At 40.5% G+C, this 271149-nt stretch overlaps 3 protein-coding genes, 3 non-coding genes and 3 pseudogenes across 19 annotated transcripts; 4 read left to right on the forward strand and 5 right to left on the reverse strand.

Annotated features, from left to right (window-relative positions):
- Positions 1–15043: 15043 nt before the first annotated feature.
- Positions 15044–15147, reverse strand: LOC112132923 (small nucleolar RNA U13). The gene has a single exon (XR_002914624.2). It is a non-coding gene; the product is annotated as a small nucleolar RNA U13 (small nucleolar RNA).
- Positions 15148–62805: 47658 nt separating this feature from the next.
- LOC129047226 (NEDD8-conjugating enzyme UBE2F-like) lies at positions 62806–73377 on the forward strand (annotated as a pseudogene).
- Positions 62810–163303, forward strand: LRRFIP2 (LRR binding FLII interacting protein 2). 10 transcript variants are annotated; one of them, XM_054552359.2, is made up of 27 exons: positions 62810–62952; positions 86287–86373; positions 93798–93854; positions 93953–93997; positions 97587–97655; positions 100452–100493; positions 102555–102620; positions 104479–104553; positions 105843–105893; positions 105975–106019; positions 106929–106976; positions 107484–107540; positions 110762–110830; positions 113268–113357; positions 119527–119571; positions 121271–121387; positions 124638–124709; positions 132341–132511; positions 141164–141256; positions 143398–143490; positions 149992–150093; positions 150373–150505; positions 152526–152575; positions 157401–157521; positions 161137–161216; positions 161792–161896; positions 162346–163303. In XM_054552359.2, exons 1-27 carry the CDS (start codon positions 62863–62865, stop codon positions 162454–162456), a joined length of 2184 nt encoding a protein of 727 aa, XP_054408334.1. In that variant the 5' UTR covers positions 62810–62862; the 3' UTR covers positions 162457–163303. The 10 variants fall into 10 exon arrangements, with proteins under 10 accessions (XP_054408334.1, XP_054408328.1, XP_054408327.1 ...); XM_054552353.2 differs by lacking the exons at positions 97587–97655; positions 100452–100493; positions 102555–102620; ... (6 more) ...; positions 113268–113357; positions 143398–143490; XM_054552352.2 differs by lacking the exons at positions 97587–97655; positions 100452–100493; positions 102555–102620; ... (6 more) ...; positions 113268–113357; positions 124638–124709.
- LOC112132817 (U6 spliceosomal RNA) lies at positions 75058–75161 on the reverse strand. Its single transcript, XR_002914537.1, has one exon. It is a non-coding gene; the product is annotated as a U6 spliceosomal RNA (small nuclear RNA).
- Positions 80263–80782, reverse strand: LOC100436492 (ubiquitin-conjugating enzyme E2 D3-like; annotated as a pseudogene).
- Positions 163304–165508: 2205 nt separating the features above from the next.
- On the reverse strand, positions 165509–223612 carry MLH1 (mutL homolog 1). 5 transcript variants are annotated; one of them, XM_024244317.3, is made up of 19 exons: positions 223263–223612; positions 220214–220304; positions 215804–215902; positions 212369–212442; positions 209777–209849; positions 207935–208026; positions 205158–205200; positions 204921–205009; positions 202487–202599; positions 200079–200172; positions 197182–197335; positions 191635–192005; positions 188624–188772; positions 176063–176171; positions 174030–174093; positions 168669–168833; positions 167747–167839; positions 167340–167453; positions 165509–165872 (listed from the first exon to the last, which is right to left on the reverse strand). In XM_024244317.3, exons 1-19 carry the CDS (start codon positions 223376–223378, stop codon positions 165705–165707), a joined length of 2271 nt encoding a protein of 756 aa, XP_024100085.2. In that variant the 5' UTR covers positions 223379–223612; the 3' UTR covers positions 165509–165704. The 5 variants fall into 5 exon arrangements, with proteins under 5 accessions (XP_024100085.2, XP_054408322.1, XP_063578214.1 ...); XM_054552347.2 differs by having other exon boundaries at positions 167340–167474; XM_063722144.1 differs by lacking the exon at positions 223263–223612 and adding an exon at positions 222580–223152.
- Positions 223613–223848: 236 nt separating this feature from the next.
- EPM2AIP1 (EPM2A interacting protein 1) lies at positions 223849–231030 on the forward strand. Its single transcript, XM_002813948.6, has one exon. It carries the CDS (start codon positions 223849–223851, stop codon positions 225670–225672), a length of 1824 nt encoding a protein of 607 aa, XP_002813994.2. The 3' UTR covers positions 225673–231030.
- A 9038-nt stretch (positions 231031–240068) lies between these two features.
- LOC100437976 (protease-associated domain-containing protein 1-like) lies at positions 240069–240618 on the reverse strand (annotated as a pseudogene).
- A 7988-nt stretch (positions 240619–248606) lies between these two features.
- On the forward strand, positions 248607–248732 carry LOC112132908 (U6atac minor spliceosomal RNA). Its single transcript, XR_002914610.2, has one exon. It is a non-coding gene; the product is annotated as a U6atac minor spliceosomal RNA (small nuclear RNA).
- Positions 248733–271149: the final 22417 nt, after the last annotated feature.

Here is a 271149-nt window from a genome sequence, read left to right on the forward strand (position 1 = left end):
GTTTGCAACCCTGAGGCCAGTCAATCCTACTAGCCCTTGCCTCCATCTGTGGTAGCCAGCCTCCAAGATGGCCCCCTATGATCTTTTCCTCCTGATATCTATGCCCTTGTATCATCCCCATCACACTGAATCATGGCTAGTCTGTGTGACTGACAAGATATGTAGAAGTAATGGTGCATTTCTTCTAAGGCTAGGCCATTAAAGACACTTGCAGCTTCTTCTGCCGTTCTCTCTTGGATCATTCACTGTGGAAGAAACCAGCTGCCATATTGTGAGGACACTCAAGCAGCCCTATGGAGAGGTCCTCATGGGGAAGAACTGGGGCTTCCTGCTAATGGCCAGCAGTTTGCCAACCACATGAGGTCCTCTAGCCCCATTCAATCCTTCAGATGGCCACGGCCCCAAGTAACATCATAAGAGACCCCAGGTCTAAACTGCCTAGATCTGCTTCTTCTGAATTCCTGACGCACTGAATCTGAGATAATGTTTATTTTTGTTTTAAGCTACTACGTTGTTTTGTTTTGTTTTGTTTTTGAGACAGGGTCTTGCTCCAGGCTGGAGTGCAGTGGCACAGTCTCGGCTCACTGCAACCTCCACCTCCTGGGTTCAAGTGATTCTCATGCCTCAGCCTCCCAATGAGCTGGGATTACAGGCACTTGTCACCACGCACAGCTAAATTTTTTGTATTTTTAATAGAGATGTGGTTTTGCTATGTTGGCCAGGCTGGTCTTGAACTCCTGCCCTCAAGTGATCTATCTGCCTCAGCCTCCCAAAGTACTGGGATTACAGGTGTGAGCCACTGGACCCAGCTTAAGCTACTAAGTTTTAAAGTAATTTGATATGCAGCAATAGGTAACTAATACAACACCCCAAATGCCACCATCCCTGACCGTATACACTCTCTTCTCACTTTCCTCTCTATACTCTGGCCACTCTCCTTACTATTCTGGTTAAGTAATAATAACCTGCTAACTTTGAAACTTAATAGACATTTTCCAGACCTTGCGTTACTGCATCTCTCTGCATAATTTTTACGATGGGAAGAATCTTCTTGAAAATTCCTATTCTCTGACTTCCTTGACACTGTTCTTACCTGGCTCTCCTGATTTTCTCATTCAGGTCTTCCTGTCTGAATGAGAAAATCATTCAGATTTTCTCCTGAATTGTTCTCCTGAATGATTTTTTCATTCAGGTCTTTCTCCTTCAAAGATGCTCCTTTTCCACATGCTACCTAAAATGTTGGCCTTGCATCAAATTTGATTCCTGTTCTCTCCTTTTGACCCTGAACCAACTCCTTGGGTTGTCTTGCTGTTCCCCTAGCTCCAATGACCATCACTTCGAAGATGACCACCAAATCCATCTCTCCAGCCCACATCGCACTCCTGAACCTCATACCCTTAAATCCACCTACCCACAGGCAGTGGTGTGCTGGAGCCTGCTCACATCAACTTGTGAGAGCCAATAGTGAACATCTCTTCTCAACTCTATATTTAGCAATGCCACATTGGCAGCTTGAATACCAACGGTGGGAGTGTTGACATTGTGGAATTCAACAAATGCTGCAAATCGGAACTTTTTCCACTAAAAGCCAGTTGATAAACATTTACCAGCACACCACTGCTCTTACCAGATGCTTCTGCCTTCTGTGTCCCATAAATACCTCAATTCAGCATGTCCCAAGCATGTCCCAAAATGTATTTTCTCATTCATTCAAAAATACTGGCTGAGTGTGTTGGCTCACTCTTGTAATCCCAACACATTGGGAGGCTGAGGTGGGTGAATCACCTGAGGTCAGGACTCCAAGACCAGCCTGGCCAACATGGTGAAACCTTGTCTCTACAAAAATACAAAAATTAGCCGGGCATGAAGGCAGGTGCCTGTAATCCCAGATATTTGGGAGGCTGAGGCAGGAAAATTGCTTGAACCTGGGAAGCAGAGGTTGCAGTGAGCTGAGATCATGCCATTGCACTCCAGCCTGGGCAACAGAGCAAGACTCTGTCTCAAAAAAATAAAAAAATTATAACTGTTTTTTCAAGTTCTGCGTGAAGGATAAATATTCTCTGCCTTCAATAAACTTATTCTCTGTTGGAGGAGGCAGAAAGATTCAACAGGCAATCTCAATAGCATAGTAAATGCTGTCTCATGCGTCCTTGTGAAGAGACAACCAAACAGGCTTTGTGTGAGCAACAAGGCTGTTTATTTTACCTGGGTGCAGGCGGGCTGAGTCCGAAAAAAGATTCCTCAAAGGGCGCTGGGATTATCATTAGTTCTTATAGGTTTGGGAGAGGCATACAAAGTACCTTCTTAAGGGCAGGGGGAGAATATTACAAAGTACCTTCTTAAGGGCTGGGGAGAATATATCTTTTCATTTAGGGTAGGGCAGATGACAATGGTGGAATGTCATCAGTTAAGGCTATTTTCACTTCTTTTGTGGATCTTCAGTTGCTTCAGGCCATCGGGATGTATACATGCAGGTCACAGGGGATATGATGGCTTAGCTTGGGTTCAGAGGCTTGACATTCCTGTCTTTATATATTAATAAGAAAAACAAAACAAAACAGTGGTGAAGTGTTGGGGCGGCAAAAATTTTTGGGGGTGGTATGGAGAGATAATGGGCAATGTTTCTCAGGGCTGCTCTGAGTGGGATTGGGGTGGTGTGAGAACCTAGAGTGGGAGAGATTAAACTGAAGAAATATTCTGGGATAAGGGGTGATATTGTGGGGTTGTTAGAAGGAGCATTTGTCGTATAGAATTATTGGTGATGGCCTGGATGTGGTTTTGTATGAATTGAGAAACTAAACAACAGACACAAGTTCTGAAGAAAGAGAAGGAGAAAAACAAGTATTAAAAGACTAAGAATTGGGAGAACCCAGGACATCCAATTAAAGAGTGCCCAAGGGGGTTCAGCATAATTATTTGCTTGGTTGATGAGTTTTTGTGCTCTATCCTTGAGTTTTTTTATGTTGTCATATACCAGGCCAGACTGATTTAGGTAAAAACAACACTCTTCATTTAAAAATATACAGAATCCTCCTTTTTCAGCAGTGAGTAAATTGAGGCCTTGGTGATTTTGAAGGAAAGAGAAATGCAAAGCCAGCAATTGTTTGTTAAAGAAGGATTAGAAATGGCTAGGAGAGAGTGAGTGAGATTGATAGTGTGGTGGACATAGCTGGGGAGAGGTAGAGGGTGGCATAAGAATGGGAAGGAGAATAAGAGTGAGTATAAAAGTAAAGAATAGGACTTCATCAGGGTGAAAGTGTTGGAATGTGTCCTGTCAGCAAAGATCATCTATCCACTCCAAGAGGGAGTCAAGAGTGGAGGACTGGGGATAGATATTCACGATGGAAAGGAAATGAGAGGTTTGAAGAGGCAGACTAATGGCTTGTAACCTACATGGAAGAGGTTATGAAATGACAACAGAATAGAATGGGCATGTGAGGCTGGAAGGAGATATTTTCCTTGGTCCAAGAACAATTTACCTTGTGTGGGAAGAGATTGATAGGTGGAAACTTTAGTAGGAGAGTAAATAGGAGTGACCAATTAGAAGGAGGAAAACTGGCCATGAGGGACAGAAGTTGGAACCCTAGGTGCTTCTTTAGCTACTTATCAGCATAAGCATTGCCCTGAGTGATGGGATCTGATGTCTTTTAGTGGCCCTTACAGTGTATGACTCCAGCTTCCTTGGGAAGTAAAGCAGCCTTGAGAAGAATTTTTATTAAAGAGGCATTAATGATGGAGGACCCTTGCGTAGTGAGGAAACCTCTTTCAGCCTATATAACAGCATGGTGGTGCAGGATATGGAAGGCATATTTAGAGTCTGTACAAATATTGATGCATAATTCCTTTGCAAGAGTGAGGGCTCGAGTTAAGGCAATGAGTTTGGCTTGCTGAGAGGTAGTGGAGGAGGGCAGAGTGGTAGCCTCAATGATAGATATGGAAGATACTATAGCATAGCCTGCCTTTGCTGGTGAGTGGCGATTAGGCCTGGTGGAACTGCCATCAATAAATCAAGTGTGATCAGGGTGAGGAACATGAAAGAAGCAAATATGGGGAAATGGAGTGAATGTCAGGTGGATCAGAGAGATACAGTCATGGGGGTGGGGGCCAGCCAAAAACAATAAGGTCAAGTTGTTTGGACAGAAAGGCTACAGGGTGTGGTCCCAGCTCTTGTGTAAGAATTTTGACTGCACAGCCCTGTACTTTGGCTGTGTGTTAATGAAAAGGGTTGGGATGAGTTAGGGAGAGCTAATTTGGGGGCAGCTTCTAGGGCTGTTTTTAAGGAACAGAAAGAGGAGTGGCAAAAGGATTTAGGATCTATGGGGTCAGCTAGGTTTGGTTTTGTGAGTTTATATAATGGTTTTATTAGGATGGCAAAACCAGATATCTAAAGGCGAAAGTATCCAACCATGCCTAGGAAGGAAAGGAGTTGTTGTTTTGTAAAAGGGGTTGGGGTTTGGGAGCTTAGCCAGACATGATCAGCAGGGAGAGCACATGTGTTTTCATGAAGAACTATGTCGAGATAGGTAATGGATGAGGAAGAAGTTTGGGCTTGACTGAAGTAATGGGTGCTGTCTGTGAAGCCTTGTGGCAGTACAGCCCAGGTAATTTGCTGAGCCCAATGGGTGTCAGGGTCAGTCCAAGTGAAAGCAAAGAGAGGCTGGGATGAAGGGTGCAAGGAATAGTAAAGAAAGCATGTTTGAGATCCAGAACAGAATAATGGGTTATGTAGGGGTTGTGGAGGGAGGTACTGAGGATAGAAGAGTATATGGCTTTGGCACCACAGGGTGGATAGGCAAGACAATTTGGTTGATAAATGCAGATCCTGAACTAACCTGTAAGACTTGTCCAGTTTTTGGACAGGTAAAATGGGGGAATTGTAAGGAGAGTTTATAGGCTTTAAAAGGCCATGCTGTAACAGGCAAGTGATAACAGGCTTTAATCCTTTTAAAGCGTGCTGTGGGATGGGATATTGGCGTTGAGCAGGGTAAGGGTGATTAGATTTTAATAGGATGGTAAGGGGTGCATCATCTGTCGCCAAGGAGGGAGTAGAGGTGTCCTACACTTGTGGATTAGGGTGGGAAGATACAAGGAGAGGATGTGCAGGAGGCATTGAACTGGGGCAAAAGGCAGCAGTGAGGTGTGGCTGTAACCCAGGAATAGTCAGGGAAGCAGATAATTTAGTTAAAATGTTTTGAACTAATAAGGGAGCTGGGCAGGTGGGGATAACTAAAAAGGAGTGCATTAAAGAATGTTGTCCAAGTTGGCACCAGAGTTGGGGAGTTTTAAGAGGTTTAGAAGCCTGGCCGTCAATACCCACAACAGTTATGGAAGCAAGGGAAACAGGCCCTTGAAAAGAAGGTGCTTGCCCCCACAGGAAAGTGGAAATGGGGTGGGAGGTGCTTGCCCCCCAGGAAAGTGGAAAAGGGGTGGGAGGTTCTTGCCCCCCAGGAAAGTGGAAAAGGGGCAGAGACATGGAGAAAAGGGGCAGGGGGTGCTTGCCCCCAAGGAAAGTGGAAAAGGGGCAGAGACACGGAGAGAAGGGATGGGGGCTGCTTGCCCCCCAGGAAAGTGGAGAGAAAAGAGAAGGTAGAGACACGGACAGAAGGGGCGACATGAGCAGCCCTGGGCTGCAATGTGGGTGAGCAGCCAAAGCAGGTGTCCCCACAATTGACTTGCCACCAAGGGAATGTGGGTGAATGACCAAGGTAGGCATCCCCACGGAGATCGGACACCAATGGAATGTGGGTGAATAATCAGGCAGGCGTCCCCGCAATGTTAAACACCAAGGGAAGGCTGTGTTCCTGAGTCTGTGACCTGTGCCGGAGTTTTGGGTCCACGGATAAAATGTGTCTCCTTTGTCTCTACCAGAAAATGAAAGGAATTGAAATTAAGAGAGGGGAGAGATTGAAGGGTGGCGCCAAGATTGAAAGGAGAAAGACGTTGAGGGATAGTGAGAGAGTTTGGAGAAGAGAGTAGAAAGAGGCTGCTTACACGATTTAAAATAGGTGAGATGTTCCTTAGGCTGGTTGGTCTGAGGACCCAAGGTCGTAGGTGGATCTCTTCACAGAGTGAGGGTGAGGACAGGGGACTGGTCTCCCAAAGGAGTCCTGCTGACCCGGGTCTTCGGCACTAAGTGTCTCATGCGTCCCTCTGAAGAGACCACCAAACAGGCTTTGTGTGAGCAACAAGGCTGTTTATTTCACCTGGGTGCAGGCGGGCTGAGTCCGAAAAAGGAGTCAGCAAAGGGTGGTGGGATTAGCATTAGTGCTTTTTTTTTTTTTTTTTTTGAGACAGAGTCTTGCTCTGTCACCCAGGCTGGAGTGCAGTGGCACAATCTCAGCTCACTGCAAGCTCCGCCTCCCAGGTTCATGCCATTCTCCTGCCTCAGCCTCCCTAGTAGCTGGGACTACAGGTGCCTGCCACCACACCCGGCTAATTTTTTTGTATTTTTTTAGTGGAGACGGGTTTTCACCCTGTTAGCCAGGATGGTCTCCATCTCCTGACCTCAAGATCCACCCGCCTCGGGGCCTCCCAAAGTGCTGAGATTAGAGGTGTGAACCACTGCACCCGGCCGGGATTATCATTAGTTCTTATAGGTTTGGGATAGGCATACAAAGTACCTTCTTAAGGGCAGGGGGAGAAATATTACAAAGTACCTTCTTAAAGGTGGGGGAGAATATATCTTTTCAGTTAGCTCCAGCTGGAGTAAGCACTAGATGTTCCAGCTGTAGATGCACTAGATGCTCCAGCTGGAGTAAGCACTAGATGTTCATGGAGCACAGAGCAGGGGAAGACTTGAAAGGGGGTGTCTCATCTCAGCCAAGACCTGAAGGATTGACAGGAAGTTTCCAGGCAAAGGAAGAAATACAGAAAGGCTCAGTGTTAAGAACAAACACCCCATGTTTGGGGAGCTGCAAATGCTTCAGGTAGGGATGCGCTTGGTATGAGACAAACAAGGTCAGCTCAGAAAGGCTTGATAAGTCCTGATAATTGCTTCGGGCTATTCCTGAGGGTAATAGGAAGTTTTTCAAGGATTTTAAAGGACTTGATATGCTTTGTGGAACATTCACTGCAGTTGTAGTCTTGGAAGGGGGGTAAATAGACCCACTCCCTCCTTTGAGAGACTTTCGTCATTTTGGCTTCCAGGAAAACAAACACTACAGTTTTTCTCCTACTACCTCTGTTCATTCCTTTGTTGGCCTCTTGTCTTCTCCCTGATTGTTCATGATGGTGTGTCCCAGGACTTCCACTTTTTTTTCCTCCGATCTACTTCCAATACGGCAGCCAGATTTAAAACATGAGCCAGGTCAGTCCTTTCTCTGCTCAGGACTCTCCAATGGCTTGCTGTTCTACTCAGAGTAAAAGTCAAAGTTCTTACAGTGGTCCTCAAGTCCCTACATGATTGGTCTCCCTTTTCTCTCCACCACCAGCTCACTCTGCTGCAGCCACCCTGTCCTGCTTGCTGTCTTCTGTACACACCAGGAATGTTTCCACCTCACGGCCTTTGTGCTGGCTCTTCTGTCTGCCCAGAATCCTCTTTGCCCAGATATCCTGTGGTTCCATCCCTGATCTTCAAGTCTCTGTTCAAATGTTGCATTCTCAATGAGACTTTTCCTGACTGCCCCATTTAAAATTGCAATATTTCCTTCTAGCCTGACACGTCTGATACCCATTTCCCATTCCCTTTTCTTTCTTTCTTTGTAGCCCTTATAACCTTTTAACATCTTATATAATCTCTGTATTTGTTATTTTTATAGCTTATTGACTCTTACTCCCACTAGGTTGTAAATTCCACAGAGATGGAGCTCTTGGTGTCTTGTTCACTGATACAATCCAAACATCTCTTAGGATGTTTCCAGCTACAACCTGAGGCTTTCCCCAAGGATTCCCCTCTACCTGGAGGGGACTGTTCCCAAGTCCCTGAGCCCAGAAGATCCCTCAGAGACCATATAACCTGGAGATCATAAAGTTGCCTAAGACATAGCTGATTATGAAGGAGAGAACCCTGGAATTTAAGCAGATAAGGTGGATGTGGAGTTGACTGAACATTTCCCAGCTCTGTGATCTTGGGCAAGTCACCCCACCTCACTGAGATTCAATTCCTTTGCCTGTGAAATGAGGTTAATATTTGTCCCTCCTGCCTTGCAGTGTGTGGTGGAAGTGTGGCCTTTTAGTTTAAATCCCTATGCTTTAGCAGGGCTCGATGGCTCACACCTGTAATCCCAGCACTTTCAGAGGCCCAGGTGGGTGGATCACCTGAGGTCAGGAGTTTGAGACCAGCCTGGTCAACATAGTGAAACCCTGTTTCTACTAAAAGTACAAAAATTAGCCAGTTGTTGTGGTGGGTGCCTGTAATCCCAGCTACTTGGGGGGGCTGAGTCAGGAGAATCGCTTGAAACCGGGAGGCAGAGTTTGCAGTGAGCCAAGATCCCGCCACTGCACTCCAGTCTGCGTAACAGAGCAAGACTCCGTCCCAAATAAATAAATAAATAAATAAATAAATAAATCCCTATGCTTCAATATCCTAAGGAAAAGACCCACCTGCAGCTTATGATAACACAATGGCTATGTCTATATTTGTGCCAATTGGCCTTGAAGATAAAATGTCTGCTGTGGGGGAGGATATATTTGTGTTTAAAATTCAGAGATCCTGAGAGCATCAGGATGAGGTGGAGAAAGAGTGAGATTATGGTATTCCAGACAGAATGGGCAATATTCACAAAGGTGGAGGAGGGACGTTCACGCCATGGTCAGGGGCTACTGATATGGGAAACCCAGGCATTGAGAGGATTAACCACTTTCCAGAAGTCCTAATAGACCCTCGGTGCACTCTAGGATTTTCAAGTCCCAGGCCAGCACTTTCCCCATCACTCTGTCTTCTTGAAGAGTGATAAATGAAGTTGTTTTCATAATACAGTGCCATTTTCAGGTCCATTTCCTCAGACTCACTGGGTACTTCATGGACCATCACATTCCTGTTCGAGTATCTGGGCTACATCTGCATCTAGTTTCCAAGAGTCTTGTCAGAACAGGAGGTAAACCCAGGTTATTGTCCCAACTTTGCCAGTCACTTGGGTCCCTGACTATTCCACAGCTCTGAGTCATAGATCACCATTTCTCTTTTAACCTAGTGGTAGAAGTTTATGCCTGTTGGATCATTGCTTTTGTATCTTATTGGCTTTGTCTGGGGTTTATTAGTCTGTAATTTCAGATTGGGCCCCAGGGGTATTTCTGAATATAACTGTGTGTTTTGTGTGTGGGTGGGTATGCATGCAGGGATAATCTATGGCTTTAAATCTGAAGTTTAACTGGAAATAATAATAATTACTAATTAACAATGTGGATTTATATAAAATGTTATTGATGAAAATAATAGCAGCAGCCATCATTTATTGAGTGCTTATTATTTGCCAGCCACCATATTAATTTGAGGTAGGGACCATTTAAGGGTAAGAAAATCAACCACACAACATCAGTGATGGAGCTAAGATTCAAATCCAGGCTGACGAAAGAGTTCACTCTATTCTCTACGATTACTGCATCCTCAAACAATCCCCTTCTCCACGGCTCTTGTTTTTCTTCAGTAATGGTTCCCAACTTTTTGCTGCCTGGACACACTAGACAGATGATATTTGGCCAGCATAACCCACTTCTGAGGCCCAGTCCAATTTTTAGTGCATCCTGCCAAGTTGTCTGTTGGCTGGCTCTACCTCCATCTGCAGCTCTCACGACTATGGCCCAGCAGTGTATCCAACAACATTGTGTGAACCTCTGCTCTAGGAGAAAGGCCATACCCTCCAGTCCACTCTGGCTCCACTCTACATCCCCCTCCTAACTTCTCATACCTCCCCCTTTGAAATCTCCCCTTGAGTTAGGCCAAGCAGAGTTCTGGAGAGGCCTTACAGATGATGTTCTCCTGGCCTGGGATAAGTTCTGCGTCCTTTTCAGCTATTCATGCCAGTTCACGTTCCTACATTTTCCAGGAACCCTTGTTGTACCGAGCAGGGTTCTCAGGTTGCCAATCACAGAAGCAGACCCTTAAAAGACCTTATTGGAATGATATGAGAAAGCTCACAGAATTTACAAAATCTGAACTGGCAGGCCCCAGGAAGAGCAGTTAGGGGACCTGAGGAGTCCAAGCAGCAGGAGTTAATGGGAGGTCCCTTCAGAGAGCTTCCATCCGGCATAGATTTTCCACCCTTATGTTCCTGTACTCAAGATTCAAATCCTGGCCGAGTGGGGTGGCTCATGCTTGTAATCCCAGTACTTTGGGAGGCTGAGGCAGGAGTATCACGTGAGGTCAGGAGTTTGAGACCAGCTTGGCCAACATGGCAAAACTCGGTCTCTACTAAAAATACAAAAATTAGCCAGGGTGGGGGCGCGTGCCTGTAGTCCCAGCTACTCTGGAGGCTGAGGCAGGAGAATCACGAACCCGGGAGGTGGAGGTTGCGGTGAGCCAAGATCATGCCACTGCACTCCAACCTGGGCGATGACAGAGCGAGACACCGTCTAAAAAAAAAAAAAAGAAAGAAAAAGATTCAAATCCTTGGAAGAGAGAGTGTGAATGGCCTAGTTTGGGTCTCTGGGCCACACATACCCATCGACCACAGCACTTTAATTCATAGTCCCGGCCAGGCACGGTGGCTCACGCCTGTAATCCCAGCACCTTGGGAGGCTGAGGCGGGCGGATCACAAAGTCAGGAGATAGAGACCATCCTGGATAACACTAACCATCTCTACTAAAAATACAAAAAATTAGCCGAGCATGGTGGCAGGTGACTGTAGTCCCAGCTACTCAGGAGGCTGAGGCAGGAGAATGGCGTGAACCCTGGAGGCGGAGCTTGCAGTGAGCCGAGATTGCGCCACTGCACTCCAGCCTGGGAGACAGCGAGACTCCGTCTCAAAAAAAAAAAAAAATGCATAGTCCCGCCAAGTCCACCCACATGCAACTAGTTGGGTACAGTTTCTTAAGGGATAATTAAAGTGCTGCAACCAGACTGGGCGCAGTGGTTCAAGCCTGTAATCCCAGCACTTTGGGAGGCCAAGGAAGGCAGATTACTTGATGTCAGGAGTTTGAGACCAGCCTGGCCAATATGGTAAAACCCCGTCTCTACTAAAAATACAAAAATTAGCCAGGAATGGTGGTGCACACCTGTAATCCCAGCTACTTGGGAGGCTGAGACACGAGAATCGCTTGAACCCAGGAGGTGGAGGTTGCAGTGAGCCAAGATCGTGCCACTGCACTCCAGCCTGGGTAACAGAGTGAGACCTTCTCTCAAAAAAAAAAAAAAAGTGCTGCTACCAGAATAGGGGAGAAAGGATGCTGAGCAGGCTGGACACTAAGGCCACAGCCTTCTCTCCCTTCTCTCAAGCCTTAGATTCACACTGCTATTTTCCCTATTGATGGCCTCTCACTGACCTGCCTCACCTAGGGTTGTTATTTAAACGTGTGCTGCGAAATGCCTGTCATAGCCATCATTGTGCTTGCTTCAGAGCACATATGTTACCTTCCCCCAAAGTTGGGAAACTCCTGGGAGGCAAGAACTGAGGCTCCTAAGTCCACATGTTTGCTCAGAGCCAAACCATGGGCCAATTAACAGGTTTTAGGGACTGGCTGAGTGACCAGCTGCATGTTTGTATGTTGGGTGGAAGAACGGGATACCAAGACGGTGAGGTAAGTGGGAAGCTTTCCCTGGAGAACTTTTTAACCCCCAGAATACACCTATTTTCCAGTGAAAGCAACTAAGTCAAGAGGTTCTGGAAGAATTAGATAAAAGAATTGCAGCTCAAGACTGGCTCCATTAGGCCAGGTTCTTCTAGACTTCCACCATGGTCATATACACTTCTGAAAACTGTCGCTGTCATTAAATCTCCTGTTACGATTCTTTTTTCCCTCTTACTTTCATATTAAGAGCCTTTATGGGGGCTGGCTGCTGTGGCTCACAGCTGTAATCTCAGTGCTTTGGGAGGCCAAGATGGGAGGAATACTTGATGCTAAGAGTTTGAGACCAGCCTGGGCAACATAGTGAGACTCCATTTACACACACACACACACACACACACACACATATACACATATATATGTGTATATATATAAATCTTTTCTTTAATTTAGCAGCACAAGGATTACTTGAGCCCGGGAGTTTGAGGCTGCAGTAAGCTATGATCATGCCACTGCACTCCAGCCTGGGCAAAAGAGTGAGACCCTGTGTCTAAAGACAAACAACAGAAACAAACAGAAAAAAAAGAAGGCTCTTATAAAAAAACATTGGCTTGGCTTTCCCTCTGCTAACCTGCAGTTTGGGAAAGAGCCTGGATAAAGATTGAGGACATGTGGCAACTGGGACCCACTCTGCCCTTAACTGCTTAGCTGGTTATTCATTCAACAAATAAACACTGAGAACCTACTATGTGTCAGGCATTGTTCAAGACACTGCTAGGGATACAGTGGTGAGCCAAAGATACCAAATCTTCTTCATTTCTTTTCTTTCTTGGAGATAGGAGGCCTTCATCAGCTCTCATGGCTTTTTCAGAGCTATCATTCCAGAATTATGTGAATGAAGGAAAAACAATTTTCTCTCTCTCATTCAAGGCAAAGGGGTATTCAAGGTGCCTCAGGAGGTAAAGCAAGTGGTGACATTTTCTTGGAAATAGTTCAGAATCTGGATGGATGGAGAGAAAGAGATTACATAACGAAAAGCCTACAAATGTTGGTTCATTGCTGGCACACAGTGAACACAGTGAACACTTACTAAATATCTGTTTGGTGGATGAATCGTGGGAAAAAGAAGGGGACTTAATGGGTGGCTGCAGGGAGAATTTCCTCACTGTGACTGGAGGCCCTCACATGTGCCTCTTTCCCTCTATCCTGTCTTGGGAGTTTAACTCCCCCATCTCTTCAGGCATTTGGACCCAGAGAGTCCAGAATTTCCATTCTCTGTGATACAAAGAAGAGGCCCTGGCTCATTATTGACTATAACCCTAGGGTTTTTCCTCTTAAGAGGGAAACCTTCCCTCTCTTAATCTTCCAGGTCTTCCTAAGAGGAAAGAATATTTGCTTCCTAGGCACCTAATATAAACTCCCTTAATGAGTTTAAGCCTGGGGTCACAGAATCAAGTGCACACAGAAAGAGGCCAGGCAGGTAATGTCAATTGTGACAGACAATAAGGAATGCTGGGGACTGTGGTGACCTGGAGAGCTGAGCATCATGTGAACAGAATCATACTTTAAAAAAGTACTGTGTGGGCCAAAACAGTGGCACTTGTGTGGGTGTTCGAAGATCAGTGAACTATCAGTTTATGGCATCTATTATTAGAAACAAGCCAGAAAAACTTGTCAACTTTTCATTCTTCTCTCTGCAGCATGTCTCCCTGAGACCACATGGCTGCTTGAATGGAGGGAAAGAAGAGGAGGACATGCCCATCAGAGAATGTAGGTTAATATCTTAAATAGTATTCTACCATACCCACATTTGGCTTGGATAGAACGTTTTCTTGGGCTAAACTCCATAAAATTCCTATAGAGGCACAATTACTGACTCAAACAAAAGCTGCCTTTGACTGTTGAGAGAGGAGTGTCTGGATCAGAAGGATCAATTTTCTGATGAATCAGTGAGCAATTCTGAGTGGAACTAATCAGGCTTGTGTTGTGTCACCCTTTATTTATAACCCACGGTTCAGTGATCTGAAATCTGACCACTCCTCCTCTGACTTCCCCCGACCTCCTTCTACTTTCCTAACATGTGTGCAAATGTACCACATGTGTACACACACAGAGAAATACAAAGATGAAGAAAAGCATTTTTCAGAAACAAGAAGGCTCAGAGAGATGTTAGAGCCTTCCTGACAGTACTGGAAACAACAAAAGATGCAAGGGGGTGATGGCCAGTGGAAGTAATTTAACTCCTCTGCCTCCAGGGAATCACAAGGTCTCAGGAAAACAGCCATGAGTAACAAATTAGCTCCCCAGCAAGGCAAATTCCTGGAGGATTAAAGACAGAGAGTGTTCCCGCAACATTTCTAGTTACTAATGCCTAGGGATAGGAAGGGCAATCAATTAATTTTTCCCTCAGGATTCCAACTGAGGTTGTCCCATAAAGTATTGGGTCATATTTCCAAAGCCACGTTAGGTCAGGCCTTGGTTACCCATCACATTAGTTGAGATTATATTGGTTTCAGGGAAGAAAAGGAAACTTTGGCTGACTTAAACAAAAAGGAGGATTATTGGGAAGCTCCTCTGGGCTTTGATGAAATCAAAAAGAAGCTGGATAACCACAGCTCAGCAAGGGAAGAAAATGAGAACCAGGAGTTCATGGTTGTGTTGCCATTGATATGATTCTGTTTCAGTGTGCCCAGGCTCTCTGGTTCTTTGGGATAAAAGGATCTTATGGGCCCTATGACTTAGCTTGGGTTCCCCAAAGGCAGAGGGATTCTGGTGTGATGTACGGAGAGAGTGCTCTCAGGAGAAATCCGTTAAGGGAGTGAGGGAAGCAGGGTGGTACAGGAGACAGAGCTAAGCAAGCCTAGCCTCAGCCTGATCCGGTGGTGGGACCTGGAGAGTGAATGACACGACTGAGTTATCCCACTTTGAAGCAATGGTGTTCCTCTCCTTCCAGGGGGAGAACATACTTTCTCAAGCATTTTTGGGCAAGATGATTCAATAGCAGGGCCACCTGTGAGGTGTTCGTAGCCAACATTCACAGCAGCTGGGGGATGGTGCACTGCCTAGTCAAGGAGCTCTGGGCAGAGCACCAACAGAATCCACTGCTCCTGGCTTGGGTAAGGTATCCACTTAAGAGCAATTAGCCATTGAGAGAGAGGCAAAACCTTGAAGTCTAGACATGGCAGCAGGAGCTATTTCCAGAGGAAAGTGAACAAGAGTGATGGTAAGTTATACCAAATGGTGTCCACAGTACCCACTTGAATAACTTCTACTGAAAATGCTCTCCTGGCCAGTGTGTACGACTGGCCAGGTGTTTCTTCCTCAGTAAGAAGAGTATTTCCCAGGCACTTAACATAATCTCCTTTTTTTTTGTTTTTCTCACATCAGTCGGGTAATATGTCGACATGGTAATAAGGTTCGAGGGTGGCGCATCTCACACATGGGCAGGAACACCCAATCATCATGCTCATGAACTACGAAAGGATCATCTCTGTTTTTTCAAAAATCCCTCAAACATTGTTTATTATACAAGTAAACCCCAATTCTCATAACGAGCTTATTGGTAGGATTTCTGGTAGCAAGCATGGGTACCAGGGTCTCTTGATTTTTTGGATTAGTGGTGGTGGAGGTCAGCCACCAGAAGGGTCCGGTCATACTGTATGTCTTTGATCTTTGTCTTAGATCTCCTCCTTGGAAAACTCATCCACATACTTCTGGTAATAGAACACCAGGGCTTTGAAGCTGGACTGATGGATAGCATATATCTAGGCCATGTGATCCCCACCCTTCACATGGACATGTCCATGCCAGCAAATAACTCCTTGTCCGGAAGCAGAACTGGTTCCAGCAGCTCATAGTATATCGGTGTGTACAGCTCGATCATCTCCAGGGGCCGCCTGTTCATCTTGATTGCTGCGTTTGCAGTGTGCCACAGCTGTGGCTGTCTTCTTGTATCTGAAGACCTGCACAAAGTGCAATGAGCCCTTGGAAAGCACGGCTACAGGTGTAGATAAGAACTCCTCTCTTTTTTTTCTTTTTGAGACAGGGTCTTCCTTTGTTGCCCAGGCTGGAATGCAGTGGAGCAATCTCAGCTCACTACAACCTCTGCCTCCTGTGCTCAAGCAATTCTCCTACCTTGGCCTCCCGAGTAGCTGGGATTACAGATGCCTGCCACGAAGCCCGGCTAATTTTTGTATTTTTAGTAGAGATGGGGTTATACCATGTTGGCCAGGCTGTCTTTTTTTTTTTTTTAACATAATCTTAATAGGGAGTCTCCAGTTTAACCACAGTCCTTGACACTCCCTACTGTCTACCACAATTGATCATACGATAGACTCTTTCTGTGTGCATTTGAGTTTGTGACCCCAGGCCTAAACCCATTAAGGAAGAGTATGTTAGGTGCCTAGGTACATAAGTAGAAGTGGAATTTATGAATTCTGGGGCATGAATGTGTTCAGCTTTAGTGTATATTGCCGAAGAGTTCTCCAACATGGTTGTATCATTTGATACTGCTTTTAACAATGTATGAAAGTAGGCTGGGTGTGGTGGCTCATGCCTGTAATCCCAGCATTGTAGGAGGCTGAGGCAGGCAGATCACCTGAAGTCAGGAGTTCAAGACCAGGCTGGTCAATGTGGTGAAACCCCATCTCTACTAAAAAAATACAAAAATTAGCCAGGTGTGGTGGTGCATGCCTGTAATCCCAGCTATCTGGGAGGCTGAGGCAGGAGAATTGCTAGATCCCGGGAGACAGAGGTTGCAGTTAGCCAAGATCACGCCACTGCATTCCAGCCTGGGCAACAGAGCAAGAGACTGTCCCCAAACAAACAAACAACGTATGAAAGTTCCACTTGCCCCACATCCTTAACAGAACTTAGTATTGTCTGTCTTTTCATTTTACCTATTCTGGTAGATACGCAGTATTATCTCATGGTGGTTTTAATTTGTATTTCTAGGCCAGGCACGGTGGTTCACACCTGTAATCTCAGCAGTCTGGGAGGCTGAGGCATGCAGATCACTAGGAGTTTGAGACCAGCCTGGGCAACATGGCGAAAACCCATCTCTACTAAAAATAAAAGGAAATTAGCTGGCTACAGTGACACATGCCTATAGTTCCAGCTACTTGGGAGGCTGAGGTGGGAGAATCGCTTGAGCATGGGAGGTGGAGGCTGCAATGAGCCATGATCTTGCCACTGCACTCCAACTTGGGTGACAGAGTGAGACCCTGTCTCAAAAAAAAAAAAAAAAAGGAAAGAAAGAAAAGTATTTGGCATCTGCCTAATAAGTAATGAAGTCAAGCACTATTTGATGTCTTTTCTTGTTGGTTCAGGTGAATTGTTTATGAATTCTGTATATGAATATACAAAGCTCTTGGCCTGGTGTGGTGGCTCATGCCTATAATCCCAACACTATGGGAGGCTGATTCGGGACAATGGCTTGAGGCCAGGAATTCGAGGTTACAGTAAGCTATGATAGTGCCACTGCACTCCAGCCTGGGTGACAGAGCGAGACCCTGTCTCTTAAGAAAAAAAAAAATGTTCTTCAACTCAAAAAAGCCAAATCCTCTGCACTGTGGCCAATGAATAATTTTATGGCAGATGGGTCTTTTACCCCTCCTTTTACACTAATATATAATTATCACATATTGAACATAATACTGAAGCCCAGTATATTCACCCATTTGGTGAAGTTGAGATTATAGCCTGTGTTTCCTGACAAGCTGTGCACACATCTGTTGGTTCTCATCGGCCTGGCATCCCTTAATCCTACTTACCTCTCCTTTCTTCCTTCTCCATTTCAACCATGGGACTCCAGGGAGGTTACCAATCACATTATTCCCTCCCTTTGGCTACCCGGCCATAAACTGGACCCATCAATTTATTTCTCCATAAAACTTGAAACTCAAATGAAAGGCTCTTGAAGTCTCATAGATGTGCCCTGAGAGCAGGCCCAGGGTCACCTGCTGGTAAGGACCTGCAGCTTCCCAGTTTCCTGTCCTTCCAAAGGTCATGATCTCTAGCTCTTCCCTCAGTTCTGGAACTATTCAAGAATCCTCTCTCCAATAAACCCCTTCTTCCCTTAGTCAGAGTCAGTTTCTATTGTGTGTTAGTCAGAGAACTAATATAATCCCAATTCTCTTTTTTTCTGCCACCATCAATGGGCAAAATGGGAAAATTTTAAATTATTTAATTGCATTATACTTATTCATATTTTATTTATTACATTTTGTAAATAAGATTTTCGTGGCCAGGTGCAATGGCTCATGCCTGTAATTCCAGCACTTTGGGAGGCCGAGGTGGGTGGATCACCTGAGGTCAGGAGTTCAAGATCAGCCTGGCCAACATGGTGAAACCCTGTCTCTAAAAAAATATAAAAATTAGCTGGGCATGGTGGCGTGCACCTGTAGTCCTAGAAACCTGGGAGGCTGAGGCAGGAGAATCGCTTGAACAAGGAGATGGAGGTTGCAGTGAACTGAGATTGTGCCACTGCACTCCAGCCTGGGCAATAAAGTGAGACTGTCTCAAAAACAAAATTGGCTTTTAATTTCTTAAAATTGGCTTAGTTGGTCATTGCATGTTAAAACCATAAATGCAGCTACTCAGGAGGCTAAGGCTGGAGTAATCCTTGAGCCCAGGAAGGAGTGGTTGCAGTGAGCCAAGATCGCAGCACGGCACTCCGGTTAACAGAGTGAGGTCCTGTCTCAGAAAAAAAAAAAAAAAAAAAAAAAAAAAATTGGCCGGGCACAGTAGCTCATGCCTGTAATCCCAGCGCTTTAGGAGGCTGAGGCGGGTGGATCACCTGAGGTGGGGTGTTTGAGACCAGCCTGGCCAACATGGTGAAACCCCATCTTTACTAAAAATACAAAAATTAGCTGGGTGTAGTGGTGCATGCCTGTAACCCCAGCTACTTGGGAGGCTGAGGCAGGAGAATCCCTTGAACCCAGGAGGCGGAGGTTGCCGTGAGCTGAGATCATGCCACTGCACTCCAGCTTGGCCTGGGAGACAGAGTGAGACTCTGTCTCAAAAAAAAAAAAAAAAAAAAAAAAAAAAATTAAATGTAATTTCATTTAAAAAACCATAACTGAATTTTTGAAATATGCGTCATTTGAGTACCTATATCCCAGGTTTGTTTATACTAACAGGGAGCTAGCAACTTAGAAAAACATTTTTATTTCTATCCCTTTGAATCATCTAGTCTAAGGGGAGGCAAACTTTTCTATAAAGAGCCAGATCGTAAATATTTTCGTCTTTGTGGACCACATGGTTTCTCTCATAACTACTCAACTGCTGTTGTAGCCATAGATGGTACATAAATGAATGGGCGTGGCCATGTCTTAATAAATAGACACTGCAATTTTTGTTTTTGTTTTTGTTTTTGAGATGGAGTTTTGCTCTTGTTGTCCAGGCTGGAGTGCAATGGTGCGATCTCGGCTTATTACAACTTCCACCTCGTGGGTTCAAGCGATTCTCCTGCCTCAGCCTCCAGAGTAGCTGGGATTACAGGCATGTGCCACCACATCTGGCTAATTTTGTACTTTTAGTGGATATGGGGTTTCTCCATGTTGGTCAGTCTGGTTTTGAACTCCCGACCTCAGGTGATCCACCGGCCTCGGCCTCCCAAAGTGCTGGGATTACAGGCATGAGCCACCCGACCGGGCCCTTTTTTTTTTTTTCTGAGATGGAGTTTCACTCTTGTTGCCCAGGCTGGAGTGCGATGGCGGGATCTCGGCTCACTGCAACCTCTGCCTCCCAGGTTCAAGCAATTCTCCTGCCTCAGCCTCCTGAGTAGCTGGGATTACAGGCACGTGCCACTACGCCTGGCTAATTTTTGTATTTTTAGTAGAGACGGGGTTGGTCAGGCTAGTCTTGAACCCCTGACCTCAGGTGATCCGCCCCCCTCGGCCTCCTAAAGTGCTGGGATTACAGGTGTGAGCCACTGCACCTGGCCGACACTGCAATTTGAATTTTACATAATTTTCAGGTGTCGTGTCATAATATATTCTTCTTTGATTTTTTTTTAAAAGACCATTTAAAAAATGTCAAAATGATTCTTAGTTTTCAGGCCATAGTGGCCAGATTCATTCTATGGGGCACACTTTACCAACTTCTGCTCTAATCTTCTGACTGATTATACATCATTATTATTGTTATTATTTGAGACGGAGTCTTGCTCTGTTGCCCAGGCTGGAGTGCAGCGTTCGATCTTGCCTCCACCTCCTGGGTTTAAGTGATTCTCCTGCCTCAGCCTCCCAAGTGGCTGGAATTACAGGCACGCATCACCACTCCCAGCTAATTTTTGTATGTTTATTTTTGTATTTTATTTTATTTATTTATTTATTTTTGAGATGGAATCTTGCTCTGTTGCCCAGACTTGAGTGTAGTGGCACGATCTCGGCTAAGCCTCCTGAGTAGGTGGGACTACAGGCAAGTGCCACCATGCTGGCTAATTTTTGTATTTTTAGTAGAGACGGGGTTTCACCATGTTGGTCAGGCTGGTCTCAAACTCCTGACCTCAAATGATCCACCCGCCTCAGCCTCCCAAAGTGCTAGGATTATAGGCATGAGCCACTATGCCTGGCCTGATTATACATTATTGAACATAAGAAATATTGACTTCTTAAATTGAGATTATAAAATAATTGGCACTATTTATGGAATAAATAGTAATTTACTTGTCTCCTAAATTGATGAGAATACAGTCAAGCATATAATTATAAAATAGTAACTGGATAAAATTTTTCTGATTCCCAGGAATTCCTATGTAACATAGCAGAACGTAGAAAGATCACACTATATACTAAATTTCTTTATAGTTGTTTTGGGACTATCTAATTTTATAGCATACTAATTAAACATTTATTGTTAACATAGAATCAAGGAAAATAAGGGTCTTTAAGACGTAAATCACTTAGTCACTTACAATAATAATGATGCCTAGATTTATACAGCTAGTTTACAAAAATTATAGTTTTATATAGTATCTCTTATGATCCTCACAACAACCCTGGAGGTAGACAGGCAAGGTCTTATTATCCTAATTTAAAGAAGATCAACCTGCCTAAGATTACACAAGTGACAAGGGAGTGGGAGAGATACTCTAGTCACATCTCTGAATCATAGTCAAAAGTTGTTTCCATAAAATATAATACTACAATCATACAATTCAAGAACAGGTAATGAGTAAATCCTGCTTCACCAGCTGAGGAACATAAGACATCTCACCATAAGGATGCCTTTCGTTTGTCAACTCAAGCTGCATGTGCCTAGATTAGTGGAAAATCTACACCTTTCCTTCTCCCCTCTTAGCTCAACCTCCTTCCCCTGATAAGCTTAGGAGTCACAGTGGTCACAACCACAGCTGATTGCTCTGGAAGGTATCACCCCAGCTGCTGCAGAAGCTGAGAGTCTGGTGTCACTGCTGATTCTGAAATGTTTTAAAGCAATATCTTTGTCAAATTTATACCCTTGAAAAGCCATGCCTTTTGTCAACTTCCACTGCTGACCACAGGATTTGAGCACAGTGTCCTTATGTCTACTAAAGCCCCAGTCAGAAATAATTGCAGCCCATCTCAAACCCAAGTTCCAGCTACCAATACTGTGATCTCTTGCTGACACATAGGTCATCTGAAAGAAATGACTTGGATTGAGATTTGTGTCCTCGCTGGGGCTGATACTGGTACATCTTCCTTCAAGGCTTCCACTAAAAAAGGAAGGGAGATGCCTTTTTCCTCAGGATTACACATTTAGACAAGAGCACTCAAAAGCATGTGGTACAGGGATCCCAATATTACAGTTCTTTGGATTCATTCATTCAGTCTCTTCCCCAGGGCATAAGCCAAGTGCAGACATAAACTACACTAAAGCCTTTATTTATTTACTTATTTAAAATTTAACTTCGTGTTATGAAAATGTCCAAACATACAAAAAAAAAAAAAAAAAAAAAGAAGAAGGCCAGACGCAGTTGCTTATGCCTGTAATCCCATGTAATCCCAGCACTTTGGGAGGGCTGAAGTGGGCGGATCACTCAGGAATTCGAGACCAGCCTGGCCAGCATGGTGAAACCCCTGTCTCTACTAAAAAATACAAAAAATTAGCCAGGTGTGGTGGTGTGCACCTGTAATCCCAGCTACTGGGGAGGCTGAGGCAGGAGAATAGCTTGAACCTGGGAGGCAGAGGTTGCAGTGAGCCGAGATTGTGCCACTGCACTCCAGCCTGGGTGACAGAGTGAGAATCTGTCTCAAAAAAAAAAAAAAAAAAAAATGGTATTATGCTCCTCCCCTGCTCCCGTGTACCCATCACTAAGCCTTAATATTTATTGACTGGCCAGGCGCGGTGGCTCACGCCTGTAATCCCAGCACTTTGGGAGGCTGAGGCAGGTGGATCATGAGGTCAGGAGATCAAGACCATCCTGGCTAACACAGTGAAACCCTGTCTCTACTAAAAATACAAAAACATTAGCTGCACGTGGTGGCATGTGTCTGTAGTCCCCGCTACTTGGGAGGCTGAGGCAGGAGAATGGCGTGAACCTGGGAGGCGGAACTTGTAGTGAGCCAAGATCGCACCATTGCACTCCAGCCTAGGCGACAGAGCGAGACTCCGTCTCAAAAAAAAAAAAAAAAAAAAAAATTATTGGCTCTCTCCTAATCTTCTGTGCTGCCACTTCCTCCCCTCTGAAGTATTTTGAAGGAAATACTGGAGACCGTATGATTTCATCCTTAAATAATTCAGTATATGTCTCTAACAGAAAAAAGACTTTTTTTTTTTTTTTCCTTTTTCTTATTTGAGACAGGGACTCACTCTATTGCTCTGTGGCTCCATCTGGGCTACTGCAACCTCCACCTCCCAGCCTCAAGAGATCCTCCCATCTCAGGCTCCCGTGTAGCTAGGACTACAGACGTGCACCACCACGACCAGCTAATTTTTGTATTTTTTTTTGTAGAGATAGGGTTTCGCTATGACACCTAGGCTAGTCTTGAATTTCTCCTGGGCTCAAACAATCAGCCTGCTTCAGCCTCCCAAATTGCTGGGATATAGGCATGAGCCACCACACCAGGCCAACTGTTTTCAAAATCACAACCACAGTATCATTATGACATTGACAGAAATATTAATCTTTAATTAATATTAATTCCTTAATATCATCTAATATCCAGCCTATCATCAAATTTGCCCATTGTCTCAGAAATTTATTTTTAAATAATTGGATTATGAAATAAAGATCCACATACTATATTCAATTGTTATGTTTCTTTTTTTTTTTTTTTTTGAGACAGAGTCTTGCTCTGTCGCCCAGGCTGGAGTGCAGTGGCATGATCTCGGCTCACTGCAATCTCAGCCTCCCGGGTTCAAGCGAGTCTCCTGCCTCAGCCTCCCGAGTAGCTGGGACTACAGGCGTGCACCACCATGCCCAGCTAATTTTTGTACTTTTAGTAGAGACGGGGTTTCACCATGTTGGCCAGGATGGTCTCAATCTCTTGACCTCGTAATCTGCCCGCCTCGGCCTCCCAAAGTGCTGGGATTACAGGCGTGAGCCACCGCACCCAGCCTATCATTTCTTTTACATTTATTAGTTGAAAATGTTTTATACAAAAGGACTTTTCCTTTAAAACTCATTGGCTACACTGAAATACAATTTGTACAATAAAGGCAAAACAAATGTTTGGTTATTTCCCTTTTTTATTTTATTTTATTTTTTTCAGACGAAGTCTCACTCTTGTCCCCCAGGCTGGAGTGCAAATGGCGCGATCTCGGCTCACTGCAAGCTCCACCTCCTGGGTTCCAGCGATTCTCCTGCCTCAGCCTCCCGAGTAGCTGGGATTACAGGCACCTGCCACCACGCCCAGCTAATTTTTGTATTTTTAGTAGAGACGGGGTTTCACCATGTTGGCCAGGCTGGTCTGGAACTCTTGACCTCAGGCAATCCGCCCGCCTTGGCCTCCCAAAGTGCTGGGATTACAGGCACGAGCCACCGCGCCTGGCCTATTTCCCTTTATTTACCAATTACCATTACCATATAATTAGTAACTTGCCATGGCAACTTCTATAGGCAAGTAGTGAATTTCTTTCCTTTTTAAAAAATTTTTGTAGAGACAGGGTCTCATTATGTTGCCCAGGTTGGTTGGTCTTGAACTCCTGGGCTCAAGCGATCCTCCCACCTTGGCCTCCCAAAGTGCTCAGATTACAGGTGAGCTACCGCACCTGGCCTGAATTTATTTTCTTAGTATCATTATGAACTTGTCAATTTTAACATCATTGATGTGATAAGTGATTTAAAATACATTCTGTGCTTTGGGAGGCCAACGTGGAAAGATTGCTTGAGCTCAGGAGTACAAGACCAGCCTGGGCAACATGGCAAGACCCAGTCTCTATTAAAAAAATAATAATAAAATAAAAACCTATCAATAGGCCAGGCACGGTGGCTCACATCTGTAATCCCAGCATTTTGGGAGGCCGAGGCAGGTGAATCACCTGAGGTCAGGAGTTCAAGACCAGCCTGGCCAACATAATGAAACCCCATCTCTACTAAAAGTACAAAAATTAGCTGGGTATTGGCCGGGCACAGTGGCTCACGCCCGTAATCCCAACACTTTGGGAGGCCGAGGTGGGTGGATCACGAGGTCAGGAGATAGATACCATCCTGGCTAACACGGTGAAACTCCGCCTCTACTGAAAATATAAAAAAATTAGCCGGGCGTGGTGGTGGGCACCCCTAGTCCCAGCTACTTAGGAGGCTGAGGCAGGAGAGTGGCGTGAACCCAGGAGGCGGAGCTTGCAGTGAGCCGAGATCGCGCCACTGTGCTCCAGCCTGGTCAACAGAGGAAGACTCCGTCTCAAAAAAAAAAAAAAAATTAGCTGGGTGTGATGGTGCACACCTGCAGTCCCAGCTACTTGGGAGGCTGAGGCAGGAGAAAGGAGAATCTATTGAACCCAGGAGGCTGAGGTTGCAGCGAGATCGCGCCTTTGCACTCCATCCTGGGTGACAGAGCAAGGCTCTGTCTCAAAAAAAAAAAAAAAAAAAAAAATCGAACAATAAACTTACTTTGCTTTAAAGAGAAATATTTTCCTGAAGAACTAAAATATAAGACCAAAATCTCTAAACATACTTAATATTTCCAGGATTTTCTACCTGTTCTCTGATTTTCTCGTTTTCCTTTACTCAGTTTACTGGCTTTTATTTAATGAATTTTTGGTGTCTGATTGAGGCTAAAGATTGACTGCTCTGGCACTCCTACTAGTCATTTCCATCTTTATGTCATTCAAATTACATTTATAAGACCTACTTTTCCTATAACTAGTATTTGCATCTGCATTTTCATAAAATAAGAGCAAATAAATATTCCAATAATTGAACACTACTCAAATAACTGAACACTGCCATACCATGTGGACAACCACAGGGATGCTGCTTAAACTGAAGCAATGACTGACAGTCACTGCCACTGCATGTGAGTTTCACTTGCTTGGTAGCTTAGCTATCAAAGCCAGCATTTGATGTGTAAAAGAAGGTTTAGGCATTTTGATGGAGGATGCATGAAACCCTGTTATTGAGTGTGACATACTGGATTGTTTCTGTTAGCTTACTTGTTATATCTCCTCTAGACAGTTAGTGCTGGGGGAACAGTAGCCACATCTGTATCTGTATACTTATTTTACTCCTAGCATCTGTACAATCTGTACATGCTGGTTTTTTTTTTTTTGTTTGTTTTGTTTTGTTTTTTTAAGACGGAGTTTTGCTCTTGTTGCCCAGGCTGGAGTGCAATGGCGCAATCTCGGCTCAATGCAACCTCTGCCTCCTGGGTTCAAGCGATTCTCCTGCCTCAGCCTCCCGAGTAGCTGGAATTATAGATATGCACCACCACACCTGGCTAATTTTGTATTTGTAGTAGAGACGGGGTTTCTACTACAGCCTGTTGATCAGGGTGGTCTCGAACTCCTGGCCTCAGGTGATCTGCCCGCCTCGGCTTCCCAAAGTGCTGGGATTACAGGCGTGAGCCACTGCACCCGGCCCTGTACATGCTTTTTTTTTTTAAATGGAAGAATAAATGATGTATGCAAAGGCTGGGTGCCATGGCTCACGCCTGTAATCCCAGCACTTTGGAAGGCCAAGGCGGGAGGATCATGAGGTCAGGAGATCGAGACCATCCTGCCTAACATGGTGAAACCCCATCTCTACTAAAAATACAAAATAAAATTAGCCGAGTGTGGTGACAGGCACCTGTAGTCCCAGCCACTCAGGAGGCTGAGGCAGGAGAATGGCGTGAACCCGGGAGGCAGAGGTTGCAATGAGCCGAGATTGCGCCACTGCACTCCAGCCTGGGCGACAGAGCGAGACACTGTCTCAAAAAATAAATAAATAAATAAAATAAAATAAAATAAAATGTATGCAAGACAAGAGAGAAATCTACCATGGTTTTGAGCAGTAAGAAGCATAATTAGATTTTTTTTTTTTTGAGACAGGGTCTTGCTTAGTCACTCAGGCTGGAGTGACACGATCATAGCTTACTGTAATCTCAAATTCCTTAGCTGTAGTGATCCTCCTGCCTCAGCCTCCCAGGTAGCTAGAACTACAGGCACGTGCCACCATACGCACGTAATTTTTAAACATTTTTTTGTAAAAACGAGGTCTTCTTATGTTGCCCAGGCTGATCTCGAATTCCTGGGTTCAAGTGATCCTCCCACTTTGGCCTCCCAAAGCATTGGGATTACAGGATTACAGCCCAGCCTAGATTTAATTTTTAGTTTTTTATTTTGATTCTGTCATATTGGTATTTGTCTTAGTCCATTTGGACTGCTATAACAAAATATAGCCTGGGTGGCTTATAACCAACTGAAATTTATTTCTCACAATTCTGGAGGCTGAGAAGGCCAAGATCAAGGTGCTAGCAGATTCGGTGTCTGGTGAGGTCCTGCTTCCTCATAGACAGCTGTTTTCTCATTCTAATATCACATTATGGACCAGGGAGGGGTGTCTCTTAGGCCTGTTTTATAAGGGCACTAATCCTGTTCATGAGTGCTCTGCTGTCATGGCCTAATCATCTCAGGAAGGCCCCACCTTCTAATACCATCACCTTGGGGGTTAGGAGTTCAACATATAAGTTTTGGCAGGATACAACATTCAGACCATAGTAGTAACAGACAATTTTTTTTTTTTTTTTTTTGGAGACAGAGTTTCGTTCTTGTCGCCCAGGCTGGAGTACAATGGCTTGATCTCGGCTCACTGCAACCTCTGCCTCCTTGGTTCAAATGATTCTCCTGTCTCAGCCTCCCAAGTAGCTGGGACTACCGGCGTGCACCACTACGCCTGGCTAATTTTGTATTTTTAGTAGAAACGGCGTTTCACCATGTTGGCCAGGCTAGTCTCAAACTCCTTAACTTGGATGATCCGCCCAGCTCAGTCTCCGAAAGTGCTGGGATTACAGACGTGAGCCACCGTGCCCGGCCGCAGATGTGGTACATTTCACGTTTGAGTATTTTAGAAAATAAAAATAAAATAAAATAACTCATAATTCCATTCCTTAAAGTTAACATTTGGGTGTGTTTTCTAGTATTTTTCTGTATTTGTATTATTTGTGAGACGGGGTCTTGCTCTGTCACCCAGGCTGGGGCACAGTAATGTGATCAAAGCTCACTGTAACCTTGAAATCCTGGGCTCAAGCAAATCCTGCCATCTCAGCCTCCTGAGTAGCTAGGGGTACAGGCATAGGTCATCACACATGCCTGGCTAATTAAAACAAAAATGTTAAATGTTCATCTAGAACATATTGTTTAGTAACCTACTGTTTTACATTAAAATATTATCCACTTTCTCCTACAATAGAAATTGTAATGGCTATAATACATGATTATTTCATTATCACATCTATTTTTAAAGAAACCAGGCCTAAATCTAGTTTCCATAATATTCTGATGAACAGGACCACAGAGCAGTGATTTTGATGAGGATCGTGCCTGTTAAAAGCTGGCTACACCATGGCATGCACAGCTCCAGGATGGGAGATTAACTTCAACAACCATTCATTTAGTTTGGTTTGATTTTCTGCCAGTCTCATGACCGACTTGAAGCACGTCCTAGAACAGAGAATGTTATGTTTGGTGTCCAAGGAAGCAGCAAACTAGAGGCGCCATCCCAAATTCTAGAATAATAGAGTCAACAATCGTTTCACACCAAAGTCATCCATTTTCTGAAGCAAATTTTGAACTAAAATGTTAAAAATGTTTTGTAAGGTTGATTAAACGTCATGTGGGGAAAATAACTTGTTAGTGCAAAAAGGAAAAGAAACTTAAGAGAAAACAGACATATCTGTAGATAAGTTTTCCTTTCAAGATTCTACAGTGTAAATGTCCATCTAAAAGATGAATTGGCTTCTTAAGCCAATTCATTGTCACTTGCTTCTGAAGTGTTTCCCAGGCACCTTAGTTATCAGCCACCCTGCCCCTAGGGTATCGAGGACAAATATGTTTCAGGTAGCTTGACAATAGGAAAGAATTATAAGGACAAGAAACTACCTGCAATACCAGTTGGGAGTGTCCTGAAAAGTGATGTGCTGAAATACTGACCCTTCCAGCTGGTTAACTTTCATAATCATGCATTTACTTTTCAATGGCCACTGAATATATGACTGCCTGATGATTCAGGGGAAAAAATGCAGTATTGTGTGTGGAATTGGAAGAGATTCAAAGTGAGTGCCATGGTAGTGACTAACTTCTTTCAAAAGCTTAAGGAAGAAACAATGCATAGGCCTTTGAGTTAGTTGGTGTAGTAAGTATTGTGTTTTCACCATCAGTATCCATTTCTATATTTTGGTGACAGTACTCCATTTTTTTCTTCCGGGAACCACTCCTCTCCTATAGTCCATGATCTTTGGGTGGACCAGAGGTAAAGCATATGACTCAAATTTGGCTAATCATAGCACAAGAGTTTTCCTTGCTACAGTAATTTGTTAAAGGATAGGAAGGTAACTCTCTATCCTTTAACAAATTACTGTAGCAAGGTAATTGGTTCAGTGAATCTAGGAGCTACTGGAAGGGATCTCTTTCTTGCTGGGCTTGGACTGGAGTGAATATAGAACTAAAGTTTTTGAGAACTGTCTTGCTGCCACATGATGAAGTCTGAGTATAAGCCAATATGGAGAAAAGCTGATTGGGTTTTTTTTGTTTTGTTTTGTTTTGTTGTTAAAAGAAACGGGATCTTGCTATGTTGCCCAGGCTGGAGTGCAGTGGCTATTCACAGGCACAATTGTGGTGCCATATAGCCTTGGACTCCTGGGCTCAAGCTTCCTGAGGTAGCTGACATTACTAATACAGGCAAACACCTGGGCCTTTTTTTTTTTTTTTTTTTTTACCCCCCAGAAGGCTCTCTTTTTGTCTGACCTGAAATGGGCATAAGTTGCAACAGATTGAAAATTCTAACTCTACCTTCATTTCCAGAAGTGTCTAAATTAAACATTTATAAGAAAATTGATGTTTTATAAAAACAAAAGACATGAAAAGCTCTGTATTCAAATATTTTTATTCTGTGAACATTGAAAATGCCTTCTAGGAATACAGCATTGCAGGGTATATACAAGAAAATAGATCTTTTCTCAAAAAGCATATAATCTGCTTGGGAAGACAAGAACATTATTAAAAAAAAAAACCCTTTAGAACACAAGTGAGTTGTGCACAGTAATACATATAAATACTCTGAATGGCAGTATATAATAACTGATAACTATCTACAACCAAAACCAGCCTAGAACAAAAGCATGAGTAAGAGGCTTTAGGCTATACTTCTGAGCATTTTCTTTTAATTCTCAAGACATTTGTCTTTATTTTCCTAATCTTTAGGTGGATTCATACATTTGTATTTCCTACCTGGTATTTCCTCTGAATTACTGACTTGTAATTCAAACACCACATCTGCTCCCAACCACTTCCTACCACTTCCACTGCTACCTGAATTACTGTGATAGCCTAACTGGTCTTCCTGCTCTCACCTTTGCTCCTCTATTCACAATAACCAGTTTAAACTATTATTTTATTAGGAAAAATTTCAAACACACAGCAAAGTTGAAAGAATTTTACAGCAATCACTTCTGCATCCACCATTTATATTCTACCATTAACAGAATAGTCCTTTAAATAATGGCAGATGTGTAGTTCTTCTGCTCAAAACCCTCCCACGGCTTAGCTTACTCAAAGAGGAAAAACCAGGCTGGGCGTGGTAGCTCACGTCTGTAATCCCAGAATTTTGGAAGACTTTAGGAGGCTGAGGTGGGAGGATCACTTGCGGACAGGAGTTTAAGACCAGCCTGGGCAACATAATGAAATACCATCTCTTAAAAAAAAAAACTTAGCTGGGCGTGGTGCTGGATGCCTGTAGTCCCAGTTACTAAGGAAGCTAAGGCAGGAAGATCACTTGAACCCAGAAGTTCAGGACTGCAGTGAGCTATAAGCACGCCATTGCACTCCAGCCTGAGTGACAAAGTGAGATCCTGTCTTAACGGGGAAAAAAAAAAAAAAAAAAAGGAGAAAAGCCAATTTGTTACCATGGTCACCAGTATGATCTGGCCTCTATCACCATTCTTCCCATTTGTCCTTTACTCTTCAGCCTTGTTATTGCTCCTCAAACATGGCAGGCGCATTTTTGTTTTAGGGCCTTTGCCCTTGCTGTTCCTTTGCTTCAAATGCTCTTCTCCCAGGTATTTACATGGCTTGCTTCTCTTTCTTTCGATCACCTCATTAGTTCTGACTCTTCCAAGTATTAAGTTGAACCATATGACCCTAATGTCACACAACCGGATTGAACCATTCAAACCTAAGGTGTAATGTCATTCTCAGGTCAAAAATTATTTTTAAAAATCAGTAATTTTATAGGATTCAAGCTTATAAAATAGCAACTCCACCCTACCCTTTCATTCTCATCCTGTTCCAATATTCTTACAGCACTATTATCTTATTTATGATTTGTATATTGTATGTAAGATCCTCACAGATAGGGAATTTGTCTGTTGTCCACTGCTGTGTGCTCTGTGTGCAGAGTAGGATTTGGTCTATAGCAGGCCCTCAGGATGCATTTATTTAAAGAATGAGTAGCTGAGACTACAGGTGTGCACCACCACACTTGGCTAATGTTTTCATTTTTTTATATTTTGTAGAGATGGGGTCCCACTATATTGCTTAGGCTGGTCTCAAACTCCTGGGCGCAAGCAATCCTCTCACCTTGGCCTCCCAAAGTGCTGGGCTTACAGTTGTGAGCTACCACACCTGGCCAAAAATGAATTCTTTTTTTAAAATTTTTCTTTTTTGAAGCAAAGTCTTACTCTGTGGCCCAGGCTGGAGTGCAGTGCCATGATCTCGACTCACTGCAGCCTACGCCTCCCTGGTTCAAGTGATTCTTGTGCCTCAGCCTCCCGAGTAGCTGGGACCACAGATGCATGACACTATGCATGAATGAATTCTTAACATTGAAGTCAGAGTGGTCTTTTGAAAATACAAATCTGATCATGTTGCTCTCACTAAAAACTCGATTGGTTTGCAGATTTCAGAACAAAGATTAGAATCTTTACCACAGCCTCTAAGACCCTGAATGGTGGACCCTTAACTCTCCAGACTCATCTCACATTCTCTCATTTCAGTCCCTGGGACTCTGTTGCTTCTATCATGAGCTCTATTTGTGCTCTTTCTTGCTGTCCCCAACTTCTGCATGTAGTTTATACTCTGAGGCACTTTTAAATCTCAGCTTGAAACATCTATTCCCAGGAGAAGGCATTTCTGATACCTCAGGTTAGGTCAAGTCCCAATGCTTTTATGCCCTCATGGCAGCACATACCTACCCTTTGTAATACTTGTTAGATTTTAAAGGTACTTTTGTGAGATTGTCTCCCTTACCAGTTTCATAAGAAAAAGAAACAGCTTTGTTTTTGCTTCCCATTGGATGTCTAGCATTTGCAAATTATCTAGCACATAGTGAGAGCTTAACATTAAAAAATATATGTATCAACAGAAACTCTGGAATTCTAGCTCCTTAAGGGCAGAGATTGTTTTGTCCCTGTGTCAAGTACCTAACTGGGTGCCTGATACACAGCAGATAAATAATAGTTTGTTAAATAAGCTATAATATGAAGGATGTTTTTTACTCATTTATAGTAAGTATATAATGCAGAAAAACCATCACTTGATAATCAGTGATTAGGTGTTCATAACATAATTGATACCTACACAAAGTCCCAAATTTTCCCCTCTCATCAACCTTTCCTCAAGACTAAGATTGAACAAAGTAATTTACCCTTCATTTTTTCCCTGTTTATTCTCTGGTGGAGTAAAGGGTGAGTGCCCTGGGTAGTAGAATCCATGTAGAACCAGAATTAGCCATAAGTGAGATTTTGCACACTAACCAACAAACCATAGCATTCTTTTTTTTTTTTTTTGAGGTAGGATCTTGCTCTGTCACCCAGACTGGCTTGCAGTGGTGTAGTCATGGCTCACTGCAGCCTTGACCTCCAGGACTCAAGTGATCCACCCACTTCAGCCTCTGGAGTAGCTGGGACTACAGGTGTGGACCACCACAACCAGCTATTTTTTTTTTTTTTTTTTTTTTTGTAGAGACAGGATTTCACCATGTTGCCCAGGCTGGTCCAGAACTCTTGGGCTCAAGGTATCTGCCCACCTTGGCCCCTCAAAGTGCTGGATTACAAGGTGTTAGCCACCATGCCCACCCAGTATTCTTGTTTTGACAGTTAGATGTTTAGAAACTTTTTAAAAAATCCAGTCAAATGAGGAGTCTTGTATTCCTCTGTTTTCCTTTGATAACAATCTGTGAAAAAACCGCAGTGGTCAGAAGATGTGTTAAAATATACACACACAAGTTGTATAATGTTGCAGGTTTATTAGGGCAGGATGACATGCAACAGTATGACCAGAGAAAGCAACAACCTTACAAATGAATCACTTTCAATTGTGTTGACCCAGATAATTTTAAAAATAAACTTGTAATTCAAGATGAGCACCAGGACAAGCTTATTAACATTTGCTAATTTAGGAGAGGAAGGGCCAAGTCAAATATAATAAAAATGAATTACTGCAAAATGGAAACTTTTTGATATGAAACATAAAAATAAATTAAAAACCTAAAGACCGTAGTATGTCAATTTCCTGGTTTTAATAAGGTATTATAGGTATGTAAGATATCAATAGGGTAAACTGGGCAAATACTACACAGGACCGCTGTACTATTTTTGCAACTTTTTAATAATTATTTCCAAATAAAAAGTAAAAAAGAAAAAATAACAACATGAAAAAATAAATCTAGATAGGAATTCTTAGGAGGAGAACTTAAAACAAATATACACAGTAAAAGACAGTTACATAACCAGGTTTCCATAGGCTTGTAAGGAGTTATATAAAATTAGAAAAATGTTTCTAACACACACACAGACACACTTTTTTTTTGGAGACAGGGTCCTGCTCTGTCATGCAGGCTGGAGGACAGTGGCACAATCACATCTTACTGCAGCCTTGACCTCCTGGGCCCAAGCAATCCTCCCACCTAGGTCTCCCAAGTAGCTGAGACTAACAGGCACATGCCACCATGCCCAGCTAATTTTTTGTAGAGATAAGGTTTCACCATGTTCCCCAGGCTGGTCGTGAACTCCTAAGCTTATGCAATTCACCTGCCTTGGCGTCCCAAAGTAGTGGGATTACAGGTGTGAGCCATTGCGCCTAGACCAGACACACTTTACTAATAAAAATATTAGGCTTTCAAAAGTGGTATCCTGCTTTTAATGTTTGAACTAATGATCTTTCACATCTTAGAGATGTGTAGTGTGAAACACAGTATTACCGTGTTTGTGAAAGACAACTTTTGTGAAAACCACAAAAATGAGTATTTGCTCTTAAGAAAGGAAAAAATTTATTTCTTGGCCTCATCAAAGAAAACTGAAGAATTTGCTATGAAAGGAACAAAAATGTACAAACTGTACCACCTCAACCCCCCAAACTGTATAAACAATTGCAAAATTTTCCTTCATCTATTGATAGAATCCCAGAGAAGCCAGTCCTCACAGACCTGGGGGCATTCCCATGTCAGAATATTCCAAAAAGATCTAGGAACACATATATTTGGCAGAAATAAATCAATTAATGTGCAGGGAAAGACTGCCCATGAAATAATTTATGGTGATGCATTTAGTATGGCCAGAGAGATGTGAGTTCAAATTTTGGCTCTTCCAGCTACTAGTTTTGCTACCTTAGGTATGTCACAATCTCTCTGAATCTCAATGTCTTTGTTACTAAAGTGGGTATAATGATACCCACATCTCAAGGTTAGTCCTAATACTGGAAGAGATATTTAAGTTCCTAGCACAATGCTGTGTAAATAGAAGGTGATTAAGTGTTAGCTACCTCCCAGTCCCTTTTCCGAGAAACACAATGCAAAATATTTCTGCTGGTTTGCATGAATCAAAACAAGTGGCTAAGGAGAAAAATTAAAAGGGCAAGAGAATCTAATGTATTATCCAGACAATCTCTATATTAATTATGTCGTTAATATTTAATACATGTTGGGTTTTTGGTATTATTCAGGTACTGCATCTGAATAGATCCTCTCCCTTTGTCTTCAACAAATTTGGCAAAAGATGTCATTAATCATTTTATTCAGATCATAACATGCCGACGTAAAAATCATAGTTTTAATGTTTACTCATGGCTCTGAGAAATATAGTGACATAGAAACAGTGAAAAGGTAAAGAATTTGTCTCTCAAAGCTGATGGGTATAATTCTCCCTGTCTCTTGAACCTCCCCCATTAGTGCCACAGTGCCAGCCCCCATAAACTGTAAGCGTGATCAAGTCTTCTGAAATTGCAGGGGGAAGTGGGCAGCACAGAAACAGCCCTTAGAAAGCTTTAGAGACAGGTGCTCAACATGGAACTAGTGGGCTTATTTAGGGGGTTCTGGAATCTGCAGTCCCTGTATGTAAAGTCGTGGTTAGGTGTATTTCATGCCTTTTTTGTCAGGAGGCTCCTCAACTATCACTTCCTCCTAGAGGTCTTTTTTAGCCATCCTATCTAGCCAGAGGCCTCGTCCACAAAATCTTTTTCATCACTCTGTGTGTTTCCTGCAAAGCCTTACTACACCTGTCATTATCTTGTTCGTTTGCTTCAGCCCGTCTATTCCACTAAGGTAAGTTTTTCAAATGCACGACCCTGGTCTTTCCCCAGTGCCTTGAACCTGGTGGGCCTCGTCAGATACTTCCGGAATAAATAACAAGTCCGTGTCTATCAGATTTTTAACAGACTCTATACTCCTCCCTCCATCCCGCTCCCCACCCACCCCCCCATCTCTCGGGCAAGCATTCTTCTCCAGAAATAATTTTAAGGTCAGGCGTCTTCATTTTTGAAATGAGGCTTGGGCATTTCGACCACACCCACCCTCCCTCCCTCGCATACTCGTTTCCTAACAGAGCGCTACTCCAGCCCACTTGCCCAAGCCCACCAGGCCGCAGGGTTTAGGGGCAACCAGGGGTGGGGCAGCCCTGAACCGGAACAAGTGTCAATTCACATTACCGGCACTGGTCCTGGTTCGGAGAGCCTGGGCAGGAACCGTGGGACCCAGAGAAGCCACCCGCCCAAGGCCGCCTCCGGCCTCCGCCCCGCCAGCAGCCCAGGGCCCCGCCCTACCGGCAGCCGCGCCTCGCCGCCCTCCCTCCAGCTTGGCCCTAACGGCTCGCAATGGCGGAACAGGGAGCCAGGAGCATCGCCGCTTGGGGAACCTCACCCGCCGGCCCAGGACTCAGCTCGCCGTGTGACAGCCCCGGGTACTTTGCCCAGCGGGGTGCAAGCCCGGCCCGCGGCAAGCGCCACTCCCGGGCAGTCGCGGGCACAACTGCTTCCGGGTGAGTGGGTCGTCGACCCTGTGGCCCCGCCCATCCTTCGCCTCTTCAGTCGGCCGCTCAGGCTGCGGCTCCTCCCGGGGTCGCTTCCCGCTGTCTCAGCCGCGGCGCAGAGGGCACATCGGCCTGACCGACTAGCCGGCTGCCAGTGCCGGGAGCCGCCGCGTCCATCCCCGCCCGCCTGGCCGGGGACCCAGGACTGAGTCGTCCAGCTGCGCCCCTCGCCCATAGCCCCAGCGGGCGCCGGGCGGGCGAGCAGCTCTTCGGCCCTTCCCGGACAGCGACGCAGTCACAGCGCGCGCCCTAACACAGGTAAGGGCCGCTCCTCCCGCCAGCCCGGTGGGAGCAGGGAGCAGGGAGTTGGGGACCTCCTTCCCGGCCTCCGCAGTCCCGTGGGATCCGCGCCGCCTCTGACCTCGGCTAGGGGGCCGGGCTTCCCTGGGGACTGGCCGGCCCCTGGCGGGCTCCCGGGCTGGGGTCGCCCCCTGCCTGCGGCGTTCTCAGACATCCCATCTGATTTCTAACGCTCACCCTTCCACCGCGCTGGGGAAAGGTACGTGTTATTCCCACTGTGGGAGAAATTAAATTGGGCAGCTGTCCCTCCGTTTCGGGTGCCCTAGGCGCCTTCTCTTCCTCCTTAGACGCCACACTACGGTTCTGTCCCGGGACGAGCACCCCCAGGGCACGGTGTCAGGACGGTGTAGGGCGTAGCATTTTTTGGGAATTTTACTTCTTCCTCCTTGACCTGAGCTGGATCGCGGGTTTAACAGGCACTAGCTGGGTTAATACTTGACTAATATGAGGCGTTATTGACACCCAGATTGTTAAGTTACAGAACTCCAGTCAGCCCTGCCTGTGAGTAACCAGCAGGATGCAGGAGGACCTAAGGAAACCCACTTCTTTTTCTTTCTTAGAGGGAAAAAAGTTCAAGTGTTTGCTTTACTTTTTTCACCGTGGGAGATACAAATACAGGCTGCTGAGACATGGCTAGATAAATATGGTATCCTAAACCTTAACTGTTAGTAGCTGGTTTTCTTTGAGTTTCCATTTAATGACTCAGCGTTTCTACTATAAACAGAAAAATTGTAGAGTGGATTGATTGACTAAAAATGATATGTAAGGATAAGGGTGGCTCTTAATTTTTTTATGTTGTCATAATGGGAAGAGAATGTGGATATAGTAATGGAACGAGAGAGAGAGAGCAGGGTATGGATGTATAAGTTCTTAATCAGTGTTTAAAATAATATTTTTTCAAGATAACATTTTATTTTGGGGATAAATCTATATGAAAAAGTGCAATTATTGGAGAATGCAGTGTTGCAAATAGAATTAGTTGGCAGGGACTCCAAGGTTGTTGTGGTTTGAATATCTTGCGGCACTAACCCTGTTTAACCAACATCATGCTCTGTTTAACAGATGCAGAGCTAATGACCTAGTATTATAATATGTAGAATAAGAATTTCGGAAAGTGTGATTCATTTCGAAGGTAGATCACTCACTTTGTGAATCATTGCTATGAATCTGAAAATTGAAATAGAGGAAAGCTAAGTTCGTATCTGCCTAATGAGATGGCATTCTTTACTCATTTTATAGGAAGTGTTGTATTATGTTTTGTTAGGTCTGTTGCTGGATATTTATCATCGTGAAGAATGGTAATGAAATAAAAGTTGAAGTATTTGCAGAATGCTCGAATTTAGAATAGTTTGTTGGTTTTTAAGTGATTGCTTTGATTTTACCCCTTCCCCCCCCCTTTTTTTTTTTTTTTTTTGCCAGATGTGGGAAGATAAATGAAGGGGTCTAGAAGTAAATGTCAGTGGAAAGGAGAGCTACCATCACTAAGGTACGAAAATGTTCACTGAAAGAATTTGCACTATACAAAATAGTCTTTTGAGTGGAAAGCATCACCCATTTTTGTGATTCTGTCTTTAAAAATGTAGAATGAAACTACATGAGTTATTAAGTTCTGTTCTAGAAGAAAGTGTGTATTGAAGTTGTGATTGGAATGGATTCACTTTAAACTAGAAATAGCTTTTTATTGCTGAAATGTAATTTGATCATTTTTGACTTTAAAAATGTTAAGTAAAATAAGGTTGAAATCACCGAGTTCTTAATACCCTTACCCTTGTTTTTCTTTTCCTTCTGTTGGAGTTCAGCTGATTTTTACCTTGATTTTCATTTATAAAGAACTTTAGTTATAAAGTAATGGCAAGTCTATCCTGTTGGTCTAGCTTACTAAATTCCTTTATTTCTTTCACTAAATTTTGGCATTTTTTTTTACTTTGGATATCCATTATATTCAGAGTGTTCCCTAATGTTGCTTTTGATTTTTGTCTAGCTAATAGTGACTTAAGAGTTTCAGTTCCCTGTGAACACAGATTCCCTTTTGGAAAATCCCTTGTGGAAATCACCATAACTGACAGTCTTGATAGGTAAATATGCAAGGGAAACCTTCATAGGTCAGGATTTAAGTATCTCCGTAACGAAAGGAAAAGGTAATATGGAGAATATATTTGGCAAAGTATCTCTGTCTCTCAAAACAAAAACAAATCTTTATTAGAAATGAATTTAGCAAGAGGGAGGGAGCAATTTCTTGCAGAACTCTTTGTGGATTATTTACCCTGTTCCTAGTGTGAGAAGGAGCAGAGTTGATGATATATAGAAAAAAATAATTCTTGCAGTGTGCTGGGAATGTTGACGAGGGTCATTCAAAAGGAAATAAAATTCTTCTGTCTTTATCTTAGGATCATTATCCATTGCACCTGCAAAATACAGGCTGTTTCATAGCTTTTTCCTTTTAGGTAGTTGCTTTCTATGTGGAACATCTAAATTGAGAGATGGTCCTTTAATAGGGAAAATGTACTAGTTTGTCCAGTCTGCAAATAAAGAATATAATCTGTGATCATTTAAAACTCAACTTTTGGAAGCCAAGGCAGAAGGATTGCTTGAGCCCAGGAGTTAAAGACCAGTCTGGGCAACATAGTGAGACCCTGTCTCTACAAAAAAATTAGCTGGTGGTGTGTCCCTGCAGTCCCAGCTGCTTGTGAGACTGAGGTGGGAAGACCACATGAGCTCTGCGGTGAGCCCTGAAAGCACCACTGCACTCCAGCCTGGGAGACAGGGTGAGACCCTGTCTCGAAAATAAATAAATGAAACTCAACTTTTTTTTTTTAGATGGAGTCTTGCTCTGTCGCCCAGGCTGGAGTGCAGTGGCGCAATCTCGGCTCACTGCAAGCTCCGCCTTCCGGATTCATGCCATTCTCCTGCCTCAGCCTACCCAGTAGCTGGGACTACAGGCGCCTGCCACCACGCCCCGCTAATTTTTTATTTTTTATTTTTTAGTAGAGACGGGGTTTCACCCTGTTAGCCAGGATGGCTTCGATCTCCTGACCTCGTGATCTGCCCGCCTTGGCCTCCCAAAGTTCTGGGATTACAGGGATGAGCCACTGCGCCCAGCCAGTAAAACTCAACTTTTAAAACTTCAGAAGGAAGGAATTGAACAAAACTTACCTTGTGAACTTTTTGGCTTATAATAAATTATGCTGGACTTCAAAGGAGTCAAACAACTAGGCTAAAAACTGGGTTGATCATGTGCTATACTTCTTCATTAGTTCATTATTCATTTATTTTGATGGGGAGGTCAAGAGATAATCCCACTTCATAGGGAACATACGTATGCATTTGTTTTAGCCTAGTGGTAGGGAGAACAGTAGATAAAAGTAGAGATAATTAGGGAAGGGGAAGAAATGGCATTATAGGAGGAGAATGCTTATTTCATAGGTTCAGTAGATATTTATGGGACTTTTACAAATTGATAAAACATTTTAAAAAGTGGTATATGATGAAAAGAAAGTCTGCTTTCCACCACAAACTCCCAGCCTTTCCTTACCCCAACACCGAATCCAAGCAACCATATTCAATCACATATGTCTAGGAGAAATATATTGTATCTTTCATTCTTATCTTTGGCATATGAAGATCTTTTTGTATTTAGCACATATTTCTTACTTTTTTTAAAAGACCGCATGCCTTGCTAGTGTAGATGAACCATAGTTTATTCATTTTCCCTAATTTATTTTACCATTTTCTATTGACAGATATTTAGGTTGTTTTTAACCTTCTGCAAACACTGCTATAATGAACAATACATATATAAGTCTTTGCATTAGTAGTATCTATGCAGAATGTATTTTCAAAGTGTGACTGTAAGATTGGGACTGAAGTTATGAAAAGTTAGAACTATTTCAATCCTATATTGGCTTTATTTATAATAGAATTTAACTTATTTCTTGGGCTTGTGGAAGGGGAAAGGAGCTCTTAATTACTTTGTATTCTTTATCCATCTCTCCATTTAAAAAATATTGCAAATGTATTTTATAAGGTACTTAAAAACATTTGAGTGTCAGGTGATTAATTTTATTTGTATCGGTAAAAGTAGAAATATCATGGTTTGAAGACTGGTACTGTCATATAGAAGCATTTATATTTGATAATAGTTAAATGGCTACATCTTAAGTAGGTTGATTGTTTCAGAATTTTATGACCAGTATCAATTAAAAGCATTGTGTATAGTTTAACTTCTTGCCCTGCATAAGTCGGTACTATATTATTAGTCAGGAAAGAAGTAAATAATCTACCTCCTTTTTTCCTTTACCTTCCACATCCTAATCTATACATAATAAAATAAACCTCTATGGAGTTTGAGATCCAAAAATCCTTTTGCAAACTAGAGTGCTATTTGATGGATTACTTTCTCAAGGCAGGAAGTAGGTACAGATTCAATCTTTATTCTGCAAAGTTTTTGTAAACAGAATAAAGGAGGCTTAGGTTTGATGTTATACAGGTTACTTGTGGCCAGGAGGAGGTTCAGGATTCTTTGCCTTTTTGAAATGAGAGAGACAGTAGAGAGAAAAAAAAAATTACATACTGAAGGGCTATAGTTTGATGAAGTCGGAACTCGTGAGTGGTAGCTTCCCTGGCTTGTGCCCAGGGTCTATTTTGAGACCTTGTCAAAGCTTGCCTGACAGAACCTACCACATAACCATAATCTGGCCTGGTCCTGTTGCAAGTCAGGAAGGCCTGCGGTTTAGGATCAGTGGCAAGCACAGAAGGGGGAGTTATGAAGGACATTTTGCCTTCAGAAGATTAAGGCTAGGTTTTGGGGTGAACAACTACTTAGCCCGTATATCCGAGGATCCAAGTTTTTGCTGCTACCTCCTCCTCCCCTGCTTCTTCCTCTTATTAAGGAAAACTAAGGAGTAAAGGTTTTGTTTGTTTGTTTGTTTGTTTGTTTTGAGACAGGATCTCACTCTGATGCCCACGCTGGAGTCCTGTGGTATGAACACAGATCACTGCAGCCTCGACTTCCTGGGCTTGGGTGATTTTCCCACCTTAGCCTCCCAAGTAGCTGGGACTACATGCATACATCACCACACAGGGCCAATTTTTGTATTTTTTGTAGAAACGGGATGTCCGCATGTTGCCCACGCTGGTCTCTAACTCCTGGGCTCACATCGTTCACCCACCTTGGCCTCCCAAATTGCTGGGATTACAAGCATGAGCCACTGCGCCCGTCCAGGAGGAAAGTTTTTAGAAAAAGGTGCACAAGAAAGAGCATAGGATTGTGCCAACATTGATGTTATCTTCTGGTTATATGAGAGTGTTTGCCAAGAATTGGTCGAATGTTTTACATTAGGGAAAAAGCATTATTGTTACTGGCATAGGGAGGGCCCCTGTTAAAATAGCAGTCCAATTCAGAGACCTTCATGTTTGTCGTTAAGATCAAAAGGACTCTTGGAATAATGGACTATTCTACAGGATTATTTTGAGTTCAGATAGATAAATTAGCTTCTTCCCAAATTCTCATTCTGCTTTTCCTGTGGTACTATATAGTATCATGAAGTTATATCTTTAAACTCTTAGTTTGTACTATGTGGTGTCTTATGAAAACCTTGATTTGTTTATACTTAGTGAATGAAACACTTGAGTTTAAAGTTCTTTAACTGATGTCACTTCTTAGGCTAGAAAGCTGTTGAAAGAACTTAGTGCTCCACCCTTAGACCAAGGTTCCTGTCACCATATTTAACAGCAGCTTTGTATTACAGTCAAGATTGTTTGAAGAATTCAGCATACAAACTTAATTTACAGATGCAAGCCTGCAGATGGATCCCCCACCCCCACTTTTTTGCTTTGGATTAGGTTGTGACTGGAGGAAATTTAGTTTTCCTTTGCCTTCAGTTATTTGCAGTTGTTCACATTTATGATGATGAGAATGATGATGATGATAATGTATTTAGGATTCAGTGTGAGGAGAAAAAATAAACTAGTTTTTTTCTTTCTTCCTTATCAGTTTATTCCCATAATCTTATTTTCCCTTCTCTGTCTCAGCCTTCCTTTCCTCCTCAGGGGAAAAAAAAGAAAAAGAAAAGAAATAAACAGCAGCAGTGAAAGAAAGTGGTAAAGAGCTGGGAAAAGCCTTGGAATACATATCAGGGTGCTTTCTCAGAGGTGGAATATAAACACCTTCATTAAAGAATCATGGATTATCTTTTTCCATTGTTTTCATTTTGAACCCTGTATATCTTAGTGTTCCTTCATTACCACATTTTAACTACTTTTGATATAGCAGATATCTTTACTGCTTTAGGGAAGCAAATTTAATTTTTATGTTACTGTTCTGAGCATGTTGTTCCTTACGTGCTCACTTTCCTAAGTAGAAGTATATTAACAGCTAGGAGCAATCTTTTGGCTTTCTGTTTTGTAAGTTAGAGTATACCGTACTGTATGCAGAGGATTAGGATGTTAAAATATTTATTTCCCTGTTAAATGGCTTAAATCATGAACGAACTGAATATATAGCGTTGCTTTTTTTAAAAAGTGAGTATCCCAGTTAAGTGACCTAAGGATTATAGGACTAAATGTAGAAAAAAATTCAGCTTTAGATTAGATGTTTTTTCCCTTGTCACAGATAATGCTGTATCTAGGTGAACAGTCAAGGAAATGAGAGGGCATTGTTCTTGTTGTCTTGCCAGATTCATCCTTTGCGATCAAATAAAGTTTGTTTTGTTTTTAAAATTGTGGTACAATATAGATAACATAAAATTTACTCTGTTGACCTTTTTTAAAAATATTTTTATTATGGTAAAATATAGTCATTTGTTGCTTAATGACAGGAATATGTTCTGGAAAATGCATCATTAGGTAATTTTGTCATGCAAACATCATAGAGTATACTTACACTAACCTGGACAGTATAGCCTACTACACACCTAGACTATATGGTATAGTCTGTGGTTCCTAGGCCGTAAACCTGTGTAGCATGTCACTGTACTGAATACTATAAGACAGTTTAACACAATGGTAAATTTTTGTGTATCTAAACATAGAAAAGATACAGTTAAAATATGATATAAAAGATTAGAAAATAGGCCAGGCATGGTGGTGTGCACCTGTAATTCCAGGTACTCAGGCTGAGGTAGGAGGATCACTTGAGATCAGGAGTTCTAGGCTGTAGTGTGCTATGAGCACATCTGTGAATAGGCACTGCGTTCTAGCCTGGGGAACATAGTGAGGCCCCATCTCTTAAAAGGGCACACCTGTATAGGACAGCTCCATTATAATCTTATAGGACCACTGTAATATGTGTAATCCATTGTTGACTGGAACATCCTTATGCAGCACATGACTGTATACATAACTTAAAATTTATTATTTAAACCATTTTTAAGTGTACAATTCAGTGGCATAAAATACATTTACATTATTGTGTAACTATCACCTCTATCCATCTCCATAACTTTTTCATCATCCTAAACAAGCTCTGCCCATTAAACAATATCACCTCATGCCCATAGCCCTTGGTAACCATCATTCTACTTTTTGACTCTATGAATTTGTGTACTCCAGGTACCTCGTATAAATGGAATTATGTAATATTTGTCTTTGTGTCTGGCTCATTTCTCTTAGCATGATGTCTTCAAGATTCATCCACGTTGTAGCATGTATCAGAATTTCATTTGTTTTAAGGCTGAAAAATATTCCTTTGTATGTTTATACCATATTGTTTAATCATCTTTTGATAGATGGGTTGTTTCCATCTTTCTGCTTTTGGGAATAATGCCACCATGAATATGAGTATACAAATATCTGTTTGAGTGCCACATTCAATTCTTTTGTGTATGTACCCAGAAGTGAAATTGCTAGTAATTTGATAATTACCAAATTTCATTTGGTAATTTTATGCTTAATATTTTGAGGAACCACCATGCTATTTGACACAGGGGCTACACCATTTTACATTACCACCAGCAATGCACAAGGGTTCCAATTTCTCCACATCCTTGCCAACATTTATTATTTTCTGTTTTCTTATTGATTGATTTTTATTTATGTTGAGCCAGGATCTCACTCTGTCACCAAGACTGGAATGCAATGGCCCGACCACAGCTCACTGTAGCGTTGACCTCCCGGGCTCAAGTGTTCCTTCCCACCTCAGTCTCCTGAGTAGCTGGGAGTACAAGTGTGCATTGCCATGCCTGGCTAATTTTTGTATTTTTTGTAGAGATGAGGTCTCTCCATGTGGCCCAGGAGGGTCTCAAACTCCTGAGCTCAAGTGATCCGCCAGCCTTGGCCTCCCAAAGTGCTGGGATTACAGGTGTGAGCCATTGTTCCTGGTCCCGTTTTCTTTTTTTTTTTTCCTTTTTTCTTTTTCTTTTTTGAGACAGTGTTGCTCTGTTGCCTAGGCTAGAGTGCAGTGGCGCGATCTCGGCTCACTGCAACCTCTCCCTCCTGGGTTCAAGCGATTCTCCTGCCTCAGCCTCCCAAGTAGCTGGGACTATGGGCACCCGCCACCACGCCTGGCTAATTTTCATATTTTCAGTAGAGACGGGGTTTCACCCTATTGGCCAGGCTGGTCTCGAACTCCTGACTTTGTGATCTGCCCGCCTCGGCCTCCCAAAGTGCTGGGATTACAGGCGTGAGCCACTGTGTCTGGCCTGCTTGTGCCTGGCCATGTTTTCTAACACAAAAAAATCTATTATTTTTAAAATAAAATCTCTAATAGGGTGGTATTTCACTGTGGTTTTGATTTGTATTTCCCTGGTGATGGGTGACATTGTGCATCGTTTCTTTTTCTCTTCTTTTCTTTCTTTTTTTTTTTTTGAGACAAGATTTTGCTTTGGCACCCAGGCTGGAGTGTAGTGGCATAATCATGCCTCACTGCAGCCTCGACCTCCTGGGCTAAAATGATCCTCCCACCTCAGCCTCTCCAGTAGCTGGGCTGGGACCGCAGGCATGTACCACCATGTTCAGCTGATTTTCTTTTCTTCTTCTTCTTTTTTTTTTTTTTTTTTTTTGAGACAGAGTTTCACTCTTGTTGCCCAGGCTGGAGTGCAATGGCGCTATCTCTGCCCACTGCAACCTCTGCCTCCCAGGTTCAAGTGATTCTTCTGCCTCAGCCTCCCAAGTAGCTGGGATTACAGGCATGCGCCACCATGTCCAGCTAATTTTTTATTTACAGTAGAGATGGGGTTTTTCCATGTTGACCAGGCTGGTCTCAAACTCCCGACCTCAGGTGATCCGCCCCCCTCGGCCTCCCAAAGTGCTGGGATTACAGGCATGAGCCACTGTGCCCTGCCTCTTTTTTTTTATATTTTGTAGAGACATGTTGCCCAGGCTGGTCTCCAACTCCTGGGTTCAAGCAAACGTCCAGGCTGGTCTCCAACTCCTGGGCTCGAGCAATACTCCTGCCTCAGCCTCCCAAAGTGCTGGGATTGCGTATGTTGAGCCATCATGCCCGGCTGAGCATCTTTTCATGTGACCATTTTTGTATCTTCTTTGAAGAAATGTCTACTTATGTCTTTTATCTTTTTAATTGGGTTTTTGTTGTTGCTTAGTTGTAGGAGTTCTTTATATCAATCCTTTATCAGCTATGTGATTTGCAAATTTTTTTTTATTCCGTGGTTTGCCTTTTTACTTTTTGATAGTGTGTTTTGATGTACACAATTTTTATTTTATTTTATTTTATGTTATTTTAAGATGAAGTCTTGCTCTGTCCCAGGCTGGAGTGCAGTGTCCCAATCTCGGCTCACTGCAACCTCCGCCTCCTGGGTTCAAGCTATTCTCCTGCCTCAGTCTCCTGAATAGCTGGGATTACAGGCATGCGCCACCACGCCTGGCTAATTTTTGTATTTTTAGTAGAGACGGGTTTTCACCATGTTGGCCAGGCTGGCCTTGAACTCCTGATCTCATGATCCGCCTGCCTCCCAAAGTGCTGGGATTACAGACGTGAGCCACCGCGCCCTGCCCAGAGTTTTTAATTTTGATGAAATCCAACTTACCTTTTCTTTTGTTGCTTGTGCTTTTGGTATTATGTCCAAGAAATCATTGCCAAATTCAGTATCATGAAGTTTTTCCCATATATTTTCTCCTACGAGTTTTATGGTTTTAGCTCATTTGTTTAGGTCTTTGATCCATTTTGAGTTTTTTCTTTTTTCTTTCTTTCTTTCTTTTTTTTTTTTTTTGTGACAGAGTTTCTCTCTTGTCGCCCAGGCTAGAGTGCAATGGTGCAATCTCGGCTCACTGCAACCTCCACCACCTCCTGGGTTCGAGCGATTCTCCAGCCTCAGCCTCCCGAGTAGATGGGATTACAGGCGCCTGCCACCACGCCCAGCTAATTTTTGTGTTTTTAGTAGAGACGGGGTTTCACTGGTCAGGCTGGTCTTGAACTCTTGACCTCAGGTGATTTGCCTGCCTTGGCCTCCCAAAGTGCTGGGATTACAGGCGTTAGCCACCATGCCTGGCCCCTGAGTTAACTTTTCTATATGGTGTAAGGCAGTGGTCCCCAACCTTTTTGGCACCAGGGATCAGTTTTGTGGAAAGCAATTTTTCCATGGACGGGGGTCGGGTGGGTGGGGAGTTGGTTTTAGGATGAAACCATTTCATCTCAGATGATCATCAGGCATTAGATTCTCATAAGGAACGCACAACCTAGATCCCTCACATGCACAGTTCATGATAGGGTTTGTGTTTTTTTGTTTTTTTTTTTTTTTTGAGACAGAGTCTCGCTCTGTCACCCAGGCTGGAGTGCAGTGGCGCAGTCTCGGCTCACTGGAAGCTCCGCCTCCCAGGTTCACGCCATGCTCCTGCCTCAGCCTCCCAAGTAGCTGGAACTACAGGCGCTCACCACCACGGCTGGCTAATTTTTTGTATTTTTAGTAGAGATGGGGTTTCACCATGTTAGCCAGGATGGTCTCATGACCTCGTGATCTGCCAGCCTCGGCCTCCCAAAGTGCTGGGATTACAGGCGTCAGCCACCGCAGCAGGCTGCAAGACAGTCTTATATAATGTAACATAGTTATGGGAGTAGCATCCTATATAACCTTTGCCATATTCTGTTGGTTAGAAGTAAGTCACAGGACCCACCTACATTCATGGGGGAAGTAATTACACAAAGGTGTGAACACTAGGAAGGGGGATTAGGGTGGGGAACCACCTTAGAATTTGTCTACCATAACTGATTACAAAATAGCATGTTTTAGGAACTTTTTTTTTTTTTTTTTTTTTGAGACGGAGTCTTTTTCTGTCATCCAGGCTGGAGTGCAGTGGCATGATCTTGGCTCACTGCAACCTCTGCCTCCCACATTCAAGCAATTTTCCCGCCTCTGCCTCCCATATGGCTGAGATTACAGGCGCCTGCCACCATGCCTGGCTAATTTTTGTATTTTTAGTAGAGATGGGTTTCACCATGTTGGTCAGGCTGATCTCGAACTCCTGACCTCAGGTGATCTGCCCACTTCAGCCTTCCAAAGTGCTGGAATTACAGGAGTGAGCCGCCATGCCCGGCCGTATTAACCAATTTTTGTTTAAAAAATAATGTTATTAAAATAGGAGTATCTTCAGATGGTGGGACTTACTGGTGGTTTTATTGTTATTTTGTATTTCTTCACTATTTCATCCCACTTTCCCTCCCCGCAACATTCCAATTTTGAAATTTTAAATCAATAGTTGGTGTTTTCATTATAATGAAATAAATATTGTTTACTGATCAGCCATGTAGTATATCATACTTGTTTCCTTTCTTGTTTAACTTTGTTTTTTCAGGGAGTTAAAATTTGCCTTTTACATTTGCATAATTTTCTGTTTACCTGTTGCTTTCCCCCTAAATGCGCCAACAGATTTTTCAAGAGTCTTTATCTATCTATGTGTCTATCCATCCATCCATTCTAGCTTATAACATTAATTTATAAGCTATAAAACGAATTTATTTTGCATAAAATAATTAGTTGTGAACTATAGAGAAATATAAAACAAAAATACAGTTTTAGGAAGAAGAATACATGAACACCTGTGGTCTCACTACCTAGGTCAAGAAATTACATATTACAGTTATCCTAGAAGGTTCCTCAAGATATCCTTTAATGGCACCCCCTCCCTCCCAGGAAATCACAAGCCTATTTTAACATATTAGTCATTCTCTTGGGACCATTCTCTGCTCAAGCCTGCAATATCCTCCATGTCCATACATGTATTTTTGGCCAAAATGTTTAATTTTGAAAAACTGAAAAGCTCTACTACCTCTCTAAGTCTGTTAGTCAGGATAGGCTGAACTACTTTAATGAATAATTACCAAATCAGTGGTTTTTAACACAAAATTTATTTCTCACTCACATCTTTGCTGTGAGTTGAATAGCAGTGACAGAGTGGTGGTCTGTTCCACAGAGTCATTGAGGGACTCAGGCTGCTTTCAGCTAGTGATTCTACCACCCCCTGGGGCCTCAGAGACTTTGAATTTCCTGCATCTGGCTGGCAGATGCGAGGACAAAGAGAGGGACTGTGGTAGATTGCATGGAAAGTTTGATGGGCCAGGCCAGGATGTGGTATACATCAGTTTTGTCCACATTCCACTGGCTGGAACTGAGTCAAATGGCTACACTTAACTGCAGGGAAGGAAAGGGAAAACGCCTTGGTGAACAATGAGCCAATCTCTGCCATGGTATGTATCCCTAAGAAGTATATCATTTTGTTTTGGAAAACTGAATAGCAAGCATCAACTGAGGCTGTGAAAGGAAAGGGACATACTGCTGCTATTAGATGAAGGCTCTCAGAAGATAAGCTGAAAAGAGTCTTCCTTGATCGTTTTTGGGTAAGTCATTGGGAAAGTTTGTTATTGAGTCTGGAGAAGCACAGGCTCCCCACAGTCAGGGAATCTGGCAAAACTAAAGTGTTTACAAGATACTACGGTAAATATCTAGAAGAAATGTGATTGGGAGAGTAGATTGCTCTAAGTGGTTTTGCTTCTAAGCTAAGCTATCACGCTCTAGCTCTCAAGGATAAGGAAAAGCAAAACACGTCTGTGCTGTGAAATAAGTCTTCAGCCCATCTAGGCTCCAGGAACTTCATCAACACGGGGTCAAGACAAACTAAATTCCAATGAAAACCTGGACCAGGCACATCTCATGTTAAATGGATGTGCCCCAAAGGCTGTGGGGATTTTGGTAATGACAGTTCTTCATTATGTCTCTTGAGTCATATTGCTCCAATCTGTAGCTTTCTTTCTGAGATACCTGTCATTCTTCTGGAGATTCCCTTTTGCCCCTCTTCTGTGTTTGATTTATTTCCTGTATGCTAAGTTTCCCTCTCTGTTGGTTTTTCAGTTTTACTTGCTGAAGCCTATCTTCTAGTAGCTTATCGACAAAGAGTATGAAAGAGGTAAATTTTTGAGACCTTTCATGTCTGAAAATACCTTTAATAATCAAGTATGAGAAAGAGGGATTTGACTGGTATAGGCTACTTATAGATTGTCTATAATTTTCCTTCAAGAGTTTGAAGGCATCACTTTTATCATCTTCTTGTTTCTAGAATTACTTTTGAAAGTCTTGAAGCCATTCTTAATCTTTTATGTGTGGCCTGACTTTCCTACCCCATGGAAGCTTGTAAAGTCATCTTTGTTCTCGTTGTTTAAAATTCACTAAGATATACCTTGGTGTGAACTCAGGACTTGTGTTGAACACTCTGGGCCCTTTCAGTCTGGCACCTCATGTTCTTAACTTCTGGGAAGTTATTTTATTAATAATTTGTTTTTGTTTTTTCTCTCTCTCTCTTCTTTTTTTTTTTTTTTTTGAGACAGGGTCTCACTTTGTCACCCAGGCTGGAGTACAGTGGCACCAACATGACTCACTGCCACCTCGACCTCCTGGGCTCAAGCGATGCTCCCGCCTCAGTCCCCACCACGCCTAGCTAATATTTGTAGTTTTTGATAGAGACGAGAGGAGGTTTTGCCATGTTGCCCAGGCTCGAACTCCTGAGCTCAAGGGATCCACCTGCCTTGGTCTCCCAAAATGTTGAGGTTACAGACATGAACCACCACACCCAGCCTGTTTTCTCTTTCTCCAGTTATTTGAACGTTGGTCCCTCTGGACTGATACTTTAACCTTATATATTTTTCTTTCTTATTTTCTACCTCTCTTTTTTTTTGTTTTTTTTTTCTGTTTTCTGTAAGACTTCTTGAACTTTATTTCCCAACCTGAGTTTTGTAAAACTAATTTTTTTATTGAGGTACTATTCGTGTGTCATAAAATTTACCCGTTTAAAGTAGTGACCTTTTCAGTGGTTTTTTAGTGTAGTCACAAAGTTGTGCAGCCATCAGCCCCAATTCTAGAAGGTTTTCATTACCCCCACAAGGAAACTTGATACCATAGCAGTCACTCTCCATTTCCTCTTTACCTGAGACTTTGTGGAAAGCACTAGTCTATTATACTTTCTGTCCCTATGGATTTACCTATTCTGGACATTTTACATAAATGAAGTTATTCAATATGTAATCTTTGTGTCTGGCTTTTATCGCTTGTCATGTTTTCATGATTCAACCTTGTTGTATGTAGCACGAGTCAATACTTTATTCCTTTTTTTTTCTTTCTTTCTTGAGACAGTCTTGCTCTGTTGCCCAGGCTGGATGGAGTGCAGTGATGCAATCTTGGCTCACTGTAACCTCTGCCTCCTGGGTTCAAGCGATTCTCGTGCCTCAGCCTCCCAAGTAACTGGGATTACAGATGCGTCCCACCATGCCTGGCTAATCTTTGCAATTTTTTTTTTTTTTTTTTTTTTTTTTTTAGTAGATGGGGTTTCACCATGTTGACCAGGCTGGTCTCCAACTCTTGACCTCAAGTGATCCACCTGCTTTGGGCTCCCAAAGTGCTGGGATTACAGGCGTGAGCCATCATGCCAGGCCCAATATATCTGTTTTTATGGCTAGATAATATTCCATTGTATGGATATGCCACATTTGCTTATCCATTCATCAGCTGATGGGCATTGGAATTGTTTTCACTTTTGGCTGTTAGGAGTAATGCTACTGTGAATATTCCGTTACAAGTTTTTGTGTGGACATAAGTTTTCAATTCTCTTGAGTATAAAGAGTGGAATTGCTGATTTCTATTGTGTTTTTAATTTCTGCTATCATGTTTTAATTTCCAAGATCTTGTATTCTCTGAATTTTTTTTTTTTTTTTTTTTTTTGAGACAGAGTTTCGCTCCTGTTGCCCAGGCTTGAGTGCAATGACGTGATCTCGGGTCACTGCAACCTCTGCCTCCTGGGTTAAAGTGATTCTCCCGCCTCAGCCTCCTTAGTAGCTGGGATTACAGGCATGTGCCACCGCGCCCAGCTAATTTTGTATTTTTAGTAGAGATAGAGTTTCACCATGTTGGTCAGGCTGGTCTTGAACTCCTGACCTCAGGTGATCCGCCTGTCTCGGCCTCCCAAAGTGTTGGGATTACAGGTGTGAGACACTGTGCCTGACCCTATTCTCTGAATATTTTAATAGACTCTTGTTCTTGTTTCATGGCTATAATTTGCCTTAATTTTCTGAAGATATTAATGATGGTTATTTTTGAAGTTTTCTTCTCCCTGCGTAGTTTATTTTCACCAAGTTATTCTTTTGAGTTAGTGGGTTTTCACAGACTTCTTGGTTTGAAAGTAGGTGGGGTTGGTCAATTTTGACCTCCCTTGAAGAGGGGTATATATTTTGGTAGCAGGGTGGGTGATTTAAAGGGGGCTGAAGCAGTCCCACATTTCAAAATGCATACTTTCACCTAAGCCCACACTTCCTACTCCATCCCTATTCCCATTGCTTACCTTTCCCTTCCCCAGAGCCCCTTTGTCTTCTAGAACTTCTGGTATCCTGGGGAATAGGAGATGAAGTTGAAGCTGAGGTAGTAGCCTAGCAACGGAAAGGGGACCTGAAGGTCTAACTACTTAATTAAATACTTTTAAGTGCTTTTTTTTTTTTTGCACGTAGGGCTTACTCATTGGACTCAAGCAATCCTCCTGCCTCAGCCCTGCAAGTAGCTGGGACTACAGATGTGAGCCACTATACCTGGCTAATTTTTGTATCAAAACCCCAGCTGCCTTTTTTCCTGCCCTTCTTTTTCTTTCCTTTTTTTTTTTTTTTTTTTCCCCAGAAATTGAGAAACTCAGGCTGGGTGCAGTGGCTCACGCCTGTAATCCCAGCACTTTGGGAGGTGGAGGCAGGTGGATCACCTGATGTCAGGAGTTTGAGAACAGCCTGGCCAACGTGGTGAAACCCCATCTCTATTAAAAATACAAAAATTAGCCAGGCGTGGTGGCACATGCCTGTGATCCCAGGTATTCAGGAGGCTGAGGTAGGAGAATTGCTTGAGTCAGGGAGAAGGAGGTTACACTGAGCTGAGATCGCACCACTGCACTCCAACCTGGCCAACAGCGAGACTCTGTGTCAAAAAAAACAAAAAAGAGAAAGTAACAAACTCATTCTAAAATTTGTATGGGAATGTAAAGGGCCCAGAATAGCCAAACAGTGTTAAAGGAAGAACAGAAAATTTGGAGGACTCACTTTTCCCAATTAAAAAATTTACTGCAAAGCTATGTTAATCAAGATGGTGTGATACTGGCATAGGATAGACATTTAGCTCAATGAAATAGAATTAAGTATCCAGAAAGTAAACTCTTACTTTTATGGTCAGTTGATTTTTGACAAGGGTGGCAAGGTAATTCAGTGGGAGAAAGAATGGTCTTTTCAACAAATGATGCTGGGACAAATAGATATCCATGTGCAAAAGTGTGAAGTTGGATCCCTGCCTTATACCATATATGAAAATGAACTGAAAATGGATCATGGACCTAAATATAAGAGGTAAAACTGTGAAACTCTTAGAAGAAAAGGTAAAATTAAATCTTCATGGCCTTGAGGTAGGTTTCTTGGATATGACATCAAAAGAAGCAACAAAAGAAAAAAATGGATAAATTGGACTTCTTCAAAATAAAAACTTTTGTGCTTCAGAGTACCTTCTCTCTGGTCTCTTTACCACTTTTATTTTCCCAGTGTTCTCTTTTGCCTACTTAGAAGGCAGTGACAGTGCTATATAAATAGTGCCTTGCAAATTCTCAGTAAATATTTGTTGAAAAGGGAAAAATGAAAGGTATGTGATAGGTTTTACTTTATGAAAATTTCTAGCTTTAGAGCCTCCTTCATATTAATTGCATTTTTTTAATATTGAAAAATTATATCCGTGTTACATGTGTTCCCATTTCTCTTATTTTTTGTTTCTTCTTGATTCCTTGGTTCTTTGCTACCTGGGCTTATATTGTTCTTTCTAATACTTCTAGTCTTTTCCTGTTTTCTGCTTTATTTCACACTTTTTTTTTTGGAGACGGAGTCTCGCTCTGTTGCCCAGGCTGGAGTGCAGTGATGCGACCTTGGCTCACTGCAACCTCTGCCTCCCAGGATCAAGCAATTCTCCTGCCTCAGCCTCCCAAGTAACTGGGATTACAGGCATGTGCCACCATGCCTGGCTAATTTTTGTATTTTTAGTAGAGATGGGGTTCCACTGTGTTGGCCAGGCTGGTCTCAAACTCCTGACCTCAAGCGATCCACCTGCCTTGACCTCCCAAAGTGCTAGGATTACAGGCATGAGCCACCGTGCCTGGCCTGTTTCACACTTTTAAGTCTTTCCTACTCTCAGCAATATGTAATTGTTGGTCTCCCTTTCTTTTATACTCTGATTGTATGTCCATACATCTCTGAGATACTTTAAAAGGTATCAAGAAAGGAGCCTGTTTGAATGGTATTAGAAAGTGGTTTGCTTCTCAGAAAATAAGGATGAGTGAATTGTTTAGTCTGTCTTCCTAATTTGGGTTCTGCACAGTTGATGAAATAGTATAAAGATTTATGTTCAACATATAGCCCATTAATGTTCATTTATAGAATAACATAACTACCAAGTAAAGAAATGCAACCACTGGCATGTTATATGAAGAGAGGAAATGGAAAGATTATCAGTTGTGTTGGAGATATGAGGATAGTGGGTAGTCAAAATATGAGACTTTAAAAATATTTTTGATAATTCTTAGGACAAATGACTATAAAAGTAGGAGAAATAATTATATGGGTTCTCATCCTTTGTAAGCATTTCTCTTTATAAAGTATGAGTTTAAGTTAACCATTATAGTTTCTAATGTTCTTCTGACATTTAGTTTGTGTTTAGCATTTGCCTTTCCTTGTTTTGCCAAGTTCTCCAGTTTTGCCTGTATATATTTTTTTCGTTTTGTACTTTGCCTCAATTTCTGAATGTACCTTCTATATTCTTTCTGTAGGTTCTGCTAATGATTTATTCATTTTATGTAATGATCTCATTTAGATATTTGCAGGATTGATGTCTTTAACTGTAATCCCTCCCTCCCTCCTCTTTTCCCCCCTCTCTCCTCCCTCTCCTTCTTAATTGTCTTCCTCTGCCTTTCCTTTCCTTGTTTTCCTCTTCTGGTTGGAGCTATTTTCTGCCTGCCCATAATCTTTATTTTATCTTACTTTTTTGAGACAAGGTCTCACTCTGTCATCCAGGCTGGAGTGCAGTGGTGTGATCAAGGCATACTGCATCCTCTACCTCCTGGGTTCAAGCAATCCTTCCACCTCAGCCTTCCAAGTAGTTGGGACCACAGGTGTGTGCCACCATGCCTGGTTAATTTTTGTGTTTTTTGTAGAGACAGGGTTTCTCCATGTTGTCCAGGCTGGTCTTGAACCCTTGGGCTCAAGTGATCCGCCTGCCTCAGCCTCCCAAAGTACTGGGATTACAGGCATGAGCCACGGCAACCTGCCATAATCTTTATTTTGTTTGTTTGTTTTGAGATGGGGTTGCACTCTTGTTGCCCAGGCTGGAGTCCAGTGGCGCAATCTTGGCTCACTGCAACCTCTGCCTTCCAGGTTCCAGCAATTCTCCTGCCTCAGCCTCCCAAGTAGCTGGGATTACAGGCATGTGCCACCACGCCAAGCTAATTTTGTATTTTTAGTAGAGACAGGGTTTCTCTATGTTGGTCAGGCTGGTCTCGAACTCCCAACCTCAGGTGATCCGCCTACCTTGGCTTCCCAGAGTGCTGGGATTACAGACGTGAGCCACCACACCCAGCATAATCTTTATTTTTAATGTGTATGTAACTACTAGGTATTCTTCAGTGCTATGATTACCTCTGCCTTCCTTTTCTTTTGCACTCAAGATTTTTAATTGGAATTCCTAATTCCCATGCCTTTTTTTCACCTAGTAATCCACACTTTTTTTTTTTTTTTGAGACTGAGTCTCTCTCTGTCGCTCAGGCTGGAGTACAGTGGCACAATCTTGGTTCACTGCAAGCTCTGCCTCCCAGGTTCACGCCATTCTCCTGCCTCAGCCTCCCGAGTAGCTGGGACTACAGGCGCCTGCCACCACGTCTGGCTAATTTTTTGTATTTTTAGTAGAGACGGGGTTTCACTGTGTTAGCCAGGATGGTCTCGATCTCCTGACCTCATGATCTGCCAGCCTCAGCCTCCCAAAGCGCGGGATTACAGGCATGAGACACCGCACCTGGCCCTAGTCATCCACACTTCTTAAGCAGTTACTCTTTTCCCAACATTTTATTATAAAAAATTAAAAAAAAATTTTTTTTTAAAGATAGAGTTTCACTTTGCTTTCTAGGCTGGTCTCAAACTCCTGGGCTCAAGCAATTTGCCTGCCTCGGGCTCGCAGAGTGCTGGGATTACAGGTGTGAGCCACCATGCTTGGCTGATGATAAAAAATTTTAAGCATAGCCCGAGCATAGTGGCTTTCGTCTGTAATCCTAGCACTTTGGGAGGCTGAGGCAGGTGGATTGCTCGAGCCCAGGGGTTCAAGATGAGCCTGGCTAACATGGTGCAGCCCTGTGTCTACCAAAAATACAAAAATTAGCCAAGTGCAGTGGTGCACGCCTGTTGTACCAGGTACTTGGGAGGCTGAGGCAGGAGAATCGCCTGAGCCTGGGAGGCAGAGGTTGCAGTGAGCCAAGATCGCACTATTGCACTCCAGCCTGGGAGATAGAGTGGGAGACCCTGTCTCCAAAAAAAAACTTTTTTTAAACATACAGAAAAATTGAAAGAGTTGTGCTGTGAACACTCATGTGCCTACCATCTGGATTTCATCATTTTATCTTTTGTTGTTGCAGTTTAAAGTAGCAGATCTCAGTACACTTCAACCCTAAATATTTTAGCATGCACATAATTGGCTAGAGTTTAATATTTGTGTAGAGGACTTTTTTCTTTTGAGGTAAAATTTACATAGAACAATATGCAAATATTTTAAATAGAACATTTAATGATCTCTATCTTCTGTTTCAAGTCACTTGTGTTCTACTAAGAGGACTAGCATAACCATTATAAGGCTGCACTCCCAAAACTTGGCAGTTTTAAAAGTAAACTTTGAATACAAAGTACCTTAAAAATTTATCCTTTTTTGTTTTTATTGTATACATGTGCTAGACAGCAAAATGATTATAGTCAAGGCATTTATTTTTTCCAAATTGTTCTATACTATAGCAGAAACTCTTAGCATGGTTTAATGCTATTAGACAGTGCATGCTGGAGGAAATCGAGGATATTTTTGTTTAGTTAAAAGTATGAAAAGGATTGCTTTTTTTTGTCAATTTCACAAGCTAAATATGCAAAATAGGTAGTTAATTCAAAATGCTTTAAATATTTATGGAGTGCTTTATAGTTTATTAAGTGCTTGGATTTTTCTTAATTCATTTGAGCTTCACATTAACCATGTTATATCAATGAAACTGATAAAGAGATGGAGGCTTAGAAAGTGGGGAGGGTTAACACAGCAAGTGGTAGTGCAGTCAGTTGAACTTGGATCTTCTCATTTTAAGTTTTGTCAAGTGGCAACAACTGCAATCACACTAAGTCTTTAGTTCAGGGACAATTCCATATACTGGGATTTGTTTATGAATAACTACGAAATGTTTTCTTGTGCAGAGTAGCATTCACTGTAACGGCAGCTGTGATGCAAAGACATACTAGGACAATATTTTGAATTCTCCATGATGCAATACTTAGATATAAAAGAACTGTCTATCAGGATCCAGAATAGGCACAGAACTTTCTAAGTGTCCTGTATTTAGAATGTGACATACTGATGCTACATGCACATTCTGTTCTTACGAAAGTGGACAATATCATGATTGAAGTGCCACTTTTACTGTGGCAAAATGCCTATTGTTTCAGACATATATTATATGAGAAGCTCATTGGAGAAGAGAAAGCCTTATTGAAATATCTGTCTGTTTTGGAAGGTTTATATTCTACAAGATCCTGAAGATACTTTCCTTCTTTTCCATAAGTAGACAAATACGTCATGACAAAACCATCTGGGGAAAATCAGCTTGACACTATGTGGGTAAAGGACTTGACAAAAATACAGGCAGTTTTGTTCTTATCAATTGAGGAAAAGGTTTAGTTTTTTAAGTTGTTTGATACCACCAAGGAAACACTGGAAGGAGTTAATGTGCTCCTGAAGAAAAGTGTTCTTGAGGAAACCTTAGGGTAGAAATTTACTGCAAGTCCTTTAGGATCAGAAACAAAATAATCTATTTAAGGTTTCCTTTGAGTCTACATTCTCAGTTTTGTCATTTTGTTGAAAAGTTTCCCACTGGCTATGTTAGGAATCTTATTCCTTTCAATGTTTACTCCATCACTGATACAGAATGACCTGGAGTTACTAGAAAATAGATTGCATGAGAACTGAAAAACCTTTCCTTTTTCCTTTTTTTTTTCTTTTTTGAGACAGGGTCTCCCTCTGTCACCCAGGCTGGAGTACAGTGGTATTATCACGGCTCACCGTAACCTTGACCTCCCTTGGCTCACATAGTCCTCCCACCTCAGCCTCCCAAGTAGCTGGGACTACAGGTGTTCGTCAACATGTCTGGATAATTTTTTTTTTTTTTTTTGTGGAGACAGAATTTCACCATGTTGCCTAGTCTGGTCATTTTTCTAATATTGGTAAGGAAATCTGACTACAGGGTACAAATAATACAGTTCTTTTAGAAGTACTAGGTTATCCTTTGAACTAGGTAGTCCTTGATCTGCATCATGTGAACTGAAAAAGGTAACTGGACCTGGCCAATCAGTCATATAAACACCTAGGTGCTCTCTGTACATGTGACAAGAAGAATAAGGAAGATAGACAGGAAGTTGTTCCTATTTCCTGCTTATCCTGTGCTGCTTTTTCCTGTCATCTCTTTCTCAGGGCTGCCTGTTCTGGAGCTTGTTGAAACCATTTTGTTTGGAAGCAATTTTAAGAAAGAATAATTTTTTACATAAATCTGTGGTCCAGGAATACTCTGGCAGGTCTAAGGCATAGGCATTGTTAGTTGAGAAAGAAAGAAAATGGATCTTGTGGGTAGAGGAGAAAGAAAAGAAGGAAGTACATTCAAAAGAATGCTACCAGAAGTAGTTTCAGATTAGTGTCTCAGTAGTATAGCATATTATGTTTAATTTGGATGTGATCCAGTTGGGGACTAGTTTATTTTTTGAGCCTTAGATTGGAATATTTTTATTTTTATTTATTTTTTGAGATAGGGTCTCACTCCGTCACCCAGGCTGGAGTGCAGTGATCATGGCTCACTGCAGCCTCGACCTCCCAGGTTCAGTCAGTTCTTGCACCTCAGCCTCCCAAGTAGCTGGAACTACAGGCATGTGCCACAATGCCTGGCTAATTTTTTTTAAATTTTTCTGGAGACAGGGTTTTGCCCAGGCTGGTCTCAAACTCCTATGCTCAAGCAGTTCTGACTCAGCCTCCCAAAGTGCTGGGATTATTAGATGTGAGCCACCACGCCTGGTTTTAAAATGCATCTCTTTTTCCTTAATGCTATTGAAATTTTAGAGAATTAAGAAAAAATGCATCCATAATCCTATCTTCCTAAAAAAACCACTGTTAAACTATTGATATACTTCCAGCCAAATCTATTTTTATTCTCTAATCATTTTTATGTGTCTGGAATTAGAAAATGCTTACATTTTTGTCTCCTGCTTCTGTGAAATATCTTTCATTGTGTCCTTGGAAAGCTGACTGACGGACAAATATTGGATGATACCACAGTGCATTCACTAAATTGTCAATCTAGTCTGAAAAGGAACATTACGTTGCATGTTGCTTATTTTTAGTAGGTGGCTAAAATTTGTATACACCATTACCATTTTTTTAAAAAATTTTATTTCGGTCATGTGGCTCATGCCTGTAATCCTAGCACTTTGGAAGGCTGAGGCGGGTGGATCACCTGAGGTCAGGAGTTTGAGACCAGTCTGGCCAACATGGTGAAACCCCGTCTCTACTAAAATTACAAAATTAGCCAGGTATGGTGGCACACACATGTAGTCCCAGCTACTCGGGAGGCTGAGACAGGAGAATCACTTGAACCCAGGAGGCAAAGACTGCAGTGAGCCAAGATGGTGTCACTGTACTCCAGCCTGGGCAAGAAAGAGCGAGACTCTGTCTCAAAAAAAAAAAAAAATTATTTCAATAGTTTTTGGGGTACAGATGGTTTTTGGTTACGTGGGTAAGTTCTTTAGTGGTGATTTCTGAGATTTTAGTGCACCTGTCACCCAAGCAGTTTATGCTGTACCCACTATGTAGTATTTTATTCCTTACCCCCCCATCCTTGCCCCCACCACCAAGTCCCCAAAGTCTATTATATCATTCTTATGCCTTTGTGTCTATATATTTTAGCTCCCAATTATAAGTGAGATCATATGATCATCACTTACAGTAATGGCCTCCAGCTCCATCCAAGTCACCCCAAGAGACGTTATTTCATTCATTTTTACGGCTGAGTAGTATTACATGGTGTATATATATCATATTTTCTTTATCTGCTTGTTGGTTGATGAGTACTTGGGTTTTTTCCATATCTTTGCAATTGTGAATTGTTTTGCTATAAACGTGTGTATGTATGTGTCTTTTTCATATAATAACTTCTTTTCCTTGGTAGAGACCTAGTAGTGGGACTGCTGGATCAAATGGTAGTTCTACTTTTAGTTCTTTAAGAAATCTTCGGGCCAGGCCTGGTGGCTCACGCCTGTAATCCCAGCACTTTGGGAGGCCGAGGTGGGCAGATCACCTGAGGTCAGGAGTTTGAGACCAGCCTGGCCAACATGGCGAAACCCCGTCTCTACTAAAAATACATAAATTAGCTGGGCATGGTGGCGTACGCCTGTAGTTCCAGCTATTTGGAAAGCCGAGGCAGGAGAATTGCTTGAACCCGGGAGGCAGAGGTTGCAGTGAGCTGAGATTGTACCACTGCACTCTAGCCTGAGTGACAGAGCGAGACTCCATCTCAAAAAAAAAAAAAAGAAAAAAAGAAATCTTCATATTGTTTTCCACAGTGGTTGTACTAGTTTACATTTCCACCAGCAATGTATACACTGTTACTATTAGGTAAGTGAATAATCTTTAAAATTATGCTGAAGGTGATTAGAGACCTCTGAGAAAACTTTTCTGTCCTTATCAGGAGTTGTTCTGATTTGTATCTGGGATATATCAGCTGCTACATTAAGAAGTACATTTTTTCATGTTTCCTTTTTTTTTTTTTTGAGATGGAGTCTTGCTCTGTTGCCCAGGTTGGAGTGCAGTGGCGCGATCTCGGTTCACTGCAATCTCCACCTCCTGGGTTCAAGCGATTCTCCTCTCTCAGCCTCCCTAGTACCTGGAATTACAGACATGTGCCACCTTGCCCGGCTAATTTTTGTATTTTTAGTAGAGATGGGGTTTCGCCATGTTGGCCAGACTGGTCTCGAACTCCTGATCTCCTGTGATTTACCCGCCTTGGCCTCCCAAAGTGTTGGTATTACAGGCGTGAGCCACCATGCCCAGCTGGTGTTTCCATTTTTAAATGAGTTCTTAATAATCATATCCAGATATATCTTCTCTAGTGAAGTAAAAGTAATAAACCATCATCAGTCTTTATTCTGGTGGACAGAATAACAAGCTAGCTCTGATGAATGAGAAATGGTGTCAGGTAAGTTGGGAATGTCCTGAATCTTTATTGGAGAAAACTTTTTGATGGAATAGTTCTGCTCTATTTAGCCTGAATCAAGTAAATTCCAGTACATTAAAGTCACTTAGAATTTCAGTATAGCCAATTGTGTTAGGACAGACTTACTTGAGAATTCCTTTGTGATTCATACTGTAATGAAATTTTGCTGGTTTATTTTGTTAAAGCAAGTCAAAATTTTTTTAAGTTACGGAATATTTAGCTAAATAAGCTATACTTCTTAGCAATGTGTACAGACGAAAAGAGGTCATGAAATTTGGGTTGCATTCTTTCATGGTAATCTTTAATCTCAAATACCATCTAACCAAAGGTTAGATGGTCTTTTTCATCCTTATTATTTAATCCTGGCGGATGGGTTTTTCTTCTTCCTTTTGTTAAAATAGGTCTAATAAGTAATAGTAACAGGTTCATAGATATATTCTTTTTTTTATATTTCGAGAAGGAGTTTCCCTCTTGTTGCCCAGGCTGGAGTGCAGTGTTGCAACCTCGGCTCACTGCAACCTCTGTCTCCCAGGTTCAAGCGATTCTCCTGCCTCAGCCTCCCAAGTAGCTGGGATTACAGGCATGCGCCACCATGTCCTGCTAATTTTGTAGTTTTAGTAGAGATGGGGTTTCACCATGTTGGTCAGGCTGGTCTTGAACTCCTGACCCCAGGTGATCCACCTGCTTTGGCTTTCCAAAGTGCTGGGATTACAGGCATGAGCCACCGTGCCTGGCGATATATTCTTAATCATTTGACTATATCAGTTTTCTTCATCACTGTACCTTTAGCACCTCCTATAGTACCTGCTAACAGCAGACACTTAGGTATTTGTTACATGGACAGTGTTGGTTATTGTTAATTGCAGAGTAATAAACCTTCATTTTTTCTTTTATATGGTTGTGGGGTTTTTTTGTCTGTTTTTGTTTTTTTTGAGATGGAGTCTCTCTCTGTCACCCAGGCTGGAGTCCAGTGGTGTGATCTTGGCTGACTTCAACCTCTGCCTCCTGGGTTTAGGTGATTCTTGTGCCTCAGCCACCAGAGAGGCTGGGATTATAGGCATGTGCCACCATGCCCGGCTAATTTTTATATTTTTAGTAGAGATGGGGTTTTACCATGTTGGCCAGGCTGGTCTCGAACTCCTGGCCTCAAGTGATCTGCCCACCTCAGCCTCCCCAAGTGCTGGGATTACAGGTGAGAGCCACCGTGCCTGACGTTGTCGTGGTTTAATTGGAATTTTTCTTAAATTATACTAAAAAGCGAAGTTACTTTTGTAACTATAAGGCTTAGTAGTAAAACCTCTTGAACATTTTCTTCTAAAAGTTTAGGCTGAATAACTTCTGAAATGTTTTTCATTCTGGGATGGAAATTGGTTTTAGAAATAACTATAGTGATTTTATTAATTAATTAATTAATTAATTTATTTATTTATTTTGAGACAGCGTCTCGCTCTGTCTCCCAAGCTGGAGTGCAGTGGCTCAATCTTGGCTCACTACAACCTCTGCCTCCTAGGTTCAAGTGATTTTCCTGCCTCAGCCTCTAGAGTAGCTGGGATTACAGACGTGCACCACTCTGCTCGGCTAATTTTTGTATTTTTGGTAGACACAGGGTTTCACCATGTTGGCCAGGCTGCCCAGCTATAGTAATTTTAAATGGTTAAGTAGAATTTCTGCTGATGGCAGCTTTCTGAGGCTAATATTATAATACACACTCACAGGTTGCTGTGGGTAGGGTAGTATAGTGAAAAGAATTAGGAGTTTTAATAATTAGTATAAAATTAAATATTCTAAAATTTATTGGAATAATTTGGTAGTGGGAAGAGGTATTTGGTGATGAATTTCTCTAAGAAGAAATATAATTTCTCTGTTAAAAGTGAATGTATAAATGAGCATGAAAATTGCACAAAGAGAAATACCTTAAATTATTATGTTTTTGTTTATTTCAGGGCTGAAAACACAGTTAAATCACTTTCAAAGTTAAAAGACTATTAAGAACACAAGATGGGGACTCCTGGTTCTGGAAGGAAAAGAACACCTGTGAAAGACAGATTTTCTGCAGAAGATGAAGCTTTGAGTAACATTGCCAGAGAGGTATGTTTGGTAAATTCCCTCTCAACACTGAGTTGCACGGGTGTATTGTAAAAATGCCGATTTGACAGAGATGTAGACGTTTACTCATTGAACTAGTTTCAGATGTTTATTATGAGCAAGGTGTTATAGCTAGTCTCTAAAATAGTGTGTTAGAATAAAATATAGTTGGATATTATCAACAGAAATCAAATATAGAGATGAATCTCTGAGCAACACATTTTATTTGAGACAGTAGAATTGTAATTTGGGCATACACACAGACTGCATTGGTCTTTGGTATGTCCAAAGAACAAAGAAAAGATTGAGGTTTTTATTAGAGAAATGTTATGCATTGTTTTGAAAGAAAACGCGTTGGCATTAGCGAAGTTTTTGGGAGCTGGCATGCTCTGATTTGTGAGTGACTGTGGTAGGTAAAACTAGTCTTAGAGTTACAGCAGTTTGTTTCCGCAGCTACTAGGTAAAACTGATCTTAAGGTTATAGCAGCAGGTCATTTCAGCAGCTGGCTTGCCAGATAATGCCTGGGCAGGTGCTTGTGCCCTAAGTGCTTTTCTTTTCCTTTTCTTCCCCCCTCATCTCATGACTCTAATTTAATTGGGTATGACAAGATAATTCCAATTTATATAATCAATTTTCACAATATCCAATGCATCCAAAATTAATTTTTCTTTATATTTTTGTGGGTTACTTGAGTTCCATGTACTTGTTATAATGCATTGAAATTTATAATTAATCTTTTGAATGTAAACTTAGGATAATTAGAATGTTGACGATATGATGACTATATTATAGAAATACTCATTGGGCTATGCAGTTAATATGTTTCAGACGTGGTGTGTAAATGTTGATGGAAACAATATTTCATATCTGTTCAGATTCAGTGTTTTATTTTTTGAAACATTGCAGTGGAATTTTTATGTTTAATTCTTTTAGCTGGTAACAGAACTTCTGGGGCAATTTTGTTTCAGTTTGTTGTAACTCAGAAAAAAGAAAAAGGGAAGAGGTGTCACCTATTGAATCACTGGCAACATTTCCTGCTGTATATTGGAAATTTAAGATGACTACCAGCTGGGATTTCTTAGTCAATTGCCAACTTTGTTTCAGACTCTATCTGCAACTGCAGACTGACCATAAACTAATATGGTATAAGAGTTGCTTAGAGCATCATTAAGAGCATCAATAAATTATGTTCTTTTGGTGAGAATTATTACCATATCACTTCCTCTTTGTTATTAGTAAATAACTTATTTAGGAATAGTGTATTTCCTTTTGACACATTACACGCTCTTTTGATCCAGCTCATTGTTATGATTTTCCTTTTGGAAGCTGCTCGGTTAGCTTTTGAATTAGAAGTCAAATGCTGTAGGAGGCTATTTGTAGCAAAGGAAAGTTATTACCTAAAACCTGATAAGAAATTGTGATATTACTATAACAAAAATACATTAAAAATCAATGAGAGCGTTTGGGTTGATTCCATGTCTTTGCTGTTGTGAATAGTGCTCCAGTGAACATACATGTGCAGGTATTTTTATAAAAGAATGATTTATATTCCTTCAAGTAATGGGATTGCTGGGTCAAATGGTATTTCTGGTTCTAGGTCTTTGAGGAATCACCACACTGTCTTCTACAATGGTTGAACTAACTTACATTCTCACCAACAGTGTACAAGTGTTCCTGTTTCTCCACAGCCTCGTCAGCATCTGTTGTTTCTTGACTTTTTAATAATCGCCATTCTGACTGGCGTGAGATGGTTTCTCATTGTGGTTTTGATTTGCATTTCTCTAATGATCAGTGGTGATGAGCTTTTTTTCATGTTTGTTGGCTGCATACATTGCTTCTTTTGAGAAGTGTCTGTTCATGTCCTTTGCCCACTTTTTAATGGAGTTTTTTTTTTCTTGTAAATTTGTTTAAGTTCCTTGTAGATTCTGGATATTAGACCTTTGTCAAATGGATAGATGGCAAAAATTTTCTCCCGTTTTGTAGTTTGTCTGTTCACTCTGATGATAGTTTCTTTTGCCTTACAGAAGCTCTTTAGTTTAATTAGATCCCATTTGTCAATTCTTACTTTTGTTGCGATTGCTTTTAATCATGACATTTTTTGCCTGTGCTTATGTCCTTAATGACATTGCCTAGATTTTCTTCTAGGGTTTTTATAGTTTTGGGTTACATTTGAGTTACATCAACTCAAATGCCCATCAGTGATAGACTGGATAAAGAAAATGTGGTACATATACACCACGGAATATTTTGCAGCCATAAAAATGAACTATATCATATCCTTTGCAGGGACATGGATGGAGCTGGAAGCCATTATCCTCAACAGACTAACACAGGAACAGAAAACCAAACACCGCATGTTCTCACTTATAAGTGGGAGCTGAACAATGAGAACACATGGACACAGGAAGGGGAACAACACACACTGGGGCCTGTGGAGAGGGAGTGCAGTGGGGTGAGGGAGAGCATCAGGATAAATAGCTAATGCATGTGGGGCTTAATACCTAGGTGATAGGTTGATAGGTACAGCAAACCAGCATGACACGTGTTTACCTATGTAACAAACCTGCAGGTCCTGCACATGTATCCCAGAACTTAAAAATCAATGAGATATTTTTCAGTTAAAAGATATTTAAAAATGAAAACGTAGATACGACTTAACAGTGAGTGATCTTTACTATTTGCACAAATGAAGCATTTTGGAAACAACATAATTGTAGTTGAAAATTGAAACTACCCAGAATGTTTCCTTTCAAAATTGGAGGGATTTACCCAGATTTCTGTAAGGGAGGAAAATGCCACCACCTTCTAGTCTCCTTTTGTGTTGTCACTAAGTATTTGAACTTTTTTTTTTTAATGTGATGCTTTCTTTAAAAAATTGTATAGGATTCTAACATCCAGCACTTGTTGAGTGCTTAGTATGTGGCAAACACTATTCTAAGCATTTTACATGCATTAATTCATTTAATCCTTATAAAATCTGCAATCAGTTTTTTAATCTGCATTTTGCAGGTGCGGAAACCATTGCACAGAAAAGTTAAGTAACTTCCCCAAGGTTACGTAGCTAGGAAATAGTAGAGCCAGGATTCAGACTCTGAAGCTTGGCTCCAGAGTCTGTGCATTTAACCTGTTACTATGCCAGATTGTTTCTCAATCAGTCTTCTCTAATTCCACCATTAATAGCTTGTTTTTTGTTTTTCAGTAACTTTTCATGACTTTGAAAGCAGTTTCCCATCTTGATTCTCACAAAAGTCTCGAGCTAAGTAGGATAGATATTATTACTAGCCATGTTTACAGCTGAGGAAACAGATGATGTTCAGATAACTCTCTAAAATGTATCAGAAGCAAGGCTAACATTCACCCATTTGAAGTTATTGTTCATGTTCCAGGAGAGGTGGGCTTTGGAGACTTACAAGTGTGACTTTGAATTCTGGCTATACTAGTTGCTGGTTGAATAATTTTGTTAAGTAACTTCTCTAGACTTCAGTTTCCTCGTCTGTAAAATGGGAATAATATTATTTTCCTGTCTCACAGAGTTGTGATGGTTAGAGGAGATAAGGCATGTGAACCTTTAGAACAGTGTTAGGCTTGCAGTAGGCTATTTGTTGCTTAGTAAAAAGCAGAAATTGGGCTGGGCATGGCGGCTCACGCCTGTAATCCAGCACTTTGGGAGGCCGAAGCGGGTGGATCACGAGGTCAGGAGTTCAAGACTAGCCAGGCCAACATGGTGAAACCTCGTCTCTACTAAAAATACAAAAATTAGCTGGGCGTGATGGCGGGCGCCTGTAATCCCAGCTACTTGGGAGCCTGAGGCAGAGAATTGCTTGAACCCACAAGGCAGAGATTGCAGTGAGCCAAGATTGCACCACTGCGTTCCAGCCTGGGCAACAGAGCAAGACTCCGTCTCAAAACAAAAAACAAAAAAGCAGAAATTGAAAATGATAATAGAAGACTGGTAGAAAGGTAAAATGGACTCTTTTTGTAAAAGAAACTTATTAAGATAAGTTTTCTAAAACATGACTGATCATCAGTCTCCCAGGGAACTTTATCAGTGTACAGATTCCCAAGCTATACCCCGTACTTAGTAAATCTGAATCTATGGGGGTTGAGCCCAGAAATTTGTATTGATTGACTGATTGAAGGAGATGAGGTCTTGCTATGTTGTTCAGCCGGGACTTGAACTCCTGGGCTCAAGTCCCTGCCTCAGCCTCCTGAGTAGCTGGGGCTACAGGTTCATACCACTGCACCCAGGCAGAAATTTGTATTTAAATACACACACACACACACACACACACACACACACACACACACACTCTCTCTCTCTCTCTCTCTTTCTCTCTCTCTCTCTCTCTCTCTCTCCCCCCCCCCCCCAACCTCTCTCCCTCCCACTCCACTCCTTCCTACGAGATTCTGATGGCCAGCCAAGTTTGGGGACCATGAACCAAAATACACAGATGATTCTATTGTGAATTGTCAGTTTTTAATACTTGCAGGTTATTTTCCTTCCTTTATGTGATTATTTTGTTATGAAATAACTGAGTTTAATAGTTATTCTATTAGAATGTATACTGTAATAATAAAATTATTACTATAAAAGGATGTAAAAAAACAATAATTCTAGTTTTTATTTCTATCTTCAGAGCTCTGAACATGCATATGGCAACTTTAGTAACAAGATAAAAAGGCTCAAGTTTAATTTGAAACCTGAAAGGACCAGTTTTCATTGTTAAGATTCAAGATTTTATTTGCATGATGAGTGTCTAATATGTGATACAGTAGTTTTAAAACTTTAGAGGAAATATGTTTAGGTGTTTTTTTTTTTTTTTAGAGAGTCTCACTCTGTTGCCCAGGCTGGAGTGCAGTGGTGCCATCTCGGCTCACTGCAACCTCTGTCTCCCAGGTTCAAGTGATTCCTGTGCCTCAGCTTCCCTAGTAGCTGGGATTACAGGCATGTGCCACCACACCCAATTAATTTTTGTAGTTTTAGTAGAGACAGGGTTTCACCATGTTGGTCTGCCTGGTCTCGAACTTCTCACCTCAGGTGATCCACCCGCATCGGCCTACAGGCATGAGCTACCATGCCTAGCCACAAGAATGTTGCTCATTTTTGTCCCTGATGATCTGAGATTTTTTTTTCTGGGTCTAAAATTCTGTAATTTCTTCCAAAGTCCAGAACTGAAAGAAAATTGATGTCCGTATGCATAGTTCTCTTAAATCTAGAGAATGAATGTCAGACATAGAAACTGATTCTTTTCTAGATTTAGAGGATAGGATCCTGATGAGGAAGTCATAAGTGACTTCCCTAAGGTTACATAGGTAAGAAATAGCACAGTTTGGATTCAAACTCGTGAAGGTTGGCTCCAGATTCTGTACATTGAACCTCTTACTGTGATTAATAATTATTTAATAATTACTATTTTTAATAGAGACAGGGTCTTGCTATGTTGCCCAGGCTGGTCTCAAACTCCTGAGCTCATTCAGGATAGGATCACAAGAATTGGAGTCTAGTAAAGAGTGTCCAGAGATTTTTGTGTTGAGCAGAATTTACACGTAAATATATTTGGTTTAGCTGAGTGTGGTGACATGTGCCTGTAGTCCCAGGTACTCAGCAGGCTGAGGTAGGAGGATTGCTTGAGCCCAGGAGTTCAAGGCTTCAGTGAGCTGTGATCCTGCCACTGCACTCCTGCTTGGGCAACAGAGTGAGACCCCACCTCTAAAAATAAAAAATATGGTGTGGAAATTTACTTGTAAGAGGTAAGAAAGGAAGCTCCATGGCTGTTTCACATTTGTGTCTGCTAGAACATTTGGATTTTTTTTTTTTTTTTTTTTAAACGGAGTCTCACTCTGTCGCCCAGGCTGGAGTGCAATAGCGTGATCTCAGCTAAGTGCAACCTCTTCCTCCCAGGTACAAGTGATTCTCCTGCCTCAGTCTCCTGAGAAGCTGGAATCACAGGTGCGTGCCACCACACCCAGCTAATTTTTGTATTTTTAGTAGAGATGGGGTTTCACTATGTTGGCCAGGCTGGTCTTGAACTCTTGACCTTAGGTGATCCCCCACCTCGGCCTCCCAAAATGCTGGGATTACAGGCATGAGCCACTAAGCCCTGCCCGGATTTCTTTTTTTAAAGTGTACAATTCAGTGATATTATCCCATGTGTTTGGTTCAGATTATTCTGTGTAAATTGGATTTTGTCTGAAAAGAAACTCCATAGGAGGCAGAATTACTCTTATTTAAAATACTCATGTTCTCAGTGGTGGTACACAAAAATTCATAGAAGATTATGAAATAACTGGGTGCAGTGGTGCATACCTGTAGTTCCAGCTACTTGGGAGGCTGAGGTGAGAGGATTGCTTAAGCGCAAGAGTTCGAGACTAGCCTCAGCAACATAGCAAGACCCTGTCTCTTAAAAAAGAAAGAATATTATGAAATATGAGTTTTTTTTAAATTATAAAAAGTGAATGTTTTTCTGTCCATTTCTACCCAGTTAAAAAATAATTCTCCTTTGTGCTTATTGTTTTTATTAGACAAATTCTTTGAAAGAGCAAATCTAAGTCGTTGTTTTAGTCATTTAGGATTCCTTCAGGTGGTGTTAGTGCATGAATTCAGCCAATTTTATTTGTTTGTTTGTTACTATTATTATTAATAATAATAGAGACAGAGTCTTGCTGTGTTGCCCAGGCTGGTCTCAAACTCCTGAGCTCAAAAGATCTTTCTGCCTCGGCTTCCCAAAGTGCTGGGATTACAGGCCCTCAGCCAATTTTCTTTGAGGGCAGACTCAGTGTTTTCTCCATTTACACACTGAAACTAAGGCAAAAGAGGAGGGTGCGGGATGTGATTGGGGTAGCACTTTGCTTGTACTTTTTCCCTACTTCTAGAGCCTGGTCCTGGACACTTTTTGTGACAGCCAGTGTTACTCTCAGCATCTCACTGTCCCTTGATTTGTTCCTCTTACTGGAATTAAGGGAGGATTATTGAGCCTTAAAACTTAGTTTTGTCTTAGTGTGACTGAAAAGTATTGGTATAACTTTCATTTTCATAATCTTTGCTATTCCTGTGACTCACAGGGATTTGGAGAAAAAAATTCAGATAGCACAATATCATTAACCTAAATTTGAAGACAGTACGAGCAACAGCTTTTTTCCCCCTCTCACAAGTATTTATATTAGTCTCCAAATTAGTATTTTTGGTTAAATATATCATTGCAGATCCAAAGTTTTACTTTTTGTATACTGTTTATTGGGTTGTATAAAGTCCTCTCTCATTCCAAAAAAAATTTTTGCTGTCAAAAGGTCTCTGAGTAAATGGAAGATATAGTTGTTTGACATCAGAAAAAGATGAGTTAAAATTCCTAGAGTTTATCTACTACTTGTTGGTGTTTATGCTCAGAAAAATTTAAATATTTGTCCTCAACTACCAAAAACTTGAAGTGGTTAAACAATCATGTTGTAAGATTTAATTAAAATTTTTTTGTACTAAAGGGAAGTTGCTAGGAAATAGAGCAGTAATTTTTGTTAATTTGGAAACCATGGCAACACAGTAAATATTATGTCTCTTAATTTGTCTTTCAGTGTTTTTTTGGCTTGAGTGTCATGGAAGAGTAAACAAAATTAAACACAGTGAACTCTGAGTCTTTGCTACCTGAGTTAGTCATTTTCTTTGAATGTTTTACTTTCTCAAATTTTATATTTCAAATTTCTTGAAATTAAAGCATAGTCTGTAAAGGCCCAAATTGTACATTATCTCTCTTTTGTCCATGCCAGTTGCATAGGTTTTATATTGTGGACATATGTGTGGCTGGCAATTCCAGACCTCATTGGCTCAGTTCGGTGCATTTCTGTCAAATTATGAATTGTAAATTTGCCTCCTTTAAAATAGCAGTTTTAGCACCATCAACACTGTGATACAAAAGTTTTAAAGCTAGAGAATTTTCTTCTTTTAAAGTCATTTGAGTGTGTTTTCATGTACTACTGTAGTATTTTGTTTTGTTTTGTTTTTGAGACAAGGTCTTGCTAGGTTGCCCAAGCTGGACTCGAATTCCTAGGCCCAAGTGATTCTCCCACCTTGCCTCCTGAGTAGCTGGGATTACAGGCACCACTACCATGCTTGGCTTGTTTTTGAAAAACATTAAATACAGAAAGATTTTGGCAATAATATAAGTATCCATGAGTCCAACACCCAGCGTTAACAAATGTTAACATGTTGTCACAGTTGTTTCAGATCTTTTCTTTAAAATGTTAGGAAGAAAGGAAGGGAGAAAGAGATATAAACCAAGTTTAAGGTCCTTTGTTTCATTCCCCAGGCCTATCCCTCTCCTTCCTCCTATTAAGGGATCAGTGTGATAAAATAAAAATGTGTCCTTCCTGTTCATGTATTAAAAGTTCTAATAACTTCTGATCCTGCCACCTGGAGTCGATGTAGCTATGAGGCGCCGTGTCTCGCCACCACTGCCCAGGCCAGGCATGGTGTTGGGTGCCAGGCCTGCCTCACCTGTCTTGGGGTGCCCAGGGTAAAGGCAGGTGTAATGCTGACACCTGTAAGCAAACTGAAGTGCGATGACAGTCTTAAAGGGTCTGGGACGTCAGCCATAGCATCCGGCCCAACTCAGAGGGTTCTGTGAGAGACAAGTTGATTGTTAAAGAGGTTGCAGAGCTTGAGCTTATTTACCTTGTACATGTCAAGTGTATTTCCTGATCTAAAAAGCTTCATTGCTTTCTGCTGACTGTAACCCCAGACGAGGGTTACTACTAGGGTGGAAAATTTCAGCTCGAAACTGGACTTCCTGATGCATACAACATGGTGCCTTCCAAAGTGAAATGCCTGACCAGGATCTGGTACCCTAACATCACAGAAATGGGGGAAATATGTCTAAAGTTTACTGAGGACATTCAATTGACAGCACTGGCTGGGCTCCCACAAGAACATTAAAGGATGTTATTTGGAGATTAAATTATTTGTTTACTAATCTTCTGAATTTTGACGATCCACTGAATGTTGAAGCTGCAGAACATCATTTGTGGGACAAGGAGGACTTCTTGAATAAAGTCGATGACTACATCAAGTGTTAATGCCAGATGATAAAAGGAGAAGATTGCAGGCCTGTGGACTGTGTGTTACAGTTTGTCTCTAATGTGAAAAACAGCAAGAGGCATTGCCTTCTCTGCCCTGTCCCCTGACTCTCCCTCATTCCCCTGGATTGTCCCAGTCCTGTGACCATGTTGTCCTGAAGAAGACCATCTTCATGACTGCCCGTTGTAGGCGGAGAATTCAACATAAAGACAGCAAGAAAACGTATTTAGGTTTCTAAAGAGTTATCTGTTTATCTTATGTTTTAGGCTGTTCTTGCATGGCTATAAATACCCAAGACTGGGTGATTTATAAAGAAAAGAGGTTTAATTGGCTTATGGTTCGGCAGGCTGTACAAGCATGGCACTGGCATCTACTTGGCTTCTGGGGAGGCCTCAGGGAGCTTTTACTCATGGTGGAAGGTGAAGCAGAAGCAGGCACATCATGTGGCGAGAGTGGAAACGAGAGCGCAAGGGGGACAGCCAGATCTCATGAGAACTTACTGTTGTGTTGAAAGCACCACACTGTGAGGGATCCACCCCGATGACCCAAATACCTCCCACCAGGCCTCACCTCCAACACTGGGGATTACATCTCAACATGATATTTGGGAGAGACATCTAAACTATATCACCTTAACATGTTTACTTTTTTGAACTCGTACTGTTTAGGCTGTTGGTGATACTCTTGAGAAGTTGTAATGAACTCAGAATTGAGGCTGGAGCTTTCTTATTCTTTTCCCCAACAAAATGGATTTTCTCCCGAAGTGATGCTCATGATGTGTTCAGTGTAACTTGCAGATTGGAATAAGAAACCTGCTACAAATTGTGATTGGATACAAATGCCCTTAGTATCCTCTGTGAATGTTGGCCCTATCTACATATTGTGAAGTTTCCCAGAATGCATAAAGTCTTTCACTGGAGACATTTTTATTGAAATGCATATTTTATTTAAGTGTATTTTGGACGAATTAAATTAAATTTTTACAATGTAATGCTTTATTTTTTGTGTTCTCATTTTGTATTTTCATTGTATAGGGCAAAGATGTTGGGTTGGCCGAGCATGGTGGCTCACGCTTGTAATTCTAGCACTTTGGGAGGCCAAGGTGGGCGGATTGTGTGAGCCCTGGAGTTGAGACCAGCTGGCTGGGGCAACATGGTGAAACCCTGTCTCTACAAAAAATACAAAAATGAGCCAGGCATGGTGACACGTGCCTGTAGTTCCAGCTACTCAGGAGGCTGAGGTGGGAGGATTGCCTGAGCCCAGGGAGGTTGAGGCTGTGATGAGCCGGGATCACGCCCTGGGCAACAGAGTGAGACCCTGTCTCAAAAAAAAAAAAAAAAAAAAAAGTAGGAAAAATGTTGGGTCAACCACCTATTGAAGAGAAATACAAAGAAACTATGAAAGGCATTCTTCATTTTGTCCAAATGCAACAAGAATATGGCTCTGAAAAGTCATCTCTTGCTCTCAGGTCCACATGTGGCAAGGACATTTTGGAGCTGTGAAACTAGATCTGGATGATAAAAATAAAAACAAACAAAAAGGCAGGAAGCCCATTCTCACATGCTGCCCAGAGGAAACTGGCTGGAGCTGGGACCTGCTGGGGTTGGTGTTCTTGCAGTGGTCATATGATCGTGAGCCAGTAGCTACTTAGAGTGCCAAACCCTGGCTGTCCTGAGGGACAGGAGAGATATCTCAGGAATCAGCCCAAACAATGTCTGATGCTACTGAGACTGTACCTGTGGCCGCCTTCTGCATTTGCTTTGACTCTGGGCCCTGCCTGGGGATGAGCCTCTTAGGCCTTAGAGGACCAGGATTCAGCAGCAGCATATGCCATACTTGGCCAGATTAACACACATTGGAGGAAGAGCCCAGAAGAAAGACAGGTGGATTTACTCCAGCTTTTAAACATTTGAACCAATGAAATCAAATGTGAAATAAATGTTTGGTTTCAAAAAAAAGTTTTAATATGTATCACCATAAACAGCCTTGTTTAATGGGTTTTTGTATATTGCCTTCTAAGAGCTCTATAGACACAGTGGTGTAAAACAGCTAGCAGTATGGTGGGAAACTGCCAGAATAGTAAGTAGTTCAGTATAGCTGGAGAGGGGCTAGGGAATAGGAGGAGGTGATGTTAGGGAGGAAATAGGGACCAATCATGAAAGGATTTGTATGCTGAGGAATTTACATTTGATTTTCAAAGCTGTGGGGAGCCATTACAGGGTAAATCCTTTTTCAGATTTGAATTACAGTATAATTGCTTTAGCCACCCAATGGAGAGAGTGGTAGAAGGTAGAAGGCAGAAAACAGGAAGCTGTTATAGTTTTCCATTTATTTTTTGAAACAGGGTCTTGCTCTGTTGCCCAGGCTATAGTGCAGTGGTGCAATCTTAGCTCACTGCAACCTCCGCTTCCTGGGTTCTGGGACTACAGGCATGTACCACGACACCCAGCTAATTTTTGTATTTTTTGTAGAGATGGGGTTTTGCTTTGTTGCCTAGGCTGGTCACGAAGCTGTTGTAGTTATCTTAGTGAAAGATGATGAGAACCTAAAATAAGACAATGACAATGGAAATACAGAGGAAGGTCTGGATAGAAGAAATAGTAAAGAGAATCTTGATGGGAGCAAAGTAGTTGAGACTTAGCAACTGAATATGGAGGGAGGATAGAAAAGAGGAAGGACCCTTATTTTTGGGTAATAGGGTAGTTGATGGGGAATATAAAAAAGAAGAGGAAGATTAAGGGAATGATTATAAATTAAATTAGGGTTGTATTAAGTCTGAGTTCTAGTGGGAGAGCCTCAATTTTTTTTTTTTGGAGACAGAGTCTCATTCTGTCGCCCAGGTTAGAGCACCGTGGCATGATCTTGCGCTACCACGCCCGGCTAATTTTTGTTTTTAGTAGAGACGGGGTTTTCCCATGTTGCCCAGGCTGGCCTTGAACTCCTGAGCTCAAGTGATCTGCCCGCCTCTCAAAGTGCTAGGACTACAGGCATGAGCCACTGTGTCCGGCCTCAATAAATAAATAAATAAATGAATAAATAAATAAATAAATAAAGATGCTTCACAAATTTGTATATCATCCTTGCACAGAGGCCATGCTAATCTCTGTATCTTTCCAATTTTAGTATATGTGCTGCCATAGCGAGCACAGCCTCAATTTTTAATAGCAAGTTGGATCAGGGTTGTGGGAGAAAATTCTAGCTTGGGCATAGAGATTTACAGACTAACAGTATGACCCAGGAGAGAATATAGAATGAAAAGAGCAAGAGCTGAAGCTTGAAAGCTTTGGTTATATTAACATTTAAGATGCTAGCAGGGAAAAATGTGCTTATGAAGGATTCTGAAGGAGAGATATGAGAGAATAAAGAGGAAAACCAGGAGACACTAGTATTGGAGAAAGCTAAGAGATGAGAGTTTTAAGAAAGAATGTGTGTTTGGTGATATTGGAAGTCCAGAAAAGACAGATGAGATAAGAACAGAAAAATTCTATTGGGTTTGGTAGTTAGAGGTCATTAGTGACTTTTGTGATGAGCAATTTCAATAAGGTGATGTGAGCAGAAGCCAGATTGCAGTCATTTGAAGAGAGTGAGAAGTGAAGAGGGAGGTGTGAGAAAGCTTAGCTGTAAAGAGAAGATAGGGTAGAATTGGACCAGGGTGAGATTTTTTGCTTGCCTTTTAAAGATCAGAGAGACTTTGAACCTAGTTATGATGAAGAGAGTGAACCAATAGAAGTAGAGAGCAAAGACCCAGAAGAGAGATCAGATAGTTGGGACAAAGTCCTGGGGTGGGGAGGACATAAAATGGAGGGTGTGTATGCGTGTGAGTGTGTGTGATGGGGCTTGGGAGGGTTTGACTTTCAACAACAGAAGAGACAGCTCTTCAGTAGAACCACAGGGAAAGTCAGAAAGAAGGGAAGACTGGGAAGTCTGTTAGTGGCTTTGGAGGATGTGAAGGGAATGCCTTCTTCAGACCTTAAAATGCCTTCTGTCATGAAAACATTGGCACAGGAGGGGAAATACTAAAAGTATCAGAACTGGAATAATGAAAGAAGTGCTGAACTGATAAGGTCTTGCAGAGAAACTTTTTCCATTGATAATTCAGATCATTTACATTATATATCTTGGAAATACCTTCCTGTTTTGTTGTTTTTTAAATAGGCTACACATTGATTGGTACCCATTTTGTTTTTAAAAACCTCGTATGGTTCATTGTGCAGAGTCTCTCCTTCATGTGATTTCGCTTTCTGAGGTTTTAGTTACTTATGTTTGACTACAGTTTGAAAATATTAAATGGAAAATTTCAGAAATAAACAGTTTGTTTATTTTTGTTTAAATTGTGCACTGTTCTGAGTAACATGATGAAATCTCGCATCATCCTGCACAGGACATGAATCAACCCTTTGTCTAGTGTATCTACACAGTGTACGCTACCTGCTAGATAGTCTCACAGGAGCCGGCTCTGTTATCAGGTTGACTGTCATGGTATCACATTGTTTGTGTTTGAGTAACCTTTAGTTTATTTAATAATGACCCCAAAGAGCACGAGTGATTCTGGTGGTTTGGATATGCCAAAGAGAAGCCATAAAATTCTTTCTTTAAGTGAAAAGGTGAAAGTTCTCAACTTAGTAAGGAAAAAAATTGTGTGCTGAGGTTGCTAAGATCTACAGTACGAACGCGTCTTCTATTCATGAAATTGTAAAGAAAGAAAAGAAAAATCTATATTAGTTTTCCTACTGCATCTCAAACCGCAGAAGTTATAGCCAGTGTGTGTGATAAGTATATTATGATGGAAAAGACTAGATTTCTGAGTGGAAGACATGAACAGAAACATGTTCTGATTGATGACAGTGGGATAGGGTTTGGTACTATCTGCAGTTTCAGGCATCTACGGGGGGACTTGGAACTTACTTGGATAAGGGGGAACTAATATATACTTAAAGTACCTACATCCTGAAGAAATACACTTATTTGTGGTTCATTAGATACAGTACTTAAATATACATACCCTTTTCCTCCTCCCAGAAAGCGGTCTCAAGTGAAATTCAATTTATGGATTATATTTTAGGGAAACAGCACTGCCTAGCCCATTGAATAGGTTCCTCCTACTTGTAGACCCATTGGATGGATGGAAAATTTAGAATACGATTGATTGGCCTCACATGAGTCTCTGATTTGGAATGCCACCATGAGCCACAAGTTTATTTTAGCCTGTTCCCCTCTGTTTATTTAACTGAAGCAGTAACAAAATCCAAATTTAAATATCAGAAAGTTTAAGAATGCTTTGGATATTGGGCATCACAGAATATAGCTAATCACGTTTTACTTTGAGACATTTTTACTTCACTTGTTCCTTGTTTCAGGTAAATTAATTCCACAGTGGAATAGTAAGGATGGGGATAGAGTTGAGATGGAGAAACTGAAGTTAGGATTAGAAAACTTGATGTATTATAAGTGAAAGTACTAAGAGCCTATTTGGAAGTAGAGGGAGTCTGTTGGAGTAGATGGAGAGGATGGATTCAAGGGATATTGTAAAGGAAGATTTGTTAAGGAAGTGGGAGGGCCTCAGACCTTGGGTTTGAACAAGAGTGACAAGGTTCCATTTCTGGAAACTGGAAAATAAGGAAGCAAAGCCTGTTGACTGGGGGAAAATGAGATTGATTTTATTCACTCTGGTTTTGGTGGTGACAAGATAGATGTTAGAAATGTAAGTTTTTATTTTGGTAGAGAAGTCAGAGCTTGAGATGCTAGATTTGAGTCATTCTCATTGGCTGGTAGTTGAAACTGGGGAGTAAAAAATGAGAGTAAAGGCTGTGTACAGTAAAAGGAGATTATCTACATTTGGTTATTAGATACTGTGTTTGGTAAAAGGAGATTATCTACCTATCTAGTTCTCTATTCAGAGAACTAGAATAGTATTATTTCATAGAAAAGAGAGAATCTGTGCTAAGTTGAAAATCCTAGGATAATTATCCAAAGTAAGCTTTTATGATTTGTCTAAGGATATGCAATTATACTTGGACTATAAAGATGTAAGTTGGTGGCAATGTGGTTAAGAGTGTGAACTGAAGTAAGATTTTTAGGATGTAGATCTCAGCTCCAATATTTGCTTGTCTGGGGAAGGCAAGTTACTTAACTCTTCTGTACTTCAAGGGGTTATTTTGTGGAAGAAAAAAAATAAGGCCAGGTGTGGTGGCTCACACCTGTAGTCCCATCACTTTGGGAGGCCGAGGCAGGCAGATTGCTTGAGTCCAGGAGTTCGAGACCTGCTTGGGTGAAACCTTGTCTCTACAAAAACAAAAACAAAAATTGTTTGGATGTGGTGGTGCATGCCCATAGTCTCAGCTAGTCAGGAGGCTGAGATGGGAAAGATCACTTGAGCCTGGGAGGTCAAGACTGCAGTGAGCCGAGATCATTCCACTGCACTCTAGCTTGGGTGCCAGAGTGAGAGCCTGCCCCCACCCCCCCCCCCGCCCCCCGCCCCCAAAAAGAAAGAAAATAAGGATCTATCCTTGCTGAGTAAGTGGTCAAACCATGGTAGATATATTATCTGGATAGTCTGGGTTTTCTATTGTGAGGTGATTATTCAGATAATTTAGTTTAATTTTATAAGTATCAAGAGCAAAGGTAAGATTTAGTACAGTTGTAATTGGATCCTGATATATTACTTAATCATTATTTCCCAAACTGTGTTTCTTGGAGCATGGCCCTTGAAGTATCATTTAGGGTTTATTTAGTAATGTGGTCAAGTCTGAGAAATACTATATATTCTGTCCTCTTCTTTGAGATTCATAATGCATATTATTAAAGACTCTGATTTTAAAAAAAGTTTAACTAGCATTTTCCAAACTTGTTATTAATAGGTTATAAGCTCCCCTTTATCCTATTTTATATATTAAATTTTATATATTAGAATTCTATATATTTTAGTGTTTATTTAGCTTAGGCATTTTTGATGCATTCAGTCTCATCTATTTAAAAAATTTAAATTGAGATATAATTCACATACCATCAAAACTATTCACCATTTAAAAATATTCAGTGGTTTTTAATATATTCACAAAGATGTGCAACTGTCACCTACCTAATTACATAACATTTCATCAGCCCAAAAAGAAACCTCATACCACTTAGCAGTCACTCCTCATCTTCCCCTTCCCCAGCCCCTGGCAACCGGTAATCTACTTTCTGTCTTTATGTTTTTGCCTATTCTGGACATTTCATATAAATCGAATCATGCAATATGTGACCTTTTGTGTCTGGCTTCTTTGACTTAGCAAAATGTTTTCAAGGTTCATTCATGTTGTACCCTGTATCAGTGCTCCATTTCTTTTTAAGGCTGAATAATGTTCCACTGTGTGGATAATCTTGCTGGTTTATTCATTCATCAGTTGATGGATATTTGGGTTATTTCTACTTTTTGGCTATTGTGAATAATGCTGCTATGAACATTCATTTACAGGTTTTTATGTGGATATATGTTCTCATTTCTCTTAGGTACATATTTAGAGGTGGATGGATGGTATCACTGTGTTTAACTTTTGAGGAACTGCTTCAGCAGTTCACACAGCAATTGTGTCATTTTACATTTACCCCTGTAATATATGAGGGTTCTAATTTCTCCACATCCTTGCCAATTTTAGTTATTTTCAGTTGAAAAACATTTTTTATTATAGCAATCCTAGTGGATATCAAGTATCTCAATATGGTTTTAATTTACATTTCTTTAATGACTAATGATGTTGAGCATCTTTTTATGTACTTATTGGTCATTTTTATATCTTCTTTGGAGAAATGTCTGTTTAAATCCTTAGCTCATTTTAAAATTGTGTTTTTATTGTATCTCATCTACTTTTCTCAAATTCCAAAAGAACATAATACAAAATTCTGATGGTAAAGGAAGTATCTAATGTAGAAATACGTAAACCATAGTACATGTTTAGTTCTCTTTTCCTGGAAGTTCTTTTTTAATTTTTGAGACTGAGTCTTGCTCTGTTGCCCAGGCTGGAGTGCAGTGGCATAATCTCGGCTCACTGCAGCCTCTGCCTCCTAGGTCAAGCGATTCTCCTGCCTCAGGCTCGTGAGTAGCTGGGATTACAGGTGCACGCCACCATGCCCAGCTAATTTGTGTATTTTTAGTAGAGACAGGGTTTCACCATATTGGCCAGGCTGGTCTTGAACTCCTGACCTAGTGATCAGTCCGCCTTGGCCTCCCAAAGTGCTAGGATTAGAGGTGTGAGCCACCATGCCCAGCCTTTTTTTTTTTTAAACAGTAATTTAAAGTTTATTCCAGCTGTAATGCAGGTTATTCTGACTTTAAGGTAGCATCATATGGCATTCTTCTGAGTCCATTCCCGAGATATTCTATTGTACTTTTACATCTGTCTATTTTATGGATCCATGTGCTCTCTGGCACTAGGGGGTCATCTGGTTTTGGATCACATAGCAGTGAACAAATGGATAAAAGAACTTTAGAAATAGTTTTAAAGCAGGCAACCACTGTGATCTTAGAATATTGAGACAAATGCTGCCATTACTGTTAATATTTGGATGATAAATCCTTGTTGTACATGCAACCTTAGGTGGTTTGAAGGAGTAGTCTGTAGGAAAATGAATTGTCAAGAAGAATACACCGCTCTGATATGGGCTGTCATTAGGTCCCATAATTGTGGCTTGCCAATGAAACGTACCGTCCTCAACTGGACCTGCAGAACATTGTGCTGGAGTGACTGGGCCAAATCACTAAGTTCCTTATTAATCTGTCTTAGTGCCATAGTATGTGCTTGTCATCTGGCTCCTCACTCTCTCGGTATGTGCTCAAAAGTCTGGCCAAAACTCTTGGTTATCCTGGAAGTGGGACAGCGTTGTCTCATCTCACACCGGCTCTGTCAGACACAAGCTCTTGGTATTGTGGAGACGACTCTCATGACAACTTCGTGGCTGGCTAACCGGAGCTGTAGCTCTGCAATGACTTGAGAGCAGTTTTTTGTGCTCTTCTGAATGGGGTTCCACCCCCAAATCCACAAATTCTTGTGAGATGCAGTGAGGTACCGGCTTGAACTGGAGCAGGCCACCGCCAGGCCGAGAAGTTCTTTCTTAGTGCCCATTATATGATTCCTAATTATTCATTGAGTGATACAGTGAATATTCTACAAATTTAAAAGTTCTGTCAGTTTAAATACAACCTAATGCGTTTGTTCTGGGAGTGATCAAAGCCCATGATTTTCACTGTCTTTTTTTTTTTTTTTTTTTTGAGACAGAGTCTTACTCTGCTGCCCAGGCTAGAGTGCAGTGGTGCCATCTCAGCTCACTGCAACCTTCGTCTCCCAGGTTCAAGCGATTCTTCTGCCTCAGCCTCCCAAGTAGCTGGGACTACAGGCAGGTGCTACCATGCCTGGCTAATTTTTGTATTTTTAGTAGAGATGGGGTTTCACCATATTGGCCAGGCTGGTGTTGAACTCCTGAATTTTTCTGAATTTTTATATTAACTTTATTGTAACAGTTGGGGTCATATCAGCCTAAAGACTCTAAAAGTATTTAAATAATTTAGGCTTCTGAATACTTCTAATTTATATCTTATTCTGACTTTTAAATTAGCCAACTTCTTTTGGTAAAATATATGTAACATGAAATTTATCATGGTAACTATATTTAAGTATATAGTTTAGTGGCATTACATCCATTTGCATTGTCATGCAGCCATCACCACTGTCCTTAAGAACTCTGTCATCATCCAGTACTGGAACTCTGTACTCATTAAATAGTAAGTCCCATTTCCCCCTACCCTCAGTCCCTGGCAACCACTATTCTGCTTTCTGTCTGTATGAATTTGACTACTTTAGGTTTCTCATTAAGTGGAAGTATACAATATTACTCCTTTGTGTCTGGCTTCTTTCATTCAGTATAATGTCTTCAAGATTCATCCATGTTGCAGCATGCATCAAAATTTTGTTTTTAAGGCTGAATAATCCAAAGTATGTATATACCATAATTTGTCTATCCATTCATCCATTGATAGATATTTGGGTTGTTTTCTGCATTTTGACTATTGTGAATAATGCTGCTATGAACATTGGTATATAAATATATGTTGTCTCTGCTTTCCAGTTCTTTTGTATATATACCCATAGGTGGAATTATTGGATCAAATGGTAATTCTGTGTTTTAGCCAACTTTATTTTGTTTTGTTTGTTTGTTTTTTGAGACAGAGTTTCACTCTGTTGCCCAGGCTGGAGTGCAGTAGTGCAATCTTGGCTCACTGTAACCTCTGCCTCCCAGGTTCAAGTGATTCTCATGCCTCAGCCTCCAGAGTAGCTGGGATTACAGGCATGCACCACCACGCCCAGCTAATTTTTTCCATTTTTAGTAGAGACGGGATTTCGCCATGTTGACCAGGCTGGTCTTGAACTCCTGGCCTCAAGTGATCTGCCCGCCTTGTCCTCCCAAAGTGCTGAAATTACAGGCGTGAGCAACCATGCCCAGCCTTTACTATGAATTTAGTTAAATCTTGGTTGTCCTTTATTGTTATATCCCATTTATTTTGTATGTATGAGGTGTATATTAAAATGAATCTGTAGCAGCTCTTTATCTGATTGTATTCTGAGGTGAAAATGCTAGTGTTAACTACCTAGAAGTATGTTTTATGAACCCATAATTGTCTATTCAAAAATAATGTAAAAATATATCACAATAAGTTATAGAGCATATATTTCGTCTACTAGGTTGGAATCAGTGTTGGCTCCTTGCTACTCCTGCTTATCCATGTTGCTTCAAGCATCTAGTAACAATGTATAGAAAGAACCAGATAAAGTAGTTTTAAATCCTGTTTATTTCTTTTAAAGCATGTGGTTTTAGTGGCCTCTCTTCAACACAGTCTCCAAGGGAGGTAACATCTGAGTTGGCTAAATAACAAAGGGAAGGGTGTTTGTGTGTCTCTGAAGACACACATATTCTTTCTGTTCCTTTCCTTTTTGTAGTTAAAAATGTCTTATTAAAGAATAGATTTTAATTATCTCTAAGTTGGGTTTTATGAAGGAAGTCTCATTTTAGTATAGATTGTACAGAATTGGCCACAGACAAATCTTAGAAGGATAAAATTAGCATTCTTGAATTAAATTTCTAAAGGAGGCTTCAGGTACAAAGCTAATATACATGTAAATGAAAATTCGTACACATTGATAGGGCTTTCTTAAAAAGGTTTGAAAGTTTTGATGCTTTGTGATTTTAAAATATGTTTGCTATCTACTTAAGCATAAAAGCCTTGAAGTGTTTCCTATTTAAAAAAAAAAAATAAGAAAGTAGTGTCTACTCATAAAGGGGTGAAGAAGGCAGATAACTTGAAGCAGAGCATAGGTTTTGAAAAGACGGAGGCCAGTGTAAAATTCATGGGAGAAAACTAATTTCTCTAGATTGTTAGTGGTTACAGCTTACGGTTGGTAGATTACAGTTTACTTTGCAGGGGTTTTTCTGTTAAAAGACCAGTTACACAGACTGGGAAATTGCCAAAATTTGAATAGTTGAGTAGCAGTTAACTATTTAACTCTCTCTGCTTCTTAGAAGCCTACTGTGACTTTGCCAGGCAAAACTAATTTCTCCCTCCTACATGCTTCCTTCCCATAAGCATTGTGTTTCTGTATCCTTCAACTTTGTGAGCTGCTTTAGGGCAGAGATGTCATATTTTACTCTGTATTTTCAGCATCTAGCATAATTGCTTACATGTAGTAGATCCTTTTAAACATTGGTTGAGTTTATTCTTATTATGAGACTTGGGCACAAATATAACAACATGGGAAGACAACAACTATAGTTATCAGAGGGGATAGTCTGAATCAGAGTTAGGATGTGACCAAGGACAGAGGAAACCATTCCACTACCATATAGAAAGCAGACAGAAGATTTCTAAGTTTCACGTGGCACATTAAGCTATTTCCTTATCTCATTTCCTTGATACTGTGACCTATGCCCTGGAATTCATTTGTTTTTTTTTTTTTTTAGCAGACATTGAGGCGTAAAAGTTGTGGGGTGAGAGAAGCATGGAATTTTAATACAACATAATAAAGCCACAATAGAGACATGGGTATAGAGCCTTACTTTATGAAAGAGGTACTGGGGGGAATCTTCATAGAAGGTAATATTTTACTGAATAAGAGAAAGGAGAACAGCTCCTGCCAAACAGTTTGTGAAGAGAGGCGTAACAGAACACAATAGAGTCCAGGAATGGAGAGAGATGGGATGCATCCAGTACATGTGGAGCAAGTAGAGTAGTCCCCACCCCTCCAATCCATGGGAGATACATTCCAAGCCCCCCAGCAGATGCCTGAAACTGTGGATAGTAGCAAACCTGATTGCCATCAATCGGAACACATTTGTGTTCGTGTTTTCCACCTACAAATGTAATGCCTTTTCCATCTTAACTATCATGCACTGTGGCTGTAACTTTTGTCGTTTGAGGTGTGGCAGCAAAACTAGCACAAATTTCTTTTTCCTTCTTCACAGTTTCATGGATAGAAGATTTGTTCTTACCATAGATCTTAGCAACCTCAGTGCATGATTCTTTTTTCTATTAAGGTTAGAACGTTCACCTTTTCACTTAAAGGAAGCACTGTATGGCTACTCTTTGGCATACCTGAATTGTCAGAATTACTCTTGCTCTTTGGGGCCATTATTAAATAAAATGAGGATTACTCCAACACAATCACTGTGATTTGATAACTGAGACAGCTAACAAATGGGTAGCATAGACAGGATGGATATGCTCGACAAAGGGTTGATTGACGTCCTGAGAGATTTTATCATACTACTCAGAATGGCGTACAATTTAAAACTTATGAATTGTTTATTTCTGGAATTTTCCACTTAATATTTTTGTACTTGGTTAACCATGGGTAACTGAAACCACAGATAAGGGGGGAACTACTGGACTTGGAAGTAAGGTGGGGACCTGACTGTGAGGAGCCTTATTTCAGTTTTACCTTTCTTCTTTCTGTTCCTCCCTTTGTGCTGTTCTGTGGAATTTTTGCTTTAACCATAAGTAATAAGGAGTCGGTGGAGGATTTTACGCAGTGGAATGATGTGATCAGAAATAATACATTTTGAAAGGCTGATTTGTCCATCATATAACCATGTAGAAGATAAATTATAAGGCAGATTCTGGAAGTAGGCAGATGGTTTTGGAGGTAACTGTAAGCAAGAGATGAAGAATTCCTATGGTATGATTCCATGTATATGAAATGTCCAGAATAGGCAAATGCATGGACACAGAAAATAGATTAGTGGTTGCCAGGAGCTGGGAGGAAGGGTTAATGGGGAATGACTACTAACGGGTACCAGGTTTCATTTTGGGGTATGAGAATGTTCTGGAATTAGTCATGATGATTACACATCCTGTGAGTACACTAAAAACCACAGAATTGTATACATTTATTTATTTATTTTTGAGACAGCATCTCACTCTGTCATCTAGGCTGCAGTGCAGTGGCGTGATCTCAGCTCACTGCAGCCTCCACCTTCCAGGTTCAAGTAATTTTCCTGTCTCAGCCACCCAAGTAGCTGGGATTACAAGTGTGCACCACCACGCCTGGCTATTTTTTTTATTTTTAGTAGAGACAGGGTTTCATCATGTTGCCTAAGCTGGTCTCAAACTCTTGGCCTCATGTGATCCTCCTGCCTTGGCCTCCCAAAGTGCTGGGATTACAGGCCTGAGCCACTGCATCCAGTCAGAATTGTATACATTTAAATAGTGAATTTGATGATATGTGAATTCTGTCTCAATTTTAAAACAGAGGTGAGGAGTGGGGAGATGAAGAGTTCCTGAAATGAGCAGGAACAGTGAGAATAAAGAAAGCTGAGATGGGTCTGATAGAGACTCAGTGGTAGAGAATTGTCAGTACCTGGAGACTGATTATTGGCAGTGTCCAAAATGAAAGAGAGGTTGGCTCTGAAGTTTCTAGTTTATATGATTGAATCAATGGGGAAAAAATGCTGGAAAAAGAGTAAGTTTGGAGAGGCATATAACAAACTGTATGAAATGTGTTGAGTGTGTAATCAAACAAGAAGTTAAAGGTAAAGGCCCGGATTTAAGGAGAGACTTAGGAACTAGAGAAAGAAATGAATTTATAAGAGTTGATTAAAACAATCATTCAAACTTGCTGATAGATAATATCTTGTCCTGCCCACCCGTTTTGCACGGTAATGTCCCATTTGTTCTTTATTTTCAAATCTGGTGTACAGGTTGTTTTTGTTTTTGTTGTATAAAGCTGAGTTTTATATTACTTTTCAGGCAGAGGCAAGGCTGGCAGCAAAACGGGCTGCCCGGGCAGAAGCAAGAGATATACGCATGAGAGAACTGGAACGGCAACAAAAAGAGGTAATTTGAGGGAATAACCCTAATTTCATATTTGTCTCCCCCAAAATCAGCACTTGGCTAGTTTGTTCTGATGTGAATCTGGTTTCCTTTGAAACACTGAGAATAGTATAAACTGATGTATGTATTTTATCAAGCCATTCTGTGCCAGCAAATTAAATGTGATATTTGTTTTAAGTAGTAACAACAAATGCATTTATAGCTATTATCGTGTCCATTGTTATAAGTTACTAGTATTAATGAGTGCTTTACTTACATTAGCTAAGGTAGCTTTAGCAATGACAAAGTGTAGTATAGCTTTAATTGTCGTAAAATTTGGATTAATTATATTATGATATCTATATAGTAAAACACTGTAAAGTCATTCAGACTTACAATTTTAAAACATATTTAATAATAGAGGAAAATATGTAAGAATATGAGATAAAAGCAAACCAAAACAATAAAATTTGTAGGACCCCAATTTTATATTACAAAAACCAGTATCTATATATAGCATCAAAAAACTACTAGAAAGAAGTGATTATTAATACTGCAGTTTGTCTGTGGTGGAATTATTGTTGGTTTTACTTTCTTTCTATACTTTTCTATAATTTACAAACTTTCAGTATACTTTTATCAGAAAGGAAAACAAGAAAAAAATTTTTAAGAATAGGCATATGGAAATTGGGCTGATTAAAATGAAATAAATATGCTTTTACTTTTCTGACATTGACTTGGTCCTGAAAATTCCCATAATAAGTATTTTTGATGTTGTAGTAGTATGAAGGGGCAAAAGCCTATGGGACAGTATTAAACACTTTCTTTTGATTTTGGTGGTGAATTTTCTGCGAGCAGGTTAAAAAGCAATGTAAATATTTTATATTGTCACAGCTCAAGAAAAACACTAACGATTGACATGTTGCTAGTTTTCTTTTAACCTCATGTATAGTTTCAAATATGGAATGCGGTTCTTGAAGAGGAAGTGTTGCAATCCATTGTCTTTTTACTCCTAAAATTATACTAAATATAATAATAAGTGGATAAGCTGAGGTGGAGGATCACTTGAGCCTGGGAGTTTGAAGTTGTAGTGAGCTATGATGGCACCACTGCATTCCAGCCTGGGCAACTAAGTGAGATCCTTTCTCCAAAAAAATAAATAAATAAATAAGTGAATGAGACAGTTATTAAATGTAAGTTCTATTTACAGTTGTCTAAACTACAGGGAAACATGCATCTCTTACTATTGAACATATTTAGCTTACTAATTTTCTGTATTTTGAATGTGTAGCTTTGAGTCAGCTATCATTGTTCTTTAGGGAAAATGTGTATGATTAATTTAAGGTTTTTGGAGAATGCAATATGTTAGACACTATTTGGTTTATGAAATTTTTGCATTTCTAGTACTCTCATCATTCCTTTGATCGGAAGTGGGGACAGATTCAGAAGTGGCTGGTAGGCCAGTATTGCCTGTCCTGCATGTTGTGATCAATTGCTGAAATAATACAGTCTTGAAGTAAAACATTAACTAATAGTTTGCAAAGTAGGAGTGTTTGGCCTGTGTGAACCTAAAGGTCAGAGTGTCTATTCTGTCTATGGTGGACCAGAGGTATACTTGGAGTCCTGCCATTTTATGTTGTAGTCAGTATCCTCACCTTCATCTCATGAATGCTCCTGATCAAGAAAGAATGAGAAAATGAATGCGTGTTTTCTTTTTATGGGTTTGTTCTTTTCTTCCCCCCTTCTCTCTCCCCTTTTTTAAAAAAAAACTAAGTCCACATGGTCTTCATTGAAAGATGACCCAAGTAATTCTTTCATTTCCTCTGAAAATTACTCTTATTATATCAACTCCTTCAGGTCCTTTTTAAGTTCTCTACCACTACTCTCAAATTTGTTAGCTATAAAAACAAATTGTGAATCAGTAATGTTAGATAATGTGAATCATTCCTAAATTTGAACTTTTTTAAGGCTTGGTAAGTTCCCCACTGTCTCCTATTACAGGGCTTCTTACCTTGGTATATGACTAGGCTTGGGAGATGGGATATGAAGCCTTAAATTCTACTGCAGACTTTCAAATGTAATTATTTTTATGGGAAATGCCCACAGCTATTTTTATTGTCAGATTCTCAAAGTAGTCTGTAATTCCTAAAGGGTTAAGAACCACTCTCTGATTGCCGCTAAACAAGCAACTTTCTTTCTTTCTTTTTTTTTTTTTTTGAGATAGAGTTTCGCGCTTGTTGCCCAGGCTGGAGTGCAGTGGCACAATCTCAGCTCACTGCAACCTCCGTCTCCTGGGTTCAAGCGATTCTCCTGCCTCAGCCTCTCAAGTAGCTGGGATTACAGGCGCCCGCCACCACGCCCAGCTGATTTTTGTATTTTTAGTAGAGACAGGGTTTCATCCTGTTGGCCAGGCTGGTCTCGAACTCCTGACCTCAGGTGATCCGCCTGCCTCGGCCTCTTAAAGTGCTGGGATTACAGGTGTGAGCCACCGCGCCCAGCCAAATCTTTTTTTTTTTTTTTTTTTTTAACCTCTGTGAAATGTGTGTAGTTTAGGCAGTGAGTATGCTAGATTTTCATTGAAAGGGGGTGACCTTTGGGCTAGAGTTTTAAAATTCAGGTAGTGACTAATCCAAGTCTTGATTTATGGGCAGGACTTGGACCTGCAGAGAAAGTGGCGTTTCTTTTCAGATGGGAATGACTATCACTTTTAACCCCTTCTGACACTTGCTTTTACCCTGTTAAAACTGATTCTTTGCGTCTGGGCACAGTGGCCCATGCCTGTAATCCCAGCACTTTGGGAGGCCAAGGCAGGTGGATTACCTGAGGTCAGGAGTTCGAGACCAGCCTGGCCAACATGGTGAAACCCCGTCTCTACCAAAAATACAAAAATTAGCCAGGCATGCTGGCGGGCGCCTGTAATCCCAGCTACTCGGGGAGGCTGAGGCAGGAGAATCGCTTGAACCTGGGAGGCGAAGGTTGCAGTAAGCCAAGATTGTGCCACTGCACTCCAGCCTGGGCAACAGAGTGAGACTCTGTCTGAAACAAACAAACAAACAGCAACAACAGAAAAACTGATTCTTTGGTGTGAGTTGGTTGAAGGTAAACAAAATAAATAAAAAGAGAAAAAGAAAAAAATTAAACTGATTCTTCCTCTTATTTATCTTTGTCTCTCTGGCTGCTTTATCTGTGAGCCATAAGCAGAAGTTGGCATGTAATAGTTACAATACAAAATATAAATGGCTAATGTTTATAGTAAAATAAATGATGTATACACACACACAATCCACAATAGGATTGTCAGTTACTAGAAGGAAGGAAATTTTCCTATATTTGTAATTTCCCCTAATTATAATACCTTTTTTTGGGTGGGAGTGTGATGTTGGGACATGAATAGGGAATGAAAAGGAAGGAAGCTCAGAAATGAATCCAACTTGGAGTGCATACTGTATATCAGCACTGTGCTAGGGCTTTTTACATAGGTTTTTATTTCACATTATAAGACAGTATTACTGTCCCAGTTTTATAGATATGTTTATAAAGAATTGGTGAAGTAAATAACTTGCATAGTCATTGGCAGAACCAGTATTTGAAGGTATGAGAGAGTGCCACACCTGGTAATGTGCTGGAAGGTGAAAGGACCAGGAAGAAAAGGACCCACGCCTTCCTGGGCCTCCCGTTAGTGTTAGTTTAGTCAACTTTCCATGAACCCAATGATTCTATTTTTAAACTGGGTGTCTTTCTTAATCAGTGGTGATTCTGAAAGAGTAAATGCATATCTGGAAGAGTGAATATGGTTTTTGAAGTTCCTTCTAATTTGAAACTGAAGGAATGACTTTAGCGTCAACTTAGTAACAAATACTATTTGTTGACAGAAAAGATGGCCAGGTATATTCATGGGACTGTGGTTTTCTTTTAATAGAACCATTCATCCTCGCTTCAGGTGAACGTTTAAAAACAAAGAGTATATTTCATTTTCATTAAATGTATCAAAACAGCATTTTGAACAAATATATGTCTTTTTTTTAAGGCATTGTACTGTTTGTTCAGTCTTTAGCACTTTAGTACTAATAAGGACTTTTGGGATAATGACGATGTATTATTTTCCTCACTGTGGAATAGAGGGATACACCTTGTAACTGGCACCTAAGAACACAGTTTGCTGTAATCTATTCTCTTTGTCCACTGGTATAATTTATTCAAGAGAAACCTATTGGCAATATAAATAGTACTCTAGAAATACCTGGCAAATGAAGCTTTTTGTTCTTCCAGAGAAGGAAGAATCTCTGAGTAAAAACCAGAATACCTTGCCATTTTCTTTCTTTCTTTTTTTCTTATGTAATTGGTGGAAATTTAGCCAGTATAGGATGTTATCTTTACAGTTCAGTTGTCTGGTGAATAAGGACATCTAAATGCTGGTCTCAGCTTTATGATCTCATAGATTCTTACTTAATCCTTCTGTGCTACAACTTTCTTACTGCAAAATGAAGGGGTCAGACTAGATGATCTCTAAGGACTCTTCTAGCTCTTGAAAATAGAATTGCTACCAGGGTCACTTTATATCGTTGCTACCAGGGTCTGTTTCCCTCATGTTTGCCACTGTGCAAAAGTATTCAAGGTAGAAGTAATTAAAAATGACCCAAATGTTTTGCCTTTCTATATGAGAGTGGTCCTACTTGGCAAGCTCTTAGTAGAATGTGTGTTTTGAACGTTTTTGGTATAATTAAAATTTGCCTTGAGCTTGCCTTACTGTTTTACCTAAACATATTTGTCAAATAGGTTTAGAGAAGTGCTGTCAAGTATGGTAGCCCCATGTAGGTAATTAAATTTAAATTTAAATTGACTAACATTAAATAAAATTTAAAATTTTGTTTCTCAGTTGCATTTCAAGTGCTCAATAGCCACATGTGGCTAGTGGGTACTACATTAGCACAAATATAGAACATTTCCGTGGTCAGAGAAAGTTGTATTGGGCAGTGCTTATTTAAGGTATAGTTTGTGACTGTGGAATAAACTATACTGTCTGTCCAAATTAACTGACCTGTATGGGGTTTTACATTTTATTCTGTAGTTTTTGGAAGTCTTTTTAGGCCAATTTTTCAAATGGAGCAAGAAAAGCTGTTTAAATATAGAGGTACTATATATCAATAAGGTATTTTAATTTATAATTATTTTTATTAATATAAGGGGCATAATTGAAAGTATGACTTCATCTGTCTTTGCTGCATCTTTAATGGGATATGCTCTTTAGGTGAGGTTTTTGAAAATGCTCTTGTGTGATAGATGAAATGGAAAAAAGGCTAGAATAAAGGGAAGATTAGACATTAAACCATATATTTACCCTAGTACCCCAAATAATATTGGAAGAGGCATGTTGAGTTAACTCACCTTTATAGTAAAGGCTTTTTAAACTAACCAAATAAGTAGCCTAGAACTGATTACCACTTACTAAGCTGTACCTGTCCTGCTAGGCTAACACACATGCCCCCAAAACTTTTGTGGTATCACTTGATAAAGAAAGGGAAGAAATTTTCTTGGCTTCTTGCAGACTACATGTGTCTATTGCATAACAAAAAAATGTAAATCAGTGGCCAGGCATGGTGGCTCACGCCTGTAATACCAGCACTTTGGAAGGCCGAGGCGGGCAGATCCCTTGAGGTCAGGAATTCAAGACCAGCCTGGCCAACATGGCGAAACCCCATCTCTGCTAAAACAAAAGTAGTCGGGTGTGGTGGTGGGTGCCTGTGGTCCCAGCTACTTAGTAGGGGGCCAAAGCACGAGAATCGCTTGAATCCAGGAGGCTGAGGTTGCTATGAACTGAGGTGGCGCCACTGCATTCCAGCCTGGGCGACAGAGTGAGACTCCGTCTCAAAAAACAACAAAAACAAATGTAAATCAGTGACGAATTCCTAAAGATCAGAATACCTGATTAGAAATTGAATCATAGTAGTGCTTATAAACAGAGTTCAGCATAGATTTGGTCAAGGGCATCAGTCACAGCAGATGTTAACCAGGGAGTTTTGAGGCATTGATTCATTTTGCAAAAATACAGCATTGATAAGCTATAAACCCAATTGGTCCGTAATGTATAGATTTTCAGTCAGTGCACATTACTTTAACACTTTGGACTTGAAATTCTGAAAGATCAGAAATTCCTTACTGTTTGAGATGATTAGGTTTTAGAGACTAGCCATTTTATCTCGCATGACTCAGGCCTTAATGCTCCATTGCTAATAGCTAAATGTGGAAAAGTTTAGAATTATATTTAATTTAGTCAACCGTTAGGCTGCAATCATTTTTTTTAAAAAATCTGCTTATGGCATTATTCGAGATAACTTGACCAACTCTAAAATATATATGTAATTACTTCTAGGTATAAGTAGTTTTTCATATTAACAACACAGTCAGGCTCTGTTTCAGTTAGTTCTTTTCTAGTTAGAGTGGTGAAAAAAAGATCTTTACAGTAAGTGCAAAATTATAATCCAAGTATTTTTAGAATCATATACTGTCTTAAAATACGTCAGTGATAATGTAAACACTTCTTCCTACCTGCATAAACTGATGATCACAATGAAAAAAATAGATTAATGTCTTTTTTTAATGCTGAACTCAAGTTCTCTTTGTTAAGTATACTTGCACATTTTTATCTTGGTATATTGAACTCTCTTGGTCTTATACAGACCATTCCAAGTGGTCTGACATACATACTCCTGATAAAATAGGAACGTTGCCAAGATTATTTCTACTTTCTTTCCAGCCAAAGAATGTGACCGCCCCACACATACACACCATGGAATACTATGCAGGCATAAAAAAGATGAGTTCATGTCCTTTGTAGGGATATGGATGAAGCTGGAAACCATCATTCTCAGCAAACTGTTGCAAGGACAAAAAACCAAACACCGCGTGTTCTCACTCATAGGTGGGAATTGAACAATGAGAACACTTGGACACAGGAAGGGGAACATCACACATGGGGCCTGTCGTGGGGTGGGGGGAGGGGGGAGGGATAGCATTAGGAGATATACCTAATGTAAATAACGAGTTAATGGGTGCAGCATACCAACATGGCACACATATACATATGTAACAAACCTGCACGTTGTGCACATGTACCCTAGAATTTAAAGTATAATTAAAAAAAAAAGAAAACTAGTACTGCTATATTGAAACTTACACACACACACACACACACACACACACACACACACACACACACACACACACACACACACACACACACACACACACACACACACACACACACACACACACACACACACACACACACACACACACACGAATGTGGCTGCCCCTAAGATAAGTTGTCCAAACCTGCCTGCTCTCAGGAGTTGTTGCTGTGCTGTTAACTGACTGCTGTTTTCTCAGTTGTTCTGATAAACAGCTGTGTATTCAGTGATTAACTCTCCATGTACTTTCTCCTTTCCCAGGAAGATTCGGAAAGGGCCAGGTATTCCCACCGGTCCAGTCACCATCGTCCTTATCTGGTTTGTAATAACCTGTACACTTGCCTGTAATACTTTTCCTCATTAGCTTAATGCAATCACTCACAAACTTTTACTGTGTTTATTTTTATTTTTATCAGGGAGTTGAGGATGCATTGTCCATTCGAAGTCTTGGCAGTCACAGGGTTGGTATTTTAACTTGTCTACACAATACAAAGCTTACGTGTGAGCTTTCTTCGATATTGTTGCCTAAACAATCTGACAATGTTCATGTATTTCTTTGCCTTTTTAAAAGAAGTATAAAATATTGGCAAAGACCTTTCATTGGAAAATGATGCTTTCTTTCAAATTGTTGTCATAAGTAAATCAACTCTAAAATCATGAATACTTTAATCTATTAACATGGGTCTAATCTCTTTTTCTATAGAAGGACCTTTGATTTTGGAAAAGTGTCACAAAATAATTAAGATTGATCTTGTAGAATAACATTTGTTTGGTTCTAGCTTTCAGATTTTTCCTACTTTCATATCTTAAAAAATGACAATTTATTAAATGCAAAATAGCTTTGGGGCTTGGATGATTAATTGTAATTTTATTATGTGGAAAATTTGAACAACTGATTTGAAAAGTTCCCTGAATATGTATAGGAATTATCATGCTGTGACATTTTGATTAACATTTTATAGAAAGCCCCAGGTTGTTTTTTGCATGGATTGTTATAAGTCAGGAGGAAGAAGTTGCTCCTTAAAAACCCTCGTATTATGCCAAGACCCTAATTTCTCTCTTAAAAAAGTATGCTTTACACCTTAAAGCAGCTCTTTTATTTTGCACATTGATAATGCTGTATGTATACTTTCTTTTTTTCCATTTTATTTTATTTAAATTTTTTTTTATTTTAATAACTTTTAGGGTACAATTGCATTTTGGTTACAATGCTGTATGTATACTTCCATGTAGTTTTCTTAATCAGTAAAATGATCTTTCATGTTAAAGTCTCTATTTGTTAGTTTTCCCTGACTGTAATTTTCTTTCTACCTTGTATAAATGGTAAAAATAGACTCTAATAAACTGAGTGTGCTCTGGCATACTAGTTATTGACATGTTTATATTCACAAATATAAACTCCAGGCTGGCTATTTTTCTTGGTGAATGTTCTCCAGGCTGGTTATTTTTCTTGGTGAATGTAATGTACTGTCTTTTTAGAGTAAGTTACTAAGCTGGTTACTAAATCAGGAATATTTTAGTTATAAAACTTTAGATTTTTAAGAATATTGGCCAGGCGCGGTGGCTCACGCTTGTAATCCCAGCACGTTGGGAGGCCAAGGCTGGTGGATCACCTGAGGTCGGGAGTTCAAGACCAGCCTGGCTAACATGGCGAAACCTGTTTCTACTGAAAATAAAAAATTAGCCAGGTGTGGTGGCGCATGCCTGTAATCCCAGTTACTTGGGAGGCTGAAGCAGGAGAATTGCTTGAACCTGGAAGGCGGAGGTTGCAGTGAGCCAAGATCGTGCCATTGCACTCCAGCCTAGGCAACAAGAGCGAAACTCCATCTAAAAAAAAAAAAAAAAAAAAGATATTAACAGATCTTTACAGAAATCTAAGATAATTGGCAGCTTATAAATGATTTAACAGCAGAAAAATTTTAATAGTGAATTCATCATACTTCTCCCTGGAGATATAGTACTTTGTTTTCTTCTCTTTAAATATTTTGAAAAGGCCCGGAGCAGTGGCTCACGTCTGTAATCCCAGCACTTTGGGACACTGAGGCGGGCAGATCACCTGAGGTTCAGAATTCCAGACCAACCTGGCCAACATGCAAAAACCCCCATCTCTACTAAAAATACAAAAATTAGCCGGGTGTAGTGGCTCACGCCTGTAATCCCAGCTACTTGGGGGGCTGAGGCACGAGAATCAGTTGAATCCGTGGGCGGAGGTTGCAGTGAGCTGAGATCGTGCCACCGCACTCCAGCCTGGGTGACAGAGTGAGACTCTGTCTCAAAATAAAAATTAAAATAAATATTTTGTAAAGAATCATACAGGGAGTCAGTCAATAAAAGCTTTAAAGTTGAATCTCAAAGGCTGCGAAAATAATCCTCTTCCTGTATTTATGGCTTTTTCCTTTGCTTTTCATTATAATGTTCGTAGTGTGTATTTTCACACAGTTGTTATTAAGCTGGTTATTTGTAAATTTGTATGTGACCTTAGGAAATTTGATTATTGTTTAACTTAAAGGTAGAACCAGCAAAATGTGAACATTTGGGGGCCTTTAAAACAAATCTGCAAACAAAAAAAAGGAATCTGCAGTTAAACTGATAATAACTATATACCCAGAATGTATATAAAGTAATCAGGTTGATTTTATTTTTATGGCATTTGTATCATTAAACAAATTTAAGATATAACTCCAGTATTTAATTTCATTATGTTAATTTTGAATATTTGTTACTATGGGATAGAATAAAACTCCCAGTATTTAAAAAGTCAATGTATAAATGTAAAAATTAATAAAAGTTTTACATCCTAGAGGAGATTCTAGTACATTACTCTCTGTGAGTGTACATCTAACACAGTTTAAATGTTTAGACTTCCCTGGAAACAAGTCTGAAAACTCACTACTAATTTCATTTAAAAGAAATATAATTGAGATAAAACTTTTTCTGTTTTACCCAAGTAATATTGAGAGTTCTAAGTTTTCATCAAATTATTTGCTTTTAAAATAATTTCTCCATTAAGCTGAATTGTTAGACAACTTTTGTCCTCTGTAGAAATAAACGTGATGGCCTAAAACACTGACCTAAATTTCCTTGTGGTTTGCTATATAATTTTGGAGTTATGCATTTCTCAGCCAGTTATTAGCCAGTGTACTAAGAGGTCTAATACTTTTTGAACGTAGTATTTGATGTGTGAACATTAGCAGTACCTGAATGTGAGGTGGATATATTTATGGTCTTATGCTGCATTCTTAGGACTTTAGGTTTCTCCTTTTGTCCAATTAACTTTCATATACTATGTTTTTGAAAGGTGGCTTACCAGAAGCTATATGGGCTGGAAATGTTGGTGTCGGTGCTATAGACATTATGTATAAAAATAAAAACAGCAAAGGTAGTTCAAGACTGTGAATGGTAGGATTGGGGGAGGGAAGATTAAATCAAAGTTAGAAATTTAGAATTGAAACAATCTGTGTCTATTAGTTTTGTATAATGATTGGATTATTAATAGTGCAGAACATTAGTAGCTGCTTGGTCATTGCTTTATACATTGAAATACAAGAAGATAGTAAGGTAGAGATCCAAAATTAGAAAATGAAGTGATCTTGGCCAGGCACAGTGGCTCACGCCTTTCATCCCAGCACTTTGGGAGGCTGATGCAGCAGAATCACCCAGGAGTTTGAGATCAGCCTGGGCAAAGTAGTGAGACCTTGTCTCTACTAAAAATAAATAAATACAAATAAAATAAATTAGCTGGGTGTGGTGCTGCATGCCTGTGTTCTCAGCCAGTTGAGAGGCTGAGGTGGGAGCTGTCCAGGAAGTCGAGGCTGCGGTGAGCGTTGATTGTGCCACAGCATAAAAATGAAGAAAAAGTGATCTTGATTGAATCAGAGCAGTAGGGATACATTGCCTTTTCTCATTGGTGGAGATTTTTACTGTTGCATGTATTTAGTTACTATTTATATACCAGTAGCATTGGTATAATTTTAATGAATTTAATTTTTAAAATATACTTACAATTTTGTGTTTTATCATTTACTATTACACTGTTTAATTCCATTGAAGAACCCATCGAAGGATATAACTGGGACACTTTGGAGCAGAGCCAGTACACCCAAAAGGAAAGACACCATGGTGTGTAGCCCAGGAAAATGTGTGGTATTACTGTTACGCATTCACTTTTGACTTTCAGCGTCCTGGATATTTGAGTAATAGGTACATTCTAATAGAGATTGACACTTGCTGAACTTTGTTCACTGTATGTACTTTCTTTCTAGTTTGTTTCCTAATGAAAACTTTCAGGCAAGTTTGACAGTTAAAATTTCTTTAAAATATTACAATAGCAAATTTTGGATTTTTTTTAACTTTTGAAGTTAAAAAAAAATTTCTTTTTTCTCTATGGTTATAGCATCAAAAATTTGGAAATGAGCCCTTACTATTTTCACTTTTACCTCCTTTGATGTCTTTTTTTTACAACAATATAAAGGTCAACTTTTACTTATTGGGGTGACTTTTTTTGTTTGCCCATTGTTCTAGTAGCAATTGGTATGCCCAAATTATGGATTTTCCTACCAGATAGAGTCAACATTTTTTGTTAAACCAGCTGAATTCTACATTATATTTTGGAAAAGGAAAATTGAAACAGGTTAATTCCAATTTGGCTTGTTAAATCCTATGCCTGTAGAAAATGCCACTGGTGCTACAGAGTGGATGATAAGAGGAAAGACAGCTACTCTTTTCCATGAACTTACCTGATTTGGAGGATGGAATAGCTTATCTGCTAGAATGTGTGACTTGAGTAATATGTTTTGGTCATGGAGGTTTTTTTTTTTTTTTTTTTTTTAAAGGGTTAGATTTTTTTTTAATTTAGAAATTTCTATAGAGAAGCAACTTTATTTTTGGGGAAGTGTCACTCCATGGTAAGTGACATTTTACTACTACACAGTTTAACAAATGCATACTATTACTCATTTTAGAAAATTTTGTAAGAAGATTTTGTTACACATGCAATAATAATATTTTTTATTGTGTTTTCTGTTAGTTTCAGGATAATGTAAGAAAAGCATGCGGTACAGATATTTTGCTCCAATAAAATTGGTATTTATTACAATAACATTTTCAATGAATTTATACCAGTGGTAAAATGGTACCACTTAGTCTGATACTTATGGAATTTATTTTTTGAGGTTTCTGCAATGTTTTTTGTAAATGACCATTTCATTAGGCATGAATGGAAGGGCTTTATTCTGACTGAACTATTATTTTAATGTCTTATTAGAACTAGATTATATACTTTGATTTTCTAGTCCATCGCCTTAACCACTCGGCCACGACTACAGACGATATATACTTTGATTTTCTAATATATTTTAAGCTTTTTAAAAATTGTGATCTCTACAACAAGAAATACATTTTACACCATAAGTCAGTATACACATGAAGATTCATGCATGTGGATTTGTATATATGTAAAAGTATAGAAAATACATTATTGAAACTAAAGTTTCACAAAATAATATTTGCACTTACTTTGCACAACACCCTCTAATATTTTCTCTTCTAGTTTAGTTTTTAAAATGCTGGTTGAGGGCAGGGTACAGTGGCCTCTGCCTGTAATCCCAGCCCTTTGGAAGGCTGAGGTAGGAGGATTGCTTGAGCCCAGGAGTTCAAGACTAACCTGGGCAACATAGCAAGACTCCATCTCCTAAAATTAAAAAAAAAAATTATGTAGGTATGGTGGCATGTGCCTGTAGTTCTGTAGTTCCAGGTACTTGGGAGCCTGAAGTGGGAGGATCACTTGAACCCAGGAGTTCGATGTTGCAGTGAACTATGATCAAGCCACTGTACTCCAACCTGGGCAAAAGAGTGAAACCCTGTCTCAAAAAAAGCTGGTTGAACCTACTAAGTTGATTTTATGAATTACTGATGAATTGCAACCTATCCTTATGAAAACGTTACTTTAGTTGGGTTTTTGAATAGTATTCCTTAAAATTTTTAATGAATATAAGAGTTGGAAAAGAAAGATATTTTTATCAAACAATTAGTATTTAAACTACCTGAGGAACTTGTTCATTGCTTTTATTTGTTTTATATATGACTTTCTGGGTAGATAGCTTAAAAATATAAACTAGAATGCTTAAGAAACGATGTGTAAAAACCATAAATCTATGTAGTTACTATTTAGTTTTTTTTTCCTGGATTTGAAATGTGGTATTACACATATTATCTTACTTTTTAAAAGGATCCTACATGAAATGTGGGTGTTCTGGTCTTATGAATTTTGTATATTTTTCTTTGATTTATATTCAGTGTCACACCTGTATGTATACTGTGCAGTTCACACGTTGACCAGATTTCTCAAAATGAGAAATCGGCATTTTCTTGAGGAAGGACGTTTTTAGGTGTTTTTTCACAACAGATCCAAGGGAATGTTCCCCATCTTGGTGCTGCAATTGTTCTTTTGTAAGCTTGACCATGCTTGTTATGTGAGCTTGCCTCATTGCCTGTTCATCCTTTGCTTTTGCCATTTTTCAAACAATAGGAAATGATGTTAAAAGTGATAATAATTTTCTTAAAAAGCATTTTTGACTTTAGAATGCTTAATTCTTGCATTTAAAGGCTCCCTTAGGATGTTTTGTGCTATAGTGTACTGAGATTGAATCATATCACTATTACTGATTATGAATTTTGTTATTTAAAAGAAAAATAAACATACAGTTTTGAATATACATACAGTTTAGCAATACTTTATACTAGGAAAAAGTAGGAGGAAGAATATTTTTTAATTCAACTGGATTAGCTTTCATGTTTAATAATTTTTTATTTTAAAATAGTGCTGGATTTTTTTAATAACCTCAAATATTACTTCTTCTCTTCTTTATATTTCTGAATTTGGAAACAAACCAACTTTCATGTTTTGCTGAAACCCAGTATGATATGTTCAAGGATAGATCATCAAGACTTTCATCATTAGTATGTAGCGCATGACTTTGTGTTATATGTGGAGTTTTACTTTATAAACATCTGTTGATGCTAATTATAGAATATGACTAACTTTCATGGCTTTGTTATGAACTTTTGGGGAAAATGTGTGACTAACAAAGCAAAAAGCTAATGTTTTGTGATTGTGGCATGAATAGTAATTTTTTTCTTTAGGATTTCAGAATTAGACACAAGTTATTCTTATCTATTGAGGACTAGGATTGGTAGTAATATCTTTTTTTTTTTTTTTTTAAATTTTAGAGATGGGGTCCCTCTCTGTCAACCAGGCTGGAGTGCAGTGGTGCAATCATAGCTTACTGACTGCAACCTTGAACTCCTGGATTCAAAGGATCCTCCCACCTCAGCCTTCTGAGTAGCGAGTACTATAAACATATGCCACCATGCCCAGCTAATTGTTTTATTTTTTTTGTAGAGATGGGGTTTTGCTATGCTGTCCAGGCTGGTCTCGAGCTTTTGGTCTCAAGTGATCCTCCCACCTTGGCCTCCCAAAGTGATGGGATTACATGTGTGAGCCATCATGCCCAGCTGGTAGTAATATATCTTTTCTTAAAATGATGAGCCACCCACCTAACGTATACTCATTGTCATTCTAACACTGTTAGAAACATGTCTTCATGTTGAGCACAAGCCCAAACTGTGTTTTATGTCATATCACAAAGCTAGCAGGTGTGAAGTCGCTAGATAAAAACATCCAGTAGTGTTAGAGGACACCTAAGACGTCAGTTATGTCCAAACATTTTGGTTTGATTTAGTTAGTTTTTTATGGTATGTCATTAACCAAGGAATTTAAGTTATAGCTTGTTTTTCTTGGGTTAATATTTTGTCAGTCGGTTGCCTGAGTTTCTAAATTACATAGACATCTCTTAAAATGTTCAGAGTAATATATAAAAAGATGCATATTCAAAAAAAAAGAAAAATGAGTTTTTAATCATTGATTGAGGATACAGCTATATATATGTGAGATGGTTTACCTAGAGCAGTCTGTTGCCTTTGGCTCTTGATAGGTAGGGCACTTCTAGCCACACTCTCTTATTTCAGGCAAGTAGTATGTACCTAGATTAGATTTCTTATCTACCAATTTACCTATTTAGTAGTATTGCTGGCCTTAATTTCCCCATATGTACTTGGCTCTGTACTCCTAGGAAAAGTTAGGTATTGAGACAATCCTGTCTTCAAGGGACCCTTTTATGGTACGCTGGGCAATCCATACCATGTTGGTTGTTTTCCTCCTGAGCATTACATACTGTGGATTCACTAATTTGGGTTAAGAGTACTGTCTGGGACAGTTTAATGTCATGTTCTTTGTTCTCTCAGTCCTGTTTTAATTGTTCCAAAAGATTGCTTTTTGACCTTTAGGTAAAGAAGACTATAGAAGGAAGTGAATTATCTTGTTACCTATACCCTTAGCCAGGAGTGGTGTCTCATGCCTGTAATCCCAGCATTTTGGGAGGTTGAGGCAGGAGGATCACTTGAGGCCAAGAGTTCAAGACCATCCTGGACAACATTGCAAGACATTGTCTCTACCTGTTCCCCCAACCCCAAATTAGCTGGGTGTAGTGGTACATGTCTGTGGTCCTACCTACTCAGGAGACTGTGGCAGGAGTCCAGGAGTTCTAGGCTGCAGTGAGCCATGATTGTGCCACTATACCCCAGTCTGGGTGACAGAGCAAGACCCTGTTCCTATTGAAAAAGAAAAAAAAGAAGTCAGAGGGACTCAAGTGTGGTGTGAAGGTCTCCACAAATACCCTGCCTGGCTCTTAGTTCTAATCAAGTTTTCTTTAGCTGGCCAGACACACAGATGCTTGGCACAGAGGGAGGTGAGGGAGGAATGCAGATGTGTAGAGAGGCCAGGCAGACTAGCTAGTAAAGTGCAGTGAATTGTTTACTAACCTTTGGGAAATAAATTGCATGTAAACTATTGTGTATCTCATATAGACCTTTGTGTATATAATTTGAAGATGAATTTTATTAAATTATTTTCATAACTTCGCTATGCAGTCATTGAAGTTAACTTGAAATATTTACTTCCAGAATCATTCTTACACTCACTCTCATGGAATGAAGAAGAGGTCTTCTGGTTCTCATAAAGACCTACTGGTTAGTTCTGTTGTCTCTCATATCACAATTCACGAAGTACTGTTAGGAACTTAAGGTTTATGATTGCTTTGGTGTGCTACTAGGACATTATTGAAACTTGATAATCTGCTGAAACATGATTTATCAGAAATTTAAAAATAATTTTGTTTTCATTTGCAAGTTTTAGTATTAAGTTAACATATGCAAACCCCAGCAGCCAGAGTTAGTACTATATCACAAGAAGCTCATTAACAAGTATTTTCATTTATGAATTGTCCTTTGGAATATACCTCAAGAACAGGTTAAGTAAGATTCTCATCCTTATTTTAGGAATTTGAATTGATTTAGTTGTGGTATTATGGGTCGTAACTAAACTCACAAATAGGTTTCATTCTAAAAGTTTGTGTTTTGGGAACTTGGAATGCATTTTCTAGTTTCTTCAATAAATATGTAATGGCAAAGTTTCCATACTAGCTTGCTGAAAACTCTTTAACCTATAATGTAATTAAACTGCAGAATTAATATACTCTTTATTCTAGTCACTTTGTGAAACAACACTTCTTTTTTCTTTTTCTTTTTCTTTCTTTTTTTTTTTTTTTTTTGAGATGGAGTCTCGCTCTGTCTCCCAGGCTGGAGTGCATGGCGCGATCTTGGCTCACTGCAACCTCCACCTCCCAGGTTCAAGCGATTCTCCTGCCTCAGCCTCCCAAGTAGCTGGGATTACAGGCATACGCCACTCTTCCTGGCTAATTTTTGTATTTTTGTAGAGACGGGGTTTTGCCATGTTGGCCAGGTGGTCTGCCCGCCTCAGCCTCCTGAAGTTCTGGGATTACAGGCATGAGCCACAGTGCCTGGCCGCTAAACAAATTTCTGTGAGGAAAATAATGTCTCCGGAATGCCCACTTGGCACATTGGGAACACCAATTTCCTGTTAGGCTGCAACAGTACTGGCAAAGGAAGTGCAGTCCCAACTCTTTGCTAATTCAGGGTTCCCATGGGTTGGATGGGGAGAGGGTTGGAAGGCTTTGGTTGGTAGAAGGGAGGAGAGAAGGGAGAATGTAATGGGGAGAAAATTAATGAGAGGCCCTGGAAGGTAGGGTCTTGGGATCTCTGGGGAGAGGTGAGCCTTAGTGCCTAGTTGAGGGTGTGAGTGGGGAGTGAGGAGTGGTGTGGGAAGGCAGGGCTAGGGGTGGTAGGGATGGGGTGGGAGTAGGGATGTCCTCAACTCCACTGTCAACACTGATGGAGTCTTTAAGTCAGAGATTGCCTAAATTTGCTTAACCTTGGGTAAAAAAGATGGCTAGAGAAGTTGGGAAGGGAATTTTATAGATGGTTTTCTCTCCCTCAATTAGCTATAATGTATACTATTGTTTATTTTATACATTGTATAAATGAACCTGCCGTAAGTGTTTTAGATCAAACCGTATTTATCGTACTGTCTCTTTCGTTTTGGTAATTTAATTTGTCAGTTTATTTTGACAAGTAATGGGACTAGGAAATGTTTGGAACCAAATACATAGCCCTTTAATAACTTCTGTGGCTTTGCAAGATGGATTGTAAAACTGGTAATTATTCAGTTGTCCAGGAGTGTTGAAGGACCTTCTTAAGTATGGCATGAGAATAAATTGTTTTCATTCCATTTTGTCTGAGGGTTTATTGTCTTGTTTTTAAATTTAAAAATTTAGTAATGTCTTTGTTTTAGGGGCTTGAAATAATTGTCACTTTGACTTAATGTGATATGATGATTTAAAAATATTTTGGAGAAGAAGGGATTTGGCAATATCATATTTTGCCTTTTTGTGTTCAGTTTTGCCTTTGTGTGTTGTTAGGTTATTAACATTTAGCCTAAGAAAAATGTGTTTAATTTTGCTTTTTGCAGAGTGGCCTCTACTTTGACCAGAGAAACTATAGCAGTCTTAGACATAGCAAACCCACCTCTGCCTACTACACTCGGGTTTGTCTAAACTTTTTTGGCTTTATGTGTTTGATTCACTTTTAACATATTTCTAATCTCCCCATTTTGCATTTTGACTAGCTGTAACTAATCTGTAAATGGCTACATATATACTAGTTTTTGGTAACTGAATTTATATAGTCTGTGGGAGTCTCTTTAAACAACGGGAACTGTTGAATCATCATGTTAATCGGTACCATTAAAAACATTTTAAAATAAAGATGTTTAAATGTACAAAAAAAGTTCAAGGAATAATACAGTGCACATCACATACCTATCATTTAGATTATATAATTCATTATATTTCCTTTATCACATAATTATCTATTTGTCCCTCTAACCATCAATTCATCTTAGTTTTTGATACATTTCAAAATAAGTTGTAAGCATCCATATACTTCAGAGTGGGTACCCTTTTAAAAAAGCTTACATATTAAAAAAGCTTACATATAAAAATGTAAACACGTGGCATGAGAAGAATGTAATTATTTAATGTTAGAATCTCTTGTTTTTTTAAAGGCATTTGACACACCATACATTTAAGACACATTAAATGTATGGCACACAGTACATTTAAAATAATTTTGTCTAAAAAACCTGCACACACAACTTAAGTACTCTTATTTTTCATCTCTGATTGGGTTTGGTGAAAAAGAACTTGAAAAGTATGTCCTCAGATGACATCAGGAAAAGCAAGATTTAATTCCTTTAAAAACATGCTGTGTCTTTTTAGTGCATGGATTCATTGACTAGTACAGTTTATCTAATTCAACTAAGGCACTTTGTCCATGGCTTGTTTTGAATAACAGGTTTTCTAATCTATTTGGAAAAGAGTGTTTGTAGAGATAACTTGGAGCTTATTTATCTGGTTCTCCAAAAATCAGTCTAAGCCAATTAGGAGTTGGTCATAAAATCACTGAAAATATCATAAGAACTGGGTGAGTGGGATGTGGCCACTGTTTGCCACACTCCTGGTACCATGGCCCTCTTTCCCTCAGTGTTTTCTTAACAATAATGCTCGAAGACCAATGGGACATAAACATATTTATAATTTATAGAAAACTGCTCCAACTGTTTCTTTCTTATCCCTTACAATTAATATTCAAAACAATTTCTAATGACTTAAGTTTTTCTTATTTCTTGTGTTTCTTAACTACTTTAAGCACTCAGGAATTGCTAATTAATTATGGAGTATAAAATCATAAACTTAAGTCCTCTGCATTCATGATGGTGAGACCAATTCATCTTTGTTTTTGCTTTTGCTTATTTATTTTGTTTTTGTCTCTTAGCAGTCTTCTTCCCTGTACAGTGACCCTCTGGCAACATATAAGAGTGACAGGGTTAGTACTTTCTGAGGAATGTTCTGCCTTTAGAGCTACCAGTTGCTTTTTTTTGGGTTTAATAATACACTTTTTTCTTAGGCTTCTCCTACTGCAAATTCTGGTCTACTGAGAAGTGCCAGTCTGGTTTGTATTTTCCTCTTCCAGTGTGTGCACTGCTGGTGGGGTCAATGTCATGGTGCTAACTCTATGGCTTGACAGCTTGTCTCCAAAATAGTTAAGGACACATGATTTTAATGTCATGTATACTGCAGAATGTGCTGCCTGTGCTTAAAATATACAACTTTAGGGTATTAAAAATGAGCATATTCCTTTCACAGAGGGCTGTTGGTAGCCCTTGCTTAGAATCAGTTTTTTTTTATCTAGAGAAGATAGATTTGCTTGAGTCCTACCACACTCACATACTTTTGTGAGATGGCTGCTTATGGGAAGGATATTGTTTTTCTTTGGGACAGTTATGATCTTGGCCTCTGATACTAGGATCTAATAAAGCAAGCTGACTAGAAAAGTAAAAGCAGTAGCTCTGTGTAATGTGTGAGCTGTGAATTTGTTGCTTTCAAGCTGTTGTGTTGTGGTCTGTTGTGTTGTGGCCTGTTGTGTTGTTTGTTGTTGTGTTGTGGCCTGTTGTATTGTGGCCTGTTCTAGTGGACTGGGATCCTGAGATCCCAGTTATAATTTATAACTTAATTTTATTGTAGTAGTAGGCAAAATACTCTTTGTACCTCAGTTTCCTTTCCTGCTCTGTTTCCTCTTTTGAGAAAATAAATTTATACATGTTAATTCTCCCAGTTTCATAACATGATGGTGAAAGAAAATACTGTAACCAGGGGTGTTTTTTAAAAAATGAAGTGTAAGGTTGATAGCAATTTAAGCATATAAATGAGTATTACCACCTTCAGGGTTTTCATTCTGGGAGGCTATACACTTATATCATTCTCCAAAACATTTTTGGTACCGAGTATTGTGAAAACATTAAGTCATTTTCAAAACAACCTTGATGCTAAATAGCTAAGTGATATTTCCTTTGTTCCTTAGGCATCATTGTACAATGGTGGATTATATAACCCTTATGGTTCTCGAACTGTAAGTCTAAATAGGGGAAGGTGGTGAAGAGGAGGGAAATGTGGGTGGGCACAGTTTACTTTCAAAGAAAAAGTCAAAAATTTTAAAAAAAGAAAAATATACAAAGAAAAAGTCATTTAATCTGACCTGGAATTACTCTCTAAGCTGTGATCAAGTCATTCAGCTAGCCAGTTGTGACTCTCATGCAAGCTGTGATAAAATGCCTGCTGGAAATCATGATTGCAAGTATTAGGGAAATGCATAGAAAAACCACTTTTCTTGTTCATTAGTTCCTCTTGAAGAAGTTCTGAGCAGCACTTCTCAGGGCATCCCCTTCCTCTTCTCTCCCTCTAGCCAAGGGCTGGTGGATCTTGAGGGTGGGGATGAGGTAGAGTTCTACACCACTGAATAACAGTTACCTTTATCTTGAGAACCAGGGGCAAGTTAGGTCCATGGTCCCTAATGTATTCTTGTTAGAATAATGAGGTGATGATTGTTGTAAAACCTTTCTTCTTGGAAACTTTATAGCCATCTGAATGCAGTTATTACTCATCAAGAATAAGTTCAGCCCGAAGCAGTCCAGGGGTGAGCTGTCTAGTCTCTGCATGCTTTGTAGAAATTTTTGATTGTTGCGTTAATCTGTACTCACTGTTTAGAATATTGAGGATATGGTGTGATTCACTTTGTTGTGCATGGATTAGGTGTTCCCTTAGTACATAAACTCAAGCACTAATTTGTCCTAATAATTGGTGATTTCTCTATAAATGTGACTTAGCATGTAATTTCTTAAATGAGTCTCTAACCAGTGCCATTAGAATTTTTAAAGTTTTTATATTTAATCTTCATTTGTGTAGAACTTCTTGTCTTTCAGTGGTGATAATTCATTGTATAGGTTGACTATCCTGTGTTTCTCCTTTCTATCTTTACATTCTGCACATTGAGCCATTTCACCTGCTTGCCAGCACTTCTATCAGTGCAGTGAAAGGAGAAGAAATAAAACAAGCTGATTAAAAAAAATTGTTATACAAAAGACAAAACTGGGACAATTATAATTACCTAATCTTTCTAGAGTATTTTTAAAAATTTACAAAAATAATATTAGTTAAGGAAAATTCCAAGTAAAATTCCCCATTTTCCTTCCCCAAATGTAATCTCTGTTCTTCAATAACCTTTCAGAGATATTTTATGCATATATGAGTGCTCTTTATTTTCAGTGCAAATGGTTCATATTACATACTGCTCCTCAACATATTTTCTTTATTTAAAGTAGCTTTCTGTATCAGCACCTATAAATTTATTTCATTCTTTCTTTTTTTGATAAAAATTTTAAACAAGTAAGCTGTGTCCCTTAGTTTTTCCACTTCATGTCTCTTAGAGGTAGTTTCATATTAGCACATTCTTTTTAATGGCAATATATTCCGTTAGTGCATAAGTATACATTTTAAAAGTCATTTCCTGTCCGGGCGTGGTGGCTCATGCCTGTAATCCCAGCACTTTGGGAGGCCGAGGGCACATCACCTGAGATCGGGAGTTTGAGACTAGCCTGACCAACATGGTGAAACCCCACCTCTACTAAAAATACACAATTAGCCGGACGTGGTGGCACATGCCTGTAATCCCAGCTACTTGGGAGGCTGAGGCAGGAGAATTGCTTGAACCTGGGAGGCAGAGGCTGCAGTGAGCCAAGATCACGCCATTGCACTCCAGCCTGGGCAACAAGAGCAAAACTCCATCTCAAAAAAAAAAAAAAAAAAGTCATTTCCCTGTGATGGACATTAGATTGTCATATTTTTGCTACTATAGACACTTATACAATGACCATTCTTATCCAAGTATATTTTTGTGTACCTACATGGGTAAATCTGCAAGGTAAATTGTGAATCGTGAAATGATGGGGTCAAAGAGGATATGCATTTAAATTATGATGTAAATTACCATGTTGTCTACCAAAAGGACTGTACTGATTTACATTCCCAATGGCAAATGATGACTTTATAAGATACCTTGTTATGCTTGATAATGTCAAACTAGAGAAATAATTAAAGCAGTTTTTTAAAGGTCATCAAAGGTTAATTTGTGGAGTGGAATAGGTGAGCTATATGGGTTTTCTTTTACATATATGTTTGTCTCAGTTCTACCATTTCTAAGTGGCACTGCTCAAAAATGCCGCTGCTATATTTAACAGAAGTTACACAGAGATGTTTAAGAAGGTGAGAACTTTTTTCACATAAGAAGTAAGTTTACTTTTAACCTACCCTGTAATAAAATTCCACTTGGCAATTATTGGCATTTTTAGTTTCCTGAGTGTGGTGGTCCCTTGCAAATAAAATTTGATTTTATACACATACACACATAATTTTTAAAATTTTAATATGTATATTTTTTTCTTTTGAGACAGGGTCGCGCTCTGTCGCCCAGGCTCTGGAGTGCAGTGGCGCGATCTTGGCTCACTGCAGCCTCTGCCTTCCAGGTTCAAGCAATTCTCCCACCTCAGCCTCCCGAGTCGGTGGGGTTACAGGGGCACATCCACGCCTAGCGAATTTTTTTTTTTTTTTTTTTAAACGGGGTTTCACCATGTTGGCCAGGCTGGTCTCAAACTTGTGACCTCAGGTGGTCCACCCACCTCGGCCTCCCAAAGTGCTGGGATTACAGGCGTGAGCCACCATGCCTGGCCTAATTTTAATTTTTATTTGGAGAGGGTAGCTTTCTATGTGGCCCCTGCTAGATTCGAACTCTTGGGCTCAAGTAATCCTCCTGCCTCAGCCTCCTGAGTAGCTGGGACTGCAGGTGTGTATTACTGTACCCAGCTTATATTTTCAGTCAAATGTAGGATCTTGTCCTTATAGGCTGGCTAGATCCTATTTCATTTGCAGGTTGGGGTTAGAATAACTATTTTAGTGATGCCAGAATGGTTTCTTAGTGATGTTAGAATGGAGATAAACTACACATACCGAAGATGAGTCTTTGGCTGGTAAAGCAAGAAGATGACAGAGCCATGTAGGGTGATGTTAGCAACATCTCCACTAGCTGCATAGGAATGAATAAAGGAAAATAAGAACCATCACTTCGTTGTCCTTGTTGTAGGAATTTCTGTCACTGACTTACATTGTTTCCCTTTAAAATATTCTTTTATTTTCTCTCTCAAACAAAAACATTAAGTATATTTATTGACACTGATAGGATCCCAAAGGGCCCAGAGGTTTAAAAAGTATGAAATCCCTAACTGGTTTTGGTTGGCTTACTTATGCACCTCCCCTTCTTTAATTTTTTGAGATGGAGTCTTGCTCTGTCACCCAGGCTGGAGTGCAGTGGCACGATCTTGGCTCACTGCAACCTCCGCCTCCTGGGTTCCAGTGATTCTCCTGCCTCAGCCTCCCGAGTAGCTGGTATTACAGGCACCCGCCACCATACCCGGCTAATTTTTGTATTTTTAGTAGAGACGGGGTTTCACCATGTTGGTCAGGTTCGTCTTGAACTCCTAACCTCAAGTAATCCACCCACCTTGGCCTCCCAAAGTGCTGGGATTACAGGCATGAGCCACCGCTCCGGGCTTTCTTTAACTTAAATAAAATGTAAGGTTTTACTTTATTTGTGGTTTTTGGAAATGTCTCCTGATTTTTAATAACAGTTTATCATGCCTTGTACCAGCTTTTTAATTAATCTATAAGGTGCACAATATATTATACCAATTATGCTGCTTATATAGTTATTCGTATGCATCTCAAAACCTTCCTTAATGTACTTATAATGAGGTAACACCATAGCAAAACTGCATCTTTTTCATTATCTGCATTTAATATCTGTAGTTTACCAACGATGACACTGCAAGCATTGTGTCTTCTGATCGTGACAGTCGTGGACGAAGGGAGAGTGTGGTGAGCATGATTTGCATGCAAAGAAATAAGATGAGTTTTAAATGACAACAATGCGTGATCACGTGAAATCTGTTGGAAAGTGAAATTTGCGTTTGACAAAAAGAGCATTTTCCTCAAATTTAGTTACATAAATATTTTGCCTTATAAAACATGTTGAGAACACATATTCTCTGTGGCCTGTGCAAGCTTTCATTAATAACTTGCCTTTTTACATCACTTAGGAGTGAATCATTATTTGAAAAGTTTTTACTTTTTCTTCTTTGTTGCTGTTTTATGCACATACATGTGTGTGCAGTTCACCAGACAAATTTCTTCAGCAAAATCAATGTTTCCATATTGTATAAAACTCATAACTATGGATTACAAATCATGTTACCATTAATTGCTTTCTATATTGTTGTATTTAGATTTAACCAATGTTTATCCATCTGTTAAGACCTGTAATCCAGTCAGGGTGGCTCACGCCTATAATCCCAGCTACTTGGGAGACTGAGGTGGGAGGATTGCTTGAGCCCAGGAGTTTGAGGCTGCAGTGAGCTATGATTGCATCACTGCACTCCAGCGTGGGTAGCAAAGTGAGACTGTGCCTCTCAAAAGAAAAAAAAAAAGACTTGTGAACTTAAGAATTGCTGATGACAAAATTTAAAAATTCTAGTCTTAGACATTCAATTGGATAATAATTGTAGAGGCAACAAATAGCTATGTTAGAATACAAATGATATAATTTCAGGTTATTCTTTAATGAAGCTGGAAATTTCACAGAAAACTGATGACATTTTTGTTATATTTAAGAAATTGGTTTGGAAAATACATTGTTCAGGATGGTATGTCAGCTTAGAGCTAGAATAAAGAGCATAAGAGGCTGTAATTCCTTTAAGAAAAATAGGCCATTTGAGTTATGTGAAAGATTATAAACCCGAGTTTTCATAGAGAAGGGGAACATTAAATGTTGGAGAGATTTGTTACCATACACTCATTTATTTAATTAAAGCAGTTGTAGTTCCTTAGCAAACCAACTAATGCTCACGTTCACAACTGAAGGAGAAATAATATGCTACAACACCTAAAAACACCTTGGAACGCAGTGGAGTGGAAAGGGCAGGGACTTTAAATAATGATGCTTGGGCTTGTATCCACTTCTGCTACCTGTTAGTGTGTAAATGGCATGTCTTTATTTGTACATTGGGGATGTTAATACTATCTTTGTAGGTAGGTTTAATATATGGATTAAATGGAATACTATATAGAAAATACCTATCAAAATTCTCAAATAGGTGCCAATAAATATTAGTATCTATAAATGCAAGTCATTATTATTATTATTGTGAATAAAAATACCATTGCTTGATTGTATCAGTCATTAGCAAAACTTCATACTTGTAAGCCTGTTTTATCTCTGTGAATGGGCTTCTGAATTCCCTTCCTTGAGAAGTATTTTAAAGCAAGGCAAACAGTCAGCTGAAGTAAGGAACAGATGATGAATGAGGTAAAAAAAAAAAATCACTTATTTTAAAATTAAATAAATGTTTGTGGAGTACCTGTTATATTCAAAGCCCTGTGTTAAGTGCTAGGAATACTATTTTAAGCCAGTCAGACTAGATTTCTGACCTTATGGAGTTTATATCCTCGTGAAAGAGATAGAAAATAAGCTAGTAAAGAAACAAAAAGAAAGAAATGTCAGGGACTGTGAAGAGAACAGATAATGTGATAGGGAACCTGGAGGGGTCGGTATGTGTGTGGGTGACCCTTTGGATGGGTTGATTAGAGATGCTTCTCTGAGAAACTGACCTTTGAGCTGAGACCTGAAATGTGAGGAGCCAGTTGCTTGAATTGCTGGGAGGGGAGCGTTCTAGGCCAGTGCCAAGGCCTAAGGTGAGGGAGAACTGGTGTGTTTGGGGAACTAAAAAGAGGCCGGTATAGTTGATTTCCTTCATTATTTTGTCTTATATTTCCTGGTCTTTGGGAATATAAAAAAAGGGGAACTGTGTAAACTGAGAAAAGGTGCAGTAAACACCCTGCAAATAATTCTGCATTCAGCATATATATTCTTAACAGAGTTGATAGCTATAATGAATTATAAATTTTGAGAATTATAGTAGAGGTAGATACTGACCTAGAAATGCCTCTGTTCAGGGTGATGAATATCTTAAACGTGAGAGATTTGCTGGTCTTCAGGAAGTAAATGTTCTCTGTAGCATAGGACTCTAGTTAAGATGAGTAAAAAAGCTGATGATAGAGCTGTGATTTCATTTAGGAACCCCTTTTCTTTTTTATTTTTTTGAGTAGGTTAATTGCAGCAGTTTCCTCATTTTATTTCTTGGTACTTTATCACCCATCAAAATTTTAAAAAACCTTTCCCTAATTGGCCAATGTTCTTATTTTTTTCTTTCTTTTTTCTTAACCTTTAAAGCATCTCATTTTTTTTTCTGACTGAAAGGTATCTGCCGCTGATTATTTCAGTCGCTCCAATCGTAGGGGAAGTGTTGTCTCCGAGGTGGATGACATCAGTATCCCAGATTTGTCCAGCGTGAGTGTATTGCATGGGATGGTTGGTTATGTTGTCCCAGGCTTGTGACTAACAGCTAATATGTTAGCTATTTTATAATAAAAGTGGGAACTTGATTTATTGTCTTAAGAAATATTTGTTTGGGCCGGGCATGGTGGCTCACACTTGTAATCCCAGCACTTTGAGAGACCAAAGCAGGCAGATCACCTGAGGTCAGGATTTCGAGACCAGCCTGGCCAACGTGGTGAAACTCTGTCTCTATTAAAAATACAAAAAAAATTAGCTGGGTGTGAGGGCGCACACCTGTAATCCCAGCTACTCTGGAGGCTGAGGCAGAAGAATCACTTGAACCTAGGAGGTGGAGGTTGCAGTGAGCCGAGACCACACCACTGCACTGTATCCTGGGCAACAGAGTGAGACTCCATCTCAAAAAAAAAAAAAAAAGAATTGTTTGAACATGTTAAAATCAAACACATTTGCTCTGTTTTGGAATGTATTTATTAATATGTCCTTTTTTAAAAAAAAAACTTTTTCCCCCTCTGTGGAAAAATCTCCGCATAGAACCCATTAGCATCTGCAACAATTATCGATATTTTGCCAATTTTGTTTCATTGATTTCTTCCCTCTGCCTTCCTTTTTTCCCTGAATTATTCTAAAGCAAATCCCATGTTATGTCATTTCCCAATAAACAGTTCAATATGTATCTGTAACTGAACATTTTTTCAGATCTCTTATATCATTATCATCACTAATGAAATAAGTAATTCCTTAGTATTATCTAATACCTAGCCCTTATTCAGACATTCCTTATTGGTTAAAAAAATTATTTTCCTTTTTGACTTTAGTGAATCTATAAAGTGATAGGTAGACTTAGAAAATTGAATAATGAAATACACCGCTTAGTAAAGTGTCACTAATTTGTACTAACCAGGAACAATCTGAATATATTTTAAATATTTGGATTATGGCATTGTTCTGAAGAAGTGTGCCTATCCATTGCTTCCACATTCATCAGGAACTGAATTTAGGAAAGGATTGTCCTTGGGGCATTTGTCTTAATGAATGAACTCCAGCCAACAACTTAGGATCTACCTGCTCATCTCAAAATACCAGTCTGATTTTCTCTCTGACGCTTCTCCTCTCTTGCTGGCATTAGTGTTGTTTTGCCCATGGACCAAGGCTATACTGATTGTACTGATTGTCAAGCACTTTGGAGGGGGTGAGAGGTGGCATTTTTCTTTCTTCTTCTTTTTTTTCTTGGTGACAGGGTTGAGACTGTCGCACAGGCCGGAGTGCAGCAGTGCGATCACGGCTCACTGCAGCTTCAACCTCCTGGGCTCAAGTGATCCTCCCACCTCAACCTCCCAAGTAGCTGGGACTACAAGCGTGTGTCATCACGCCCAGCTAATTTTTATATTTTTTGTAGAGCTAGGGTTTCGCCGTCTTGCCCAGGCTGGTCTCGAATTCCTGACCTCAGTCAGTCCACCTGCCTCAGCCTCCCAAAGTGTTGGGATTACAGGCATGAGCCATCACTTCTGGCCAACATTTCTTTCTCTTTTTTTTTTTTTTTTTTTTTTTTGAGACGGAGTCTCACTCTGTTGCCTAGGCTGGCGTGCAGTGGCGCGATCTCGGCTTACTGCAACCCCTGCCCTCCGAGTTCAAGTAATTCTCCTGCCTCAGCCTCCCGAGTAGCTGGGATTACATGCGCCTGCCACCGCGCCTGGCTAATTTTTTTTATTTTTAGTAGAGACAGGGTTTCACCATCTTGGCCAGGCTGGTCTTGAACTCCTGACCTCATGCTCCACCCACCTCAGCCTCCCAGTGCTGAGATTACATGTGTGAGCCACTGCGCCCAGCCAACAATTTCTTAAGAGAAATGTTAGACAGTAGTTTTAAATGAAGAAATAATTATTTATAATTAGCATTTCACTGATCGTATTTAAATAGCTATTTCTGAACTATTTTAATTCTAGAAGATAATTTTATGTGTGGTTCTTAAGCATTCCAGATCATTGGTTCTCAAATCTGGCTGTGCAACAGTATCATCTTGGTGTGGGTCTAATCAATAACTCTCTGCATACAAAGTTAGAAGACTGGTTTCCAAGTCATTCCCCTGAAATACTGCCCTTTATATTAAATTGCCTAGTAATCCCCTTTTTCCCCCGTAAGTATGGACAAATAAACTTACTGTTTACATCTGTTCTCTTAAAAACTGAATTCTGTCAGCCTCTTAATTTATAATATCTGAATTAATAGTTATGTCTTCCTTACATTTATTTTGTGATGATTTACTTTAGTACTTACATATAAGTGAAAATGCTGACAGTTTAAAAAATCTCCCCCTGCCCCTGCTAGTTAACTGTAACTCTTTAACATAAGGAAAAAGTTCTCTAGAGCAGGGATTTACAAATCTGGCTAACCCCTGTTATTTTATAGTCTGCAAGCTACTGGTTTATTTATATGTATTTGTGTATCCACACACACACAGACACACACGTGTATACATATATATATACATATACATACATATTTTTTTTTAAAAGAGACAGGGTCTCGGTCTGTCTTGCAGGCTGGAGTGCAGTGGAGCCATCATAGCTCACTGCAGCCTCAAACTCTTGGGCTCAAGTGATCTTCCTGCCCCAGACTCTCAAGGCGCTGGCATTACAGGTGATTTGTATATTTTTAAATGGTTACATATCAGTACCTTATCCTTAATTTTGCCTCCTGGCAAAGCCTACAGTATTTTCTGGGCCTCTCTCTGGAGCAAATAACTTTCTCTAGTAGTATTTCTTTTAAAGGGTATGCTGTAGTCCAACTCATCTTGTAGAGGAATACAAAGGGGACTTGATGTTGATAGACCTCCCTCCCCTCCCACTTTCAAAAAAAGGTGACCTGGAAATATTTCAACATGAAATATTATGATTTTTAAATGCTGGCAATGAATTCAGAATTTTAAAAGACATTTTCTGGTTACCTCATTGTGTACTAAATATGTTTTTAGACTAATAGTTTATAACTTCTGAGCTAGGAGGTGCTGAGAAAGGGTGCCAGGTCATGATTCTGCAAGCCTATATAATATTTTTGGTGGTTCTAGCCTCTTATTTTCTTCTACATTGGCTTTATTTCTGTTTTGTAAGTCAGGCTACAATAAAGCAAACAAATGTAAATGTGTTTTAAGCAAAACTGAAATTTTGCTGATTGTTAATAATCAAACCATTTCTAAATGGAATCCTTAGCCAGTTTTGCTTTAGGAAATTGTTAAAATCAATTGATGTCTTCCCTTCTGTGGTTGTGGAATCAGATATTTTTTCAAACAATTTTTGAGTAGCATTATCAAGTTAGTATATATATAAATTAGAAATTAACAAAGGATCAAGACCCAATGACTGCATTGAAGAAACTACACTGTAAATACTTTATTAAACTACAGTTTTACACCTTAATATATTAAATATGATTAAATTTTATTCTGTTTAAAAAACTTTTTTTTGGATCTGGCAGACTCTAGATCATCATTATGAACATTAGCTTGTTATTACATTGCAACCATGTAGAACTCTTGGCTGTTGGATCCTATTGGGCTTTTAGAATACCAAGTTTCAGCTAGGTTTTTGTCTAAATGGAAGACAGCACACAATATAGTACAAGTCTAAGAAGTGAGAACTTGCCAAGTTATTGTAGCCAAAATAAGAGAACTATGGCATGGTTGCTTTGGGTAATTTTTGCTGGCTTGACAGTCTCCGAGGTTTGGTGCATGATCAGTTTGGGTTCCGACAATTGGGATCTCTCAGAAGATGGTGAAAGCAATAGAGTCAACATTGTGATGGATTAGTTCAGTGATGCAACCTCTGAAATATAAGATTATTCCAGGGACAGTCTGTTAAAAACTGGATGAGTTTGGAGGTCATTTTTGTGAGAAGTGGGTATGAAGAAGGATTTCAAATAAGCTTAGAAGACTTTTAATTTTGAATGCTGTGTGCTTTTCTCTTTAACACATTAGCAGAAAAGAGTTGGAAAATACTCAGGAAGATAAGGCAGTTTATTCAAATATAATATTTCTTTCATCTTGAATAATAATACATTAAATATTGGGCAATGCAGTATAGATGTGTAAAAGGATTATTCCTTTTTATGGCAATAATTGGCAATATAGTATTTAAAAACAAATTTCAGGCCAGGCATGGTGGCTCATGCCTGTAATCTCAGCACTTTGGGAGGCTGAGGTGGGCGGATCACTTGAGGTCAGGAGTTCGAGACCAGCCTGGCCAACATGGTGAAACCCCATCTCTTCTAAAAATACAAAAAAAAATTAGCCGGGCGTGATGGCGGCCTGTAATCCCAGTTACTTAGGAGGCTAAGGCAAGGAGAGTAGCTTGAACCTGGGAGGCAGAGGTTGCAGTGAGCCAAGATCGCACCATTGCACTCCGGCCTGGGTAACAGAGTGAGACCCTGTCTCAAAAAAAAAAAAAAAAAATTAAAAAAAGCAACGTGGCACATGTATACATATGTAACAAACCTGCACGTTGTACACATGTACCCTAGAACTTGAAGTATAGTAAGAAAAAAAAACCATTTCAATCGCTGTCATTACCTGCTTTGAAACATTTATATGTTGTTTTAAAAATTAAAATGAACTAAAATTAGTTTCTTTTTCAGAGTTTTTACACCAAGAAGTAACAAAGAGTTAAATGTCTAAAAATAGTGTTTATATTACTGATGTAATACTATCATCATAATAAAGAATATTTATAAACATAAGTGTGGGTAATAAAAAGGACACTAAAAACTTTCAGATATGTGGAAGTTAGGGTAAAATGATCTGAGTAGAGCCAGAAGTGATGTTTCATGTTTTAATAATTAACTGAGAAAGGTTTTCAGATCTCTTCTCTAGATTGGGCCTAGAAGGTTTGTGTAGGAGTTGGAGTTATTTTCATTTAGTTACATCCCTATGTGCCTTTTTTCTCTTGATGATAATTGGAATAGCATATATATTCAGGTAAACAATATGAACACTGAATTAAAAATTTACAAAACTAAGGGTTGGATTCAGCTCTGCAACCTTCAGCAAAATCTGTCACCTCTGAATTTCTTTTTCCTTAGCTATAAAACTCAGGGTTTGGACTAGACTTTTAAGGTACCTCCCTTCTTGAAATACTATCTGAAACAACCTTAAGGCCTATCTACAGAAGATAGGTTAATTTAATTGTGGCAAGTTGAGATAACAGGCTACTATGAAGCTGTTTAAAATAAATGAGGAAAGTCTATTAGTATAGATGTGGTATGATTTATTCATTCATCCAACAAATTTTGAGCCCTTCTGTATGCCAGACACTATTCTTGATACTAGGAGTACGGAAAAGAACATACTGATATAGAGCTTACATTATAGAAAGAGAGCAGACGATAAATAAATGGATAAATACCATAGTGTCAGGGAGTGATAAATGCTATGAAGAAAGATGAAGTACTTTCTCAAATCTCTGAGACTTGGTAAGGGGAAAAAGAAGATGTAGAACATATATGGGACACTTACTAGAATTTTTTAAAGACTTTGTGGTTGGTTGCTGTTAGAGACTGGTGGTCAGGGTATGGCATGGTAGGGAGAGAGCCCTACTCATACTCTTTTGTGCTGTTTGATTTTTTTTTTTTTTTGGTCACGTGCATATATTACTGAAAAAAATAAAAAATCTTTGATGTGGGGGAAAATATTTTGGTGACATATTTAACATGCTTTAATCTAATCTGAACTTTTTTGGCTGAGTGTACTAGTCTTTATCTATGTGTCCTGTGTCCTAATAATGTTTAGAAATAAAGGTTTTTCACTTTTGGTTTTATCAGACTTTTCTTTTTGATATGTACAAGCTTTTTTTGTATTAACATTTGCAGTGCTAAAACTTTTTATATGTAGCCTTCTTTAATTTGTTTTAAATACCTTAAACAGAAAATTTACCCAAAAGTTCTAAACTTTTGAGTAAACATAGATTGCTTACTCAGTGTCTTCCTTGGGATAAAAATTAAAGTTGCTGACATTTTATCTTATGTTATACTGGAATTTTTATTTCATTTTTAATATGTTTATTTTTAGGCTTCAAACATCATTGAACTTGGAAAACTCAAGATCACTTTTTTCCTCCTAAAAAAAGTCAACTTGCTAAGATCTTTCCTGATTTTTATCTTTGTTCTTTTCTAGTTGGATGAAAAATCTGACAAACAGTATGCTGAAAATTATACAAGAGTGAGTATGTAAATTCCTAAGGGAAATTCCCAAGGTCAATTAAACTTGCTATCTGTAACTTGTTCATTATTTATTTTACAACAATTGGTCTGATGTAGCTGCTCTTCCTCCCTTCATCTATTTCCTGTCCTTGACCCTCCAAAATTCCTTCGAAGTTAAATCATGTGAGGCCCTGGGAAGAGAAGAGGCACTGCATTTTATTTCCTTGAATGTCACCTCTTTAGCTTTTGGCTGCTCTTTTGATTTTCATTCCTCTAGAAATTGATCCTGAGAAGAAGCTAGTAAACACTGAAAATGAAGTTTCTTTAGGAATGGTGGTGACAAACTCTGAGATATTTTTTCCTTTTATATATAAATTGTTTCTTGAAGTAAAATAACTCCTTTCTAGAATTTGCTTTGTATTAAAGTCTCTTTCTTCTGAAAGTATTTTTAGAAAGTCAGGGAGATGATTTATCAAGATTAATTTTATGCTATACCCAAGAAAGATAAATTAACTCTGTCCAGTAGAAATGTAATGCAAGCCACAAATGCGAACTTATATGTAAGTTTAAATTTTCTGGTAGCCACATTTAAAAAGTAAAAAGAAGCAGGTAAAATTAATTTAGGTAATTTATTTAATCCAAATATCCAAACTATTTCAACATATAACCAATATAAAATTACTAGGCCAGACTAGGTAGCTCATGCCTGTAATCCCAACACTTTGGGAGGCCAAGGCGGGTGGATCACTTGAGGTCAGGAGTTCAAGACCAGCCTGACCAACACGGTAAAACCCTGTCTCTGCTAAAAATGCAAAAAAAAATTAGCCAGTCATGTTTTTGCGTGCCTGTTGTCCCAGCTACTCCTCAGTCTGGGAGACTGAGGCAGGAGAATTGCCTGAACCCGGGAGGTAGAGGTTGCAGTGAGCCAAGATCATGCCACTGCACTCCAGCCTGGGCAACAGCGAGACTCCACCTCAAAAAAAAAAAAAAAAATAAAATAAAATAATTAATGAGATATATTTCATTCTTTTTTCTACACTACGGCCTTCAAAATCTGGTATGTATCCTATACGCAACTCTCAATTTGGACTAACCACATTTCAAGGGCTCAGTAGCTGCATGTGGCTAATCGCAAGTATATTGGACAGCACAGATTCATGCAGTTTATTAATCAATAGCATAATCTCACGTTTAAATGAATTTTGGGAAGAACAGTCTACATTCATAGTGATATCCAGTGTTGCTGCTCTCTGCTGCAAATAGTATCTTCATCTTTATCAACTCAACAGAGTATTAGAGAAAGAAGAGATTGATAAGCAGTTCAGAAGTTAAAAAGGGCAAGTGCTGATTAGCATATCAGTTATAAAATTCTAAAACTGCTTTAAGTTAATCTGATATGCTCACTTCAGTATTGTTTACAGGATAGCAAAGATAAACTTAGAAAATAACCCTCATAAAAACGATTTTCTTTTTGGTTATTATGAATTATAAATTTTGATAAGGTATTTGTGTCATGAAATTTTGCTTAGTATGCTTGGGCCCTTCTCTGTATACCTGGATACCTGCAAAGCCAATCTAAATTGACCATTGATTACACATGGTAACTTCTTCATCTGAAACCCACATCTTCCCTCAACCACCCTGCCCTGTTTTTAGTTTCCACAGCAAACATATTTTTAAAGAAATGAGACTTAGAAGGGTCATATTTCTCTTTCTAGCCTTCATCTCGAAATTCTGCCTCAGCAACAACCCCTCTAAGTGGAAACTCATCCAGACGAGGAAGTGGGGACACCAGCAGCTTAATAGATCCAGACACTTCATTAAGTGAATTGCGGGTAAACTGAAGTTTTTGGTTTTCTTTTTAAAAGCAATTTTTTGACTTCTTGGTAATATACTGGAACTTTTAACCTTTAATGTGACTTAGTAGAAAGAAGGAATATGATTTATTTTTAAAAAAATAAGTACAGTACAAAAGTGTGACTGAAGTGTTTCAGAGCTTGAAAGGAAGGAGATTAGATAGTTCTTTTTTCTGTCCTCTTTCCTGAAAATTTGATGGTGTTGGAATTTCTGCTAATTTACAAATGCCAAAAAAAACCACTTTGTAATGTATGTAAAAGTAATTCTCTCAGAAACAACTGGCCATGTTTTAAATGGAAAATATGTGGGTGTACAAAGAACTAGATTGTGGGAATTATTAGTCTTTTGAGCCTTGGTGGTATTCAGCTGCCTGAATATAGTTATCTCTCAGTTTTTCATAGTAATAGAAGTGTAATAATATTTGGGTAACAGAAATACCTGAGGTAATGAAAAGCTATTTGACTCATTAATTAAGTCTCCATCCTTATTAACCCCTTTACTTGGAAAAAGAGAACTTTAAAAATATATATTTTATTTGCTGAACCTGCTGTTTGTGAGGCAAGGGGTAGTGAGAGAAATTGCATACATTTGTTCATTCAAGATTTATTGAGCACTTGGCCTTGGAGATTTAAGAGGCAAAATATGTTCTGGCCTTCAGGATTTCCCTTTTTCATAGAGAAGACAAACTGATACAAACCAATAAAACCAGACGGTGTTATACAATGGTAGTAGCAAGAATGGGGCTGTTAAGGTAATTCAAGAAAGCATCATTTAAATTGGACTAGGAGAAGAGGTAACAAAAGGCTTTTCAGAAAAGACAAACTCTGAGCTAAAGTTTGAAGGAAAAATAAAAATTAACCAAGGAAAGTAATTGAAGGGGGAAGGCTTTCTCAAAGAGGTGCATTCAGAGAACCCAGAAAGCTACCTGTATAGCAAAGTTGCCAGAAGGTGGCATGAGAAGTGAAGAATAGTAGCGTGTAAGAGAAGGCTGGAAAAGTAGTGAGGGGCCAAATCACAAAGCATCTTGTATGCTAGCCTGAAAGGAATTCAGTTTTACCCTGACAACTATGGGATATTAAATAGGAGAGCAATACTATCTGCTTTGCATTCTTAAAAAATAACTTTGATCACAGTCAGAGGAAGCATTGCAGGCCAGAAGTTCAGTAACCCTGTGGTTCAACAGTGAGGATGAGGTGAGCAAGTCAAAACTGCAAGGGGAGAAAATGTGAGACACTTGCTCTGGAGTGAATACGAGAGACTGGGAATTGGTTGGGCAATTGGTAGGGAGAGAGAAATTTAAGAAAATGTTTTTAGCTTTCTTTTAAAGGTGAGAGTGATTATTATTTTCTTTGGTTGGGTTGAACCAGTAGAGAGAGGATGAAGGTTGAGGAAGGAGACAGGGGTAACTGACAGATCAAAATGCCTGAGTGGGTGAGAGGAGAGTCCAGGACTCAGATGGATGAGCTTGCCTGGACTGGAGGTCCCCTCTTCACTGGAGGGGAGGTAGAGGACAGGTGGTGACTAAGATTGTAGGTAGGGGCTGGTCTGAGTGCAGTAGTGTTTACACGTAATTGATCACAAGCAGTTACAGATTTATTTGTTCCTTCTCCACCTTCATTGCTTCACTTGACTACCCTTAAAAAAAATTTGTCACCCATGTAATCCCAGGACTTTGGGAGGCCAAGGCAGGTGGATCATGAGGTCAGCAGTTTGAGACCAGCCTGGCCAACATAGTGAAACCCCGTCTCTACTAAAAATACAAAAAATTAGCTGGGCGTGGTGGTAGCCACCTGTAATCACAGCTACTTGGGAGGCTGAGGCAGGAGAATTGCTTGAACCCGGGAGGCAGAGGTTGCAGTGAGCCGAGATCACGCCACTGCACTCCAGCCTGGGCGACAGTGTGAGACTCCATCTCAAAAAAAAAAACAAAATTGTCGGTAGGGTTGGAAAAGGAGTCTTACTTGTGAAAATGGGTTGGGGGGTTAGGGGAGGATAGAGAGGCTTGCAACAGTGGCAGAGAAGGAGAGCACCTAGGCCAGCATGGCCATTGGTTTGAAGGTGTCAGTATTAATTGAGCTCTTACCAGCTCTTACTGCGTACCAGACATAAGTGCCAGGGTGGAAAGTCGAATAAGATAAACTCTTGCCTTTAGCTACTGCATTCTAATGGGACAAAAGGATATGAGGACAAGGCCTTCCAGCCTTAGGCTTAGCTTGCTTTTGTCATACTACTTGTTGCTTGTTTTTTCTTGAGAGAATGACCTTCTCGAAGGAAGTGTTATTTTTGTATCCTACCATCTGCCTCCTAAATAGGTCCTTCATAAATGTGTATTGAATGAATCGATGAGTAAAAGACATTCAAACCTACTGGAGAGGCAATGAAGGAGGAAGGGAAAATATAATACCAAAAATGTGTATAATCAGTCTTTAATAATTGATCCTGCTTGTAATTGCAGAATTGTATTTAGGGCCCTGTGCAGTTATTTCGGACATAAATTGAGCATTCAGAATAGACCTTGTATAACAAGGTCAGGCACAGGGAAACAATATTTTCCATTTAAAATTTGACCTGTTTCACTTTTCTTATAAGGATTATGGTAACATTTGGAGCAAGTGCTTTTCTCATCATTTAAATGGTATCCTCAGGATAGAATATCTCATTTGACATTCTGTTCAAAATGTTTAACTTCCCTCCCTTTACTCCCTTTCTCTCAAGTTAATTGTGGCCAGTAACCAAGTCATTGAAAGAAAACTTTGTTCATATTCATTTATTATATTTTTTTAAAACTTTTGCATGAATCATTAAAATTTGCCACCTCTTTTTAATTTACTGTATATTTTACTAGTTCTAGGTGAAGCATTGTGCTAAAAAAATTTTAAGTGATTTATAAAATATTAAAAGTTGTATGATTTTAAATATTATAATTTATATAGCTTTTTCCTCCATATATAGCCCTGTCCCCATTTGCTACACTGTTATTAACAGAATTTAATGCCAAGAAAATATTTAACATTAGATTGATTACTCTAGACCTTCCCCTAGTCCCACTATCCCCTGACCTATTTGCCCTTTTCAGTGGTTGGGAGTGGGAGTTATGTTTTTGTACTTTGATTTCTCTGCTTTTAGTCTGGAATATACAAAAGTGAGTCACATTTCATCTGAATCCTTTGCAATTTAAGATATGTTTGTGCATGGTTTTATGCAGTGGTTCATTCCTATGTCCTGCAGGATATCTATGACCTTAAGGACCAGATACAGGATGTAGAAGGGAGATACATGCAGGGGCTTAAAGAACTAAAGGTATCAGGGCCCATTCTGCAGCCCAAGCATGCTCTGTATGCAGAAGTGTTGGCAATGGTGGCTTTGCAAGTTCTGTTAACCAACTGCACATAGCTTTACTAACAGTGTTTGTCTTTCAAGCATGTGCTTAACCTGCAGTGCATAGGAATGGTGAACTTTCAATCTCTGCTTATGTTTAAATGTGTAGTACAGTTTTTGAATATTCCACACAAGATATCGTTTACAGTTTTTTTTTTTTTTTCATTTTTATTTTTCTTGTAGAGACAGGATCTTACTATGTTGCCCAGGCTGGTCTTGAATTCCTGGGCTCAAGCCATCCTCCTGCCTTGGCCTCCCAAAGTGCTGGGATTACAGGCGTGAGCCACCTCGCCCAGCCTCCTTTACAGTTTTAAAACCTTGTAAAATACATGTATATCTGTTGTGTCTTAGCCATACAAAATTAAATTGGTCAAACACCTAAAATAATACTAAGAATATTTTTATTGAGAATTGGACCTCAAAATTTCTTCCACGCTAAATGAAAAAGTGTTGCATATTTCTGTTACCAAACTCAGTCAGTATTAAATGTGGGAGGAAGTAGCAACTGAGACACCATTATTATAAATATCCCCCCTGGAGGAAGGAACATGAAGGCATGAGGCCTATATTTTCTTTTGGCTTGGATTTTTTTAACCTATAGGTCAAAAAAGATGACACAGATCTAGTGCCTTAAAGAATTTGGAGGTAAATGTAAATGGTCTTTATCTTTTCCCAGAAAGGATCACTGACATTTTTCAATATAAATGTGTGAGGCAGACAGTTTGGTTGTAAATAGCATTTGGTTATCATGCTCTTCTTTTCCTCACATTTCATTCTGAAGTTCAAGCCTCCTGTTATGAAGAAACCAGAAGTTTATTTGAACACATGTATGTCCTGATTTGAAATCAAAATACATACTACAGGGCGGCACAGTGGCTCACGCCTGTAATCCCAGCACTTTGGGAGGCCGAGGTGGGCGGATGACCTGAGGTCAGGAGTTTGAGACCAGCCTGGCCAACATGGTGAAACCCTGTCTCTACCAAAAATACAAAAAATTCACCAGGCATGGTGGCAGGTGCCTGTAATCCAAGCTACTTGGGAGGCTGAGGCAGGAGAATTGCTTGAACTTGGGAGGCGGAGGTTGCAGTGAGCTGAGATGGTGCCATTTCACTCCAGCCTGGGTGACAGAGCGAGACTCTGTCTCAAAACAAACAAACAAACAAAAGCAAAATACACATTACACCTCTAAAAAAGCAAAAAGCAAGACATTTAGAAAGGTGACTCAGGATATATCCAAAGGACAAAGCATGGACTTCATGGGCAAGGGTTTTGTCATCTTCCCTGGCATGATTTGAAGTAGCCCCACTATCAGCCAAACTCTTCATTCAAGTGATATGGTCCATGAGAAATAGAGTAAGACTCAGGACCCAAAAAGGTGAGAAGTCCAATGGGAAGTGCCCATGAGGGAAGCCTGCAAGTTGCTGATAGGGCAGCATGAGTTTGTCAGTAAATATCAGAAGAATTACAGAAATAGTTGATGTTCTCATTTAATCTTACTCCTGTAATCTTCAGGATTTAATCTCTCTTTTAAGGTTTTAGAGATACGACTTTTGAAATTATCTTGGATCAAACAAATCGGTACATTAAATAAATATGCTTATATTAAAGTCACATGTGTAACAGTGTATCAGGAAAGCAATCATGTGATTCAGGGGCATTCTTACTGGCATTTTATTTAAAACGTTTTTTCCTTTCATGTTAGATCTACCATTTATTGCATTCTTTGAAGAATACAAAAGAACAGATTAGATTTGAGATTTGAACAGATGAGATCCCTTTTCCTAATTCATGCCAGAGTATAATTGAACTTGACTTCAGATTACATTTATCCTTGACACTTGAAGTGGAAAAAAAAACCATAAAGAAAAGATTGTCTGATTGGTGACCAAGCATGGTGGTATGATGTATCCTATTGAAAAAGGATGTTGGCTCATTGCTTGTGACATTACTGTTGTTATGTTTGCCTTTGGGATGCTCTCAACCACTCTCCCCTCCATACTTTTATCAGGAAAGTTTATTATTACTAATACAGCATTTGCCCCTGCTGTACTAGTATATAGTGTATACTGTTACCCAGAAAATGCAGTAAAATATTAATTGTAAAATTTAGGTGATCTGTTTCATGAAAGATTAATGATTTTGTAAGTCAAAGGACTAAACCCATTAACCCATTTTAAAAACTATTAAAATTAATACCTTATTAAATTTAAGTACAGAGTTATAGCAATAAATAACAATAGGAAATGTATAGTGACTGAAAACTTTCCAAGATGTATTGAAAAAAGGCAAGCTATAGAACAAAATGTAGAGTATATAATTTGTATTAAAAATATATATGAAGTCAAGGGTATATATTTTATACTGTAAACAAATAGGAAATGGCCTGAAAGATAATCTACCAAACCAGTAGCGCTTGTGCCTCTGGAGGGAGCATGGTCAAGGAAGGCTTTTGCTTTATCTATATTATTTATTTTTACCTCCAATGAAAATCTTATGTTTTACTTAGGTACTTTTTTTAAAATTAAAATTTTATTTTTTTATTTAAAAACTTTTTTTAGAGACAAGGTCTCTTGCTCTGTCACCCAAGCTGGAGTGTAGTGACACAGTCGTAGCTCATTGCCACCTTGAACTCCTGGACTCAAGCGATCCTCCTGCCTAAGCCTGCTGGGACTATAGGGGTGCACCACCACACCTGGCTGATGTTTTAATTTTTTATAGATATGGAGTCTTGCTATGCTGCCCAGGATGGTCTTGAACTCCTGGGCTCAAGCAGTTCTTCCCCTTGGCCTCTCAAAGCATTGGGATTACAGACATTAGCCACCATGCTTGACCCCTGCGCTTTTTGTTTTTTTTAAATGCAGTCTCACCATGTTGCTCAGGCTCGTCTACAACTCCTGGGCTCGAGCAATCCTCCCACCTCTGCCTCCCAAAGTGCTGGGATTACAGGTGTGAGCCTGGCCAATGTTCTTTTAAATATTGCCCATGCCTTTAATTCTTAGAAGGACAGTAAGAATAAGGAGAGAAATAGCTTTAACTTCAGTAATCCCAGAAAGAACTGTCAAGAGTTAATAGACTGTAGGGGTAAGTCTTGCCATCAGCTGTAAATTGACTGATTTATGAAGTGACTGAGAATAAAACAATGAAGGTATCATGTCCCTGAATTCAGATAGCTCACAATTTGGTTGACAGTTTTGGTCATAGGGTTGTGAAGGCTTGTTCTAGAAGTATATGGGCGTAGATAATCAATGCTTAAGCCTTAAGCATTAACACAGTGGCTTCAGCACTTTGGTGTGTGTCATAATCACCTGGAGCTTTTAATAAATACAGATTGCTAGACTTTACCCTCAGATTTTCTATTCATTGGGTCTGGGATGGCATTGGAAATTTGCATTTTTACCCAGTTCCCAAGAGATGGTGTTGCTGCTGATCTGGAACCCACACTTTGAAAATCGGTGACTTAGAAGCATTCAAGGCTGGGCATGGTGGCTCACGCCTATAATCACAGCACTATGGGGGGGCTGAGATGGGTGGGTCACCTGAGGTCAGGAGGTCAAGACCAGCCTGGCCAACATGGTGAAACCCTGTCTCTACTAAAAATAGAAAAACTAGCCAGGCATGGTGGCGGGAGCGTATAATCTCTACTTCTCAGGAGGCGGAGGCAGGAGAATCACTTGAACCCGGGAGGCTGAGGTTGCAGTGAGCTGAGATTGCGCCATTGCACTCCGGGTCGGGTGACACAGTGAGACTCCGTCTCAAAAAAAAAAAAAAGCATTTAAGTAAAACCAATTCCAAATGGGTATCACTATGTGAGTGAGATTAAGATCACTAAAATACCTGACCCTTCTGTTTAAAACAGTCTTTTGTGGTCTAGTGTTTAAAGGAAGATTACATTGGATACATTTATGTCTTATTTATTGTATTATATATTTTGTGCATGCATCTAGTACTTGAGCTATCTTAAATTCTGGTGTTCATGTGGTTTTATATGGCATGAGTTGTGATGACTTTTCTTCTATTAGCCTCTCGGATGAGAATTATTCTAAAGTCTGCATTATAGTAAGATACATTTAGATATATTTAGAGCACTGTATAATTGACTTTGCTTATATTCTTTGTTTTGGTTAAATTTGTTTCTAATCGTAGTTTAAATCTTCCCTGACAACTTAATTCTGGTTTATGAAGCATTATTAAAAGTGTGTGTGGCCAGGCGTGGTGACTCATACCTGTAATCCAGTTTTGGAGGCCAAAGTGGGTGGATCACTTGAGCCCAGGAGTTTGAGATCAACCCAGGCAACATGGTGCAACCTTGTCTCTACAAAAAATTAGCCAGGTGTGCTAGTACGTGCCTGTGGTCCCAGTTACTTGGGAGGCTGACGTGGGAGGATCACCTGAGTCTGGGGAGGTCGAAGCTGCAGTTAGCTGAGATTGTGCCACAGTGGTCCAGCCTGGGTGACAGAGTAAGACCCTGTCTCAAAAAAAAAAAAAAAAAAGTGTGTGTGTGTATGTGTATGTATGTATATATTTTTATTTAGATATAATTCACATTCCATAAAAATTTACCCATTTAAAATATATAATTCAGTAGTTTTTAGCATACTCACAGAGTTGTGCAACTAGCACCACAACCCATCTTTAGAACATTTTCATCAGCCAGAAAAGAAACCCTAATCACTAACTTTCTGTCTCTATAGATTCGCCTATTCTGGAGATTTTATACAAATGGAATCATACAATATGTGGTCTTTTGTGATTGGCTTTCATTTAGCATAATATATTCAATATTCACCCATGTCATATTATCTGTCAGTCTTTTTTTAATGGCTAGATAGTATTCCACTGTATGGATTTGCTGCATTTTGTTAATCCATTTGTCTGTTGATAGGCATTTGGGTTGTTTATACTTTTCTGTCTATTATGAATAATGCTGCTGTGAACATTTGTGTACAAGTTTTTGTGTAGACATATCTTTTCAATTCTCTTTGGTAGATTGCTAGGAATAGAATTGCTGGCTCATGTGGTAACACTATATTTAACATTTTGAGGAATTGTCAAACTGTTTTCCAAAGTAGCTGTACCATTTTATGTTCCTACCAGCAATATATGGGAGATCTAGTTTCTCCACATCCTTACTAACACTTGTCTTCTGTATTTTTGATTATAGATTATAGCCATCCTAGTGAGTGTGAAGTGGTATCTTATTGTGGTTTTGATGTGCATTTTCCTAATGACTAATGTGTTGAGCATGTTTTCCTGTGCTTATTTGCCATTTGCATATCCTCTTTGGAGAAATATCCAGGTCCTTGCCCATTTTTAAATTGATTTGTATGTCCTTTATTGTTAAGTTGTAAGAGTTGTTTATATATTATTCTGCATATAAGTCCCTTATCAGATATAAGATTTATAAATATTTTCTCCCATTCTGTGGGTTTTCTTCTTACTTTCTTGATCATATCATTTGCAGCATAAAAGTTTTACATTTGGGCCAGGCGCAGTGGCTCATATCTGTAATACCAGCACTTTGGGAGGCTGAGGTGGGCAGATCATGAGGTCAGGAGTTCGAGACCAGTCTGGCCAACATAGTGAAATCCCATCTCTACTAAAAAATACAAAAAATTAGCCGGGAGTGGTGGTGTGTGCCTGTAATTCCAGCTATGCGGGAGGCTGAGGCAGGAGAATCGCGTGAACCCGGGAGGTGGAGGTTGCAGTGAGCCGAGATCGCGCCGTTGCACTGGGAGCCTGGGCAATAATGTGAGACTCCATCACAAAAAAAAAAAAAAAAAAAAAAGTTTTATATTTGAGTGAAGTCTTTTTTTGGTTTATAATGGTTTTTGTTTGTTTGTTTGTTTTTGAGACAGGGTCTCGCTCTGTTACCCAGGCTGGGGTACAGTGGCATGATCTTGGCTCACTGCAACCTCTGCCTCCTGGGTTCAAGCAATTCTCCTGCCTCAGCCTGCTGAGTAGCTGGGATTACAGGACCCACCACCATGCCCGGCTAATTTTTGTATTTTTGGTAGAGACAGGGTTTTACCATGTTGGTCAAGCTGGTCTTGAACTCCTGACCTCAAGTGATCCACCTGCCTCAGCCTCCCAAAGTACCGGGATTACAGGCATGAGGCACCGTACCCGGCTGGTTTATAGTGCTTTTGGTGTATCTAAAAAACCATTGCGTATCCCAAAGTCATGAAGATTTGTCCATATTTTCTTTGAAGCGTTTTATTGTTTTAGTTCTTACATTTACATCTATGGCTTATGCTGAGTTAATTTTTGTGTATGGTGCGAGGTAGGAGTCCAATTCATTCTTTTGTTTGTGGGTATCCACTTGTCCCAATACCATTTATTCTTTTCCCATTGAGTTACATGGACCCCTTTGTCCAAATTAACTGATTGTAAATGTAAGTTCTGGGCTCTTAGTTCCATTTCATTGATAAACATTTGCGCTAGTATTTTTTAAATTTATTTCCATAAATGATTACTTTTCCTGTGTGAAACATTTTTTTTTAGCTTTAAAAAAGTCACTAGGCAGTAGTAATTACCAAAGTAGATACAGTTACACACAAAAAAATATGTAAGCTATTTTAGGCAGAAAATTTTGAGATATATAACATTTCAGGCATTTTGTGGTACCTTTTCTTTTTTTTTTTTTTTACTTCAAAACTAGATCAGACTCTCTTATTTTGTTTTGTTTTATTGATAGAGATAGGGTCTCGCTCTGTCACCCAGGCTGGAGTGCGGTGGCACGATCTCTGCTTACTGCAGCCCTGACCTCCTGGGCTCAATCAGTCCTCCCACCTAGTATCCCAAGTAGCTGGGGCTACAGGTGTGCGCCACTGTATCTGGCTAATTTTTGTATTTTTTTTTGTAGAGACAGGGTTTTGTCATGTTGCCCAGGCTTGTCTTGAGCTCCTGGGCTCGAGCAGTCTACCCCCTTGGTCTCCCAAAGTGCTGGGATTACGGAGATGAGCCACTGTGCCTGGCCAAGCTCTTTTTTTAATATTCATTTTTGTGTTGCTTATTTAAACATGATTGAAATTTGGATAATTGCTAGAAAAAATATTTATCTTTATATTGGCATGTTTATGCAGAACAGGAAAGTACTAAAAACAACTGTCTAGAAAGTGGCAAAATTCAAATGCGTATGAAGTTCACCTATGTAAAGAGAGGCTGTATTCTGTGGTATCACTGCGTTCTGAACACCAGTCTGTTATTAAAATTATAAGAGTAAAATTACTGAAAATATTGATGATTCTTCATTTTATGACTCTTACAGATATATGTTGTTTGCACTTCTTTTCATCTTTCAGAGGCTGTGTTGCTGCTTAATTTTGTTTTCTTGGGGAACAGAGAGCACATATTGTTCTTATAAAGGCATTATTGGCTTATTATTGTCTTCCTGTTTCACATGCATGTTACTAAACAAGGAGTTCCCCAAACCGCTTGTATTTTATGAAAATACATCTTTATGTGTTTGTGGCAGTGCTATAATTTCCTGTTATATTGCATATATTCAATTAACATATTTTAGATATCAGACTGATGACTTAACTCTCATTTAGGAATCTTTGTCTGAAGTGGAAGAAAAATACAAGAAAGCCATGGTTTCCAATGCACAGTTAGACAATGAGAAGAACAATTTGATCTACCAAGTAGACACACTCAAGGATGTTATTGAAGAGCAGGAGGAACAGATGGCAGAATTTTATAGAGAAAATGAAGAAAAATCAAAGGTAATGCTTATCTTGTATTTTCTCTTGGGGCAGAAAATAAAAGCCTGCCACTTACAAAGTGATGGAAGATTGCAGCATACTTATTTAGGAATGATGTTTCAGTCAAAACTGAATGGCCCAAGGAAATTGACAGAACACCATGAGATATCAGGCCCTGAATGATTTTTTTTTATTTAAAAAAATATTTTCTTAAGGAAAAGCTGATGTCTTCTGTTAAGTTTCTGAAAATAGAATACAACTCAAGTTTTATCTTCATTTTCTATCTCTTAATTGGGACTGTAATTACAGTGTTACTTATTTCGTCTGGTTACAAGTGACTGGAACTCCCGCAAAGCTCCAAAGACTTTCAATAAGATGATTCCACCACCTATCTCCACCACCTATCCCAAAACCTGTAAGAACTAATGATAATCCACCACCCTTTGCTGACTCTCTTTTCGGACTCAGCCCACCTGCACCCAGGTGAAATAAACAGCCATGTTGCTCACAAAAAAAAAAAAAAAAAAAAGAGATGATTCATTTTTTTTCTATGAACTTCTGAATGGTTCAAGAGAATCCATTTTCGAAATAATTGGATAGAAGTCTTTAATCAGTTATTTAAAATCAGCAATTTGGAGATGTGGGTCAGAAACTGAAAGATGTTTTCTTTAGAGGTTTATAAGCTGTAATGTTAAAATGTACAGATGGAGAATATAACACATTGTCCAAGGCCCAGATTTGCTCCTTGACAACTGCAGAAAACAAATTGGATTCTTTTAAAAGCATATGTTTTAGACTTTTTGAAGGGTTGATGTCAGTTCAAGCAGAGGTCAAATGGGTATTATTGCCAGAAATGGATTGCTACTACATTGCCAATATAAAAATCCAGAAAATAATTTAGGAAATGCATATTGATAAATTGTTAGAAACAACAATCTGAATTTGCACATAATAAAGGGAGAGAAGCTGTTTATATAACCTCTAAGAGGCCAGCATTATTACTGTAGTCTTTATAGGAATTTCTTTCCTTGAGAATTAGAAATGCCCATTCCAGCCTGTTTTGGTCACATTCAAAAAGTGTTAGGAAGTGTTTGCCAGGGGTTTGGAGGACAGGGATGAATAGACCAGAGCACAGAGGATTTTTAGGGCAGTGATACTATTCTGTATCATATTATAATGATGGATACATGTTATTATGGATACATGTATGGATACATTTGTCCAAAACCATAGAATGTACACCACCAAGAGTGAACCCTAATGTAAACTCTGGACTTTGGGTGATAGTGATCTGTCAATGTTGGTTCGGTGATGGAAAGAAATGTACCACTCTATTGTGGGTTGTTTATAATAGGGTAGACTGTGCATGTGTGGGGACAGGGAGTATATGAAAACTCTCTGTACTTCAAACATAATTTTACTGTGAATCTAAAACTGCTCTAAAATTGTTTATTTAGGATTGGTATTTAGATGGTGAAAAAGAGGCTTCTAGTTGTTTTCATATTGGACTGACAGTGGCCCATTGAAGAGCATTATATATGCTAGACATGTATATCTTTGATTCTTCTTATATATCCCATAGGCTATTTTTGGAGATTGTGAGCCATCATGCTTTTCCTAGAGCCTCTGGACTCCTTTTTTTGCTGTCCCACACATTTTTTCTTATCTGTCTTTGGCTCTTTGCTTCTAGCAGACTAGAGTAAAAATCTCATGCTAAGTATTTAAGGGTCATTACTAAAATGAATGATCTTTACATCGTCTCAAATATCCTTCAGCATTTTTAAAAATAAAGAAAACCCTTATAATTAGCTATTTTAACCAACTTAGTTTTTCCCTTCATCATTTTAGAAGGTAATAGAGCTATTTTAGTATGCATAGAGTTTTTTTCTTAATCTTGTCCTTTTTTTTTCTTTTGGAGACAAGGTCTCACTCTGTAGCCCAGGCTAGAGTGGAGTAGCACAAGTATAGCTCACTGCAGCCTCTATCTCCAGGCTCAAGTGATCCTCCCACCTCAGCCTCCTGAGTAGCTGGGGCTACAGGCATGTACCACCACGCCTGGCTAATTAAAGAAAAATTTTTTTTATAGAAACAGGGTTTCACCATGTTGCCCAGGCTGGTCTCAAACTCCTGGGCTCAAGCAATCCACCCACCTCAGCTTCCCACAGTGCTGAGATTACAGTTGTGAGCCACTGTCCCGGGCCTTGTACTTTTCAAACCTAAAATGTATTAAGTTTTTTTTAATACCCTGGAAATTTGCTTCACGTACTATGATGCAGAACACTTTGTGACAGTATCTCTTCCTAACATACCTTTACCCCGAGCTCTCTTGTTCTAAACAACTATTGCTTTATACAGTAGAATGTTTATATTCAGAGATACACAAAGAGGTCAGGCACTCTGGTGTATTTCATTACAGAAGCAGGTAGTGAGAGTAGAGAAGGACCATTCAATAATAATTATACAGTATTAATAAAAATTTTCAAAATGTCTTTGGTGCCTCCTCCTGGAATTACAATAACTATTTTGTTTTATATTTTAATTTAATTTTATTTTATTGTTTTTACAGACAGGATCTTGCTCTGCTCCCCAGGCTGGAGTGCAGTGGCACGATCATAGCCCACTGTAACTTTGATCTCCTGTGCTCAAGTAATCTGGAGTAGCTAGAACTGTAGGCACATGCCACCATGCCTGGCTGTTTTTTAAAAATCTTTCTGTGGAGATGGGGCCTTGCTGTATTGCCCAGTCCTCCTTCTTTGACCTCCCAAAGTGTTGGGAGTACAGGCATGAGCCACTTTGCCCAGCCCATTGTTTCTCTTTTAAAGCATAATCAAAAGACCATTTCACACCTGTAAAATTAACAATAATTCATATTATATATCCAATCAATGTTAAAATTTCAGTAGTTTCAAAATGTCATAAATTATTTTTCTTTTTTACACTTAAAAAAATCAGGATCCAGGTTAAGTTTCACGCCTTAGAATTAGTTGATAAATCTTTTAAGTCTCTTTTCATGTATAGGTCCTCTTTCATGTTTTTTCTCCTTATAATATATATGTTGAAGAAACTGGGTTGCTTAATATTTCCCAGTCTTTACCATGTTTCCCTTTCCTCTGTATTCTCTATAAATAGGTAGTTAGGCATAGAGGCTTAATCAAATATAACTTCAGTTTTTTTTTTGAAAGTCTGCTTCATAGATGATGCAGTTGTCTTCCTTCAGGAGGCCCAGATGTGTGACTGACTGTTAGGCTGTAGGTGTGTGCTTAGATCCTTTAATTGACTAGGGGCTGCAAAATGGGATGTTCTGATTTTATCATTACCAGTTTATTTTATTTTATGTTATTTTAGTTTATTTATTTTATTTTTTTAGACGAGTTTCGCTCTTATTGCCCAGGCTGGAGTGCAATGGCGCAATCTCGGCTCACTGCAACCTCTGCCTCCTGGGTTCAAGTGATTCTCCTGCCTCAGCCTTCCGAGTAGCTGGGATTACAGGCATGGACCACCAAGCCTGGCTAATTTTGTATTTTTAGTAGAGATGGGGTTTCACTTTGTTGGTCAGGCTGGTCCCGAACTCCTGACCTCAGGTGATCCACCCACCTTGGCCTCCCAAAGTGCTGGGATTACAGGTGTGAGCCACTGCACCCGGCCTATTTAATATTATTTTTAAGCAGCTTTATTGAGATATAATTCAAATAACATACAAATCATCCATTTAAAGTGTACAATTCAGTGGTTTTTAGTATATTCACATATATGTGTAACCTTCATCACAGTTACTTTTAGTATGTTTTCATTACCTCAGAAAGAAATCATATACCTTTTAGTATCATCTTCCTTTCCCCCAAACCCCTCAGTCTTAAGTAACCACTGATCTACTTTCTATCTATAGAGTTCCCTATTCTAGACTCATATGAATGGAGTCATATAATACATGGTCTTTTGTGACTGGCTTCTTTCGCTTAGCATGATGTTTTCAAGGTTCATCCATGTTGTACCATGTATCAGTACTTAATTCCTTTTTATAGCCTATTAATACTCCGTTTTTTTGGGTATGCTACATTTTGTTTATCCATTTGTGCATTGATTGACATTTGGGTTGTTTATACTTTTTCCTGTTAAGAATAATGCTGCCATAAACATTTGTATACAGGTTGTTTTTTGGACATAAGTTTTCTTTTTCTTTTTTCTTCTAAGAGATGGGGCCTTGCTATGTTGCCCAGGCTGGTAACTCCTGGCCTCAAGCAATCTTCCTGCCTCGGCCTCCCAAAGTGTTGGAATTACAGGCATGAGCCACTGCTCATGGTCTGGATATATGCTTTCCTTTTTCTTAAGTATATACTTGGGAGTGGAATTGCTGATTCATACGATAAATCTGTGTTTAACCATTTGAACAGTGCCAGACTGTTTTCCGAAGTGGCTGCACCATTTTATTTATATTCTCACACCAGCAATGTATGCAGGTTTTGATTTCCCCACATCCTCACCAACACTGTTATCTGTCCTTTTTATTCTAGCCATCCAAATAGGTGTGGTTTTGATGTGCATCTCCCTGGTGACTAATGATTTTGAACATATTTTCATGGGCTTATTGGCTATTTGCATATCTTCCTTGGCAAAATGTCTATTCAGATCCTTTGTCCATTTTAAAATTGGATTTTGCCTTATTATTATTGACTTGTAAGGTTTATATATTCTAGATATAAGAATTTTATCAGATATATTATTTGCAAATATTTTCTCCCTTTATGAGTTTTCAAAAAAAAGGAATTGGTTGTGACCAATTACTTTTCTCTTAAAATATCAATATGAAGTCATAAATTCAAGCATTTGATGTCTTCAGTTGCACTGCGCTTTTATTCTTTTTGATGATAAAATTGTCCCATCTTTGGCTAATGTGAACCTCTTGAGGTTGATGCTCAAGTACTTCTGGTGAGTCTAATTGTTTTTGATAGCTTCTTTGCTTTCTGGCAGAAGATGTCCCAGTCTCATCTTGTACATTTTCTGCCCCAGACCTGGAATCAGCCATTTGTCCAAGGAGCCCTAGTTCTGTCTTAGTATAAGTGCTAGAGATGCTCATTGCTACCAAGTAGGTCAGTGTTTATGGGTCTTTTCAGGGGATAAATTTGGGAAATATGTGTGTGAAGTTTTTTTTTGTTTTTAACGACAAAATATATTATGAGTTCATGCTGATAGTTCCAGTTCATATGCAGGACTCTAGGGTTTTTATTTAACCTCTTCTGTCTTACATCTATATCTTTGTTTGTTTCCCCTACACTACAATTCCTAGTTCTCAAAGTTTCTAGGGATGATAGTAATTATGTTACATTCTGTTCTCTTTGCTTTATCCCAAGTTGCCTAGAATAGCAATACCAACATTAACACCAACAATTTAATTACTGAAAATAGTTAAAAGATTTTTATTTTGTTTGTTTTGCTTGGCTGTTATTTTTGCCACTAGTCTGTGTATGGCCAAACTATTGTTTTTAGAAGTTACTTGAAATAGTTTCTTTCTGTGCTACTAACCGGATGTATAGTTAGGTTCACTGCATTTTATTTTCAATATTTAGGAATTACTTTTAAAATTATTTTTATTTTAAAAATTTGAATTATCATTACCAACCACAATAAATTTATTATCTTAACCATTTGAAAGTGTAGAGTTCAGTAGTGTGAAGCATATTCACATTAGTGTACATCAGATCTCCAGAAATTTTTCATCTTTCAAAACTAAAACTCTATACCCATTAAACAATTACCCATTTCTCCCTACCACCAGCCCTTGGCAACTACCATCCTACTTTCTGTCTCTGTGAGTTTGGCTACTCTGTGTACCAAACTCATAAGTAAGTAGAATCATATAATAATATATCTTTTCTTGACTGGTTTACTTCATTTAGCATAATGTCCTAAGGCTCATCCATGTTGTAGCATGTGACAAGAGTTTCTTTTTTTAAAGCTGAATAATATTCCACTGTATATATACCACATTTTGTTTATGCATTCACCTATCAATGGCCACTTGAATTGTTTCCACTAGGAATTGCTTTTTAAATTTAATTTTGTTTTACAATTTTGTAACTATCTAGAATAGTTACATAGATCTAGAGTCAAGTTAACAAAGAAAATATATTTGAAGAAGTTAATCTTCTATCCCTGTCTCTTTATCTCTATTTTCTCCTTCCTTTAGGGAATTTTAAATTTTAATGGTTTATCTTTCCATGTTTTAAATCCAAGGAGATAAATTAGGTAGCCATTTTTAATCTAAAAAGATATATATGTATATATAATCATTCAAAATATATGTACAAATATATGTATTTCTTACTCTTCTTAGAAAATGGTAGCATATTGTTAATATAAATGCTGTCGTGCATCTAGATTTTATCACCTTATGAATGTCGTATAGAGATATCTTGCTCATTCTTTTTCACCACTGCATAATTATTCCACAGTATGGATGTACCACACTTTATTCTACCAGTTCCCTATATTAATAGACATTCAAGTTTGTCATGTTTTGCTGTTAAAAATAGTCCTGTAGAAATAACATACTGCATAGGTCTTTTTGTATTTTTGCCAATGTATCTATGATGAAGAGTGAGATTGCTGGGTCGAAAGGTATGTAGTTTTGCAGATACTGCTGTAGTCTCCTTTGTAAGCATTATACCATTTACATTCTCACCAAAATGTATGAGGGCCTATTTCTTTCCCCATAGTTCTGTTCTGGAATATGTTGTCAAGTTTTTTAACTTTTGCTAGTATTTTGGTGAGACAAATAGTTTGTTTCTGTTTCTCTTAGTATGAGTATCTTTTCATATTCAGAGCTATTTCTATTTCTTTTTCTGTAAACTGTCCATTTCTGTAGCTTATTATTCTATGCAGTTAGTGCTTTTTTTCTTTCTAGTTTTTGTTTGTTTGTTCGTTTGTTTTTTAAGACAGAGTTTCACTCTTGTTGCCCAGGCTGGAGTGCAATGGCGCAATCTCGGCTCACCACAATCTCCGCCTCCCAGGTTCAAGCAATTCTCCTGCCTCAGCCTCCCGAGTAGCTGGGATTACAGGCATGCACCACCACGCCTGGCTAATTTTGTATTTTTAGTAGAGACAGGGTTTCTCTATGTTGGTCAGGCTGGTCTCGAACTCCTGACCTCAGGTGATCCGCCCACCTCGGCCTTCCAAAGTGCTGGGATTACAGGCGTGAGCCACCGTGCCTGGCCTAGTTTTAGAGATTCTCTGCCATTAAAAAGTTTTATTTATTTATGTATTTATTTTTTGGAGACAGTCTCACTCCATCGTCAGGCTGGAGTGCAATGGCACCATCATGGCTCACCATAGCCTTAACCTCCCTAGGCTCAGGTGGTCCTCCCACTTCAGCCTCCAGAGTACCTGGGACTACAGGCACACGCCACCAACCCTGGCTAATTTTTGAATTTTTTTTATAGAGATAGGGTTTTGCCATGTTGCCCAGGCAGGGTCTTGAATTCTTTGGCTCAAGGGATCTGCCTGCTTCAGCCTCCCAGAGTGCTGGGATTACAGGCATGAGCCACCACGCCCAGCCCAAAATTTTGATTTTTATGTAGTCTAATTTATTGTACCATTACCTCATTGCTTGTGGATTTTTGAGTCATTTTTTCAGTAAAGATTGCCCCACTCCTTGGTTACTTTTATTCCTGTACAGTTTGTTCTCCCTTCCCTTCCCTCTTCCCCCATTCACTCCCTGGCTTTCTTTCCTTATGTAAACCTCTGATTGATTTGGAATTTGTCCTGGTGTGTGGTATGGGGTATAGTTCCAATTTTATCTTTTTCCAAATGGATATCCAGTTATCCCAACATTACTAATTTAAAAGTCTTTCCTTCTCATTGATTTGAGATGCTCTTATTTTTATTGTTTTTAAATATATTTGTATATGTAAGTGGGTGTTTCCTGAATTCTCTATTCTGCTCCCTTGGTCTGTATTCATGTGCCATAACAACATTGTTTTAATTATAGAAGCTTTATAATATGTTTTAATACCTAGTAAGGCCGGCTTTCTTCTTTTTCAGTATGTATTTTTCTGGCTACTTTTTCTTGTGTTTTTCTTTCAAATCAACTTGCCTTGCTCTGATGATAAAAGAAAAACCTGATGGTATTTTTATTTGTACTACATTAAATGTATAGATTAATTTAGGGAGAACTGGCTTTTTATAATGTTGTGAGACTTTTAATCCAAGAAGATGGTATGCCTTTCCATTTATTCAATCCTATTTCTCTGTCTTTTGGGAATGCTTTATATAATTTTCCTCATATAGGTTTTTGACATATTTTTTAAGTTTACATGTATGTTTTTTATTTAATATTGATTTTATTTTGATATTGCATTTATTATTCCTTCTTTGAATTTTATTTGTATATGAATGTCATTGAATTGTATATGTTCATTTTATAACCTGTTACTTTACTAAATTATCTTTTGTTTTTAATAATTTTGCCATTGATTAGTTCAGGTTTTCCAGATAATTATACAAGATGGAATTTTAAAATTTTCTTAACTTTTCTATAGAATACACAATTTTTCTAAGTTACTATGAATCAGGAGTTTGGGCATGTTTCTGGAGGTCATACTTAACCTCTGTGTTGTATATGTTCAAATTTCTTGTGTGCCATGACCTGTGTAAATGATATTATTTGTTTAATAACAGGAGTTAGAAAGGCAGAAACATATGTGTAGTGTGCTGCAGCATAAGATGGAAGAACTTAAAGAAGGCCTGCGGCAAAGAGATGAGCTTATCGAGGTATGTACATGAACCGTGGGAATACTTAATTTTGAAAAAAAAATGAGTTGAATGGGGATGAGGATGTGTTGGGAGGGAAGGAGAGTTAAGATGCATCAGAGTTTGTCTCTTTATATTTGACTGTACACTAAAAGTTTTCAAACATAAACCAGATCATGCTTAAAAATTAATACTATAAATCCTATAAACATTACCCCACTTTGGTAGCAGAAATTTTTGTGTCTTTTATCCTAAGCACACTGTTTCCTACAGATATCTTAGGAAATGGGCAAAAGGAAAAATTATAGAATAACATTATTCTTTGGAATTAGTGAATGCCATCTTTTGGGACATGATTCTTGGGGAATAAGTTTGATTTTCACTCAGGTAAATACATTTCTCAGGTGGCTAAATGAAAAAGAAGAAACGTCAAGATACGTTCTGTACAAAAAGGTAAAGAATGGCTAGTCTGAAGGTTCAGGTTTCTGCAAGCAAAGGGACTCTGCCACATTGTTGGCAACATCTTAGGAATGGAATGAAGCATAGTCTACCAAGAACTCTTTGAAAACATTAGTCATTCTTGCAGGCCTACTACATTGCATGCATCTTTTTTCCTTAAATGTGGTTTTCCCTCCTGAGACGATGTTTTTAGATAAATATGGAAATGTTTGAAGGGGGATCCTGCCCACTATCTAGGTGTGGCTATCAAAGGCATCTAATGTTAAGTTAGTGTTGACACGCCAGAGATGTCAGGAAGCATAGATGTTAATGATCCCAGGAGAGAGATCTCACCAACCACACTTGTCCACATTCCTGGCTACTCAGACCTTAGCCTTTCTTTTTCTCTCCCTCTTTCCCTCTTTCCCCTCAGACCTACCTCTTAATATCTCTCTCTACAAATGATTTTTAAAAACCATTTAATAGAGAAAAAGAAATGACTTTTTAAATTTGAAGACGTGTTAATTTTTGTCATTATTAAGAATAATTGAACATACCCAGAATTTGTGGATTTCAAATGCAGATACAGATAACCTTTTGGATCTATCAGATTACATGTGAAGTTAATTTTCTTGGTTTTTCTCCATATAAGGTAGGAAGCATATTTTCCAGAATCTGTATCCTGCTGGTATTTTAAAATAATGTGAAATTCTTTCTCTTTTTGTTCTTTTATCTTTTTCTGCCAAAATGCCAACCACATAAAATAATAAACCTGCTTTGGGGGCTGCTTCTCAAATTCAATAGCTTAAGTTAGGATTGGCAAAGTGTTCTAGTAATTAATTGTAATTGCATTTAAGAAGAATATAATGCTGGATTTCTATAGTTCATCACTGTGGCTTCTTTAAAAGCTTAGGGTGCTAGGTATACAAACTTTGAGAACTATAGTTTTAGATGTTTTTTACATCTAGAATGAACATCTTTTAGATGTTAGTATCTATGGTTATGCTGAAAAACTTCAAATGTTACAAATAATGTTTTTTGGTCTTTGGAATTGAAAATTCCATGGTAAAGTACCTAATGTATGAGTAGGGAAAGGAGGAGATAATAATTTACCAATAATGCATAAGAAGAAAACCTGTTAAGCACCATTGCCTAATTAGAAAGGTCATTTAAGGATTGTTAAATGCTAAATTTAAATGTTTCAAAATAATATAATTTTAAAATAATACAAAATTCATGGTGTTCTTGCTGTCATAGATTCTGCTAACAGAAATTCAAAATGATCAGTTCTGCTTAAAAAATAAAATTCAAAACTGCTTGTTCTCTAAGATAAAAGATCATTTGTTCATAAGCAAACCTAAATTTCCCTCTCTAGGAATGTAAGTTCTTGTTTGGTAAAAAGGCAGTTATCAAAGAAAGAATATACATATGGAGCTGTATGTACACAGAAATTCTAGCTGGCTTGCTGCCACGTAGCTGTGGTTGGAACAGTTATTCCTGGTTCCTTTGCCTACTTTTGTAGGGGCAAACCAATAAGAATCTTGTGGCCAAGACTGTGAATGTCATCTTTTCTTTTGGCAGACCAATTTTGCTTTTCCTGTTCATCACAGACTTTCCCTTTTGGTTAAGTTTCTTTATTGGCTTTATTTTTGTTTCCTCCCTCAAACCTCCTCTCCCTTTTCTTTCTGCTCTTTTATTACTTCTCTTCCCCTCTTCCTCTGCAGGAGAAGCAGCGCATGCAGCAGAAAATAGACACCATGACAAAAGAGGTGTTTGACCTCCAGGAGACACTTCTTTGGAAAGATAAAAAAATTGGGGTATGAGATGAAATTGGGCTTTGGTTAGAAGCTCATTGATGAGGACTACAGTAGAATTTAACCTAGAGATTGAAAAAACCTGTCCTTTTGATTCTTCTTGAGCATTTACACAGTATGAAAAATGAGTAAGTAGGAGACAGAGACTTCCATAGGAAAACCTGATGTTGTGCCTGGAAAGATCTCTTCTTTTCAGCAAACACTAGGCTTGTAAAATGTATAAGTAGGAACTTTTAAAGGAAGTTTCTCTGTATTCCCTTAGGATTTTTTTTTTTTTTTTTTTTTTTTTTGAGACGGAGTCTCACTCTGTTGCCCAGGCTGGAGTGCAGTGGCATGATCTCGGCTCATTACAACCTCTGCCTCCTGGGTTCAAGTGATTCTCCTGCCTCAGCCTCCCGAGTAGCTGGGATTACAGGCACACACCACCATGCCCAGCTAATTTTTTGTATTTTTATTAGAGATGGGGTTTCACCATGTTAGCCGGGCTGGTCTCCAACTCCTGACCTCAGGTAATCCACCTTGGCCTCCCAAAGTGCTAGGATTACAGGCGTGAGCCACCACGCCTGGCCTCCCTTCAGATTCTTATCCAGAAACAGCCACAGGCATTCGATTCAAACTCTGTGGTTAACCTGATATCCTTACATTACAGGAATTTGGATAAGAAGAGAGTAGTGGTGGGGAGAAAGTTATTAGCATCCTATAAATCCTTGGTGAATAAAATAAGAAGAGATTAAAATCAATTCAGTTACAGAAATGGATAGGAATGTAAGACTTTCTAGGGTGGCTGTCTGTAATTATAACCACAGAACTCCCCCAAGTAAGGGCCCAGATAAATGAAATATCTTCATTGCTGTTTTGCTAAGCCTTGCAGGTAGATTCCATGTACACCAAAAGCTGGAAAAAATTCCCTCCAGTTCATCTCATGTGGCCTTTGATTGGCAGTCCCATCACCTGGCTGAGCTCTCTATTCTACAGTAGGGGAACCACTTAGCCATAGTTGCCAGAGGCTTACCTTGTCAGGGAAGGGCAGAGGAAATAGAACATGTAAGAAAAGTCTTGTTCTGCTTAAGGTTAGGGGGAGTAGGGAATAGTTGTTAAAGATCCCTGAGAACATCTCTGAGAGACAGGCCTGGATATGAAACCCTGTGTGGATTATACCCTCAGAATGTTGTTAGGAACATTCTGAAGCCCAACCAGTGGTCAGCAGGATCCAGTCTTTTTCATCACTTCAAGGACCTCTCTCATAATATACACATGGGAAGATTACATTACCTCTTAAGAGTTTGTAGGCTCATGCCTGGAATCCTAGCACTTTGGGAAGCCAAGGCTCGAGGATCACTTGAGGCCAGAGGATTGCTTGAGGTCAGGAGCTTGAGACCAGCTTGGGCAACATAGTGAGACCCACCCTGTCTCTGCAAAAGAATTTTAAAATTTGCAGAGCATGCACCTGCCCCAGCTACTTAGGAGGCTGAGGTGGGAGGATCACTGGAGCCCACACAATGAAGGCTGCAGTGAGCTATGATCATGCCACGGCACTCCAGCCTAAGCAATAGAGTGATACCCTTTCTTTAAAAAAGTTTGTAGACCAAAAATTTAAAAAACAAAAGCTACTTTATAGATAATTCTCTGACTTTCAAATTGCTGAGTATTAAAAATTCCATCTAAACTTAGAAAAGCCTTCTGGGGAATAAATCAATAATTCTGTTAGGTGTTTTGAAATTATGATTTTAAAATTGAAATTTGAAATTGAAAAGTGAAATTTGATTGTTGAACCATTGATTTGATTTAAATTTTTGCTTGGGAAATATGAGATGTGAAAAAACATGTGGGGCAAAGTAGGTAATTTAAAATTTTTAGTTAAAATCTGGTCACTATCTAGAATGGGCTTCTTTTAGGACGTCACATAATTTTCTTTAACACAGATCTGTAGGCCCAGGATTTCTAGCTTGTATGAGTGCCTTAGTATTTTAAACTGATAATCTTGGACCAGCCATAGAAACCCCTGAGATGTCTCAGTTTAAAATATAAATTATTTGGCTTTTAATTGGAAAATATTTTATTTTATTTTAGTATTCTTTTTTTGAGATGGAATCTCTCTCTCTCCCCAAGGCTGGAGTATAGTGGCACGATCTCAGCTCACTGCAACCTCCCAGGTTCAAGCAATTCTCCTGCCTCAGCCTCCTGAGTAGCTGGGACTACAGGTGTGCACCACCACGTCCGGCTAATTTTTGTATTTTTAGTAGAGATGGGGTTTCACCATGTTGGCCAGGCTGGTCTCGAACTCCTGACCTCAAGTGATCCACCCACCTCGGCCTTCCAAAGTGGTGGTATTACAGGCATGAGCCACTGTGCCCGGCCAGAATTTTAGATTTACATGCAGTTGTAAGAAATTAAACAGGGCTGGGCATGGTGGCTTACGCCTTTAATCCCAGCACTTTGGGAGGCCAAAGAGGGTGGATCCCTTGAGGTCAAGAGTTCGAGACCAGCCTGACCAACATGGTGAAACCCTGTCTCTACTAAAAATACAAAAATTAGCCAGGCGTGGTGGCACACACCTGTAATCCTAGCTACTTGGGAAGCTGAGGCATGAGAATCACTTGAATCCAGGAGGCCAAGGTTGCAGTGAGCCGAGATCATGTCACTGCACTCCAGCCTGGGCAACAGACCAAAACCCTGTCTCAAAAAAAAAAAAAAAAAAACAAAGAAGAAAGAAGAAATTTAACAGAGATCCTATATATTCTTTGCTCAATCTTCCCCAAATGTAACATCTTACAAAACTATAGTACAATATCACAACCAGGATATTGCCCTTGATACGGTGAAGATACAGAACATTTCCATCAATATAAGGGATTTCTCCTCCTCTTGCCTTTTTATAGTCATAGCCTTTATCTCCCCTTCCCCTCCCAAGCCCTAAGAACCACTAATCTTTTCTTCATTTGTGTAGTTTTGCTCTTTTAAGAATGTTATAAAAATGGAATTATATGGTATATGTTAACCTTTTGGAATTATCCCTTTTCACTCTGTATAAGTCCCTCAAGATTCTTCCAAGTTATTCAATCACGAGTTGACTCTTTTTTATTTTAATTTGAAAAATTGTGCTAAAATACAAATAACAAAATTTACCATTTTAACTATTTTTAAGTGTACAGTTCATTGGCATTGAGTACATTCATGTTGTTGTGCTACTGTCACCATCAGAACTTTTTAGTTTTCCCCAGCTGAAATCTTTACCCATTAAACAACTCCCCATTCAGTCCCTTCTCCCAAACCCCTGGTGGAATGGCAACTACCATTCCGCCTTCTGTCTCTGTGAATTTGACTACTCTAGGTACTTCATATAAGTGGCATCATACAGTATCTGATTTATTTCATTTGACATAATGCCCTCAAGGTTCATGTTGCAGCATATGTCAGAATGTCCATCCCTTTTAAGGCTGAATCATATTCCATTGTATGTATATACCACATTCTTCTGTTGATATATCGACACATCTACCTTTTGGCCATTGTGAATAATGCTGCTGTGAACATGGGTATTCAAATAACTCTTCAAGACTCTGCCTTCGGTTGTTTTCGGTATGTACCCAGAAGTGGAATTGCTGGATCATATAGTAATTCTGTGTTTAATTTTATTGAGTAACAGCTATACTGTGTTCTGTAGCAGGTGTACCATTTTACATTCCCACCACTAGTGAACAAGGGTTCCAATTTCTCCGTGTCCTTGCCAACATTTGTTATCATTATAATACAAGGGCAGTGGTCCTCCCTTGACTTTTAAGACACATTTTCAGTATAGTCAGTAACTACTTGTCTCTAGCTTCATTTTTAGGATTTACATTTAGTAACTTAATGAAGAAATAGGTCCATTGTTCCCAGGTTAAAGTTCAGTTCATTAGTGGTCTTGCCTCTAGCTCCACTGCAGTTCTAAACACCAGGAGCCCATGTATAGAATAGGTGCGTACGAAGAACTTGCATATCTCTATAGCCCAGCATAAACTCACTTCCATTCTGACCAAAGATATTTGTTCCCCAGTACAATTATGTGGAGAATTAACCCCTTGCCCAAAAGTTCAGCCCATTATACACATCCTTTTGGCTTCCGGATGGTAGGATTTGAGGTTAGGTCAGGGATGAAGAATTATTTTGAACTCTACAAGCGTGTACTTTTTACCCTAAAAAAAATCTACTGTAGGAGCTATTGTTGCACACAAACACAAGGGTAGTGGTTATATGGTCAGGTAATACGGAGGGTTTTAGATCCAGCGTGAATACATTTGATTCAATTATAAGGTATTTTAGTAGTCTTCAAACTTTGTGGTGAAGTGGGTGAATTTACAGGATGTATTTTATTTTCCCATCCATAATTATGGGAAGAGGAAATTAAAAACTCCGAAGGTAAAAATAAAACCCAGTGCAGTAAGACGTGGAAGAGGGGCAAATGTCATGTATATCATTTGCTAGAATTCCTAGTTTCAAATTGGCCTGTTCCTCAGAGGTCTTTTTTATTCAGTGGTGTTGTTTATATAGAGCATGTTGTGACAGTGATCATTTACCCACTTATATGTGGTGATACATGACATAACTATGCATGCAGATACCAGTAACCAAAAATACCTAATCCATAAAGATTAAAGTGACACTCACCACATGGGAAAGTATTGTTGTGCTTTGTTTTCCCAATGTTTCATTTATTATTATTAACATAATGGAGTGTTAACACTAGCTAGATGGTGCTAGAAACGCACATTGTTAATTCACAGGCAGACTTGAGACACATCATATAGTGTGAATGTAAATTGTTGAAAAGAAGTCAGATATTGACATTGCAGTTTGGATAAGTAGAGTAGGATTTGCCGTATGGACTCCTTTCCTAGCATCATCTGGGCTAACAATAAGGGAATATAATGTGGCCTTCATAGAGCTGTGATATTTAAAAAACTATTTAAGGGCTTTGGAAACAAAAACAACCAGATTCATTTTCTGGTTTTGACACTTACTGTGACTTTGGGCAAAAAAATATAACCACTCTGAGCCTCAATTTTCTGATCTGTTAAATGGGGATAATAAAAGTACCTCATAGGATATGTAGAGGTTTCAAATATAAAATAATGTATAAGACAGAAATCATATAAAATAGTGCCTGCCATATAATTTGTGCTATACAAATCGTCGTTCCTATCATCCCTTATTTACTTGCTCCTTATTTGGTTGCAAAACAGGATTATAATGATTTTTTAAATTGCCTAACTATTCAGCTATCAATTTCTCAGCAATTTGCTGTCCCACTTCCAAACCCAGTGAACTGAGAGGAAAGTTACCTGATATAGTTTAACTTCTTGGATTAATGGGAATGCTAACAGAAGACATTAAATATATGAACAAAAATATTTGGGGAAAGGCTCTTTCAAATAGGCCAGTTATCAGATTCCTGCATGGACTACTTACCTTGGGTTTATTTTTAATTCTGGGTTATTTTCTTTTACAATAGATTTTATTTTTTCATAGTAGATTTTATTTTTCATTGATGACCAAAGTATGTTCCTGCTTCTGCATTATCCTCAGCTGACAGTTGTGAGATTAAGGAAACGGCAGGGAATTTACAAATGAAATCACCAACCTGATTCTGCTGAACTGTCCCTGCTATCTAGGCATTACAGGCAATGCTTTACCTTGATTTATGCCTCTGCCCGTGGGATGGGTGCTATTATCCCTTCTGTTTTTCAGGTGAGGAAACTGAGGCATACGACAAGTATGTGCCAGGACCCAAAAGCCTGATTCTGAAATCCATATTCTGTAACTCTTCATAGCTTGGCTGTATTTATTTTGTCAGTGTTTTGTTTTGTTTTTCACATTTTGGGACTATAACAGAAAGCCAAATGAGTCTCAGTTATATTTAACTAAATTGTCAGAAGTTGATCTTTGAATCCTTTTGGAGGTTAACTATTTTGAATTAAGTGGTATTTGAGTATTTTGCCACACTACTTGGAGAAAAATCTACAGCCAATATTTAATTAAAATACCTTATGTATAATAGTTATTTTTATTCCAGAAGTATTTTTTTAAAAATCAACTGTATTGTTGAATAAACTACTTTAGTTAAACATGAAATGTGGGGGTTTTTTTTTGTTCACCAAATAAAAATGTACTTAGGCAGTCAGTAAGGAAAGCTTTATTTTACTCTGGCTGCTCTCTTTATCTTCCTTTTCCTGTTTTATTTTTTTCATTGACTGGAAAAGATTTATTTCCCTGCTTGATGTGATTAAACATGTTTTGCCAAATTGATGCATGAGAACCAGTTTCTATGAGAACTCTCTTCTGGAGATGTATATCCATGTAACTCTGTAATTCTTCCCATATCTGACTGTTTGTTTCCAATCTTTTGACTGCTTTCTTGCTTTTTATGCCTTTATCTTTGCTTATTTGAATTAGGTACTTCTCTGCTACCTTTCACCTGCTCTTTTTCTGTGCCATTGTTTCCCTTGCTACCTCACCTAAAACCAGGCCCTAGAGAAACAGAAAGAATACATTGCCTGCCTTAGGAATGAGCGAGATATGCTCAGAGAGGAGCTGGCTGACCTGCAGGAGACAGTGAAGACGGGAGAGGTATGTTAGCATTAGCCTGGAGTTCAGGTCCCTCACTGCTTTACTCTCTATCTTCCTTCTTTTCATCCTGCCATCTTTCCTAGCCTGAATACAAACTACAGTGTTTGTTCCCTAATCCAGATTTGGTAGGTTTAAGCTATTTCTTACACAGAGCTATATTTCATGTAACTGATTCTAACCAGGTTTTACCTGTAGCAAACATGTATTGTTGCAGTGACCTCACAGAGCTTACTGCTTCCATATGGGCCTTTTGTGATGGTGGGTTTTTCCCCCCTGCAGAAACATGGCTTAGTTATAATCCCCGATGGCACTCCCAATGGTGATGTCAGTCATGAACCACTGGCTGGAGCCATCACTGTTGTGTCTCAGGAAGCTGCTCAGGTCTTGGAGTCAGCAGGAGAAGGGCCATTAGGTAAGAAACTGGTTGCTATGTTGACTTGGATTAATGTTACCCTATTGGGTTTTCTGCTTTTTCATATCCCAGCTTGGAAAACAAAAACAGCATAAGGGCTGAGACTCAAGTAGATCCTTAACCAGAAGAATCTGGGCACATTGGCACATTGTCTTCAGACATCCTTGATCTTGGGAAACCAGCATCTGGGTCATTGTAAGGCAATAAGTGTAACTGTAAGGCCCGTGGATGGAAGTACTATGGGCCTATACACATTGGTTTTTACTTAACTATAAACTTTTCTGCAAAGAGATAGTCTAGTATACCTGTGCTAGGGGGGCAGTAGGCTAGCAGGAGACTTCTCAAGTGTGTTATAAGTTTCTCATCCTTGGAACATCTGGTTTTATGTTCTACTACTTACCCCAGGGTTCTGTACCTCTTTTCCACCACATTTCTTAAGCCAAGAAACAGATGAGCAAAAAGATATCAGAGAAGTATGACTTCCAGAGCAGGGCTTCCCAGACTCTTAAAGTCTAAACCTCTTAAATTTAACCCTTTGAGAATCTGACACCTCTCTCCAGGAAACTACAAAGTTGCTGACACCTCTCTCCGAGAAATCAAAGTCACCCATCCATTGACCCCACAAAGAAATCTACTCTAGAGGAAGAAAAATGGCACAGATAGATACTGTATCATTAGCTCACTTTTATTTAAAAAAAAAAATCTTTTTTTTTGTTTTTCATCTTGTTTTCATATATGTGTAAGCTTCTTAGAGGAGTGAGAGATACAAGTGTGAAGCAAACTGAAAAACATTTTGAAAGTTAGTAGGCACATTCTCTAATGTGAAGCATTCCAGAAATGTGATTGTAGGGCACTTTGAATAAAACAGGATGCTGGGTGAGCAAGAGAGATCTGGAGAATGGAACGAGAGTCTGGCTATAGGCAGCCCAGGTGTTTCCCTGCTGTTTTTTTCCCTCGTCTGCAGGTCCAAGCAGGCAGATCTGCTTGGAAGGTGCAGAAGAAACCAAAATCTTTATTTGGCTGCGACCCTGATTGTTTACAGAGGGTAGTGGTTAGCCAGGTGTCAGCTGCTTTTTTAAGTGAACCACGGTATCTCCTCAGCTGAAGGGGCCTATTTTAATGCAGGCTTGGGAAGAGTCAAACCTCCACAGGCTAGGAGTGAGCCCTAATGATGCTGCCACCAAGCCGCAGATCCACCCATGGATGCCCACATCTTTTTTTTTTTTGAGAGAAAATCTCACTCGGTCGCCTAGGCAGGATTGTAGTGGCGCAATCTCAGCTCACTGCAATGCACAACCTCTATCTCCTGGGTTCATACGGCTTCCCAAGTAGCTGGGATTACAGGCGCCTGCCACCACGCCCGGTTAATTTTTGTATTTTTTTTAGTAGAGACGTGGTTTCAGCATTTTGGCCAGGCTGGTCTTGAACTCCTGACCTCAAGTGATCCACCCAACTAGGCCTCCCAAAGTGCTGGGGTTACAGGCGTGAGCCACCACGCCTGGCCTGGCTGCCCACATCTTGGAGTGGGTCCCTTCCCTCCCTACTAGCTTTTGGGGACTTTGCTTCTTCCAGCATTGTGCTCCTCTCTTTTCTCTTCTCTAGCTTCCTTTGCCCAGTCCTGCTCTTACCCCATCTTCTTTCACATATTTGGATCTCTCCCGCTAAGGGCTCAGCCTTTAGGAACACACTTGACATTTGAGTTGTCTGTCTACTAGTGAAAGCTTGAAACAAGGAAATGACCTCCTTTGTACTTCAGTTTGTCTTTAAGTGGCAAATCACTGCTGTGGGGAACAAATGTTGGATTTGGTCCCCGATAAATATCAGTTGTGTGGAAACACGTTTTAGATAGTTAAGAACTTTTCTGTAATGCTATTAACACCTTTATTTCTTTAGATATTCAGAGCTGTAAGTAATGTAATTTATCAGATAATATTAGCTGTTTATGAGTTTGAAAAATTTTTAATTGTTTATATACTACATCATCACATATTTAGTTTATGATCTTTTTCATTTGTTTTAGATGTAAGGCTACGAAAACTCGCTGGAGAGAAGGAAGAACTACTGTCACAGGTAAAGGCATTCTTATTGGAGTGTAATATAATTTTAACAAAGTTACATGGTAAAATACTGGCTAATTGAAATGTTCATTAAAAAGAAATATGCTTATTTCAAACATCAGTACTCAAGTGAGATTTGAAGGACAGATAATTCATATTTTACCTCTTTGTTATTTTCTGTTCTTAAAACATTTTTTTAAGGACACATAGTTTAAGGAGTCATATAGTTTTTTACAAAGCTTGTTATGAACACAGCAGTCCCCTGCCCTGGCTCCTCTGACCTCGCCCCTGACCATTTCTGTTAAATGCTTTTAGCTGATTCTTGTGTACTGTCCTTGTATCTCTGTATAACATACTTACGTTGCATCTTGATTGTTCTGCTTCAGGCATTCTATGTTGACATCCTTTTATGGAAGATGAGGATTTAGCTGTTTTTCATCCTTTGTCCCTGCCACACACATACTTATTTTCCACTCTCATATCCTCCTAATAAAGGAACAGTGTAATTCCAGCCTGCTTGTGTCATTAGGACCCTCTAAACACTACTCACAGTGGAGCCAGGTTGCATTCTAGGATCATCTCCCTCAGAACTATTAGTTTCCTCTAAAGTTAATGTTATGGTTTTTCCTTGTATTTGTTTGGTTTTCTATCATCAATTTAGCCGCAGAATCTCCAACAGTAGATTAATCCCACTCAGTATTTTCAGATGCATCTGGTGTTATTTCAGTTCCAGTTTGTTGAATCTTGGTGCATCTGACTTGTCCCTTTCTAAACTAATGACTTGCCCTCTTGGTACATAGATGTGGTCACCCTTCATTGGCATCTAGGGATTTTCTTTGCATGTGATTTAGGTTGGGTTCCCTTTTTCCGGTGTCTCATGCCTTTCTCCTTATTTATTCTCTTATTTTGGTATATCTTCCAGTAGCTTCCTGAGAAGAGGATTTGTGGATTGTTAATTTTTCATGACCTTGCAGGCCTGAAGATGTCTTCATTCTACCCTCTCACTTGATTAAAATAGTTTGGCTGGGTGGAGAATCCTGAGTTGCCATTGTTCTCCCTAAGATTTTTTAAAAAGACATTTCTTCATTGTGCTGTGACGTCGGGCATGGCTGTTGAGTTTTCATGAACATTTTGAGTTCTGATCTTTTCTGATTTGTGATCTGTTTTTCTCCTCTTTGTGGAAGCTTGTATCCTATTCTCTTTCTCTCTAGCGTTCTGGTGTAATTTGAAGATAGTCATGTGATTTGAAGTTTTCATGTGTGATGCTGGGCCCCTGTCAATTCTAGGAGCTCCCATTCTTTAGTTCTGGGAAAATTTCTTGAATGATTTTGTTACTGATTTTTTTCCCTTCCCATATGCTGTGTTCTCTATTTTGGAACTCCTATTCAGTCATTGAACAAATGTTGAGTGAGATTCTACTATTTAACATGCACTATTCTAGGCACTGGGATATTTCAGTGAATAAATTAGTTTAGAAAAAAAAAATTCCTGCCTGAGAGTCATTCTAGTAGGAAGACATCAGACAATATTATATGATATGTTAGAAGGTTTGTGTGAATGCATTTATTACATGTGTTTCTCTGGCTACTTACAGCAGCATGGGGCAGGCATGGAGTGGGTAGAGAGCTAGATTTTACTAGGACAGTATTAATGGGGCAGGAGAGGTGAGGGAGTATGTAAGAAAATGATTATAATGATAGACCTTGAAATTAAACTGGATGAAGAGGATTAGGGAGATATTCAGGAACACATCAAGGTATAGTAGAAAGAAGATGTAATCTGTAGATTAGTGGTACCAGTGTGGTTGAAGGGTTGTTGGAATTCGGGTCTAGAGAGAATGACCTAGAAAGATGAGGAATAGTGGTTAGAGAGAGGATATGTGGAACTAAATTGTATAGGGATTACAATTGTCTAATGATGAGAGCTGGTATATGACTGTGGGAGTGAGTAGCTGAGGGCAAGAAGGGATAGATAGCAAGATCCTTGGAAGGGAGGTGGGTTAGTCCATTTTTTGCTTCGCTATAAAGGAATACCTGAGGCTGGGTAATTTATAAAGAAAAGATGTTTGACTGGGCGCAGTAGCTCATGCCTGTAATTCCAGCACTTTTGGAGGCTGAGGCAGGTGGTTGAGGTCAGGAGTTGAGACCAGCCTGGCCAACATGGTGAAACCCCAACTCTACTAAAAATATACAAAAATTAGCCAGGCATGGTGGTGGATGCCTGTAGTCCCAGCTACTTGGGAGGCTGAGGCAGGAGGGAGGTGGAGGCTGCAGTGAGCCAAGATTGCGCCACTGCACTCCAGCCTTGGGTGGCAGAGTGAGACTTTGTCTCAAAAAAAAAGAAAAAAAAAAAAAGAAAAAGAAAAGAGGTTTAATTGGCTCATGGTTCTGCAAGCTGTACAGGAAGTATGGTGTCAGCATCTCCTCAGCTTCTGAGCTCAGTTTCCTGAGGCCTCAGGCCAGGCTGGTCTTGAACTCCTGACCTTAGGTGATCCACCCACCTCGGCCTCCCAAAGTGCTGGGATTACAGGCATGAGCCACCGCGCCCAGCCAGCCTCAGGAAACTTCTCATCACGGCAGAAGGTGAAGGGGGAGCAGGCACGTCATATGTCGAGTGGAAGCCAGAGAGAGTGGGGAGGTAACATACACTCTTAAACAACCAGATCTTGTGTGAACTACCAGAGCGAGAACTCACTCATCACCAAGGGAATGGTGCAAAGCCATTCATGAGGGATCTGCCCCATGACCCAGATACCTCCTACCAGGCCCCACCTTCAGCACTGGGGAATACATTTCAACATGAGATTTGGAGGGGACAGACATCCAAACCATAAGAGGAGATATACCAGAAATTGAGAGATCATTTGTAAGGGAGATCCTCTACTTAGATGTACATTGAAATTGCCAAAAATTAAGACAGGAATAGTCTAGAGGGAGTGCAAGTTGGGAGCTATTTAATAAATGGTGATGAAGGAATGGGATTTTGGCAATGATAAGTAATGAGTGTATATAATTTGAAGAGATGAGATTAAGACCTGGGACTTTTAGGGAAGATGGAGGGAAAATACCAGCAAGGAAAGCAAGAGGACACCTATTCCATTTCTAGGTTCAGTGGTAGGAGGCTGTGGAAGTACAAAAAAAAAGGGCCGGGCATGGTGGCTCATGTCTGTAATCCCAGCACTTGGGGAGGCCGAGGTGGGCGGATGACTTGAGGTCAGGAGTTCAAGACCAGCCTGGCCAACATGACGAAACCCCATCTACTAAAAATACAAAAATTAGACGTGGTGGCATGCACCTGGAATTCCAGCTACTTGGGGGGCTGAGGCAGGAGAAACGCTTGAACCCGGGAGGCAGAGGTTGCAGTGAGCTGAGATTACCCCACTGCACTCCAGTCTGGGCCACAGAGCGAGACCCTGTCTCAAACAAACAAACAAACAAAACAAAACAAAAACAGGGTTTGAGAGAGCTGCAGAAGCAGCAGGAGAGGGTTCTCATCAGAGCACGAGGGTAAAGGGGGGATGCTCAGAAAAGACTGAGGACAGAGAGAGTTTGCTTATGATGGACTGATAATTCTAGAGGGCACAGTGGAAAAGTTTCAGGCATTGGGAAAGGTTAGGAGATGAAGGTTAGTGATCGTACAGACCCTTGTGAGGAAGAGTGCAGAGGAAGGATATATGACCCTTTGCGAGATGCACATAAATAGGAATGATGGAGATAATGAGATTTGTCCTGGTTCCCTCAAGGCAGCTAATGACGGTGACCCTGTGTGTTGAAAGGGCAGAGGTGTCTGGGAAGTACAGAGTTAGTCCCAATATAGAACTTACCCTTTTCCCATTGGGGAGTGGCAAACTTAATCTTAGTGCAGAGGCCTCCCTTTGACCCCTGTTGGTGGAGTTACGGACAGCTGGGGAAGCCATCTCTATATATCCAATTATTATTATTATTATTATTATTTTTTTTTTTTTTGAGACAGAGTCTCGCTCTGTCACCAGGCTGGAGTGCAGTGACGTGATCTCTGCTCACTGCAACCTCCACCTCCCAGGTTCAAATGATTCTCCTGCCTCAGCCTCTGGAGTAGTTGGGACTACAGGCACGTGTCACCATGCCCCGCTAATTTTTGTATTTTTAGTAGAGATGGGGTTTCACCATATTGGCCAGGATGGTCTCGATCTCTTGACCTTGTGATCCGCCCACCTCAGCTTCCCAAAGTGCTGGGATTACAGGTGTGAGCCACCGTGCCTGGCCCCAATTATTTTTACATACAGGATGTTTTCTAAGTAAGAAAATTTAACATATGTCTAAAAGTAAACAACAAAAAACTGCTCATGGAATCTTCCATTTTAAGAAATAATCTCTTGAATATACCCTATCAATTAACTGTTTATATTTTTGTTTTTTTTTTTAGAGATGAGGTCTCACTATGCTGCCCAGGTCGGTCTCAAACTCCTGGGCTCATGTGATCCTCATGCCTCAGCCTCCCAAGTAGCCGGATGTATAGGTACATGCCACTGTGCCTGGCTAGAATTTTCCATTTTAAATAAAAGTAACAAAAAATACCCCAAAGATGTACTGTTCCATAAGCAGACACGAATTTAAAATATGGCTATTTTCTACTGGGACACCTGGTCCTGGCGCTTGCTCTTTTCGATGTTTGTTTATAGCTTATCTTTAGCACCTAGGACGATGTGTGTCTCCTGTTAGGCACTCAAGAAAATAGGTTTTGAATGAATGTGGCTGATACGATAAGGGTCTGCTTTGTTCTATGATGTGACCATAGAATAAGCATCGGCTTCATTTGAGAGACTGGATCTTGCTGATGAACCTTTATTTTCATTTCAGATTAGAAAACTGAAGCTTCAGTTAGAGGAGGAACGACAGAAATGCTCCAGGAATGATGGCACAGTGGGTGACCTGGCAGGACTGCAGAATGGCTCAGACTTGCAGTTCATCGAAATGCAGAGTAGGTACCAGGAGACAGGCCAGTCCCAATCTGTATATAGACTGTGTCCCAGGGGTGGGTTTGTCAGCACGTTGTTGGTGTCTTGTAATACACTTTTCTTTCTTTTTTTTGAGACGGTAGTCTCGCTCTGTCACCCAGGTCGGAGTGCAGTGGTGCAATCTCGGTTCACTGCAGCCTCTGCCTCCTGGGTTCAAGTAATTCTCCTGCCTCAGCCTCCTGAGTAGCTGGGATTACAGGCGCCTGCCACCATGCCCAGCTAGTTTTTTATGTTTATAGCAGAGACAGAGTTTCCCATATCTACCAGGCTGGTCTCAAACTCCTGGCCTCGGGTGATCTGCCCACCTCAGCCTCCCAGAGTGCTGGGATTACAGGCGTGAGCCACCGCGCCTGGCCGCAATATGCTTTTCTTAAGAAGAGCTATGCTGCAAAGATTGGTTAGTCCTTGGCTAGTCCAGAAAAACAGTCCTAGTCAGCAGTATAGCTGAATAGAGGCTCCACTAGCCTGTGTGCTTCAGGGGATAATGAGGTTTATTGTTCTTACCCTTTCTGGATAAAGTGATTTCTAGGAACTTTTTGCACACAGTGAAATGCCTTTTGACAACCTGGCACTGTCCTTTTCCACACTCATGTGTCATCTTTAAGCTCCCATACAGCAAGCACCCTTCCCCATTAAAGTTTTTTCTCTGGAATTTATCTTGGATAATTGGACGAATCTATTTGGAACTACTTCACACTAAATTGAGTAGTTTCAGAATTTTCCTAGAAGTATTTTTGTTAATCCAAGTTTATCTTTATTAGATGAAATTTAAAATAAGTCCACAAAATAAAGTCTATTCTATTCATTTTACCCGAATTATTCCAGTTTTTCTCTTTCTACTTTTGACCTCATAATAAAATGATCACTGTAGTCACACTAATTCCCATAGTAGGAAGATTTCAGCAGGAATTTGTAGTTAGCCTTTGTTAGTGATTATGTGTAATTCTCGGACAGAGGAGATTTTTATTTTTCCAATAAGAATAGTGACTTTTCTGATAACTAATATTAAAATCTTGTTTATTCCATGGACTTTTCATCTAAACCTTCTGAGATAGGCTGCCAAGAAAAGACATCTTGGGGCCAGGCGTGGTGGCCCATGCCCATAATTCCAGCATTTGGAGAGGCCAAGGTGGTGGATTGCTTGAGCTCAGAAGTTCGAGACCAGCCTGGGCAATGTGGTGAAAACCCGTCTCTTCAAAAAAAAAAAAAAAAGAGAAAAGACTTTTTGGGTTAAGGCTTATTAATACTAACTTTTGATATTGGTATTATCTTTTCTGTTGGACATCAGTTAGGACACTTGTGACATTTCCTGGTAAATATTTTGTTAAAGAATGTCATTTTGGTGTTGGGGGTAGATGAGAACAGGGACATGGGAAGAGGCAGGCTGACTAGTTAGGAAGCTACTACAGTGGTGAGCCTGAACCAGTTCAGTGGCTGTCAGCAGTCTTAGAGAGAGGGTAGGGAATAGATCTGAGAGATTGTCCTTAAGCAGCAAATTTAAAAGTAAACAGATTTAGGGGAAATGGGCTGGCATTTATGTGTGAATACTTCCTAGAGTAGGTAGGTTGTTGTATAGCTGGTATTTGCAGAAGGTAAAGTACCCAGGGAGGAGGCGTAGAACAAAGTGAGCTTTGCAGGACTGTGGGAAAGCTGGCAAAGACAAAAGCAAGCAGCTCCCTTGGACCAGAAGGCCAGGAGTGGAGCAACTCTTGGTTCTGGATGGTGCCTTGCCTATTATGAGAGTGTTTTGGAATGGGATTTCAAAACACATGAAGTTACTGAGATAAGAGACTTAAACTTTTGAAAACGGGAAGGGAAAGATGGTTTGGAGAGTGAGAAGGAAGCAGTACATTTGGATAATCAATAGATTGCTGAGGATAACAATTTAAAAATCAGATCCTGAAGCTTGTTTTAGGGCTCAGAAATAGGAATACTTCTCTTTCACTACCAGATATGGCTTTTGGGGAGATGGTAACCCTGTTCCTTTTAAGGTGACAGTAATTGTCCAATTAGAAAAACCTCTCACCACTTAAGGAGGCTGAGGTGGGCGGATCACGAGGTCAGGAGATCGAGACCATCCTGGCTAACATGGTGAAACCTCATCTCTACTAAAAATACAAAAAATTAGCCAGGCGTGGTGGCGGCGCCTGTAGTCCCAGCTACTCAGGAGGCTGAGGCAGGAGAATGGCGTGAACCTGGGAGGATGGAGCTTGCAGTGAGCCGAGATCGCGCCACTGCACTCCAGCCTGGGCGACAGAGCGAGACTCCGTCTCAAAAAAAAAAAAACCTCTCACATTGAAGATTGTATAAGTAATTGTAACCTTGGTCATGTGGAAATGTAGAAAAGTTCTTAAGTTAGATAATCTGAATATTTCCTGTGGTATGTTAGATTTGGTTTATCTTTTGCAAATCTTATTACTCTAATCATGCCACAGACTGATTTTTGCTAAACTTGGATTCTTGGAGGGATTTTAAAAGTCCCCTGCCATCATTTCTAAACTTTTCATTTTAAGTGATTTACTTCCTAGGTCAGATGTTCATCTAGTAACTTATAGCTCTACCCATAACACATTATCACATTACTGAACAGCATTTATTCCAACATATATTTATTTAGGCATACACTGTGTGCACTTGGCTAGGTACAGAGGTAGATTTAGGAAGGCCAAGACAGGGCCCCTCTCCTTACTTACACATACGATGTTTAAAAAGCATGACAAATGTCATAAAAATGCAAATAAAATACAGCAAGGGAAGGAGTTATAATTAAGGGGAGTCATGAAAGAGGTGAAAATTGAGCTTGGTCTTGAAGCTTAAGACTTAAGTCAGAGGTGGGAGACAAGGACCCTTACAGTATTGGATGGCAGAAGCAAAACCTGGGAGATGGGAAGGTATGGGGCCGGGTTCAGGGAACTAGAGGGCCCAGTCCCGTGGGCATGGAGGCTCCACAAGGTTACACATAAGGTTGGTAGGGGCTGCTACTGAATTGGCAGGGCTCCTTTCTCAAGCCCTGCTCACACATATCATAGGGTAAAGAATTTTCTTCTAACTTGCTGCAAGGGATACTGTAGTAACATATATGCTAGAGCATCTTGTAGTATATACAGTCCAGAACCTGGGCTGCTGAAGATGCTGTGGTTGTTGTGTGTGCATTTGTATTTTGTAATTTTTTTTTGGCAGGGGGACGGAGTCTCGCTCTGTTGCCAGGCTGGAGTGCAGTGGCGCGATCTCAGCTCACTGCAACCTCTGCCTCCCGGGTTCAAGTGATTCTCCTGCCTCAGCTTCCCGAGTAACTGGGACTACAGGCCTGTGCCACCACGCCCAGCTAATTTTTATATTTTTAGTAGAGACAGGGTTTCACCATGTTGGCCAGGATGGTCTCGTCTATCTCTTGACCTCATGATCCGCCCACCTTGGCCTCCCAAAATGCTGGGATTACAGGCGTGAGCCACCACGCCCAGCCCTGTATTTTGTACTCTTAAGACTGCGTGGTCCTCTCTGTGCCACAAAGGTACTGCCTGATGGCTCATACCGTCATCTGACAGGTGAAGATAATTCATTGTCTTCTTCTGTTCTAGGAGATGCCAATAGACAAATTAGCGAATACAAATTTAAGCTTTCAAAAGCAGAACAGGATATAACTACCTTGGAGCAAAGTGTAAGTACTTCTATATGGTACCAAGTGATTTAAATGTCCTTCCTGCATCTAAGTGGCTAACAACCCATGAGTGCCTGGGTTGCCTTTGCAGTTGGATCAATAATAGTTCTGTATTAAAACAGAAAAGCCAGCAGAGAGCACTTGTTGGGGCATTTTAGCCTTCTGTTTTCTCTAAAACCATAGGAAACTATAGCTATCATTGTTTTTGTAGATATTTCAAGAGAATTCAAGATCATCATTTGTAATAAAATCCCTTACACATTCCAAAAAGTGTAAGAACTTTTCCATTTAGTGTTTCTTCCTATATTGCTTTGGCACTTAAACAATGTGGTCATAATAAAACTTAGCATGGGAAATTGGCCCTAAAATGACTCTACAGCTGTAATCCTCTCTGGGGACATTTCTTGATTTATAAATAGCAACTGAGTTCTGAGAGGACTTATGACTCACCCTTAGGGGACTTGTTAGTGTTAGATTACTTGGCATTTATAATGACATTGTATTTCCATCTTGGCTACCAAAAAGTGGTGACTTCTAGTGCCCAGTACTAGAGGCCTATGTTCTCATACTTACAGATTAGCCGGCTTGAGGGACAGGTTCTGAGATATAAAACTGCTGCTGAGAATGCTGAGAAAGTTGAAGATGAATTGAAAGCAGAAAAACGGAAGCTACAACGAGAGGTACTTCTTTTAATATGCTTCTTGGAGAATACATTCCTAAAAAGAAAAAATCTTTTGGAAATAATTCTTAGCTGTGTAAGAAATTTGACACTTAAGGAAACAGCAGTGGAGTCACTTAACTAATTTGTGTTGGTTTTTGACCTGCATAGTGACTGCCATTCACTTTTATGTTTTGGTCAATTAGATACTAAGTAAAAAGACAGTTTTTATTTTTGCTTCAGATCAGGTCTATTTCTCCAACTTCTATGTATCCTTTCTGTGATTAAAACAAATAAACAATCCTCAGTATCATCATGTAACACCTCTAACTGATAGAAAAAATGAGGCTGTGGGTCCTGTGCAAGGCCATCACAATTAGCAGTGCTTTCATTTCCCAGGAAGTTGAAAATAGAGCAGCACTGGATGTTGTTTCTGACCACATGTAGTGACTGCACTCTCCCTGTCTCCAGTTACGAACAGCACTGGACAAGATTGAGGAGATGGAGATGACCAACAGCCACCTGGCCAAGCGGCTGGAGAAGATGAAGGCCAATAGGACAGCACTTCTGGCCCAGCAGTAGGAAAACCACCCTTCAACCTGGGTGATGCTCCTTGGGGCCCTACCTACAGGGACTGACTTTTGTCCATTGACACAAACCCCTTTTAGTACTGTTTTGAGTTTTGTCATTAAAACAGCCACCTTTGTATTTTATAATTTATGAGAGAATGAAGTCATTTTGAATCTACATGAATGAACACTTTGGATTTTGTTGTAGTTTGATTCTAGGCTAGAACCAGTCCATGCTGTTTTTATTTTTTATCTCTGTAATTGTAGAATCATGTTTACTCAACATTTTTCCCCAGCTGCCTCAGTAACTGGGCACTCGGAGGCCTTGGCACGGGTTCTGGAGGACAGACAGCAATTCTATGAGTGCTCACTGAGATACTTGCTGGAGACCTCAGAAAACACAAGTGCCTTCTCCACGGTGCAATTCAGACTTCAGTGATCTCCAGTGGTCAAAAGACATTTACCCTTAATATCAGACAACATTTATATTTTAGTGAAGAAACAAGTTCTCGGGTGGGGAATCTATGTTTCACTCAAATTTATATGTTTGGAGGAAAAAAGCCTTTTTTTGTAAAATATTTAAATTTATATAAGAAAATGTTAGAAAAAAATATGGGGAGTGTATATAAAACTTGCTTTATTGCATGGGGCAGGGGAAGTCTAGGCCTAATACTCTTAAAGTAAGAGTTGGGTCCTTTTTTTCTTCAATACAACTGTGCTGTACCTTGTAAAGTATTTTATCTGCTGCTTATTTGTGGAATGAAACCTCAAACCAACCCAAAGGGGGAGGGGAGGGCAGGGCAGGCAGATCGGAAATCTGCCTGCAGATTCTATTAAATACACCCTTTTGCCAACCACAATTGGCTACTGACATGTTCATTTTGTTACAGGAGACTTTAAAACAAATCATGGCAACCACATCCCTCTTCTTTTGTCTCCTCCTCAAGGAAAAACAATCTGGAATGTAGAACTTTTAAAGACTTGAGTTTCATCTTTAGAGGTACCCTGTCCAAGAGGTTTTTTTAAAATCATGGAGTACAACTACTTTGCAGAATTTATGATTCTCTTTTGCTCTTAGTACCCAGGTGGTTTTATTGAAATGATTATTGTATCTTTAAAGTGCTTACACAGAAAATATATTGGGGGAAAATCTAGCGACTAAAGGCACAGAAGATAATAAAACTAGACTTTAAAAAGGTAACTCAAAAGTGAATAAAATATCTAATATTTGTTCCTTTTTTAATTAGCCCTTCATTTTAAAAATATGGATACCAATCTCCTGAATTGAGATGATTTTCTATACATTTTCTTTCTTTCTTTTTATTTTCTTTTTTTTGAGACAGAGTTTTGCTCAGTCACCCAGGCTGGAGTGCAGTGGCACGATCTCGGCTCACTGCAACCTCTGCCTCCCAGGTTCAAGTGATTCTCCTGCCTCAGCCTCCCGAGTAGCTGGGACTACAGGTGTGCACCACCACACCTGACTAATTAATTTTTGTATTTTTAGTAGAGATGGGGTTTCATCATGTTGGCCAGACTGGTCTTGAACTCCTGACTTCAAGTGATCTGCCCACCTTGACCTCCCAAAGTGCTGGGATTAGAGGTGTGGGCCCCTGTGCCTGGCCTCTTTGTTTTTTTTTTTTTTTTTTTTTTTTTTTTTTTTTTTTGAGAGACAGTCTTGTGTTGTCACCCATGCTGGAGTACAGTGGCATGATCTTGGCTCAGTGCAACCTCTACCTTCTGGGTTCAAGCTTGATTCTCCTGTCTCAGCCTCCCAAGTAGGTGGGATTACAGGTGCCTGCCACCACACCCTAATTTTTGTATTTTTAGTAGAGTTAGGGTTTCACCATGTTGCCCAGGCTGGTCTCGAACTCCTGACCACAAGTGATCTGCCTGCCTCAGCCTCCCAAAGTGTTGGGATTACAGGCGTGAGCCACCGTGCCTCAGCCTATACATTTTCTAATAGTAGCAAGTTGTGTGGTTGGGGGTGGGTAGAAAGGTGTTCTAAAGTGCAGGTTTGTTCTAGAACTCCATCCCAGCTAAAACCAACATACTGTGTGGCCCAGCTCTTGAAGCTCAGAAAAACCCTCTTCCTCTCCACTCAAGGTTACCTAGCCTGTGCCCCACCTGGGCTCATGGAACCTCACTTCTGAGATGCCCTGGTCTACTTTATGGAGTTCTTATTGTTCAAAACTGACCTTGCCTATTTTTGTGGCACAATAAATATGTCTGTAACATTTTGTCTTCCTAGTCTTTCCAAGTGAAATTGCTCCATTTCTTCATAAGATGAGAGTAGTCTGTTCTTTATCACTGAACTTTCTTCATTGAATCTTGGAATATGGATTTTACCTTAAAACCACAGACATTCTTCCTTCCTGAGCTGAATGCTCCATTTCTCTAAATGTAGGCAAATATTAAGGAAGTTTATTTTGTCATTCACAGTTTAAATTTATATTTTTACATCATCCTTCAAACGATTACCTAGAAACTTCTTTATCTTAAGCTATTAGTACTCATAGTCATTAACAAAGTAGGCTAACTTAAAAACTCATACTTATGCCGGCCACAGTGGCTCATGCCTGTAATCCCAGCACTTACTTTGGGAGGCCGAGGCAGGAGGATCACCTGAGGTCAGGAGTTTGAGACCAGCTTGGCTTGGCCAGCATCGTGAAACCACATCTCTACTAAAAATACAAAAATTAGCCAGGTGTGGTGGCAGGCGCCTGTAATCCCAGCTACTTGGGAAGCTGAGGCAGGAGAATTGCTTGAACCCGGGAAGCGGAGGTTGCAGTGAACCAAGAGCGCGACACTGCACTCCAGCCTGGGCAACAGAGCAAGACTCCGTCTCAAAACAAAAAACAAAAAACTCATTATAGATGAAGTAAGGACTATTTTCTTTCTTCAAGTTTTTTCCCTTAATAATTAGCTTTGGTTATTATAGACACCAGATGATCAAATCAAGCTTTCTCCATGGTCAGTGCCATCAGAGCCTGTGACACATTCAAGACCTCTTTTTGGCATCTGAACTGCCACAATATATACATAATAAAATTAAATAAGAAATTATGTTAGGACACATCTGACTATTTATTTATAATCAATCCACTGTGTATAAAGGAATACTGTCAGTTAGAAGGCAAGTGTAAGTCTTAAGTGCTACCAACACTTACGTTGGTACACTTTGTATATCACACTTTGATACAACACTTTGTATCGGAATACAGAGAAAGAACAACACATCCCACAGTGCATAGATGACCATATTTAACACCTCTCAAAGACTTTGTATAGATCAGGCAGGTTAGCAAGCTGCAGGATATTTCCATCTTCTGTGAAATGTTTAGGAGGCAGAATGTGTGAGCGCAAGGCTTTATAGACAATGTGTTCCACAGTCCACTTCCAGGAGTTTGGAATGGAGCCAGGCACTTCACTCTGGAAAACACATTAGATGTCATAAGCCTCCCTGTTTGCATCCCAACATATACTGGTGTCCTGGCTGATGGGATGTGCACTGGGCCTGGAAAGACTTGGTGTTATCTAGGGCTTTTGAAGTGGATCTTGTGGGCCAGCCTCTCAGGGGATCCCACAGGCCTGAACACAAGAGGATTTTTTTTTGTTTGTCTGTTTAGAGACAAGGTCTTGCTCTGTCACCCAGGCTGAAGGGCAGTGGTGTGATCATGGCTCTACAGCCTCAAACTCCAGGGCTTAAGCCATCTTCCCACCTCAGCCTCCTAAAATGCTGGGATTACAGGTGTGAGCCACTGTGTCCAGCCAACATGAGGTTTTTAAGGAAGGAAAAGAAGCCGCTGCTCTGTGGGACTGTCTCCTGTGGAACCTTTGTTTTCATTCAGGGAGAAAATGGTTTTATTATAGCAGGAGCTAACATCATGTCTGATCCTGACTGATATTTGGATGGCAACCATAAGAAGTACCTAACTTACCATTAAAATCGGGTCTGAAAGTAATTCTAATCCCCAGGGGAGGAATGAAACTATTAATGAGGATTATTTTGCCTCATTATTCCTCTCCTTCTTGTAAGCCTTAGCTGTCTCATGTGTAAGAAAATGTTCTTTCTCAACTGTCCTTCCTTTTCTTGAGGTAAAATTTCCCATCAAATGAGATAGTTTCCACACAGTTTGGTAAGTGTGTTGCCTTCTCCACTGGAGTGAGAAATTCCCTAGAGGCTTTGGCCAACAGGACTAAATCTCTGCCCTCCCACCTACAGACTTGGAATCCTCGAGCATGCCTGACTGGCCTTCAGCCTCCTCATCTGAAACTTGCTCATACTGCTCAGGAAATGACTGTGAGCAATCAGGGGTCATACTCTGATTAAAGTGGGCTACTCTTTGATTCTTAGAATATTTCAACTCTCCCTTCCAACCTCCCCCAAAATATATGTTGATTTGAAAAGCATTATCATCTGACTGGGAAAAGTGACAATGAAACATTAGGAATCCAGGCACCCTTTTTGTGTCAAGCTGACCTGTAAGAGGAGTTATAGAGCCTTGTTTTCCTGGCAGGGCAGTGGTCGGATAAAGAGTAAGGCAAAAGCTGAGAGAGACTGAGGCAACTGACCCAGAATCTGAAGACTGGCTACACACTTCAGAGCTAACAGTGGGAGTATATGGACTCTCCAGCCTTAGACAATCTAACTCAACCTCCCATTTCTCACTGTGATGGCTTGTGTTTTCACATTTGACAATTTCTGAGGTCACTCTGGAGGTATGTTCTACATCAGCAGATGGAAGTAAAACTCATGAATAAAAGCTGACTATTATGTTTGAAACTTGTTGGGTAAAAAGAAATCCCGAAATTTTAGAGATGGGCAAGTTTCATCTCCTAAAGATTGTATGAGGGCCTGTCCTAGTCCTGGGGTGCCAATGTGCATCACCACTGTACCTGCTGGCCTGAGAGGGTCGACTCCTCAGATATGTACTGCTTCCGGATGGAGTAGAACATAGCACATTCTTTACTGAGGCTTTCAAAACATTCCTTTTCTTCATCCCAATTCACCTGGTCCAAAGAATCCAATACCTCAAAATAGGTACGAATTTAAACATTCTCATTCTAAACGGAGATCACAGACTACTTAAAGCTAAAAAATGAAATGTGATACTTTAGGCGTTAGAACTATAAATGGGACTGCTGAATATTGCTGGGGATGAATATTAGTGGGAATGAGAGCAGGCCTTCAGCTATCCCACCCTTATCATCTTTATCATTCCAGATCAAAGGGTGGTCATTTGCCCTTTCCCTCCAGCACACATGCACGTACCGAAATGCTTAGTATCTGCTTGATCACTGACCTCAGTGGCTAGTCGAAGAATGAAGATAGGCAGTCCTTCCAAAGGGGGCACATAGTTGTCAATCAGAAGGGGTAATCCAATCAAGTTCCCTACCTGCTTGCAGGAAAAAGGACAAGGGAACAAGAAATAATGCTGTCATAGTTTAAACAAATTCCATTTCTCCAGTGCTTTCCCAGGCCTTGTCCTCCTATCTGCCACTCTGGGTGACCACGTTACTTGATTGGGCTGGGCACTGGGGGCAGACCTAAACACTTAAAAAGAGTTTTTCATCCTGACAAACAGCACAGCAGAACAACCTTTTCTTTGGATCTGTTCACCATCCAAAGAACACATAAAGATGGAGAGCCCCAAAGATCAAGGAATAAGAAGAAATGGGAGCAAATGGCATAATCTCATTTACAATGGCCTGCAGGGATTCGGGTCTCCATGTCTGGGTCCTTCACCCTGGGAACAAGAGTAGGCATGCATGGATAGTAGTACAGTTATGTAACCTAGAAATGCAAATAGGGAGTGGAGAGGATGTCACATATGTCACTTGCTGCTTCTGAGGGGAGGCCTAGTCCTGACCTTGGAATGTTTTTTTTTTTTTGAGACGCAGTCTCGCTCTGTCACCTAGGCTAGAGTGCAGTGGTGCAATCTCGGCTCACTGCAACTTCTGCCTCTTGGGTTTAAGCGATTCTTCTGCCTCAGCCTCCTGAGCAGCTTGGATTACAGGCACCCGCCACCATGCCTGGCTAATTTTTCTATTTTTTTAGTAGAGATGGGGTTTCACCATGTTGGCCAGCTGGTTTTGAATTCCTGACCCCAAGTCATCTGCCCACGTCAGCCTCCCAAAGTGCTGGGATTACAGGCATGAGCCACCGTGCCCGGCCGGAAATTTTATTTGAAGAATACAACAGAAGTATAAGAATGGCTGTCACACCTCATCAATTTCCAAAGAGAAATAGTCTGCAAGCATCTCAGCCTTCTTCTTCAGAAACTCAACAATGTATTCAGCAAGTCCTTCTTTGGGACCATCTTCCTCTGTCCAGCCACTCTCTGGACTATCTAAGGCAAGCATGGCGAGGTCAAAGAGCGGTGCTGGCTCCTAGGTAGGAAGAAGCAAGAACATGAAGGAGGAAGCTTTAATGGAGCATCGAAATGAAGCCTAAATTCCCACGAATCCACTATCAGAATAGCAGGTGAGAAACCACAAATGTAACACTCATCCCCCATATACCCCAAAGGAAGTGCCTGAACAATCCACAACAAAACCCCTTTCCTCCTCTTCGTCAATGGCCATTTCAACAGAGAAGATACGACAGACAAAAAGCCTGCTGAACGGATGGGAAGGGTGAAGCCCTGGGGAGGTACTTTCCTTCTGTGTAGCCTTAAGGACTCAACTTTTGTATTTCTAGAAAACCACCAGGCAGATCATTTCTTTCTACTGCCTCATAACTAAAGCGGGGGCGGGGGGGTGAGGATGGAGAGTGAGTTAAATTGAATGACATTTCAGGCAAATCATCTAATGCAGAAACAAAGGGAAAACTATGCTTAAAAATAAGATGTCTAAGTTATCTTCCATTTCTCCCCTTCTGATATTGTTACTCATACTTTTACATATGTTGTAAACCCACAGTACATTATTTTTTCATAAGAGAAGAGTCCATTATCAAAAGGATATAACAATCCTAAATGTTTATGTACCCAATAACAGAGCTTTAAAATATATGGGCCGGGCGTGGTGGCTCATGCCTGTAATCCCAGCACTTTGGGAGGCTAAGCTGGGCGGATCACGAGGTCAGATCGAGACCATCCTTGCTAACACGGTGAAACCCTGTCTCTACTAAAAATACAAAAAATTAGCTGGGCGTGGTGACAGGCGCCTGTAGTCCCAGCTATTCGGGAGGCTGAGGTAGGAGAATGGCGTGAACCTGGGAGGCGAAGCTTGCAGTGAGCCGAGTTCACACCACTGCACTCCAGCCTGGGCGAAAGAGCAAGACTCCGTCTCAAAAAAAAAAAAAAATCATATATATGTATATATATGAAGGCAAAAACTAAGAGAACTGAAAAGAGAACAGACAAATCATAATTATAGTTGGAAGTTTCAATACCCCTTTCTCAATAACAGAACAGGCAGAAAATCAGTAAAGATACAAGACTTGGGCATCACTATCAACTTGATATACTTAGAACATTCGACTCAATGAGATCAGAATACGAATTCTTTTCAAGTACACATGGAACATTTACCAACACAGACCATATTCTGGGCCATAAAAAAAGTTTCAATAAGTGTATAAAAAAAGGCAAGTATGTTCTTTGACTGAGATGGAAATAAATTAGAAATCAATAACATTGTTTTTAAAATCCTCAAGAGATTGGAAACTAAATAACACAGTTCTAAAAAACCTGTAGGTCAAAGAAGAAATCAAAAGGGAAATTAGAAGGTATTTTGAACTGAATGAAAATGAAAACAAACTATCAAAATTTGTGGGATGCTGTTGAAGCAGTGCTTAAGGGAAATTTGTAGCACTTAACACCTGTATTAGAAAAGAAGAAAGGTCTCAAATCCATGACCTCAGCTTCTACCTTAAGAAATGTGAAACAGGCCAGCCACGGTGGCTCACACCTGTAATCCCAGCACTTTGGGAGGCCAAGGCAGGTGGATCACCTGAGGTCAGGAGTTTGAGACCAGCCTGGCCAACATAGTGAAACCCCATCTCTACTAAAAATACAAAAATTAGCTGGGTGTGGTGGTGCATGCCTGTAATCTCAGCTACTTGGGAGGCTTAGACACAGGAATCGCTTGAACCTGGGAGGCTGAGGTTAGTGAGCAGAGATCGCAACACTGCACTGCACTCCAGCCTGGGCGACAGAGCAAGACTCTGTCTCAAAAAAAAAAAAGAAATGTGAAACAGAAGACAAATTAAACCAAAATAGGTATAAGAAAGATTAAAAGTCAGAGCAGATATCAATGAAATAGAAAATAGAAAAGAAAAATCTATGAAACCAAAAGTTAGTTCTTTGAGAAGATCAATAAAATTGATAAACCTCTAGCTAAACTGACCAAGTTAAAAAGAAAAGCCTGAAATTACCAATATTAGGAATGAGAGAGGTTATGTCACCAAGAGATCCATAGATAGTAAAAGAATAAGAAATATTATAAATAACTTTATGTCAGTAAATTTAAAAACTTAGATTAAATGGACAAATTTCTTCAAAGAAACAAAATACCAAAGCTTACCTAAGAAGAAACAGATAACCTGAATAGCTGTATACTATTAAAGAAATAGAATTTGCAGTTAAAAACCTTCCCATGAAGAAAATCTCCAAGCCCAAGATGGCTTCACTGTTGAGTTCTACCAAACATTAAGGAATAATTTTAACATCAATTCTACACAAAACTCTTTCAGAAAATGGAAAAGGAGGGGATACTTACCAACTCATTCTATGAGGCCAGCATTACCCTGATACAAAAACCAAAGACTAAAAGAAAACTATAAACTAGTAACATTCATGAGCACAGATAAAATAATTATAATAAAAATTTTAGCAAATCAAATCCCATAATAAATAAAAAGGGATTGTATATTATAACCAAGCAGGGTTCATCCCAGGAATGCAAAGACTGGTTTAACGTATGAAAATCAATGTAATTCGCTATATTAACAAACTATAAAAGAAAAATCATATGATTATCTCAGTAGATGCAAAAAAAGCATTTGAAAAAAATTCAACATCCAATCCTAAATAAAATCTCTAGCAAATGAGGAACAGAGGGAACTTCCTCAACCTCATAATGGGCATCTACAAAAAAACCTATATGGCTAACAGCATACTTAATGTTTTGTGAAAGACTTTCCCCTTTCCCCCTTAGATCAGTAACAAGAGAAGGATTTCCATTCTTACCACTTCGTTTTTCGCGTGTGTGTGTGTGTGTGTGTGTGTGTTGCCCAGGCTGGAGTGCAGTGGTGCATTCTTGGCTCACTGCAACCTCCGCCTCCTGGGTTCAAGCGATTCTCGTGCCTCAGCCACCCAAGTAGCTGGGATTACAGACGTGGACTGCCACACCCAACTATATTTTGTATTTTTAATAGAGACAGAGTTTCACCATGTTGGCCAGGCTGATCTCAAACTCCTGGCCTCAAGTAACTTGCCCACCATACCCTCCCAAAGTGCTAGGATTAGAGGCATGAGCCACCATGCCCGGCCCATTCTTACCACTTCTATTCAACATTGTATTGGAGGCTCTAGCCAGTGCAGTCAGTCAAGAGAAAGAAATAAAAGGCGGCCGGGCGCAGTGGTTCACGCCTGTAATCCCAGCACTTTGGGAGGCCGAGACAGGCAGATTACCTGAGGTCAGGAGTTCAAGACCAGCTCGGCCACATGGTGAAACCCCGTCTCCACTAAAAATACAAAAAAATTAGCCAGGCGTGGTGGCGGGTGCCTGTAATCCCAGCTACTCAGAAGGCTGAGGCAGGAGAATCGCCTGAACCCAGGAGGTGGAGGTTCCAGTAAGCCGAGATCCAGCCACTGTACTCCAGCCTAGGTGACAAAAGCGAAATTCCATCTTAAAAAAAAAAAAAAAGGAAGAAAGAAAGAAAGAAAAGGTGTTCAGTTTGCACAGGAAGAAGTAAAAGTTTCTTTATTCTCAGAAGACATGATCATATATAGAAAATCTGATAGAATCTACAAAAAATCTACTAGAACTAGTAAGTGAGTTTAACAAGGTTGCAAGATACAGCATCAATGTACAAAACTATACGTATTTCTATATACTAGCAAATAAACAATAGGAAATTGAAGTTTTTTGGGTGGGTGAAGTAACTCATGCCTACAATCCTAGCACTCTGGGAGGCTGAGGCAAGAGGATCACTTGAGGCCATGAGTTTGAGATTAGCCTTGGTAACACAAGACTCCCATTTCTACGAAAAAAATTAAAAAAAAAAAATTAGCCAGGTGTGGTGGTACACACTTGTATTCCTAGCTACTTGAGCCTAGGAGTTCAAAGCTTCAGTGACCTATGATCATGCCACTGCACTCCAGCCTAGGCAAGAGTGAGACCCCTGTCTCTTAAAAAAAAAAAAAAAAAAATTTGAGGCCAGGCGCAGTGGCTCACATCTGTAATCCCAGCACTTTGGGAAGCCAAGGTGGGCGGATCACCTGAGGTCAGGAGTTCAAGACCAGCCTGGCCAACATGGTGAAACCCCCTCTCTACTAAAAATAGTTTAAAAAATTAGCAGGGCGTGGTGGCATATGCCTGTAATCCCAGCTACTTGGGAGGCTGAGGCAGTTTGAGAATCGCTGGAACCCAGGAGGCGGAGGTTGCAGTGAGCCAAGATTTTGCCATTGCACTCCAGCCTGGGCAACAGAGCAAGACTCTGTCTCAAAAAAGAAAAGAAAAAAGAAAATTTTTGAAAAATGCCATTTAGCATTAAAAAATGTGAAATACTAAGGGATTTATCTAACAAAAGTTTTTCACCCTAAATTGATCTAGATTCAATATAATCCCAATCAAAATCTCAGCAGGCTTCTTGTAGAGTATATCACATGAAAAAAGAGGATATGAAACCATATAAACAGTATGATTTTTAACTCAGAACTAAAATTCAGCATTGAAAAAGTTTTTGACAGTTTTCACAAAGGCATAGAAAAAAAAAAGTCTTGGAAGAAATCGACTAAAATTGTTGGCAGGGGTTGTGTTTGGACCACGGCTTTAGACAATGTTTATTTTTATCCCTTTCCAAGTATTAAGTGTCAATAGATATTTATTTTTTTTGAGAGAATCTCGCTCTGTTGTCCAGGCTGGAGTGCAGTGGCATGATCTCAGCTCATTGCAACCTCTGCCTCCTGGGTTCAAATGATTCTCCTGCCTCAGCCTCCTGAGTAGCTGGGATTACAGGCGCCCACCACCATGCCCTGCTAATATTTGTAATTTAGTAGAGACAGGGTTTCATCATATTGGTCAGGCTGGTCTTGAACTCCTGACCTCAAATGATCTGCCCGCCTCGGCCTCCCAAAGTGGTGGGATTACAGGCATGAGCCACCACACCCAGCCGAGTATCAGTAGATATTATTAACTTCTATACTAATAAACATTTAAGTTGGCTACCAAATGACTATTTTGCTAAAAAGTATAAAACTTCTTATAGATACTTCCATATGCAAATCATACAATACAGCAACTATCCTAAGAATTTTTAGAAAAATTTAATATACTACAAATAAGATATTAGTGGAGAGCTACTATTTTCAGAAATGATCAGTTGAAATTTCAGAAGTGAAAAGGATCTAAACTTACCGATAACCTCAGAACACCAAAATTGGCAAAATCATAAATGAGTATCTGGTAGAACAGTTCTTCACTGAAAATAAAAATGAAGTGACTTTAAGGAAAAGCTGAATTCATGCTTGAAATACAAGCAGTTGGGACAAAATGGGAGAAGTAATCCCTGAAACAAGGATGAGACAGAAATAGTTCTGCCTGGCTGTGGAATCTGGTTAACAGTCTAACAAAATCTTTTACCCCTCCAAAGAGCTGGGATTCCCAACGTCTTCAACCAGGGGTCTGAGTGGCCAGCCTCTAACAGACAGGTTAGAGCACTAAGACCAAGTCTGGCTTGCTACCACTCATGTTCTGTCCCTATCTGTCTGGTGCTATAAAAGGTTTCTGACACTCTGCAGTAAAATTTAAAAACTTTTTGTCTGCTTACCTTTCCCCCACTTACAAAGAATCCGATAAATCACTTTTTTTTTTTTACAACTTATTAAAAAGTATGTGAAATGTACAGGAAAGGCAGGGAGTCTTCCTAAATAATCAAAAGTAGACCTAAGGCAGGATTCTACTGTGCTGACATGTAGTTTAGGATGACACACTGGCTGGCAATAGTCCAAAAGCAGTTATGAAGTACACACTATACTGAATTACTTCCAAAAACACAATGGGAATTTAAATGCCACATTTATATGGTACTTTATAGTTCTTAAAACACATTGAACCCCATAGACTTGCTTAAAGACCTCTCATCAAAGCAGACAAAGCACCTTCTATGTCTGCATTTTGGTGGGGAAACTGAGGCACCTATTGAGTAGCTGACTTTTCTACGTCAGTTAGTAAAGTGCTAAAGGAAGGACTTCAATCCAGATATTGAGCTCTGAACCTGGTTCTCTCCCTATGTTTTCTACCCCCTTACTGGAAAACCATTCACATTTATTAACAGCTGCAAATCTGGGACTGGCCTGGATTTGTATCTGTGAGATGAAAGAACATGAATACAACTGTGATTTGGGGCCTTGGAGGTCATTCCCTTAAACACGCTGGAAAAGAAAAAGCAAGGGGAGTAGAATTCCTAACAAATTAAAAAGTGACAGCTCACTATACAAGCCCAAGCATTCTCAAAGCAGACAATGGAATTTGAACAGAGTGGCACCAAACGGGTTTCCGAGCCTAGAAGGAATGAGGTCTGAATACATACAAGGAGGTACATGTGCTAACAGGAAGCTTCTGGACTGGGGCAATTTCAAGGGATGGCGAATAGGTTTCTATCTCATGTACCAACTCCATGCAATGTATAGTGGCTGCCTCACTCACAGGGCCAATAAGCATTCTGAGGCCACAGCAGGGCTTAGAGGGAGAGTCGCACAGTAGATAGGTGATCTCTAGTAGATGCAAGGTGGCAGCATCCTCCCATATGCATTACCTATTTGAGAGCAGATTTAACAGAGATGCTAGACTCAACAGGAGCTCATCCACCAAGGTCCCTGGAAACAATCAATAGAAATGTTGCCAGCCATGCAATAGTCAAATGAAACTGCCGGAGTCACCTTTCCTGTGCTGATCAAGCCCACTGGCTCACTTGGTGGCTGGAGTAGGCCTTTGCTCCATTCTCAAAGCTGGGAGGAAAGAAGGCATCAGGTCTTCTTTCTCTTGCATCACCTACAGTACTCTGTTGCACAGAGCAGATATCAGAATTCTCTAGCAGCACCAAACCCTCACCACCTGGTTCACAACATTTATAGGGCACTGAGCAACTACCAAGGACTAGGCTTCTTGGGTTATTTCTTACCCTCACAAACAAACAAACAAAACCCCTCCACGTGAACTAGTAATACCACAACTTACAGATGAGAAATCTGAGATGTAGTTTAGGAATGTAACTTGTCTACAGTCAAATAAATGGGAAATGGTCAAACTTGGATTTGAAACCATATGTGTCTGACTCCAAAGCCTGTGCCCTCCCAACTAGCTCATGCTGCTCTCCTTAGCTTTTGTGCCTGTGCTCCCTGGACCATTGTTGTAGTAGCTCTGCTTGTTCACACACTCAACTGATTTACCTAAGCTTGGTGGTGTTGAGAAGGTATAACTTGGTTTGATGCTGTGCCAAGGCCCACTGAGGATTCACACAGCCCACGAAGGAGTGGTTATGCAACATCTCCCGGAGAACTGCAAAACAAAAAATAAAACCAAAAAACAGGTAAGTAACAGAATCCTACCAACCCCACTTCATTGCCCAAAGCACCAAGAACCAGAACTAGAGACACCAAGTAAGCAAAGAAGCCTGAATTGAGCCTCCTGGTGAAAACAAACACAAATGAGGAATAAAATATAACTAATCTTTTAACATGCAACAAGGAATTGCTAAAAGATTAAAGAACACTCAAGGATCAAAATCTAAGACAAAGCAGGAACTCAGAGAGGTAACGAGATCTCTGAGGTCAACTTTATCAAAAGACTTTACAGAAACCTCAGGAATCACAAACATTAGTTTTCACAGGCTCTGAAGGTGGCAAAAGGAGGACAAAATCATGGAATGGTTTGAAATGGAGAGTCTAATAGGAGACCACTTCCCCAACACATTAAGCTGAGACTCCAAGGGCTGCACCCCCAGTGAAAAGGAAAACCATACTACTATGCCCATGCCCACTCCCCTGCCCCTCCAAGGGCAAAATTGCCACCTCTAGCACTGGTGTTGGAAGAAAAAATGACACCCTGTGAATGTGTAATCATAAACTGGTCCTCACATGCTTTTCCAGCCAGGATTCATGCTAAGCAGGTTGCCTGAAAACCTTAAGCGGAGATTTTAATTTAAACTGATATCGGGGCTGACTGCTCCTCCAGTTTCCTAGTAGAATCAAATGCAAATTCTCTCTGCAGAATTTCATTGTCAACACAGGCTTCAAGTAATTCCCCACAGATAAAGTACGAGGAATTAACAGTTACAAAATTACAAAAAACACAAAAAATGCCCCATGAATTAGAATCCAGAAGAATCCACAGAATGAGATCTGTAAAGGTTTCGGGAATTGGAAAGATCAGCAAATAACATAAAATAAGTATGTTCAGCATGCTCAAGAAGTATTAAAACCATGAGTAAGCAGCAGGACACTATCCACTATCTCCTGGGATCAAGATTTCCAAAAAAGCATGATTTATAGTCCTTTGGGTATATACCCAGTAATGGGATGGCTGGGTCAAATGATATTTCTAGTTCTAGATCCTTGAGGAATCGCCACACTGACTTCCACAAGGGTTGAACTAGTTTACAGTCCCACCAACAGTGTAAAAGTGTTCCTATTTCTCCACATCCTCTCCAGCACCTGTTGTTTCCTGACTTTTTAATGATTGTCATTCTAACTGGTGTGAGATGGTATCTCATTGTGGTTTTGATTTGCATTTCTCTGATGGCCAGTGATGGTGAGCATTTTTTCATGTGTTTTTTGGCTGCATAAATGTCTTCTTTTGAGAAGCGTCTGTTCATGTCCTTCGCCCAGTTTTTGATGGGGTTGTTTGTTTTTTTCTTGTAAATTTGTTTGAGTTCATTGTAGATTCTGGATATTAGCCCTTTGTCAGATGAGTAGGTTGCGAAAATTTTCTCCCATTTTGTAGGCTGCCTGTTCACTCTGATGGTAGTTTCTTTTGCTGTGCAGAAGCTCTTTAGTTTAATTAGATCCCATTTGTCAATTTTGGCTTTTGTTGCCATTGCTTTTGGTGTTTTAGACATGAAGTCCTTGCCCATGCCTATGTCCTGAATAGTCATGCCTAGGTTTTCTTCTAGGGTTTTTATGGTTTTAGGACTACAAATCATGCTGCTATAAAGACACATGCACACGTATGTTTATTGCGGCACTATTCACAATAGCAAGACTTGGAACCAACCCAAATGTCCAACAATGATAGACTGGATTAAGAAAATGTGGCACACATACACCATGGAATACTATGCAGCCATAAAAAATGATGAGTTCATGTTCTTTGTAGGGACATGGATGAAATTGGAAATCATCATTCTCAGTAAACTATTCCAAGAACAAAAAACCAAACACCGCATATTCTCACTCATAGGTGGGAATTGAACAATGAGAACACATGGACACAGGAAGGGAACATCACACTCTGGGGACTGTTGTGGGGTGGGGGGAGGCGGGGGAGAGATAGCTTTAGGAGATATACCTAATGCTAAATGACAAGTTAATGGGTGCAGCACACCAGCATGGCACATGTATACATATATAACTAACCTGCACATTGTGCACATGTACCCTAAAACTTAAAGTATAATAATAATGAAATTTAAAAAAGGAAAAAAAAAAGATTTCCAAAAGAGCACATAAAGTTTTTAAAAATGAAAAATACAATAATTGAAAAGAAAAATCAAGATAGACTTAAAAAGAGATTTGACAAAGTTAACAAGCTAATTAACTGGAAGGTAGATCAACAAAATTATCCAGAATGTAGCACAGAAAGATAAAGAAATTGAAAATATGTAAAGATAACTTATGCACATGGGAGATAATAAATACATAACTCATGTTCCAGAAGGAGTTGGAGAGAGGGCAGGAAGAGGACAATATCTGAAGACTTTGAAGACAAAATACCTGAGAATATCCCAGAAGTGATGAAAACTGTCAAGTCTCAGCTAGTAAACCCAACAAAATCCACACATGACACACAGGGTTACTACATGGTGTTTTTGAAAGGAGATCTTAAAGGTACTCAGAAAGAAGAGAGATTACCCACTAAGTAAATAAAATATAAGACTGGTAGCTGAATTTTCAACAGGTAATAAATTTTAAGATTGATAGCTGAATTTTCAAGAGCAAGAGTAGAAATCAGAAAATGATACCCTATTACCTTCAATGCACTAAGAAAAAATAATTACCAATCTAGAGTTTTAAACCCAACACAAATACTTTTCAAAATAAGAGTGAATTATACAAAGCAAAAAAGTTTGCCACGGCTATTGTTTGAATGTCTGTGTCCCCACAAAATTCATATGTTAAATCCTAACCCCCAAGGTGATACTATTAGGAGGTGGGGCCTTTGGGAGGTGATTAGGTCTTCCCTCATAATTGGGATTAGTGGGATTAGCCCTTATGAAAGAAACTCCAGAGAGCTAGCTATTCCCTTCCACCATGTAAGGATACAGCTAGAAGGCGCCATGTATGAGGAAGCGGGCCCTCACTAGACACTAAATCTGTCAGTGCCTTGATCTTGGACTTCCCAGTTTTTAGAACTCTGAGAAATAAACTTCTATTGTCTTAAACCTAAAAGGACTAAGCCATCAAAGGCCCCACTAAAGGTTTAGGCAGACCATAAAACATCTATAGGAAAGAATTATGATCAAATAATACGTGGTAAATCCAAACAAACTGACAATAAGAGGTATCACAGAACAAGTAGATACAGGCACACCTCTGAGATATTGCAGGTTCAGTTCCAGACTACAGCAATAAAGTCAATATCACAATAAAGCAAGTCATGTGAAATTTTTTGTTTTTCAGTGCATATAAAACTTACGTTTACACCACACTGTAGTCTATCAAGTGTGCAAATAGCATTATGTCTAAAATCAATGTACGCAGCTTAATTTAAAAACACTTTTTTGCTGGCCAGGCGCAGTGGCTCATGCCAATAATACCAGCACTTTGGGAGCCCGAGGTGGGCAGATCACCAGAGATCAGGAGTTCGAGACGAGCCTGGCCAACATAGTAAAATCCTGTCTCTACTAAAAATACAAAAATTAGCCAGGCGTGGTGGCACATGCCTATAATCCCAGCTACTTGGGAGGCTGAGGCACAAGAATCACTTGAACCTGGGAGGTGGAGGTTGCAGTGAGCTGAGATTGTGCCAGCACACTCCAACCTGGCCGACAGAGTGAATCTCTGTCTCCAATAAATAAATAAATAAAATTAAAAAGGTTTTTGCTAAAAAATGCTAACAGTCATCTGAGCTGTCGGCGAATTGTTATCTTTTTGCTGGTGGAGGATCTAGCCCTGATGATGGCTGTTGACTGATCAGGGTGGTGATTGCTGAAGGTTGAGGAAGCTGTTGCAATTTCTTGAAATAAGACAACAGTGAAGTTTGCTGCATCAATTGATTTTTCCTTTCATGAAAGATTTCTCTGTAGCTTGTCATGTTGTTTGATAGCATTTTACTCACAGTAGAAATTCTTCCAAAACTAGCGTCAATCCACTCAAACCCTGCTGCTGCTTTACCAAGTAAGTTTATATAATATTCTAAATCCTTTGTTGCCATTTCAACAATATTAACAGCATCTTCACCAGAATTAAGTTCTTTCTCAAGAAACTACTTTCTGTGCTCATCCATAAGAAGCAACTCCTCATCTGTTCAAATTTTATCATGGGATTGCAGCAATTCAGTCATATCTTCAGGCTCCACTTCCAATTTTCTTGTGATTTCCACCACATCCGCAGCTACTTCCTCCACTGAAGTCTTGAACCCCTCAAAGTTATCCATGAGGGCTGGATGCAATTTCTTCCAAACTCCTGTTAATGTTGATATTTTAACTTCCTCCCAGGAATCTCGAATGTTTCTCAGGGCAACTAAAATGATGAATTCTTTCCAGAGGTTTTCAATTTACTTGGCTCAGATCCATCAGAAGAATCACTATCTATGGCAGCTAGAGCCCTATGAAATGTATTTCTTAAATAAGACCTGAAAGTCAGTATCACTCCTTGATCCATGGGTTGCAGAATAGATGCTGTGTTAGTGTTCATCTCCTTATATATCTCCATTAGAGATCTAGGGTGACCAGGTACATTGTTAATGAGCAGTAATATTTTGAAAGGCATCTTTTTTTCTGAACAGTAGGTCTCAACAATGGGGTTAAAATATTCAGTAAATCATGTTCTAAAAAGATGCTGTCATCTAGGCTTTGTTGTTCCACTTATAGAGCACAGGCAGAGTAGAGTTAGCATAATTCTTAAGGGCCCTGGGATTTTTGGAATGGCAAATGAGCACTGGCTTCAACTTAAAGTCACCAGATGCATTAGTACCTATTAGAGAGTCAACCTGTCTTTTGAAGCTTTGAAGCCAGGCAGTGACTTTTCCTCTTTAACTATGTAAGTCATAGATGACACCTTCTAATAGAAGATTGTTTTGTCTACATTGAAAATCTGTTGTTTAGTGTAAGCCACCTTCATCAATTAGATCTTCTGGATAACTTGCTACAGCTTCTACATCAGCACTTGTGGCTTCTTTCCTTAAACCTCATCAATCTCTGCTGGCTTCCAAGTTTTCTTCTGTAGCTTCCTCACCCCTCTCAGTTTTCAAAGAATTGAAGCAAGTTAGGGCTTTACCCTGGATTAGGCTTTGGCTTAAGGGAATGCTGTGACTGATTTGATCTTCTATCCAGACCACTAAAACTTTCTTTATTACAGCAATAAAGCTGTTTTGCTTTACCATTCATGTATAACTTGGCTAACTTGCACAAGAGGCCTAGCTTTCAACCTATCCTGGCTTTTAATATGCCTTTCTCATTAAGCTCTTCCTTTCAGTTTTTTTGTTTTGTTTTCTTGTTTGTTTGAGACGTAGTCTCACTCTGTTGCCCAGGCTGGAGTGCAATGGCATGATCTCAGCTCACTGCAACCTCCACCTCCTCGGTTCAGGTGATTCTCATGCCTCAGCCTCCTGAATAGCTAGGACTACAGGCATCCACCGCCAGGCCTGGCTAATTTTTGTATTTTTAATAAAGACGTGTTTCATCATGTTGGCCAGGCTGGTCTCGAACTCTTGACCTCAGGTGATCCACCTGCACTGGCCTCCCAAAGTGCTGGGATTACAGGCTTTTGAAAGGAATCTTTTTTTCTGAGCAGTAGGTCTCAACAATGGGCTTAAAATATTCAGTAAATCATGTTCTAAAAAGATGTGCTGTCATCTAGGTTTTGTTGTTCCATTTATAGAGCAGAGGCAGAGTAGAGTTAGCATAATTCTTAAGGGCCCTGGGATTTTTGGAATGGCAAATGAGCACAGGCTCATTTGTGAGCTCAAATGTGAGCCACTGCACCCAGCCTCTTCCTTTCACTTAAACACTTGTGGACACTGTGGGGTTATTAATTTGCCTAGTTTCCATATTATTGCGTCTCAAGGAATAAGGAGGCCTGAGGAGAGTGAGGAAGACATGCGAACACTCAGTCAGTGGAGGGGTCTGAGCACGCACATTTATTAATTAAGCTCACTGTCTTATGTGGGCATGGTTTATGCCCACATAAGACAGTGAGCTTAATGTTGCCCCAAACAATTACAATAGTAATGCCAAAGATCAGTGATCACAGATCACCATAACAGATATAGTAATAATGAAAAAGTTGCAAATATTGTGAGAATTACCAAAATTTGACAGAGACATTAAGTGAGCACATGCTGCCGTAAAAATGGCACCTATCGGACTTGCTCTATGAAGGTGCCAATCTATAACTAGTAAAAAATGTAGTATCTGTGAAAATCAATTCCAGGTGGGCTAGAGGCTTAAAGTATCAGTCTTTTAGGAAACAATCTAAGAGCGTATCTTTAATTATTGCAAAGTTAGGAAGGATTTCTTAAGCTAAAAAGCCAATCTGTAAAGAACAATTGATGAAATCTGCCTATATTAAATCTAAGAATTTCTGTTCCTAAAACAAGTATTCATTTTAAAAAGTTACTAGAGAATCCCTAAACTAGGGGAAGATATTTTCATGTAACTCATTACTATCTAGAATATATCAAAAACTCCAAAAATTAATTGGAAAAGACAAAAAAAGAGCCCATCAAATATTGGGTAAAAAACTTGAACAGGCACTTAACAGTTGAGGAAATATACTTATTTATTAATTGATTACTTATTTATTTAGTTATTGCTCTGTTGCCCAGGCTGGAGTGCAGTGGTACGATCTCGGCTCACTGCAACATCTATCTCCCGGGTTCAAGTAAGTCTTGTGCCTCAGCCTCCTGAGTAGCTGGGATTACGGGCATGTGATACCATACCCATCTAATTTTTGTATTTTTAGTAGAGATGGGGTTTTGCCATGTTGGCTGGGCTGGTCTTGAACTCCTGGCCTCAAGTGATCCGCCCACCTTGGCCTCCTAAAGTGCTGGGATTATAGGCATGAGCCAACGCGCCTGGCTGAAATACACTTAACTTTATTTCAACCAAGAAAATGCAAATAAAAACTACCATCAGATACTGTTTCACAATCACCAAACTGGTAAAAATCTGACAATATAATTGTTGGTGATAATATAAATCAATATGACCCCTCTGGAAAACAATCTGTCATTTTATGACCCAGCAATAACTCTCTTAAATATATGACCTAGAGCTTCTCATCCAGTATGCCAGGCCACCGATCAACTCATATGAGGCTGGGAAGCAGGGTGGCACGTGGGGACACAGGGACTGAGGCCATTTGAGTCCTCCAACTGTCCTTCAACAGAAGAATGAATTAACTGTATATTCATGAAGCAGAATCTATATTATACAGAAAAGGTAAACCAGAGCTGTATGTAACAAGATGGATGAATCTTAGGAATATATGTGTAGTTATATATAAATTGCAGAAAAATTAAACTTACAGTGTAATTCTACTTTTATGAAATCTAAAGCTTGCAAAAGTAAACAAATTTTTAGGAATACAAATATAGGTAAAAAAAAAACTATAATAAAAAAAGGAAATAATAATCCCAAAATTTAGAATAGTAATCACCTCTAAGGAAGAAGGGAAAGGAATGGCACAGGGGAGCAGCACATAAGAGCCTCAAAGGTGATCCTATTTTTTAGGCAGATGCTATTCTCACAAGTGTTCATGTTTTTCTGTAGATGCTACGTATATTTTATAAATATGATTTTTAAATTTACCAACGTATATGTTTATGTGTGTTATGCACATATATATACTTGTGCATACATCTATGTGTGTGTATATGTTATCTTTTTTTTCATGAAATAAGTAAAAATATCACCAGCAAAAAGGAAGAGTGGGGACCAGAGAGGTTGGAGAAAACAGGGCATGGGTCATAGCACAGCAATAAGCCTATACATTATGTTTTTACTATACTTTTTTTTAAGCTTTGGCACCACAAGTGAATTCTCATACTATTATAGAAGTTCTGCAATACTATCACCCACTCCATAAAAAGAGGTTTATTTTCTTCATTTTTAGAATAAGTATTCCTCTCTGTTCCCACTGGAACCTCAATGTCTCTACAGGATGTTCTGCGTAGGCGGAAAATGATTATTTTAAAAGCCGGAGAACATCAAATAATACTAACAATGAGGCACTGGAGGAAAGGGAGAGCAGTGTAATCCACTAAAACGTCAGAGATTTTCCACACAGAATGTTCATGGACTGCTCTGACGCATCCAGAGCTACTGAAGCGCAGCCCTGCCAGCAGGACGGGGAAGGGAGGCAGCAGCACCAAGCACAGGGCTTTTCTTCATTGGGCATTGTGAAGCTTCTTGGACCTCTTCACAGCCTCTTATCAGGACTTAAACAACTTGCATTTCGTCCCTAACCTAAATATGCCCATAGTGCTGTCTGTAGGCATTTCCCTGCCAAAATCGGACAAAATCCGTCTGTGCTTCAAAGCCAAATCACATATCTGAGTTCATAGCCGAGGCCTTGAGTCTCAGCATCTTTTTCTGCAGCAAGGGAAACCAAACCTGAAGAAAGGGCAACCAGTCCTCTAGTTCCTAAAGCTCACTTGCAAGGGTAAACACCCCCATCCCTTGCGGGCTGTCTTCCAGTGGCCACTGTATGCCAGTGCCTTTGCTGCTACCAGAGATAATCAAGACACCCTTCCATCCCTCTCAGGAGATCTCACCCTGGCTTTCTGCTGAACTGGCCTCATATCTCTATTAGAGGATTTCTTTCATTCTACCTAAACAATTCCCATACAACACCATGGTGTTCTTTAAGGCAGGGGTCATAGTTTATCCATTTCACTTCCTACTTCTGAGCTTGGCACAGTACACTTTTTACAGGGAAGATACTTGACAAATGTTCACTGAACTGATTTCTTGTTCCAAAAAAAACCTGTCACCTAGTGACAAACCATGGATATATACATTCAGACCCAGGACTGTTCACCAAAGAGCAAGAAAATGAAATTAAGTGTGGATATCTGGAGGCAAAAAACGTTAAGGGTATTTTCACTTTAAATGGTAGCAAATAGCTTATGACATTTCTTAACCCCATTAATTAACAGATCAAAATTATGGGACTAGCAGTAAGTAAATTCAGTCATTACTAATCCCTCAGATGAGCTTTATTCCATAGAATGCTTGCCTGGATACTAGAACCTGTCAAAATTAACCTTACTTTTTAACTGAAAGTGTGTCCACCATGGATGGGTAAATCCCTAGACTCAAGAGAACTGTCTAACTGAATGTTCAACTTTGATATCCCTTTAAAATTAAGATTCTAGGGCTTCACCTCCCAGGCTGCTCCTCTCAATCACTGACTCGCTCCCTTAGCAAATATCTACTGAGTACACATGCCAGGCACTCTGCTCAGCACCAAGGACGAGGCAGTGAGCTCCACAGACATGATCCCTGCACAGACAACACACTGATCAAATAATCATACAGGTGCAACTAAGAAAGCTGTTACAAGGAATGTATCTCTTAACTTCTTTCATGGCCTGGGGAACTTCATCAGGGAGTAGCCAGCCTGTTGGTCTGTTAAGGTTAGTGGTCTTCCTCACCAAATCTGAGCCTCAGTCAAATCCCTATACAGCATTCAACTCGAGAATCAGCTTCTCCCAGGCTGGGGCTTTGGATGTTAACCAGATACCAGCGGGTAGGGGCTCATGGCAGAGGTCCCTCCCCTTGAACAGTGCCTTACAGATTATAAAGCACACACACAGTATCTTAAGTGTTCATCACCACAGCCCAGTAAGGGCTGCAGTGAAGCACATTTTACAAAAGCACGAAAATCATGCCCAAAACGGTGAACAAATTTCTGTCTGGCCTCTGAATGGTGTAGGTGGTGGGAGCTTCAGAGGAGTTCTGGCTCCAAAGCAAGAGCACATTCCATTCCCCACAGCACAGATGACTCCGTCTGTAAGACCCTACACCAGCACGTTTGAAAACACCAGCCTCAGTCGATGGAATCAGAATTACATGGCATGCTTGTCCTGCACGGGCTGTTGACCTGGTTATGCATCTAGCCTTCCTGCATGAAGGCCACAGCCAGTAGCAACCCACCGCCAACAAGGCATGAACCTGGGCCTGTTTTTGATTGTGGGGATGTTGCAATTAGTCTGTCCTCTCCATTTTCCATTCCATTTTCCTCATCTTTAAAATAGAGAAAACGGCATCTGCTCTGCCTCACTCACAAAACTATTCTATAATTAAGTGAGATACTGTGTAGGAATACACAATTTTAAATCATTTAGATTTATCATTTTAGCCTCAGCAAGACTCCAAAGCTGACCAAACTTGAGGCAGGTTAGTTTTGTTAATACACTGCACTGAAAACAGTTTGATACTATTCAGAAAGTTATTGACATTGTAACTTTCAACAGCCTGCTATACATGAGGGAGACAAACCCTTAAAGAAAACTCATAAATTCCAAACTGAGGGAGTCTGTCCATCAAAACCACTGTGAGGAAGACTGCTAAATGCATCAAGTAACAGTTCACCTTTATTTAAAAGCATTTTAAAAGTTCCTAGCTTGAAAGCTAACAATGATGGAAGGGAAGAGCAACTGGAGCAAATCATGGAAATAAAAACCAGAAGCCAATTGGCAGCCACTTCTATAGCTAGCAAAACCTCAGTCACAGGAAGCTTGTACCCTGCCCAAAGGGAGAAACGACCTGTGGGTCTTTTCCTACGTGTAAACAAAGGCCCAAAATGCTAAGAAAAGGGAACAAATGTAGAAAGCCAAGTTGAAGCCTTCCTGAATTTGCTTAGACAAATGGTGACTGAGACCGACAAAATTAAAGAAGCCACTAAATCAAAAGCAGATGGTTGTTTTTTGTTTTTTGTTTTTCCTTTTGAGATGGAGTCTCGCTCTGTCGCCCAGGCTGGAGTGCAGTGCCGCAATCTCGACTCAGTGCAAACTCTGCCTCCCGGGTTCATGTCATTCTCCTGCCTCAGCCTCCCAAGTAGCTGGGACTATAGGCATCCGCCACCCCGCCCAGCTAATTTTTTGTATTTTTAGTAGAGACAGCGTTTCACTGTGTTAGCCAGGATGATCTCGACTCATGATCCGCCCGCCTTGGCCTCCCAAAGTGCTGGGATTACAGGGGTGAACCACTGAGCCCGGCCAAGAAGCAGCTGCTTTAAAAGGTTAGGGACTAGTGGGAAAGGCACAGAATTGCTCCTTGGCTACTCATATCTTTTAAAAATTAAACCAGATTGTCGTATTTTAAGATACACTTTGTAACAGTTTTGAAATTTGACTACTTTAATTAAGAAATGTGTAATAGGCCAGGTGTGGTGGCTCACACCTGTAATCCCAGCACTTTGGAAGACAGAGGTGAATGCCTAGGAGTTCAAGACCAGCCTGGGAAACATGGCAAAATCCCATCTCTAAAAAAAGAAAAATTAGCTGGGCATGATGGCACATGCCTGTAATTATAGCTACTCAGGAAGCTGAGGTGGGAGGATCACCTAAGCCCAGGGAGGCTGAGGCTGCAGTGGGCCATGATTGCACCACCACACTCCAGCTGGGTGACAAAGTGAGACCCTGTGTCAAAAAAAAAAAAAAAAAAAAAGTATAATAGATGAAAAATAGAAAGGTCACTGCTAAATTCTCAAGTACAGAGCTGCCTACTGGAACCCTGGACAATGATGTCTACACTTAGACCATTACTCATAGTCTCACTCATAAAGTGGGGTCAGGATTGTTGTTTGGACCAGTTCACTGTTATATACCTCAGTCCCTGAGTCAGTTCATCCCTTGGAGGTGACTAGCCTCACCTTTTAATTCCTAAAACCATTATTTTAGTTTTGAAGTAACAGGGATCAAGAATAGTTCTATACTCAGGTATTCTCAAAAGCTATTTCTGACATAGATGATAATGATTTACCACTTTGTCTTCACAATATAGAAGTGTCAATTCCTTGCTCTGTAACAAGTGTTATTATTTATATTTTATCTCTAATCAGCACAATGATCTTTAAGGGTAAAATTAATTTAATTTATAGGTAAGAAAGAACTTAGGCATAGAAAGGTTAGGTCAGGAGTCTAAGGTCACACAAGAGAGGTGGTAGTGCCAGGATTTGAGCTCATGGCTACCTCCCAAGCCTGTGCACTTTCAGCAACAGGACATGCCATTCAGTACACAAGATAAGAATTTTGCTGACTATTACACTGCTGTTAGCTAAGACAGAAACAAACTGAAAATTGGTGAAATGACTGATTTACTCTGACTCCTATAGTTTAACAAGAATACCAATTAATGCTAATTAAAATAAGCAGAGATTATTTTTCTCCCTTTTCTCCCAATCAAAAATTGTCTTTAAGCTGATGCTATTGTGGGTTAGTAAAGGAAGAGGAGCTTGCCCAGCAAAACTGTAGTGGCCACTCTGACAACTGACTGCTTTCTCCATTTCCAAAACCTTGGCAGTTGAGGCCCTATGCATCCCATGCAGGCCGCAGCGTTTACGTACCCTCATGTCCCCGTTCATTAATTTCTTCCTGGAGACTCAAAACACTAGTGAGGTTAATGATCCTTCTCCGCGGGGTACAAGCTGCAGTCATTTCCTTTCGGGAATCATCTTCCACCATTTCCACATCAGAATCTTCCCGATGTCTCTTTCTGCAATGAAGAAAAGGAAGTGCAGATCATTATTATTCTTGTTTTTAAACTTACCCAAATTTTGTGGGTTGCATTTTGGAGAAGCAAGCAACTTCTCTGTGCTGGTTCTACAGAGCTGTGGATGAACCCCTGTGCTGACAGAAGGCCAACAAGATCAGTCTGTTCTCTGGTAGACTGCTTATTTGACAACCCTCAGATCCCAGCAGCTGGCCACACAGCCAATGTAGCAGGACTCTGGAGTATAGCTTCATCCCGTAGAGCTGCAGCGCCTTGAGCAAGTGAGCTGAATTTGTCAAGTCTCATTCATTCATTCCTCCATTTATCCATCCATCAGACACTGCTATATACTAACTACATCCAGCAATGAACAAAACAGATAAGGTATCTGCCCTCACAATGCTTACTTCCTTTTTTTTTTTTTTTTTTTTTTTGAGAGAGAGTCTCACTATGTCTTCCAGGCTGGAGTGCTGTGGTGTGATCTCAGCTCACTGCAGCCTCTGCCTCCCAGGTTCAAGCGAGTCTCATGTCTCAGCCTCCTGAGTAGCTGGGATTACAGGCGCGAGCCACCACACCCAGCTATTTTTCGTATTTTTAGTAGAGACGGGGTTTCACCATGTTGGCCAGGCTGGTCTCGAACTCCTGACCTCAGGTGATCCGCCCGCCTCTGCCCCACAAAGTGCTGGGATTACAGGTGTGAGCCACAGTGCCCGATCCACAATGCTTACTTTCTAGTGGGAGAGTCAAACAGCAACAGAAAAGAGATCATTTTAAGTATCAATAAACACAATGAAGAAAATAAAACAAGGTAGCATAATGGAATGATGGGGAAATGAGAGGAGAAAGAACTTCAGACTCAATGGACAAAGAAGGCCTCTGGCAAGAGGTGACTTGCTGGTCTCATACTCCTAACCTCAGGTGATCCATCTGCCTTGGCCTCCCGGAGTGCTGGCATTATAGATGTAAGGCACCACACCAAGCCAAGAGGTAACCAGGGGGTTCCCAGGCTGAGAGAACAGCAAGAGCAAAAGGGTAAAAAGCTCAGTCAGTTCAGATCAGCCACAAGAGCTGTATGGCCAAATCACCACGTGGGAGAAGGAAAGTGGAGGGTTGGAGCAAGGGTAGGGTGAGGGATTTAAGTTTTATCCCAAGAGCAAAGGAAACCACTGAAACATTCTCAGCAGAAAAGTGATACCACTTGATTTTGGGCTTAAAAATATTTGACTACTCTGTGGTAAATATCACTTAGTTCTGCAAGTGATAAACAAATGTAATACTTTCCCTGCAGGGATAAGAGCATTAAATGAGATAACGTATGCAAAGTATCTGGCACACCGTAGATGCTCCATAAATATTAGCTTCCTTTATTATTCCCTGGAAAAAAATCTTTTTTTTTTTTTTTTAGAGACAGAATGTCACTCTGTCAGCCAGGCTGGAGTGCAGTGGCGTGATCATGGCTCACTGCAGCCTCAACCTCCTGGGCTCAAGTGATCCTTCCACCTGAGCCTCCGGAGTAGCTGAGACTACAGGCATTTGCCACCATGCCTGGCTAGTGTGTGTGTGTGTGTGTGTGTGTGTGTGTGTGTGTGTGTGTGTGTGTGTGTGTGTGTGTGTGTGTGTGTGTGTGTGTGTGTGTGTGTGTGTGTGTGTGTGTGTGTGTGTGTGTGTGTGTGTGTGTGTGTGTGTGTGTAACTCCTAGACTCAAGTGACCCTTCCACCTTGGCCTCTCGAAGTGCTGGGATTACAGGCCAATGCGCCCGGCTGGAAAAAATTCTTAGAAGTCATCTTGCTAGGCTGACTCAGAAATGAGCAAACTGAAGTAATGTGTCCCAGTTCACATGGCTAATTAGTGCCACGATAGTGCATGTGCAGCCTTGGGCAAATTCCTTCACCTTGAGCTCCAGGTTTCATATAAGTACACATGAAATAAAGAATATCTACCTTAGAGATTTCAGTGAGGTAATGTCTTAGAGTACCTGCAGAGTGTACACTGGAAGTGCTCAAAATTAAATGACAATCTTTATTATTATTATTATTCCTGCTCCTTTTCTCCAGCTTTCTTTCACCACTAGCTCACGTACTTCAGGGATTTTGGGGGTTTTTGTTTGTTCGTTTGTTTTGAGACGGAGTTTCGCTCTTGTTGCCCAGGCTGGAGTGCAATGGCACGATCTTGGCTCACTGCAACCTCCGCCTCCCAGGTTCAAGTCATTCTCCTGTCTCAGCCTCCCAAGTAGCAGGGATTACAGGCATGCGCCACCACGTCTGACTAATTTTGTATTTTTAGTAGAGATGGGGTTTCACCATGTTGGTCAGGCTGGTCTCGAACTCTTGATTTCAGGTAATCCACCTGCCTCAGCCTCCCAAAGTGCTGGGATTATAGGTGTGAGCCACAGCACCCGGCCAGGGAGTTTTATAAATTAGATTCAGAACGTGTGTTTTCTTCTGAAAAAAGTGAAAGCACCTTTAAGTAGGATGAAAAATAATCCTCCAGATATGTTAGGCTTCTCTCTCTAGCCATTTCTGGTGTTGAGGCTCTATCAAAATTCTTTACTAAAAATAAAAGATAAACCTGCTTTTTTTTCTGGTGTGTGTGTTTATTCAATTGAACAACTCCTCTACATTCTGAAGTGTTTTTAACTCATGCTTGGTACTGTGGACATTTATTTCAAAGAACACTATGGTGGGTGACTCTCAAGTTATGGTCAAAGGCAGACAGTGGACAAGGCCACAGCACCATTCCAGCACCATTCCAGAGGGCAAGTCAGGCAAAGAGAAGATGCAAGTGATTCATGAAAAGCCAAAGTTAGAAGGCAGTTTTATTACAGAATAAAAGAGGTAGGCTGTACTTTTCCCAAAAGGCCATACCTGGGGTTGCTGGAAGTGGGTCCTCTCTTCTCTGACATTTCTGAAGTCTCCTTTGTTGTATCCCCCTCCAAGCTCTGATTTTTGGCAGCCATTTCAGCAGGGGCTGGGAGTTCAAGCATCTCCTCATCTTGCTGCCTAGCCCTGCCACTAGAAATATCTGTCTTATCCTCTGTGACAATGGCCTCGGGCTGACTGGACAGGGGTTTGCTCAGAGGCTGCAGAAATGCATCAAGCTTCTGTTCCCGGGAATCTGTACGAACCATCTGGTGGGCATAGACCTTATCACTACTTCCAGAAGTAGAAGAGGAGGTCAGACTTGTTGTGGATTTAACCATCTCCCCAGAGGGGCCAGCAAGTCCTGGTAGCAAAGTCTGTATAAAAAAAAAAAAAAAAAAAAAATATATATATATATATACACACACACATATATATAGTGGAGAGACTCAGAATAAGAAGTATAGATATACAGGTCCCCAAAGGGAGCAGTACTAAGAAAGAAGCTAGTATGAGGTATAATTATCATTGTTATAGAAACAATTCTGCCCAAAATTTGAAGTATAAAAGGTTTACAGGTATAAAATTCCAGAATTAAGTAAAATCCTTACAATCTTAAAATTATCTTGAAATGGAAGTATCAGTGTAAAATTTTCATATTTTTGTCTTGGGGAGGTGCTGCCAGAAGAAGACTTTTTTTTTATTATGGTAAAATATATACAAAATTTACCATTTTAACCATTTTTAAATGAGAGCTCAGTGGCATTTACATTGTTGCGCAACCATCACCACCAGCTATCTCTAGAACTTTTTCATCTTCCCCAAACTGAAACTCTGTGCCCATTAAACAATTTCTCACTTCCCCTTCCTCCCAGCTCCTGGCAACAACCATTCAACTGTCCATTTTTAAATATACATATTTCCTAGCTCTGACCACTGGAAAGGCCTAAAAGTAATGACTACTCAGTAGCAATGAGGACTCCCAGATCCCAGATTATAGTCTCTAAATACCATTTCCCACTAAAATGAACTAGAGCTCCTTGGAGAAAAGGCCTATTCCAGGGCTTGGGCTGGGAAAGTATAAAATGTGCCTGCAACATCTTGTCTTGTCAGAAACAAGGAAATTATCAAGACTAATGGAATTCGGTCAAAAGGTAGAGGGCCCTAGCTCCAAGGGCTTGCTTCCATGGGACTAAGACGGGATAATTTGAGCACCAAAAAGAAAAATGACTACAATTGATTAAAATATGTTGCTCTGTTAACAGCTATGACAAAATACTGAAAGAGCAAAAAACTGAAAGTGAGGAGGGAGGAGATGGAGAGGGAGGGAATAAGAGAGGGAGAAAGAGAAGGGAAAATGTAATTAAACACCACTGGAAATTACCAGGACACCATTCATTCCTTCGAAAATTGATAGCTAGAGGGATATAATTCAGCATTTGGTCTTACTTTCTAGTAAGAACTGTACTTCAGGACAACCAAATAGCTATTAACAAGGGAAAGTTCTTCTACACCAAAGAATTACAGTCAATACAGAAGAAATGATAAAATCAGAAAATCCTAATCTTGCAATCTAATGAAATAACTGATTCAGGTAATGGTCATCAACGAAAGGTGAAACCATTAAGCTACATGTTGATGGATAAGTTTACAATGAGGGAATCAGGCTGTCACCAGCTGAACCCACTTATGAATCTTATCACCAGAATGATATAACAAGACATTATGCTCCTCTTGCTGGGGTATAATAAGTACAGGACCAATGGAAACAAAAGGTACGGTGACTTTTCTAACTTCAAAGAGTCTTAAAAGATTTTTAAGAGTAGTTATGGTAACTTCTGCTTCCCAAAACCCACCAGTAAATTAAAAAAATATATATATACACACACATATACACTTAATATACATAAGTATATATATACACTTAATATTTATTTAATATGTATTTATTTTTGTCCAAGGTTCCCAGCTCATAACTCCCATAGTCCTGTTATCGTCTTCTGTTATAATGTTGGGGTGCTTTAGGCCTCAGAAGGTCTCAGGAAACAGAATTTCTCTTACCTTCTCCTGCTTTCCTTTCACTTGCCCAAGGCAGGACTCTAATCTGATTGTGGGTCATAAGACCCTCATTCCATAGGGGTCCTGCCCCATATCCTGGAGGAAAGAATGGCCACAGAGAGGCCAAGAAGAATCTGAACAAACAGGCCTTACTGAATTTAGACCCCTTTATGTCCAATCATATTTCGACACAGTTGTCCATGTTTCAATCATGCCTGCCTAACGATGTCTCCATAAAAGGCCCAAGAAGACAAGAGTTTGCAGGCTTCCGGAGAGCTGAACATGTCGAAGCTGACAGGAAAATGAACAAGAACTCATCCATGTGCTAGGAGCCAAGTATATGGGGACAGAAGCTCCTGCGCTCCAGACCCTTCCAGATCTAGCCCTGTGTATCTCTTTATTTGGCTATTTATTGGTATCTTTTTAAATCTTTGTAATAAATCCAGAAAACTAAGTGTTTCCCTGAGTTCTACGAGCCACTCCAGCAAATTAATCGAAAATAAAGTGGGGGGTTGTGGGAACCCCAACTTGAAACTGGTCAGAACTTCTAGAGTCCTGGACTTGTGACTGGTGTCTGAAGCAGGAGACTGGGGGGCAGTCTAGGGGACTGCACCCTCAACCTGTGGGATCTAATGCTATCTCCAAGTAGACAGTGTTGGAATTAAATTGGAGGAGACCAGCTGCTGTCCACTGTGGAACCGACTGCTTGTTTAGTGTGTGGGGAGAAACCCCCACACAAGTGGTTATAGAAATCTTCTGAGTTGATTGTTGTTATGGTGAAAGATTGGAGGAAAAACACAGCAACCAAATATGATGAGTGGAAACCCCAGGGTTCCTGATTTCCATACCAAATGCATTCACTGCAAACCAGGGCTTCTGATGTACTGGCCATGATCAGTGGAGCACAAGGCACAATCTGAGAAGCAGAAAGATGGTGGTTCCCCGGGCCAAAAAGTCAGGAGCCAGTGTGACCTGCTGGTGGCAGGGAGAGACGGTATCCTGATAACCCTATGAAAACAGGGAGCAGTAAGGAGCCCACCAAGCTGGTGTCATGCACCAATGGACAAGGGCAGGCCCTCTGATCCTTCTGAAAACACACTGGTCAGGACTTAAGCAGAGTTCCACAGGAAAAAAAATGTAATCTAACGAAATGAATCTGACTAACCCAGGATAAGACAAGGAGGCATGCTGAGAGGTTCTTCTCCCCATGGAGCCACAGACTCTATGATCTCTGGCCAACCCCTTGGACCTCAACTGGGACAGAGCAAATGGCAATCACTCTGGGCTAGGCAATGTGCTCTCCATCTTCATTTCACACTTTGGGCCTTTCTTCCCACTCCCCACCAGCCAAACCATTTCCAGGTCCTGGCAATTCTACATGCTCAACTATTAGTGAATGGGGCTACTTCCTGTGTCTCAAGTCCCTCACCACTTCTCCCAAATCATTGTAGGCTTCCATCTTGCTCCTCTCCAATCCATTCTGATATTGCAACCAGGGAGCTCTTCATAAAATGCAAATAAGATCTCATCCATTCCCACCAAATTGAAATCTAAACTCTTTAATATCCTGATGAAAACCTATTTGGCCTGAATTCTGCAGCCTCAACTCCATCACTGCCGCTTGCCCTAACAGATCCATACTCAGACCTCAGCATAGCTTAACCCCAGCTGCACATGACAGTTCCTGGGGAGGGTTTTAAAGAATCCTGATGCCCAGACCCCACCACCCAAGAATGATTTATTGTTTTAGGGAGGGCCCAGACACTGGAATTTTCTAAAAGTTTCCCAGGTAATTCTAATGGCAGCCAGGGTAGAGAACACTGGACCCACTGCACTCAACTTTCAGATCCTCAAACACATATTCTCTTGCGCCTCCAGGCCTTTATCCTTGCCATTTCCTCTGCCAGAAACACTCTTTTCATTCCCCCTCCCCTTTGGCCCAGCAAATTCCTATTTAGCCTTTGGGTCCCAGCCTCCATGTCTCTTCCCTCCCTTTCCTAAATGCCAAAGTCCAGGACAAAGGCCCCTGCTATATTCTCCCGAGTCTGTTTTTCTCTCCCATGGGATATATTCTCTAGCAGATCATGAGCGCTTCTGTGGAAGGCAGCAACATCTATGCTGCATCCCAGGGCACCCAACACAGTGTGTGTCTCAGATAGGAGTCTCAACGCACATGTGCGGAGGGAGGCAGAATAAAAGGATCAGTAAAGGGGCACTGAGCTTAAGTGAGCAATGGGAACAGATATCAAATCAACTAACAGTTACTGGGCATTTCCTGTGTATCATAGTGCTCCAAGAGCCTTACCCACGCTAGACACGTTAACCCACTGGAGGCATGTGTGGCCTCATCTTATCCATGGGCACTATAAGGCATAGAGACTTATGGCCTCTATAAGACCCAGGGCTCATGTTGGTACCAGGAGTCAATCAATAACGGAGGAACAAGGGTTGGTTTCCAGACATAACTTCTTCCTCCCACCTGCCACATATCCCTTTCAGGTCTCACCAGTAGGAACCTTTCTCTCTGCATCAACAATCTCCAGATGTGTGGGTTCCAAGGCTGGTGGGGCTGCCCTAGCTAGGTTTAATCTCACCACTTAGTGCCCATGCCACCTCCATCTAGATTCTTTCCAGGTAGGTAACTGTCAGTGTCCTTCTGAGAAGCATTCACCTGCTTGGGAATTTTAAGTTTTCTGTGAAGTAGGGTCTCACAGTTCCAGTTTCTGCTTCTAGGATCCAGCATAATTTAATGGAGAAAATATTTATATTCCTATTTTGTAGTTTCAGTGTGCTTATGATGAACATCTTCACCATGATTAAAGGGCTGCCCACAATCATATCATCTCAGGACCAGGAGTATATTGGAGAACATTTTATCCAACCTGCTTATCTTATAGATAGGAAAACTGAGAACTCAGGTAAGTGAAGTGTCTTAGAATAATAAGCACTTAGAACCTGTACCAGACACTTTCTGTTCACTGACTGCTTGTAACTTTCCCTGGATTTGGGGGTGACACATTCCTTCATTACTGAGGGGGATATGGAGGCCAGGGAAGGTTAGTCACACGGCTGGTAACCCAGGTCTGTCCAACAGTAGAGCCTCCGCTCTTTCCACTCTTCTCGCTACCTCCCTGGGGCCCAGCCCCTCCACTGCGCCCTGTGTAGGTGGGAATAGCCTCCTCCTGAACATCTCCAGTGACGAGCGCATTGAAGAGGCACCCTATTCTGTTTTCAGACAGCTCATTTTCCTAGGAAGTTGGTCTAAGGTTCCAGATGGAGGCAAAGTGAGGAATTGAGCTCAGGCCTTATGACTCTAAGCCTAGGAACAACAGCACAATACCTTTATAACTAAGTTCAAAGAAGAAAATGTTAAAACCATCAAGGTAATACTTGCAAAGAAAGTTCCTAAGTAACAGGCAAAAATCTGGGCTCTCATGTCTGGCAGGGCACATTTCAAAGGCCCTAGAGAAGGAGCTGGATGAGAAGCGCCCTGACCTGGGTGAAGTACATCCTGGAGGAATTGGAGCCCAGGAGCTTGCTCTCGATGTGCTGCTGCACCCGCTCCAGGATGCTCTCCTCGTGCAGGAAGTGAACTTCATGCTTTGTGGGGTGCACATTAACATCCACATTCTGGGGACTGATTTCTAAACTGGCAGGAAAATAAGAGAGAACAATTACCTCAGATAGTGGGAGGGGGAGAAAAAGCCCACATATGGTGTATGTGGTGGCCAGAAGATTTGAGGCCAGATGACACAGTGGTCAAAACCTCAGGATCGAGTCTGAGTGTGTTCAAATATCGGCCCTGCTACTTAAGAGCTGTGTAGCTTTGCGTTAAGTTACATCATCTTTCTTTGCCTCAGTCTCTTCATTTGTAAAGTGGACATAACAGAATTACCTATCTCACAGGTTTATGGTGGGAATTAAATTCATGCCAAGTGGCTGGGCGTGGTGGCTCACGCCTGTAATCCTAGCATTTGGGGAGGCCAAGGCGGGTGGATCACGAGGTCAGGAGATCGAGACCATCCTGGCCAACATGATGAAACCACGTCTCTACTAAAAATACAAAAATTAGCTGGGCGTGGTGGCACATGCCTGTAATCCCAGGTACTCGGGAGGCTGAGGGAGGAGAATCCCTTCAACCAGGGAGTCAGAGGTTGCAGTGAGCCGAGATCGTGCCACTGCACTCCAGCTTGGCGACAGAGCAAGACTCCATCTCAAAAAAAAGAAAAATTAATGCCATGTGCTTTATCTGTATCTGCCACATACAATATATGTTAACTGTAATTACTGTCATTTTAGAACTAGTGGAATTCTTTGTGTGACCTTGGGCAAGTCATTTAACTTCTTAGGATCTGTTTTCTCATCTGCAGCCATGAATAAGTCCCCTATTATGTAAAGAAACAATATATACAAGAACACTTTCTATCCATAAAATGTAGTCATAAAAGTCAGTTTAGAGGCTATGCTAGCTATCAATTTATCGCCTCAGCTCTGAGTCCATCTTTCATTGCTTGCTCTGTGATAATGGAGGTTTGCAATGTAAAGCTTTGCCAGTATAAGGCGCTAGAGGGACTCAGCAGGAAGAAAGGGTTTCTATGCCAGCTTAGGGTGCACCCCTATCAGACTTCAAGTTCTTTAGCACAAGTGGCCAGCAGCATGTGCCCTCTTCTCATGGGCAGTTTTCCCCAGCATCCCCTCAGAGTGGTACTGGGGAGCGCCTCATTGACTTTACCTCGCAGTGAGCCAGTTACATTCTCTTCAATAAGGTCTGCATCTCAGTCAGTAGGTGGGGGAGTGTGGTGAGGGGATGGTATCTCAGCCGTAGGAGGAAATGGTTGTTCTTTATATCTGCTGTTCCTATCTCTTCACTTCTTACTATCTAATCCCCTATTACTCTAATCTCCTGTTTATAATTCTTTATTCATCTATTCAAATTGTTGCATGGTTTCTATCTCCTGTTTGGACCCTGATTAATATGGAGATGGAACAAGGTGATAACTTGACCAGTTTATTACTTTGCAAGGGAAAACATGAAAACATTTAATCTAAAACTAACTTTAGGCCAGGTGCAGTGGCTGAAGCCTGTAATCCTAACACTTTGGGAGGTCAAAGTGAGAGGATCACCTGAGGTCAGGAGTTCAAGACCAGCCTGGCCAACATGGTAAAATCCATCTCTACTAAAAATGCAAAAATTAGCTGGGCGTGGTGGCACACGCCTGTAATCCTAGCTACTCGGGAAGCTGAGGCAGGAGAATTGCTTGAACCTGGGAGGTGGAGGTTGCAATGAGACGAGACTGTGCCACTGCACTCCAGCCTGGGCGACAGAGCAAGACTCCATCTCAAATAAAAAATAAAATAAAACTACCTTTTACCACAATTTCTATGCTCTCCCCCTTTCAATCAAAATGAAAACAATGATAAATTAGGATAATTAGGATATGAAATAGACAAATTAGTAGCAGAGCCAGAAATAATAGAAAGAAATCCTCCATAAGTCAGCTCCAGACTGTAAATTCCTTTAGAGCAGGGGTACCTCACATTTACTCTGTATTTCAAATACCTACTATGGGGTTTGGTCTATTTAATGCAAGTGCTAAACTATTTATGACTGCTAAAATATGACTGCTAAATTAATTACATCAACATCTGGGCAATCAACAGTGGATATGTTAAGACAAGAACCTCCACAGAGCAGAACCCAGTCTTTTTTTTTTTTTTGAGATGGAGTCTCGCTCTGTTGCCCAGGCTGGAGTGCAGTGGTACGGTCTCAGCTCACTGCAACCTCCACCTCCCAGGTTCAAGTGATTCTCCTGCCTCAGCCTCCTGAGTAGCTGGGACTACAGGCGCCCGCCACCATGCCCAGCTAATTTTTGTATTTTTAGTAGAGACAGGGTTTCGCCACGTTGGCCAGGCTGGTCTTGAACACCTGACCTTGTGATCCGCCCACCTCAGCCTCCCAAAGTGCTGGGATTTACAGGTGTAAGCCACTGTGCCCGGCTGATTGTCTTTTATGGAAGATAAACAGTAGCTGTTGTGGCTTCCCAAATGACCCCAGCAGAAGTAATATTTAGAGCCTCTAGAGCACATCTGTTTCCACTCTGCCTACAAGCTATCAGCACCTCCTGATGGGGTGAGGCATGGCATTCCTTTTTTTATTGCTAACACAGAGCCGGGCATATAGGAGGCTCTTAGTGAGGTTCTGCTAAATTAGTGAATAAATGAAGGAAAACTGTGCCTTGTACCTGTAAAAAGGGACAGAACATCCTTTTGCCAGTGGTGTATGGGATTCACTCTGATTGTACTATTAGCATGCTCACCTCTTTCAAAGAGGAGAGCCTGATAGAACATCTGTTCCTTGTGAGTCTTGGTTGAGGAGTTTGGTGTTACATTACCTGAGGTACAGGAATGGGTGTGTGTTTTTGGGCAAATAGGCTGCATACACTGTTTCTATGGCTTTTCTCAAGGAAGTTGATTCTACCAGACGATCTAAACAATGAAAAGAAAGCAACCAGTTCAAGACTGTCCTGAGGGGTGAGGTCACAGGTGTACATTCATACAAAGTCATGAAATCACCTCAAGAAAAACATTTCTGTAGTGATATGCACATCACATCCCCAGGAGGAAAGGTGCACCTTTACCTGTCGCCACTTCCCAGCCCAGTATCTTACTATCGGCTTGGGACTGTTTTACTTCAGCCAAGTAATAGAAAACATAATAAGGCAGTACATTCTCCCTCCTCACTTCCCTTTGCCCCCATTAGCTCATGTGGACTAACTGTGCTCTTGCTGGGCACAGTGGGAAGTATGACGTCAGCCCTCAGACTTTTCATTCTGCAAATACATACTGCGTATCACACACACCAAGTGCTGGGAGACAACATGCTGATAAATAAACTAATTCCAACCCCAAGTGGCCAGCACTATTATAGACGTGTGTGTGTGCTAAATAGTGAGCCAAGAGAGCAACTAACTTTGCTCAGGAAGTTCCGACGGTGGAGTAGCCATACTGAGTTTTCCAGAATTTCAGGCAGTACAAGTGTCAATGCATATTCAAGGTAATTTAGGAAATGAGGCTGGTTTGGAGAGGGTAGAAAGCAATAAAGGCAGAAAAAAATAAGACTAAAATCAGGGGAAGATGTATTTTCAGGAAACACAGCTCTCCTTTCTCTCTGGACAGATTTAGATGACCTGCAGATTATCTGTTGTCGTGTGTTGCTGTAAACAAGGATATGTCAAATCTTTTTATTTCCAACAGGAAAAGTGGTTGTGACTTTATCAGTGAAGAGACTAACATCCTCTGAGTGCTCACTACATCCATGGCCCCATCATTAATGTCACTGTACTCTGTAACACATGTCCTGACCACACAGGCCTGGAGCAGGCATGGGCACCTGACAAAAGGACAGCTGGAGCCCCTCTGCTGAGAATTCTGAACTTGAGATGTGCCAAAGGAGTGTTCTTTGTCCCTGCCACCTGAGTGTGCCTGCACAGTGTAGATAAATGAATGGCATGCGTAAGAGCTTGACCTTTCTTTGCTACTGGGAACTTGGTATTGTGAACACACTAGCTAATGATAATGCAGAGGCTGTGGTAAGCAGCCCCAACAGAAACACGGACAGAGGCCAGTCAGGCAGCACCTATACTGAATTTTTTGTCTGCTTTATAGCCAGCATGTGTGTTACAAAGCAGTTATTCCTCATGGTTAGGAAAAAAACTAATGAAAAACATTTTCTGAGCCTTGATTAAAACAAGCTTTGTTATATCAGGTGTAAGTCCTTCCTAATAAAATAGGAAAAACCCTGCTAATAGACATCAGTTTAACAGAATGTGTTTGTAAAATGACTGGCTCTGTCCTTACTGTTCCTGTATTGCTTTGAACAACTGCTGTAAAACATGCATATTTTGAAACATTTACAGCTGGTTAGCAGTCTAAATGGAAGGAGGGAATATTCCATTTCCAACAGCAAACAAGCAAACAAAACAAAAACTATAAAATTATTACGAAATGCTTTAAAACAATAAAGATAAGTAACCTATAGGATAAAAATGATGAAAACTGAAAACACGGAAATGGAAAGATTCATCTTATTTCTGGATGGAAAACAAAAAATTCAGACTGTGTTTTGGGATTATTTGTTGTTGCTAGGTCACCATCAAAACCTTGTAATAAACAATTAAGTTATAAGGAGCAGAATACAAAATAGCATTTGTTTAGTAAATAACAATCATGTAAACACTATATCAGCAGAGAGACAAAAACTGTAAAGGAATTTGAGAAATATCCTAATTAATTTAGTTAATTTCCTCCCTAATTTTTAGAACTGCTCTTTGTATCATAAAGCTCATTCCTTAAAAAGGAAAATCTCAAGTATCTTAGCAATTTCTTTAATGACAATGCCTATACCTAAGGTACCCCTTTTCCGTATCCTGCTGTGCAATTTCAAACAGTGGCCCTTGATCTCTTCCAGCAATGTTCTGGCTAGGGCTTACTTGTAAGGACTCTGACACCATCAGGTGAGGACAGTGTGCTGGCTCACAGGAGCCTGTTATGCCCTCTCCTGGGCTTCCTCTTAGAGGTAAGAACCAGACTCCAACAGTCAACCAGCAATGAGCACATGTGGGAGGGCTGAGCACAGACTTACGACAAAAATTATACATGCTTCCCAATAAAACCAAACTTTGCCATGAGGTTTCTCCATGTTTAATCAAACCTATGGATCAGAAATTTTTCCATGGTCCCATAAAATTCCCTGTGGGTGTTTCCTGTGAGTGGATTTCCCATGTGGTTCTTTTTAACTTACGGTTGATGAAGAGTAAGAAGATGCACTTCTTCACTGAGTAGTTTGCATTGGATATGTAACCATTCATTTTGAAGGCTAGGGTTTTATCCTCACATCCAATTTCTATCAGTTCTCTATTAGAAAAGAGATTCTGAAGCTTTTGAAAATACTCAAAACTCAAACATTACAAAAGAATCAGAATTTAAAAACACAAGGTTCCTTCCCATAAACTAACTTTGTGAAATGAGGGCCCCGGAGACTTGGTCCATTTGAGATCCTCCTGTGCCTGTCCATTCATCCATCCATTTGTCTGTTCATGCATTCACCCACCCACCCTCCCATCCATCCACCCACCCACCCTCCCATCCACTCACCCACCTACCCTACTCAGTCAGTGTTTTCAAGCACTTGTGCTATGTGCCAGGTACTGCTCTAATTGCTGGAACAGAACAATGAGTCCAAGCTCTGAGACCTTATTTTGCTGAAACTTGAATGTATCTTAGTAACTAAATCCCAAAGATGAGATTCCAAGAACTTATCTCTGCTGAATTACTTGCTATACTGAATAGCACCACAACATGGTTCTACAATGTGTGTTGTTCCCAGGAGTGTTTACTGGGGAGGGAAGGTTAATAGGCGAATAAGAGGTCCTCAGACAAGCCACACATTTCTGTCTGGAGACCTTCCCAAGAACTAGTCCCTCTGTCTGGAAAGCTCTACTCCTAACCTATTGGTACAGAGTTAATTCCTATTTATCCTTCATATTTCAAAAATTATTTCTTCAAAGAACCTTCTCTAATGATCCCTTTCTCTGACCCTACAGAGTTTTCCATCATGTTTTTTATTTTTCCAGTGAGGCATCTAGCACAACCTGCTAATGAATGGCATAATTATTTCATGTGTCTTTCCAACTGCAAAGTCAGCTGAGAGCAGGCATCATTTCTTCTTTGTTCACTACCATACCCCTACCATATAGCACAATACCCAGGAAATAGCAGACACTCAATAGCAGCCGAATGGCTGGTGGAAGCTTTTTATGCAGTAATGTGTGGAATGAGTGTCTTCAACGGAGGGTACGGCTTGTGGCACTGCCCATACACACTGAACCAGCAAACTCTTTTTTCCCAAAATGCCTCATGAGGCTAGTGTTCTGAAAGCCTGCTTTGGGAAATGCTGCTATAGACGATTTCTAATCTTGTACAGTCCCTAAGATTTCACAACAACTAATTCTGATCTTAAAATCTAGTTACAGAAGCTCTGAAAAGTTACACTGTAAACAGAGCTCTCCCTTCGCTCTAGGAGCAGTTTTAAAAAATTAATTCATTAACAATTAGAAAGCAAATAGCGGCTGGGCACGGTGGCTCATGCCTGTAATCCCAGCACTTTGGGAGGCCGAGATGGGTGGATCACGAGGTCAGGAGATCGAGATCATCCTGGCTAACACGGTGAAACCCCGTCTCTACTAAAAAATACAAAAAATTAGCTGGGTGTGGTGACAGGCGCCTGTAGTCCCAGCTACTCGGGAGGCTGAGGCAGGAGAATGGCGTGAACCCCGGAGACGGAGCTTGCAGTGAGCCAAGTTTGAGCCACTGCACCCCAGCCTGGGCTACAGAGTGAGACTCTGTCTCAAAAAAAAAAAGAAAAGAAAAGAAAATAGTAAATTAAAAGCAAACTAATTGTTCCTCAGTCAGTTTAGCTCAAAGAATAAATAATCTGCCCTTCAAAGTAGAAACTGGGCTCTGGAATGACTGCTGCTGCTTTTCAGATTTCTGGGAAAAGTGAAGTCAGGAGCTGTCTCATCCATATACCTCCCATATATGGAAGGGTCTCAGTATTTTTCCTCATATTATGACATAGGCACTTTGGGCTTTATAAAGTCCTGAGACCTCTAGGAATCTATGATGGAAATGGTGATTTTTACATGCAGAGGGGAGCAACTATGAGGAATCCATAATGCAAGCACTTTTCCCCTCTTATGCTTTTCTTGATAATGAAGATTTAGTGACACGAATCCAGTTTTTAAGGGCAGGAAATATCTTATTTGACTTTATATCTCTAACTTCTAGCACAAAGCCTGGAATATGAGAGGCAATTAATAAATGTTGAATGATAAATAAGTGAAATCCTAAAGTGATGATAATGGAAATACAAGGAAAAGAAGGAGCATTGGAAGATAAAATAATTCTACTACACTATAAATATTTTCAAGACTAAGACCTTGAAAGAACACATGATTCACGCCACAGCATCTAGGAGATTACATATACCCAGAAAGTGTTAATTACATGAAATAAGAACTCCATTAACAAATGTGAAGCATAAAACAAGCCTGTGTATTTGACTAAAGCAAACTCTTAATGCAGGTACTATCTTGAAAGGTTCCAAAATAATGTGATAGAATGATAAACCAAGATAATAAATGTAAAAGATTTTTTTATATAGGTTATCGACATACCGACTAACAGCATTTCCAAAGATGGAGCGAATATTGTCCACGGTTGAGGCATTGGGTAGTGTCCTAACATCGGCTACTGTCTCTCCTTGCTGATAAACAAACAGCAGAAGACACAAGGATTTATTGCCTCACGGTTGAGACCGAAACATCATAACCTTATCTCCACCAGCAAACTATTAAAAATCCCCTTTTTTCTTTTCATAAAACAAAACCATCCCCCATAAACCAAGAACTTACTTTTTTAACTGTGAAACTAATGCCTGCATTGTGTATTGAATACCTGGAAAAGAAAAACAAAAGAGTAAGAAAACAGTTGCCAAAAACACACACTAGATGTCAGAGCCCCCTTTTAGTTAAATAAATTAGTGGAGTTGAGTAATCTAAACAAACGTGCATATAAAGAAAAATATCTCCATACAGCCTATTAATATTTTACCCACAGAAAAATAAACCAGCAGAAACTTCATGGAGATAAAAATGCTAAAGGTGACTGAATCAAAACACAGACTCCTCTCTACTTTTATAGGTTGCTGATACAATCAAGGATATCATGCCACTATCTCTTTTTTATTTATTTTTATTTATTTTTGAGACAGAGTTTCACTCTTGTTGCCCAGGCTGGAGTGCAATGGCACGATCTCAGCTCACTGCAACCTCCGCCTCCTGGACTCAAGCGATTCTCCTGCCTCAACCTCCTGAGTAGCTGGGATTATAGGTGCCTGCCAGCAGGCCCAGCTAATTTTTTTTGTATTTTTAGTAGAGATGCCGTTTCGCCATGTTGGCCAGACTGGTCTCGAACTCCTGATCTCAGGTGATCCACCCCCCTCGACCTCCCAAAGTGCTGGGATTACAGGCGTGAGCCACCACATTTGGCCCACAATCTCTTCACTTTCAGTTTTATTTTCAGAGTGTCCCAAAGGTCTGGTTTGCCTCAAGGACATCTTGAGAAGCTAGCTCCAACAACCCCTGCTTTTATTCTCTCTCAGAGCCCTCAACATGCCCTCCTTCTCACTGGCTTCTTCCTGCCCCTGAGTCTTATTCTAGCATCTCCCAACCTTTTCTTGGTTGGCGGTTATTTCTCTTTTCTCTAAAGAGCTCGTGAACCGAAGGATTGTGTCTAGCAAAATGCATTTATTAAGTAACAATATTTCACTTTACCACACCTAGAACCAAAACAGCCAACTAGAACTCCTTTATTTTTAGGAGGTAATGAATATTCTGACACTGATTTATAAAATTCCAAGAAAAAGGCTGGGCGCGGTGGCTCACGCCTGTAATCCCAGCACTTTGAGAGGCCGAGGTGGGCGGATCACCTGAGGTCAGGAGTTCGAGACCAGCCTGGCGAACATGGTGAAACCCTGTCTCTACTAAAAATACAAAAAAAAAAAAAAAAAAATTAGCCGGGTGTGGTAGAATGTGCCTGTAATCCCAGCTACTCAGGAGGCTGAGGTAGGAGAATTGCTTCAACCTGGGAGATGGAGGTTGTGGTGAGCTGAGATCGCACCACTGCACTCCACCCTGGGTGACACAGCAAGACTCCATCTCCAAAAAAAAAAAAAAAGGATAAAATTCCAAGAAAAAGCAAAGAAACTTGATGTATAAACCTGTCATTTTATTAAGGTGAAATGTTTGACTCACTTTAGATTTTTTTTAGAAATACTGAGAAATGGGCCAGGCGTGCTGGCTCATGCCTGTAATCCCAGCACTTGGGAGGCCAAGGCGGGAGGATCATCTGAGGTCGGGAGTTTGAGACCAGCCTGACCAACATGGAGAAACCCCATCTCTACTAAACACACAAAATTAGCCGGGCATGGTGGCATATGCCTGTAATCCCAGCTACTCGAGAAGGCTGAGGCAGGCGAATTGCTTGAACCTGGGAAGCAGAGGTTGCAGTGAGCCGAGATCACGCCATTGTATTCCAGCCTGGGCAACAAGAGCGAAACTCTGCCTCAAAAAAAAAAAAAAAAAAAGAAATACTGAAAAATGGCCAGGCATGGTGGCTCACGCCTGTAATCCCAGCACTTTAGGAGGCCGAGGCGGGCGGATCACCTGAGGTCAGGAGTTCAAGACCAGCCAGACCAAAATGATTAAACCCCCTCTCTACTAAAAAAAAAAAAAAAAAAAATTGTCGGGCATGGTGGCACGTGCCTGTAATCCCAGCTACTCGGGAGGCTGAGACAGGAGAATCACTTGAACCCAGGAGGCAGAGGTTGCAGTGAGCTGAGATCGCACCATTGCACACCAGCCTGGGCAACAAGAGCAAAATTCCGTTTCAAAAAAAAAATAAATAAAAAAATAAAATAAATATATATATATATATAGAAAAATAGTTAACATATCCCTATCATAATCAATGATATGTGGGTTCGGAAAGCCTATACTGAAGCCATCTGTACCATCTGTACCAGCAGAGTAAGTCTATCGTGGATATAATGTTGTTTTCATCTGTCCTGAATCCCTTCTCGTCCTCCTGGTAACAGCCTCTCATCTTCCTTTGGGAAACTACCTCTATTCCATTCTACTTGATATGCACCCTTAGTAAGACTGCCAATCAAGAAATCTTCTCCCTACAGATATGGGCACACGATCATCGAATGCACTCTGTTAGGAAACTGACTCTAGAGCAAAGTCAGGAAAAGAATGAAAACAACTGGAGTACAGTAATGATGTTAAGTCCCAGAGGCACCCTGGTTCTTATTCTCTCCAAGGGGCAGCTGCACACACTTCATGTGGTAACTCCTAGCCTTCCACTAAATTTCTTTTTAGCTCAAGTTGGCTACAGTCACTTTGTTTTGTCTGCCATCAAAGAGCTCTCATTGATCTAAAGACCAACTGCTCTTTCCTGGGGAGATGAGAGAAAGTGCAAAATTGGTGGCTAAACCTTGACCAGAAACTATCTGTAAGCTAGTTTTACTTTTCACCATCTAGCTCAGCAACTGTTCAATGTATGAGCACTAGAACACATTACTTTGATGACAAATCTCAGAGACCCACTCCCAGATTTTGGACTGTACCTGCCAACAACTTCCAAAATTTTCCCATATTCTTCATTTGGATTTTTTAAAGCTTTTCTCCTCGTGGCTATGTTGTAAAAAAGGTCCTCCACCTGAACAGAAGATCGATTTTTCTTGTAAATTCATAGAAGTACTTGAAAATAAAACCCAAGATGTCCTAGCAAAAGCTAGGTCTTAAGATAGTGAATCCAATTATATTTACCAACAGCACAGTTCTAAGCACTGACCGGGGCCAGGGATAAGACAGCATTAACAGAAGAATTAAAGGACATTTTTCCTGCCTCCCACATTCATTCACTGATTTCTCAACTATGCACAGGGGGCTAGCTTTGTGTCAGAGTCTTTGCTTTGTACAGAAAATATGAAGACAAAGCATGATCCTGCTCAGGAGAGTACATGATTTAGTGGGACACACATGTAAACTGACAAGTATAGTATCACATGGCATTCAAAGATATTTTTCAGGCCGGGTGCAGTGGCTCACGTCTGTAATCCCAGAACTTTGGGAGGCCAAGGTGAGCGGGTCACCTGAGGTCAGGATTTCGAGACCAGCCTGGCCAACATGGTGAAACCCTGTCTCTACTAAAAATACAAAAATTAGCCGGGCATGGTGACGCATGCCTGTAATCCCAGGTACTCAAGAGGCTGAGGCAGGACAACTGCTTGAACTCAGGAGGCAGTGATTGCAGTGAGCTGAGATCACGCCACCGCACTTCAGCCTGGGCAACAGAGTGAGACTTCGTCTCAAAAAAAAAAAAAAAGGTATTTTTCAAACTAGTAATAATCACAAAATTTCTTAGATCATTTGAAGTTCTTGGAAATCACATGGTGGTCACTGTGGTACAAGATCTCTCCTTTTTTTTTTTTTTTTTTGAGACCCTGTTTCACTCTTGCTCCCCAGGCTGGAATGCAGTGGCACGATCTCAACTCACCACAACCTCTGCCTCCCGGGTTCAAGCAATTCTCCTGCCTCAGCCTTCCTGAGTAGCTGGGATTACAGGCATGCGCCACCACGCCTGGCTAATTTTGTATTTTTAGTAGAGATGGGGTTTCTCCATGTTGGTCAGGCTGGTCTCAAACTCCCGACCTCAGATGATCCGCCCTCCTTGGCGTCCCAAAGTGCTGAGATTACAGGTGTGAGCCACCGCACCCAGCCCAAGATCTCTCTTAACATGAATTGCAAAACACACATTCTTTTCTGCCTCCTGCCTGGCTTGTCACATCCAGGATTAGGCAGGTTACAGTGGACTTCAAGAAGATGTGCTCTAGGTGGGACTTGGAGTGGAGGGGCGGGATGGATAACATGACAGCGGGGTGCTTTGTGGAATCATAGAAAGGAAAGAGACCAACTTGAGGCACTATACATAGGCAGCATGATGGACTTTCTCCCAGCTAATGATACAGTCATATGTCTCATCAGACACCCTTTAAGTCAAGAGGGCAAGTATTCTTTGCTTCATTTGATAGATGAGAAAACTGGGGTTAAGGGATGTTAAGTGACTTGCCTCTGGACATACAACCATTGAGTGACAAGGCTGGGCTCTAACCCATGCCTTCTGGGGTCAAGCTTAATCTTCTTTCAATGCCAACTACCCTGCCATTGATTTTTGCCATCCCAATAAAGAATCTCCTAGCCCTTAAAAAAGACAAGGACGTGGCAGGCTGCCATGCCATAAAAGCCAATAGTCATTTATCTTGCTTAGAGGATATCTTGGGACCTCCATTAACTAGTGCAAATTCATTTTATTATTACCCTGAAAACTCAGAAGCAATTTTATTTTTTATTCCAATATTTATACAAACAAAGCTTCAACAATTTACTCTCCCATGTACCATTCTTACCGTGATCTGGGTCCCTTGATTGCCAGCACATGGTTTAGGAGGAGCTTTCAGTTTTCCATCTGAGTAACTTGCTCTAATGAGAAAATATAGCAAATTAATATCCAGTAGAGAGAGAGATACTAATCCCAAGGGAAAAAGAGAAAATCATACCAACAATAGATTAAAATATAGCCATATTATATATTATCTGACTTATTTATCATTTTCCTGTTTATTTCTCCACTACTTCCATAATCATTTGAATTGGATTTTTTTTTTTTGAGACGGAGTTTTGCTCTTGTTTCCCAGGCTGGAGAGCAATGGCACAATCTCAGCTCACTACAACCTCCACCTACCAGGTTCAAGCGATTCTCCTGCCTCAGCCTCTCAAGTAGCTGAGATTACAGGTGCCCACCACCACACCCGGCTAATTTTGTATTTTTAGTAGAAACGGAGTTTCACCATGTTGGTCAGGCTGGTCTCGAACTCCTGGATACGCCTGCTTCAGCCTCCCAAAGTGCTGGGATTACAGGCATGAGCCACCATACCCGGTCCTTGAATTGGATTTGAAAAAATATCTGTTCTTCCAGCAAATGTTGCTATTTACTTGCTAAGTTCTGAGCTACCAAACAATGGTTTTGCCACTGCCTAAGTTAACAGTAAAATTTTTCAGTAATTCTGCAATTATTTATTGAGGAACTACCATGTGTCAGGTCTGTGGAAGCCCTGGTAATAAAGAAAGGTCTTGGGGCTGGGCACAGTGGCTCATGCCTGTAATCCCAGCACTTTGGGAGGCCGAGGTGGGTGGATCATGAGGTCAGGAGATCGAGACCATCCTGGCTAACATGGCGAAACCCCATCTCTACTAAAAATACAAAAAATTAGCTGGGCGTTGTGGCGGGCACCTGTAGTCCCAGCTACTTGGGAGGCTGAGGCAGGAGAATGGCGTGAACCTGGGAGGTGGAGCTTGCAGTGAGCTGAGATCGCGCACTGCACTCCAGCCTGGGCGACAGAGCAAGACTCTGTCTCAAAAAAAAAAAAAAAGAAAATTAAATTAATAAAAAAAAAGAATGCTCTTGATCTAGTGATAGGTAGACTTTTTACCTAACTGTAGAACAATATGCTAAGTGATCTAGAGAAGGGTCCATTCAGCCTGAGGTGGGAGTGAGGGTGGGTAAAAGCATCCCAGAGAGATGGCAATTCATCTGTTCTTTAGAGAGGAATAGTTTCAGGTGGAGACAGCAGGAAAGACCATCCAGGAAGGCAAAAACAAAAATGAAAGCATAGAAGCTTTAGACTACATGGCAGCTGGGAACAGGTAGAGAGAAGGGGCTAGAAAGGCAGACTGAGAGCACATTGGCAGGGGCTGGTTGCCAAGATAATGACTCTATTTCATCCTGCTATGGAAGGGGAGCCATTTTAGTATGCAGCGGCATACCACAATCTAGGCTATCTAGGAAGGCATTAACTCACAACTCTCTCTTCAGTTAGTGACAGGGGATTCTAATAGTATCAGCCCATCTAGATCTAGGGCAATCAGAATTCACACAGAGTCAAACGCCCTTAGCATTAATGTTGTGTAATCTGAAATCTCCACCTTCCATTACTTCACACATTTATCTGTTGAGGAAGACTGAGAAACAGACAGAACTAACCTTTGTTGAAGATATTTTCCCTTATTTATTTATTTATTTATTTATTTATTTATTTTAAGGTTGGAGTACAGTGGTATAATCACAGCTCACTGCAGCCTCAAACTGCTGGGCTCAAGCAATCTTCCCGCCTCCGGAGTAGCTAAGACTACAGATGTGCATCACCATACCCAACTAATTTTTTTAAAATTTTCTGTAGAGACAGGGTCTTGCTCTGTTTCCCAGGCTGGTCTCAAACTCCTGACTTCAAGCAATCCTCCCACTTCAGCCTCCCGAACTCACAGGCAAAGCCACTATACCTAGTCTATTTTCCCTTTTAATCTACAAACAATCTGTGTGATTTTTAAAAATTATCTTTTTTTTTGGCATGAATTAGGTATTCCTACCAATCTTCAACTAGTGAATGGCCAGTGCTTATAAAAACAAAGGTGCAATTTTGTTATCCTGAATCCCACTTTTGTTCTGTTCCAAGGCCATTCATCAGCTTCTGAAAACTGTGCCAGCATAACAGATAGCCAGCAGCTACTTGTGGGAAGGCAAACTAGCACAGGTATACACAGGTGGTGGGAGCTGGTGGCTCAGGAGCCAGCTAAGGAAACATGAACCTTTAGCATCCCAGCCACAGCCCTCTCATCAGTCCAAAGCAATACCGCAACTGAAGGGCAAAGGGGCAGAAATTACATCAGCAGCTACCATTTACTTAGAATACCTATGTGTAACAGACACCTTGCTAGGCACTTGTAATATGTTAAATCATATCTTTTAAGAATCCATGAAGTAAGAGTATTACCTAATAATCATCCTTGAGGATTATCAATTTATCAATAAGGAGAAAAGAAAACATACTCAAGATCTCTGCCAAAAAAGATAACACTGGTGTTGAGACAGGATTACTCTGAGATCTAGGCAAAAAATACATTTCAGGATGAATATATATGAGTAAAAGAAGTCAGCACTATACCTGTACGCACACTTTCCATCAGCTGTTTTCGTTGTAATAGTAACATGAGCCACATGGCTTATGCTGGCCAAAGCCTAAGGAAGAAAAGAAAATAGACTGAAAGAAAAACTCACTGCTGGGTCACCCACTGTCACCTCACCAAAGGGAAAGGTTATCTGAACTGCCCCTTCCATTTTGTATTAATATGTGGCAACGATGAGCACTTTGCTCACTTGCTTTGATGACATGTTGAAAAAGAAATGATGAAACAATCTGTAGCATAATTACTAGAACAAGTGAAAAATACATATTAAAAAGTCCAAAACACACCAAAACATTAATGTGTTAATAAGCAATTGTGTTGAGGTGGTAGAACTATAGGCATGTTTAATAATATTCTCAATGAAGTATCTTCTAGTAATTTTTAAAACTTGCCTTCAGAAATGGGTAAAGGAATCACTCCAAATAGATAGTGTTTTTTATTGTTAATCAAAGCTGCTTTATATAAGCAATTATTCATTTAGAAATGTAAATTTGAAATTATGCAATTAAGACAAAACAAATTTTAAAAACCCATGACCATTTTTCCCCTTTATAACCAAGATTGGTTTCTCAGACCTTTGGAATCTGTATCTTTTTTCACAAGAAGGATACTACAGTATGTAAAGGTGTAACTCAGGAACTGTGCTATGATGGGGTCTGTGTGACAGCATCTCAGTAGACAGTAAATACAGCTGTGGCAAGTTCAGTTCATTGAAAGGCACATGGGTCAGGCTCAGAAATCACCAGGTCCTAGCTAGATTTCCCTGGTTTATGTAATTGAGCTAATTTGCATCATTAAAAAATATAAGGCCGGGCGGGGTGGCTCACGCCTGTAATCCCAGCACTTTGGGAGGCGTAGGTGAGTGGATCACCTGAGGTCAGGAGTTCAAGAACAGCCTGGCCAACATGGTGAAACACCATCTCTACTAAAAATACAAAAATTTGCTAGCTGTGGTGGCATGTGCCTGTAATCCGAGCTACTCGGGAGGCTGAGGCAGGAGAATCACTTGAACCTCGGAGGCGGAGGTTGCAGTGAGTGAGACTGTGCCACTACACTCTAGCCTGGGCAACAGAGTGAGACTCCGTCTCAAAAAAAGAAAAAAAAAAGAAGTAAATGATTTTGAGACCTGTATAAGGAAAGACATGAAAATGCGAAGTAGAACACAACATCACACCAGGAAGATAGAGTGCCACTACACATGGCACAGCAGATGGTCCTGCTGCTTCAGAGGCCTCTTCCCCAGCAGTGGAGCCAAGCGGACAGGGGCACAGACTCTGGAGTCAAACTGCCTAGTTTCTAATCCCCACTTTGCCATTTTCTAACTGCGTCCGCTGGCCATGTTTCCCTCATGTAAAACTGGGTAACAGCAGAACCTCTGTAGAGTTACTGTCAGGAGTCAGAGTTAATATAAAATATACAAAGTGCTGAGAACCATGGCTGGTACACAGAAATCCCTCAATAAATCTTCCCTGTATAATTACAGTGAAATAATAGCCACAAAGATAACCTACAGCTAGGCGAAGACTCCAGGGGGCCATGGGCTTGGAAAATGACCCAGGGAGCTGCAAGGCCAAAATGAAACTGCCTTCCTAGAGTTGGATCTAAGGTATCCTTAAAATCAGGAGCCGTCTCAGTGTAAACCAAGTCTTGGAAATGTCCCTTCTTGGAATAATCTAGCGGTCACTATGAGCAAGACGATACATGAGACCAACCTAGTTTGGTGTAAATTGATCTAAATTGCAGAGAGTGAATCACAGCTGCTTTTTACTTTTTAAAAATTAAAGTAATACATGTATATGATAAAAAAATTCAAACTACTGAAAGGCCAAAAATGAAAAGTAACAGCCTCTTTGACTGCCCAACCCCATCTTCACTTTCATTCCCTTAAAATAACTACTGTAAAGTAGTTTCTCTGGTCCCCTGGAACCTCCATAGAGGAATACAGCCCTGCCAAAACCTTGATTTTAGCCTAATGAGGCCTAGTAAGACCCGTAATCTTCTGATTTCCAGAACTGTAGAAGAATTAATTTGTATTGTTTAATGCCACCAAGTTTCTGGAAATTTTTTGACAGCAACAGGAAACTAATACAGTTTTTAAAATATGTATTCTTTTACCAAGGAATGTTATTTCTATAAATTTATCCTAAGGAAATAATTAAACAAAACACAGTGTACCTATAAGAATACTCATCAGGACCTTAAACAAGGCCAGACATGGTGGCTCATGCCTGTAACCCCAGCACTTTGCAAGGCCAAGGCGGGCAGATCACTCAAGGTCAGGAGTTCAAGACCAGCCTGGCCAACATGGCCAAACTCTGTCTCTACTAAAAATACAAAAATTAGCTGGGCATGGTGGTGCACGCCTGTAATCACAGCTATTCAGGAGGCTGAGGCAGGAGAATAGCTTGAACCCAGAAGGCAGAGGTTGCAGTGAGCTGAGATCATGTCACTGCAGTCCAGTCTGAATAACAGAGCAAGACTGTCTCAAAAAAAAAACAAAAAACAAAAAACAGAACGTTAAACAGGAAAAAATGGCAAAGAGCATAAATGTTCAATAGGAAACCATTTAAACAAACTACAGTACATACATGTAGCCATTAAAACCTAGATAGGCCTATATTTACCGGGTAGAAAGATATCCATTGGAAGTGAGTCACAAAATATAAGATCCTATTTTATCCTTTTGTATTTTAATCTGTTTTCTAAATCATATACTCCTATATGTCATATAATTTTACCCACAAATATTTTAGTATGTATCTTAAAAGGTAAGGACTCAAAAAAAAAAAACCCATGACAATATTCTTATACCAAGATAATTCATAATTTCTCCTTAATGCCATCAAATAGTCAACCTGTATTCAAACATTTGTCTCAAAAAAAAATTTTTTATAGTTTGCTACATCAGGATTTAGGTAAGATCTATACATTGGACCTGGTTCATATGCCCCTTAAATGTCTTTTAATCTATAGGTTCTTTACTACTTTCTCTATTCTTTTTTCCCTGCTGTCTATCTTTTGAAGGGAACAAGTCTTTTTTCAGGTAGTCTCCCAATCTCAGTATCATTTACCATGCTTCCTTGTTTCCTATATTTTTCACATATTGGTACTTAGATCTAAGTAATGATCAGATTCACATTTTATTTTTTGACAAGAAAACTTCATAGGTGGTATTGGGTACTTCCATCAAGAGACATATAATATCAGAGGTCTCTGCAGGTAAAATAGTTTATTTATGAACAATTCTCAGTCTTAGAAAGTTAAAGTTCATTAAGTTTGTTCAGATTTGCATACATTTAACAAGTAAAAGGTACCAAACCTTATTTACCTATATTGAGAAATACATACTAACAAATGACAGACAATGTCTTCACAGGAGGATATTTTACACATTTCTTAAATCTTTAGCTTACCTCACCTCGAAAGCCATAGGTAGAAATACTGGCTAAATCCTCAAAGGACTGCAGTTTACTAGTAGTGAACCTTTCACATACAATATCCAGATCTTCTTTCTGTTAGATACCAAAAAGATGAGTAAATAATTATGTTACTCATTTTTCCAAATCTCTTTGAATTCCCATTTTCTTGATTTAATCCAGGAAAAAAAATCCTCTTAGAAGAGTTTTTTTGTCTTTTCTTGTTTTTTTTTTTTTTTTGAGACAGAGTCTTGCTCTGTCACCCAGGCTGAAGTGCAGTGGCGAGATCTCAGCTCACTGCAACCTCCGCCTCCCGGGTTCAAGCAATTCTCATGTCTCAGCCTCCCGAGTGGCTGGGATTACAGGTATGCGCCACCATGCTCGGTTAATTTTTTCTTGTATTTTTAGTAGAGATGGGGCTTCACCATGCTGGCCATACTGGTCTTGAACTCCTGATCTCAAATGATCTGGCTGCCTTGACCTCCCAAAGCACTGGGATTACAGGCGTGAACTACCACACCTGGCCTTAATTTCTCATATTTTTAGTAGAGATGAGGTTTCACCATGTTGCCCAAGCTGGTCTCAAACACATGAGCTCAAGTGATTCACTCACCTCAGCCTCCCGAAGTGCTGGGACTACAGGTGTGAGCCACCATGCCCAGCCTGAGAAGAGCTTTAAAATTAGCAGTAACTTCCTTGTTTGGAATCCAGAATACTACACTGTCCTGGTGTTCCTCCTTTCTTACTAGGTGGCTCCTTCTCAGTCACTGCTGTTTCTGCCTCATGTCCTCACTTCTTGACATCAGAGTCACCCAAGACTCCTTCCTTGGACCTCTTCTGTATCTACACATACTGTTGATTATCTCATTCAGCCTCAGGGCTTTTTGTTGTTTGTTTAATTGACAAGCTTCTTTATTAAATATCTCCAAGGCTGGGCGCAGTGGCTCACACCTATAATCCCAGCACTTTGGGAGGCTGAGACAGGAGGACTGCTTGAGGTCAGGAGTTCAAGACCAGCCTTGGCAACAAAGCAAGGCCCTATTTCTACAAAAATAAAAATAGTCAGGCATGGTGGTGTGTACCTACAGTTACTACTTCAGCTGGCTGAGATGAGAGAACTGCTTGAGCCCAGGAGTTCAAGGTTACAATGAGCTATGCTTACACTACTGCACTCCAGTGTGGGCGACAGAGTGAGACCTTGCCTCTAAAAAAGGGAAAAAAAAATTCTAATTTTTCAATGAACTCAAACAGATTTACAAGAAAAAAACAAACAACCCCATCAAAAAGTGAGTGAAGGATATGAACAGACACTTCTCAAAAGAAGACATTTGTGCAGCCAAACAACACATGAAAAAATGCTCATCATCACTGGCCATCAGAGAAATGCAAATCAAAACCACAATGAGATACCATCTCACACCAGTTAGAATGGCGATCATTAAAAAGTCAGGAAACAACAGGTGCTGGAGAGGATGTGGAGAGATAGGAACACTTTTACACTGTTGGTGGGACTGTAAACTAGTTCAACCATTGTGGAAGTCAGTGTGGTGATTCCTCAGGGATCTAGAATTAGAAATACCATTTGACCCTGCCATCCCATTACTGGGTATATACCCAGAGGATTATAAATCATGCTGCTATAAAGACACATGCACATGTATGTTTATTGCGGCACTATTCACAATAGCAAAGACTTGGAACCAACCCAAATGTCCAACAATGATAGACTGGATTAAGAAAATGTGGCACATATACACCATGGAATACTATGCAGCCATAAAAAATGATGACTTCATGTCCTTTGTAGGGACATGGATGAAGCTGGAAACCATCATTCTCAGCAAACTATCACAAGAACAAAAAACCAAACACCGCATGTGCTCACTCGTAAGTGGGAATTGAACAATGAGAACACATGGACACAGGAAGGGGAACATCACACACTGGGGACTGTTGTGGGGTGGGGGAGGGGGGAGGGATAGCATTAGGAGATATAACTAATGCTAAATGAGTTAATGGGTGCAGCACACCAGTAAGGCACATGTATATACATGTAACTAACCTGCACATTGTGCACATGTACCCTAAAACTTAAAGTGTAATAATAATAAAATAATTAAAAAAAAAAAAAAGGAGATATACCTAATGCTAAATGATGAGTTAATGGGTGCAGCACACCAACATGGCACATGTATACATATGTAACAAACCTGCATGTTGTGCACATGTACCCTAAAACTTAAAGTATAATAATAATAAAAATAAATTGCAGTAAAATATATGTAACAGAAAATTTTCCATCGTAACCATTTTTAAATGTACAGTTCTGTGCCATTAACTATATTCACACTGCTGTGTTAACTATCATCATGATCCATCTCCAGAATTTTTTCATCTTCCCCAAACAGAAACTCTGTACCCAATAAACAATAATTTCCATTCTCCTTGCTCCCACCGGCCCTGGGCAACCATTACTCTACCGTCTCTATGAATGTGACTACTCTAGGAACCTCATAAGAGGAATCATACAATATTTGTCCTTTAGTGACCAACTTATTTAACTTAACATGATGTCTTCAAGGTTCGTATATGTTGCAACATGTGTCAACATTTTATTTCTATTTAAGGCTGAAATTATTCCATTTTGTTTATCCATTCATCTGCTGATGGACACTTAGGTTGCTTTCACCTTTTGGCTACTGTAAATAATGCTGCCATGAATATGAGTATACAAATATCTGCTTGCGTCCCTTCTTTTTGGAATAACTCAGAAGTGGAATTACTGGATTATATAATTATGTTTAATTTTTTGAGGAATCACCACAGCATTTTCCACAGCACCCTGCACTATTTTACATTCCCACTAGCAATACACAAGAATTCCAATCTCTACATCCTTGCAAACACTTGTTTTTGTTTTTGATAGTAGCCATCCTAATAGGTGTGAAGTGGTATCTCATTGTGGTTTTCATTTATTTTCCTAATGACTAATAATGTTGAGCATCTTTTCAGGTGAGTCTCCTCAAGGCTTTTTTTTTTTTTTTTTTTTTGGAGTTTCGCTCTTGTTGCCCAAGCTGGAGTGCAACAGTGCGATCTCAGCTCACCGCAACCTCCGCCTCCCGGGTTCAAGCGATTCTCCTGCCTCAGCCTCCCGAGTAGCTGGGATTACAGGCATGTGCCACCACGCCTGGCTAATTATATATTTTTAGTAGAGATGGGGTTTCTCCATGTTGGTCAAGCTGGTCTTGAACTCCTGACCTCAGGTGATCTGCCTGCCTTGGCCTCCCAAAGTGCTGGGATTACAGGTGTGAGCCACAATGCCCATCCTTCTCGTGGCTTTTAATACCACTAAAATGCAGACAACTATCAAATATTCATCCCTAAATCTCTACCCTGCACTCCAAACTCACATAAACATCCAACTAACAGGCATCTTAAATTGAACATGCCCCAAAATGAACTTCTGATCTCTCCGAAAATCTGCTTCTTTCATAGTCTTTCCCATCTTAGTAAATGACAACTCCTTCCATTTAGCAGACCAAAACCTTGAAATCATTCCTGATTCCTCTTTCTCTCACACCCTATATCAGCAAATTCTGAGAACTTTGCCTCCATATTAACCCAGAATCTCACTGCTTCTTACATCTCTACTGCGACCAAGCAGTCTGCAGGACAGACTGCTTCTGCCCTGTCCTGCTATTTTCCACAGAGAAAGACAAAGGATTTAAAAAAAAAAACTCACCACACCACGTAACCTCTGCTTAAAACCCTCTAACAGTATCCCACCATATTCAGAAAAAAAGCTAAAGATTTTACCTTGGCCCACAAGGATTTACATGTTCTCACTCAGACCTCATCTCCTATTACTCTTTCCTTTTCAGCCTCTAGACAAACTGGCCTCCTTGATAGTCCTTTAACATGTCAGGTATGCTTCCATTTAATAGTCTTTGTGTATATTGTTCTGTATGCCAAGAATACCTTTAAATAGCCTCACAACTTGCTCCTTGACTTCCACCGGTCTCTCAAATATCACATCCACATTGAAACCTTTCTGAACTACTCAATTTAATTGCATCCTTTCTGGCTTGCACACCCCTATCTTCCACCCTGCTTTAGTTCTCTCCACAGCACTTAATGCTATACGATATAATATTTATTATACCCATTTTGTCTCCCACCACTATAATGTAAGCATCAGAAGGGAATAGATTTTAATCTATTTTATTCACTGCCACATCCCCTGAACAGTGCCCAGCAAATAATAGGTACTCAATAAATACTTATTGTTGGTGTTGAATTTTTCAGTGAAAAAATCCCATCTGCAAAAGCCTAGTTTCCAGAACAGAGAAAGGTCCTGACTCTTCCATGAAGTGCACAAACATCCTGCTACTTTGAGGTTTTACTTACCCTGATCCCAGTGCCGTTGTCTTGGATCTGAATCAATTTCAGGCCTCCCTCTTTAACAATCACTTGAATACTCGTGGATTTTGCATCTAAACTGGCAAATCAAACAGAAAATAATTTATCAGTCTGCAACTACTCTAATGTACATATTTTAATATGAGCCAAGCAATGATAACAAACTCCAAATAAATCCAACAGTGCCTCATTAATGTGGTTTTCCTTTGTCTTACAGGCTCATACACTGTATGAGTTTACATATTGTGTGAGAGAGAGGGAAGAGACGGGCAGAGCAACCATCACTTCTAATAGGACATTCAGCACTATTTCTGTTCCTCTAGGAAAGACAGCAAGTGAAGTTAAAAATAGATTTCTTTTGGCAGATGTCTCTTCTCAACTAATTTTACTTTTACCTGAACTTTATTCAGCCTCAGGTTCCTAAGTGACTCTAATAAAATGTCACTAAATAATGTCACCAAAAAATAAAATTCTGAATGATTTTCTCCACTATTCCCTTTTATATTTACGATGGAGGAAAAAAAAAGTAATGCAGAAAGTTAATAAATCTTTAGGAAGTCAATAAATTTTCTAGCCAGGCGCAGTGGCTCACACCCATAATCCCAGCACTTTGGGAGGCCAAGGTGGGTGGATCACCTGAGGTCAGGAGTTTGAGACCAGCCTGACCAACATGGAGAAACCACATTTGTACTAAAAATACAAAATTAGCCAGGCATGGTGACGCATGCCTGTAATCCCAGCTACTCAGGAGGCTGAGGCAGGAGAACACTTGAACCCAGGAGGCGGAGGTTGCGGTGAGCTGAGATTGCGCCATTGCACTCCGACCCGGGCAAAAAGGGCAAAACTCCGTCTCAAAAAAAAACAAAAAAAAACCCAAAAAAAAAAAGAAGTCAATAAATTTTTTGTGCTTTCAAAGAGTAGCCTACAAGCACAGACCAACTGCTAGAGAAAACAAATTTTCTAGCAGGGGCTGCATGAGAAAGAGTTATCTATTCCCCACACAGACAATTCTTTATTCAGAAATAAGATAATAGGCTGGGCACGGGGGCTCACGCCTGTAATCCCAACACTTTGGGAGGCTGAGGTGGGTGGATCACCTGAGGTCAGGAGTTCAAGACCAGCCTGGCCAACATGGCGAAATCCTGTCTCTACTAAAAATAAAAAAATTAGCCGGGTGTGGTCATGCACGCCTGTACTCCCAGCTACTTGGGAGGCTGAGGCAGGAAGATCGCTTGAAACCAGGAGGCAGAGGTTGCCCTGAGCCAAGATCACGCCACTGCACTTCAGCCTGGGCAACAGAGTAAGACTTCATCTTAAAAAAAAAAAAGAAAGAAGACAATAGGTTACTTAAATATTATAGACATTTCTCATGAGCCCCTGTATTGAAGTTGTATTAGTCATCTCAACGTATATATTAAAAAGAGTATAACTGGACTCCATATAAAAATCTCCACTTGAGCCGGGCGCAGTGGCTCATGCTTGTAATCCCAGCACTTTGGGAGGCCAAGGCGGGCGGATCACCTGAGGTCAGGAGATCGAGACCATCCTGGCTAACATGGTGAAACCCTGTCTCTATTAAAAATACAAAAAACTGCAGGGTGCGGTGGCTCACGCCTGTAATCCCAGCACTTTGGAAGGGTGAGGCAGGCGGTTCACCTGAGGTCAGGAGTTTGACACCAGCCTGACCAACATGGAGAAATCCCATCTCTACTAAAAATACAAAATTAGCCAGGTGTGGTGGCACACGCCTATAGTCCTAGCTACTCCGGAGGCTGAGGCAGGAGAAGCTCCCTTGAACCTGTGAGGCGGAGGTTGCAGTCAGCTGAGATCCTGCCACTGCACTCCAGCCTGGGTGACAAAGTGAGACTCCGTCTCAAAAAATAAAAAAAATAAATAAAAAATCTCCACTTTAGTAATTAATTACAAGCCACCAAGCTAGTATGTTTAGTTTCGTTTTACAGTATTCTGGCACAGGACAATAATAGGCCCAGTTGTTCTGTCAATTCATTCTAACATAGTAGACACAAAAGCCAGTCTGCCATTGCTTGTTACTACTATTACAAGTGAAAAGAAGAAAACATCCCCAGGTTCCTTGCTCCTTCTTTCATCTACCTTCCAATTCTCTTCCTTTCCTTCAGTGGTCCTTTCTACCCACTGTTCTCTCAGTCCCATTGCCCTGACTAGTTTATACTTTCACAATAAATCCCTCTAGAAACCTACCACTCCAAACTGAAGCATTCTTTTTTCTATTAATGTACGGACTTCACTAACAACTGATTTTAACAAAATAATCTGACATAACGTTTAGGTGTACTTTGGGCACGTCTTTTTGGAAGTTTATAGTCTACACTCACTTTTCCTTCCACATGTTTCAAATCTCTTCCCTCCACATTTTTTGTCACAGTTATAAGCTTCAAAATCCAAGGATGACCCATAAAATCCGGTATCTTCGAAATGCGCCCTCCGAAGTAAAGGACAGGAAAACACTAAGAGGGGTCACTAATTTAACAACAGGGTAATCAGAAGTCAAGCCCAAAGTGCATCAGCCTGTCCTAAAACTACAAACGATTTGTTTTGAAAGAAACTCAAAATGAATTGTGCCTTTGGATGTATACAGATGATTTCTGGAATGAATGAAAAGCAAGAAAATAGTAACACAGTATCCTCTGAAAAAAGGTTTTTTTCCCCATCCTAAGCTTTTATACATCTTTTAACTTTGCATGTTCTGCATACATAATTTTAAATTAAGTGGCTTCCTTACTTAGTTAACGGTACCATTAAGACAACACTAAGTATATTCCTCCACTTACACCCCAAACAACCCTTAAAAGGTCTCGAGGGAGAGCGGTAAAGAAACACACGGTTTGCGGAAAGGGAGAAGGCCTGACTGGCACGTCAGGGAACCCCGCGGCCTCCGCCGTTGTGGGCATGCGCTGTACATGCCTCTACCCGGGCAAAGAGGCGTGTCCGCGCCATTGAGCGGAGCGGCCCGTTAAGTCTTAGCCCTTAAGTGAGCCCAGCTCGACTCCCTCCGTACCAGTTCTCAATCATCTCTTTGATAGCATTAGCTGGCCGCTGGATAACTTCCCCCGCCGCGATGCGGTTCACCACTGTCTCGTCCAGCCGCCGAATAACGCCTGCCACGAACGACATTTTGGCGCCAGAGGAGCCAAGGAAACGTTTAGCTGCTCAACGGAAGTGCCTTCAGCCAATCACCTCAGTGCCTCGTGCTCACGTCCTTCCTTCAGCTGTAGCTTACGCCATCCAGCCCCACCCTTCAGCGGCAGCTATTGACTGGACAGCTTGAATGCCAGTCAAATTTCTCAACTCTGTGGGTTGCTGGGTCTCTTCGTCCCTCCCTTAAGCGGCTACTGCCCGCTACCTAGAAGGATATGCGCTTGCGCGTTAGAGATCACTGTCCGCTCTTCCTATTGGTTCGTTTTTAGGAGCTCGGGGAATACGAAATATCCAGCCAATAGGAGCAGAGATGCCGGAGCCGGGCTTGTGTGCCTCTGCTGAGGTGATCTGGCGCAGAGCGGAGGAGGTGCTTGGCGCTTCTCAGGCTCCTCCTCTCCTCTTGCGGCCTTTCCAACGTTGGCCCTGCTCTTGTGGCCTCCCGCAGAATGTGGATGACGCCCAAAAGAAGCAAGATGGAAGTCGACGAGGCTCTAGTTTTCCGGCCCGAGTGGACCCAGCGTTATTTGGTGGTGGAGCCTCCGGAGGGCGATGGGGCCCTGTGCCTGGTCTGTCGCCGCCTCATCGTAGCTACCCGCGAACGCGACGTCAGGCGCCACTACGAGGCTGAGCACGAATACTACGAGCGGTATGTGGCGGACGGCGAGCGCGCGGCCCTGGTGGAGCGTCTGCGTCAGGGCGACTTGCCCGTGGCCTCCTTCACTCCTGAAGAGAGAGCTGCTCGTGCAGGCCTCGGGCTCTGCCGCCTCTTGGCCTTGAAGGGTCGCGGCTGGGGTGAGGGGGACTTTGTATACCAGTGCATGGAGGTATTGCTGAGAGAGGTACTGCCCGAGCATGTAAGCGTCTTGCAAGGCGTTGACTTATCTCCAGAGATCACGAGGCAGAGGATCCTGAGCATTGACAGGAATCTACGCAACCAGCTTTTTAACCGAGCCAGGGACTTTAAAGCCTATTCTCTTGCCTTGGACGACCAGGCTTTTGTGGCCTATGAGAACTACCTCCTGGTCTTTATCCGCGGTGTAGGCCCTGAGTTGGAGGTGCAAGAAGATCTTCTGACCATAATCAACCTGACTCATCATTTCAGTGTTGGTGCGCTCATGTCGGCAATCCTAGAGGCCCTGCAGACAGCAGGGCTTAGCTTGCAGAGAATGGTTGGACTGACCACGACGCATACTTTGAGGATGATTGGTGAGAACTCAGGACTCGTCTCATACATGAGAGAAAAGGCCGTAAGCCCCAACTGTTGGAATGTCATTCATTATTCAGGATTTCTTCACTTGGAACTGTTGAGCTCCTATGATGTAGATGTTAATCAGATCATAAATACCATATCCGAATGGATAGTTTTGATTAAGACCAGAGGCGTTAGACGACCTGAATTTCAGACTCTACTAACTGAATCTGAATCAGAGCATGGCGAAAGGGTTAATGGACGATGTCTGAACAATTGGCTTAGGAGAGGGAAGACTTTAAAACTAATATTCTCGCTAAGAAAAGAAATGGAAGCGTTCTTGGTTTCAGTAGGGGCAACAACAGTCCACTTCTCAGACAAACAATGGCTTTGTGACTTTGGCTTCTTGGTGGACATTATGGAACACCTTCGAGAACTCAGTGAAGAATTACAAGTTAGTAAAGTCTTTGCTGCTGCTGCCTTTGACCATATTTGTACTTTCGAAGTTAAGCTGAATTTATTTCAAAGACATATTGAGGAAAAAAATCTAACAGACTTTCCTGCCCTCAGAGAAGTTGTTGATGAGCTAAAACAGCAAAATAAGGAAGATCAAAAAATATTTGATCCTGATAGGTATCAAATGGTGATCTGTCGTCTCCAAAAAGAATTTGAGAGACATTTTAAGGACCTCAGGTTCATTAAAAAGGACTTAGAACTTTTTTCAAATCCATTTAACTTTAAACCTGAATATGCACCTATTTCAGTGAGGGTGGAGCTAACAAAACTTCAGGCAAACACTAATCTTTGGAATGAATACAGAGTCAAAGACTTGGGGCAGTTTTATGCTGGATTGTCTGCTGAATCCTACCCAATTATCAAAGGGGTTGCCTGTAAGGTGGCATCCTTGTTTGATAGTAACCAAATCTGTGAAAAGGCTTTTTCATATTTGACTCGAAACCAACACACTTTGAGTCAGCCATTGACAGATGAGCATCTCCAAGCCCTGTTTCGGGTTGCCACAACTGAAATGGAGCCCGGTTGGGATGATCTTGTGAGAGAAAGAAATGAATCTAATCCATAAGGCTTTGTAGTACAAGATTGAAAAACTCAACAAGAATTTAATTCTAAAAGCAAAAATTGGTTTGAGTTTTCAAGTTTACTAATTTGGATTGTGAGAAAGTACCAAGTACCAGCCGTCCAAACTGATCACAATTAAAATTCTGACAGTTGCCTTTTTTTCATCTCAAATGGCAGCATGGGACTGAAACATGAGAATGCCACCTTTTTTAAAACTTAGTTTAGTGACAAAGTCATTGTCTTTTATGATATAGTTAATTTTAAAGAGATTTAGTATTAATGTGAGTTGAATTTGCAGTCTGTTTTTTAGGTGTTCTGAAGATATATGCCAAAAATTTCAGCTCTTTTAATGGAGTGTTAAAATTCTGATTCATATAGTCTTAAATTATCAACTCCTTAAATGTGCTTTTGAACCGATTTGCAGAAGCTCACATAGCAAGTTCGTAAGTTTCGAAAAAGGAAGACCATACATAACAGTGGAGGTGTTCTGTCTAACTATCAAAATGTTTGAGACTTTTTTTTAAACATTTCTGAGTTTGAAGGTAATATTGACAGATTTCTTCCCTCTTCCCTCCCCATCACCCACCTCAGTGATACCACATTACTGATAGAGGAAGTCATTAGAATCATTTTTAAGTTTCAGATATAGGAGACTTCCTGCAATTTGGAGATAAGACTAATTATTGGGGGTTTTCCTTGGATTTTTTTTTTTTTTAATAACTGGGGGCTATTTTATCAGCTTGCCTATTAAAGGACTATGGTAAGTATAGAATCTTAATGGTTGCCAGTTAGTAATTCTTTTTTTTTTACTGTAGACACAAGTTTGGCCCTATCAAAAAGGATGAGGAAAAAAGATTGCACTCCAGGATTAGGAGGTGTGAGATATTTTAGCTTTTTTGTCTTATCTGCGTGGGTGTTGCTGCTTTATTTTAAGAAATCCTGCCTAAAGTAAACACTTTGTTTTAAAATGATACAGTATCAGATTTTGTTAGATGCTAGAAATGGATTTATTCTAAAATTTGGAACTGTCGTACACATTCTATATTTAAGATAGCACACAAGTAGAAATATTTAAAAGCAGTCTTGTTCACAGATTGCAGTAATTCTGTATTTCTATTAAGATAATCTGCTTTGTGCCAAAACAGTAATTTCCAAACTTCTGTTAACCATGAAAAGGCAATCTTAAAGTTCACTATGTAAAACTAATTATAAACAGGACCCAATTTATATTCATAGATCCTCTCAAGTATTATACAATTTAAAAACTCTTGTTCCAAAGTCCTGTCTTAACTATTGAAACGCCTTAACCTGTGGTTACTAATCCAGCAAATTCAAGGAACCAGGCTATAACTAAGAATTTAGATGGAATTGATGTCTGGGCAATTAAAATAAATGGCATAAGAGCCTAAAAACCAAAGTTGTGCCAGTGGCTTTCAACTAGAGGCAGTAACCTATCCTTCCAGAGGATGCTGAGAAATGTGTAGGGGCACTTTTTTGGTTGTCATATTTACTAGGGGCTTCTGTTGGCATTTAAGCCTAAAGACACTCACCCCTGCAGTGCATGGGACAGCCTGGCACAATGAAGAATTAGCCCTCCCAAAATGTAGATTATTTTATTTCAAGGGATAGGGCAGATTACCATTAGAAGCAAAATTAAAAGTGCAAGCTAGGCAAACTGACAGAATACTAGATAGGAGAGACTAATTCCAACCTTCTAAATTTGGCTGGTAAAGTGCAATAAAGGCATTGATAAGTTCTGTTAGCTCACAATAGCACTTGTAAATCAGAAATTAATAATTGAATCAGATTTAAGGGCTCTGTCCTGTTATACATATTTAAGGCAGAAAAAAAGTTATATGTCGATTAGGTACTTATCAAGAATGGTCAAGCTGAGATTTTGGTTAATAGAGTAAGCTTACATGTCTAGAAAAACAACATAGTGGAAAACTGAAAAAAAAAAAAATTTACCGGTAATTTCCCAATAGCCTTGAATATTCACGGCAGAGCTTTATTTACTTGAGAGAAAGATTAGAAGACCTGAAAGCCACTTCTGCTTTCTAACCCCAGTTCCTTAAATATTGAAATCTTGTACATTTTGTGAAATTCTAGTATGTTTTGCTTAAGGTGTTAATAAAATTAGTTTGCATCATGTAGTCATTGAGTGAGGGGGAGATATAAGCTAAGGATTTTAAATTGACCCTTAGCTATAGAGAATTTGCTATAAGCTAGTCTTGTTTGTAAAAAAAAAAGAAAAAAAAGTGTATTTTACTGTTTTCTGTATTAAGTAATTCTGTAACTGCATGGCAGTCTTTTTTTTTTTAAATAAATATAGTTGTTACTGGTCCTGTTGTAGCAGTGAATATAGTTAAAATACGTACCTTAAAAATAAAAACTCTTATGTCCTTACCAGTTACTGCCCTATAGCTCATTCCTACTAGTTTTCTTGACAAATTTGTATTCTCAGTGTCCCGTATTGCCACTCAAATTGCTCTACTATGCTAAGTCCTTGTTAATAGTCTTACCTTCCTTGAAACACTTGAACACTTGATTACTTTAGCTTTGAGGAGATACCATCTCTAGGTGTGCTTTCTTAGTCTTTGCAGGCACCTCTTCCCTTCAATATCTGTTCTTCGTATTTTTAAAAAAATTTGTTTTAGACTGCCTTGTTCTGTGTCATCTCGCTAGCTGATCTCATTTCCTTCCATGGTTTCCTTACCATTTGTATGCAAATGACTGTCAGATTCATATCTCCTTTCTAGATCTTCCCTAATTGATGTATCTAATTGCTAACAAATCCTCTTTGCTGTCTCAGGCACTACATGTCATTGATCTTGCCCCCAATCCTGCTCCTCTCATGTTTCCTCTTTCACTAAATGGCATTACCACTACCAACCATTCATTTGTCCTTTTTCCCAATTCTCCAATTCTACCATTTTAATTCAGGCCATCAACCTACCTAAATTATAGCAACAGCCTCCTTATTAGTCTCCCTGTTTTTTATTTTTATTCCTTTCTACACTACAACCAAATTGCTCCAAAAGACTTACTGATCATGTCACTGCACTGCTTTCACCATTGCTGTTAGGGTACAATACAAATTTATCTTCATCTTTAAGGTCTCAGTATGCCACTTCATCTAGGAAACCTTCATTGATGCCCTCTAGATTAGGTGCCCTTACTATCCATTTCCTATACACCCTGTTCTTTCCCAGACTTACACTTGGCACACTTTATTGTTACTGCTTATTGATCACTGCTAGACTGTAAGCTTTGTAAGGGCAGGGACCATGTAAGCCTTGCTCACTGTTATATCTCTAGTGCTTAGCATAATGCCTGGCATTTCAATAAATGTTTGGACAAACGAATATTTGTGTAGTGTTTTACAATTTTTGAAGCTCTTTCACAGTCTTATTTGACCTTCACAGTCATTCTGCCTTAGACTGTCCATTGGGTAACTTTTATCCACATATTACTAATTGAAAAATGAAGATAAGTTCTTTGTAACTAGGGACCTCATTGTTGTGTTCCCAGAATTTAGTGTAGTGCTTAGCATGTGACTCAAGTATGTATTATGTGACTGTTAAACAAATTGCGGTTTTCTGTGTTGTATGAAAGGAGAGAAGGTTAACAAATTGCGGTTTTCCCTGGTAAACACAGTAAGTAGTAAACTCAGGATTCAAAACCAGATATACACACCAAATCCACTATGTAATATTAAGTTTGCATATCCATGTATAGAATCTTATTTTATTTTTTTGCCCTTTGTGGACAGTGTCTTTTATATATATATATATATATATATATTTTTTTAATTTCCAAAGGAACCTACATATAGAGGGAACAGATTAGACAACTATTTAATGAACTAAAACAATACTTAAGTGATTAAAATGTTACATTTAGTATTGGAAAAAGATAATGCCGCCTAAGAGTTAATAATCATTTTTCCTTTTGTAGGCATCAACACTAGGAGAAAATGGCATGCTATTTACTTGCTACTTTCCTTTACAGATGATTTTTGGCTCTTCTGGGATTTAAAAGTAAGTAAATTTAACAAAGTAGAAGACTGACTCAGCCCTTCTGGTCACTATATATTCAGTTCACTTGTTTTTATACCTGCAGAATGTCCTTATCACCCAAAGGGAGATGACCTAAAAGTGACATCTAGTTAATGTATACTTCTAAAGTTTGCTGTATTTCTTTGCCTTCTTGTTCCCATGCCTCTCTGAACTTAATTTCTGGGTAACTGAGGCTTTTCAGGCTTAGGTGGGAAAGCCGCACCCTTAGTCTATTTCCTTAAGCCATTTTGACCAATTTATGGGATTAACTAGTATAATCTTAGTTGGAGTTTTAGTCTGAGGCATATTAAGTCATTCAGAGATCTTAACAGTAGGTGTCATAGTCATCCAGTGATTTGCAAAACTGGCTTTTTTTTTTTTTTTTTTTTTTTGAGGCAGGGTCTCACTTTGTCACCCAGGCTGGAGTGCAGAGGTGCAATCTCAGCTCAATGCAATCTCTGCCTTCCTGGCTCAAGCAGTTCTCCCACTGCAGCCTCCTAAGTAGCTGGGACTACAGGTATACATGAGTACACTCAGCCAATTTTTGTATTTTTATGTGGAGACAGGGTCTTGCTATATTGCCCAGGCTAGTCTCGAACTCCTGGAATCAAGCAGTTTCGGGCTCCCAAAATGTTGGTGTTATACGCGTGAGCCTCTGCACCCGGCAGCAAAACTGGCTTTTAATCAACCTTTTGGCTAAAGGATTTCTCTTTTTATTTATTTTTTAAAGGATTTCCCATTTTTATCTTTCTTTTTGATATTAAAATGTTGCCTCATCCTACCCAGTAAGTACTTGAATTTGTGAATTCTCTTCCTTTTCATTTTTGCCTGCAAACTGACCAGTCTTTTCTGAGTTCATCTCTTTTCTGTACATTTGGTCAAGTGCAGTGAACAGCAACTACAAAATATTTTGTTTTTCTGTCTTTTTCTTTAGTAAAGGGTAGATGATCTGCCTTTCAGGTTGTCTCAAGGGGCAGTTTCACCTTTCCATAATATAAATCACCCTTGTGTAAGTTATTTCTTCCATCTTCTGATAGCAGTTTCCTGAATGCCTGCCAGCTAACCATTAAGCCAGTGTTCAGTATTTTAGCATTTTAAAAAACAAAGGACCAATTTCTGTGTCAGCATGGGCTAGCTTGCCATTGGATAACAAAGGCAAAATCTCACTGTCTCACACAACTTTTCTATTGCAACTTGACTAGGGACTTTGGTTTAGATCATAGGTTGGCCATGATCAAACTATGGCCCATGGGCAAAATCTGTCTAGCTCCTTGTTTATCTAAATAAAGTTTTACTGGAATATAGCCTTGTCCATTTATTTATTATCTGTGGCTACTTTGGTTCTACAATGGCAGAGCTGAGTAGTTGCTACAGAGTGTGTACATCTCACAAAACCTAAAATATTTATTCTGTGGCCCTTTATAGAAAAAGTTCACCAATTTGTGCTCTAAGTTGCCTTCATTCTGGGTCTCAGGCTGACAAAGCAGATACCATCAGGAGTGTGGGTGCTAACTTTGGGAAATGAAAAAAGAGTTTGGCAAATCACTTAAGGACTCTTAAAGGACTTTCATTGGCCAAAGCAAATCACATAGCCACATTAAAGTTCTAGGAGGAGTGTGATCCTTACATATACTTGGGAGAAAAACCAGAAATATTTGGAAGACAACACCACTGATTAACATCTTCATTTATATGCTTTCTTCCAATATATTTTCAACTTGTTACTGAGGTAAAATTTAAAAGTGTACCGATATTAAGTGTACACCTCAGTGGGTTTTTATATATGCCCTTGAATGCACCACCCAGGTCAAAATGTAGAATATTTCTAGCACTTCAAGTAGGTGTCCTTATGTTCCCCAGGCCCCCCACCAACCCCTTTTATCACCACGGATTAGTTTTGCCTGTTTTAAAACTTTATGTAAGTGAAATAATTATATGCACTCTTCCGTGTCTTGTTCAACATTGTATCTGTGAGAGTAATCCATTTTATATGTAGTAGCAGTTCATGTTTTACTTCTGTGTAGTATTCCATTGTGTGACTACATCACAACTTACCCATTCTACCGTTGATAGAAATTTAGGTTGTTTCCAGCTTGTGGTCATTATGAATAAAGTTACTATGAAAATGATCACATCTGTCTTTCAGTGAACATGTGCACCCATTCTTGGCATACTCTTTGGTATGTACCCTGCTTCTATATTTTCCTCATATAGTTTATTCTCTACATAGCATTCAGAGTGATCCTTATTTTAAATTAGGCCAGGCGCAGTGGCTCACGCCTGTAATCCCAGCACTTTGGGAAGCCGAAGCAGGTGCATCACCTAAGGTCAGGAGTTCGAGACCAACCTGGCCAATATGGTGAAACCCCATCTCTACTAAAACTACAAAAATTAGCCAGGTGTGGTGATGCATGCCTGTAATCCCAGCTACTCAGGAGGTTGAGACAGGAGAATCGCTCCAACCCAGGAGGCGGAGGTTGCAGTGAGCTGAGATCATGCCACTGCACTCCAGCCTGGGCGACAGAGCAAGGCTCCGTCTCAAGCAAAACAAAATATGTGCGTATGTGTGTATATACATATAAATCAGACCATACCACTTGTCTGCTCAAAATCACCAATGGCTTTGTATCACAATCAGACTAAAGTCCAATGTCTATCATGGCCTACAAGACCCTGCATAATCTGCATCCACACATACTCTGCACACATACCCTTTTTCTTCTTACCATCTTACCTCATATCCTTTATCCCTTTCCCTGTTCCTTCTCACTCTCCTCTGTACTAGACATGGTGCTTGTAAACTTGGGAATCAAAATTAATGATGTGGCCTTGTCTTTAAAAGAGATTGTAATCTAAGTAGATAGTTTTGACATAAGCTATAACACTGGTTTGTGTTAAATCAGTTACCCCAATTTATACTGATGTTTAACTCCTGGAAGGGATTTAGAAATTAAAATGTAAAACCTTGACAAATTTGAGGAACGTGTAAGATCTTGCATCCTAGTTCTACTAATTCTAAATCAGAGTTTACCAATTTTTGTTTGTTTTTTTTGAGTCTCGCTCTGTCACCCAGGCTGGAGTTCAGTGGCGAGATCTCGACTCACTGAAACCTCTGCCTCCTGGGTTCAAGCAGTTCTTCCACTTCAGCCTCCCAAGTAGCTGGGACTACAGACGCGCACCACCACGCCTGACTGATTTTTTGTATTTTTAGTAGAGACGGAGTTTCACCATGTTGGCTGTTGGCCAGGCTGGTCTTGAACTCCTGATCTCAAGTGATCTACCCGCCTTGGCCTCCCAAAGTGCTGGGATTACAGGCATGAGCCACCATGCCCGGCCCGAGTTTACCAGTTTGGTTATGACATTCATAATTGTTCACTTTTATGGGAGCAGAGGGTGAAGGGAGTTGGGAAAGAGTGGAATAAATCAGTAAGTACTGATATTAAGTCCAAAATAGCACAGTCATAAGGGACCTCCTTAAATGTTGTACCATTATTGGTACATTATTGGTTGTTCTAACAAATCAGTTAATAACTGAACTCCCCACATTTTTTACAACTTTCATATACAATTGAAGTACAAGAAACTGCACGTAAAGTATAAAATTTGATTGGTTTTGACATAAATGTGTGAAACCATCACAATCAAGAGCGCTAATCCCATCATGAGGGCTCCACATTTATGAACTAGTTGCCTGCCAAAGGCCCCACCTCGAAATACCGTTGGATGTTAGAATTTCAACATATGAATGGGGATGTGGGAGACACAAACATTCAGTCCATAGCAGGAAAATATAGGGATGTCTCAGAACCACCATGGTCTACTCTCCTCTCTGTGTCTGCTTTCTTATCACTTCGCCTGCCGGCCAGCCTTTATGCACTGCATTGGTGTCTATCACCACATTTAGTGCTGCTGACCAACCGACCTAATCTCATGTGCCAATTATGTATTCCTGAGTGGGGACATGTGATCCAGGCTTTGGTGTTGTCTTTCCTGAGGCCTGACATATACCTGTAGTGAAGTAAGTGGTGGCTATGAAGGGGAGAATATCATAATGTATTTGGAAGGGCTTTCTGGTTGTAAGAAAGGAACTTGTGCTAGCTTAAGGGGGAGGAATAATGGAATGATTAGAGAAATACAGAAGTATCTCGTGGAAGCCACATGAGGGAATGAAATTCAGTGGTCCTTCAATAATTATTTGATGAAAGCCTGCTAGGGCCAGGCACTGATCTAGGCACTGGAGATTCAGCAGTAAAGCAAGCAGTATTTCCTACCCTGATGGTTGTCTGTGATCCATTTGCACATCTGCTTCATTCTCTCTGAACAGTAGCTTCACCTGCTCATTTTTCTTCAAGGGAGAACACAGTTGTGACTAGCAAGATACTTTTTCCTAAAAGGATCCATAATATATAGCTACAGGCCCCCAGGCCTGTGGTTGAGATGGGTTGAGGTTGGAGACTTTATAGGAGGATATGAACTGACAGGCACACCAAAAGTCGTCTTACTCAAAGCTATCCAATGAGTTTATTGCCTCCCAATTATTGGAGTTCTCACTGAACCCTCTGAGTCAGAATTTGTGGAACTGAGTATTAAAGGGTCCATAGAAAGATAATTTATTCCAACTTCTTTGCAATGTAAAGAAATTGGGCCCCAGAGAGGTGGTTAAAGTTATCTTGAATTATGTAGCAGAACCAGGAAGAAAAAGCAGTTTTTTGAACTGTTGCAGTACTTTTCTCATTCTGTCATTGCTGTCATTACCTGACTGCCTTCATGCCTCCGTTTCTTTTAAGAAACTTTTTTTGGTGGAAGACCTCAGAATCTTCATGGTATTTTCTTTGGTTCTGACTAGCAATGGCTAAGACAGGTTATCTCTCTGTGCTTATACAGAAATCCTTTAGGAATCTAGAATTCTTTTAGATTATCAATATGTTAGATATATAATAAATATTAGAAACATTTTATATTTTGTGTATTCTGAACTGTTTAAAAAGCACAAGTATTACCTGTTTCTAGAGGATTTGAAAAGATTTATCTGAAAAGAATGGAACTAGCTGGGCACAGTGGTGCATGCCTGTAATCCCAGCCACTCAGGAGGCTGAGGTGAGAGGATCACTTAAGCCCAGGAGTTTGAGACCAGGCTGGATGACAGAGCAAGACCCTTATCTCTAAAGGAATGGGACTGGCCAGAGCAATTAGACAAGAAAAATTTAAAAAGGGCATCAAAATTGAAGAGGAAAGACCGGGCACGGTGGCTCACACATGTAACACCAGCACTTTGGGAGGCCGAGACAGGTGGGTTACCTGAAGTCAGGAGTTCAAGACCAGCCTGGCCATCATGGTGAAACCCCATCTGTACTAAAAATACAAAGTTAGCCAGGCATGGTGGCGGGCGCCTGTAATCCCAGCTACTCCTGAGGCTGAGTCAGGAGAATCACTTGAATCCAGGAGGCAGAGGTTGCAGTAAACCGAGATGGCGCCACTGCACTCCAGCCTGGGTGACAGAGCGAGACTCCATCTCAAAAAAAGAAAAAAATGGAAAAGGAAGAAGTTAAATTATACTTGTTCACAGATGACATGATCTTATATTTAGAAAAACCTAAAGACCTCACCAAAAAAAAAAAAAAAAGAACTGATAAATGAATTTAGTAAAATTGCAAGATACAAAAAACAGTAACATTTATATACACCAAAAGAGAAAAATTTGGAAAACAAATGCAATCCCATTTACAATAGCTGCAGATACCTGGGATCATTTTAACCAAAGAAGTGAAAGATCTATAGAAGGGCAACTATAAAGCATAAAAGAAGTTGAGGAGGACACACACACACAAAAGAGATTCCATGTTCATGGACTGGAAGAATTACCATTGTTAAAATGATAGCTGAATGCGATGGCTCACACCTGTAATCCCAGCACATTGGGAAGCCAAAGTGGGAGGGTCACTAGCAGCCTGGGCAACATAGTGAGACCCTGTCTCTATAGAAAATTTTTTAAAAATTAGATGTGGTGGTATACACGTGCAGTCCCAGCCACTTGAGGGGCTGAAGTGGGAGGATCGCTTGAGCCCAGTGAAGGTCAAGGCTACAGTGAACCATGATCATACAGTGAGCCATGATCACACCATTGCATTCTAGACAGGGTGACAGAATAAAGACCCCATCTCAAATAAAATGGCAATTCTACTCAATGCAATTTACCAATTCAATGCAAAACCTGTGAAAATACCAATGACATTCTTCACAGAAATAGAAAAAAAAATCCTAAAATTTATGTGGAACTGGAAAAGACCCCTAATAGACAAAACAATCCTGAGCAAAAAGAATAAAACTGAAGGCATTTCACTACCTGACTTCAAAATTTACTGCGAAGCTGTAGTAACCAAATTAGCATGGTACTGGCATAAAAATAGAGACATAGACCAATGGAACAGAATAGAGAACTCATGTAAATCCACCCAGCCAACTCATCTTTGACAAAGGTACCAAGAATATACAATGGGAAAAAGACAGTCTCTTCAATAAGTGTTACTGGGAAAACTGGATAACTATATGCAGAAGAAGTAAACTAAACTATCTCTCACCATACCAAAAAAAAGATCACATCAAAATTGATTAAAGACCTAAGTCTGGGCCGGGCATGGTGGCTCACACCTGTAATCCCAGCACTTTGGGATGCTGAGGCGGGCAGATCACGATGTCAGGAGTTCGAGACCAGCCTGGCCAGCATGGTGAAACCCCATCTCTACTGAAAATACAAAAAATTATCTGGGCATGATGGCGTACACCTGTAGTCCCAGCTACTCGGGAGGCTGAGGCAGGAGAATGGCGTGAACCCACAGGCCGTGGTTGCAGTGAGCCAAGATCGCACCATTGGACTCCAGCCTGGGCAACAGGGCGAGATTCCGTTTTAAAAGAAAAAAAAAAGACCTAAGTCTAATGTGAAACTGTTAGAAGAAACTGGAGACAGTTTCTTCTTCAGGACAGTGGTCAGGGCAAATATTTTTTTGTATAAGACCTCAACGGCACAGGCAACCAAAGCAAAAGTAGACAAGTGAGCTTACATCAAGCTAAGAAGTGGCACAGCAAAGGAAACAATCAACAAACTAAAGAGACAACCCACAGAATAGGAGAAAATATTTGCAAACTACCCATCTAACAAGGAGTTAGTGACCAGAATATACAAGGAGCTCAAACAAATAGAAAAAAAAAATCCGATTTAAAAATGGACAAAAGATCTGAATAGACAGTTCTCAAAAGAAGACATACAAATGGCCAACAGGTACATGAAGAAGTGCTCAACATCACTAATCGTTAGGTAAATGCAAATCAAAACTACAATGAGATGTCAGCTTACCACAGTTAAAATGGCTTTTATCAAAACAACAGGCAATAACGGATGCTAGTGAGGATGTGGAGAAAGGGGAACCCTTGTACACTGTTGGTGGGAATGTAAATTAGTACAGTCACTATGGAGAACAGTATGGAGTTTCTTCAAAAAACTAAAACTAGAACTACCATATGATCCAGCAATTCCACTACTGAGCGTATATCCAAAAGAAAGAAAATCAGTATACCAAAGAGGTATCTGCACTCTCATGTTTGTTGCAGCACTACTCACAATAGCTCAAATATGGAATCAAAGTGCTCATCAATGGATGAATAGGTAAAGAAAATGTGGATGTGGGCCAGACATGGTGGCTCACGCCTGTAATCCCAGCACTTTGGGAGGCCAGGGTGGGCAGATCACAAGGTCGGGAGATCGAGACCATCCTGGCTAACACGGTGAAACCCCGTCTCTACTAAAAATACAAAAAACAAAAACAAAACAAAACAAAAAAAACTAGCTGGGCGTTGTGGTGGGCGCCTGTAGTCCCATCTACTCAGGAGGCTGAGGCAGGAGAATGGCGTGAACCCAGGAGGCAGAGCTTGCAGTGAGCCGAGATGGTACCACTGCACTCCAGCCTGGGCAACAGAGTGAGACTCCATCTCAAAAAAAAAAAAGAAAAGAAAAGAAAAGGAAAAAAAATGTGTATGTGGTACATATACAAAATAGAATATTATTCAGCCATAAAAAATGAAATCCTGTCATTTGTAGCAACATGGAATTAAAGGTCATCATGCTAAATGAAATAAGTCAAGCACAGAAAGACAAATATCACATGCTCTTACTCATATGTGGAAACTAAAAAATTGGATCTCATGAAGATAGAGAGTAGATTTATGGTTACCAGAGGCCAGGAAAGGTATCAGGAGGAGAGGAGGAAGAGAAGTTGATCAACTGATACAAATATATGGTTTTATAGAAGAAATATGACCTAGTGTTTGATAGTTTACAGTAATCTTGTACATTTCAAAGTAGCTAGAAGAGAATAGCTTGGATGTTTCCAGTGTAAAGAAAAGACAAATATTTAAGGTGATGGATGTCCCAAGTACACCAATTTGAACTTTATAAATCACATGTACTCCAAATCTATGTATACCGATTATACATCAGTAAAATAATTTTTTTTTTTTTTTTGAGACGGAGTCTTGCTCTGTCACCCAGGCTGGAGTGCAGTGGCATGATCTCGGCTCACTGCAAGCTCCGCCTCCCGGGTTCACGCCATTCTCCTGCCTCAGCCTCCCTAGTAGCTGGGACTACAGGTGTCCGCCACCACGCCTGGCTAATTTTTTGTATTTTTAGTAGAGACAGGCTTTCACCGTGTTAGCCAGGATGGTCTCGATCTCCTGACCTCATAATCTGCCTGCCTCGGCCTCCCAAAGTGCTGGGATTACAGGCGTGAGCTACCGCGCCCGGCCAATAATTCATTTTTTAAGAAAGAATAAGAATGGTGTCACTTTAGGTTTTTTTTTTCGGTTTATTTTGGTTTGGTTTTTTTGAGACAGGGTCTCGCTCTGTCACCCAGGCTATGCAGTGGGATAATCACAACTCACTGCAGCCTTGACCTCCAGGCTCAAGTGATCCTCCCACCACAGCCTCCTTAGTAGCTGGAACTACAGGCACACTCTACCACACCCAGCTAATTTTAATGTTTTTTTTTTGGTGGAGATGGGGTTTTTGCCATGTTGCCCAGGCTGGTCTTGAACTCCTGAGCTCAAATGATCCTCTCGCCCCCAACCTCCCAAAGTGCTGGGATTACAGGTGTCAGCCACCACACCCAGCTTCACTTTAGGTAGTTGTTTGACAACTTTTCCATTTCTTCTATCTTACACATATTGAATTAATTTCAATTTTAACAAATTTTCCTAGGGAGTTTTTCATTAAGGTTTTCAAATTTATGGAGTTATTTGTAGCATTTTTGTTTTCTCTATAACTCAGGTTATGCTCCCTCTCTCATGGGCTTTCTCTTTTTCTTAATTAGGCTCACCACAGATTATTTTTGTCTTTTTAAAAGAATTTGTTCCTTCATTTATATACTATTATTTCCTTCCTTCCTCTCTTCTTTCCTTCCTGACAGGGTCTCCCTCTGTCACCCAGGCTGTAGTGCAGTGGTGCAGACACGGCACACTGCAGCTTCAGGATCCTGGGCTCAAGTGATCCTCCCCTGCAGCTGGGTCTACAGGTGCACACCTCCATGTCTGGCTGATGTTAAATTTTTTGTAGAGATGGCGTCTTCCTATATTGCCCAGGCTGTTCTCCAGCTCCTAGGCTCAAGCAATCCTCCTGCCTTGGCCTCCTAAATTGCTGGGATTACAGGCATGAGCCACCACACCCAGCGTATATATCAGTATTATTATTTTCTATTTCATTGACTTCTGCTTTTTAAAATTAATTCTTCCTAGTTTGTTATTTTTTTCATTAGATTATTTTTCCATATCCTTGAATTGAGTATTTTTATACCTTGTTTAATAACTAATATATCTTTATTGTACATCAAACCCATTATAAATATAAATTTCTAGAACCTATATTATGCCTTTTATTGCCTTTTTTTTAAAATTATTGCTAAAAAGGCAATGAGGGTTTATTGAGTCCCCAAACACCAGCTCTTTAAACCACTCCAACAACTGCTGTGAAGGTCGCTGTGCAGAGACCCTGGGTAGGGGAGGCTAGAGCTAGGTGAGATGTGACAGGTCACAGATGGCTCTCAGGCCACCTACCTTCAGCGCCTTTTGTTTCAGGTTCTATCCCGAAGCCCTGGGGCCTGTCTCTTGCCTCTTCTGAGACACCCTTGGGGGCCCTGGGAAAGGGAAGGCCAGTGGTGTGGTTTCCCTCTTTGAGCCTAGCAACGCCCAAATCCTTTTCCTCTACCTGGCTCCACTTGTCCCCAAATGCTATTCCCAAATTCTAAATAGCAAAATTCCTGGGTTTCCCCTTCCCATCTCCCATCCCCTTCCCTGGCTGGAATGTGGGACAAACTCTTCTACCAGAAGGACCAGGACGGTTGCTGCAGCTCAAAGGTGGGGATACTGGTGACATTGACTGGGATGGAAATGATGGCCCATGGCAGCCCATGCTGTTCCAGGGAGCGGCGGATCATGTAGCCTCTAGGCTGAGAAGAAAGAGGGCGGAGATGTCAGCTGTGCGCTGGGTACTGTCCTGGATCATTGCCACATAGAAGCTGTCATTGTTAACCGCATTGTCAGAGATGATCACGGCTGCCCGCCATGCTCTTGGACCATCCGAGTCTTGGAGAGGAGGGAGCAGCCCCCACTCTCCACCAGAGCTATCTGGTCCTGGATGAAGAAACCTGCTGAGTTCCCTGCAGGCCTCTGGAGGTTCAGCAGGGACAAGGCGAATCTGCTCATACCTTGTAAGTCCTTGGCAGGTGTGGCTGTGAAGATGTATCGAATGTCCCCAGGACTCAGCACTTGAAAGTACAAATAATCATGGATATGGAAGCCGTGGGAAGCCAGAGCACGAGACAACACCAGCCCGCGGCGACGGGGACCATCTCCAGGGCCCGGCCCGGCTCCGCATTTCCTCCGGCCGCCCAGCCCTGCGTCGCTCGCCGAACTTTAGCCTGACAGCTGCCTTGAATTCTTATTTGACTGGGCCTGGCACGGTGGCTCACGCCTATAATCCCAGCACTTTGGGAGGCCGAGGCGGGTAGATTACCTGAGGTCAGGAGTTCAAGACCAGCCTGGCCAACATGGTGAAACCCCGTATCTACTAAAAATACAAAAAAAATTAGCCGGGCATGGTGGCACACCCCTGTGATCCCAGCTACTCGGGAGGCTGAGGCAGGAGAATTGCTTGAGCCCGGGAGGCAGAGGTTGCAGTGAGTCGAGATCGTACCACTGCACTCCAGCCTGGCGACAGACCGAGACTCTGTCTCAAAAAAAAAAAAAGAAATCTTATTTGACTGATGATGTAGATGCTGTGCTGTGCCGTGTGCCACTGTGCCCTTCTTCAGCACTGAAGGTCTTATTTTTATCTCTAAAAACAACATAAATAATTACAATCTTAACATAATTACAGTACCATTATCACACCTAATAATAATTCTTTGGCAAAAACTAATGCCTAGCCCATATTCAGATTTCCCTATTTGTTTTCAAAAATGACTTTTTACAATCGATTTCTTCAAATCTAGATCCAAACAAGGTCCACACATCATACTTGGCTATTGTGTCTCTTAAATTTCATTCAATCCAGAGGAGTCCCTTTGCCTACTTCCCATTTTTTTCCATGCTATTGTCTTGACGAAGAAACCAGCTCAGTTTTGTAGAACGTGGCACACTCTAGATTTAAATCTGTTTTCTTCCTTTTTGTGCTGTTGAATTTGTTCCTCTGCTCTCCATATTTCATCCAATCGTGAAGGTAATTCTAAAGGCTTGATTAGATTCAGGTTTAACTGTTTTGGCTACTGAAAAGGTGGTGCTATGTACTTCTTATTGCTTTACATCAGAATCACAGACTATCTGGTCAGCCCTGTTTTAGTAATGCCGAGATTGGTCAGTGGTTTCAGGTGGTTACAGACCAATCTTGCCATTGACAGGTTCCGTATAAGTGTTTTTACCTGATATTTTTCATCCGTTGGTCATTGTTGTGTGGGTCTGTTGTTTCATTAGGACTTAAAATATAGTTATTTTTCTAACTTTATCATTCCCTCTACATTTATTAGCTGAAAGTTTTCTGTAAGATGGAACTTTTTCTAACTACAACTATTTGGTTACCTTGAAATATAGTGTGAAGCAAGCATGCAAAGGAGTCACTGACAAGATCAATGAGGAAATTTATTTTACTTTACTGCTGAATCTTCAGTGCCCAAACCAGTGCCTGGCCCCAGGGGGCCTTCATTAAAAAATTTTTGGCCAGGCATGGTGGCTCACACCTGGGAGGCCGAGGCGGGAGGATTGTCTGAGCTCAGGAGTTGGAGAACAGCTTGGGCAACATGGTGAGACCCCATCTCTACAAAATGGAAAAAAGGAAAATTAGCTGGGCATGGTGGTGCACACCTATGGCCCTGGCTACTTGGGAGGCTGAGGTGGGAGTTTTGCTTGAGCCCAGGAGTTGGAGACCAGCCTGGGCAATATAGTGAGACCCCATCTCTACAAAACATTTAAAATCAGCCAAGTGTGGAGGCACACACCTGTAGTCCAAGCCACTTGGGAGGCTGAGGCAGGAGAATTGCTTAAGCCCAGGAGTTCGAGGGTGCAGTGAGCTGTGATTATGCCACTTTATTTCAGCCTGAGCGACAGAGCAAGACTTTATCTCAGAAAAAAAGAAAAATATTGTTGAAGGCTTCTTTCCCTTTAATTACTAATTTTCAGAGTTAGGAGTTAGCGTTTCTCTCCTCTTTTTTCCTTGTGGGCTTTTAAATAAAACCTTTTATTTATAAACTTGTGGACTTTTATCTTTTTATTTATTTTGGTTTGCAGTCATTATTCTTTTTAGTGCTTATTGCTTATGTTGCCTCATCTTCGACTGGTGAGAGCTTGTTTTTTAATTTTTTTTTAAGGTATGAGGTCTCACTCTATTGCCCAGGCTGGGGTGCAGTGGCTATTCACAGGCATGATCATAGTGCACCACAGCCTCAAGTGATCCTCCTGTCTCAGCCTCCCAAGTAGCTGGGACTACAGGCATGTGCCACCACACCTGATTTAAATGTACTTTTGACTTATGATATTTTCAACTTATGATGGGTTTATTAGGATGTAACCCCACCATAAGTCAAGTAGCATTTGTAGTTATCTGGTATCTAGCCCTGGGAATGATTAGGACAGAGGAACATTGCCCTCTGGTATGGAAGAGCCAGGTAAAGGAAGTGGTTTAGAGTATGGGCTCTGGATTGGTTGGTTTGCATAGGAATGGCATGCTTACAGGGGAGTGGTTTGATATTTCTAGGAATTAGCTAGTCCTAAGAGGGGAAGTCTCTTAGGTCAAAGAGGCACCTGATGCTGGAACATCAAGAAGACAGCAAATAAGGAAATATAGTTAACACACATGGTGCCTGCCATTTCTGAGCCCATGATTTCCTGGCAGGGAAACAGGCAAGTCTCAGCTCAGGTGTAGCTGACCATACTTGCAGATGTTTAGAGGACTCATTTCAGGAGCTTCCTATTAACAGGTCACTGGCTCTTTTTTAAGCATGAGCATGTCAAGGCTACCAGGTGACTTACTGGAGAATTCAGTCTTGGCTTTTGTGCTTGGCTTGGGTTTCTAGGGTTCCCATGTAATCAGGAAAGCCCGCCAGCCCACTAATACTGTCGGATTAAGTACTACTCACACATAGCACCTGGTTGAGTCCCCTCTCATGGATCACACACACCACAAACCCAAATAAAAGCTTCAGCTTCCTTTTATGAAAGGAAAATAACTTGTTAGAATATGAAGCGAATGGTCTGAATGGTAAGTGATAGTGAGGGTTCTCTTATGGCCTATCGATTGTGACCTTTCTCTGCTGCTCCTTCACCAACTATGCTTTATTGTTGTCCTATCCCTTGAGCACAGGCTGAAAGACTGGCTATTAGTTATCTAACCTTATTCATCAGTCAGCCTACAAAACACCATTCTTAGTTGGCAGTTCCAAATAGATCTCTGTTTGTCCCTGATCTTATAGCTGCTATAGAGAAGGTATATCTTTGTCCACCTGCTACCAAATGTTAATCATTATTAAAGCTTGTGGTGGGTACCTGGAGATCTCTCATCTTTTGTGTGTGTTTGAAAATTCCGTATTAAAAAGGTTTGAAAAATGAATAAAGTTTACATCCAGTAGGATGGCTACCACCAACAAAACAGAAAATAAGTGTTGGTGAGGATATGGTGAAACTGGAACACTCATGTTCTCTTAGTGGGAACGTAAAACGGTGCAGCCACTATAGAAAACAGTATGGCAGTCACTCGTATTAAAAATAGAATTACATATAATCCAGCATTTCAACTTCTGGGTGTATACACAAAAAAGTGAAAGCAAGGACTTAAACGTGTTCGCGGCAGCATTATTCACAATAGACAAAAGGTGGAAGCAACCCAAATGTTCATTGACAGATGAAATCGTTAATAAAATTTGGTATGTACATACAGTGGAATATTATGTTGTAGCATATATCAAAATGTCTTTCCTTTTAAAAGCTGAGGGCACTATCCTAAGTGAAATAAGTCAGTCACAAAAAGACAAATACTGTTTGATTCCACCTATATAAGGTTATGTGCAGTAGTCAAATTCAGAGAGACAGAAAGTAGAATGGTGGTTGCCAGGGGCTGGGGGAGGGGGTAATGGAGATTTTTTTTTTAATTCTTTTTTCAAAATTTACTTTTTACTTTTTTCTTTTGTTAAAAAAAATTTTACTCTTAACACCACTCAATGAGAGATTACTGTTTAATAGATACAGAGTTCCAGTTTTGGGGTTTTTTGTTTGTTTGTTTGTTTGTTTTAGATAGGGCCTTGCTTTGTCACCCAGGGAGAGTACAATGGCACGCTCAAAGCTCACTGCAGCCTTCAACTCCTGGGCTCAAGCGACCCTCCCACCTCAGCTTCCTGAGTAGCTGGGACTACAGACGTGTATCACTATACTCGGCTATTTTTATTTTATTTTATTTTATTTCATTTATTTATTTATTTATTTTTTGAGACGGAGTCTCGCTCTGTCGCCCAGGCTGGAGTGCAGTGGCATGATCTCGGCCCACTGCAAGCTCCGCCTTACGGGTTCACGCCATTCTCCTGCCTCAGCCTCCTGAGTAGCTGGGACTACAGCTAATTTTTTTGTATTTTTAGTAGAGATGGGGTTTCACCGTGTTAGCCAGGATGGTCTCAATCTCCTGTCCTCGTGATCTGCCTGCCTCGGCCTCCCAAAGTGCTGGGATTACAGGCGTGAGCCACCGCGCCCGGCTATTTTATTTTTTTGAGATAGAGTCTCACTCTGTTGCCCAGGCTGTAGTGCAGTGGCACGATCTCGGCTCACTGCAACCTCCGCCTCCTAGGTTCAAACGATTCTCCTGCTGCAGCCTCCAGAGTAACCGAGACTACAGGCACGCGCCACCACGCCCAGCTAATTTTTTGTATTTTTAGTACAGATGGGGTTTCACCATGTTGGGCAGGCTGGTCTTGAACTCCTGAGCTCAGGCAATCTGCCCGCTGTGGCCTCCCAAAGTGCTGGGATTACAGGCGTGAGCCATCGTGCCTGGTCTATTTTTATTTTGTTTTTATAGAGACAACGTCTCACTATATTGCCCCAGCTGGTCTCAAACTCCTGGGCTGAAGCGATCCTCCCACTTCAGCCTCTCAAAGTGCTGAGATTACAGTTGTGAGCCACCGCACCTGATTCAGAGTTCCAGTTTTGCAAGATAAAAATAGTTCTGCAGGTGGATGGTGGTGATGGTTGTGCAACAATGTGAATGTGCTTAATACCACTGCACTGTACAGTTAACAGTTAAGACGGTTCATTTTATGTTATGTGTATTTTATCACAATTTTAAATAAAAGAATCAAGTTTAAGTACTCTATAAAGTTAAGCATAAACCTATACCATACCTCAATAATTTCACTCCTAGGTATTTACACAAAAAAATCAAAACATATGTCCACAAAAATGTTCATCGTTCAAGAATGTTCATAGCAGCTTTATTCATTATAACCCAAAACTGGGAACAAACCAAATGTCTGTCAACAGGAAATGGGTAAACAAAATAGGCTCTATCCATACAATAGAGTACTAATCTGGAAGAAATGGCTGATACACAAAACAATATGGATAAATGTTAACAACATTATTCTGAGGAAAATAAACCAGACACAAAAGGAAATATACTGGTTTTATGAAGATCAACAGCAGAAGAATCTAAACAATGGTGATAGAATCAGAGCAGTGAGGGTTGGGAGTGGAGATGGGAAGGCAGGGAGGCCAAGGGTTGGGGGCATGGGGGCATGAACTGCTACTGACAGAAGGAACTTTCTGGGTCGATGTATTTTTTTTTTTTTTTTTTTTTTGAGACAGAGTCTCTCTCTCTGTTGCCCAGGCTGGAGTGCAGTGGTGCTGTCTCGGCTCAATGCAACCTCTGCCTCCTAGGTTCAAGCAATTTTCCTGCCTCAACCTCCTGAGTCCTCAACCTCCTGAGTAGCTGGGACTACAGGCACGTGCCACCACGCCTGGCTAATTTTTTGTATTTTTAGTAGAGAGCCAGGATGGTCTCAATCTCCTGACCTCATGATCCACCTGCCTTGGCCTCCCAAAGTGCTAGGATTACAGGCATGAGCCACCGCGCCTGGCTGATGTAAGATTTATATCTTGATTGAGGTGTTGGTTCCACAGGTATATATATTTGCCAAAACTCATCAAACTGTATACTTAAGGTCTGTGAACTTAGTATATGTTCTTTATACCTCAACATAACTAGTATTTAAAAAAAGAGAAAGTCCTCTCCCTGCTCTCCCCTCTTCCCCTGGGGTCAATGAAGCAAGTATGAAAAAACTAATGTGGTTTTGATATTATTCTGTGTTCTGTGATGCATATCATTTATAAAACAACAGAAGTTCATTTCTTGTGAACAGGTTGCTAATAATAAACCAAGGGCAACAGGTCACTGCTGACTGGCCTAGCTCCCTTAGCCAGCATCACAGGTGACTAAGAGGGAAGTGAGAGATAGCAAGTGTAAGCTTCGTGCAGCATGACAGTATCACACGGGCAAGAGACAGTTCAGGAAGGTAGGGGCATAGCTCATGAGGAAGGTTGCTTGGTGAGCAGCAGGCCTCTGCATTATCTTTGGTATCAGTGAAGAGCTGGTTTCCTTGGCAACAGGGGCCTACTTAATGAATGGTACCTGCCAGGCAGCGGACATGAACATGTCCATAGAAAGTGTACAATAGTGAAAGAAGATCTCTTCACCAAATATTCCCTTTTAGTCTACATACTCAGATCTGTTGATGGTTTAAGAACAATCAGAGAATGCTGAAAGACATAATAAAAAGCTTCAGTGCCATTACCCACTTCTCTTATCCCCCATTCCTAGTAACAACCACTTGTAACCTTTTATCCTTCTCCTCCTCCCGCTGCTTCTCCACTCCTCTCACTCCTTCTCTTCTCCTCCTCCTCCCCACCGCCCGCGCTCCCTCCCTCCCTCCTTTCCTTCCTTCCTTTCTTCTTCATTTTTTTTTTTTTAATTTTTTTTGAGATAGTCTCACTCTGTTGGCTCACTGTAGCTTCCACCTTCTGGGCTCAACTGATTCTCCTGCCTCAGCCTCTGAAGTAACTGGGAATACAGGCATGCACCACCACACTCAGCTAATTTTTCTGTTTTTTGTAGTGATGAGGTCTCACTACGTCGCTTAGGCTGGTCTCAAACTCCAGGACTCAAATGATCTGCCTGCCTCTGCCTCCCAAAGTGCTGGGATTACAGGCATGAGCCACCATGCCCAACCTCCTTTTCTTTCATTAGTTATTTTGGTTTCATATATATTTCTGTATATTGCTAATTCTTAATTTATCAACTGTAGGCATTGTCTACTTATTGCTTATTATGATTAACAAGGATTTAACTAATTAATACCACCTCATTTCTCCTTTTCTTCTTTTTACCATGACTTTTGTTGTATCATTGGTTTTCTTTCCATTGGTTACTTTTATACATTTAGATTCTGTTCTTAAACTATTTGTTTTTAATTCTGTCAATTTTCACTAATGTCTCTTGACTTTTTTCCCCTACCCTTGCCTCCATCTCTTTTCCTACTTCTACCTTCTGGTTTCTGTGAGCTTCACTTTGATATTTACATTGTTGAGGTTGAAAATTTACATTCTGTTCAGAAATCATACCTGAACCCCCATCCTTTGTCTGTAGGTCGATGACACAAATTTAAAGTTAATAAAAATATTAAATTGTTATGACATTATGTTTTCCTCTATAATTATGTCATCACCCTAGACCTCTCAAAGGACAATATTCCTAGAAAATTCTATGATGGGCCAGGCGCGGTGGCTCATGCCTGTAATCCCAGCACTTTGGGAGGCTGAGGTGGGCAGATCACTTGAGTTCGGGAGTTCAAGACCAGCCTGACCAACATGGTGAAACCCTGTCTCTACTAAAAAATACAAAAATTAGCCGAGTGTTGTGGTGGGCACCTGTAATCCCAGCTGCTTGGGAGGCTGAGGCATGAGAATCACTTGACCCCGGGAGGCAGAGGTTACAGTGAGCTGAGATCACCACTGCACTCCAGCCTGGGCGACAGAGTAAGACCCTGTCTCAAAAAAAAAAAAAGAAAAAGAAAAAAAATAAGAAAAAGAAAATTGTATGATGGATTCTCTTTTCTTAAAGAACCACAGTTGCCGAAATTCATACCACATTAGTTTATTTCAAGTTTGGATCATAACTTTCCTGTCTTAGAATTTTTATAATTTTTCCCTCATTAGGAGAAGCAAAAGCCTTCTTCATGAAAGCACTGGTATCTATTAGTTCCTTATTCTAAAATTGTTCAGGGTCTATTCTAGAAGTCTTAAGAATATCTTTGTGTTGTATGAAAGGAGAGAAGGTTAGTACTCCCCTTGACAAAGATGGAAGAGGCCCTCAGGCCTGACAACACACATACGGTTAAGGCATTGCCACCTACTTCGTGGCATCTAACCATCGTTTTTTCACACAACGTGGCCTGTTGTGGGGTGGGGGGAAGGGGAAGGGATAGCATTAGGAGACATACCTAATGTAAATGAGGAGTTAATGGGTGCAGCACACCAACATGGCACATGTATGCATATGTAACAAACCTGCACGTTGTGAACATGTACCCTAGAACTTAAAGTATAATAAAAAATATATATACATATTTAAAAAGAAAGAATATCTTTCTGGAGCACATGGACCTCCTGTTTTAATTTGAATAGATTTCTTTCAGACCCCACTGCAAGCAGTCATCCTGGGGTTTCTTTTTATTAGATTAACAGGATTAGTACTATCATTTTCTGTTTTCTACATACTCCTCACACTTGGTTTCCTGGCCAACATATTCAATTATCTCCTTCAGATAGCATAAATAGCAGATAAACCCTGAATCCTTACAGGTGTAAGAATGGCTTTAGTTTGTTCTCAGTCTTTATAGCTAGCTTGTCTAAGTTTGGATTTCTAGGCAGAATTATTTTCCCACCCAACTCTGAAGGTGTGCTCCAATAATTAATTAAGGAACATTTAAGATTGTGAAATACAACACATATATACAAAAAAACACAAATGTGTATCTTAATGAATTGTTATACAGTAAATATCTATATAACCACCATCCAGGCCATAAAACAAAATTTTGTCAAATCTTAGAAGTCTACATCAGAGTTTTCCACCTTTGGCCCACTGGTCTCTTTCCAATTCCAATGTTCCTCTTTCCTCTTAGAAATATCCACAATTACGAGACTCTGTCTCAAAAAAAAAAGAGGCCGGGCACGGTGGCTCACGCCTGTAATCCCAGCACTTTGGGAGGCCGAAGTGGGCGGATCACGAGGTCAGGAGATCGAGACCATCCTGGCCAACATGGTGAAACCCTGTCTCTACTAAAATCAAAAAGTCAGCTGGGCGTGGTGGTGCACACCTGTAATCCCAGCTACTAGGGAGGCTGAGGCAAGGTAATCGCTCGAACCCGGAGGCGGAGATTGCAGTGAGCCGAGATCATGCCACTGCACTCCAGCCTGGCAACAGAATGAGACTCTGTCTCAAAAAAAAAAAAAAAAAGAAATATCCACAATTCTGAATTTTATGGAAATAACTTTCTTGCTTTATAAAAATAATGTTATCAAATAAATACACTTCTCTACACATATAATTTAGTTTGCTTATTTTTGAGCTTCACATAAATGGAATAATACAGCATATATTATTTTGAGTCTGGCTTTATTTGCTTAGCATTATGTTTTGAAATTCATCCATGTTGTTGGATGTACCTACAGTTCATTCATTTCCATTGCTGTTCAGTATTACATTGGATTAATATAATACAATATGTATATCTCTTCTACTAGTGATAGATATTTATTAATAGTTCGGTTCCAGTTTGAGGCTGTCATGAATAGTGCTGCTAGGAAGATCTTTGTATGAGTTTTCTCATCCTGATGTGAAAAAATTTTTTTTTTTTTTTTTTGAGACAGAGTCTCGCACTGTCACCCGGGCTGTAGCGTAATGGCGTGATCTAGGCTCCTTGCAACCTCTGCCTCTCGGGTTCAAGCGATTCTCCTGCCTCAGCCTCTCGAGTAGCTGGGATTACAGGTGCCTGCCACCACGACCAGCTAATTTTTTGTATTTTTTAGTAGAGACAGAGTTTCGCTGTGTTGGCCAGGCTGGTCTCGAACTCCTGACTTCGTGATCTGCCCGCCTTGGCCTCCCAAAGTGCTGGGATTACAGGCATGAGCCACCGCGCCCGGCCGAAAGAAAATTTTTGGCTGCTTGTTCTATCAGTTACTGAGATAATTTTGTTCAAATCTCCCACAAGCATTGTGAGTTTCTCTTCATGATTCAGACAGCTTTTGCTTTATACATGTCAAGGCAATAATATTTGGTACATACATATTTTGTACTAGTGTTAATTATTCCTGATGACTTGAAGCTTTTATCATAATTAAGTGTTCCTCTCTAATTTTTTTGTCCTAAATTCTGTTTTGTCTCATATTAATAAAGCTAGACCAGTTTTCTTTCATTTTTTTTATCGTGGTAAAATACACATAATATAAAAATTTCCATTTTAACCATTTTATTTACTTTTTTTAGAGGCAAGGTCTTGCTCTGTTGCACAGGCTGGAGTGCAGTTAGTTGCATGATCATGAAACCGCCTTTGCAAAATTGTAACTGAGGAAATTATGACAATGAAAGAAATCAGACCTAAATAACTCCATCTTGCTTCTAACCTTTAAGCTGTCTTTGTTCATTCCTGCGAGTAGGCCAAACTAACCTTGGGAAGGAATTCAGTGCATGGTTTGACTCTGAAACAAAATTAATAACAGCCCTTTCCTGAAAAGACCCCCTTCTTGCCTGGGGACCAGTCTGCCTTTGCAAACTAGCAAATTAGCTACAAGATTAGAAATTACAGTTTAGGGATCATGCCACCTCTGGCGCCTAGAGTCTGAACTTCCCCAAATTGCTTCTGGGGATAACATCACTGTTGTAAAACCTAAGATCAGTGCTTGAGATATTTGCAGACCCTACACTCAATGGATCAGCTGACACCACTCAGACCAGGAATCTGGCTCAACCAGTTCTGCCATCACACCCAAGAACAGAAGACAGCAAGAAAAACTCACTTCAACCCCCTATGATTCCATCTCTAACCTAACCAATCAGCACTCCCCACTTCCCAAACTCCTACCTGCCAAATTATCTTTAAAAACTCTGATCCCCGAATGCTTGGGGAGACCGAATTGAGTAATAATAAAACTCCGGTTTCCCGCACAGCCAGCTCTGTGTGAATTACTCTTTCTCCACTGCAGTTATCCTGTCTTGATAAATCGGCTCTGTCTAGGCAGCGGGCAAGGTGAACTCATTGGGTGGTTACAATCAGAGTTCACTGTAACTTCGAACTCCAAGGCTCATGCCATCCTCCCTCCTTGTCCTCCCAAAGTGCTAGGATTAGATTACAGGCATGAGCCACTGTTCCCAGCCCCATTTTAACAATTTTAAAGTGTACAATTCAGTGGTATTAAGTACATTCATGATTATCACTATCTAGTTCCATAACTTATTAATCATTCAAAAAAAAACCACTCTATAGCCATTAAATAGTAACTGCCAATCTTCTCCTCTGTTCAGCCCCTGGTAACCACTATTCCATTTCCTGTCCTTATGAAAATGACTATTCTGTGTACCTCACATGCATAGAATTATACAATAGTTCCCTTTTTGTATCTGACTGTATTCACTTAGCATAAAGTTTCCAAGGTTCATCCATGTTGTATGTGTTTGTACTTCATTTGTTTTATGGCTGAATATATCCCATTGTATACCACATTTTGTTTATCTCTTCATGAGTTGGTGAACATTTCAGTTGTTTCTACCTTTTGGTCAAGAAAAAAACAGGCAAATTGGACTTCATCAAAATGAAAAACTTTTGTGTATCAAAGGACACTATGAAGAGAATGAAAAGGCAACCCACAGAATGGGAGAAAATATTTGCAAATCATGTATCAGGTAAGTGATTAATATTCAGAATACATAATGAACTCCTACAACTCAGCAACAAAACTGAACAACCCAGTTAAAAATGGACAAAGGGCTTGAATAGCCATTTCTCCAAAGATATCCAAATGACTAATAAACACATGAAAAGATGCTCAACGTCACTAATCATTAGGGAAATGCAAATTAAAACCACAATGAATGTCACTTCCCATGTACTAGGATAACTATTTTTTAAAAAGAAAAATAAGTATTGGCAAGGATATGGAGAAACTGGAACTCTCACATTTTGCTGGTGGAAATGCAAAATGGTGCAACCACTTTGGGTACAGCTTGATATTTTTCCAAAAAGTTAAACAAAATTACCATGTGATTCTACAATTCCACTCCTAGGTATATACCCCAAAGAACTGAAAACATATACTTAAACAGGCATGTGTACACATGTGTTTATAGTAGCACCATTCACAATAGCCAAAAGGTGGAAACAGCCTAAATGTCCCTCCACAGGTTAATGGATAAACAAATTTTGATATATAAATACTATGGAATATTATTCAGCTATAAAAAGAAATGAAGTACTGATGCATGCTGCAACATGGCTGAAACTCCAGAGCATTATGCTACATTATGAAAGAATTCAGACAAAAAAGGTCACATATTATATGACTCTGTATACTTGAAATATCTAGAATAGATAAATTCATAGAACCAGGGCCGGGCTTGGTGGCTCATGCCTGTAATCCCAGCACTTTGGGAGGCCAAGGCAGGCTGATCGCCTGGGGTCAGGAGTTCGAGACCAGCCTGGCCAAAATGGTGAAACCCCATGTCTACTAAAAATACAAAAATTAGCCAGGCATGATGGCGGGAACCTGTAGTCCCAGCTACTTGGGAGGCTGAGGCAGGAGAATTGGTTGAACCTGGGAGACAGGTTGCAGTGAGCAGAGATCGCGCCACTGCACTCCAGCCTGGGTGACAGAGTGAGATCCTGTCTCAAAAAAAAAAAAAAAAAAATAGAGACAGAATGCAGATTGATGGTTGTCAATGGCGGAGGGGAGAGCGAATGGAAGGAACAGCTTAATGGTTAAGGGGGTTTATCGTAGTAGAGTGATGGAAATGCTTTAGAGCTAGGTAGAGGTAGTGGTTGCCTAACACGGTGAATGTATTGAATGCCACTGAATTGTTTATTTTAAAATGGTTAGGGCCGGGTGCGGTGGCTCATGCCTGTAATCCCAGCACTTTGGGAGGCCAAGGCGAGCAGATCACTTGAGGTCAGGAGTTCGAGACCAGCCTGGCCAATATGGCGAAACCCCATCTCTACTAAAAATACAAAAACTTAGTTGGGTGTGGTGGCGCATGCCTATAATCTCAGCTACTTGGGAGGCTGAGGCAGGGGAATTGCTTGAACCCAGGAGGCAGAGGTTGCAGTGAGCTGACATCATGCCACTGCACTCCAGCCTGGGTGACAGAGCAAGACTCTGTCCCATAAATAAATAAATAAATAAACAAATAAATAAAATAAAATGGTTTGGCTGGGCCACGTGCGGTGGCTCACACCTATAATCCCAGCACTTTGGGAGGCCGATGGGGTGTATCACCTGAGGTCAGGAGTTCAAGACCAGCCCCGCCAACATAGTGAAACCCTGTCTCTACTAAAAATACAAATATTGGACTCCCTGTAGTCTCAGTTACTTAGGAGGCTGAGGCGGGAGAATCGCTTGAACCCAGGAGGTGGAGGTTGCAGTGAGCTGACATCAAGCTGATGCACTCCAGCCTGGGCAACAGAGCAAGACTCCATCTTAAAAAATAATAAAAATAAAATAAAATAAAATGGTTAGGCCGGCACGGTGGCTCACGCCTGTAATCCCAGCAATTTGGGAGGCTGAGGTGGGTGGATCACCTGAGGTCAGAAGTTCGAGACCAGCCCAGTCAACATGGTGAAACCCCATCTCTACTAAAATTACAAAAACCAGCCAGGCATGGTGATATGCACCTGTGATCCCAGCTACTCCAGAGGCTGAGGCATGAGAATCACTTGAACCCAGGAGATAGAGGCTACAGTGAACCAGGACTGTGCCACCGCACTCTAGCCTGGGCAACAGAGTAAGACCTCTGTCTCAAAACAATGAATAAATAAATAAATAAATAAATAAATAAAATGGTTAATTTTAAGTTATGTGAATTTCACCTCAGTAAATTATTTTATTTATTTATTTATTTATTGAGACAGAGTCTTGCTCTGTCGCCAGGCTGGAGTGCTGTGGTGTGATCTCGGCTCACTGCAACCTCCAACTCCCTGATTCAAGCGATTCTCCTGCCTCAGCCTCCTGAGTAGCTGGGATTACAGGCACATACCACCACACCCAGATAATTTTGTTTGAATTTTTAGTAGAGATGGGGTTTCACCATGTTGGCCAGGCTGGTCTTGATCTCCTGACCTCATGATCCGCCCACCTCGGCCTCCTAAAGTGCTGGGATTACAGGCGTGAGCCACTGCGCCCAGCCAATAAATTATTTTTGAAAATATTATCTTAGGCCAGGAGGAGTGGCTCACACCTGTAATCCCAGCACTTTGGGAGGCCAAGGCAGGTGGATCACTTGAGGTCAGGAGTTCATGACCAGCCTGGACAACATGGCAAAATCCTGTCTCTACTAAAAATATAAAAATTAGGGCCAGGCACAGTGGCTCACGCCTGTAATCCCAGCATTTTGGGAGTCTGAGGCAGGCAGATCACCTGAGGTCAGGAGTTCAAGACCAGCCTGACCCACATGAAGAAACCCCGTCTCTACTAAAAATACAAAATTAGCAGGGCTTGGTGGTGCATGCCTGCAATCCCAGCTCCTTCGGAGGCTGAGGTAGGAGAATGGCTTGAACCCAGGAGGCAAAGGTTGCAGTGAGCCGAGATCGCGCCATTGTACTCCAGCCTGGGCAACAAGAGTGAAACTCAGTCTAAAAAAAAAAAAATATATATATGTATAAAAATTAGCTGGGTATGGTGGTGTGTGCTTGTATTCCCAGCTACCCAGGAAGCTGAGGCATGAGAATCGCTTGAAACTGGGAGGCAGAGGTTGCAGCGAGCCGAGATCGTGCCACTGCACTTCAGCCTGGGGGATAGAACAAGACTCTGTCTCCAAAAAATAAAAATAAGAAATAAAATAAAAATAAAATATTATCTTGGTCTATTAAGGCTGCTGTAACAAAATACCGTAGACTGGGTAATTTGTAAATAATAGAAATTTAAGGCTGGGCACGGTGGCTCATGCCTGTAATCCTAACACTTTGGGAGGCTGAGGCGGGTGGATCACCTGAGGTCAGGAGTTTGAGACCAGTCTGGCCAACATGACAAAACCCTGTCCCTATTAAAAATACAAAATTAGCTGGGCATGGTGGTGCATGCCTGTAATTCCAGCTACTCGGGAGGCTAAGGCAGGAGAATCAGAGGTTGCTGTCACCTGAGATTGTACCACTGAACTCCAGCCTGGATGACAGAGCAAGACTATGTCTCAATACATACATACATACATACATACATAAAAATAAAAATAAATAGAAATTGATTTCTCACAGTTCTGGAGGTTGGGAAGTCTAAGATCAAGGCACCAGCAGATTTGGTGTCTGGTGATGGCTTGCTCCCTGCTTCATCATTGGCACCTCTTTGCTACATCCTCACATGGTGGAAATGTAGAAGGGCAAAGAGGACTAACAGACTCCCTCAAACCCTTCTATAAGGCTAATCCCTCATGGGTGGGACTAGTCATGACCCAATCACCTCGTAAAGGCCCTGCCTCTTACTACTATTGCATTGGAGATTTTCAATATGAATTTTGGAGGGACGCAAACATTCAAACCATATCAAATGAATATCCAAGTACCTTGTTTTCCTTGGAGTGGTTGTAAATGGTACTGTGTTTTGTTGTTGTTGTTTTTGTTTGTTCGTTTTTGTTTTGAGACAGGGTCTTGCTCTGTTGCCCAGGCTGGAGTGCAGTGGCACAATCTTAGCCCACTGCAGCCTCGACTTCCTGGGCTCAAGCTATCCTCTCACCTCAGGCTTCTGAGTAGCTGGAACTACAGGCACACGCCACCATGCCCAGTGAATTTTTGTATTTTTTGTAGAGACAGGGTTTCACCATGTTGCCCAGGCTAGTGTTGAACTCCTGACCTCAAGTGTTTTACCTGCTTAGGCCTCCCAAAGTGCTTGGATCATAGATGTAAGCCACTGTGACCAGTGGTTCTGTGGACCAGTGGTTCTGTGTTTGAAAGTATGGGTTTTTTTTTTTTTCTTTTTTTTTTTTTGAGACGGAGTTTCACTCTTTCGCCCAGGCTGGAGTGCAGTGGCATGATCTCGACTAGTGCAACCTCTTCCTTCTGGTTTCAAGCGATTCTCCTGCCTCAGCCTCCAGAGTAGCTGGGATTGCAGGTGCCTGCCACCAAGCCTGGCTAATTTTTGTAATTTTTTTTCTGTTTCCAAGACCATCTCTACTACTCCTGGGGCCATATTTTTTATGTTTATTTATCTTCGTCTTTCGTGAATAGTTTTTCCTCAAATGTGTGGAGTCCCTTGGTTGACTAATCATATCTAACAATGAAGAGACAGGGAGGCTGAATGAGCTGGCTCTGCACACATTAAGCTAGTTGAATGGGTTTAATTGGCAAGGAGATGGGGAGGGAGCCAAGTGCCATCAAGAGAAGGGCTTTACTCTCGCACATACATCTTTTCTAGCTGGCATATTGCCACCATGAAGGCCAAATCTTCCTGAGTGAAGCTCTGGAAACACTGTGTCTGAATCCCACACTTTTCATTACATGAGCTAGTACATCTCCATTTAAGCTAATTTGAGTCAAGTTCTCTTTTACTTAAAACCAAAAACATTTTAACCTGCTTTAAATTTCCTTCACTTAACCTGAAATACATCTCTTTCCATATCAGATAGTGTCCAACAATTCCTTATGGCTAATGGTCCATGGAGAGTAAAAACAAAGCCAGATCTTTTGTTTTGTTTCTTAAAAAAAAAAAAAAAACAAAAAACAGAGTCTCGCTCTGTCGCCCAGGCTGGAGTGCAGTAGTGCAATCTTGGCTCATTGCAACCTCCACCGCCTGGGTTCAAGTGATTCTCCTACCTTCTGAGTAGCTGGGATCACAGCCTTCTGAGTAGCTGGGATTATAGGCATGCACCACCACTCCTGGCTATTTTTGTATTTTTAGTAGAGATGAGGTTTGGCCATGTTGGCCAGGCTGGTCTCGAACTCCTGACCTCAAGTGATCCACCCGCCTCGGTCTCCCAAAGTGTTGGGATTACAGGCGTGAGCCATCGCACCTGGCCAGGATAGTTCTTTTGAATTGTTTGCTAATCATTAATAGTCACTGTTTTAGGGTGGTGGAATTATGGGTGAAAATTTTCTACTCTTGCTTTTCTGAAAAAGTGATAAAATGTTTTTGGAACTTTCAAAAAAAAAAAACTTGCTATATCATCTTTATATAAGTCCGCTAAGCAGAGATTTTTTTTTAAAGCACCTGCAGTGTGTAAGGCCCTATGGAGGAAGCAAAGTTGAATAAACCTCTGTCCCTAAAGAGGAGGAAAACACAGAAGGAATACACATGAAGGAGGGAGGGCCTGGTTGATTGTGAACTGAGTTGCGTATGGTCTTCTTTGCTTGACCTCAGCTAATGTAAAGATAAATCTCTGTATGATATTTAGATGTCATTAAAGTTGGATCTGTAAACGTGCTGAGCTTGAGTACAATTTCCATCCACCTACATTAAGGTAAAATGTGAGCCTGCCAGTAAGTCGTGTAGCTGCACACTCCCACCGCATGGTGGCGGCATACCTAAATGGAAGGAGCAGCTCCTGGTGTAACAAGTCTCTGCAGGACTGAAGCTAGGGAAAAGAAGCAACAATGATATCATCACAGGAAACAAACACCTTTACAAGTGTGGCAATGGTTCAAGATGGCTGTCAGCAGAGTCCTCGAAGTACTTTCTTATTCTTATCCCACCACCTCAGTTGTCCCTACACAACTCTCTCCTCACAGTTCCCCTTTAAGAATACTTTATTATAATTATTTTATTTCATTTGTTGTCTGTCTTGCCACCCCTACCATTCTTGCCATCAGAGACCACCGCAGGCTTTCTGACCTTTGGGCCTTTAGTTTCATTTCCAGACTGTTCTTCCTTTTTCCTCCCCTTCCCTATGAGAATTAGTTTCCCAGTTCAAATGCAAATTCCTTAGCCATCCTGCTGAAAATTGTTTTCCTCCAGTCCTAAGCTCTTATGATGATAAACTTATTGTCATGAATACTAATTTGTAATTATATCTAGTAGCTTCCTGACATTGGTTTAATTACTGATCTGTGCTGTTTATTCATTCATTCCACAAGCATTGTGTCAGCAAAGTGCCAGGGAGCTGGGAACACAGAATGAACAAGATAAAATCCTAGACTTTGAGGTGTTCACCGTCTAGTGACAGATGACAGACAGTTATAAAATGATGTGATAAGGGCTGTAATAGAGGCATGAATAAGGAGCATTGAGCAGGGAGTGGTGAAAATGGGGAGGCTGGGCTGGCTATCTGGGAAAGTCCAGGTTTACACATGGGAGGTGATGATAAAGATGAGTCATGAAGGACTCATCACAAGTTTTGGAGTTTGCCAGATAGAAGGAGGTGGGAATATCATATCAGGCCACAAAAATAACAATTCATGAAAATACCACTAGTTCTTCAAACTGGAGTTCAGTAAGTTCAGGGCAAACCAGGTGTACGATAGCTTCAGGCTTCCTCAGCTTGCCGACTAGATCTGATAGAGGTAGTTGGTTTTATTTGTGGTAATAAACTTGCCAAACTCTCTGGCCTGTCTGTGGCTGAGTTTTATTTGGTAGACACTGTGTCGAAATTTTGAATTAGTTGAACAGGAACTTTCACATAATTAAATCAAGTTTTCCAGTTTCTATGAGAAAATCAAAAGTTTTTTGACATCAAGCCCACCATCTTCATGGCAACAATTAGCTGGAGGCACTTTAGAAGGAGTCTGGCTGTCCCAGTTTGCTGTAGACCTTACCTCTCCTGGGCACTTACACCTACCTGGCCAGACACATTTAGTTGTGATATTTGCCTGACCTCTGTAGACAGCTGAATGTGACCTCTGTTTTGAGACATCTGGGGGCCCCAGTTACAGGAGTAAGCCAGGATTCTTTTTTTTTTCTTATTATACTTTAAGTTGTAGGATGCATGTGCACAATGTGCAGGTTTGTTACATATGTATACATGTGCCATGTTGGTGTGCTGCACCCATTAACTCGTCATTTACATTAAGTATATCTCCTAATGCTTTCCCTCCTCCTTCCCCCCATAAGCCAGGATTCTTAAGAAATCTGGTGCAGATCCCCTTTGTGGAGGTGATAATGAAGGGGAAGAAGGAAGGAGGAGCAGGAGTTGACCCAGCTGCTGAGGTTGGTTGTGTAGAGCGCCACCCAGAGGGGGATGGGTCAGAGCACAGAAAGAGAAAGAGGCAGTAGTCCCTTCCTGTGGCTGGGGCCTACAGGAGGAACAGAGTGATGCATGAAGATGCCCAGGACCTATTCCTTGGACATTAATCCTGACCTGTGGGGGTAAGAGTGATAGGTCCACCCGTGACTGTCCTGGGAGCTGGGGCAAGAGTTCAAATGGAGATCCAGAGCCCATAGCCTGCTCCCTTTCTCTTCATATCCTTACCTCTGTCCCACAGAATAAGGTACACATGTGTGTGGACACCCGAGGCCATAAATCCAAGTTCTGTCCACAGCTTCCCTAGTTGCTGGCAAATAGCTGGCCCTTGGTCAACCGTTGAACCTGGGGGTATGTGCACTGCTACGTGGCCCACTCTCAGAAAGATAGACACAAGAACCAGGCCTGACCAGACTCTTAAATAAGTCTCAGAGCTGTTTTGGCAGGAAATTTTGGGGTCTAGGTACCCCAAATGTGTTCTAGAAGCTAGGTGTGGACTCTAGATGGGCACATCCCCTTGGGCTGGTAGACTCCTCATCCCCTATGGAGGGGCATGGTCAGAAGACAGCCAGAGTCCTAGAGCCTTATAAATTTGAGGGCAAGGGCTGAAATATTGTCAGGAATAGGGATGCACTTGGGTTACTATGAGTAATGGGGTCTGCGTTAGTGTGCTAGGCCTACTGTAACAGAGTACCACAAATGGGTGGCTTCAAATAACAGATACTTATTCTCTCACAGTTCTGGAGGCTAGAAGTTCAAAATTAAGGTGTTGGCAGGATTCGTTCTTTCTGAGGGCTCTGAGGGAGAATCTATTCCACACCTCTCTCCTGGCTTCTGGCGACAGCTGGCAATGGTTGGCTTGCAGATACATCACTCTAATCTCTGCCTCCATCTTCATGTGGCATTCTCTCTGTTTCTCTGTGTCTGCACATGGCCATTTTCTTAAAAGTATACAAGTCATATTACGTTAGGGGCTCCCCCTATTCCAGAATGACCTCATTTTAACTAATTATACCTGCAACAACCCTACTTGCAAATAAGGCCATATTCTGAAGTACTGGGAGTGAAGACTTCAACATATCCTTATTGGGGGACACAGTTCAGCCCACAAGAGAGTCTATCATCAAGTCCCAGGCACCAACAAGGGAAGTAAGACTCACAAGTTTGCAGAAACCACTTTGCAGCCAGGCCTTCTACAGCTTGGGAACAAGGTGGATGATCCCCCAGGACAGCTTGGTTCTCCTTGACTCTTTCTTTCTTTCTTTTTTTTAAATGGGTTCTTACTCTGTCACCCAGGCTGGAGTGCAGTGGCATGATCTCGGTTCACTACAATCTCCACCTCAAGCGATCCTCCCACCTCTGCCTCCTGAGTAGCTGGGAGCACAGGTGCATGCAACCACACCCAGCTAATTTTTTGTCTTTTTGTTAGAGACAGGGTTTCACCATGTTGCCCAGACTGGCTCATTGACTTGTACTAATAGATTTACTAATCATCTAATAGCACAGCGCCCCAGTCCCTCCTCGTCAGCTTCAATCACTCCTGCTGCTTTCCCAAGCAACTGCCTTCACTCTGTGTATCTCTTTCTCAACCTGATGGCTTCAGCTGAATCTGGCCCTGTGGCCCCTGTAGCTGCTCGTTCATTGTTTTTCATCTTTTGCTCCCACTATCAGTTGCCCCTAACTTCCAGTTCAAACTGCTGAGAGATGGTCTGGTCCAGAAAATTGCTGTGGTCCCTGTTGGCATAGCTTTCTCACCAGTTTGCCTCAGGGGAAAATGGATAATCTGCATATTGTCTGCCCTAGAGATAGGTGTCTTCCCACTCAGGTCCAAGTAGCTGTGTCCTTGGTATCCATGGCCAGTTATCTCGGAGGAAGCAGCCTAGGTGGTTTATTAGCAGGTGGCTAAGGGCAGGACAGTTGCCCATTGCTCCCCCTAAGACAAGGTTTCCCAACCTTGGCATTACTGACATTTTGGGCTGACTAACTCATTATTGTGGGGTACAGACCTGTCCGTTCTAGACTGTTTAGCAGCATCCCTGGCCACCACCTAACAGGTGCCAGAAAAACCCTTTCCCCTTCCTGCAGAATTATGACAATCAAAAATGTTTATAGACTTTGCTAAATATTCCCTAGGGGAAAAATCACCCTTGGTTGAGAACCACTGTTCTAAGGGTATGGGAGGTACCAGAATTAGCCCATCCATGTGGGTGTAGTAGGTAGTCAGGACTGTGAATGTGAAGGCTACTGATTATATATCTGCCCTCTCAGGGCTGACTCAGAGACTGAGAGAAGTAGCTTCTGCTAAGGGCAAGGGTCAGATAGAGCATTGATGGGTTCATAGATGAATGGCTGTGCTCATTCAAAATGGGGAAATCAAGACAGAGTAGTGTGTGTGTGTGTGTGTGTGTGTGTGTTGCAGCTGCATGGACTTGAGTGAGCATGTTTATTGGTTTACTCTTTGTGTATGTATACATTTTTGAGAATGTGCAATTCCCTGTGTAGGCAAAGGTATCTGTGTGAGGGCATATATATATGTGTGTATCTCAAGGTTGGACTGTAAATAGTCCATGCTGCCCCTCCTATGTTATCAAGATAGATTAGTGTCATATATGACACACCTCATTGACATTCTAGGATTCTTACCCTTCGACAAGGTAAGAATCAGTTCCACTGAAGTTGAAATGGAAAACAACTTCTGCTGCAGTGTTTTTTTTTTTTTTTTTTTTGTTGTTGTTGTTGTTGTTGTTGCTGTATAAACCTGTCTACCTCTAAGCATATGTAATAGATAATGCTCCCAGTGGTCTCCAGTGACATTATCCTTGAGCATCAGAATCCAGGACTAAGCTCAGGGTCCAAGAGACACACAGCCAAGCCTATTCTGAACTTGTCTCTGTTTTCTAATCTTAGCCTTTTGACCAAGTGGTTATATAGCAGATTGCTTAACTTTTAATTTCTTTAGTTTTCCTTTCTGTAAAATGCAGATATTAATACCCTTCTTAGAAGACTATTTTAAGAACAACTTACATTATCATAAGGAATTTAAAGAATAGTGTTACAGAAATGTTGAATGAAGATAAATCATCCTTTCTCCTGTACTTGCATTATTTAAGTTCTTCTCTTTTAAAAAAATCAACTGATATTTATTTCTGTACTGCATGCTCCTGATCATCTAAGTAGTTGTCTTTTTTACTTAGTTAGCTATCTGAGTACACAGAGTTTGGTCTGTGGTCTTCACTTGGTATAGTGGCTACCATGGCATAACTCAATAGTCATTTGTTTCTGTTGATTTTTTTTGTTTTTTTTTGACAGAGTCGTGCTCTGTTACCCAGGCTGGCGTGACCTCGGCCCACTGCAACCTCCTCCTCCTGGGTTCAAATGATTCTGCTGCCTCAGCCTCCCAAATAGCTGGGATTACAGGCACCTGCCATCACACCCGGCTAATTTTTAAAAAATTTTTAAAATTTTTTATTTTTTGAGATGGAGTTTCGCTCTTGTTGCTCAGGCTGGAGTGCAATGGTGGGATCTTGGCTCACTGCAACCTCCACCTCCTGGGTTCAAGTGATTCTCTTGCCTCAGCCTCCTGAGTAGCTGGGATTACAGGCATGTGCCACCACACCCGGTTAATTTTGTATTTTTAGTACAGACGGGATTTCTCCATGTTGGTCAAGGTGGTCTTGAACTCCCGACCTCAGGTAATCTGCCCACCTCAGCCTCCCAAAGTGCTGGGATTACAGATGTGAGCCACCATGCCCAGCCTGCTGATGTTTTTGACAGTGATGATTCTGGCCTGCCTACATCCCCAAGATTATCTGACAACTTTCAGTTATTCAGTGTTATTAAAATGGGTCCTTGGATACTTTCAAATGAGAAGAGCTTACCTTTCTTTCAACCAACCACCACATGTGAGAAGCAGAAAGATAGGTGGGGCAAGGCCATGCCCTCAAGGTATTATAGTAAGGGATAAGCCACAGACTCAGAAGATGGAGACTTGTGGACACCCTAGTTGGGTGATTTTCTTATCCTTTGAAATTAATACTTTAAAATTTGTGTTCAGTCTTTCTACAGAGGATAGACTGAGCAGTGTCTGGGCAAAGGCAGTGGACAAAGACTTTGCTGGAATATCAGCCTTTCCTCTGTGGTCTAGGGAATTTTATTTTGGACCTGACTCCTTACACTGCTTAGCACAAGCAGAACCCTGCATCTAATAGGACCTACTCCTGTTGGAAAGCAGTTGAGTCACCTTCTATTGTTAGTGAACTTGTTTGGATTGGTTCTCCATCAGTCCTGCCTCCAGCCACCAAACCAACTGGTATTTCCAAATGCTCTTTCCAATCCCATATAAAACTCTCTCCAGAGTTTTGGTAGATAAAACGTCTTCATCTTGTTAGCTTTCCAGGAATGTTTTGGGGCTTGTTGGAGGTGAGTAGCATAGGCAGTTGCCCAGACAAATCACGCCTTGATCTGTCTCTGCAATCTAAGGCCTTAAGGGAATGATATCAGGTGGCACAGAGCAAAAGCCTAGGGAGGCATGGGAGTGGGGGATGTGGAATGGGGAGAAGCATTATTGAGCACATTCTCCAAAAGACAGGACTTTCAACCATTTAAAAAAATATTGTAGGACTATGGTGAATTGAAAACAAGTATTTGTTTTTTCTCCCTCCTGAAACCCCACTAAATTGTTAAAAGGCATATGGAGAGGAAGAACAGGAGAGAAGGCAACAGCAACAAAAGCCTGGAAGCTGGAAAGCTATTACAAAAGTGGGAAACGGGCCGGGCACAATGGCTCATGACTGTAATCCCAGCATTTTGGGAGGCAGAGGCAGACAGATGACTTGAGGCCAGAAGTTTGAGATCAGCCTGGCCAACATGGTGAAATCCCACCTCTACTAAAAATACAAAAATTAGAACTGGTAGATCGAGAGTAGGGATTCTTAACCTTTCATGTGTTATGCACCTCTTAGCAATCTGATGACATCCATAGACCCCTGCTCAGGATAATATTTTTACTTTTATTATTTATTTATTTATTTATTTTTGAGATGGCGTTTCGCTCTTGTTGCCCAAGCTGGAGTGCAATGGCGCGATCTCGGCTGATTGCAACCTCCGCCTCCGAGGTTCAAGAGATTCTCCTGCCTCAGCCTCCCGAGTAGCTGGGATTACAGGCTCATGCCACAGTGCCTGACTTATTTTTTGTATTTTTAGTAGAAATGGGGTTTCACCATGTTGGCCAGGCTGATCTCAAACTCCTGACCTCAGGTGATCCGCCCGCCTCGGCCTCCCAAAGTGCTGGGATTATAGGCATGAGCCACTGCGCCCGGCCAGGATAATATTTTTAAATGCATAAAATGAAATGTATAGGATTACAGAGAAAACTATTTATATTGAACTATAATTCTCAACATATTAAAAAAAACTCATTTGTGATATAATATATCTTCTTTATTAATACATTAAACAAGATCTAACAGTAGGTCTAATCATAATTATAAAGTAGATAAGCAAAAACAATATTCTGGGGTATCCACAACACTGTAATGGAATATGAAAGAATCCATGATTTCCATTGTTGACAAAGCCTTGGATACTGCTTTTATTGTAGTTTTAGTTTTTTCTTTGTTTTTGCCTACATACATAATCGAAGGCAATGCTAAATTTCAGTTAAAGAATAGTGCAGATAAAGATGATAATTATGTTCTTATTCAAATTCACAGACTTCCCAAATTCTGTGTATGGATTTCTGGTTAAGAACTTCTAGTTTAGAGGCTTGCTTAAATTCAGATTCAATATTTTTGGGTAAAAGTTCTTCACTCGTGTTGCTGTGTACTTCCTTTTGCATCACATCAGGAGGCACATAAAATCTGGCTGTCCCACTTTTAATGATGTTGGGATTGGTAAATGAGATTTAAAAAAACCTTGGCCAGATCTATCCTTTCTCCTAGCGTTTTTTGTTCCATCGATAATCACTGACTACATGGGCTCCCACTTTTTGAATATGGGAAATCAGAGCATTCAGAAAAAAAATATTGTAATGATTAAAGTACACCGACCGTATTTTTTAAATCCATGAGTCATTTAAAAAATTTGCTGAATCCCAGGGTACCAACTCATTCTGAAACTGGTAAATAAAGGGAGAAAAGCATTTATCCCACTTTTCCTATATGAACTATTTTTCAGGGCAACCAAATGATTGTAGATAGACAGTTCTTTATAAAAGAATTCCAGCAGAAAGAATGATATAATTAGAAAAGTGATTTTTCTTTTTCTTTTCTTTTTTTGAGACAGGGTCTCTTTCTGTTGCCCAGGCTGGAGTGCAATGGCCCCATTATGGCTTACTGTAGCCTTGAACTCCCAGGCTCAAGCTATCCTCCCACCTCAGCCTCCTGAGTGGCTGGGACTGCAGGCTCATGCCACCATGCCCGGCTAATTTTTCTATTTTTTGTAAAGACGGGGTTTCTCCATGTTTCCCAGGCTGGTCTCAAACTCCTGGGCTCAGGTGATCCCTCCCCACCTTGGCCTCCCAAAGTGCTGGGATTACAGGCATGGGATTAGTCAAACCACCATGCCAGGCCTGATTTTTCTTTTTAATGCTTAATTTCTCATGTTTGAGCAGTGGAAGCCCATTTAAGTTGCTTGCAGGATCCTTGGACACAACCCCATTACTCTTTGGTAGCTTCTTTGCTTTCTGGAACAACAAAATGTCCCAAGCTCAACTTGTACATTTCTGCCCCAGACTTAGAATCTTTTTAATTTGCTTTAGAGTCTTGGTTTCTTGTAGAGAAGAATGTTGTTTAGAGATCACTTCCTGTGTGCCAGAGGTGCACATTGTTAATGATCCCAGTAATACCACATCATATCAAAGATGGACAGAATGAATAGAGATAGGAAATAAATCACGAGTCCATGCTGGTATTTCTAATTCAGTTTTCAGATTACAGATTTTTTCCATCAACTTCTTTCATTTTATATTTGTATTTTTCTCTTATATTGAATATCTTGGTTTTGAATGACACATTGTCATAATTAATTATTTGCTTATTCTAATTTACACTCATTACTAAATAATAAAAATATTACTAAGCAATATTTTTAAACAAATGTTTTAAAAATAGAGTACCAATATTACTTAGTAAAAATATGACTATTAAATTCAATATTTTTATTGTTTGTTATCTTTTTCCCTTGGTATACATCCCTGTAGTCAAAATATTATGTCTTAATGTCACTAGAAATAATTTTTGTGTAGTTATACTATCTACTTGATATACAGTTAAGTTTAGTTTGTCTCAGTTTGTTTTCAATTTTAGGAACTGCTTTTTAAAACTTAAATACAACTTCTCAATTATGTTAAATGCATATATGGTTATGGAGCTGAAACTATAAAACAAGGCATATTTAAAGAAGCCTAGCTTCCCTCCTGGTCTCCTCTACCCCTTTCCTTCTTATAACCACGTATCTCAGTTTTTAGTTTTCTTTCCATTGTTTCTTTCAGAAATCATAAGCAAACACATAAAAATACCCACTTCTACTTACTTCAAAGGTAGCATACTATAAACATTCTTCTCATCTAGATTTTTCTCACGTAGCAATATTTCCTGGCCTTCAGCCCACAGTCTTATATAGAGATACTTCTCATTTCTTAGTACAGCTCCACAGTTTCCCACAATGTGGATGTACTATAGTTTATTCAATCAGTTCTTTGTTGATGGATATCTTGTTCCCCACTGTTAGTAATGAGTAGCTAAGCATCTGAGGAAAATCCATAACAAGGGGAACAAAACATAACACAGAAACAGAAAAAGAATCATGGAGAATGGAGCCTATGCAAAAGGAAAAAAAAACCTGATTACCATCTGCAAGGAGATAATAAAAGATATGCAATCATGAAAAGACAATGGGGTACTCCAACAAATGAATGCTCATAGAATAAAAAAGACCTCTTGGAAAAGTTAAAGTATGATATCAGAAACAAAAAACTCATTAAGAAGTGGAAGATAAAGTTGAGAAACTCTCCCAGAAACTAGAGCAAAAAAGGCCAAAAAAGATGGAAAACAGGAGAGAAGTGATTTGAAAATTAAGCAACTGTATCACAGAGATCAGTCCTGGAAGTTCAATATCCTGAATAATAGGATTAAAAAGAGAGAGGGAGAGAAAGAAAATGGAAAAAAAAATCATCAATAAAATAATTCAAGATATTTTCCCAGACTGAAGAGCTTGAGTGTTGAGACTGAAGTAACCCACGCAGTACCCAGTGGAATCAATGAATGGGCCCACATCAAAGAAGATCATTGTGTAATTTCAAAACACTGGGGAGGAAAAGAAGATTCTTCATGCTTCCAGAGATTAAAAAAAGAAGAGGTCCTATAAAAAGATTGGTGACTGATGCTTGAACCCAGGAGGCAGAGGTTGTAGTGAACTGAGACTGCACCATTGCACTCCAGCCTGGGTGACAGAGTGAGACTCTGTCTCTAAATAAATAAATAAGATTGGTGATTGAATGTTTTCAGAATTCCCAACAGCAGTACTGGAAGCTAGAAGTCACTGAAGTAAAAGCTTCAGAATTCTGAAGGAAAATGATTTCTTTTTTTTTTTTTTTGAGACAAAGTCTCCCTCTGTCGCTGAGGCTGGAGTGCAGTGGCATGATCTTGGCTCACCGCAGCCTCCACCTCCTGGGTTCAAGTGATTCTCCTGCCTCAGCCTCCCGAGTAGCTGAGATTACAAGTGCCCACCACCACTCCTGGCTAATTTTTGTATTTTTGGTAGAGACAGAGTTTCGCCATGTTGGCCAAACTGGTCTTGAACTCCTGACCTCGGGTGATCCGCCAGTCTCGGCTTCCCAAAGTGCTGGGATTACAGGTGTGAGCCACCACGCCTGGTAGAAAATGATTTCTAGCTGATAATTTTATACCCAGCCAAACTATATTAAGGATAAAGTTTTCAGACAAGCACAGTCTCAACAATTTTACCTGATTATGCATAAAACTGAGGGGAAAAAAGCTCCAACATCAAGAAGTAGCAATGCAAACGTTATTTAGAGACATGAGCATAGGCATCAAAATAATCAGCTGAAAGACGTAAAAGTGGTTGTTTCTAGGGAAGAAGTCAGGTGGAAGGGAAAAAGGGGCCTGCTCTTTTTATTTATTTATTTTTAATTTTATTTTTATTATTTTTTATTGAGATGGAGTCTCGCTCTGTTACCCAGGGTGGAGTGCAGTGGCATGATCTTGGCTCACTGCAACCTCCACCTCCCGGGTTCAAGCGATTCTCCTGCCTCAGTCTCCAGAGTAGCTGGGATTACAGGCATGCGCCACCATGCCCAGATAATTTTTGTATTTTTAGTAGAGATGGGGTTTTACCATGGTGGTCAGGCTGGTCTTGAACTCCTCACTCAGGGGATCTGCTTATCTGGGACTCCCAAAGTGCTGGGATTACAGGCGTGAGCCACCACGCCTGGCTGAGGCCTGCTCTTTTAACTGTGAATGTATAACTGATAAAAATATAAAAATAGAAGGCAGAGAAGAAACAATTTTAAAAAGAAAGATAACATACTGACGTGACTTTTGAGGATTATGGTGAAGATATCAAAACAAGATGTATGACAACAAGATTTTGAGATGCTTGTGAAAACTAGTGAAAGAGTGGTCAAAGTGTAAAAGGACCTTTTTGGTTTTTTAAAATCCTCTTCTCCTTCACCAATCCCTTGGCTTGCTCTCTTTGATGTAAGAACCTGGCTAGGCTTTCTGGAAGTAGACTTCTTGAAGTTGGCAAAAACAACAACAACAACAAAACAAAATAGCCTCCCAAAACAAAAAGAAAAAAAACCCCAAAACCAACACCAAAAATATCTCCAAAACCAAAAAATACCTCCCAACCAAAAAACCCCAAACCAAAACCAAACCAAACCAAAACCCAAACTGAACAAACCCAAAAATCACAAACAGAAAGAGGTATGCTAGAAGAGGTGGCATGTGCTTTCCTAAATATAGAATTGGGGGATGTTGGGAAAAGTATTGGAGGAAGGATATGGAAAGTATCCTAAAAGTGAAAGGACCAATGATGTCTGGGAAATAGCAAGTAGTCCAACTATTTGGTGGCTAGTAGTGATTCTCAAACTTTGCAGCATGTTATAGTCTTTTAAAAATCCTGATGTGGCTGGGTGTGGTGGCTTGCACCTATAATTCCAGCACTTGGGGAGGCCTAGGTGGGTGGATCACTTGAGGTCAGGAGTTTGAGACCAGCCTGTCTAACATGGTGAAACCCTGTCTCTACTAAAAATATAAAAAATTCAGCTGGGCAAGGCGGCGGGCACCTGTAATCCCAGCTACTCAGGAGGCTGAAGCAGGAGAATCACCTGAACAACAGAGTGAGACTGTCTCAAAAAAAAAAAAAAAAAAAAAAAAAAAATCCTGATGCCCCTGTCAATTAGACAATTTGGGAGTAAAAGCCAAACATACGCGTATTTTTTTTTTTTTTTTGTATTTTTAGTAGAGGTGGGGTTTCTCCATGTTGGACCTCAGGTGATCCGCCTGCCTCAGGCTTCCAAAGTGCTGGGATTACAGGTGTGAGCCACCCCCCGGCCTTGTTTTTGTTAAGCTCCCCAGGTGATTCTATTGTGTAACTAAGGTTGGGAAGCACTGCAGTATAGAGTTTGCATGAGGAAGCTAAGATTGGAAATGTGGGATAAGATTGTGAAGAAGAATCTCAAATGCCCGGCTACCTAACCTGATCTCTAGGAGACAATGGAGTGCCACTGATGGCTTTTGAACTGCACGTGATTCATCCTGATGTTTGGGGAAGATCAATGCACAGAAATCTCTGTGAGATTCTAGAAGCAAGGAGACCACTAGCTAGACTGAGACTAGTTCACAACTCAGAATGACCAGTGGAGAGAAGTACACTGTGTGCCTTAGGTGTGTCCACGTATTACCAAAGCCTCTCTGTTTCGCTGAAATGTGTGGTCCCCCTCGCTAAAGCTCTGGTGGTGTCCTCCCTGCCACCAGGCAGCCTGGTGTGGTGGTCCCCCAGAAGGATGGGCGAACCACCGGGATGCAGTGTAGGCCGAACCTTGCCCCAGGGGAGGGCGGCAGGCTTAGCTCTCTGATTGGGTGGATTCTCTGGCGTGTAGGAAAGTACTCCCAGGCCCAGAGAAGCTGTGAAGACCAAACAGGCTCCCTAGGCCGAGAACCGCTGGGGAGGTAGCAGCCTGAGGTGGTCCTCTCCGACCCACTACTCTGTCGATCATCACTGGGGAGGTGGAAGGACGAGGCAAGATCCTCATTTGGTTGCCTGCCCATTCAGGCCTGTGCGCACTTACTCTCCATGGACACGACGGTGAGCGTGGAGCAGCCCGCGGTCTCGCTGCCCACTTCACTCCCGGACCCCCATCCTTCCCAGAGTGGAGGGACGAGCACATAGTAAGTACTTGATACTC

This window comes from Pongo abelii, chromosome 2 (genome assembly GCF_028885655.2).
Source record: "Pongo abelii isolate AG06213 chromosome 2, NHGRI_mPonAbe1-v2.0_pri, whole genome shotgun sequence".
In the NCBI taxonomy this organism is placed as follows: Eukaryota; Metazoa; Chordata; class Mammalia; order Primates; family Hominidae; genus Pongo; species Pongo abelii.

Bases quoted from the DNA above. Each gene is read 5' to 3' on its own strand.
- EPM2AIP1 (XM_002813948.6), top strand. From the start codon at position 223,849: ATGTGGATGACGCCCAAAAGAAGCAAGATGGAAGTCGACGAGGCTCTA.
- LRRFIP2 (XM_054552359.2), top strand. From the start codon at position 62,863: ATGGGGACTCCTGGTTCTGGAAGGAAAAGAACACCTGTGAAAGACAGA. The intron at 107,541-110,761 runs GTGAGCTGTCTA...TAATATCTGTAG, and splicing joins CAGCCCGAAGCAGTCCAGGG to TTTACCAACGATGACACTGC. The intron at 124,710-132,340 runs GTATCAGGGCCC...ACTCTCATTTAG, and splicing joins AGGGGCTTAAAGAACTAAAG to GAATCTTTGTCTGAAGTGGA.
- MLH1 (XM_054552347.2), bottom strand. From the start codon at position 223,378: ATGTCGTTCGTGGCAGGCGTTATTCGGCGGCTGGACGAGACAGTGGTG. The intron at 209,850-212,368 runs GTATAGTGCTGA...TTTTCTCATTAG, and splicing joins GATGGAAAGTGTGCGTACAG to AGCAAGTTACTCAGATGGAA. The intron at 205,010-205,157 runs GTAAGTTCTTGG...TTTGTTTATCAG, and splicing joins TTAGTTTCACAGTTAAAAAA to CAAGGAGAGACAGTAGCCGA.